This window comes from Oryctolagus cuniculus, chromosome 20 (genome assembly GCF_964237555.1).
Source record: "Oryctolagus cuniculus chromosome 20, mOryCun1.1, whole genome shotgun sequence".
Taxonomy (NCBI): domain Eukaryota; kingdom Metazoa; phylum Chordata; class Mammalia; order Lagomorpha; family Leporidae; genus Oryctolagus; species Oryctolagus cuniculus.
In genome coordinates this window covers 22,215,116-22,499,445 of record NC_091451.1, presented here as the reverse complement: position 1 = coordinate 22,499,445, position 284,330 = coordinate 22,215,116, and the positions used below count along the sequence as shown (strand labels likewise).

Below are 284,330 nucleotides of genomic sequence, written 5' to 3'. Positions count from 1 at the left end.
TACTTTTAAATCATTATATCCCCATGAGGGTACTCCAGAAAATTCATAGGAAAATAGAATTAAAATATAAGTTTATTGGGCCAATGTTGTGGTACAACAGGTTAAGCAGCCGCCTGTGGCCCTGACAACCCATGTGAGCACCGGTTTGAGTCCCAGTTGCTCCACTTCTGATCCAGCTCCCTGCTAATGTGCCTGGGAAAGCAGCAGAAGACGGCCCAAGTGGTTGTACCCCTGCCAGCAATGTGGGAGACCCGGATGGCATTCCAGATGGGTCTGTTGTGGTCATTTGTGGAATGAACCAGCAGATGGAAGATCTATCTCTCCCTGTAACATTGCCTTTCAAATCAATAGATAAATCTTTTTAAAAATTATTTATTTATTTATTTGAAAGGTAGAGTTACAGAGAGGCAGAGGCAGAGAGAGAGAGGTCTTCTATCTACTGGTCTGTGGGGAGCAACCGAGAGTAGACTAAATGACTGGAACTGCTAGGACTAATTCTGTGCATCTGATCTCCCATCATATGGTGCTGAGAGAGAGTAAACAACTTCTGCACAGCTGCCTCACCAATTCGACCAATAAGCTGCAGGAGCTGATCCTGCTCCTGATTGGAGGAGAGCAGCATGCTCAGCGCGTGGGGAGAGAACACCAGCAGAGCACGGATTGGTGGAAGAGGACTATAAAGGAGGAGAGAGACAACATGCACCAGGAACATCTGAGGAACATCTGAGCAACCCCTGAGAGAGCTGGCCGGCGGTGTGCTGCTCCTCCGCAGAAGCGGGGAAAGCGGCGGGGGTGCCGCCCCTCCGCGGAGGCGGAGGGTGGGGGTGGCAGCAAAGCCGGGACGGCGCCATTCCTTCGCGAGTTGGGGAGCGACACTGGTCCACTCCCCAGATGGCCACAGTGGCTGAAGCCAGGAGCTAAGAGCTTCTTCTAAGTCACTCATGCAGGTGCAGAGGCCTAACACTTGGGCCATCTTCTACTGCTTTCCCAGGCCAGAGCAGAGAGCTGGATCAGAAGTGGAGCAGGCCGGCGCCGCGGCTCACTAGGCTAATCCTCCGCCTTGCGGCGCCAGCACACCGGGTTCTAGTCCCGGTTGGGGCACCGGATTCTGTCCCGGTTGCCCCTCTTCCAGGCCAGCTCTCTGCTGTGGCCAGGGAGTGCAGTGGAGGATGGCCCAGGTGCTTGGGCCCTGCACCCCATGGGAGACCAGGAAAAGCACCTGGCTCCTGGCTCCTGCCATCGGATCAGCGCGGTGCGCCGGCTGCAGCGCGCTGGCCGCGGCAGCCATTGGAGGGTGAACCAACGGCAAAAGGAAGACCTTTCTCTCTGTCTCTCTCTCTCACTGTCCACTCTGCCTGTCAAAAAAAAAAAAAAAAAAAAAAAAGAAGTGGAGCAGCCGGGACTAGAACCAGCGCCCATATGGGATGTCAGCACTGTAGGCAGCGGCTTTACCCGCTACACCATGGTGCTGGCCCCATAAATTTTTTTAAGAGAGGTATTTATTTTGATACAAAACATTTTTTTTAAGCAGAGTGGACGGTGAGAGAGAGAGAGGAGAGAGAAAGGTCTTCCTTTTGCCATTGGTTCACCCTCCAATGGCTGCCGCGGCCGGTGCACTGCAGCTGGTGCACCGCGCCCATCTGAAGGCAGGAGCCAGGAGCCAGGTGCTTCTCCTGGTCTCCCATGGGGTGCAGGGCCCAAGCACTTGGGCCATCCTCCACTGCACTCCCGGGCCACAGCAGAGATCTGGCCTGGAAGAGGGGCTCCCAGGACAGAATCCAGTGCCCCGACCGGGACTAGAACCCGGTGTGCCAGTGCCGCAAGGCGGAGGATTAGCCTATTGAGCCACAGTGCCGGCTGATACAAAACATTTTTTGAATTCCTGCATGGTTTTCTTCATACTGGGCATTCCCCATGAACGTTTTGAAGGCTATCCTCAGCTTTCAGGAAAATCTGCCACAAAAGAATCAGCTACCCAATAGGCTAATCCTCCATCTGCCGTGCCGGCACACCAGGTTCTAATCCCGGTCAGGGCACTGGATTCTGTCCCGGGAACGCCTCTTCCAGGCCAGCTCTCTGCTGTGGCCAGGGAGTGCAGTGGAGGATGGCCCAAGTGCTTGGGCCCTGCACCCCATGGGAGACCAGGAGAAGCACCTGGCTCCTGCCTTCGGATCAGCGCGGTGTGCCGGCTGTGGCGGCCATTGGAGGGTGAACCAACAGCAAAGGAAGACCTTTCTCTCTGTCTCTCTCTCTCTCACTGTCCACTCTGCCTGTCAAAAAAAAGAAAGAAAGAAAGAAAGAAAGAAAGAAAGAAAGAAAGAAAGAAAGAAAAGGAAGAAAAGAAAAATGAATCAGCTACCAAGGGCAGAAGGTGCCGGGAGACCCAAGGCAGAGGCGGGCACCTCCAGGACTGCACAGTGTAATTGATGAGGGTCTTCCTACAGAAGCGCAGTCTCGGGTCACTGCGAGACTGATGGATCCCCGTGCCACAGGCAGGAGGAAAGGGTGGCCCGCGCCTGGCCGGAAGGCACCTGGATTTCTCTGGAAATATTAATATGCCAAGTGTCGGGTAAGAGACATTCCAGGCATCACATAAGAGCACAGCTTCTCTTAGTGACTTTGTCTGTTCCACAGGGCTTGCAATTGCTGGCAGGTCCCCTAAACAGTAAGGTGGAGGCTGTGACCAAGATGGCTGCCTTCATGGCAAACTAGGCTCCTACACTCTGTGTAACGGGTTAAATTCTGTTTCCTAAAAAGATAGATTTTAATCCTAACCTCTGGTCCCCACAAATGAGACTTTGTTTGCAAATAGAGAGGTGGCCATGGGGCACCGTGATCAAGATGCTGGTATCCCATGTTGGAGGACCTGGGATCAAGTCCTGGCCCCGCTCCCAATTCCAGCTTCCTGCTAATGTGCACCATGGGAGGCAGCAGGTGATGGCTCAAGTGCCTGGGTCACTGCCCCTCACATGGGAGTGCAGGAATGAGTTCCAGGCTCCTTGGCTTGAGCCCAGCCCAACTTTGGTTGTTGTGGGCATTTGGGCAGTGAACCAGTAGACGGGAGTTTTCTGTCTCTCAGCCTTCCAAATAATAATAAAAAAAATTTTAAAGAAAGTATGATCCTCGCAGATGTAACCCAGCTGTAGTTGTAACGAGGTCATTTGGGTCATCCCTAAATGCAACGCATCCTTATGAGAAGAGGGAAATACGGGCAGAGATGCAGAGAGATGACCTTGTGAAGAGGGAGGTGGAAACGGATTGACGCTGCTAAGAGCCAAGGGTGCCAGAGAACTGGAGGCTGAGGGAGGAAGGGCCCTCCCCCAGGGCCGCTGGAGGGGGCGTGGCGCTGCCGACTGGCCTCTGACGTGCTACGTGTGGCCTCCAGACCCTGCCAAGAGCACAGCTTCCCGCCGTGTGGCTTTGTCCCCGCAGCCCTGGGAATGATCGCAAGGGGTCTTCCAAAAGCTCATGAAAGTGCACTCCGCATGGATTTCACTGATTTTTGTGCACCAAGGTAACCTTATCCTTTAATTCTATTTCCCACCAACTTTTAAAGTGCCCTTGGATACTCTACCACGCTGTACTTCCAGAAAGAAGGGGAAGTGACAAGCGTATTTTGAGAATACATGTGTGATTTCTTAAAAAAAAAAAAATTTATTTATTTGAGAGTCAGAGAGAGAGAGTTTACCTCCACTGGTTCACTCCCCAAATGGCCGCAACAACCAGGGCTGGGCCAGGCTGAAGCCAGGAGCCAGGAGCTTCTTCCGGGTCTCCCACGTGGGTGCAGGGGCCCAAGGACTTGATCCATCTTCTGCTGCTCTCCCAGGCGCATTGGCAGGAGCTGGATTGCAAGTGGAGCAGGTGGGACTTGAACCGGTGCCTATATGGGATGCTGGTATGGCAGACGCAGCTTAACCCGCTAAGCCACAGCACCAGCCCTAATACGTGTGTTTTAAAATGCTCCGCTAGTGACTGAGGCCAGGAGGTACAGCCTGTGAAAGAAAGAGGCTGGGAAGTGTTAACACCAATCACATCTTATTATGAAATAATAGCTCTGTTACTGCGCAAGCAGAACCAGTTCCTGACCACCCAGCCTGCCCTCCTCCCTGCACGCACTTGCGAAGTGCTTAACCCCTTACAGCCCTCATGTTGTCAGTTCCCTTCCCTTCCCCTGGAAGGAAGAAGCCATCCCGACAGCCCAGAAAGGGACAAGGCGCGGTGAAGCCAGCTCGCAGCCAGCTGCCCATGGCTCCCTCTGCCCACAGGGGGCCCGGGGACCGCGGCTCCCTCTGGGGTGCGCGTGTGCACCCGCCTGTGTCCTGGCGCGCAGGGAGAGCATCCCGTGATATTTCACACAAATGAGAAATGTTATTCTGCAGATTAAAGGCTCGCCCAGCCTGGTTTTGTCTTTATTTATGCGTTTCCATTTCCCCCTGCACTGTAATTGGCGTAGTGAAGGATGGCTGGGTGGCCCGGACGCCGCCGTGCAGGGTCCCCTCCCTTCTCTCCCCCATCTGTCACCATCTAATGTGACAAAGTTTTTATCGGGCACTGAGGCACAGGAGATTAAAAGTAAATACTGCAATCAGGAGGCAGCTGGGGAGAACATGGGACACATTTCACAGTAAGCTGCACAGCTCATCAGGGCTCCGTGGGGCGAGGGCGGCGGGGCCGGGCCAGGGTGGGGTGGGGTCCAGGAGACACAGCCCTAAGCAGAGAGGCTTCCTCCAGAAGCGACGGGGAGGGAGGCAGCTGCCAGAGGGCAAAGGCCTGCTGTGTGCCAGGCGTTTGAATGTTTCCTAACGTAATCCTCGCCATGATAACACAGAGTTGAAACAGGTCCCTCCTTAACAGTTGAAGAACTGGCCGCCCTGAGCATCAAAGGACCCGCCCGAGGTCACGCTGCGGTGAGCCGTCCAGGGTGGCCAAGGTCACGCTGCGGTGGGCCGTCCAGGGCGGCCCTCTCCGTGCAGTCCCCCATCCTCCTCAGCGGACTGACAGCGGGGTCTGGGTTTGGGAGATCGATTTGGCTGCTAGAAGGTTTGTTCACCACTGGTCTTTTTTTTTTTTTTTTAAGATTTTTATTTTTTAGAGAGGCAGAGCTAGAGAGAGAGGGAGAGAGAGAGGGAGAGGGAGAGGGAGAGGGAGAGGGAGAGGGAGAGGGAGAGGGAGAGGGAGAGGGAGAGGGAGAGGGAGAGACAGAGTCTTCCATCCACTGGTTCACTCCCCAGCTGGCCGCAATGGCTGGAACTGCACAAATCTGAAGCCAGGAACCAGGAGCTTCTTCTGGTCTCCCACGCGGGTGTAGGGGCCCAAGGATTTGGGCCATCTTCTACTGCTTTCCCAGGCCATAGCAGAGAGCTGGACAGGAAGTGGAGCAGCCGGGACTCGAACCGGTGCCCATATGGGATGCTGGCATAGCAGGCAGAGGCTTAGCCCACTGCTCCACAACGCCAGCCCCCACCACTGGTCTTGATGGCTAAGCATCTTCAGCATTGCAGAAGACACAGAGCCCCGTGAGCTTCCTGGCCCTCAACTTGTGTGCTAGCCAGGGAATTCCTTTTCTCCTTTGCCAGTTTCACTTAGATCGCAGCCTTTTGGTGATTGTGGACTTAATGGGCTCTCTGTTCCCACTGTCCACTTCCCCTGGGCCCCAAGGCTTATTTCTGGAAGGCACTAGAAGAGGGAGCCCACCAAGAGCTCTTACATTCCATGGTTTTTGGTTTTCTCCTTTAACCTCTGCATTTGGGGCTCCCGAGTGTTTCTCTTACTTTCCTCTGAGTGCGTCTATCCACTCACTGCCAGGCCATGTTTAGCGTCTCTAGATGTTTATAACAAGAGGGTACTTCATGTTTCCAAGTTCACAGTGCCGCCAGAATTGTGCTCCTCAGGAGATGTCGCTGTCTCCGCATAGACGAGACAGCAGTGAGACCAGAGAGGTCATGTGATCCGGCCAAGGCCACACAGCCCGAGGCGGCAAAGCGGAACTTCAAGCCCAGGTCTACCTGCTTCAGTTCTTGAGAGTGGCGTGGGGCCCGGTGGTCTGGAAGCTGGAGGGCGCATCAGCTCCTGGGGCTGCTGTAACAAATGACCACTCATGTAGCGGCTCAAAACAACTCAAGCGCTACAGATCTGGAGCCGGAGTATGAAATGGGCCAGGAGCAGAGCACTCCTTCTGGAAGCTCTAAGGGAGAATCTGTGTGCGGTCTCTGTCCCTTCCCTGCTTCACGCCAGCCCTTGCTTCCGCTGTCCCACCTCCTCCAGATCTGAACGTTTCGCCTTCCTCTTATAAAGGCCCTTGGGGCTACCCTGAGCACCCTCAGATGATAGACAACAGTCTCCCCAGCTCGGCAGCCCTAATTTAATCTCTGCAGGAAGACACACTCACAGACACCAGGGACTGGATAGGCGCATCTTTGGGCGAGGCTGGCCTTATTCGTCCTAACACGGAAGGATCTTACTAGTAATCGTTTCAGCCCAGGATTCCAGAAGCAGCAGCAGAGGTCCCCTGCATGTAGCCTCCTGCTTCTCCCCTTCCCGCACTGGCTTGGGTGCTCACGCTGCGCTCAGCTGAGTCTCTAGAAGGCACCTGGGGCCCTGGCCTGCGAGGGGTGGTGGGTGCGAGCGGAGCCTGAGGGCTGGAAGGAGAGAGGATTCTGTGCAGGTGTGCAGGCATTTCCTGAGTACCTGCGGTGCACCAGGAGCTGTGCTGAGCTCAGCCACGAGAGGAAGATCTACTGCCCAGCTAGGGAAGAGGCTCAGGGAGGGACGAGCTAAATGATGGAAAAGAGGCACAAGCCTGGGAATAGGGCGGGCCTGAGTTCAAATCCAGCGTTGCTTCCTGAAGGGGCCCAGGGAAAATCCATCTCCCTGGTAATGGCATCATGCATACAGCAGTCATTAATTCTCCACCTCACTCAGTGAGCACCTCAGGGACAGGCATTTGGCCTGGTTGTTAAACCGCTAGTTAGGAGACTCGCATCCCACATCGGAGTGCTGGGTTCAAGTCCTGCCTCCAGCTTCACACTGATGCAGACGGCTCATGTAGTTGAGTCGCTGCCACCCTTGTGGGAGACCTGGACTGAGCTCCCAGCTCCTGGCTTCAGCATTGCAGGCCTCTGTAGAATGAACCAGCAGAACTGGCGAGCTCTCTTCTATATGTCTTGTTCTCTGTCTTGCAAATAAATGATAAAATAAGCATTCTTTAATTTTTAATTTTAATTTTTTCTAGCCCTGAATCCAGTACCTAATTGTGTGACTGAAACTGAGCCTCAGCTTACTTGTCTTTTTTTTTTTTAAGATTTATTTATTTATTTGAAAGTCAGATTACACAGAGGAGAGAGAGAGAGAGAGAGAGAGAGAGAGAGGTCTTCCATCCAATGGTTCACTTCCCTATTGGCCGCAACTGCCAGAGCCACACTGATCCGAAGCCAGGAGCCACGAGCTTCCTCCAGGTCTCCCAAGCGGGAGCAGGGGCCCAAGGACGTGGGCCGTCTTCTACTGCTTTCCCAGGCCATAGCAGAGAGCTGGATCGGAAGTGGAGCAGCTGGGATTCGAACTGGCGCCCATATGGGATGCTGGCACGGCATTAACCCGCTGTGCCACAGCACCAGGCCCAGATTACTTGCCTGTTAAACAGAGCTAATATTGCCCATTTTGGAGACATCAAAAGAATGCTTGGAGGGTGGGTGTTGTGGTGCGGAAGGTAAGATGCTCTTAGGGCGCCCACATTCCATATTGCAGTGCCTCACTTCCGCTGCTTTTCTTTTTTTTTTTTTTATCTGACAGGCAGAGTTAGACAGTGAGAGAGAGAGAGAGAGACAGACAGAGAGAAACGTCTTCCTTCCATTGGTCCACCCCCAAAATGGCCGCCACGGCCGGAGCTAAGCCGATCCGAAGCCAGGAGCCAGGAGCTTCCTGTAGGAAGGGCCCAAGCACTCGGGCCATCCTCCACTGCCTTCCCAGGCCACAGCAGAGAGCTGGACTGGAAGAGGGGCAGCTGGGACTAGAACCAGCGCCCACATGGAATGCCGGGGCTGCAGGGAAGGATTAGCCAAGTGAGCCACGGCACCAGCCCCTCACTTCTGCTTCTAACCCAGCTCCCTGCTAATGCACCTGGGAGGCAGAAGGTGGTGGCTCAAGTACCTGGGTCCCCGACACCCACACAGGAGACCTGGGTGCAGTTCCTGGCTCCTGCCTTTGGTCTGGCGCAGCTCCAGCTGTTGTGGGCATTTGGGGAATGAACAGCACATGGAAGATATCCCCCCCCCACCTCTCTCTCTGTGTGTCACTCGGCCTTTCAATTAAATAACCCCCCCCCCTTTTTTTTTTTGACAGGCAGAGTGGACAGTGAGAGAGAGAGAGACAGAGAGAAAGGTCTCCCTTTGCCGTTGGTTCACCCTCCAATGGCCGCTGCAGCTGGCGCGCTGCGGCCGGCGCACTGCGCTGATCTGATGGCAGGAGCCAGGAGCCAGGTGCTTTTCCTGGTCTCCCATGGGGTGCAGGGCCCAAACACCTGGGCCATCCTCCACTGCACTCCCTGGCCACAGCAGAGGGCTGGCCTGGAAGAGGGGCAACCGGGACAGAATCTGGCGCCCCGACCGGGACTAGAACCCGGTGTGCCGGCGCCGCTAGGCGGAGGATTAGCCTAGTGAGCCGCGGCCCCGGCCCTAAATAACCCTTTTTGTTTTGTAAAGAATGCTTGCTAAGCCCTTTTATGCTCTGTTTTCTGGCTACTTTTACAGAAGCCCAGTAAGAGGCAACTGGGCCCAGGGCTTCCCCAGCCCCGACCTGGCTGCCTCCCAGGGAGGAGGAGGATCTACCATGTGCACCCCATTTGTGCCCCTGGCCCCTGAACTGGGAGGTTCTGCTTCTAAGGAGGGTTGGAGGATTAAATGAAATGATCCATGGCTATGTTTCTCAACGGAGACACTAATGACACTTTAGGCTAGATCGGTCTCTGCTCTGAATGGTGCCTGCACTTGGTAGCACGTTTGGCAGCCTCCGTGGCTTCTACCCACTAGATGCCAGTAGCAACTCCCCGATCTGACAACCAAAAACTATTTCCAGATGATGCCAATATCCCCTGGAGAACGAGAGCTCCCCTAGTGGAGATCTATGGGAATGCACTCTGAACCTACTACAATGACATTGCCTGTGTAATCTATTAGTAATGGGTTCCCTTTGAAGCAATGTGCTATGTGGTTTTACCTTCCTGTTTTCTAAGGACGAGGGAAGAGTCCTTGCCTCCTTCCTCCTTGCCTCTCTTGCCTCCTTCCTCTCGCTAAGGCTCAGGGGAGACCAGGAGGGAAAGACCCAGGTTGCACATCTGCTGCAACTTCTGTGCATGTGGGGAGCAACTCGGACTAGACTAAGTTACTGGAATTAAGACTTATTCTATGCATCTGCTCCCCCACAATATGGCGCTGGGAGAGGAGGAAACAGCTTCCACGCAGCTGCCTCTTGCCAACTTGAGTGATGACCTGCAGGAGCTGATCCTGCTCCTGATTGGAGGAGAGCAGCGTACTTGGCGTGTGGGTAGCAGAGTTGGGATTGGTGGAAGAGGACTATAAAGGAGGAGAGAGACAACATGCACCAGGAACATCTATCTGAAGGAACACCTGTGCAGCCCCCGAGAGAGCTGGCCGGCGGTGTGCCGCTCCCCCGCGGAAGTGGGGAAAGTGGCAGGGGGAACCGCCCTTCCACGGAGGTGGAAGGGTGGGTAGTCAACCCGGGAAGAACCAGCAGCAAACCCGGGGAGGGCCGAGCAGACAAAAGAACAGCGCAGGGTTTAGTGTCGTTCCTCCACGAAGAAGGGGAGCGACACGTGCAGAAAGACAAGTCCCACGACCAGCGCGGACTTCAGCCAGGCCGCGTGAGCCCGGGGTGCAGGATCCCACACGGGGCCCGGAGTTTTCTTCATGCCGAAGGGAAGAAATTGAGTTCCTGGGAGACTGTGGTGGAAAGACAGGTTGGAAATAAGAAGGCGCCCCGGCGTCTGAGGGCTGTGGCTTGCCGATGCAACCAAATGAAACTCCTCCAAACTTTGGATAACGTTTGCCCCTCGCGCAAAGAAATGCCTTGTGTCTGTCATGGTTTTGTTGAACCAAGGTCAACCGGGATGTGACCGATTCCTGGGGCTGCTGCAGCACCGTGGCATATACGGGGGGTCAGGAGGGGGAGTGTAGATCAACAGAAATTGATTCTTTTCACAGTTCTGTAGGCCAGAACCCCAAAGCCAAGGTGCTGGCGGGCCCACGCTCTCACTCACAGCTCTGGGGACCAATCTGTCCTTGACCTTCCCAGGGTCTGCCAGGACCCTTGACGAGAGGAGGCCGGTAGATGGGCGACTCTGTTGTCACATGCAGAGTCTTTCCCCTGTCTGTGTCCCTGACACCCACTTTCCTCTAGTTGGAGCTCGCCCCATAGGACCTCATCGTAAATAATTCCATCAGGAAAAGACCCTGTTTCCAAATAAGGTCACACTCTGAGGCACCAGATGGGCAAGTATTTGGGGGAGGTCTTGGGAGCCGTAATCAGACCCTGGGGGCGTGGGAGGACCCAGGCTCCCCCACCCCGCCCCTGCCTGCATCATGCGGCCTTGCACTTGTGCCGCCCTGCCCCGCCCCCACCTCATCACACAGCCTCGTGCCTGTGCTGTGGGCTCTAGAATATGTGTGGGTGCAGCTCCAGAGCTCTGTCCAGGTGGCTAATGCAGCCCTTAGTGACCGTGGTGACTGACTTCCAGCCAGGGGTCCTGCAGGCCCGGGCCAAGCTTCCTCCTGTCTCAGGTAGGTGTTTAATGGTGGGGATTTGCTCTCTGTCACCCCTGCCTTTCACCTCCATTCCCCCTTCTGTAGGTAACCCTCAGGTGGTCTAAGTCCCCATCCAAGACTCTAGGACTTGGCCAACCAGCTCATTCCATCCCTCTGGTTCACGAGGGGCAAGAATTCCAAATAATATGATCAGACCAATTCTGAAATTTGTACAGAGAGAGAGAATTCTCCCGTCCCCTCTACTAGCTTCGAACCCGCACGCCTAAGCTGGATTTCTGGCAGCAATTTTGTCATTGTGAGGTCAGAACTTCTCTAGGAGGAGCTAATATGGAGAAGAGTGGAATTAAAAGTCAAACAGACAAAAGAGGAAATCCAAACAGCCAACAGACACATGAAAAAATGCTCAGGGTCACTAGCCATCAGGGAAATGCAAATCAAAACCACATGAGGTTTCATCTCACCCCAGTTAGAATGGCTCTCATGCAGAAATCAACTAATGCTGGCCAGGATGTGGGGAAAGAGGTACCCTAATCCACTGTTGGTGGGAATGTAAATGGTAAAACCACTATGGAAATCAGTTTGGAGATAACTCAGAAATCTGAATATAGACCTACCATATGACCCAGCCGTCCACTCCTGGGAATTTACCCCAGAGAAATGAAATCAGCAAATAAAGGAGTTATCTGCACCCCCATGTTTATTGCTGCTCAATTTACAATAGCTAACACATGGAGTCAACCTAGATGCCCATCAACTGAAGACTGGATAAAGAAATTATGGGATATGTATGCCACGGAATACTACACAGCAGTAAAAATAAAAAATGAAATCTGGTCATTTGCAACAAAGTGGTGAATCTGGAAAACATCATACTTAGTGAAATAAACCAGTCCCAAATGGACAAATACCACATGTTCTCCCTGATCTGTGATAACGAACAGAGCACCTAAAAGGAAATCTGTAGAAGTGAAACTGACACTTTGAGAAGCAATGACTTGAATAGCCCTTGTCTTGACTGTCAAGGAACAGGGTTTTTTTTGTTGTTTGTTTTGTTTTTCTCTCTTTCTTAATGGGGAACAGGACCGGGAATAGGAGAGGGAGGAGGAGGTGGAGTGGAGAGTGTGGGTGGGAAGGTGGGTATTATGGGAAAAATCACTATATTCCTAAAGTTGTATTTATGAAATTTGTACTCATTTAAATAAACAGTTTCGGGGGGGGGGGGGAGTTGAACAGAATGAAGTGGGATCTTGTGGTATCAGTAGCCCCTGGATCAAGCCGTTCTTGAATCTCTACCCCTGGCCTTTCCAGCTTCCTAAGCCATGAAATCCACCACCATCCCTCCTTCCTACTTTGCTTGGGCCAATCAGAGTTACATTTTCTATCACTGGTAACAAAGGAGTGAATGAACTGCAATTCACTTAGATGCATTGTCTGGGTCTGATCATTTATCCAGTTGGAGTTTGCTTACTTCTGAAACAATGCGGATTAAGAAGTGGGTGCTGTGGCCCGGGGGCGTCAGGGCCACACCCCAGTGGGACTGATGGTCTCAGGAGCCTCCCTGGAAGGGCAGGCTCACCAGCAGGTGTTTTCTGAGTGCCCACGTGTGCTCACCCGGGACCGGCTGAGCTGGAGGGTTGGCAGTGGAGTTGGGACGAAGGCTCGGGGAGGTAAAATCCCCAGACCCTGAGGCTGCCTGGCCATCGGCGAGTGGAAAAGAGGCGGCCGGGCTGACTCCCGGCTTGAGAAAGGGAGTAGCAGCCACACCCTGCGAAGGGGAACAGTGAAGAGGACCAGGATTGTGGGGTGGAAGGAAGATGGCGACTTCGATCTGTTAGCGTCATGTGCGCCTCTGTGACATCCGGGGCGTCCATCTTCTGCCAGGAGATCCTGACCTAGGGTTGGTGGATGCTTTGCCGATGGAAGTGGACAAATCATCTTGAATGTGTGTGTGTGCGTGTGTGTGTGTGCACACCTCATGTCTGCGTGCGTGTGCTTTTGTGCTTCCTTGTGTATTTGTGCGTGCACAATGCCTGCCTGTCATTATGCCTCTAATGGAAATACTGCCACGGATCGCAACTCTCAATTAGCTCCCGGGGCGATGGCTGTGACAGCCAGTTACCGAGCAGCAAGGCCTAAAGGAACGAATTAATTTGTAGTACACGGCAGTTAGAGGAACGGCGGCCGCAACAGGGACTCGACAGCCAGAGACCCTGATTAGAGGGGCTCGGGCCCGCTTGGCACCAGCAGGTAGCTGGGAGGCCTCTCCCCATGGCCCTGACCGAGCAGGGGGATCCAAGGAGCAACAGGGACTTGGCTGGGTTCGGGACGGCGCAGCCCATCAGCCAGCCTTGGTGGCCATGGTGGGCGGGGGCTGGCAGCATGGAGAGGGTGCTGGGGCCTTACCCTTCTGCTCTCTGCCCCTGGATCTGTGCCACGAGGACCTTCCGATGGCTCATTTTGGCTGGGTCTCTCAAGGACGGGTCAGCGAGGGGGAGCCCTAGGGACAGAGAAGGGTGGATGTCCCCAGCTCCCTCGCTTTGCTCATTAGGGTTCTTTCTTGCTCTTTCCATTTTTAACTGTGCTGAAGTTCACATAACGCACGTCAGCACGTACAGTTCAGTGGCATTTGGTGCATTCCCAGGGTTGTACAGCCGCCCTCAGCCTCTGGTTCAGAGCTTTCTGATAATCCTAGGACACACTGTCCCCAGCAAGCGACTGTTCACTGTCTCCCGTCCCCTGCCCCACTTGCTGTTTCCAGGGATGTGCCAGTTTGGGACATTTCCCATAAAAGCGGTTGGACCACAAGATGATCGTCTGTGGCCAGCTTCTCACACTTGCCTTGGGTTTTCCAAGTTCTCCCAAATCATCGCAGGTCATCTTGGTTCCTTTGTGTGCCTGAAAGATTCTTTTTGGTGTGTTTTTAAATTTTATTTATTTATTTGAGAGGCAGGGTTATAGACAGAGAGGGAAAGACACAGAGAGATGGCTTCCATCTGCTGGTTCACTTCCCAAATGGCTGCAATGGCTGGAGCTGAGCTGATCCGAAGCCAGGAGCCAGGAGCCAGGAGCCAGGAGCTTCTTCTGGGTCTCCCACATGGGTGCAGGGGCCCAAGGACTTGGGCCAAATCCCACTACTTTCCCAGGCCATAGCAGAGAGCTGAATCAAAGTGGAGCTGCCGGGACTAGACTTGGCACCCATATGGGGTCTTGCCACCACAGACAGAGGCCCCTGATTAGAGGGGCTCGGGACCATTTAGCACCAGCAGGTACCTGGGAGGCCTCTCCCTGTGGCCTCAACGCCACAACGTCGGGCCAGAAGGATCCTTTCTTCACAGTAAAGCGGGTGATCATTGAAACAAACAAAAGGTTAAGTTGTCATCATCGTGAGCTCCAACAGAGCTCTTAAACTGACTCCTCCCGGAAGCACTGTGTCCATGGACCAACCCCCCCCCCAACACACCTGCCCGCCCCACAGCCCCTGGAGACCACTATTTCGCCTTCTGCTTCTGTGAGTTCTATTTTTGAGATTGCACGTATACATCGGTTCTCGTGGTCTTTGTCTTTTTCCACTTGACAGGTGTCTGCCAGGTTGCAGGACTTCCTTCTCTTTTAAAGCTGAATACTACACTGCTGTGTACAGACTCTACATCTCCTTTATCCATTCACCATGGCCACAATCATTAAAATATTGTGCACCTGAAAATTGCCAAGAGAACAGATTTTAAATATTCCTATCACCAAAAAAAAAAAAAGATAGGTGAGGTATTGCATATGTTAAATAGATTGATCTTGCCACCCCACAATGTCATAGCACATTGTGCCTCATCAGTTGCTATGATGTGGGTATGGTGTGAGTCTCCCAAGGGTTTGTGTGTTGAAAGTTACTCCCCAGTGTGAGATGTGAAGAGGGAGGATCTTGATCTGACGGTGGGGTTTAGAGGCAGGGGCTTGGAGGTGATCAGGATTAGATGAGGTCATCAGAGTGCAGCCATTGTAACTGAAGACTGACAGCTTCCTAAGACGAGAGAGAAGCGCCAGTGCTGTGGTGTAGTGGGCATAATGGCCAAGTGCTCGGGCCCCTGCACCCGCGTGGGAGACCAGGAAGAGGCACCTGACTCCTGGCTTTGGATCAGCCCAGCTCTGGCCATTGTGCGCATTTGGAGAGTGACCCAGCGGACGGAAGACTTTCTCTCTCTCTCTCTCTCTCCTTCTGCCTCTTTCTCTTTTTTGATAAAGATATCGGCACCTCCAGAGCTGAAGGAGCTCTGTGGAAGCTCACGGAAGCGCCACAGCACGCACAGACTTGCACACCTGGAACCCCGGTCTTTACTGTATACGCCATGTACATTGCCATTCTCGGTGCTACTCCATTTCATCTTCTAAAAGGTGCAGTCACCACCCCCAGAATCGATTTCATGGTCTGGTAATGGGTTGTGACCCACTGTTTGGAAAACAGTGGTCAAATCCAAAGCAGAGCCAGATTCTGGGGGCTGGCCTTGGCCGGCATGGCCCGTGCCCTCCTCCAGGTCTGATCACCTCTGGCTGCCCCTGATGTCCTCTCACTGCGGGCTTATCTGTAGGTGCCTGTGTGTGTCCTGTCCATCTGAGCAGCAGGTGCCAAGCTTGGGAGGCTCAGCCCCGCTGCATGCACAGGTGCCCACTGCCAGGTGTTCTCCGGCAGATGGCTGCCGGCTCCATGGGAAACCCTGGGGCTTGGTACTTGTGGATTTTTTTTAAAAAGAAGTTTTACCAGTTTTCACTTTATTTGAAAGGTAAAGGGACAGTGAGTGGGGAGGGGTGGGGGGGAGAGAAACAGAGACAGAGAGAGATCTTCCATCTGCTGGCTCATCCCCAAAGGCCCATAATAGCCAGGGCTGGGCCAGGCCGGAGCCAGAAGCCCAGAACTCCATCTGGGCCTCCCATGTGGGTGACAGCGGCCTGGGCACTTGAGCCATCAACCTGCAGCTTCCCAGAGTGTGCATTAGCAGGAAGCTGGGGCAGAAGCCGAGGATCCAAGACTTGAACCGAGCGCTCGGATATAAGATGCGGTGTCCCAGGCAGCGATGTTAGCACTATGCCAAGCGTGATGGTCTTTCTGATGTGTGGCTGTGGCTGTGGCTGGGCTGCAGTCCCGTCATTCCACCACACACTGATCTAGCTGTTGCGGTGAAGGTACTTTGTAGACGTCATGGCCGTCCACCATCAGTCGACCCTGAGGGGGACTGCACTTGAGGATCGTGGTGGGCCTGATTCAACCTGCTGAACGGTCGTAAGAGCAGAGCTGAGTTTGCCTGAAGAAGAAGGCCTTCTGCCTGTGGATCGCAGCTTCCGTGCCTGGAGTTTCAGGTTCCCCTTCCCCATGCCTGGCCTTTGGATCTGGACCTGCCTGTCCGGTCCCACAGCCACACAAGTCAAGTCCTTGAAGTAGCCTCCCCTTCTCTCCCTCACTCTCCACCCCTCTTCCCTCTGCCTCTGTACCTCTAGACGGGCTCTGCATCTGTGGTCAACGGGTCCAGTGTCACAGGTGGCAGCTAGGGTCGGTCAAGGAGAATTCTCCATGCTTCAGCAGCTGTGCAAGAAAGAGACCTGCAGGAAAGGTGGTCAAAGGCACTTAGAAGTGTTGCACTGGGGTGGGGGCTCTCATTTCTGGGGACCACACACCAGGGAGAGCTGGAAGAGGGGTTGTGATGGAATCTGGTCCTAGAACCTAGTTCTGCACCCTGGAGACCCAACACAGCCACCTTCGCAGGGGAGACTTCCGTGGGAGGGCGGTGGGCCCAGGCTGGCCAGAGGAAGGAGAGGGTGCTGGTTTCCACGTCCTCCTCGCAGTTCTGGGTCTGAAAGGGAAGAAAGAATCCGGTGCCTTCATCCTCCTTGTCTCCTTTGGTCCGGGGCAGCGCTCGGCCTTTCCTTACATTTCTCCAACTTCACACTGTGTTTTATGAGAACAGACCAGGTATTTTGTAGATGCCCCCTCCTTTGGACTGCTCTGATGTTTCCTCGTGGTTGGATTCATGTGTGCGTTTGGACAGGAGTTTCACAGAAGGAATCCCGTGTTCTCAGGAGGCCCCTGAGGGTTGGTTTGACCCAGTATTGGTGATATTAACTCTAACATTGGGCGGAATGGTGTCTACCAGTTTTCTCCATTGGAAAATCACCACACTTCTTTCTGTAATGAATAAGCAGTTTGTGGCAGGTGCCCTGGGACTGGGCAAATGTCCTGCTCCTCATCAAATTTTTGCCTACTCATTTCAGCACCTATGAATGAGTTTTTAAAAAGATAGATTTATTTATTTATCTGGAATGCAGCATGACAGAGAGAGAGAGAGAGGGAGGAACAGAAAGAGAAAGAGAGAGATCTTCCACCCACTGGTTTACTCCCCAAATGCCTGCAACAGTTGAGGTTCATCCAGGCCAAAGCCAGGATCCAAGAGTCCTGTCTGGGTCTCCAACTTGAGGGGCAGGGGCCCAAGGACTTGGGCCATCATCTGCTGCCTTCCCAGGTGCATTAGCGGGAAGGTGGATTGGAAGCAGAGTAGCTGGAACTCGAATTGGCACTCTGATATGGGCTGCGGGCATACCAAGTGGCCTTACCCACGGCACCACAATGCCCACCCCAGGCGGTTTTTTTTTTTTTTTTTGACTCTGTCATTCCTTCTCCATTTATGACTGAGCACTCTACTGTGAGAGCTGTCCCTTTCCCTCCTTCATGCATTTGTCTACTTAGATCAGTTTGGATGGGGATTCTTGTCTTATTCAGTGAGTTACGATTCATTACTCTTTTTGATTATTTGATGCTCAGGTTGCCCCAGATTTGGCCAGAGGGATTCTGCAGAACTGAATCCTGTGTCCCTACCACTTTTCGAGTATATTTTTCTGTCTGGCACCACCAGATATTTTGACTTCCTCTTGTAATCTCCTGATCCCAGACCTGGACTAAGCTTTTCCTCCAAGGAGTCTTCCAGGGCCAAGTTAACTTTGCCAGGGCACGGTGGAAGGCCTCCAAGGGACAGCTGCCACTCTTCTCATCACGGAAGTGGATATGCGATTTATTAAGTTCTCCTCTCTGACTATTTCTGACTTTATAGTTGACAGTAATGGCCTTATTTATTACCCATATTGTTTTCATTTGCACCTTGTAGTTACTTTTTTTTGTTAAGGATCCAATGATAGACACACATATACACACACATTCACAAAAATGCATTATTACCTGGGATGAGAGCTATGGACCACTGTTGTGGAAGAACAGACCCTGAGGGAGAGAAGACAGAGGAAGACAGCACATCTAGACGGGCACTGGCAAGCTACAGGCCTCTTCTGTCTTGGCCAATGACGTTTTATTGAACACAGCCACACTCGGTGGCCTGCCTGTTCTTGATGGCTGCTTCAGCCCTAAAGTAGCAGAGTTGAGTAGTTCTACAAAGAGCCCACAGTTCATAAAGTTGAAAATATATACTATCTTGATTTCATAGAAATTGCCGATGTCTGGTCTGGAGGAACAGATCAGACCTAAAAGGAAAGCAAAACATGACTTAAAAAAAATCAAAAAAAAGAGAGAAGTCCACTGACTATTAATTCAGGCTTCCATATGCAACTACCTATAGTGGCTTTGCTCATTACATGGGGGTTAGCTGATGAAATGGACATGAAAACAAAAATCACACACACGCACACGCATGTTTATCCTGGCAAGTCTTTCAAAAGCTGCTGTGTTGGAGGCTGACACACCATTTCTCACGGAGTCCAACACAGCCAGTCTTTGCTGCACCTACAAATTCCAGCTCAGCATTTGCAGACGAGGTGCAGATGCAAGGTGCATGGAGCCGCCGTCGGCAGCATCACCAACTCTGGGGCCAGCGGCCACCAGCTGCAATTCTGAAGTCAGATCACGTGGGCTAGCGGTGTTTACAGGGAATAAATGATTAAACACCCTAGAATAGCATTTCCCAGAAACTCTCTCATTTGGAAAATTACAGAAGAAAATTGAAGTGGAAAATGTTTTGCCAACACAAAAACCATAGGGGATTAAAAAGTCCTAACTCTTAAACATATGTTGAAAGAGATCTTATACTTTGTATCTATATCCTTGTAAATGACCTCAGTTTTTTAAGCTTCTTTTTTTTTAAGATTTATTTTTTATTTGAAAGATAAAGTTACACAGACAGGAGGGGAGAGAGAGAGAGAGAGAGAAAGAGAGAGAGAGAGAAACTTCCATCTGCTGGTTCACTCCCCAAATGGCCAATGGCCAGAGCTGGGCTGATGTGAGGCCAGGAGCCAGGAGCTTCATATGGGTCTCCCATGTGGGTGCAGGGGCCCAGGCACTTGGGCCATCTTCTGCTGCTTTCCCAGGCGCATTAGCAGGGAGACGGATCGGAAGTTGAGCGTCCGGGACTTGAACTGGCGTCCATATGAGATGCCAGCATTGCAGGCAGAAGCTTTACCAGCTGCACCACAACACAGGCTCCAAATGACCTCAATTTTAGTGAATGAAGCAAACACCACTCAGCTAAGAATGATTTAAAAACTGATTTGAAAGACCCTTGCAAACCTGTCTGAAATTCTCTGGTGTGATTAGCACAGCCGCAGGACGCCATCCACATTGGTAAAAGGTGACTTGGATTGAAGGAAGTGATGGCCAGGATATGCCTGACACAGGGCTGAAGGGAGTGAAGCTGATAAAACCACTCTGAAGAGTGACTTGGGGGGGGGGGGACTAATAAACAGAAGAGGCGCACACCCACCTACCCAGTTAACTGGCTTCTGCTTAGCTGCCCCAGAACAGCAGTTCTCACGGTGTGGTCCCCAACCTTTGGGGGTCCCCAAAGTCTTGACTCCAGAGTACCTATCTTTTTCATATTCCATGTGACAAGATGGGACGTGTATACAAAGCCTCCCTCTTGAATACCCAAGAGGAAAGGCACATACGTGGCTGTCTAAGTTGAAAGATGAACTGACCACTTTTTTCCTGAAATGCTATGTTTACTGGAAAGAATAACTGGCAAACTATGGTTAGTCAGATTTGAGTATTTGGCAAATATTTTCTTGAAGAAGAAATGAGTCACTGCAAGGAAACCAGCTGATAATATGCATATTGGTTAGTTGTCACTGATAAAAATTTCAATTTTCAAATTTTGGTAAACTTGTATTGTCCACCATGAGCCAGACTTCTGATGAGGTCAAAGGTGACATCAACGGAGCAACCTCAATGTGTATTGAGGTGTGCCAACACCCGGAGGAAGCACAGGACGAGGGGAGCCAGTATCTGCCAAATGACCCATGTACAATATCGCAAAAATCACAAGTAAAAGATCTCTTCAAAGTACAAGACAGACCAATGCCCTTTGATGCAACAGAATTCCAAAATTTTACTGAAATAGTTCATAGGTTTCATATTGCGCACTTTTTTTTTTTGTTAGAGATTTATTTGTTTATTCAAAAGGCAGAGTTACAGAGAGAGAAGGAAAGGCAGAGGGAGAGAGATCTTCCATCCACTGGTTTACTCCTCAAATGGCCACAATGGCCAAGACTGGGTCAGGCTGAAGGCAGGAGCCAGGAGCTTCATCCGGGCGTCCCACGTGGGTTCAGGGGCCCAAGCACTTGGACCATCTTCTGCTGCTTGCTCAGGCCATAGCAGAGAGCTGGATGGAAAGTGGAGCAACAGGAACTCAAACAGGTGCCCACATGGGATGCTGGCATTGCAGGAGGCAGCTTAACCTGCTGCACCACGTCGTCAGCCCCTGCAGCCTATCTTTAAGAAACTACCGGTTACTAAGCTTTGGTATATTATCAAAGAGTATCTGCAATGATCTGCAAAGGCTATTAAGTTACTCCTGCCTTCCCCCATGTACATTGGTCTGGCTGAATTTGTATCATAGACTTCAACCAAAGCAATATATAGCACAGTAGGCATTAAAGAGATTTGTCAAAAATTTTTAAAAAATGCTACAAACATTACTAAGTATTTTTATCTTGAAAAAGTTATTTTTCATAAGGATATGTTATTGGTATGGACATGTAATGAATTTATGATTATTTCACATCACTAAATGTTTTACATTCTTTTTCTATTGTATATTGTCAATTTACAGCTGTCCGTATCTATGGGACACAAAATAATTTTTGAATACAATGCAAAATGTGTTAGTAAAATGGCACAGTCTTATCTATGGTGCGATCTACACCCTGACACCCTCCTAGGCTCTAGCCCCTGCCACCATGGCTGGAAGCCAGGTAGCCACATGGCCCAACCACCGGTATCAGCTCCACTCCCATCCTAATAGGATTCCCTGCTCCTACTTTCCTTCTCGCCCCCTGGCTAAGTTTTTTTTTTTTTTAACTTTTATTTAATGAATATAGATTTCCAAAGTACAGCTTATGGACTACATTGGCTCCCCCCCCCCATGACTTCCCTCCCACCCGCAACCCTCCCCTTTCCCGCTCTCTCTCCCCTTCCATTCATATCAAGATTCATTTTCAATTTTCTATATATCCAGAAGATCAGTTTAGTATACATTAAGTAAAGATTTCAACAGTTTGCACCCACATAGAAACACAAAGTGAAAAATACTGTTTGAGTACTCGTTATAGCATTAAATCTCAATGTACAGCACATTAAGGACAGAGATCCTACATGAGGAGTAAGTGCACAGTGACTCCTGTTGTTGACTTTACAAATTGACACTCCTGTTTATGACATCAGTAATCCCCCTATGCTCCAGTCATGAGTTTCCAAGGCTATGGAAGCCTTTTGAGTTCTCCGACTCTTATCTTATTTAGACAAGGTCATAGTCAAAGTGGAAGTTCTCTCCTCCCTTCAGAGAAAGGTACCTCCTTCTTTGAAGACCTGTTCTTTCCACTGGGATCTCACTCACAGAGATCTTTCATTTAGGTTTTTTTTTTTTTTTTTTTTTTTTTTGCCAGAGTGTCTTGGCTTTCCATGCCTGAAATACTCTCATGGGCTTTTCAGCCGGATCTGAATGCCTTTAGGGCTGATTCTGAGGCCAGAGTGCTGTTTAGGACATCTGCCCTGGCTAAGTTTTAAGAGGACCTGTTCCTGAACACGTGGCTCTCTCTCCGTCTCCTGATCTCTCTCCCTCTCTCTTGCTCTCTCTCTCTCTATGTGTCTCTTTTCTCTCCATCTCTCTGTCTCTGTCTCTCTCTCTCTCTTGATCTCTTTCTTACACTCTCCTTCTTCCTCTTTTTCCTTAAGGCTTCGCCCCTTCCCTCTGGTCTGTCGGGTTTCCCCCAACAAACCCTTTCCCTTACTCAGGTGTTTGGTGTGTTTTGTGGCGGCCTTACAAAATGACCAATCAAAACAGCCAACCTGCACGTCACTCAAACACTTCAGATCTTGAGTTGAGAACATCCGCCCTCCCAGAGACACGGAAATGTACAGAGCTCAGCTATGAGGCGTATGTACCACGTTGCAGACAGACAACATGAATCAGACTCATTCACCGAAGACTTTTAACCCTGTGATTGCTTTTTAAAGATTTATTTATTTATTTGAAATGGAGAGAGAGAGAGAGAGAGAGAGAGATTAACCTTCCGTCTGCTGGCCTATCCTCAAATGCCTGCAACAGTCAGGAATAGGCCACAAGGAAGCCAGAAGCCAGTAGCTCTACCAGGTCTCCCACATGAGTGGCAGGAACCCAAGTCCTTGGGCCGCCATCCACTGCCTCCCAGGCCCATTAGCAGGAAGCTGGCTCCAAAGCACAGGGCAGCTGCATCTGGGAGCCCAGCCAGGCGGTCAGATTTGGGACGTGGGCACCCCAAGCAGTGGCCTCACCCACAGTGCCAGCCCCGGTCCCTGAACCCTTAGATTACTTTCATCCCATCCCATTCCCGTTACTCCCCACCCGCTCACGCATGCGTGGATGTCTCTTCCTGTGATGTAAGTCCTGTTCTACTTGGGCACCTGGAAATGCCTCTTAGAATTCTTAACTCTGGGCCGGCACGGCGGCTCACTGGGCTAATCCTCCGCCTGCGGCGCCGGCACCCTAGGTTCTAGTCCCGGTCGGGGTGCCGGTTCTGTCCCAGTTGCCCCTTTTCCAGTCCAGCTCTCTGCTGTGGCCAGGGAGTGCAGTGGAGGATGTCCCAAGTGCTTGGGCCCTGCACCCGCATGGGAGACCAGGAGGAAGCGCCTGGCTCCTGGCTTCGGATCAGCGCAGTACCAGCTGTGGCGGCCATTTGAGGGTGAACCAACGGAAGGAAGACCTTTTTCTCTGTCTCTCTCTCTCATTGTCTAACTCTGCCTGTCAAAAAAAAAAAAAAAAATCTCTGTGCAAGGCAAGAGATGTCCTGATTGTAGCTGTAGATCTACCAGGGGAGCGGCCTGTAACTGAGCCATGAGCAAGAGTCTTTGAGAGGTGGGAGGGGGCTCGCTGCAGCGGAGGGCTTCCTAGAGGAGGCTGCTTTTGGAGTGGGTCTATAGGAAAAGAAGCCCCTTGGCGGCAGGAACAATGCAAGGAGGTCTCTTGGCCAAGGAATGAGGCAGCAGGACCAAAAAGAGAAGGAACTGCCTATTCACCGTTCAACGCAGCCACCCTCGTGGCTGACATCTTAAAAAGGATTTAAAAGTGGACAACACAAACAGCACACATGAAGTCTCACTTTGGCGAAGTTTGGACTTACAGAGGTCCTGCCTTCTATAGATTCCTATGAGGAAATCAGTCTTGAATTCTTTGAGTGTGAAATTAGGAGAGGCCTTAAAAATAAAATGTACTTTTATTTTGAAGGGCAGAGAGAGAGAGAGACAGGGATCTTCCATCTGCTGGTTTACTTCCCAAATGCCCACAACAGCTGGGACTGGGCCAGGCCAAAGCCTGGAGCCAGGAACTCCATCCAGGTCTCCCATGTGAGTGGCAGGAACCAAAGTACCTGCTCCCTCCCAGGAAGCTGGAGTAAGATGCAGAGCTGGGTTTTGAATCCAGGCACTCTGATACGGGATGCAGATGTCCCAAGCAGCATCTTAACTACTGTGCCAAATGCCCATCCCAGGACAGATGTTTAGGGAAGCATTTCTTGTATAAAAACCAGGGGTCAGCGCTGTGGTGTAGCAGGTAAAGTTGTCGCTTGCAGTGCCGGCATCCCATATGGGCGCCAGTTAGAGTCCCAGCTGCTCCACTTCTGATCCAGCTCTCTGCTATGGCCTGGGAAAGCAGCAGAAGATGGCCCAAGTCCTTGGGCCCCTGCACCCATGTGGGACGCCCAGATGAAGCTCCTGGCTCCTGGCTTGAGATCGGCACAGCTCGGCCGTTGGGGCCAATTGGGGAGTGAACCAGCGGATGGAAGGCCTCTCTCTCTCTTTCTGCCTCTCCTTCTCTTTCTCTGTGTAACTCTGATTTTCAAATAAATAAATAAATCTCTAAAAAAAAAATCCAGCCTGCCAGGAGCAGAGCACCTGCTGCATGGCCAAGACCTGTGCTTGGGCTTCTGGAGCGCCATGAGGCCCTACCTCCTGGAGGGGCTCACCCCCTCCCTGTCCGTAGCAACCTCTCTGAGCCAGGCTGGTGGAGGGACAGAGGAAGTGGCTGGGGCCAGGTGTCCCAAGAGGGTGAGGCTCCCCAGGGCAGGGACCAGGACAATGGGTATGATAAGGGAAAAATTCTGAGATATCCTAAATTGAATTACAGGGTCAGAGGATGGGGAGGGGGGGAGATAAGGGAAGTTAATAAATTAACAGCCTCAGGCCAAAACCAACAAAAGGCAGTTTCACATTCCTGATTCTACTTGGGTTGAAAGGTGGACTTAAATCCCATCCCAGAAAGTGCCTCCAGTGCACTCTCACTTATAAACTTCCCCGGCCATTAACCCCAACCAATCCAACGGCAACAGTAGCCTCTATCCCTGGACTGCCCTCCCAGGCCCAAGCTTTGGGAAACTGTTATCCTGCCCCTCCTGTCTGTAATCATTGCAAGGTCAACATAAGAACTTGCGCTTCCCTTCCTCGAAACTCTTAGCTCTAGGTCTAGCAAACATTGTTTCCAGCTCTTCTCTGGCCTTGTAGAATCTTCTTCCAGGGCCTGCTCCTTTTTCTGACAATTTATATACTTTTAAATTATTTATTTATTTCAAAGGCAGAGTGACACAGAGAAGCAGCGGGAGGAGATGTTTCATCCATCGGTTCACTCCCTGGATTGAACCAGGCTGAAGCCAGAAACTGCCTGGATCTCCCAGGTATCCTGATCTTCATCGGCTGCCTCCCAGGCACCTCTGCAGGAAGCTGGATAGGAAGTGGAGCAGCCGGAACTGCAGCTTGGTTGCCAGCATTATAAGTGGCAGCTTAACCAGGCCACAACACCTGGCCCTAAATTTATTTTTATAACAGAGGCAAATTATACAATGTAGTGGAAAGTGGTTAAGTTTGCTGGAGAAAAACAAGGCATAGAAGGGAACAGTGAATGTTGGATCAGGGCGTGTGTGTGTGTGTGAATCTGCACGCCTGGGCACACGCATCAGGTAAGGCCTGAGATTTGGGGGTTTCTTTGACATCTCGTGCAACTCTCTCAAATCTCATAGACATTGCCCCCTTTTACCAGGTTTCCTCTCGACACTCCGAAACTCAGCAGCCCCTCGTTCTGTTTCCTGAAATCCCCCCACCTTATGCTTTGACCATAGGCCTGGGTTGTATTTTCAGTTTTTGTTTTCTTGGGAGAGCTGTTTAAGAGTCAACCACAGTAGCAGATGGTCCACAGCCCAAAACCCAGGCAGGCAACCTGGGCATGCACAGAAGAAAGACAGCCAACCATGCTGAACCTGAGAGACAGTGGCTCAACCGGAACTCGAGCGTCAGAGCCCTTTCAGAAGCGAGAGGTCCCTTGACCGGGGAGCCTGGCTGTGGCGCCCCTCTTACCAGCCCTAGCTTTTGGCAGTTTGCTTCGGAGCCCCTCCAGTCAGAACTGGCCTCAGCCGAACTTACGCACTAGCTTTTTTTCCCCCTTAACCTGGAAAACTTTCGCCAGACCCCGACCAGGGAAACAGGTTGGAGGTGGGTCAGCTATGCCCACAAAGCCTTACTCTTCTCGAAAGATCCGTGTGATGGGTGGGTGTTGCTGCAGGCCGGGCAGTGGCATCGTGTGCCCGAGTGTTCATATACGTGAGTACCTCACCAGTATCCTCTGAGGGCCCTGCCATCGTCCTTGGGGCCCCAAGGAGAATCCAAAAAAGATGTTGGGTGAAGGAATGGGAGAAGAAATGAACGAATGAATGAAAGTGGAATGAATGAAGGCAATGCCACCTGCTGTCTTGGGGCTGGGTGTCTTGTCCACAAGTTTGCCCTGGGGGCCTGGCCAGTGGCCAGTGGGAGACCCTCCCTCTCTCGGTGGGGGGGTGGTGCAGGGGTAGAAAGTGGAGGGGGCAGTCAGCGAGGCAGGAGTGGAGAGAAGACCCAGAAGAACCAGGAGGAGAGAAAACAAAAGATCAATAAGAGCAGTCGGGAGGTGACAGCAGCCAGCCAGGGAGCCCTCCTCCCTTGATTAGAATTCATGAACTCCCCTCTTACATTAAGTCTTTATATGACACCTGGCCTTTAATGCAAAGCTGGCTGCGAACATTAAAAATGAAAAGCCGAAGGTAGGCTGCATCCATCTCTGATGGTGCGGCTCCCCTCCTATCTGAGGCCTGCACAAAGCTATTACACATTGATAAATTATTTTGGGTAATAGCCGAGATATTACATTGTTTCTGAGTGAAGGTAAAATCTCTCCCTGACACGGGCATTCATCAGGAGTGCCTTTCATCCTACTTATTATGGCCAGATGAGCATGGGGCTTCGGGCTGGGGTGCAGGGCTGGCCCCCCCATTCCCTCCTTCTCCCTCTGTCACTCCCTTGATGGGGTATTGATGGGGCTTATGACAAGTTAATTATTAGCTAAAGACAATGCAATTCACCTTAAAAGGGGCGGAGGCTCCTGGGGAAGAGGGAAATTTGGTTATTGAATAATCAGATCCATTAAGGGCCTGTTGTAGAACAGCCTGGGTCCCTGACCCCATCCTGGTCCCACCTGGGAAAGTGGAACCCAACAGGGCCCATCCCCATCTTGTTCACCTGTAAGGAAATCCGCACTGCCCCGCCCACCCCGCGTGGCCTCCCCACCCATGGCAAGCTGGCAACCAATCAGAATCCCTGAATGTTTGTTCTGCATAGGGGTGGACACTCGGAGGGCTTTCCCACGCAGCCCCTCCCAGCACCGCACACTGAAGGTCCATCCAGTTCTTGGTTAGGCACTGTGGTCTCCTGCAGAGTTCCCAGGTGGCCGCCTGGGCTCCTCCGGCCCTCTCCTTTCCCACCAGCCACACCTCAACCATGCTGCTCAGTGGTGTCCCGGGTGCTAACAGTGCAGGGAGAGTCACTCTCAGGAACCTGGTTGTGCTCACAGACAAACCATTGAAACCTCTTAAGTCAGGGCCAGCCTTGTGGCGCAGCTGGTTAAGCTGTCGCTTGGGAAGCCAGCATCCCACATGAGTCCCCGTTCAAGTCCTCCGGTTATGCGCCTGGGAGAGCAGCAGCAGGTTTCCCAGTACTTGGGCCCCTGCCACCCACATGGGTGACTCCAGATGGATTCCAGACTCCTGGCTGCAGCCTGGCCCAGCCCCTGCCATTTGGGGAGTGAACCAGAGCATGGAAGACACCTCTCTCTCCCTCTCTCCCTCTTACTCCATGACTCTGCTTTTTGAGAGAAAGAAAGAAGAAAAAAGAGAGAAAGGAAGGAAGGAAGGAAGATGGAGAAACTTCCTAAGTCTCCATTTCTCCTGTGTGGCTGGAGTGTATTCATGACTCCCTCAGGTCACCTTGGCAGGGCTGGGCATCCGTATAGAACCTCCTGGGTGTAGATTGGTGTGTGTGCGTGCATGGAGACAATGGCACGGAGTCAGAATAGCTGCCAGTGTTGGCTCTTTGGTCCTGGGAGCTTGCTGGGGGGGGTCACCACCCACATCTTTATTGGAAGCAGCATTCCTTCCAGAATTGTTTACCCAGGGCCCCGTCTTTCAGGTGTGGCGCTAAGTGCTTCGGAAGACAATAATGGACATTTCAGACCCTGCTCCTGCTCCCCAGCTGTTCACAGCCTGACAGCCTGGGTCTACTGGCCCCAGAGGAGAGAAGCAAGGGCTCTGGACTGTTTTTGTCCCCACAGGTGAGTTCCAGCGCTGGAGCTGAGTCAACTCACTCCTGCCACATGGCTGGCGCATAGCAGATGCTCACTTAACGTTGTTGCGGTAGATGAACGGTGGTTGTAGTGGGGTAATGCTGTGTTCCCAGTGGACAGGTGGAAGCTTGCTGAGTGTTACTGAGGCCGGTGACTGGTGCCTGTATTCTAGGAAACAGAGGCTGCCAACTAGCTCAGCTCGGGGAAGCTGTCTATGTCCAAACCCCAGCCAGGCTGGGTGTCAACCCAGCCAAAAGGAAACTTGTGTCCATTGTCCCTGGGCGGGCTGAGCCATGGTGTGCTCACAGCTGAGGCAGAAGCAGGGTGACTGTCCTCTTTCTGGATTTCTACCTAGTGACCAGGCTTTGCAGAACCCGCCACCAGCAGGAAGGGAGACAAGGTTGCTCTAGGGCACACACTTCCTCTTTCCTGGTTCTGCTCAAGATGGGAGATGGCCCAGAGCGCAGAGCAGGTGGGCTGCAGGTGCCTCTGCCCCGGCATGGCTGCAGTCATGTTACCCAACCCTGGTGGCCGTCTCTCCCCAGCCTCCTCCTCTCCAGCCTGTCCCCTTGCACTTAGGTGGGAGTGATCAGCACCTCCCACTTCTGGCTTCAGTCCTGGCTGCTGTCTTTCCTGTCACCTAATTCCTTTCTCTGCCAACCGTCCCAGCCCCAGTCCACTCTGCACCAAGCCATGCTTCCCGAAGCCCAGCGAGGACATCTGGACCTGGGGCAGGAGAAACTTGGCCGCTGTCTGGCTCTGCCGCAGAGGCGGCTGTGGGCTGACTCAGCTCCTTCCGGGTGGGGTGTTGGTGTCCTAGAGGGGGCTCAAGTCTAAAGTGATGCTCCTTCCCCTGAAGATCCTGATGGACCTGATGGACCCGGTGCGGGAGCCGTCACTGTTGACAGCCAAACCCGGCTCTACGAGGTTGTGTAAGTCAAACTGAAAGGCCAACCAGGAAAAGCCTTCTAGCATTAGCTCGATGACAGAGTGATAGATAGAGGAACGCCAGCAGCCAACATGTACCGAGCATTCTCTGGGAGCCAGGCGCTCTGCTGAGCTCTCTGTATGCAGCCTCGCTTTGATTCCTCCCCAAACCCCAGGCCGTGGGGGTGGCGGAAGCTCTGCAGGACCAGCGGTGAGGGGCGGAGAAGGGATCTGACCCTGCCTCTGGCTCCAGACCACATGCTCTTGACCGCCCACTTGACAGGACCTTAACCATGAGTCCCTGGTCTCAATTCTGTCCTCCAGGAAACTGAGGCGCAGAGGGAAACTCTGTTTCTAGGATCAGCAGCAGAGCTGGGACTGGATTCTGAGTGTCCCAATTCCAAAGCCAGAGCTTTTCTCTGCTGTGTCACCCTGCTGCCCAGGAACACAGCTCCCTGGCTTCTCCTGGCCAGCTCTTGCTCTCAAAGATATAAATAAAAGTTCAAAAAATGAAAGAGATAGCAGCAGGCATCAGAAGCTAACAGAGCAGCTGGAGGTAGGAAGTTTGCAGAGGCGCCTGCAAGACCCCCTCCCCACCCAGGAAACTGGGGAAGATGGTGGCCAGGGGGTCTCAGTGCTAGGAGACTGTGAAACAGGAGCTGGCTAAGGCAGGACACGTCCCACCAGGCCCAAGATAGAACCACAGAGAGAGACCCATGAGGGGGCCAGCAGCAAATGAAGACATAGAGCTGGGGGGGACCTGGGGGTGCCTGGCGAGGCCGGGCAGTGAGAAGGCGATGAGCGTCCTTGGTACCCACGGGAGGCGAGGCCAGGGGCAGCCTGCATGGCACCACCTGCGCGGGCTGCTGTAGCAACCTGACCACGTCCAAGGGCTCCTCAGTTTGGAGGTGATTATTGGGGAGGGGGAAGATGCCAAAAGTATCTTAGTTTTTTCTGAGCATTAAGTAAATTCAGGAGGGGGCTGCAAAAAGTTTGTGGAAAACGGCTACTATGAAACATCTGTGCATGAGTTTCAAAAATTTTTTGCACAAAATAAATGTATATTTTAATCTCATTTTCTACAAACTTTTTGATTTCATTATTATTTATTATTTTTTTCAAAATTTCTTTTATGTGTTTGAAAGGCAGAGAGAGGGAGAAACAGAGAGAGAGAAAGAGAATCTTCCATCCATTGGTTTGTTAGGGTCTAAAAAAAAGCCCACTGCCCGAGGAACGACTCCAAGAGACTTTTTCTCTCATGCAACCAGCAAAGGGTTAAATTTATTGATCCAACATGTTGGGGCCCTCTGACAAGGACAGAGGAGCAGTGAGGAACTACAGCATAGGGTTTATAAAGGCAAAAACCGCAAAATCGGGAGGGGGGAGAGAATACACGGTTGCTAAGTGGTTGCTAAAATCTTACAATCAGCAATTATGATTTTAAGACATAGACAAATCACATCTTCATTATTAGCCCAGGTAACCCAGGTGCAACCTTTCTACTTTTAAGCTTGAGCAATCATGCTAGGGGGTTTTTGTGCATTGCCAAGGGTGGTGTAGTGCACTGCTATTGTCCGACTATTTGAGATCATAGTTTCAGACCAGAGTCTCACGGTGGGGGAGTTGCTTTCCCAGAATGTAGTCTCAAGTGCTCCAAAATGGAGTCCCTACTGTCAAGGTGCTACTTTACTCTGTCTTATTTTCACAGCTGCACCAGGAAGATTTAAACCTGTAAGCTTAAGCTTAACTTTTGACACCCGTATATATACAATTTTAACTCTTCAGGTTCACTCACCAAATGGCTGTAAATGCCAGGGCTGGATCAGGCCAAAGCCAGGAGCCTGGAACTCCATCTAGGTCTCCCACATGGGTGGCAGGGGTCCAAGGACTTGGGCCACCCTCCACTGCTTCCCCAGAAACATTAGCAGAGAGCTGGATCGGAAACAGAACAGCCAGGACTCGAACTGGTGCTCCAACATGGGCTGCCAGCATCGCAGGCAGCGGGCCAACATGCTGCGCCACAGCACTGCCCATCCCCTTACAATCACTTTTTTGTCTTGTTTTAAATGGAAATTTGTGTTAAAATTGGACCACATGGGAGCTTGGATTTCTGCGAGTTGCATTTGTAAGCCAAATCAAATAAAAAGTATTAAAAGATCACAATAGTGGTGTACCTGTGCCTGCTCCTGGCGTCGCTCCCTTTCTCCATGTCAGAAATTGAGGGCAGATGCACGTGAGCATTGGCCAGAAGGGGCGCCCAGTGTCCAGCGCTGCTTGCCCTGACCTGCCCTGTCACCGGGGCTGCCGACTCCAGCAGGGATAATGCCACCTCCAGGAGAGAGAGGTTTCTGGGTTCCCAGTGTTTTCCCCGCTATGTCTTAGTGGTGGACAGGCCTGGAGAGAGACCTTGCACATCAGGTCAGCAAAGGCACCGCAGCCATTCAGGATGCAGAAGTCGGCGGCCCGGATGCTAACGTCTTCCCCGCTTATTCTGCATCGGCCTCATCACGGCAGGCTTTCAGTGGCTGGGTTTGCACTTGGCCATTTAGAGTTAATGTAGCTGTGGGGGTAGGAGTGGGGAGGGGGGACACCCAGGGGAAGGGGCCAGTCTCTACAAACCCAGTGTCTCTGCACCCAGACCCTGGCAAGGGGCAGTGGTCAGAGGGAAACAGAGGGAGAGAAAGATATCAAGTGTAGTAATCAGAATGAAAAATGGAGCTGCGGTTACTTTAAACAAGAGCTAATTCATCACAAGAGCGAGTGGATAAGTAGCTGAGTTTCAGGCGTTCAGTAAGTTCCCCGTTCTGCTCCAAAAATTATTCCACCCCTGTCTGCATGCTCCCATAAATCATCCCTTCTTCACATCAGCTCCGATTACCAATTACTCCTGCCTGTAACACGCTTTCCCTGCCCGGCGCCATCTGATGGGGCCTTGCCTTTTAATTTTGCACATGCTGTTTCTCCTCCACTTCTCTTCCGTCTTTCTCCTCCAGTCTCTCCCTTCCCCCAGCCCTCCATTCCCCCACTCCTTCTCCCTTTCTCTGGTCCCGTCATCTCTTGCCTGCACCTTCGTGTCAGTCCATTGCTTGACTGTAACGAAATGCCGGAGGCTGGGTAACTTTATAAGAAAAGAGGCTTGTTTTGGCTCCTGGTTCTGAGAGCTCAAGGTTGCGGGGCGGCATCTGGTGATGGCTGTGGGCTGGCAGAGTCCTCAGGCGGTGCAGGGCGTGGACAGGGAGTGCATGATGGACGGGAGTACATGTGTGGACAGGGAGTGCATGCGTGACGGGAGTGCATGATGGACGGGAGTGCATGGGTGGCAGGGAGTGCATGTGTGAACAGGGAGTGCATGCGTAGACAGGGAATGCATGCGTGGACGGGAGTGCAGGGCGTGGACAGGGAGTGCATGCGTGGACGGGAGTGCAGGGCATGGACAGGGAGTGCATGTGTGGACAGGGAGTGCATGATGGACGGGAGTGCATGGGTGGACAGAGGGTGCATGCATGGACAGGGAGTACCTGGGTGGACAGAGGGTGCATGCATGAGCCTCCTTCTTCTTAGGAAGCTGGAAGTCTTCAATCCTGGGAGGTCCATGCCAATGCCCTCCAAAAACCCCTGCCTGTAAACACCCTAAGAGAGGGGGTTACGTTTCCACCTCCTACTGCCTCACCGTGGGGTTTAGATTCCAGCACACGAGCCCTTGTGGGGTTGCTCAATCCACACCCAAACCACAGGGGCCGTGCTTCCTGCAGCCCAGCCTGGGGCCAACCTGGCAGCGGGAAGGGAAGTGAGGAGCCATCTTGGGCAGTAGTGGCACCAGGAACATCTCCATCCCTCTTGAACTCGCTCTGGCCAGTTTGAGTGTGAGGTTCCTGGAACCTTCTGGAATGGGCAACCCCTTCTGTCTGCCATGACTCCCGGCATGACAACGGCGACCACCAGTCTTCATCACGCCATGCGGTGGCTGCTGCCAGCATTGGAGAAGCAAGAGAGTGAACCCCTGCAAGGCTCTGAAACCCCTTTGATTGCAAGAAGCCCTGGCTTCACCCAGCTTCTGCCCCAGACATGGAGCCCCCATCTTACCTCACTCACGCAGTCATTCACACATTCCGGGACATGCACACTGCGTTTTCTTAAAGTCAGCTTTACGTTGGTTCACCTTGCACCATCTTAGCTTAGTCCTCGGCCAAAATTCATGAACTCAGTGTGTGAGGTGCTAAGTCTACTTTTCCCCGTACCTAGGAAAATGCATACTTAGCTGCTGGACCAATGGAAGGATCCTGACAGCAGCTGCAGTCATCCTGATCGGTGAGCGTCACACACATGCCCTGTCGTGGCGCCCCGCCTCCTGCACACAGAGGTGCGGTGTGATGGCTGAGGTGCAGAGCAGCTTGGACCTCAGCTGCCCTCTCTGTGCCCTGAGAGCCCGGGGCGGGGCAGCAGGCACATTCCAGCCCCACCTCCCAGACTCGGATGCAGGACGAGCACCCTGGGGTCTCTCTGACCATACCTGGAGAACCCACGGATCTAGCCTGTGCTTTCATTTACCTGGTGGCCTTTAGGAAAATCACTTCTTTCTCCGTTTCCTAGCTGCTTGAATTGGGAGAACCCTATGCGTTCTTCCCACCTCGTGGAGATCATGGAAAGTTAGAACTCACAAGCTAAGGAAGGGATGGATTTTGAAAGGTGCGGGGCTCTGTCCAGGTCGGGGGTGGGGAGTATGGTTTGCTTCCTGTGGCATCTGCACAGGGATGGGACCCAACCCCACGGCAGGCGTTTGCATGCTGGTCTAACGTCAGCCCAGCTTATTGTTCTGATGATGTGCTATTATAGATTCATATGGGTTTGAGAGCCTCTAAAGCAGAATCTAAGCCAGTGTCCCACTGGCCCTGGGATGGTCACTGGACTGCGACGGGGAGCCCTTCCACCTCCCGTCATGCGAGGACAATGTATTCCTCCCCTCCGGAGGGCTCTGCGTTCAGACACCACCTCAGGTGCAGAGTGGACCCACAGCAGGACCATAAGCTTGCCGATGCCTTCACTGGAGATGTCCCAACCTCCAGACAGCGAGACAGTGACTCCCGTTCTTTGTAAATGACCCAGTCTCGGGGTTTTTTGTGATAGCAACACAAACTAAGACACCATTTAAGCAAAATTGCATGTGGGGAGAGGGTATGGATGTACAAAAAGTCACGCCGAAACCCAGCGTGGGGACGAGGGTACTGCAAGCAAAGTGTCGAGGGTGCAAAATCTGAGGCGGCTTAGGCTCAGGGGCTGACCCTGCCCTTCGTGAGTACCTCGCTAAACGTGGCCCCCTGGGTGTCTGGTCCTGGCTCTGCAGAAGCCGTAGAGTTTCGGTTAAGTCTTTGTAAGGCAGGGGGAAGGCAAGAGAGAGAACCAACAGTGAGCTGCACATCCAGACGGGCCCTGTGCCAGGAGCATCCACACGTGTCATGTCCTCCGGCCTCACAGGCAGCCCCGTGACGTATTATTAATGTCGCTTTATGCCTGAGGACAAGGCTTAGACGGGTTAAGGGACCTGCCCAATACAATGAAAGAAAGGCAGGAAGGAGGTTCTTTCCTGGCTCACCGAGTGCTAGTTAAACTGGAATTGACTGCACTCCACCGATGAGCTCAGTGGCACCCGGAGTCCTCATATGTTTTCCGTGTACTTAATAATTTATCATTTTTAAATCACTCATTGCCAAAAAGGATTTTAGATCACTCGTATTCATTTTGATCTCTACATCCATCCATCAAACATGACTGAGTAGGTACCCAGTCAGGCAGGGCAAAGAATCGCAGTTTCTTTCTGGAACCTTAGAAGCCAGTGGGGGAGACAGAATTCGTGGGTGGTCTGAAGGAGCTGGAGTAAGTGAACAAAGGAGCATTTCCCGGACAACCGAGAGGAGCCGGACTCCTGGGTAAAACTTGGGCTGAACGTGATCGTCAGAGCCTCAGAGAATTTAGCAGGGATACAGCAGCTGGGCTCCCCCATACAAAGCAGCCTCGTAGCCGGGCAACGAGCCCGGAGCCCGGTGTACCACCACGAAGCAAGGGGCACCGACAGCAGCGGAGGCCAGGACAATGACGTGGGGATAATAGCGGCTGCCACTGACTAGGTGCACACTTGCAGATGCTAACCTGGTTCCCACACTCTCCCCTAAACAGAGTCTTGTTACACCTCTCACTTTTTAAGAGGAGGAAACAAACTCAGAGATGTCCAGCGACTTGGCCATGAACCCCTGATCCATTAGATGGCCGAGGGATGGAGAGGGGTTTCTCCAAGGTGGCCCCCATCCCTCCGCTGCTCCACTAATGGGAGCGAAGCGGCTGGGCCAGGGTAAAAATCGCCTCCTACTACTGACAGGACGCACTGAACAACGGACGCCGCCCTTCCTGCGGAGTGACGGTTTTGCTCCCTGCCCAGCGTTTCACAATCAACCCACTTATCCAGGGCCAAACCTCCTGTGTCTCCTATTTCATCAAGGCCATCTCTTCCAGAAGGAGACTACTTCAGAAGTTGGTTGAAAAATGGAATTTAAAGATACGTTTATTTTTCTGCAAGAAATTTTCTAAAATCTATGTTAGTTTTTTCACGAACTTTTTGAAGACTCCTCTACACATGGATTTCAATTTTTGGCATTCTAATTACTTTAACTTTTAGTTACATTCTCCATGAACATTTTAAAGCATGCTCTGGGGGCCTGTGATTACAGAGGGGCAGGACAGTAGCGAGAGACACATCACATCTGGTGCAAGGGGCATCTTCATGGGTTAGTGAGACTTGGGGGAAATTAGTCCTCAAAAGTGTGGTCCAGGGGCCAGTGTTGTGGTACAGCAAATTAAGCCGCCACTTACAACACTTGCTTCCCATATCGGAAGGCAAGTTCAAGTCCTAGCTGCTCTGCTTCCAATCCAGCTTCCTGCTAATGTGCCTGGGAATGCAGTGGAGGATGGTTCTAGTACTTGGATTCCTGCCACCCAGGTGGGAGACCCAGATGGAGTTCCTTTCTCCTGTCTTTGGCCAGCCCAGCTCTGTAGCCATTTGGGGAGTGAACCAGGCAATGGAAGATCTCTCTCTCTCTCTCTCTCTCTCTCTCTCTCTCTCTCTCTTTGTGTCACTCTGCCTTTCATATAAATAAATAAATACATCTTTTCTTTCCTTTTTTATTTTTTAATAGAGTCCCAGCTCTAGGGGATTGCTCTGGCCTTAATCAGCAAGCCTGAACCTTGAGTCTTTTTTTTAAGGATTTATTTGTTTACTTGAAAGTCAGAGTTACACAGAGAGAGGAGAGGCAGAGAGAGAGAGAGAAAGAGAGAGAGGTCCTCCATCTGCTGGTTCACTCTCCAATTGGCTGAAACAGCCAGAGCTGGGCTGATCTGAAGCCAGGAGCCAGAAGCTTCTTCCTGGTCTCCCAAGTGGCTGCAGGGGCCCAAGGATGTGAGCTATCTTCTACTGCTTTCCCAGGCCATAGCAGAGAGCTGGATCGGAAGTAGAGCAGCTGGGACTCGAACCGGCGCCCATATGGGATGCCGGCACTGCAGGCAGCGGCCTTACCTGCTACGCCACAGTGCCAGCCCCAGGGACTCCTTTTTGACCCGGGTCAGGGAAATGGGCAACACTATGCAAGTGGGATGCTGACGTGTGAGTAGGAGAGCGGGGAATGAAGAGGGAGCCAGGAAGGCGGGGAGACTTCAGGTGGGAAGGGGTCCCTTGGAGACACGACTCACTCACTGGCACGGTCAGGGTCTGGGACAAGACCAGGAAAGACGCAGAGAAGAGAGCGTGCAACGTGGCAGGGAGAGGAGGACCCAGCAGAGGGGCTGTGGAGGTCCTCCCTGGGGATGGTTATCCTGGGAAGGCAGCCAGGGTCCCCCTGCGCCCTGAGCTGCAGCACGAGGAGGACATGCTCATGACAGGGTCAGGACCCGCAACCGCCAAACCAGGATTCCTCACCACCTCCAGCCCGGCAGGAAGAAAGGACGCAGCACTGTCCAGTGGACTTGGGGCCCAGGCCAACGGCTCCTGCCCTTGTTGGCCTTCACGGAGCCGGTGCGCCGCTGTCTGCTTGTTCAGTTGGCTGTAGGGTGAGGTGTACCCTGGGCCTGGCTCACCACTTCTCTCCCCAGCCTTCTTTCTCCTCTCCCCGGGAGCCCAGGGTTTGGTTTCCAAACCAACATAAAGCCTTTTCCTCTCTGTGGCGCGACTGCTGCCTGTGTGAGGGAATCCACCCTTCCATGCCAACAGTGCTGCACATCCAGTCACACCCCTGACGGACCCCGCCGGGGCTGGAGCCACCTAACTGTGCCGTGGGGTTGTGAGTGAGACCGCCCTTGGGCAGAGCCAGTGTCAGGAGTTCCGAGGGTCTTGCCCTACCTGGTGCTCTAGTTCTTGGTGTTCTTGACCGAGGCTCCCAGACCACTCAGTGCCTCCTCCATGCCGTGTGACAAGCCTGGCTGACCATCTGAAATGTTAGCGATGGTGTGACCCCAGACCTGTCGCACGGCTCACAAGGCCTGCCCCTCCTGCCCGTCTCCCCGCGTCAGCAACAGTGGACACACTTCAGCCTGCAGCTCCTTGGGGCTCTCAGCCCAGCCCTCTGTCCTTGCTTCAGGTCTCTTCCGCCCGAGACCCCTTTCCTCTCCAGCTACCACTTCCTTCCATTTCTTTCCCTCCATTCGTGCACATGTACAGATCCTGCTCAAACTTCACCCACACCAGGAAGTTTCTCTGCCTTTTCTGTGTCGGGCTGGGACCTGGTGGTTTCCCCAACATCCTGGCATAACTGGGTCATAGCAAGTGGATGCAGATTGCCCGCTGAGTCATTAGAATGTATGGGAGTTGGTGTGAATCATCTTGAAAGTGGCAGGTGTAAATACGGCCGGGCACGGGTGCAGGCTGCAGGTCCCAGGGGACTCTGGGGACTCGTTCCTCCCAGGAGATGGGAAGTCAGGTTAAAACGAGCAGGAAGGCCTCAGAGGACCTGCAGTTCCAGGAGCACCCAGAAGTGGGGCGTCCAGGAGGCTGAGCCCTGAGGGGCCGCTTGGGCTCAGAGCCGTGTCCCTGGGAAGAGCTGGAATGAAGACTCGGAGGTGGGGGGACACTGGGCGCCCCTCGCTTCTAAAAGCCGTCGCCCCCTGTTTTCCGTACACATAGCTGATGTCCAGATTCATGCCCGCAGCGACTCTTGGCTGCTGGGTTTGGTAGCCTCCAGTAGGATCGTGCTGGTATCATGGAAAATGCGTGTTCTGAGAAAACCTGTGTGTGGAGTTCCAGGACATTTTTGCAGCAGTGTAAGCTGAATTCCCTACTTCCGTGGGCTTCGGAGGTGTCTGTCTGCAGAAGTGTTACGTGTTCTCCGCCAGCCTGGCTCTGCGGTGGGCTTCGTATGTGCGCACCCACTGGCTATGGGGTAGTCCTCGTGGCTGTTTACATTTTGTAGATGTGGAGACTGAGGTTTCAAGAAGTAATTCATTTGCTCAGGATTTCATAGCTGAGTAGGGCCGAGATTCAAATTCAGGCCGTCTGCCTTTAGAGCTTAATTGTTTAATTTGTGTTTATCTGTCTATCTGAGAGGAAGAGCCAAAGCAAGTGCAAGCGAGCATTCTTACCTTCTAGTCCATCCCCCAGATGCCCTCCAGGGCTGAGTCAGGCCAAAGCCAGGAGCCGGGAACTCAGCCCAAGTCTCCCGCACGGTGGCAGGAACCCGACTGCTTGCCCTGTCACCTCCTGCCTCACAGGATCCACGTCCCCAGGCAGCTGCGCGTCAGGCCCTGGACCCAGGCACTTGGATAAGGGAAGCGAGGCGTCTGAGCGAGGGGCAGAAGTGCGCGGCCGCGGGCCTGCCCTGGAGCTTCATTTGCAGCACCCGACCAAGCCTCCTCCCTCCAGCTTCCTGTCCCCCAGAGGTAGCTTCCTGCAGCACCCTTGGAATGGGGAGGGACAGACACTGCTGTCCCCCCTAGTACCAATTCTCCATTGCTTCCCAACTAACTGAGCCCTGATTCTATTTTGGATGGCACCGTGTTCCCTGGAAAACACCTGCCTTCCAAAGCTCCTATCCAGCTACCGGGACCACGTGACCCACTTCCAAGTAACGAGAGATCAGCAGAGGATGGGGCTGCCGGGGAGACTTCTGCTGTCCAGGCAGACTTTCAGCACCAGGCAATGGGAAGTCAACTGGCACAAGCTTTTCTCTCTTGACTCCCTCATTCTTCCTGGAACATGGCTGAGAAACCTGGAGATGCAGCAGCCACCTTACAACCATGAGGATGACAGATGCTAAGGGAGGGATTCCCTTGGGGAGTTGCACCAGTCCCACAGTACTTCCCTGGACTCTTCTTACAAGAGGAAAACAAGCCCGTAATTTGTTCAGCAACTGCATTTGAGTTCCTATTACGTGCAGAGAAACGTCACAGCTAACACGGACGGGGATGGTGCATTCTCAGTGGTTTGTGTGAATTGCCAGCCCTAACAGCTCAGCCTCAGCCACAACTGCGTGCAGCAGAATTCCCCAGAGAGCCCCTCAAAGCACAGCTACGGGACCCCAGGTTAGGAGGAGGGGGGTGGGGCCTGGGGGTTTGCATTTGAATTCAAACAAGCTCCTCCCGGAGCTGCTGCTGCTGCTGCTGGTGTAGGGGTCACACTGAGGACCGCTGCCCTCCAGAGTGAGGCTCAAACTACAACGTGACGCTCCTCAACAGTCCAAGCCCAGTTGTTCTCCCAGCCCTGTCCCTGGCTCTGCCAAGCGCTCTGCTCCAGCCACACCAGGCTGCCGGGGCCCCTGAATGCCCCACCTCGCACCTCCACACCTTTGCTCAGGCCGGTCCCCAACCCTGCAGTGCCCTTTCTTCCCATTGGTCCTGTGCCTTAACGCCCAGCCGCGGCTCTCTCCAGCGCCTCCCAAGAATCAGTCATCCTTTCCACCAAGTCCCTGTCCTTCGCCTGGACCCGGCCTCGTGCTGCTTTCTCCTCGTCAGGAACGACAGGCAGCTGTGCGCCTCGATGAGCGAGCGAGCCGAGTGGCAGGGCCAGAAAACAGTAGGCAGCTCTGTGAACATCCTCCCTTCCACCTGGCTGATGCCATCGACAGTAAAGTCGCTCGGAAATCAGTGAACTGGGTTCACTTGATCTCAGCCAAAAGGCTGCGAAGTGATGTGGGCTGGCTGAATCCGTGGGCTAAGCCGCTGCTTGCGATGCCGGATCCCCTATCAGAGCACAGGTTCAAGTCCCAGCTGCTCCACTTCCTATCCAGCTCCCTGTTAATGCACCTGGGAAAGCAGCGAAGGATGGTCCAAGTGCTTGGGCCCCTGCCACTCACATAAGACTCAGTTGGAGTTCCAGGCTCCTGACTTCCGCATGGTCCAGCTCTAGCCATTGTGGCCATTTGGGGAGTGAACCAGCAGATGGAAGATCTGTCTCTCCCTCTCGTTCTGCAACTTTGCCTTTCAAATAAATAAAATAAATCTTTTTTTAGAAAAAGAAATTAGGGCCAGCGCTGTGGCGCAGCAGGTTAACACCCTGGCCTGAAGTGCCAGCATCCCATATGGGCGCCAGTTCGAGTCCCAGCTGCTCCACTTCCCATCCAGCTCTCTGCTGTGGTCTGGGACAGCAATAGAAGATGGCCCAAGTCCTTGGGCCCCTGCATCCATGTGGGAGACCCGGAAGAAGCTCCTGGCTCCTGGCTTCGGATCAGCACAGCTCTGGGCATTGCAATCAACTGGGGAGTGAACCAATAGATGGAAGGCCTCTCTCTCTCTCTCTCTCTCTGCCTCTCTGCCTCTCTCCTCTCTGTGTAACTCTATCTTTCAAACAAGTATTTTTTAAAAATTAAAAAAAAAAAAAACGAATTAATGAATGACATGAGACCAGTTGGGTGGGCAAAGAGGCTGTCCCCACGGGAAGCACAGGCCACGCGTCCTGGGCCCTGGCGCTGTGCCAGGGCCGCCTCTGGAGAGCACAGTCGCGGCGCGTGCGCACCGCGAGGTCTCAGGTCAGTCCTGTTACCCTCCCTCTGTCAGCGAGGAAGCGAAGGCAGGGGCGGTTTAAAGTGACGTCACACAACAGGAAGAGGTGGCAGCAGGGTTTTGCACGGGAGCCCAGGCCTTTAACCAGGCGCGGGCCCCGCCTCCCAGGACAGAATCCAGGCCCCTCGGGTCAGGGACGAAGACATATTAGCCAGAAAGGCGATTCATTGCTGCACGACTAGGAGCCTGGTGGAATTAATCAGGGCCTTTAAGTGGCTGAGAAATGAACTACCTATTAAAACCTGTCTTTAATAAGAAAAATAAAGTTCGGAAATGGGTGCAATTAGTAAGTCATAATAAAAAACAGGTAAAGGGTCACTTAGAAAAATTAAATGCCGGGGAGATGCATAAATCAAGCGGTCCCGGGACTGCAAACAGAAAGGTCTGGGCAGAATTAGCTAATGAACTTGAGGAACTCCTGACACCCGCTCTCAAACCCCCAGGGTGAACGGCCGGAGGGAAAACAGGGAGACAGCCGATTCCAGCCACCCCCGCGCCGTCCCCCGCCCCGCAAAGCCGTAAGTAGGCAAAGCCATGGAGCACGTTTTATGATGAAAAATTTACGATAAATGTTATGAGTAGAAAATCCAGTAAGCAGCTGGAGGGCGACGGAGAACGGAGCCATAAACTGCGCTGGCAGGTTTACGCACAAGTCATGCCGGGAAACCAGAGAGCCTGCCGATCCTAACTCACCGCGAGGCCATGCGAAGACGCTCCACTGAAGATTTAGTGCTTTTTGATCTTAAAAAAAGCCTTGGCTTCCGTGTCCCGTGAGATCGGTCGGGCGAAGTGAGTTTGACTGGGCGTGGACAGGGGTTGTCCCGGGAGGGGTGGGGGTGGGGCTGCGACGCAGGTGTGATGATTGACAGCCCAGTGAAGGGGCAGGAGGCCGGCAGGCGGGAGGTCAGCCCGTGAAGGCGAGGGTCCAGGCTGCCCGCTAAGCCCAGGTGTGTTACTTAGCCAGGGAGGCGGGGGAACGCAGACATGCAAAGGACAGAATTACCACCAGAAATTGGCGTGTGCCACACCTGAGGGTGCCCGAACCTGAACATTCAAGATTGACCTGGCAGGAGAAATCTGAGTCCAGGTAAGCGCCCAGAGAGCTCCCCAGGAGCTGCTCAGGGAGGCAGAGCTGGAGGGGAGTGCAAAGGAAACCTGCTCAGCAACCAATTCCCACCTAGGAATTAGACAGGAAGGGTTAGCTTCAGGTACCGAGTGATCAAGGGCTCCGGCTGCATTTCTTTGCCAATTTTGTGCTTTGCCCTCTCCCACTTGGTTAGTGTTGTCCTCGGGCTGACCTTCCTCAAAACTGCAAAACGCTTGTAGTGAGGAGGCCGGCGTTGTGGCATAGCAGGTAAAGCTACCACCTGCAATGCCAGGGTCTCCCATGGGCAGCGGTTCGAGTCCTGGCTGCTCCACTTTCAATCAAGCTCCCTGCTAATGGCCTGGGAAAAGCAGCAGAAGATGGCCCAAGTACTTGGACCCCTCCCATACAAGTAGGGGACCTGGATGAAGCTCCTGGCTCCTGGCTTCAATCTAGCCCAGCCCTGGCCATTGTGGCCATCTGGAGAGTGAGCCATGGATGGAACATTCTCTCTCTCTCTCTCTCTCTCTCTTTGACTTTCAAATAAATCTTGTTTAAAAATTGCAGAATGAAGGGCTGGCACTGTGGCATAGTGGGCTAAGTCTCCACCTGCAGTGCTGGCATCCTATATGGGCGCCAGTTCTAGGACCGGCTGCTCCTCTTCCAGTCCAGCTCTCTGCTATAGCCTGGGAACACAGTAAAAGTTGGCCCAAGTCCTTGGGCCCCTGCACCTGCATGGGAGACCCCAAAGAAGCTCCTGGCTCCTGGCTCCTGGCTCCTGGCTCCTGGCTCCTGGCTTCTGGCTCCTGGTTCCTGGCTCCTGGCTTTGGATTGGCTCAGCTCCAGCCATTGCAGCCATTTGGAGAATGAACCAGTGGATAGAAGACCTCTCTGTGTGTCACTCCCTCTCTGTAACTGCTTCTCAAATAAATAAATAAATAAATAAATAAATAAATAAATATTTTGGACAAATTGCAGAATGCCTGTAGTGAGCTGGATGGTGACCCCAAGAAAGAGACCCCCATACCTTGGAATCTGTGACGTGGTCTCATTGAGAAGAGAGTCTTGGCAATGCTGTTAAGGTAAGGATGAGGTCATCCTGGCTTGGCTGGGTGAGTCCTGAAGCTGACACCGAGGAGAAGGCCTCGTGGAGACAGGGGCGGAGCTCAGAGCAGAGCAGCCACAGAGGTTGCCTGGGGCCTCCCAAGGCCCTGCTGACCCCAGGGGTCAGACATCTGGTCCCCAGGTGCACTTGTGTGTGTATTTATGTTATTTGAAAGAGAGAGAGATGAATCTTCCATCTGCTGGTTCACTCCCTAGATGTCCACAACAACCAGGGCTGGGCCAGGTTGCAGCCAGGAGCCAGGAGCTCCATCCAGGTGCCCACGTGAGTACAGGGGCCCAAGGACTCGAGCCATCACTGCTGCTTCCCAGAGCGCACACTAGCTGGAGACTGGAGGAGGCTGGACTGAAAGGGAGCCGGGACACAAACTCGGGGACTCAGATATGGGATGTGAGTGTCCAAGAGACCATTTTTTTTTTCTTTTTAAAAGATTTATTCCATTTATTTGAAAGGAGGAGCTACAGAGAGAGAGCTCTCCATCTGCTGGTTCACTCCCCCAGGTGGCTGCAACAGCCAGGGCTGGGCCAGGCCAAAGCCAGGAGCTTCTTCCAGATCTCCCATGTAGGTGCAGGGGCCCAGGGACTTGGGCCATCTTCTGCTGCTTTCCCAGACACAATAGCAGGGAGCTGGATCTGAGTGGAGCAGCTGGTCCTAGAACTGGTGCCCTTATGGGATGCCAGCTTTGCAGGCCGTGGCTTTACCTGCTACATCACAACGCAGCCCTCTGCTTCCCCAAATGACCTTTTAACTGCCGTGCCAAATGCCAGCCTCTTGGCCAAGACTCTTAACCTCTCTTGTGCCTTTGATTCTCCATCTGGGAAAAGTAGCTAATAATAGTACCTACTTTGTGGATTGCTTTCACTATGAAGTAAATGAACACATGCGTTGCTTAACACAGGGCCCGGCACAGCGAGTCTTCTGTCGTTCTTAGCCACTGCACAGTCAAGGAGTGAGTGGGTGAGGGGGGTGTGAAGGGTGCCAGGCCCCCTAAGAAAGCTGCTGTTTGCACAGGAGACGTCTGTCATGTGAGGGCTCCTGAGGATTTCTCCATGGCTTTTATTCCATGCCACGCACATTTGAGGAACTGTGACCGCGAATGTTACGACTGCTTCCCTGCCTGGCCGTGGCCAAGAGATGCCAGGCTGTGGCATACCGTCATGTGGAGAGACTGGGGGCTGGCATTGTGGTGCCCGGATTACACCACAGCTCGCAATGCCACTGGCATCCCAGGTCGGAGCACCAATTTGAGTCCCGGCCGCTCGGCTTCATGGCCAGCTCCCTGTTATTGTGCTGGGAAGACAGCAGAGGACGACCGAGGTCTTGGGCCCCTCCCTGCCACCCATGAGGGAGACTCAGGTGAGTTCCCGCCCCCTGGCTTCAGCCTGGCCTAGCCCTCTCCGATGTGACCATTTGGGGAGTGGAGCAGTGGGTAGAATATCTCTCTCTCTCTCTCTCTCTCTCTCTCTGCAACTCTGCCTTTCAAATAAATAAATAAGGCTGGTGCCGTGGCTCAATAGGCTAATCCTCCGCCTTGCGGTGCCAGCACACCGGGTTCTAGTCCCGGTCGGGGCGCCAGATTCTGTCCCGGTTGCCCCTCTTCCAGGCCAGCTCTCTGCTGTGGCCCGGGAGTGCAGTGGAGGATGGCCCAAGTGCTTGGGCCCCTGCACCCGCATGGGAGACCAGGAAGAAGCACCTGGCTCCTGGCTTTGGATTGGCGCAGCACGTGGCCATGGAGGCCATTTGGGGAGTGAACCAACAGAAGATAGACCTTTCTCTCTGTCTCTCTCACTGTCTATAACTCTACCTGTCAAAAAAAATTTTTTTAAATGGAATTAAAAGATAAAGTTTAGGGGCTGGCACCTGTGGCGTAGCGGGTAAAATCATATGGGTGCTGGTTCAAAGCCCAGCTGCTCCACTTCTGATCCAGCTCTCTGCTATGGCCTGAGAAAGCAGTGGAAGATGGCCCAGGTCCTTTGGCCCCTGCACCCATGTGGGAGACCCGGAAGAAGCTCCTGGCTCCTGGCTTCAGATTGGAGCATCTCCAGCCATTGCAGGCATTTTGGGAGTTAACCAGCAGATGGAAGACCTCTCTCTCTCTGCCTCTCAAATAAAGAAATAAATCTTAAAAAAAAAAAAAAAGATAAAGTTTATTTTGGTGCAAAAAATTTTGAAATCCATGCACTCAAAAAGTTCATAAAAATGTATATATTTGTGGCTGGCGCTGTGGCTCAATAGGCTAATCCTCCGCCTGTGGTGCTGACACACCAGGTTCTAGTCCCGGTTGGGGCACCGGATTCTGTCCCGGTTGCCCCTCTTCCAGGCCAGCTCTCTGCTGTGGCCAGGGAGTGCAGTGGAGGATGGCCCAGGTGCTTGGGCCCTGCACCCCATGGGAGACCAGGATAAGTACCTGCCTCCTGGCTTCGGATCAGCGTGATGCGCCGGCCGCAGCGCGCCGGCTGCGGCGGCCATTGGAGGGTGAACCAACGGCAAAGGAAGACCTTTCTCTCTGTCTCTCTCTCTCTCACTGTCCACTCTGCCTGTCAAATATAAAAATAAATAAATAAATAAATAAATAAATGTATATATTTGAGAAAACTCTATGTGGATTTCAGTTTGGGGGCACTAAAATCAACGTATCTTTTCGTTTCACTTTTCTATGAATTTTTTGAAGTACCCTCGAATTAAGTAGAAAGTCAGGTGTGAAGCCCTGTTCTGTGCATCTAGTTCCAAAACACCTGCTCTGACTGCTGCTTAGAAGTAGCCACAGAGAAAAGTGCACAGCTGGAACCCCCGAGCCAGCCGCCAGCCGCTCCTTAGCGATTTGTTCATGGGCCGTCAGGAAATGAGCTGCCTGGCTGAGAACCCCGACTCCGGCTGCTCGGGTTCTGGCCTCACAAGGTTTGCGAGGGCGTCCAGCATCCCCAGGAAGGAGGAAGTCCGGTATTCCCGAGGGCTTCGTCTGAAATGGGGGGAGAGAGCCCAGAGTTTCTGCAGGAAAGTTCCCAGGGGCAGGCATGAGCCGGAGGGGTTAGGATGCCAGATAGAATCCTGTATCCCACATGGAGTGCCTGGGGTCTACACCTGCTGCCGGCTCCTGACTCCAGCTTCCTGCTGGTGCCTGTGGATGATCCAGGGATGCTATGGGGGTGGGGAGAAGTTCTCATCACTTCTCGGTTGGCCAAGGACTAGCTCTGCCTGGCACCTTCCCTCAGCCGCCACGCCCCAGCCTTGCCAGGTTTCAGGGAGGACACTGCCTTGGGCGCCAGGCTGGTCTCCCCTGAGGCTGGCTCCTGCCTCCCTGTCCCAACTCCACGGCCACCCCGCCCCCAGCCCCTGATCGGGATGCAGCATCACAATGGGCTGTTTTTAATCCCTGCTAGATCTCTTTGATTTTTTTCCCTTTGCTGGGCTTCCTGGGCTGTAATTTTTCCCCCGTGTCATCCATCACAGACACAACGTCGCTTGTGCAAATTAAAATGCACCTCAGAATAATAAAAAAGGGGCTTTCTCCCACCCCTCCCTTGCCTTCCCAGCAGCGACTCCTCAACACAAAACATTTGTCTCTGGGCCAGAACAGGAGCATTAACCCCGTGTGCACCATGGCCAGGCCCGTGCTGCCCCTGCAGCCGTGTGCAGCCAGTGATCGGGGGCTCAGGACCACAGAGCGGCCTGAGACCAGCAGAGAAGTGCGCCTGATGCCCCCGACCCTCCCGTGTGTGTCTGGTGTGCCCGGCACTGCTCCTGTTTCGCCATGGCAGCCCTGTGAGGCAGGAACCCTGCTGTCTCCATTGACTAAAAGCAGAAACTGTGGGTAGTTACGTGACTTCCCAGGGAGTTCCCTGACCCCAACTCCCATACTCTAGTGCTGCTACTCAGTGCAGTCCATGACCCAGTAGCGCTGTCGGCATCACCGGAGAGCTTGCGGAAATGCAGTCTCGCGCCCTCATCCAGACCTGCTGAATCTTGACAAAGCACCCAGGCGATCCAGGGGCACCTGGGAGTGGAAGGAGCGTTGCTCATACCTGCTTCTGCCACTGTGGTTGGTGTCTCTTTCTTGACCTGCAAGAAGGGGCCTCCCTGGGGACGGATCAGGAGCTCCCATGGACTCACCTCCAGCATGCCCTCCTCCAGGAAGCCAGCCCGAGGCCCCTGAGCAGGCCATGTCACCTGGGTCTGTCTCCACCACAGCCCGTGGAACCAGTATCCCCCTGATTTCCCTATGCTCCCCGTGTACTCTCCATGGTGAGCTCCTGGAGGCTGGAGGGGAGCCTTGGTCTGTGCCGGCTTTGCAGCATCAGTACACGTGATGCCTGGCACCTAACCCAAGGGCTGGCAGTGAGCCTGTGTGTGATCCTACACACACACACACACACACACAACTACAACCACACACAGTCCTACGCTTTTCTAATTATAAAAGCTGTGTCAAGGGACTTCACTTTGGGGACATTGGAGTAGACATATTTTTCTCGACGTCTTCCTTTAAGTATAATGAGAAAGGAGGCCCTAAGAGAACACAATCATAAAAAGACTTTGGAAGGAGGAGAGGGGAGGGCGCACCAGCTAGGAGTGTCAGGACCCGAGGGAGGCCTTGGTGGAGAGTTCTCGGGGTTTTCCTTTTGCTAAACAGTCCCCGAACTGGAGATGGAAGAAGCTGGCCACCTGGAAGTACCCAGGGGTGCAGGTGTTGAAAACTCCAAACAGAAACCTGCTCCCGCTAGCCAAAGACTCAGCGGAGCGTGAACCTGTAAGAAAGGAAACCCCTAGATTAAGACTGCTCTACTGGGCCGGCGCCGCGGCTCACTAGGCCCTGCACCCCGGGTTCTAGTCCCGGTCGGGCGCCGGATTCTGTCCCGGTTGCCCCTCTTCCAGGCCAGCTCTCTGCTATGGCCCGGGAGTGCAGTGGAGGATGGCCCCAGTGCTTGGGCCCTGCACCCCATGGGAGACCAGGATAAGTACCTGGCTCCTGCCATCGGATCAGCACGGTGTGCCGGCCGCAGCTGCAGCGGCCATTGGAGGGTGAACCAATGGCAAAAAGGAAGACCTTTCTCTCTGTCTTTCTCTCTCACTGTCCACTCTGCCTGTCAAAAAAAAAAAAAAAAAAAAAAAAAGACTACTCTACTTCAGCCAAACCCTACCGACGAAAACTGAGCCCACACCCCTACCACCAGCTGCCACGGGCCAGCAGGAGTCTGGACCTCCACCCTTGCCCAGGTGTAACCAGGCACCAGCGTCTCCCTGCCAGGGTGGTGCCAGAGGAAGGCACCAAGGCACCTGCGCTTTTGTCCACACCAGCTCAGGGTGAGTGGAGGCCACAAGGGGGCAGTAAGGGGGGGCCCACTTCCCCTCTGCCCAGGCAGGTATCCGTGGACTCCTGCTGGGAGCCAGAGGCCACGCCCCTGCCGGAAGTCAGCGGATGTATTGTCTTTACCAGCACCCCAGCTGTCAGAAACTAGGAGAGAAGACTTAAATAAGATCTAGAATATCCTAATGTCCAGGTTTCACTAAAAAGTCATTATACCAAGATACAGAAAGATCTCAAACTGGACAGAAAGGAAAATCAATAGGTGCCAACACCACGATGACAGAGGCATTAGAATCAGCTGACAAAGATGTTTAAAAAGCTTCATAAAAATGCTGCAACAGCAAGAGACACTCTTGAAACCAGTGAATAAAAATGGAAAGTATCAGGGGCAGCTGTTGTGGTGCAGCGGGCTAAGCCGCTGCGTGGGGTGCCCACGTGCCAAGTCAGAGTGCTTGGTTCAAGTCCCAGCCACTCCACTTCCAATCCTGCTTCCTGCTCATGCACACCCTGGGAGGCAGCAGGCGATGGCACAAGCACTTGAGTTCCTGCCAGCCACGTGGGAGACCTGGATGGGGTTCCAGCCTCCAGGCCTAGCCTTGGCTGCTGTGGACATTCACCAAGTGAACCATCCAGGAAGTGGAACCTCTCTTTCTCCCTCTCTCTCCATTCCCCCTCTCTCCCTCTCCTCTCTCTATCACTCTGTCTTTCAAATAAACAAAAATTTTTAAAACTAAAGCGTCAGCTAAGAAAGAGAAAGACTTGGGACTGGTGTTGCAGTGTAGCTGGTGTTGTAGGACTTGGGTCCCTCCACCCATGTGGCTTCCGGCTTCTGCAGCCATCTGGGGAGTAAACAGCAGATAGAAGGTCTCTCTTTCTCTCTGTCTCTCCCTCTCTCTCTCCAATTCTGCCTGTCAAATAAATAAATAAATGTTTAAAAAAAAAACTGCATGCAATTGGCAGAAGGAAAACACATAGATCAATGCAACAGAATAGAGAACCCAGTAACAGACTTCTATCATGCCCAGTTGATTTTTTTTTACAAAGATGCAAAACAAGTCAGGATTTAAAATGGCATTTTCAACAAATACAGCCGAAGCAATTGGACTTCTACAGATGAAAAAGCAAAGAAGGAAGGAAAGAGAGGGGGAGGGAGAGTCTGAGGGAGGGAGTGGGAAGGGGGGAGGGAAAGAGGGAGGGGGGAGGGGAGAAGGAAGGGAGTGGGAGAGGGAGGGAGGAAGAGTGGGAAGGAAGGAAGGAAAGGGAAGGAGGAAGGGAGGGAGGAAGGGAGGGAGGGAGGGAAGGAGGGAGGGAGGGAGGAAAATTAGTTCAACTTAAGTCTCAGCTCAAGTCTCACAGCTTAAACAACAACAAACTCAAAGTGGCCCGAGGACTTGCGTGTCAACTGTAAAACTATGAATCTGTTCAGGAGAAGTCCAGGGTCCAGGGCTGGGGGAAGGATTCTTAGTCTTGACAACAGAGGAAAGTAATCAACTTTGACAAAATCAAAACTTCGCTCTGTAAAGACTCATTTAAGAGCATGCAGAGACAGGCACAGACCGTGAGACAATATTCCCGAAGCACACGCTTGACCAAGGGCCACCGTCTGCAATAGAGAAAGACCACTTGCAACTCAACTCAGTCTGCAAATGGGCAAAAGACATGAGGACATTTTCACCAGTGAAGAAATAGGAATAGCAAAGGAGCTCAAGCAAAGACATTCGAAACCATTAATATCAGAGAAATGCAAATTAGAACCTCAATGAGATGTCCTTATACACCTGTCAGAAATGCTAAACTAAAAGTTGGTGGCAAACCCAAATGCTGGTGAGGACAAACTCAGCATCCCCTTAAAACTATATTGGCTTATTCCCAAGGGCAGCACCCCCAGTGGTCTAAGCACCTCCCACTCGGTCCTGTCTCTTGCAGGTCCCACCCACCTCTCAGCATCACCACAGAGGCCACCACGCTGCCAATGCACGGACCTTGGAGGAGCAAGCCACGTCCAGACCATAGCACCGTCCTCCCCATCCCCTGAATGGATCGAGGATGCGATGTGCAGCTCAATCCTTTGCCTGAGCCACTGGATTAAAAATTGGTGGCCAAGCCTGGGAAGAAGACAGCAGATTCCTCTTTGGGAATTTTGGGGCAGGGGCCAGTGAAGCCTTGAACCTGAGCTTATTGGTGGTAGGTGCTGGAACTGAGAAGTTCAAGTTGGGGCTGGTACCATGTTGGTCATGTGCAAACCAAGGAGGCAGGAAAGGAAGAGAAGCGGAGGAGGGGAGGAGCACCCTCACCATGCACACAGCTCTCAGAGGGCGGAATCAGTCAGGTCCTTGGAGGCTGCCGGTGTCTCCTTGGGCGTCACTGAGCCTCCCCAGTGCTGTCTCTCACATAAATCACCCTTAGCTGTATGGCATGCTTTCCAGTGAAAGTTTTTTCTCGTTACCTCAAGCAACAAGGATCAACAGAACCTTCATTTCCTGGTCTGTGCAATGGAGATGATGGTTCTAGTATCATTTGCCCTGCAGACCTGCCATGAACACTCACTGAGCAAACGAGCAGGAGAGCGCCCGCCACACGTGCACCACATAAAGGCCACTCCGCTTCTGTCCGCCCTGTCCCCAGGCCCCCTGGGCAACACCTGGGCCAGTGTTCTGTGACTGGCACTGGGAATCCAGTGACAAAAGGGACACAGTGGTTCAACCACAAGGGGCATTACTCAACACGGGTCTTCCCCGTGCCCAGCAGAGAGGCAGATGGAGCAAGACACAGCTCAAAGGAGCAAACACGTCGCTTTTCAGTGGGAGGGGAAACACGGAGGAAGAGGGAGAGAAGTCACCATTCTTCTTCTTCTTCTTCTTCTTTTTTTTTTTTTTTTGACAGGCAGAGTGGACAGTGAGAGAGAGAGACAGAGAGAAAGGTCTTCCTTTTCCATTGGTTCACCTCCCCCCCCCCCCCCAGTGGCTGCCGTGGCCAGTGCATCGCGCTGATCCGAAGCCAGGAGCCAGGTGCTTCTCCTGGTCTCCCATGGGGTGCAGGGCCCAAGCACTTGGGCCATCCTCCACTGCACTGCCTGGCCACAGCAGAGAGCTGGCCTGGAAGAGGGGCAACTGGGACAGAATCCAGGGCCCGGACCGGGACTAGAACCTGGGGTGCTAGTGCCACAGGCAGAGGATTAGCCTATTGAGCTGCGGCGCCAACCATTCTTCTTAATCATTACATGGTGCATTAGAATAATATGAGCATTCAGTGGTATTCTAATTAGGCTTAATGAAGAGTAATGGTGAGAGGAAAACCCGGTGTGTATCGTCGTACGTGGTGGATATACCCCCTAAAGGGGAAGCATGGGCACCCCACATCAGGAACCCAGGACCCAGAGGCAGGCTGGGCCAGCTGGTGTCCAAGCAAACCTCCTCATCTGTGTGTTTCGTCAGATCAGCATCTGGGAGCCCTGCAGATGCCCCTCGGCAGCTGAGGGTGGGGACTAGCGAGGGGTGGGCTGTGTGAACTGTGAACCAGTGGAGGGACCCTTGCCGAGCTGGCAGGTGGCACAGGTGTGACACTGTGTGAGGTGTAACCACTCCCCACGTGTGGAGTGGTGCCCACCTGTGCAGGGCATCTCAGCACACAGAGGAGTCAGAATGGGGAAAGGGGCAAGGTACAAAGGAGAGGGCAGGTATAGGCAGGAGGGCCCTGTGGGCTTCAGGGCCCTAGACGGGCAGCTGTGAGGGGGCCTGTAGGAAAACCACCTTCCTGCTGTGAGCTTCCCGGGACTTCTCCGTTCTTGAGGTCAAGTCCACCTGGTGGCTACTGAGCTGGACTCTGGGTTACTGCTGTGATGGTCCTCCTGGCGCCTCCCTCCCTTTCTCCGGGTGAGAGGGGGCTTCAACTTGGGGTCACCATGAGTGGTGGAAGGACCAGAGGAAGCGAGAATGTAGCTGAGATTAGGTTCTTGGAGCCCTGGGGCTAGATGGCTGTATCAACTAGGACAACCTGCGCTGTGTTGTATTTGCCTGTTTTTATGAATATAAACAGAACAGAGTTCTATATTTCATAGGTGTAATTCTAAGAAGATGACCGTACTTCCCTCCCTCCCTCCCTCCCTCCAGCTCCCTCCTCCTTCCCTTTCTTCCTTTTGTGTGCCCTTCACGCTGTTCGTTTTCTAAGGTTTGCTCTAAAGAAGGCGCATCGCTCATGTAGCCTACGTGCAACCCACAGGTGAGCTGGGGGCTCTGCTCGGTGTTGTAGCCACCCCAGGACCTCAGTGAGTGGGCAGCTGCTGACCGGACCAATGCAGGCTGTCAAGGCCGAGGCAAAGGGAGCTCAGGTGATGAAATGGCCCTTTGTCCATCCACTCATCACCAGCCAGAGATAGCATGGCCCCTAAGCCCGCAAGGGAGCCAGGGACGCAGCCCTGCTACGGGCCCAGCAGGCGGAACAGTAGGACCCTTTAGTAAGCAACACTGATGATGCTAAGAGGACTGTAGTCTCAAGTCCTAGACTGTTCCCAGCCAGTGGCCATCAGTTACTCAGTTATCAAACATTTCTCAATCCGTCACTCAGATTGGTTCTGGGTGTACAAAGATGAATAAGCCATGGTCCTTGCCCCCAAAGACCTTAAGGATTTGTGTGGAAGAGCAAAAAAAAAAGTACACAAAACAAGACCCAGACTAAAAAAATCTGGGTTGGCTTCTTGAAGGAGGTGATGCTTGATTGGGTCCTGAGGGCGCAGAAAAAAGGGCATTCCAAGCACAGGGAACAGCATGTGCAAAGGCCCAGAGGCAAGATGCTTTCTGGGAAGAAGAAAACATGGCCAGCACGTAGGGTATAGAATGACATTGGTAACAGGTACTGAAGAGGTAGGCAGAGACCAGGTGGGCCTCATCCTGTGAGCAGCAAGAAACCATCAGGAGTCGGGGGTGCATCTTGGAGGCTACTTATTGGCCATTGTATGAAAAAAAATTGCTGAGACGGGGCAAGACTGGAGAGCGGGAGAGCAGTCAGGGACTGGCAGCGCAGTGCAGGTGAAGGCAGCAGACAGCAAAGGGTGGTACCAAGCTACTTACCGAGTGCGTGAGACTGGTTGACCAGTTGACAGGATGCCACATCGCACGTCTCATTTCTGTGTAAGCCTGTCTGTGTTAGCTGCTTTCATAGGGGACACAGCTATCATTCAGACTGTCAGTACTTCCCATTGGCTGGCTCTGCAGTCAACGGAAGTCCAGCCCACAGCTGAGGAGCCCACAGTGTCGAGGTCAGCTCCTCGCCCAGCCAGGCTGAGCAGGGACAATGGCTGGGGCCAGGCCAGGCTCAAGGCTTCTCTTACACAGCCCAGCCACTGCCAGCTGCATTCACTCAGCCCACGGCCACAGAGTTCCCCAGACCCCAGGCCCTAACTCTCCCGTCCTTGACTTAATATCTTTATTTAAACCAACTCACCTTTTAGCCTTATTTCTACTCCTACTGTAGCCTTTTCCTAAGTAACACAGCTGTGGAAACATATATTTGAATACGTTAGTGGTTTTTTTTATTTTCCCAAACACACATTAAAAGAAAATAAAGCAGAACAAAGTCTAATCATGTTCAAGGGCCACCAAAAAAAAAAAAAAAAAAACAAAAAAACAAAAAAAAAAACAACAACAAAAAAAACTTACACTCTTAAAAACTTAGCATTTATTTGTGTGGAAGGCAAAGTGACAGGGAGAGAGAAAGAGAGACAGAGAGATCCAGAGCTCTCCTGCCCACTGGTTCACTCCCCCAAAGGCCTGCATTGGCTGGGGCTGGGCCAGGCCAAAGCCAGGAGCCAAGAACTCAATCCTGACCTTGCACGCAGCTGGCAGGGGCCCAGCGACTTGACCTATCCCCCACCACCTCCCAGGGTGCGCATTGGCAGGAAGCCGGGTTTGAGAACGGAGCCTGGACTTGGACCCAGCCCCCACCATAAGGAGTCGGCATCCCACGTGGCATCCTAGCTGCCCTGCCTAGTGCCCACCCTGCAACCATGTTTCAAGAAACGCTGTCCCCACAGAGAAAGGTCTAGATGAGTCCAAAATTGTGTTCCTCTCAGACTCGTGCCTAGGAGGCCAGGAGACCTTCCGTCACCATTTTTATCCCCAAATCCTTTTTGCAGTGGTGGGGCCCTGACCTCCCCTCCTGCTCAGGTTCTTTTATCTCTAGCCCCCCAGAGCTTCAGACATTCAGCACACGCTCGTCCAGGGCAAGGTCATTCTCAGCCCATAGAGGGCGCCTAACTGCCACTTCCTCACTGACCTGTGAATGCCGTGGGACCGTGCTGGGTCAAGGGCAGTCTCATAAGCTACGTGAACCCCTGACTCACTGGCCCCACCTGCTGGGACAAGGAACCACACTCAGACCACAGGTGCCACACATGTCTGGGCGTGGGCACCGAGGAATTCACTCAGTGTGAAATGTTCTCAGGGGACCTCCGAGGTCTCAGAATTCTCCAAGGGACCCCCAGTTGTTGTGCGTGTGCCTTTGTCTCCCGGGAAGCAGACAGCAAGACCGCTCCCTGCTTTCCAATTAAAAACCTCTCCTACCAGGGAGTAGCTTGCTTGACGAGCCAGCCATGGCTGTGTGCGGGATTCAGAATTGTAACAGGGTGTGAATATATAAGGTCGCTGCGGGCAAGCACCAGGTGTTGATGTTGGAGAAAGGGGCGTTGCAGTAGAGTGACACTGGACACGTCACAGAACCGAAGAGGAGACAGACACGTTGACCTCAGGAGGGGCTGGAACCCGTGCAGCTGGGCGACTGGAACCACAGCAGAGCCCGATTGGCTGAGCTGAAGTCCAGGCCCCACCCCTCGTGTGAGTGACAGCCTCGCTGGCACGGAGTGGAAAGGAAACAGAGAAGTGGGGCGCTGTTATTGCAAACAGAGACAAGGGATGCTTAGCTGAAGAAAACCACGGAAATCCACCACCACGTGCACGAGCACTAAGGGAATGGAAATGTTAGCAATCAGAACGTGAGGGCCCAAAGAGGGGAGTGACTTACGCAGCCCAAAGCTGAGCCCCCAAGGCAGGCAGGCCCCTGACCCAGAGCAGGGCTGCGTCCACCTCATACTCTGCCTTCAAGTCAGCAGCGGAGTTTCTGGAACCTTCTCTCACCCCCACCAGGGGTGTTTCACTTGCTTATTCTGAGAGCATCTCCTGCTTTGACAGTTCAGCGCCCCACGAAAGAGGGTGAGACAAACCCTGGCCAACACAAGTGGAAGCCAAAGCCAAGCGGCTGAGCCCGGCCTTGGAAGGGAGCAGTGGCCTCAGGACACGACTCTTGCCCCAGGCAGGGGACTGTGAGGGGAGCAGCTGGCCCAGGTGACCTTGCTGCCTCTCACCGGCCCCGGGGTACCCAGCTGGCTGGGGTGTTTCGGAAGGCGCCCCCCCGGGAAGATGAATGGTGCTGGGGACGGCGCTCCTGTGCCTCTGCCCAGAGCGAGGCGCTGCCTGGTGCCCGCGCCTGGCGAGGCGCAGGTCCCGCTGCTCTGACAGCATGAAGGATGCTTGGTTTTGTTCCCAGCGCTGTTATCATTCATCATGCTCTTGTGGGAGCTGGCACCTCCACCTGCCCCTTCCTCCTCGCTCTCACCCACCCCCACCTGCCATCCGAACTCCCTCTCCTGCCTGGTCCCCTGGCCACTGAGGGGAGCCCTCTCCTGCTGGCCCGAGAGGAAACTCCCCCACCAGTGCCCAGAGGCCCAGGCCAACCCAGACGTCCACCCAGGAATGTTTGCTGAGCGCTGGTTCAGGGCAGGGCTCTGTGCTGGAGGCTGGGGCTGGTAACCCGTCACAGACAAGACCCTGCCTTCAAGGGACCTGCATCCCGGCAAGAAAATAACCATGGAGAGCCAGGCGGGGGCCACAGAAGCCGCAGGCTTATCCGGGGAGTCAGAGAGGAGCACCCCATGTTTGGAAATGCAACGGCTTTTGGAAGGCAGGCGGAGTTGTGTGGGGCACGGAGGAGGGCAGAGGGCTTGGACACAGCCAGTGGGCAGGGGCGCAGTGGCTGAGACAGAAAGGGAGAGATGTGGTCAGAGCTGGAGAAGGAGCTGTTGGGTCTGAGTTGGTTTGAGGATAAAAGAGGAGCCAGTGTGATGCACAAGATAGAAGTCGAGGGGAGGAGGGGGAGGGGAGGGAGAGGGACAGGGAGAGGGAGGGAGAAGGAGAGGGAGGAGGAGGGGGGGGAGAGAGAGAGAGAGAACCACCGTGGGGGCGGAGCTCCGGAACAGGCTGGTGCAGCAGGGGTAGGGCGGGAAGTGGACCAGCAGTTGAGGGAATCAACACACAGCTAATTTCAAGAACTGGAAAGACAAAACTTGGTGTGTGACCATGGAGGCAAAATTGCGTGATAAAAGGGGCCGAAGTTGCCTTCCTCTTTTGTGACTGGGCAGGGGGCGAGGGAGTTGGGATGGGTTTGGGACTTTATTCCACCTTCCAGGAACTACCTTTTCAAGAACTACTGAGAAGTCAAAGAGCTGTTTAATAGCGAGGTCCCCGCCACGCTTCCTCTTACCCCAGGGCCATTGTACGTGCTGCCAGCCGCTGCGCCTAAGAGTCACCACGGGATACAGGTCAAGGCCACAGCCTTCTTGGGCAGCTCCAGGCAGGGGCAGAGCTGAGGCCGGATCATTTTTCCAGAGCTCCCCACGGGGTGGCCCAGACGTTGTCAGGGGAGGCAGTCCCACAGGCGGAGGCTGAGCTGGAGTTGGTTGGCAGAGGGGCAGCAGTAAGCCTGCGGCAGAAAAAGGCAAGCGCACAGAACTGGGCAGGGAAGGACCGGGCCGCATTCTGTGGCTCAGCTGACCCGCTCTGTGTTCTCCTCTGTATGGTTCCCAGGAGCTGCCCTCTGGGTCTGCTTCCCACGGCTGCCCTAACAAAGCCACGCAGACAACGGAGCAGTGGCTGCAACTGAGAACACAGCTCGGCTCTGCCAGCGCCCAGGAGGCCGGCAGTCGGCAGCCCTGGTACTGACGGGGTTGGGCGCTGCAGGTTCCGGGCAGAAGCATTCCACACCTCTCTCCTAGCTCTTGGGGGCAACTGGCGAGCCTTGCTGGATCACTTGCTAATTGCCCTAAACGGCTAGAGCTGCACCAATCTGAAGCCAGGAGCCAGGAGCTTCTTCCAGGTCTCCCACACGAGTGCAGGGGCCCAAGCACTTGGGCCATCTTCTACTGCTTTCCCAGGCCATAGCAGAGAGCTGGATCGGAAGTGGAGCAGCTGGGACTCAAACCGATGCCCGTATGGGATGCCGGCCCTGCAGGCATATCATCAGCCCTTCCTTCTCTTCTTATAAGGCAGCAGTCAGTGGACTTAGGGACGTCCCAGATCCAGGATGAGTTCCTCCTGAGAGCCTCAACTCCTTATCTTTGCAAAGGCCCTATGAGGTCAAGACTGGACGTTCTGATTGAACATGAACTTGGGAGGACTCTCTTCAGCGCACTCTACTGCTCCCAACCCCCTTCTCCTGTTAACCTCATGCTTCCTTTTGTTGTTGTTGCTGTTGTTTTTAAAGAGGTATTTATCTATTTGAAAGGCAGAGTCGCAGACACGGGGAGAGACAGAGAGAGTTGATGAGACACGTGCACAGGAATGGTGTCCGTTATCCGAGGTGAAGCATCATCAGATTTAGCAAAGCACATGGGTGAAACTGGAGTTGCAGAACACAGCACAGAATTCCATACGGTGTTAGGACATGCGATCCGAGCTCACTGGTCACGGCTCATCCGACATTCAACTTCAGCCAGTGTCCTACACATTCCCCCAGGCCACAGGGTGTGCACTGACCGGGCTGGCCCAGGGCATGCGTGGGTGTTAGCAGCCTGCCACCTGCCCCCCGCCCCCCAGCCTCGAGGTTCACCATTTCCCAGGCAGAGCCATCCCATTGCCACGCAGGACCCATCCTCTCTGCTACCTTGAGCCCAGCCGTGACTGGTTCCGAGCCCACCCTTCAGTCCCCACAGCTGGCATCCTGCCTCTGAGAGCAGCCAGCCCCTGGGGGCAGGGGGCCCAGGTCTCTCCTCTGCTGGGCCTGGAGGAAGATCTCCCACCTGGCCCCGGCTGCCTCCCCCACAGCCCTTTATCAAGCGGGTAGGGAGCTGGCACCTGCCCTGTGCGGTTCCGCTGGCTGTCGTCACCCAAGCACACCCGATCAGGGGGCTGAGTGACTTACAGGGGCCCCTCTTCCCCAGGGTCTGCATTTGCATAGGGTGATGGATGCAGAGATGTCATCTAAACACATCCGCACTTTGCATTTTAAACAAAGCAATTTCCCTAGGCAGTGGAGGGAGCTTTGTCTCTCTCCAGGAACATTTTCTTGGAGTCAGACTGCCTTTCCTTGTGCGTAAGCGTTCCAGGGCCCTCTCCTCTGCTGGCCTCCTGCCCGCACCCCTGTAGTGACCTCCGTGTGGACCAGGTCCCTGGCCAGGGCCAGGCGAGGACCACCCAGATCCCCTTCTGTCCCCAACTCTGTACTCCCTCCCCATGCCTTGCCCTGGAGGAGGCAGTGACCTTCACTGGGACCAGTCACTCAGGAGACCTGGGCTGAGAGAGCCGCAAGATGTCGGTTCCACGCTTCCCTGCCCATCTCCACTTCCTTGGGCGTTGACCCCTAAGAGCCGCCTGTGGTTTGTCTGGGCACCTCCGATTTCTGGTAGCGTACAGTCAAGATTGTTTCTCTTTATGAGTCTGAATCTCCCCAGGGACCTCAGGAAGTCACAATACTAGGAATTGTCGGAAAGTTCAGGAATGGACAGGCAGTGCTGGCATCGGGTATCAGAGCACTGGTTCCAGGCCCAGTGTCTGCTCCAGCTCCTTGCTAATGCCCCTAGGAAAGCAGCAGAAGATGGCCCAAGAGCTTGGGCCCCTGTCACCCATATGGGAGACCTGGATGGAATTCCTGGCTCCTGGGTTTGGCCTGGCCCAGCCCTGGCAGTTGTGGGCATTTGGGGAGTGAACCAGGGGATGGGAAAGTTCTCTCTCTCCCACTCTCTCTCTCTCTCTCTTTCTCTGTAACTCTGCCTTTCAAATAAGTAAAAAAAATTCATGGAAAATGCATCTTTGAAAAAAAAAGTATGCCTGGATTCCAAACATTTTGGTAATAAAATAAACTTATCTTTTAAAAAAGATTTATTTTATTTATTTGAAGAGCAGAATTACAGAGAGAGGAAGAGACAGAGAGAGAGATCTTCCATCCACTGTCCACCCTATATTTTTGCAACAACTGGGGCTGGGCCAGGCTGAAACCAGGAGCCTGGAGCTCCATCTGGGTCTCCCATGTAGGTGGCAGGAGTCCAAGGGCTTGGGCCATCTTCCTCTGTTTTCCCAGGCACAACAGCTGGGGGCTGGATCAGAAGTGGAGCCGCCAGGATGTGAACTGGTGCCCATATTGGATGTTGGCGTTGCAGGGGGTGGCTTAACTTGCTGTACCACAGTGCTGGTTCTTAAACTTATCTTTGAAAAAATTATTTATTTATATGATGCAGAGAAACAGAGAGAGAGAGAGACAGAGAGACAGACAGAGAGAGAGTACTTCCATCCACCAGTTTACTCCCCAAATACCCACAGTGGCTGGAAATCCAATCCAGGCCTCCCAAGCAGGTGTCAGGACCCAGATGGTGGGCCAAACACCTGCTCTAAGCTTAGCTTTTAACTCCATTTTTTTTTTTTTTCGTGAAGTTAGGCTGAATTTTCTTTTTCTCCAAAGATACACAGAAAGGAAAAGAAGTCCCTGGGTTTCTGTCCCCAGTGCTGTGACCTGCAGGCCAGCAGCAGGGCGGGCATTTGGTGCAGGGGCCCTGGGTGCCCCTTGGGGGTGCCTGCAGCCCCTAGCAGAGTGCCTGGTTTGAGTCCTGGCTCCACTTCCAATTCCAGCTTCCTGCGAATGGGAGGCAACAGATGCCAGCTCAAGCACTTGGGTCCATGCCACCATGTGGGAGACCCGTATGGAGTTCCAGGCTTCTGGCTTCAGCTTGGCCCAGTGCCAGTCCCAGCTGCTGCAGGCAACTGGGGAAGGAACCAATGGTTAGAAGATCTCTGTGTCTCTGTCTCTGTTTCTCTCTTTCTCCCCTCTCTCTGCCTTTGAAATTAAAAAAAGAAAGAAAAGATAAACATAAAAATGTTAAGGCCTGCAGCATTGTTTCAGCTGTCACTTGAACAGGGCATGGCTTTGGGTGAAGTCACTGACACCAACCGGTACAACCTCGGCCAGTGGAAGCTGCCCGCACTTGCTACCTCCAAGTGCGCACCCCTGGTCCCTCGCTCCTTCCTGCCCTGATGGAAACACGTGTGAGCTGGCCTTGGGAGGAGGGAGCAGACACGTGGCTGGGGCTGGCTCCTGTGATGCCAACGTGGGTCCTGGCTGCCTCGCACTTGACCCCTTAGACGCGGTTAGGAAGCGACTTTCACGGCGCTCGTACGGATCCAGACTCCAGCCTGGCCTCAGTAACCTTGAACGCACTGATGAGCCTGTCTCCGCTTTCATCTCCCACAAGACGAAGGCAGTGGCAGTTACACGGGACACTCCTTGTGAGGCGTGGCTGGGATGACACCTGTGTGACATGGCTGAGGGGGAGCAGAGCTGTCCCTCATGTCACTCCTCAGCACCCTCACGGGGTGTGGTCAGCTCCACTATGCATGGGGCGGGGCTGGGCCAGGAGGACCCGAGGCTCATGCTCCACTCCAGTGGCTGGTCCAGGCGCGACAGAGAGCTGGACCTGCTGTCTCCAGGAAGACAGCCCCAGCACTTCCGCTTAACTCCCTGCAGGCTTCCGGAATCCTCAGCAAGGCAGACAAAGGCTGGCCTCTCCTGTCTCTAACCTTCCCTGCACTTCCTCCCTTTCTACCCACTCGATGATCTTCTTCTAGGTTCCTGAGCAAGCCTGGAGCCCACCCGTCACCACCTTCCCCTCCCTCGCTCCTCCCGATTCCTTTCTCTTCCCCAGCCTCCCCTGGCTATCTCACCTGGCTGCAGGTGGGCGCCCCAGGGGCACAGCAAGACCTCAGGACAGGCTGGGGGCAGCTCTACTGGATTCTGGGTGTTTTCTGCACTCTGGGGAGCTGAGGAAAATTTGCAGCTGAGACAAAATAAAATGCAAGGTGGGGCGGGGCGGTGCAGGGCAGTCAGGCTTCCTATTCTGCCCACCCCTGCTCAGCAGGAGTCCTGGGAGTGGCTTCTGGCTAGGGAGTCGGGCCAGGGCGGGAGGGATGGGGGCGGAGAGGAAGGGTGGGGGAGGCTAGCGATCCACCAGAGGAGTTTTCGGGAACAGATACTGTGTGGGTGGGAGAGATGATGGAGACACACTGATAACTGGGCATTGATCACTGACCATCCCTTGGGCGGGGCTGGCAATGCTAGGGGCAGGACTTGGGGCTCTCTCGGCCGGCCGTTTTATGGTTTGCTGGGTGCTGCCATCTGGGCCGTGCATGTGGCGTCCAGGCTGTCTCTGCGGCGTGCGTTCTGTGAGGGTCTCGTTGAGGAAGTCACTCCTCAGCACCTGGGGTCAGGCTCATGTCCCGGAGCCTGGCTGCCCACCCCCCCAAGCTGGGCTCCGTCTTACTCTTGCTCCAAGTTTAGACATCTGAGGACCCATGTGGGGACCCCGGTGCTTCTTGGCCTGGCTTTGGCTTGTGAGGGCTTGGCCCTGGGGCGTGGGGAGGGTGGAGGGTGGGCACTGGGACCCAGGTGGGAGAAGCCTCTGCAGCTGTGAGTTCCTGGAACAGGAAGTAGGGAAAGAGGTCTCCTCACCCTGCATCCCACAGAGATGCGGGGTTTGTTTCTGGCTTTACAGTGTTATTTATTTGAAAGGGAGAGAGAGAGAGATGGAGACCTATTGTCTGAGCACTGGCTCCCCAGATTAAAGCCAGCAGCCAGGAGCTCACTCCAGGTCTCCCACGTGAGTGAAAGGAACACAACTACTAGAGCTCCCACCTCCCTCCTCCCAGGGTGCGCTCTAACAGGAAGCTGGAATTGGAGCGGAGCCAGGACTCGAACCCAGGCCCTCGGCTATGGGATGCGGAAGTCCCAAGTGGCATCTGAACCGCGGCGCCAAACTCCCAGCCCAGCCAGCCACTGGACTTGAGCAGCCAAGCCGCTGTTCTGAAAGCAGACCAGGGACAGGCCACCAGGGGCTAAGGGTCCCTGGGGGAGGGGAGAGGAGGCCGTGAGTCGCCCGCGTCCTTAGCGCCCGTTCTCGGGAGCTCCTCGGTCTGCCAGGAGGGTCACACGTCTTTTAGGCCTGGAGCCACAGATGCCGCCTCTTTCCCCAAACCAAAATGCACGTGGATGAGGAGTCAGGTTGTGACCGGACGCCCCGAGGCTGGAGCCCCAAGCACCAAGCAGTCTCGTCTTGGACCTCCAGGCAGAAACTGAACTGGGGGGAGGGTGGCGCGTGCATGCAGAGAACGAGTCGGGAAGTCTGCTTGACATGGAGGTGTCAGGGTCAGGGGTCAGCCAGGGGAGGGGCCTCAGGGGCAGGAGGAGCTCCGTCGTGGGAGCCAACACCCCCAGATTCTGTCCTCTTGTACCCCGTGATCATATCCAGAGTCCGTCTAAACCAGGGCTATGGACATGTGGGGGTGGGCAACCCTGTAGCAGGGGCTGTCCTGAGCACGGCCTCTCCCCCTCCACGCCAGAAAGCCCCCTCAATGTCCCCTGGGGGGCAGGTCACCCCATTTGTAAACTCCTGGCCTAAATCTAATGAAGCAACTGTTTCTCTCTCTCTCTCTCTCTCTCTCTCTCTCTCACACACACACACACACGCACGCACGCTGTGGCTTTGTGGCTCCCCGCACTGTTCTGGAGAGTCAAGGGCAATGCGAGGGTTCTGATTGCTCCAGCAAAGCTCTTCCCCCAGCTGAGCCCCTGCAGCGTGTTTCTCTTGGGATGAACTTGATTTGACTGCAGAGACGACGGCTGGTGAGAGGTGGTCACACTGGGGAGAGTCTGTCACTGGGGGCACTGCATTCAACTCCTGTCCCCCATCAAGCCCGCCCTGCCACCTCTGCTTCCTGGCATCTCCCCTACACTGTCAGCAACACCCCAAACTCCACTTGGCTGAGTCGCCTCCCCCTGGCCCCAGACTTGCTGTCCCTCCCTCTGTCCCATCTCAGTGGGTGGCAACTCCATGCTTCCAGCTGCTGAGACCAAGAGCCTGGGACGCCCTCCTGGTGCTTTTCTCTCTCTTACGTCTCACATCCAACCAATCAGCAAATCCTGGTGGCTTCACGACAGATCCCAGGTAGGACAATGCCTGCTGGGCCGCACTCCTGGCCTAAGCCACAGGGCCCTGGCCAGGGACTTGTTGTCCTGCTGCCACCCTTGTCCTTCCTGCAGGCTGTCATCACACAGCCACCAGAGGCCCCAGTGAGACATGTGACCAGGTCACCCTCCCATCCTGGGCCCTTGTCTAATCTCCTGGAGGGAAAGGCTAGTTCCCCTTGCCTAACCCTCCCACTGCAGCCACACCTCCAGGCATACACCTGCCTCAGGGCCTTTGCACTGTCAGCACTGCTTGGGGAGTGTTGGTCCAGACACTCCCCCTTCCCCTCCCCCCCCAACTTTCTTAAACTGAGTACGCTATGACAGGCGTCATTCTCATTGAGGCTGACATCCCCACTCTACACCCACCCCCGTGTCTGATCCTCCCAGCTAACAAGCTGGGCCGTGGGCTTACTTGTGCTGGCTTACTTCCTCCCGATGGACTGTGTGCCCCGTGAGGACGGAGTCAGAGTCCCTGTGCCTGGAACAGGGCCTGGGATGGCACAGCCCCTCGGTAAATGTTTGCTGAATGAACGAATGGTCATTGAGTTTCCCCTCGTTTTGAATCTTCGCTTCTTTTGCTAACACAAAGGGGAGACTATTTGGAGAATGAATGGCGAAGGAGGTGTGGATGAGGGCTAAGTCTTTGAAAAGTCTTCACTATTCTGATCACAATTGTAAGAACACACGGAAGAGTAGCACAGAAAACCCTAAAATACAACCCAATAATTAGTCGATGTTGACTGAATTATCTGATGTTATGACTGAGCCTGTTTCCTAATTATTTTTTTCCTAAGGCAGTAGCATGAATACCAGCTAGAGGTGTGCACAGGGACGCGTGTGCACACATCGGCTTTCACGCATGCGACAAGGGGAATTGAGAAATGACTTAAACGTAATTCACAAGCTGGGAACTTCCACTGCCACGATGACTTCAAAGTTTCCTGCAGGAAATACGCGAGGTGTCGAGGACAGAGCGCCACGTGGGTCCAATCCTCTGAGAGCCACAGAAAACATACAAACAGCTCACTGAAGCTGGCCGGTCCTGAGCCATCCATCTGCGTGGGTCCTGAGCACTCGTCTCTTTGACTGCCAGCCCACCCCTTTCCTGTTGTGTGGCAGGTGGGCTACTGAGTGGGACTGGGCCCTCCCAACCTACCCACTGAGGGACAGGCACAGAAACACACTGGGCTTTGGAGCAAAGCTCAGACGTTTCCCGTGGTCGCGGGAGATTTCCTATCTCCTCCAGGCTGTGACGTTGACTTACTTGGTAGCCTTCTTGCTACCAAGAAAGAGGCCAGCTTGAGGATGAAGCCAACAGACAGAAGAGTGGAGAGCTGGGAGGATCAGACAAGCTGAGCCATGACCCTGTTGACTTGTGAGCCTCTGGATCAAACCCTGCCTGATGCCTGCCCCACTTCTGAGCTCCACGTGTCTCCAAGGCAGTAACTCCCATAAACAGGGATAAGCTGAGAGGTGTCTTTTTCTTGCAACAAAAGGCACCCCCCCCCCGCCAGGGCCGGCGCTGTGGCACAGCAGGTTAACACCCTGGCATGAAGTGCCAGCATCCCATATGGGCGCCGATTCAAGTCCCGGCTGCTCCACTTCCCATCCAGCTCTCTGCTGTGGCTTGGGAAAGCAGTAGAAGATGGCCCAAGTGCTTGGGCCCCTGCACCCATGTGGGAGACCTGGAAGAAGCTCCTGGCTCCTTGTCACTCCCCCTCTTCGTGGAGGAGCGACACTGAACCCTGCCTAGGCTTCATATCCGAGTCACGGCACCATTATGTCGCTCCCCCTCTTTGTGGAGGAACGACACAGGACCCTGCGCTGTTCTTTTGTCTGCTCGGCCCTCCCCGGGTTTGCTGCTGGTTCTTCCTGGGTTGGCTACCGACCCTTCCACCTCCGTGGAAGGGCGGTTCCCCCTGCCACTTTTCCCACTTCCGCGGGGGAGCGGCACACCGCCGGCCGGCTCTCTCGGGGGCTGCACAGGTGTTCCTTCAGATAGATGTTCCTGGTGCATGTTGTCTCTCTCCTCCTTTATAGTCCTCTTCCACCAATCCCAACTCTGCTACCCACACGCCGAGTACGCTGCTCTCCTCCAATCAGGAGCAGGATCAGCTCCTGCAGGTCATCACTCAAGTTGGCGAGAGGCAGCTGCATAGAACTTGTTACTCCCTTCTCAGCGCCATATTGTGGGAGAGCAGATGCATAGAATAAGTTTTAATTCCAGTAACAGTCTAGTCCGAGTTGCTCCCCACAGCTCCTGGCTCCGGATCGGCGCAGCTCTGGCTGTTGAGGCCGTCTGGGAAGTGAACCAGTGGATGGAAGATCTCTCTCCCTCTCTCTGCCTCTCCTCTCTCTGTGTAACTCTGACTTTCAAATAAATAAATAAATCTTTAAAAAAAAAAAAAAAGGCATTGCCGTACAGTCGCTATGATCTCTTCTAGGCCCTCCCCTCTGCTTCCCACTGGCCTGAACAGTCAGTATTCTGAGCATGCGTACATGGATAATTTAAACATGAATTGTTCTTGGTTTGCACATATCTGCTGTCCCATTTCTCCAGCATTAATGAAAATCAATGACTCTTAAGAAGCAGCGGAGGGGCTCCTCACACCTGCACCAAGCTTCCTGCATTGCATTTCTGAGTCTGCCTGCTGAGCCTGCTTTTTTAAACTTTAACTTTGTTTCTACTTAATCACTCCCCAAGTGTCAGCAACAGCTGGGGCTGGGCCAGGCTGAAGCCAGGAGCCAGGAACTCCATCTGGGTCTCTCTCATGGGTGCGGGAGACTACAGTGCTTGAACCCTCGCCTGCTGCCTCCCAGAGTGCGCATCAGCAAGAAGCTGGCTGGGAAGTGGAGGAGCTGGGACTTGAACCAGGCACTCTGATAGGAGATTCAGGTGTCCCAAGCCGAGCATACTTACAAAATTCCCACATGTGGGGCCGGTGTCGTGGCGTAGAAAGTAAAAGCTGCTGCCTGCGACACCAGCATCCCATGAGGGCGCTCGTCCTTGTCCCGGCTGCTCCACTTCCAGTCTGGTTCCTTGCTAATACGCCCGGGGGAAGCAGCAGAAGATGGCTCAAGTGCTTGGGCCCCTGCTGCTCATAAGATCAAGTTCCTGGCTCCTGGCTTTGGCCTGACCCAGCCCTGGCCATTGCAGCCATCTGGGGAGTGAACCAGAATATGAAAGACCTCTCTCTCCCTCCCTCCCTCTCTCAAATAAATAAATCGATAATTCTTTAAGAACAAATAAATAAAATGCCCACGTGACTCTCCCGAGAAGCCCAAAGCCACAGTAGCTCCGCGGGGCCCTCTCTCAGGTCAGCTGAGACCAGGGGTGGAGCTGTCTGGGGGACAGCGAGCCGGGCCCGATGATGCGTGAAGAGACGCTCCAAGAGGCCTTTCCTTATTTATTAGATTTCAGATACAAGGGACCAGGGTGTAAGCCTCCTAGGGCGTGGGATTTACACGGGGTCATTGGGAGAACCCATACAGAGGCAGAAATCCATACATGGGCGGTGCTGCAAGGAGGGACTGCTACTTTAAAAAATATATACATCTGAAGACGCCATTCCAGCCATATTATCATTATTAGAAAATAAAACAATCTTTCCACATAGTGCTTTTCTTTGGTGCTGTTCCGTGGGCGTGGGCTCGTCGTGCTCCTTGTCACCCTCCCCTGCCGCATCTCCTGTCTGCACACAGGGAGGGGACCTGAGGCAGGGGGGAGGGACCCCACACAGGGTGGGTGCAGGCTGTGCTCTTGGGAGCCCCTCACTTGGTTCTTAGATCGCAGCCTGGGAAGTCGTGGGAGACACTAGCAAGTTCACACGTGACAGCGCCAGGCTGCAACCTTTGGAGAGGATGGGGCAAGGGGAGCAAACAAAACCCAGCCAGGACCACCTGCGTCATGGTTGGATTTCATGTTTTATTTCTCGGCTCAATTCAAAAGACCTGTAGCATGAGTACAACGGAGAAGGGCTGTTTCTTTACAGACTTTAGGACGTGAACTTGGGTTCCAGTGTTTGGGGGAGGAGCCAGGGCCTCTTAACTTCTCCTCACTTCGCTATCTCCCACGGAATGTCCCCTCCACTCCCCAGGGAGGCCCCACATCTGACCTAGCCTCCAAAGAAGCTGGACACTGAACCTCTCTCCTGAATGCCCACTAGCCCAGCAGGCGCATGCCAGGGGCGTTCCCACCGGACAGCATTCCCTGTGTTCCTGACACACTTCCAGCTGCAATTCCCAGTGTACAGGCCCGCTGCCCCTTCTGTAACCTCCGTGCACTTGCAGCACTGGAACCAGTGAGCACGGCTCTCTCCACGTGCCCAACATCCACCCACGCCAAACACAGTGCCAGCAATGTAAGGATGAGCCGCAGATACCAGCAGCACACAAGCCCCTGATGGCACTGTGGACGGTCTGGACACCTCATTTGACCAGAGTGACAGTGCAGAGAACAGGGGGCGCCCCTCTCTGACAGCTCCCCCCAGCACACAACACACCCCCCCCCCCCCCGTTCTATCCCCCAGGGAGTCAGACTCCTAAAGGTTATGCCTCAAGGTCTAACCACCAAGTTAGACCTGGTGTTTAGCCCAGGTTCCTTGGTACCCAGCAGGCACCTCTGCCCTAGATGTGTGCAGCTGCCCGGATGAGAATGGCAATGTTCCCTCATCAAGCGACTTAGACCGGGGATTCCCCGCAGGGCAAAGGCCGGCAGGGCGCACGTGGCACTGCCCTGTGAGAGCTGGCAGAGTCCTTGATGCTCTCCAAGCAGGGACCACATCAGAGAACGGCTCTGCAGAACCCGGGCTGCCGGTCTGCCAGGACCTCCGCAGGGCCCAGCCCGGCAGCTCAGCCGCAGGCTCCCGGGAGCGGAGGTGGGACCAGCAGGAGCTGCCTCTAGGGCAGCGCTGAGCCACGCCCTGGAGGTCTGGAGGTCTGGCCCTCAGCACTGAGGGCAAGGGGCGTTTCTCCTTCATAGCTCAAGCCCCTCATCCCCGGAGACCCCGCCCACAGAGCTTGGCCGTCCAGGAACACAGCCGAGTGTGCGGGGTTGACTTCCACAGCGGCACGGGAGCTTCCTGTGTTGAAAAGTGGGGATGTCTTATGCACACCAGGAGGGCAGGTGACCTCTGCAGCAGCCGGGGGGGGGGGGGGGGGGCAAGCTCTAGGTGGCACAGGTGCCCCCGGCCTTGGGGAGGCAGGGAAGGGTGTCTGGTGCTGTCGCCCCGGAGCCAGGCAGGATGAGATGCTGGCGACCCCGTGGAGCCCCTTCTCCGCAGGGCTCCCTGCCCGTGTATCCGCAGCTGGGCTTTCTTCTCGTGCTTGTCCTGGCCTTGACCCTAGCAGGGCTGCCAACCTCGAGTCAGAGCCCCCAGGTGCCCCCACGATGGCAGCAGGCTCTGGAACTTCCCACAGACCCCCTGGCCTGGACCTGCTTTGATGGGGAGTGGGGGAGGGGAGGCAGAGAAAGGCTCTGGGGGTTGGGTGGGGACCCTGCTCCTCTCTGCACCGGCATGGCCCTGTCTGTGGGCCCAAAGCTGACTGAGCCCAGACGTCAGATAGGGAAGAAGCTGGGAGTCCTGGCGGAGGCGGGAGAGGGCAGGCAGGCGCTGGGGCAGAGGTGACAGGTGGGGGTGCCTGAGGGGCAAGTGCCTGGGAAACGAGGGAGTTCCAGCCGTTGCTCTCCCACGGGTGCACCCAGATGGAGGGCTGTGTGTGTGCCGGGCTGAGCGGGAGGATGGATGGAGGGCCCTCTGCACCATAGCAGGCGTGGGCTTCGGAGCAGGCAGGGCATGTGGGAGATGTTGCTGGGATGTCTCCTGGGAACCTACCCTGTGCCTCCAGGTGGCCCAGTAGGCGCTGAGCCCCGCCCACAGGTGGGGGGAGTGAGGAAAGGCACATGCTGCCTCTCGGTGGTTGGTGGGAGAGATGGGCGCTGTCCCCGCTGATCCCCGGGAGTCTGCCAAGGGGAGGTGGCCCTTGCCCAGGCCACAGCACCATCCATGGAGAAGGAAAAACATACCCAAGAACAAGCCGGTGACAGATGAGCCCCACGCCCCTGCCCTCCCATCCCGGTCCCCCCACCTCACTGCACCCCAGAGTCTGCGCACACGGCCGGGACGCAGGAGACCCCTTCCTTGGGACAGCTCAGAGTGGCGACACGGGGCTGACGGTGGAGGCTGGTGGCCGTGGAGGTCTCCGCGCTGGTCCGTCCGTGGGGCTGGCGGTGGGCGGGCATCGGTCCGTGTGCCGGGCCCTCAGACCTTGGCCTCCAGCATCTCCAGGAAGAGTTTGTGCATGGGCACCTTGCCCTGCACTTTCACGCTGTAGAAGTGCTGCACGGCCTTGGCGGCCGTCTGCCGCAGCAGGGGCAGCGTCAGCAGCAGCTTGCCGGTCCTCCGCGGCTCCTCGTGGCGCTGGCTCAGCTCGTAGTCCTGCAGCGCCTCGTGCAGCAGGTCCTGCAGCTTCTGCACGGCCTCCAGGTCCTCGATGTACATGGAGTCTGCAGACACAAGGGTGAGCATCAGCAGCCTGGCTGAGGGGATGGGGGGTGTCCTGGGGGCAGGGGCCGTCCTGGGATCCAGGAGGCTCAGAGAGGTTAAACCACTGGTCTGAAGTCACAGACGTGATGGCGGAACCAGGAAGCGACCCTCTCATTTCATGAGCACCAAGGTGACAGTGGAGACCCTAGCGGGCTCAAGCCTGGGCAGCCCTGCTGTGCGCTCCGGAGGTGCTGGGCGGACCCTGGAGCTGGACTGGCATCCCGCCGTCACCATCCCATGACTGCACTTCTGCCGCGGCTACCAGGCACCAACTCCTACCATCAGCAGTAACCACCAGCCCCCCAAAAGTCTGGCTGCAGAACACAGACAGAGGCACAGATAAAGGGGCTGAGCTGGTGGGGCACACAGGGCGTGGGGAAGGAGGCAGCAGCTGGGAGTTTGTTAAAGCCTTGGGGAGGGCTTTGACCTGAAGCCATGAGTTGGAGGCTCAAAGGAAATTCATGCAAGTCCCAGCAGGGCGGGAGGCACCTAGTGAGGGCTGGGGTACATCGGGGCTGAGCTGCAACGCAGGGAATCTCCTGGAACCCGTTCTCTGGGGAAATCCCCGGACTCTGACCTTCCCTCCTGACCCTGGAAGTGGAGCACCCAACGCTTGCCAAGGGAGAGGGGAGGGGGAGAGGCGTGCACGTGAATGGAGGGGGCTGCGAGCTCTGGGCAGGTTGACCAGGAAGTCCGGCAGAGCGCCTGAATTCCTCGGGAGAGCCAGGCCGCCCCTTTGCACGCTGGGCTGACCTAGAAACCATGATGCCAAGGGCAGCTGCACCAACTGGCTGAACCCAGGGCTGCCCTGACCCTCTGGGTCCACACAGCCTGTGCCTTCCAGGTCTTGTCTCTCTGTCTCTCTGCCTCTGTGTGTGTGTGTGTGTGTGTGTCTTTTGGGTGGGGAGCAGTAGAATGAGGTAGAGAAGATTTTCGACTATCAGATGCTGTGTGACTTTGATCAAGTTCTTGGCCTCTCTGAGATCATTTCCTCACCTGTAAAATGGAGCACAGTGTTCCCGTACTCCTCAGGTGGCGGTGAGCGTTCAGTGAGAGTGCACATCCCCCGGCCCTTGGTAAGCCCCTAATAAGCGTTAGCTCTCATTTTCATGGGCTGCAGGCACTACGGAGAAAAACCCAAATACCCTCCAGTTCTCTCTCCCTGGGACCAGGATGGTGGTGGTGGGGACTCCTACTCTGCCAGTGGGGGGAAGACGGGCTCCATCCTACACACTCAGCCACTGACAGGGCAGGCTCCCCAGATGCGGCTGCTCCCTGGGCCCCCAGACTCACGACTCCCACCTGCTCCCTCTTCTCCTGCCCTCCCCCCCAGGAGGCCCAAATTGGCAGCTGCCTTCGACCAAAAATGAAATAAAATAACATTGCAAGATTAATTTCTTTGCAATCCATCAGCAAGTCTGTATCGATGGCATTGATAAACTGTTAATTACAAAATCAATGGCTATGAATTTGTTGTGCTGTCAAGGAGCCTTGGAGAGGGCTGGATGTGGGGTGACCGCCGGCCAGCAGGCGCCCAGGAGCTGGTGGTCTGGGACCAGTGCTCCTCGGACATGTCTCCCTCTCCTGCCTGCCGCTGGCGCCCTCAGCCGTTAGACCCACAGCCGCGTTGCCCCACCCACAGCTGCAGCTGTGGCCCTCACCGTGGCCCAGGACACTGCCACCAGGCCCATCTCAATGGTGTCCTGGCCCTGGCTCTGTCTCTCCCACAGCCCAGTGGTTCTCCTACCCTGAGGCTGGGGACAGGTCACTCTCCCACGATCTTTCCTGGTCTCCTAAACTGACCCCATTACCACTGAATTCTTTTACAGCCCCAGAGCTGCTGTTTGCTGACCCCAAACAGGCCTTACTCTCCCCCTCTCATTCCACTGAGCCCTCCCTGGCATTAAGATCCAGCGCTGAGTCTGTCTCCCAGCTGGATACAATTCATTTCCTGAGGCCGGCATGGCGGCACACAAGCACGAGCGCCGGTTCCAGTCCCAGCTGCTCCACCTCTGATCTAGGTCCCTGCTGATGCGCCTGAGAAAGCAGCAGAAGATGGCCAAGTCCTTGGGGCCCTGCACCCACGTGGGAGACTCAGATGGAATTCCAGGCTCCTGGTTTCAGCCTGGCCCAGCCCTGGCTGTTGTGGTCATTTGGAGTGAACCAGCAGATGGAAGACCTCTCTCTCTGTCTTCCCCATTCTTTGTTGCTCTGCCTTTCAAATAAATAAATGTTTTTTAAATATTGGCTCTTCTTCCTGGAGCCCTTTGCGAGGGGTTTCTTTGTGTGTGATCACACACAGAACTGTCTCCCGTTCTGTCCGTGTTCTGGTCACATTCAGCGTATTAACTCCCCTGGGGGGCAGTTCTCCAATGAGCTCCTCTTCCACAGGCTGTCCAGCACTGGGCCTGGCAGAGCTGAGTCAAAACACACCAGTGAGGATGACTCTGGGCGGGCCCCGTGCCCGGTGCTGGGGCATTGCTGCACCTTGCCCTGAACAATGAGCCATCACTCTCCCTATTTGGCAACGAGGAAACTGAGGTTTAGAAAGTTTTGGGGGGCTGGTGCTGTGGCGTAGCAGGTAAAGCCTCTGCCTGCGGTGCTGGCATCCCTTATGGTCACTGGTTCTAGTCCCGGCTGCTCCTCTTCCAATCCAGCTCTCTGCTATGGCCTGGGAAAGCAGTAGAAGACGGCTCAAGTGTTTAGGTCCCTGCACCCACGTGGGAGACCCGGATGGAGCTGTGGTTTGCACATCTGGGTTTTTATTACATTTTTCTAACACTTCACGTTTGCCATATTTTACAAGATAATCAGTCCACAAGGCTGGAACACTGTTTAAAAACTGGAGCTACACCCCGGGTCCTTTGAAAAAATAGTGCTTTAAACCATTACTTTAACAGTTAAAAAGGGGGCTGGCCACTTAGCAGGTGCAGACCCTGCCCCCAAACCTTCAGTGCCAGGAAGGGAGCACCCCCCAGGGGCCCACCAAGAGCCCTGAGCAATGTGTGGCCTCCCTGGGGTGGGGGGCGGGGAGCAGCCAGGGCCTTGAGCCTCACACACACCCCCTTCACCTAAGCTTCCCGCACCTGTGCCGCGGCTGCAGGCCAGCCTCTATTTAATACATACTTATTTATTTGAGAGGCAGAGAGACACAAAGAGATGGACAGACAGGAAGTTCTCCCACCCATGGGTTTATTCAACAGCCAAGGCTGAGCCAGATCAAAGTCAGAGCCAGGAACTCAATCCGGGTCTCTCATGTGGGTGGCAGAGACACAGGACTTGGGTTATCATGCGCTGCCTCCCAGGATGCGCATTAGCAGGAAACGGGAATCAGCAGCAGAGCTGGGACGTGAAGTCAGGCACCCTGATACAGGATGGATATGGGATGGATATGGGATGTTTCAACCGCTCTCCAAACACCTGCCTCCGCACGGCCCTCCCCAGATGCCCCTAGGGAAGAAGTCCGGGTTCCTAGAACCTCATCTGGGTGGCAAAGCGTGTCCTTGGGCAAAGCTTGATGCTACCAGCAGCCCTGACGGGTTCGTGTCACCTGACATTGCGGGTCTTCAGGCCGAGCAGGAGTGAGGACACTCGTGGAAAAGTGGAATTAAACGGTCAATTAATTTAAGCAAAAAAGCTTCAAAATCCATGCATAAAAGGTGTTCTAAAAGTTCATAGAAAACATGTACTTTGGAAGAATTGTGCATTGATCTTAATTTTGTTTGTCTGTGGGGAGCAACTGGGAGCAACTCGGACTAGACTGTTACTGGAATTAAGACTTATTCTATGCATCTGCTCTCCCACAATATGGCGCTGGGAGAGGAGGAAACAGCTTCTACACAGCTGCCTCCAGTTCAACCAATAAACAGCAGGACCTGCTCCTGATTGGAGGAGAGCAGCGTACTCGGCGTGTGGGCAGCCGAGTTGGGATTGGTGGAAGAGGACTATAAAGGAGGAGAGAGACAACATGCACCAGGAACATCTATCTGAAGGAACACCTGTGCAGCCCCCGAGAGAGCCGGCCTGCGGTGTGCCGCTCCCCTGCGGAAGTGGGGAAAGTGGCAGGGGGAACTGCCCTTCCACGGAGGTGGAAGGGACGGTAGCCAACCCGGGAAGAACCAGCAGCAAACCCGAGGAGGGCCGAGCAGACAAAAGAACAGCGCAGGGTCCTGTGTCGTTCCTCCACGAAGACGGGGAGCGACATAATGGTGCCGTGACTCGGATAGGAAACCTAGGCAGGGTTTAGTGTTGTTCCTCCACGAAGAGGGGGAGCGACATTTGTCCACTAAAATAAGTTGTCTTTGAACTCCATTTTCCCATGAACATTTTGAGGTCCCACGTATGTGTGCATGCACGCACACGCATGTGTGCACACGACTATGTGCTTCTGTGTGTGTGTGTGTAAGGTGTGAGACAGCAAGGAAAGAACGGCCGAGAGCTGCTACAGTTTGGTGTTGGAGGCTGAGGGTGGAGCAGACAGGTGGGCAGCCTCCTACCCCTCACCTGCTTCTCCCAACACGGGCAAGCGTGAGCTCCACAGGAGTCCAAAGCCGACGCCTGGCCCTCCGAGGCCTGGGCACATCGCCCACTCGCCCACTCTGCTTTCTCCTTTGCGGCCTTCCACTGACTCTTTAAGACCAGATCTTCCGTAACAAAAACCTTCCAGCACTCTCACGTCATCCCTACTCACTGCAACGGGCCCCGCCCGCAGGCCCACGGACCTGCCCCAGCCCTCCCCCCGCCAGCTGCACCCCTGCACCTGACCTACCTGAGTTGGCGAGGGCCAGGGCCTTGAGTGTCACGAACTCCTCCTTCTCCACCTTGAGTTTCTTGTACCTGCGCACCAGCTGCAGGATGGCCCGGTAGAGCTCCAGCAGCCCGGCCAGGCGGGAGTGCTCCTCGTCCATGATGTAGTCCTCGGCGTACACCAACTTGTCGTCGTAGGGCAGCGAGCGGTACACGATGCCCAGGATGAGGATCTCCATCCACGCACTCTGCAGCAGGCTCATCTGGTCCCCCAGTGAGAGGTTCGAGAAACCTGCCGGACGAGGGCGCAAGGCGGGCAGCGCCTGGTCAGGAGGGTGGACCTGGTGCTCCCTGGAGGGGACAGCCCGGACGGGGCTGACTCCGCCCCCTGGGGCACCTCTGGATCTTTCCCCCGGGTGGGGTGGGCCTGTCGCCCTGTGTGGCTCCCCTTGGCACGTGAGTCAGACTTGGAATTCGTGGAAAAGACTTAGCTCAGTCAATGCACTGTTATCCTACCTCCTAGGGTATTTTCCAGAAGTCTGGGGAAGCTTCCTGATGAAGGGGATGCACTTGGGATCCAAGGAGTTACTGGGTTCCTAGCAGGGTCAGGAGTGGCAGGAAGGGGGCTCTCCCACTCTGGGGAGTTTCTGGGTCCCTCTCTCTGGGAGAGAGACCCAGGGGAGCTTTTCAAAATGACACCTGAGCCCCAGGCGGAGTCTCAGCTGAGACCAGGAAGCTCCACAAGGAACCAGGGCGGAAGTTGCCAATGGCCGTGGCCTGGGGCTGTGAGTGGCCACTGTCCAGGGTCAGGGGGTTAACTTTCTCACAGGGCAGTGGTCAGAGCCCCTCTGCCCAGGCCACCACTCTGCAGCAACACTGACCCAGCAGTCCTGAGGACAGGAGCTTGGGATCACAGAGCTTCCCTCCCTGCTGGTCCCCTGGACCAGCATGCTCTAGAGGGTGCCTGGGCTTGACCACATGAAAGCCACGCCCTATCTCCAGACCTCCGCTTCCTCGGCTATGAAATGGGCGTAACAGCAGTGCCTCCTCAGGACCAAATGTTTACTGAGCTGTTCTCCCTGAGGAGAGGAAAGCCCTCCCTGGAAATGAGGGTACTAAACTGGAATCGCACTACATCTGCACTTCGAGGGGCCAGGCCAATTAACATCTTGATTTACGAGAGGTGGGAGGGGAGAGAGAGAACAAATAAGGGCACTGATTTTCACACCTTAGCCACTACGCACAAGGCAGTAACTTCCCTGGGGCCAGCACAGCACCTTAGTGATGTGATCCCACCCTGACCACGGAAGCTGAGAACAGTAGCCACGAAGCCACGGGGTGGCATGGCGCTCCACAGGCAGCTGGAAGGGAGGGGGCTCACAGGGGCCGTCCTGCCTGCCAAGGGCATTTTACTTCCTTTGCTGACTTAGCACGGCCTGCCTGGGCTGGGCTTTCTGATGTGGGGGTGCAATGAGGACGAAAGGAGCAGAGGCAGGGAGGCCAGGGCCCACTCCCAGCACACAGTGCTCACTGGCGGCTGCTCCCTTTGTTGCTGTCGCTGTTGGCATGCAGTGGGCACTGCCCCTTCTCTGTGGTCTTCCCGGGGCCTGGGGTGGTCTCGGGTGGTCTCCTTACTCTCATCTGCTGCCCTCTGTCCCTCCCTCTGCCCCCATTCCCGGGACTGACAGCCCTGCCTAACATGAGGCAGGCTGCCCTTTGCCCCAGGAGTTTTCTCTGAGTCCAACCGTCAGGATGCCAGGGCCTGACCTCCCTGGCTGCTGGAATCCATGGGTGATCAGCAAGAGAGCAGGGACAATTACCCTGCCCTGCCCCGGGGTGAGCTGTGATGGATGCGCCTTCGCAGGGGAGAGGCTGGGACACAGAGGGGTCAGCTGGGTGTGCACTGTTGTCCAGACGCGCGGCCTGGGAGAGGGTGTGTGGCTGCCTGTGGGGGCCGGGGAAGCTGGCGGTAATAAAAGACAGATAGAAATGGACATCCAATTTCCCTTATCAGGTCTCTGAGTGGGAGAGAGGCCCTGGGCGACGTTAATTAACAGATACCATCAGCAGCACAGGAGGGGGTGTGTGCCTGTGCGTGTCTGTGTGTGTGTAAGGAAGTGTGGGGCTGCACGGGGAGCCGAAGGCAGACAGACTGGGAGGGCAGACGGAGGAGGAGGGCAGGGGCGAAATTAATAGACCACTGGATTGGCAGGCAGCAGAGAGGGAGGGTACGGCGAGCGCTAGGCTTCTGGGAACGCAGGAGGAAGGGCCCCGTGAGGCTAATTGCACAGGTGGGAGCCTTCTAAGAATGCTACCAGCATGCGTCTCCCTCCTGGTCATTCAGCAGACACTCACGTGTTTACTCATTTTATTTGAGAGGTATAGAGACAGACAGATGTGCACACACATACACACACACACAGGAATCTTCCCTCCATTGGTTCACTCCCCAGTGAACCAATGTAATTGTAATGGCCAGGGCTGGGTCAGGCTGAATCCAGGAGCTGCGAACTCCACCCAGGTCTCCATGTGGGTGGCAGGGGCTGTAGTGCTTGAGCCATGACCTGCTGCCTCCCAGGATGCTCGTTAGTAGGAAACCAGAATCAGAAGCGGAGCTGGGACTTGAACTAGGCACTCTGATATGCACATGGGTGTCCCAAGCAGTGCCTTAACTGCTGTGCCAAGTGCCTACCCCTCAGCAAATGTTTAATGAGCATCTACGAAGTGCCAGGCACGTGCTGGGCACTGGGGCAGAATGGTGCGCTCAAAGCAGACCAGTTCCCTGCCTTCGAGAGCTTGCGGTGAGGAGGCACAGACACACACCGCGTGTCACGGTCAGCACCAGGTTACGACCGTAGCAGGGAAATGAACGCGACGCAGATGGAAGTCGGGGGAGGCTTTGCACGGGGGAGAGCTGGGGACTGAACTCCACAGGGGGCGGCGAAGGTGCACCTGATGAACAGCTGCCAGGCCCTGCTCTGAGCCTCCAGGGAGCCCAGCCACGAGGCTCTGAGCACAAGAGTCAAGCAAAGAAGGGCCCACGCACAGCTGGAGCACGGAGGAGAGAAGGGACAAAGGCCATGGGCCTGGCCTCCCAGCTGACACAAACGTGTGCCCAACACACTTGGCTAGAGACGCTCAGCTCTTTGGACTGCGGTGTACATCTGGCTGCCATCGCCTGCGGCGTGAGAGTCAGGGACAGGCCTGCCCTAGGGTGGTGGCGGGTGACTTGGAAGTTGTGTGTTATCATCAGAGGCTGACCCTGGGGGACCTCCGACCAGGCTGGCTGAGTGTGCCTCAGCCCCTGATTTCTTTCTTCCTCCTTGACACCTTCAAAAGGTCCTACAAACACATGGCCTGCAAAATCCGAACAGAGGGCCAGTGTCGTGCCACAGCAGGATAAGCCACAGCCTGTGGTGCCAGCAGCCTGTATTGGTCACTGCTTTGAGTCCTGGCTGCTCACTCCCCCTCCAGCTCCCTGCTAATGCACCTGGGAAAGAAGCAGAGGATGGCCCGAGTGCTCAGGCCCCTGCACCCATGAGGGAGACCAGGCTGGAGCTGCAGGATCCCGGCTTCGACCTGGCGCAGTCCCAGCCGTTGCAGGCATTTGGGGAGTGAACCAGCACATGGAGGATCTCTCTCTGTCGCTCTACCTTTAAAATGAAATAAAATAGCTTAAAAAATTCAAATGAACTCTCCAAAGTACTGAACCATGTATATAGGAAGGTTCTTTCAAAAGTTTGTGGGAACAACCATGCATGAATTTCAAGTTATTTTACACCAAAATAAACAGATCGCTTCATTCCCTTTTCCCTGCAAAGTTTTTGACATGCCTTTATGGCGGCTGCTTCATTTTGATTAAGGAAGGGGAGCAGATGTGTTTGCCTCTAATATTTAAAATAGTCAAATTGCTACGATTTGACAAAAGACACACTGGAAGGGACAATGAGAGACAAAAATGGTAGGAGGTGGGAAGACTTCTGTGATTGTATTTTTGTCCAGTTCCCACAACGAAATAAACTTTTAAATTTATTTTTCCACCAACTTTGTGAAGTACGCTTGTGTTATACTAGGTACATTTAGGTCGTTTGTGCTTTGTATCATTTCAAATAGTGATCTACCAAACACCCATTCACATCTTGTGTATTTGTGCACATCTTTCTAAAGGCAGATTCCTAGCTAGCAAAAGAATCACTGGTTCACTCTCCAAATGGCCACAGTGGCTGGGACTGGCCCGGGCTGAAGTCAGAAGTCTGAAACTCCATCTGGGTCTTCCATGTGGGTAGCAGGGGCCCAAGCACTTGGACCATCATCTACTGCTTTCCCAGGCTCATTAGCAGGGAGCCGGATCAGAAGCAGGGCACCAGCACTCAAATGTGTGCTCCAGTGTGGGATGCCTGCATCACCAGTGACGGCGTAACCCACTGCACCACGGTGCAGCCCCTAACTCCCCTTTTCATTCCACTTCCCACAAACTTTTGGAAGCAGCTCCCGTACATGCAATTGTTATATAAATGCATTTTTTAGTTAAACGAATGGCATATTAGAGGCAACTGCTCGTGTGGCTGTGGAAGGGCAGAGAGCGTGTGTGGAGCACATGGTCAGAACCCTCTGCTCCTCGCCAGCAGTCACCCTGGGCAAGTCCACTTCTCTGTGCCTCATCTGTAAAATGCACAATATGAGCACCTATCTCGTGGGATGTTTGGACTAAATGAACTACTACGTGGAACACCTAGAACACGGCCTAGCATGCGGTGGGTGCCACATTTTACAGAATTAAATGAAAGGGACCGGTGCTGTGGTGTAGCGGGTAAAGCCGCCACCTGCGGTGCCGGCATCCCATATGGGCACTGGTTCCAGTCCCGGCTGCTCCGCTTCCGATCCAGCTCTCCGCTGTGGTTTGGGAAAACAGTAGAAGATGGCCCAGGTGCTTGGGCCCCTGCACCTGCGTGGGAGACCCGGAGGAAGCTCCTGGCTTCAGATGGGCACAGCTCCAGCTGTTGCGGCCATCTGGGGAGTGAACCATCGGATGGAAGACCCCCCCCGCCCCCCGCGCCTCTCCTTCTCTCTCTGTGTAACTCTGACTTTCAAGTAACTAAATAAATCTTTAAAAAAAAAAAGAATTAAGTGAAAAAGGCAGATGTGAGAGGGGAACCCACAGTTGCGGTGAGGGGGGCGAGAACAGCCCCACCCTCCCCGTATGCCCACCCACTGGGACCCCACATGCACAGGACATTTCCAGAAGGAAGCTGGCACGGAGGCGTTGGAACTCATCATGTCCACCTGTCTGTCACAGCTGACATCTTTACCAAAAACACACCTTCTTTTATCAAAAACTCCAGGGCGCAGGCCCCTGGAGGAAGGCTGCGGCTGGGAGAGGCTGGGTGTAACCTCCCGGGAGGGCAGGGCTGTCCCCCTAACTGGCTGGCCGCAGGCTGCCCACCCTGCACTCTGCTGCCCCAGGCAAATGGCTTTATCTGCACCAGCTGATCTAATCACACTGCGCTCTTCCCATCCCCCAGTGGTCTGGCACCACAAGCTCCTGGAATTTCAAAAAGAGAGAGAGAGCACGTAATTTGTGGCAAGTGGAGTCCATAATCTGTTAATTTATGATCGTTTCTGTCGCCCTCCGGGCCATTAGCAGAGGTAATAAAGGGAGATGCAATTATAGGATCTGGGGCCGCTTCAGACGCAGCTGCTGTCACTCGGCAGCTCATATTTCATCAAGCCAGCCGGTGGCTACCTGGGAATAGGGCCACCAGGGGACCCTGCACATCAGCCTGGGTGGGGCAGGGGCGGCGGTGATGCCCCACGAAGGCTGTCCTGGCCAGGGCGGACTCCAGGCCACCAGAGAAGAGCAGCTAAGGACTGGCGGAAGCTGCAGTCCATCGAGTGCCACCCGCGGCCACACAAGGCTGCCGGCCCCACGCTCATCTCTTGCTGGTGGGGAGTGAGAAGTAGACTTGCTAAAGTTGCCCTGTGGCCAGCCCTGTGCCTGGGAGATTCAACTCAAAGTAAAAACCCCACTGCCAGGAACACCCACTGCTACTCTGGGGGAGTCACCACCGGCCCTGGGTTTTCCCTATGGAGCTCATCCCTTTGTATCCAAATGGGGTCCCGGGGACAGAAATATACCTGGGTCAGCCTCTCTGTACCTGTGGTTTTGCTTTCTCTGCTTTCAGTTGCCTACAATCAATCAAAAGCCAAAAATACTAAATGGAAAATTCCAGAAATAAACAATTCATCCATTTTCAGTTTCTCACCATTCTGAGTCTTGTGATGAAATTCGCCCCATCACTCTCCAGCCCACCCTTGCTGCGAAGTAGCTCTTGGTCCAGTGTACCCAGGCTGTCTGTGCTGCCTTCCCATTACTGATCTGTGCCGGTCTCCACTCTCAGCTCCTGGTGTCACAGGGCTTGTGTTCAAGCAGCCTTTCCTGTGTTTTATAATGAGTCCACGTGCAACAGGAGTGATGCCAAGGTGACACAAGGACACAACACGTGGAAGGACAGAGGGATTCTCCTGCCACATGGTGGCACCACAGGGCACGGGGGGGAAACTCATAGCTATGGGGTTGGGTGCTACCTAGGGGTTCAGCCAACCACTGGGGGCCTTGGACAAGGGGCAGGGGAATGGGTAACTATAATTCCTTCTCTCAACCACATCTCCTAGTGAGAGATCGTACATGCAGTAAATGCTCACTGCATGCTTGCAAAGGCACGAAAGACGAGCCCTTGGTGCGCCAGGCTGCAGGACACCGACACCGGAGCCGTGGTCCCCTGTGTGTGAGGACAGCAGCCCGGGCCCCTCTGCACTGCACTGCTCCTGGGTCATCTGAAGCAGCCAGCCCTCCTTTCTGTCTGAGAACTGGATCGGACGAGGCTGACACAGGTCCTGGGGTGGCTCCAGTTTGCTTTCTCCCTGCTCAACCTGTTCACACTCTCTCTCTCTCTCTCTCTCTCTCTCTCAGAGCTGGTGAGCAGGCCTACAGATGACTCTCCCATCTGACTTGAGATGGGATTAGGCTGATTAACTTAGAAACATAAGGTACTTGATGTGTCACTGCCCTTAAGATAAGGTTTGGGGGCAGGTGTTTGGCCTAGTGGCTATGATGCTGGTGAAGACAGCCACACCCCCTATCAGAGCCCCTGGGTTCAACTCCTGCTCTGCCTGGGAGGTATGGTGAAGACTCAAGTAATTGGGTCCCTGCCACCTACATGCGAGACCTGGAGTGAGGTCCCAGTTCCTGCCTTCAGCATGGCTCAGCCCTAGCCATTGCAGGCATTTGGGGAATAAACCAACAGATGAGCATGCTGTTTCTCAAATGGACGGGGTCTCCAGTTTCTACTCCCTTGGAGGTGTCTCGAGGTGGGGCTGTGGAGGAAGCAGTGACCCAGGGAACCGCCAGGTGCCTCTCCTGAGCCATCACTAGGCCGCAGTAGCTGTTCAACCTGGGACAGGAGCGTAGGGCGGGGCAGAGGCGGCACAGGGGCAGCTGTACCCAATTTGGCCCTGGGTTAGTGGAGCAATCCAGGCTGAGGTGTCTTAAGCAGGGCCCTGACCCCACAGGTGTGCTGAGCCAGCGCTGGGCAGATTCAAAAACTACTGAGTGTATAATCCCCGCGGGGCTGAGCTCCTTAGTGAGGGTGCACCAGCCCACCCTGAGTCAGAGCACCCAGGGGCCACCAGGGAGTCCCCTGTGCTTCCTGCCAGTGAGGTGACAGCCAGCAGCACCTCTGTAGGCTGTTCACATAACAGCTCACACAGGGGACTTTCGGATTCATTTCGATCGCAGGTGGGCCTCGGCGTCTGCAGTCCAGGGCACCTCTGCTGTGTCGTCAGGTGCCCTGCGCTCAGCTCTCAGGGCTGGGTCAAACAAGAGCAGGATGTACAGACAGGAAGATAAACTGTCCCACGTCACAGGGCTCGAATTAGAGCGCACGGAAAGGCAGTCGCAGGTTCACAGGGCACAGATGAAAGTGGAAAGGGAAAAGGAGGCCAGCCCTTGGCCCCCGCCAGCACAAGAACAGCCACAAAGGGAGAGCGGCTCATTTCCCCACCTTTTACTTTTATTTGTGACACCATGCAGTAATGCTGTTTCTATTAATTACAGCACTGTATCTGTTCTGTGTCTCCATTAACTGAAGCACTATATCTACTAATTGTAATGCCACATCTATTTGTATCTATTCATTGTAGTGCTGTGTCTATTAATTAGCACTGTATCTGTTATGCATCTATTAATTGTAACAGTATTAACTGGAAAGCAGATCTACATCTATTAATTGTAACACTGTGTCTATTGGTTGTAATGCTGTATCTATTAATTATGGTGCTGGTATCTGTTATGTCTCCATTAACTGTAACACTGCATCTATTAATTATAATGCTATATCTATTTGTACCTATTAAATCTAATATGGTGGGGCTGATGCTGTGGCACAGTGGGTTAACGCCCTGGCCTGAAGCACCGGCATCCCATATGGACGCCGGTTCAAGACTCAGCTGCTCCAGCTCTCAGCTATGGCCTGGGAAAGCAGTGGAAGATGGTTCAAGTTCTTGGGCCCCTGCACCCGCGTGGGAGACCTGGAAGAAGCTCCTGGCTTCAGATTGAAGCAGCTCCAACCGTTGCAACCAATTGGGGAGTGAACCAGCAGATGGAAGACCTCTCTCTCTGTCTCTCCTCTCTCTGTGTAACTCTGACTTTCAAATAAATAAATAAATCTTTAAAAAAAATGTAATATGGTAACTATTGGTTGTAACGTATCTAGTAATTATAATGCTGTATCTATTATGTATCAATTGTAACACTGTATCTATTCTTATTAGGTATACTCTAATTTGTTTTCCAATTGACCTCAGTTTTTTTTTTTTTTTTTTTTTGACAGGCAGAGTGGACAGTGAGAGAGAGAGACAGAGAGAAAGGTCTTCCTTTGCCGTTGGTTCACCCTCCAATGGCCGCCGCGGCCGGCGCGCTGTGGCCGGCGCACCGCGCTGATCCGATGGCAGGAGCCAGGAGCCAGGTACTTCTCCTGGTCTCCCATGGGGTGCAGGGCCCAAGCACCTGGGCCATCCTCCACTGCACTCCCTGGCCACAGCAGAGGGCTGGCCTGGAAGAGGGGCAACCGGGACAGAATCCGGCGCCCCGACCAGGACTAGAACCCGGTGTGCCGGCGCCGCTAGGCGGAGGATTAGCCTATTGAGCCGCGGCGCCGGCTGACCTCAGTTTTAATATTTGTATTATCTCTAAATTATTAGTAGAAAAAAAAGATGAGGAAGGAGACAGGAAGTTTCTCTCCCATAGTAGGAGCTACATTGTGGGCGCATTAACAGAGCCTGGGAAGTTGCACAGAGAGTGGCCTCCACCACACATGTGATGGAGAAGAGACGGGCAGCAGGAGCTACAAACTTAAACTGTCAGAATCAGCTCTCACCACTCCTCACCATTGCTCACCATCAGCCCAAGAGAGAAGCTGAAAATGGAGTTGGGGTCTGCAATGCAGCGAAGAAAGGCCCACATGGCCCAGCAGGTGGTGCCTACTTCCAGCCCCAAAGTGCCCGTAACAAATCAAGGATCCAACGAAGCAGACAGGCCTCCCTCAGAGATCAAGCAGGAGGCCCCATGCTCGATGCTTGTCACGTGGGGTCTATTTTGTCCTCACATCACCCTGAAGGAGCTCTGTTCTGGGTCAGCGGACCCAGACTTTGAATCTGATTCCCAAGGTCACGCTCCTCACTCCGCCCTCCTCAGTGTTTCCTGGCAGAATTCCAGTAAAGTCCACAAGCGAGCCCCATCACTCTTTGAATATGACCAATTGTAGTCCAGGCACAGCCTCTTCCAGAATAAGGGTTCTGAAGTTCATCAACACTACTGGACTCTCTCAAGAGCTGCTCCCCTCCAATCCCTCAAGAAGAGAGAGGGAGGCCAAAGGGAAACAAGCCTGCCAAGGTTTGCCAGCCCCTGAGGGCCAGACTCCAAGTATCGGAACCCCAGCCCCCGGAGCAGGTATGGGGAGCCCGGCTGCAAGCCGCTGGCCTCCCCGCCCCTGATCCCACAGGACTCACCTGGGATGTGCTTGGCCCAGCCAATGATGACCACGAGCTCTCGGTCTGCCAGGTCACAGAGAGTGGTCAGGGCCTTGATGTCCCCCTCGGGCATGCCAGGAGGAGGCATGGCGTACAGCTTGTCTGGCTCGGCCACCAAGAGGTATGAGACGATCTTGGTCACTGTAAGGACCAAAGAGGGAAAGCTAAATGCCTGGGAAGAGAGGACCAGCACCAGGGAGGGGCCTAGGCTGGGGCAGGTCAATGTGGCTGCCACCCCCCTCCCGTTCTGACTCCACCAAGTGCTGGCAGCCATGACTGGGCCTACGGAGAAACCCCCTCCAACACCCCCCACCCCGGAAGTTGTCTGATGAATTCTGCCGAGAGGAACCTGGCTGTGTGCAGGGGGCGTTGCTGGATGCTGGGGCCCATGGCTTCTGGGACTTTGGAAATGAAGGCTGTGACACCAGCGCCACCCAGACGATCCCTCCCCAAGTCGTGGCATGTCCTCAATAGACGCCAGATGTTCCACTGGTGCCGGAGAGAGGCGCAGGCACTGCCTGGGACTCACATGGCTTTTTAGCAGGTGGGGAAATCTGTAAGCTCAGGTATGGGCTGCTCTCAGAGTCCAGCCGCCGCTTGTACTTCTGGCGGCCTCCACGCACCCGGTCGAGGCGCACACCTGTTGGGGAGCAACAGGAGAAGGTCTCAGGAGTTGTGTAACATCACCAGGGGGGTAGCCCCACCTTGGAGGCATCTCAGCTCCTGCTAAGTCCTTCAAGGTCATGACCACGTAGCTGCACAATTATCCTAAAAGACTGGTCCGTCAGTCCTGGCCCATCCCGCCTGCCCCAGGGCTGCCGCTGCCACTCTGGATTTAGCATCCCCCTGAGATCCATCCTCAGCCATCGTCAGCCCTCGGAAGGAAAACACACAATCCCTGTACCTCTCTCTCTCTCTCTCTCTCTCTCTGTGTCTTTTAAATACATAAAATAAATACTTTTTAAAGACCAACAGAGAGCTCCTGTCCACTGACTAGTCCACTCTCCAGATGCCTGCGAGGACCAGGATTGGGCCAAGGCCCAAATTGGGAGCTGGGAACTCCAGCCTGGAACCCAGCCACCGATGCCATCCCTGCTCCCTCCCAGGTAGCACTGGCAGGAACCTGGAGTCAGGAGCCGGAGCTGGGACTCGAACCCAGGTGCCGTTCACGGCAGCAGTAAATATGCGGGAGTGGGGTAGAGGTCTCCTCCACGTCCTACCCCGCCTCCTACTGAAAGGCAATGTGCCCAGTGCGGTCATTTTGCTGGAGGCCCCGCCCGCACTGGAGACCTGCAGGGTGCAGGTTCTCCTTCTCCTTGACCTCTGCAGGTCAGAGAACGGCCCCTGGTCAGGCGGCAAGTCGCCTGCAGGACTGTCCTGGCTGCTGCATTGCCTACTCCCGGCTCTCCTCGTTCCTACCTGGTTTCTATGTGGGGTCCTTGAGCCCCCAGATGGGCCTCCAGTAGACTTCCCAGGTGCCCAGAGGGCAGCACTGGTGGTAACGACGGTGGCTGTGGCTGGCTGCCGCAGGAGCAGAATCTCCAGCAGGCAGGTTCGGAGGAAGGAGGGAGCCCAGTGACAGGTATGCTCCTGAGTGGGTCCCACTGTGGGCAGCGTTGGCAGCCGGGGCTCAGCTCACCGGTGGCCCTGGGGACAGTGCAGATCACGTCTCGGTGACCCACCCGTCACCAGCTAACGGCTGCTTTGCTCCTTCCTGCCTGCCTGTGGGCTCCAGCCCTGTGGCAGAGGTGTGGTCACAAGGCTCAGATGCACACGCATGGGGCAGAGAGCACTGAGCAGATGTGGCAGGGCCAGTCCGAGCCTCCTTTCTTCCCAAAGTGCAGGCCACAGGCCAGCAGGGATCCCAAGGAGAGCGAAGATCCCAGGCCTGGCCCCAGAGAGGCCAGAACCAGCATCCTTTTGTTTTTTCCTTTCTGAGCATATCTAAGCATATAGAGTTATTTGAGAGAGACTGCTCCCACCCAGTGGCTCACTACTCAGAGGTACACAACAGCCGGGGCTATGCCAGCTTAAGCTGGGAGCCAGGAATTCAACCTGGGTCTCCCACCTGCATGCCAGGACCCAGTTGCTTGAGCCATCATCACTGCTGGCTCCCAGGCACATCAGCAGGAAGCTGGGGTCAGGAGCAAGAGGCGGAGATCACTCCCGGACACTCTCACACGGGACGCAGGCATCTTAACCACAGGCTGTCCATCCAGGAAGCAGCATCTGAACAAGGTCATTGGCATGCACAGAGCTCGCGGACCACGGCACTGCGGCATCCTGGTAAAGGCAGCAGCGTGTGAGCGCCTGCCAGGACCTTGCACCCTAAAGGGCAGCCGACCCCACGGAGCAGGGACCCAAGCCATGTGCTGGGAGGACGGCAGTGCACATCTGCCCCTCAGCCCTCCAAGCCCCTTGGGTGAGGGCGGGAGGAGCAGGGCGGGGGAGGATGTCCCCCCCCAGAGGTGTCTGGAAGATGCTTCCTGGTGACGAGGCATTGGACCCCAGCCAGTACCACACTTCCAAAGAGGCCGCTGCCTGCCACACCCTCCGCCAGGCCCCGCTTCACCACAGAGCACTGACAAACCTGAGACTTCATCTGCAGGAGGCAGCGAGGGCCCCACCCACTGAGTGCCTGCCGAGTGCCAGGGTCTTCCGGGGACAGTGGGTGTTTCCTACCTGTGGGGTCTGCATCCACACAGCTGACCACTTGTGGATGCAAAATATCCCCCAACATGTGTCGGGGACTGGACACCTACACTCTTCTTTTTAAAGAACGATCCATTCATTTATGCATTGATTTGAAAGGCAGAGTCACACACACACACACACACACACACACACACACAGATTTTCCATCTGCTGGTTCACTTTCCAAATGGCTGCAACAGCCAGAGCTGGATCCGACTAAAGCGAGGAGCTTGGAACTCCATCCAGGTCTCCCACATGGGTGGCAGGGACCCAGGTGCCGAAGCCATCCCCTGCTGCCTCCCAGGTCCATTAGTGGGAAGCTGGATCAGAAGAAGAGTAGCTGGCACTGCAATCCAGCATGCACGCGTCCCAGGTGGTGGCTTAACCTGCTGCACCCCAACGCCCGCCTCCAGGCGTTTTTCTTGTCATTATTTCTTAAACACTGGTGACTTTGTGTCGAGCATTACGAGTGATGTAGAGCTGACTACACATGTGCGAGAAGATGTGGGGGGGGGGTGTCTGTGCCTGCACTGAGCAGATTTACACAGGTACTTGAGCATCTGTGGATTTCGGTATCTGTGGGAGGTTCCAGAAGCAAGCTGCCACGACACCAAAACACACGGTATCCTGGTGCTTGACTCAGGGGTGAGCCTGTTCCCCACCTGATGCACCTGCTCCCTAGACGCTGGTCCAGTGAGTCTCCTCTCCCACCCAGGTGCCACACACAGGCAGCTGTCGCCCAGAGCAAGAAATGTAAAAGTAAAAGCGTGAGCCAGCATCGTGCTCTAACCGTTAAGCTCCCACCTGCCACACCAGCATCCCACATCAGAGCACAGGTTCAAGTTCCGGCTGCTCTGCTTCCCGTCCAGCAGATGTTGGCCCAAGCACTTGGGCCCCTGCCACCCACATGGGAGACCTGGATGGGGTTCTTGGCTCCTGGCTTTGGCCTGGCCCAGCCTTGGCCATTGCAGCCATCTGGGGAGTGAACCAGTGGATGAAAAATTTCTTTCTCTCTCCCTCTCTATAACTCTGCCTTTCAAATAAGTAAATCTTTTTAAAAATTGAAAATTAAAAAAAAGTATAAAGCAGCATCTATCTTTCAGCATGGCAGGGAAGTTGGCAGTTGTTGTCTTTGGCAATGTGTGGATCTGGAATGTTCTCTGGCTGATACAGGCCTGACCCTTCGTGGGGGGTCAGGAGAGACTTGAATACAGGAGCAGATGTGCTTCATCCCTCCCCACCCTTTGCCACGCTGGGTGCTCCTTCCTGGGCTTCAAGACCACACTGGAGGGCCGGTGCTGTGGCATAGTGGGCTAAACCTCCATCTGCAGGGCTGGCAACCACATGGGCGCTGGTTCGAGTCCCAGCCGCTCCTCTTCTGATCCAGCTCTCTGCTATGGCCTGGGAAAGCAGTAGAAGATGGGCCAAGTCCTTGGGTCCCTGCACCCACATGGGAGACCTGGAGGAGGCTCCTGGCTCCTGGCTTTGGATAGGCTCAGCTCTGGCAGGTGCAGCCATTTGGGGAGTGAACCAGTGGATGGAAGATTTTCTCTCTCTCTCTCTCTCTCTCTCTCTGTAACTCTGCTCTCAAATAAATAAATAAAGTCTTTCAGAAAAAAAAAAAAAAAAGACCACACTGGACTTCCTCCCATAGACGGTGCATCCCTTAGAGCTGGGGGCTGCTCAATCCTACGCCAGGGCCTGGCACAGTGCTGAGGCACCTGTTACTATTGCTGCTATCAACCTTGTTATGACTCTTCCCCAGCATGGTGCACAACTGTGCAAAATAACATGAGTAATAACATAATATAAGGAAGACTTCCTGGGGCCCGCGTTGTGGTGCAGTGGGTTATGACGCTGCTTACAACACCAGCATCCTGTATGAACACTGGTTTGCATCCCAGTTGCTCCCTTCTGTCTCATTCAGCTCCCTGCTGATGTGCCTGGGAAAGTGCAGAAGATGGCCCAAGTGCATGGGCTCCTGCCACCCATGAGGGAGACCAGGAAGAAGCTCATTACCCAGTCCAGGCCGTTGCAGCCATTTGGGAGTGAACTAAGGACGGAAGCACGCACTCTCTCTCTTTGCTTTTGGAAAATAAATAAATTAATTTTAAAAAATCCTTTAAAAAGGAGGACTTTCTGTCTGCATTACCTTCTCTAATCCTCGAAATATAATGCGGGTGCTAATATTCCCATTGTACAAATAAGAAAAACTGACACCCGGGGAGATTCAGTGACACCCGGGGAGATTCAGTAATTTGTCCCCTAGAATAGCCAGGATCCAAGCAAACTCTGCTATTCCAAGGTATGAGCTCCCAGGGCACAGCAAGTACAAGCTGTCCTCTAAATTGTCTCCTCCAGATCTTACTGCCTAGCGGTCAATGGCACCAATCAATAAGTGTATCAATTATCAGGTTATTCTGTTAAAAAAAAAAAAAAAGTGGCCTGTTGGGTTTAATTGTGCACAAACAGGTCCCTGGTGGGAAACACGGTTGCTCTGCTTGCCTCCTGAGTGCTTTTCCAAGTCCTACCCTAGGCCAAGCTGGTGGATTCCAAGGATCAAGGCCCAGACCAGTCCGGAATCCTCACAGCTTGTGTGGCCTGCGGCAGGTGGCTCTCCCAGCCTCTCCTGCGCCACCAGTTACAGGGAAGAGGCAATCGTGACACCCACTCTGCCCACCACATACGGCTTTAGTGACACTGGAATGACTCAGAGGTGGGGAGAGCTTGGTAAGTCGGAGAGGGGTTCCGCAGGCCAGGTGAGACCCTCCCCCCACTTCTTCTGCCACCTCCTGTGTGTTTCCCTTTATAGCATCAGCTTTTCAATTCAGTGGGCTCTCAGAGGCTGACGCCCAGGCCTGTCCTCCTCGCTCCCCACTGTCCGCAGTCAGGATTTGTGGATGATCACTTAGTGGGGGGACCCCGTGGCTCAGATCTGTGGGCCCCAAGTCTAGGGTAGGGGGAGGTGGCCCCCACCTGACTGCCCGCGCCACTCCCAGACATGGCTCCTATGCTAGCATCACTCTAGGAGGTCTAGTCCAAGAATTCTCTCTCCTGAGGGTCGCCCTGGCAGAACCGGCCCTCCGTGGGGTCCCCCTCGCTCCATGTCTATTTGCAGTAGCGCCAATAAAAGACCAACACCCCCACATATGCCTGCAGGCACCTCCTGGGGAGGCACTTTGTGTATTCTCAGTCTGGAGCCCAGCACCCAGCCTGTGGCAGGCAACCTAGTGACTGCGTGTGACGTGTGAGCGACAACGGAGTCCCTCGGACTTGGCATAGGAGCGCAGGGCCTGCTCCTTGCCACCACTTCCCTGGGTCCTGCCAGCACCACCCAGAAATTCACTCTCTCGAGGCAGTCCTTCGCCCTTGGATTCTATCTCCTGGTCACTCCCCCCTCCATCCCACAGCAGGACAACTCTCCTCCCCCAAGGCAAGTCCTTTAGGGATTTGAGCGTTTGCAGGCACCCTCCTTCCACAGTGTTCTCTATAAACTGTGCAGTGTTGTCAGGCCACCCACCTCCCTGCCTCCTACCCATGTGTCCTTATTGGTCTCCATGGAGAGCTGTCACAGACATCGAGGGCCTATGCTTTGTCTAGGCAGACACGGGTCAACCACGCCTACGCTTGGTTACCCACCAGCGTGTCTCTGTTCATTCTTCTGCAAGCTGCCACACGGGGACTATTCATCATCTAATGAATCCTCTAGAAATGCACTGACAAAATTTTTGTTTGTTTGTTTTGTTTTTTTGAAAGGCAGAGTTACAGAGAGAGAAGGAGAGAGAGACAGAAAGAGAGATCTTCCATCTGCTGGTTCACAACCCAGATGGCTGTGACGGCCAAGGCTGGGCCAGGCTGAGGCCAGGAGCCAGGAACTCCATCCTGGTCTCCCATGGAGGTGGCAGGGCCCAAACACTTGAGCCATTACCTGCTGTTTTTTCCAGGCCATTAGCACAGAGCTGGATTGGAAGTGGAGAAGTCGGGACATGAACTGGTGCCCATATGGGGTGCCAGCCACACAGGTGGTGGCTTTACTCACTACGCCACAACACCAGCCCCTGGATCAGCAAACACTGGGCCCAACAGACATTACTAGCTGTCTACCAATTTCCATTGCACTCCCTCTTCCACGCCAACAGAACCGTCTCCAGCCCCTAGTCTGTACCAACAATCCTGTTCCCCCTCCCTCAGCTTCCCTAAGCGTTAAACCTGCTTCTGGCCAGTGAGGCTTCTGGGAATGCTTTTGCTTTTCTGATAAAGAGAACAGATACGTTGAGGCGGCACTTTCTGCCTTTCTCCTGCCCTAACCTGGAAGGTGAAGTTTGGAGTGTGGCAACCTCTTTGCAACCACGAGGCGGTCATATGAGGCCACCGAAGAACATCCGAGCAGAAAGAGTCGGAGCCCTTGACACTGTGGCTGAGAAGCCTGCAGAGTGTCAAGTGCACTGTCTCTGGATTCTCATTGGGCAGAGAAATGAACATCATTTGTTGATGCTTAAGGCACTAGCCATAGAGTTTTCTGTAGCTTGCAGCAGAGAGCAAGCCCCACTGACATACAGTGGGCAATTACTTTTTCAAACATCAACTGGGAAAAAAAAAAAAAAAAGGAGGGATGGGGACTTGAACTTGAGATGAGAATTACCTTGTGCCCTTATATTAGCAAAATACCTAAAAAGCAGAGTGCTGGAAGCACATTAAAAATACTAATCACCTCGCAATTACTCTCTGGGATTATGAGCTTTTATTATCCCATTGATACTTTCTGAATGTAAAGAGGCTTTAATAATGCTTATATGTGAAGCACTGCAAACCTCCAAGCACCGGAGTATGTACGAATCCTTTGTTTTACCACCGTGGTAAATGCAGTTTAATCCCTCAACAGGTGCAGGTCAAAACTGTACTATTTCCAAGTGTTCCATTAATGCCAAGGAGATGGCTAATCATTGGAATACACGACCCTGCGTAGATGCAGTCCCTGAGTTGGGCTCGGGACCAGATAAGGTGAGTCCCCCTCCCCGACCCACGTAACTTCCCCAACTCTGACAGACGCTAAGTGTGTGCAGCAGGAAGAAGCAGCAGCCTCAGGCAGGACCAGGTCCAGACAGACTCCCTGCCCCTACCCCTTGCCACCTGAATGGTCCTGAGAAAGTTCCCCCTCACGTCTCTGTAACTCAGTGAGTTAACACACGCAAGCATTTCAAATACTGTAGATGCCACACAGCAAGTGCTCGGTGCTAACTGACATGGCGACAGGTAGAGTACCCCTTATCTGAAATACTTGAGACCAGACATGTTCTGTATCCCATATTTTTCCCAATTTTGGAGTATTTGCACATACATAACGAGATATTTGGCATAGGACCCAAAGCTACGCACAAAATTCATTTGTTTTCTGCACACCTTACACACATAGCCTGAAGTTCCTTGTACACAGTACTTCAGTGTGTCTGTGTCTGCAGTACAAACTGTCACCAGGGGTCAGGCGTTGAAGTCTCCACCTGCAGCATCCTATCTGCACTCAGACAGTTTCAGATGTTGGAGGATTTGGGGTTTCACATCTTCCGATTCGGGATGCAAACCTGTCTGTTAGCAACAACACCAGCTGACCGCAACAAGGGTGCCTGCTGGCAGTGACACTGGCGTCTGGCAGAAGTGACCCTGGGGACACCGGGAGAGGGCACTGGGATCTCTCTGAGCTATTTTTGCAATTGCCTGTGACTACAATGACTTCCAAATAAAGTTTATTTTAACACTCTTTTATTTTAAACATTTTTAAAATGCTGGTGAGAAAGTAAAATGTCATTAGTGGGAAATCCAGATGGAGTTCCAGGCCCCTGAGTTCAGCCTGGCCCAGCCCTGGCTGTTGTGGACATTTGGAGAGTGAACCAGCAAATGGAAGATCTACCTGTCTTTCTGTCTCTCCCTCTCTCTTTGCCTTTTAAATCAAATGAAAATAAGTAAATAAAAAATTTTAGGGGCCAGCGCTGTGTCATAGTGGGCTAAGCCTCTGCCCATACGGGCTCCAGTTTGTATCCCGGCTGCTCCTCTTCCGATCCAGCTCTCTGCTATGGCCCAGGAAAGCAGTAGAAGATGGCCCAAGTCCTTGCACCCATGTGGCCATTTGGGGAGTGAACCAGTGGATGAAAGACCTTTCTGTCTCTCCCTCTCTCTGTCTGTAACTTTATTTCTCAAATAAATAAATAAATCTTTAAAAAATTTTAAAATTGTTTTTAATTTTAAGAATGCTAAACAGAATGACCATCTTACCCAGCAGCCCCACTGCCGCATACAGACCTGAGAGGCTGAGAGCACGTTGAACAGAGCTGCATGCCAGCATCCACAGTGGCGTTCTTTGCAGTCGTCAAAACACAGAAACACTCAAGTGTCCATGCACAGAGGGATGGACACACATAGGTGGCCTACACACCCAGTGGGATGTTAGTCATTCACAAGAAACAGAGTTCTGATGTGTGCTGTAATACGGACGAACCTTACAAACACCGTGCTGGGTGAAGTCAGCCAGACAGAGAGCAACAGGCATGGCACGACTTCCCTTACATGACACACGTTCAAGTTCACAGAGACAGAAACAGCTCGGAGACTGCCAGGGCGCTGAGGGGAGGAGAGCAAGTGATCAAGGGGTAGAGAGTTTCCATTTCAGATAAGGGAATGGCTCTGGAAGTAGATAGTGATGATGGTTACGTCACAATGCGAATGTAATTAATGTCACTGACTTGTACACTTGAAATGATGTTGGTTTTTTTTTTTTAAACTTATTTATTTGAAAGGCAGAGCAATAGAGAGGAGGAGAGACTGAAAGAGAGAGAGAGAGAGAGAGAGAATATCTTCCATCCACTGGTTCACTCCCCAAATGGCCGCGATAGCCAAGGCTGGGCCAGGCCATAGCCAGAAGCTAGGAACTCCAGTTGGGTTTCCCACATGGGTGGTAGGGGCCCAAGTACTTGGGCCATCATCTACTGCCTTCCCATGGGCATTAGCAGGGAGCTGGATCAGAAGCAGAGCAGCCGGGTCTCAAACAGGTGCTCCAGCAAGGGGTGTTGGGGTCTCAGGCAGCAACTTAAACCACTGTACCACAATGCCAGCCCCTGAGATGGGTTTTAAGATAGCAATTTTATGTGATATATACTTTGCCACAATTAAATAATGTAATATACTAAAAACCATCAAAGGGTACACTTTTAATGTATGGATTGTATCTCAATAAACTATCAGAAAATCTGAAAACACTTCACCTTTCTTAGCTTAGTGGAATTAAACAAGATAACACAATGTGACACATACAGAAGAGTGCTTGGTATACAGCAGGCACTCAGTAATAACTGCTTGCCTTTCACCTGCCTGCCAGCGGTGGCTCGAACGGCTTTCCTGACGGCAAGAGACCCAGTTCCCCACGGTGGTAGCTCCCGGGGCCGTGTGCCTTCCACAAAAGCCCTCCAGGAGCAAGTGTTCTGGTTAAGTGGTGTGCCAGGTGCTCACAGCCCCAACAGAGGTGCTCTCGAGTCAACCAACAGGGCCGAGTGCCCACCCCTGCGCAGCCCGAGGACCCAGGCTCCACTCCTGCCAGCCCCATCGCTAGGCTGGTGCCCCAGGTGCCCACCGGGTCAAACCTTACTTCTCAACTCCAAAAATAGCAAAGAAGCCCCCTATGGGGCAAGACCTCCTCGGGAGGACAGGAGCAGGGCTCCCTAGGCCCCTTAGGCCACGCCCCACCTGCGGGGCCTCTCCCATCCTCTGCAGCCTCCCCAGAGCCCAGAGCACACGGCCACTTGCTGACTTGAGATCAGGCTTCTGACTTTCTTAATGGAAGTAAAGTAACTCCTGCTCCCCCTCCTCCCTCCCTTCTTCTTCTCCCTCCCTCCCCTGGATGGGATCCCAGTCTCTCAGAGGTAAAAATAGCACAGCCTGCTGGGGGGGTGGTGGCAGTGGGGGGCAGTTTAAGTTTCTTTTATAATTCAAGTACTAAAAATAACCTCTGAGGCCCTGCAGCACATGGCCCTACACCTGGCCCTGAGCCTGCCCCGGGCTACACCTGTCACATTTCTCTCCCCCCAGGGAATGAGGGCGAAAGGTCTCTGAGCCAGCAGGCTACTGTCCAGGTCCAAGGGCAGGATCCCTGCTGATATTGCCAGGTTCCACAGTCAAGACCCTGCTTTTCCCCTTATCTGGAACCCCACTACCACCAAAGTCAGCACCGTTAATGACATGAGCAGGTTCCTGTTTGCACATGGCTTCCCGGCTCGGAGAGCTTTCCCACCCGGCTCTCACTGGATCTGACTGTGTCAAGGAGGGAGAAGATGTGACGATTAACGTCCCAGGTGAAGACTGAGGCTCAGAAAGGTGGAATGGCATGGCCAGGAAATGTCCGAAGGCAGGTCTGGGGCCAGCGTTGCGGCACAGGTTAAGCCGCCTGCAGTGCTGGCATCCCGTATAAGCAGATGTCAGTTCCGGCTGCTCTGCTTCTGATCCAGCTCCTGCCAACGCACCTGGGACATCAATGGAAGATGGTTCAAGTGCTTGGGCCCCTGCATCCACGTGGGAGACTGGATGGAGTTCCAGGCTCCTAGGTACTGGCTGGCCCAGCCCTAGCCATTGCAGCTACCTGGGGTGTGAACCAGTAGATGGAAGATCTCTCTCTCTCTCTCTTTCTCTCTCTCTCTCTGTAACTCTTTCAAAAACCTGAAAAAATCTTTAAAAAAAGAAGGCAGATCTGAGTGCTGATCTCTAAGTCCCATCTCCTTGGCCCTGCTTGGACCTCTCCGTCCTGTCTGCCATTTGAATGCCATGGGAAGCCTTCATGTTGAGGGCCAGCCCCTGGAGGTGCTGAGCGAGTCAGCCTTGGGGAGATGTCTGGGAACAGTCTTCAAAGCTCCTCTGGTGACTCAGATGCTGTGCCAGGTTTGGGGAGCTCAGCCCTTAGCTGCCTTTGCCACCCAGTTCTTTTACCTGTCTGGGTTCTTCCCAGGAGATGTGAGGATTGACTCTTTCTAGTAAGTTCTAGCACACTGTAGCCGACTCATCTCCAGTGTGGGTACCTGGAGCGCCCAGAGTGAGTGTGCTGATGGGCTCACCCGCCCCGTCTGATGCCTCTCAGCTACACAGAACGGGCTTCCTCCAGTCCACCTGTTCTGGGTGACAGGTGAGCTTACCTTGCAGCCTCACACAACAGCAAACTGGGGTGACGCACCTCATATCTGAACCCCCAAAAGCCAAGAGAAAAGAGAGTCTCCTGGGTACACACACGCACACATTCCCGAATATTCTGGGACCTTCCCAGCTGTTCTGGAGGTCCTGAGCCCCCAACATTCGCGCTGCTGTCCCCTCAGAACCTTCACACCCAAGGCATCATGCTCCCGAGGACATTTCCACAAGGCTGTGCCACCCTGTGTCCCCAGCTGCCAAGAAAAGGCTGGAACCGTGCCATGAGGAAAAGGCCGTTCAGCCCAGCTGCCTCTTGGCACGGGCTTTGCTGTTGGGCAAAGTATCCACACTGGGGCTGCAATGGGTTTCTTAGAAGGAATTCCTGCATTGCCAAGATTAGATCCCACCCAGCTCTGTCATTTACTAGCTGTCTGGGCCCAGGCAAGTCCCTTAAGCTCCGTTGGAGCAGATCAGATACGGCAAATATGTGACGCCTGTGCCCGACTTCCATTTCCAAGTCTGTGGCAGACATTACTAATCAATCACGGCACTCCTGCCTGCTGATTCCAGGCACTGCTTCCAAAACCTTTTCTGTCATGCACTCTAGGCCATCGCCACCTGCCCTAGAACTGCCAGTTCCTACCAAAGGCAACTTGCCAGGCTGCAGCCTAGATTCACAACCAAGTTGGAAGCTGTCAGAGGACACAAATATGCAAACAAACAACTAAGTGAGATGGTTTCAGACTGGGAGTCATCCGATACAGAAGCAAACCAGGAACCTGAAAGCAAGGCATGGGTGGGAGAGGAGGCCCTGCAGGGAGGGTGGCATTTAAGCCCCGGCTGGCCGCAGGATGAGAAGGAGCCGGGCTTTGGGAGATGCAGGGGAAATGGCCTGGACGCCCTAGGTAGGAAAGTGTTTGTCACACTTGAGTCCAAAGCAAGGGGAGTGCAGCACAGGAGAGCAAGGGTCTCAGAGACCATGGAGGAGGCAGGGAAGGGGGAGACCACGAAGGGTCTCGAGGACCCAAGTGTTGGGGTTTTATTCCAAGCACAATGACAGAAGGAATGCCCAACCAGCGAATCTCATTAGGGCGGTGAAAGACACTCTGGCTGCCCTGAGGACCAAACATGGCACCCAAAATCCCGGCAGGAAATTGTTGCAATGGTCCAGGAGAAAGGTGGAGCTTTCCTGGACCATGGTCGTGACCGTGGAGCCGAAGGGAAGTAGGAGAATCGCAGTACATTATGGACACTGACCCAGGAGGGGACAGGTGATCTGTAGGCTTTGCTTGAGCACTGGGAGTATGGGGGTGCCATTCCTGTAAAGGGAAGACCGGGGGTGGGGGGAGGTGGGGTGGTCCCAACCTGGAGCTCCTCTCCAGGGAGGTTCACTCTGTGATGCCTCTGAGGGCCCCCGTGGCGGTGCCAGCAGGACGGTCACACACTGATGTCTGCAGTGGCCACCCAAGGGTGGAGGCTGCAGGTGTAAGAGGGGGAGTCAGCCACTCTGGCCTTTGATCCAGAAGAGGTCTCCTGCAGGGTGCGTGCGGGTGGAGAAGACAGCCTGAACCAGCCCAAAGTGCAAAGGCCAGGAAGAGGCTGACTTTGCAAAGAAGACAAACAGGACAGAGAGAGAAAGGAGAAATCCAGGCCGGCGGGGCGCCAGAGGAGCCCAGAGCCAAGGGGCTCGGGGACGCTGCTGAGAGGAAGCAGGAACTGGAAGGCAGGGAGGCCCTGGGCTTGCAGGGGGCAGAGTTTCGGGGCTGTGACCAGCAGCGACGCCTGGCTGGAGCAGACCCAGAGGGGAGTGGTGAGCTCGCTCAAGGTCAACTGCAGGAGTAGCAGAGACCTAAGTGCACAGGGCAGATTAGAAAACCTCCTCACAACAGCAGGTTAGGAAGAGAGAATGACGCAAAAGCGCAAACCAGCAAGCAGAAGGTCGATGAGTTCAACTTATTAGAGTGCCTAACCTCTGCCGGAACCAAAGGATTCCATAAAGAAACAGAAACCACAAAGGGGGAAATTTCTCAAACACCAACAACTGGGAAATGGCTAAAATATCACATTATAACATACTCAATATAAAAAATACGTATATATTTTATAACACACACTATATACGCATATATGTCAGGATATATAAGAATTTCTATGACTACTCAAAAAAAAACAAAGCAAAAAATAGGGAAGGGCTCAGACAAGCACCTCATCGCAGAGCAGGAACCCCAGGTTGCTAACAAACTCATGAAAATGCTCTGTCACAGTCAGGAAGGTACACAGAGAAGCGACCGCACTTTATGTCCCCCCAGCAAAAAGTAGAAAGTATTAGAGTATGGAGCAACTAGAGTACCCGAATACAGATGGGAAAAGCGAAATCAGTGCAACCGAATCCAGACCAGCAGAACAGCAGCACAGCCGAAGGTGCCTAACCCCAGTCCTCCTGCTCCCGCGCACTGGGACGTGAGAAATGGGAGAGAACCCTCCAGCCTCCCCAAGCTTCCCTGGTGTTCTGTTCCGCTTGCTTGTTATGTTGAGAAGCGGGAAGGGAGTCTCTGCAATCTAAGCCTAGCCTTACCCTAACATTACATACTACAGATGTTTTTCTGGACGTACTCAGTATTTCCTTCTTCAAGGAGATCTTCAGCAAAGTGGGGGGGGGGGTAGGAAAGGGAACTTGGCGGGCGGGGCTGGCTCTCGACAGCAGGGGTGCTGAGACGGGGAGCAGCATGGGCTTGGGGAGCCGGGGTGCAAAGGCAGCTGGAGGCTTGTTAATTTAATTTTGTTTTCATGCCAGAAGCAGAGAAGATGAGCAATTTCAAAGAGGACAGCGATTCCGAGCACAGGACGGGCGAGGCGTTGGCCAGGAGCAGACCTGTCTCCAGCAGGCGGGAGCGCTGGCGACACAGGCCCACCCGCTGGGCAGACGGTCTGTGGATTCCACAGCAGGAAGCAAGGCATCCCCCACCTGTTTCTGTTTTCTTGAGAAAATGCGAAGCCAGATCCTCAGCCAGAGAGTGGGGAAAGAGGCCGCGGGAGAATCAAAACTGCCTCTTGGATGGCAGAAGCAAATCCAGTCTAGGAGGGATGGACAAAGGGAAGGGGTGGGTCCAACGGGACAGAGTTTCAGTTGAATGCAGGAATAAGTTTTGGGGCCTTCCGGCCCTGCGTGGAGATGCACCGTGTAGCTCAAGATTGCTGAAATAGATTTTTAATTTTCTCGCCACCAAAACATGATATGTTCATGAAGTGATGGATATGTTAATTAGCTTGATTGAATTTTTCTAGAACAGATGCATAGATCAAAACGTCGCTTCCTACCCCGCAAATATACACAATTATTATTATTTAAAAGGCAGACTCATTTTGTAACACGATGAAAGATGTCTATCGTGCATCAACACTTAACATCGGGCTGCAGGCGCAGCGCTCAGGGCTGACCCTGGGAACTGGGGGCGAGATGAAAATGGCCACTGTTCTTCCCACTCCCGAGGCAGAAAGGAGGAGCTACAGTGCCACCAACTCTACACGGGCATTGAGTGTGTCACCCACTCAGCAGTCACCAGGGCTCAGAGTGGACACCAGCATCTCCTACGTCCTCATCCGATCAACACCGAACAGTGGTCCTGGAGCCCGAGGAGTCTGCAAGGCATGGGCAATGCTGCGAGCTGTCAGAGGAGGGTGTGGGTGCGCCCAAGCATGTGTGAGAGGCAGAGGGCATGGGTGCACCCATGGGTGTGTGGTCACAGAGAAGGGCATGGGTGCACACATGTGTGTGTGGTCACAGAGAAGGGCATGGGTGCACCCAAGGATGTGTGGGCGGCAGAGGGCATGGGTGCGCCCATGCATGTGTGGTCACAGAGAAGGGCATGGGTGCACCCAAGGGTGTGTGGGCGGCAGAGGGCATGGGTGCACACATGTGTGTGTGGTCACAGAGAAGAGCGTGGGTGCGCCCATGTATGTGTGGTCAGAGGAGGGAGTGGGTGCATGCATGCGTGTGTGGCTGATGGAGGGCGTGGGTACATACATGTGAGTGAAGGCACGTGGTGTGAGGGCGGGGCAGGAAGTGCATGTGGGGGATGCCAACACCCATCAGCCTTCTGGGCTATCGTTCAGTACTCCCTGCGGTGCTGGAGAGTTGGTTTGATTTGAAACGTTAATGTATTTTGGAAGAGAAAAAGAATTTTTAAAAGCGAGTCATCTCTCATTCTCTTTCTTCATCACAGGGCCAGCAGAGTGGGCTTTCTGGCGTGGTCTGGAGGCAGAACGCTCTATAAATACCAAGCCATTAAATCCCATGCAGTGGGAACCTGATCGGGGCCTCCTTTTAATTTCCTGACATGAGCTGGCCACTAACCCAATTACCCAGAATCCCCGGAGGAGCCCCTGGCCTCGCCAACAAGCACAAAGAGACAGTGGAGCTGCTCGGCCGGCGGCCCGCGTTCGCTGAAATCAAATCTCTTTTAGAAAACACTTAGGGAAAGGCAGGCGGGGCTGAGTGTGGAGGGCAGGAAATGCAGCGGGCCAGGGAGGCTGGGGCGGCGAGGGAGGTGACGTGAAGTCTGCAGGGACAAGCTGCGGAAGGCAGCGGCCGGACCCCCGGAAGGCAGCGGGGAGCCCCGGAAGGCAGCGGCTGGTTCCGCAGGGTTCCTCTGGATCAGAGGCTCAGTCCGTCCCACTCTATCTGCCACAGGAACCCCTGGTCTGGGCTCCAGAACCCAGAGAAAGGACTGGCCTGAGACAGTGCCACCCCCTGAGATCCCCACCATGAAACCCAGCAAGGAAACCCAGGGCTGCTGGGCCCTGGACGCGGCAGGCAGACTGCTGGAAAGTCAGGTGGAACCAAGCCTACCTCTGAATCCAACCCTGACATCACCAAGAGGTGCCACAGTGGCACTGTCCCGGGGGATCGCCACCTTGACCTGCTGCGGGAGACCAGGTGCCGACATCCCTGTTCTGCAGCTGAGCAAACAGAGGCACACGGGTGTGAGTGCACGCAGGCTGCGCAAGCGGTAGAACGCAGGCCACCAACTCCTGACCCATCCCAGGCTTTGTGCAGAAAGAGGGTAATTCCTTCTTCCGGCTTCCCCACCTCCAGTTCTTTTTATTTTTATTTATTTATTTTTGACAGGCACAGTGGACAGTGACAGAGAGAGAGAGAGAGAGAAAGGTCTTCCTTTGCCGTTGGTTCATCCTCCAATGGCTGCCGCGGCCAGCGTACCACGCTGATCCGATGGCAGGAGCCAGGTACCTATCCTGGTCTCCCATGGGGTGCAGGGCCCAAGCACTTGGGCCATCCTCCACTGCACTCCCTGGCCACAGCAGAGAGCTGGCCTGGAAGAGGGGCAACCGGGACAGAATCCGGTGCCCCGACCGGGACTAGAACCCGGTGTGCCCGCGCCGCAAGGCGGAGGATTAGCCTAGTGAGCCGCAGCGCCGGCCCCCACCTCCAGTTTTTGACCCAGCTTCCTGCCAGTGCAGACCTAGTGGTGACGGCTCAAGTATGTGGGTCTCTGCTGCCCACGTGAGACACTCAGATGACGTTCCTGGCTCCTAGCTTTGGCCTCAGCCTCAGCCCAGCCCTGGCCATTGTGGGCATGTGGGGACGGAACCAGCAGATCAGGGATCCGTTGCCTTCTCTCTGTCTCCCCCTCCTTCTCTCCACCCCACCCTCCTCACTCCCCCACCTTCCTGATTAATTATTTTTAAAAGGTGAGCTAGGGCTTCCTACAGCACCTGCATTCCACAGCCCAGCTCTGGATGCGTCGGGGCTATGCAGGGGAAGACACAGGAATGTAGCACAGGACTGGTCCCCAACCAGCTGAGGACCCAGGAGCTTAGAGCCCTGATGACGGCAGCCACTGGGGACATCAAGCCAGAGAAAGCCACACATCTGACTTTTGCCACGACACTTGCTGGTTCCGCCAAATCAGGAAGTAGCCGTTGACTTTGCGACTTCGGACAGGAGAACTTAGAAAAGCTCTATTCCGGCTGAGAGAGGGAGAAGGAAGAGGGTGTCCAACATCCTCTCTCCTTCCTGTAAGACTCTGGCCCCCAGCCCCTGGCCCCCAATGCCCAGGGCCCACGGGAGGAGCTTCAGGCAGGGGAGCAGCCTGGGGAGATGGTGACATCAGCCTTTCAGAGTCACGCTGGAGTCGGCTGGTCCCGCAGGCAGAGCCAGGAGCCGCCACGGCTGCCAAGAACGCCCCCGCTAGCAGGCACCCAGGCTCCTGGATGAGGTTGGCTCCTCCTCTCTGGGGGGCCAGTCCCCAAGGGGCTTCAGATCCCAGGATCTGGAGGAGGGGCTGCTGGGGACAAACACTCAGGGAGGCACTCGGCCTCCTGTGGTCTTTCCCCTCTTGGGTTTAGAAGATGCCAGCAAGGGGGGTGGCGGGTGGATTCTGGTGCCTGCAGGCTCCTCCTCCCTCAGACAGGGCTCAGCAGGCCTCCCCGGGCACTGAGACAGGGGTGGGAGGGAGGCCTGGACTCCTGAGGGCGGTGCCCACTCCCCAGTCCCTCCCTCTGTCAGGCAGGGGCTGTATTCTATGCCTGCCCCCCCCCCATTAAATATTTATTTATTTACTTGACAGACAGAGTTACAGAGTGAGAGAGAGAGAGAGACAGAGAGATAGATCTTCCACCCAGAACTCCATCCAGGTCTCCCACGTGGGTGCAGGGGCCCAAGCACTTAGGCCATCTTCCCCTGCTTTCCCAGGCACATTAGCAGGGAGCTGGATACAAACCAGTGCCCATAAGGGACGCCAGAGCTGCAGGTGGTGGCTTTACCTGCTGTGCCCACCTTTCTCCTCTGCCACTCTCCTGATCTCCCCTACATGCACTTTCTCTGCTTCCTCCCACTCTGGGAGGCTCCTTGAGCCCAGAAGCATAAAATTCTTGTTCTGTAAAAATCTCCCCTGGCTCCCTTTGTAATTTGGAGAAGGGGCTAAACACACACACACACACATTCATACACACACACAGGTACAGACACACTGACACTCATACGCATACACATATGTACATAAACACACATATACAAAGACACACACATGCACCTACACACGCTTGCACATACATACACATTTGCACACACACACCACTTCCCCAAATGGCACTGAATGAAATTCACCAAACCGAGCAGATCCACAGGGAAAGTAGGGGGAGGGATCCCTAGTGCAGTCAGCGCCCTTTCTTTGGATCTGGGAGGGAGAGGCGGGGCCTGGGGCACCAGGGTCACAGTGGGCTGTCTTCAACCCAGGACGCCCAGAGTGTCACCATTTCTGGGTGCAACCATTTTTAAGAGTTGTCACTGGCACATTTTGCACGGCTTCTCATCCCCGAGAGCTGGGGTCTCTGTTACAGCTGGAGCGCGCCCCAGTTCAGTGCTCCAGCCCTGTGTGCTGCTGTAGAGGAGCAGGAGGTGCCACAGGGAGAGGCAGGGCAGGGCAGGGAGAGGCAGGGGTGGGGGAGGGAGAGCCCATGTACCTGCTGGGAAGCAGAGGCTGGGCTCGGCTGTGAAGGGGACATTATCTACCCACAGGAGTCTTCACGTGTCTGCCTCTTTCACCCCCAAACCTCAGCGATTAAGGGGAGAGTAAAACAACCTCTCAAACCTGCCCCGTCCTGTGTAGAAGAGGCTGGCCCCAAAAGGGGGCCTTCAACAGAGCACCAAGCCAAGAGTCTAGGGCCCAGGGGACTGAGGGCCCCCCCGCAAGGATCCTTAGTGGAGAACTCATAAACTCTCACCTGTTCTCCCATCTCCCCTGGTGGAGGGGAGCGGTGCACACCCTGGAGTGGGTCTTAACCCCAATGCAGGGTGGACTTGCGGGTAGCAGGTGCAGGTGCGCCGGCCTGAGAGAAGGCTCCGGCTTGTGGGCGTCTCACAGGCACCCGAGACTCCCCATCCCTCCACCCCCAGCACAGCGGTGTCCGGGACCCCGCCCTTGGCGCCGTGGGCCTCTCACCTTCCTTCAGCATTCCCACTTTGAGGCATTTCATGAAGCGGCAGGCCTGGCAGGACTTGCGCCTCCGTTTCGTGATCTCGCACTCGTTAGTGGCTGGGCAGCTGTACTCGATGTTTCCTGCAAGCAGACACAGAGACGGTGGTCAGGGGCCTGCCGCCCAGGGCCCTGAGCCGGGTGTGGGTCAACGGGCTGGGCCTGAAACCGCCTCCTGCCCCTGAGGGTCCCATCGGGCCGTGTCCCCCAGAGCAGGTACTCTGAGAACATTGCAGGCTCTTCTGTGCAGGGATTCCCGTTCACAGGTCTGGGGGGGGTGGGGGTGGGGGGCAGGCAGCCCCCGGAGAAACACTCTCCAGACAAGGGCGCCCACGGTGTGGGCCGGGCCATCCACTCACGGAGTTGGCATCTGAGCCCTGGCATCCCCTGTGCTAACCAGAACATCCATGGGGACCACTGCCACCCAGCCTCCAGCCCGGGGACCCACCCCCCAAGGCATGGGGGAGAGCCTCAGGGGAACTCCAAGACCACAGGTGCCCAGGCCTGGATTCTGCTACGCACAGGGGACAGACACAGGCCGCCGAGCTGGATTTGCCGACCTGGAGGAAATCACTTTGCTTTTCACTGAGTCACAAATCCTCACCGGCCAGGCAGTGAGGGGTCTGCCCAGCCAAGGTTAATCAGCAAGACCTGGCATGGAAAGTTAGGTTCACACTGTAAAGCCCTCGGACGGAGGATGGCCCAGCCGTGCAGCTGCTGCTGGGGGCGCCCGCATTCCACATCCAAGGCTCCCTCACTTCCAAGCCAGGGCCCTGCCAGTGCGCACCCTGGGGAGACAGCGTCGTGGCTCAAGTACTCGGTCCCCTGCACCCATGCAGGAGACCCAGACTGAGTTCCTGGGTCCCGGCTTCAGCCTGGCTCAGCCCAGCTGTTACAGCCACTTGGGAGTGAACCAATGGATAGAAGATTTCTCTCTCTCTCTCTGTTTCTCCCTCTGTCTGTAACTCTGCCTCTCAAATAAATATATATATATATATATATTGGACAGGCAGAGTGGACAGTGAGAGAGAGAGACAGAGAGAAAGGTCTTCTTTTGCCGTTGGTTCACCCTCCAGTGGCCGCCGCGGCCGGCGCGCTGTGGCAGGGCACCAAGCTGACCCAATGGCAGGAGCCAGGTGCTTCTCTCCTGGTCTCCCATGGGGTGCAGGGCCCAAGGACCCGGGCCATCCTCCACTGCACTCCCTGGCCACAGCAGAGAGCTGGCCTGGAAGAGGGGCAACCGGGACAGAATCCAACTCCCTGACCGGGACTAGAACCCGGTGTGCCGGCGCTGCAAGGCGGAGGATTAGCCTAGTGAGCCGCGGCGCCGGCCAATAAATATTTTCAAAAACTGTTTTTACGGTACAAAGAAAAGACAGTGTCCCACCGTGCTGCTTTCTTGTTATTTGTCCTCCAGCTCCTGTGCCAAGGGCAGCGAGGTCTGCCGGAGCCGGGCTCATTAGAGACTGGAGTCTGAACTCCAGCAGCTCTCTTGTCCCAGCCCCACCGAGACCCCCACCTGCTGAGGAAGCAGGGAGAGGGAGGCCTCCTGTCCCCTGGATCCTCCACACACACCTCCTCTTCATAGTAACCCCGCTCAGGTGTACCATGCTCCTACTATGCGCATAACCTGCATCGGCTCCCTTGATCCTCATAGCAACCCTCGAAGTTAGACACATCAGCACCCAGTTCACAGACTGACAAACTGAGACTTGCGGGGACAGAAGGGAATTCTCCAAGGACACCCCTATATCTCACAAGGTGCTTGGGGAACCCGGAAGTGTTGCCCCCAAAAAACAGGTCCCCAGTGCCGACTGAGAAGCTGGGGTGGTCTGGTGGTGAGTAAGGGAAGAAGGGTGGCTGGCCCTGATGTTCCGTGTGCAGCAGCCTCCCCACCAGAGACAGAAACCACTCAGCCCTGGGTTTTCTAGACCAGGTATGGCCTGCGTCCCACCACTGACGAAGGACTTAGAGGAGGCAAACAGCTGGACCCTTACAGCAGGTCTGATCGTACCGAGGACCCAGCTCAGCTCGGATGGCCAGTGTCCTTCTCCCCTTCCCTTTCTTTGACTCATTGGAGAAACAGACGGATCTCCCATCTGTGGGTTCACTCCCCAGCTGCCTGCAGCAGTCCGGTCCGGGCCTGGCTGAAGCCAGGAGTCAGGAATTCAATCTGGGGCTCCCGCGTGGGTGCAGGAGCCTAAGCACCTGGGTCACCATCTGCTGCCCCCCAGGCGCATTAGCAGGGAGCTGGGTTGGAAGCAGAGGAGCCGGGACTCAAACCCCGAAACTCAGATACGGGATCAGCGCATCCCAAGCAGAGATGACTGAACCACTTCGCCAAACGCCCACCACTCTACCCCACTGCCCCTGGTGAGGACACTGACTTCCCCGGAGCACGCTGGAGCTGCAGCTGAGAGGGTCTCTGCCCCGGCCCCCATCTCTGTCTGTCTGTCTGTCTCTCTCTCTCTCAGGTCTGTGGGCACCACCTTCTGTCCTGTCCCATGTCCTGTAGGCAGAGGGCTGGGGGGTGAGAAGTGAAGGGAGGAGAGGGCAGGAAGACTCTGTGTACCCTTCTCCCTCCTTTCGCTGGTTATTTTATTGTTCTTTTTTAAAAAAAGATTTATTTGGGGCCCGCACCGCGTAGGGGGAGAAAGCCTCCACTTGTGATGCCAGCTGGTTCCTGTCCTGGCTGCTCCACTTCTGGTCCAGCTCCCTGCTATGGCCTGGGAAAGCAGTAGAAGATGGCCCAACTCCTTGGGCCCCTGCACCCACATGGGAGGCCTGGAAGAAGCTCCTGGCGCCTGGCTTCAGGTCAGCCCAGCCCTGGCCATTGCAGCCATTTGGGGAGTGAACCAGCAGATAGAAGACCTCTCCCCTTGCCCCCATCACTCTGCCTTTCAAAAATAAATATATAGATAAAATAAAACGATTTATTTATTTGAAAGGCAGAGTGACAGAGAGGAAACACACACACACACACACACACACACACACACACAATCTTCACTTGGGCCATCTTCCGCCTCTTCCCCAGGTGCATCAGCAGGGAGCTGGATGGGAAGTGGAGCAGCCGGGCCTGGAGCCAGATGCCGGTATCACAAGCGGCAGCGCAGCCCACTGCACCACAATGCTGACCCCTCCCTGTTTTCTAACCCCAGTGATTTCTTAGAGCGCTCCGGCTTGTGTGGTTTCTTGGGGAATGATTCCAATGACTCACACAAGCAAGCTTAAATTTAAAAGAGAGACAGACAGGAGGCTGCTATGCCAAAAGCAATGGCAGCCATGTCCTTCTCCTGGTCTGGAGGGGGCTGTAGAATGTGGCCCCCAAGCCGGCCCCCTCTCTCCAGCCCTCTCCGGTCCCCCAGCCATCTGCGGAAGTGTCAGTCCTGTAACCCAGGGACCTGCCGGCTCCCAGGCATTTGCCACGTGACTGAAAACAAACCCACAGTCCCCTCCTGCACCGGCTTGCCTGGCCGGCCCCGCCTCTCCGACAGCCACCACCGGTACTGTAACCGTCTCTCTCTTCCACCCAGATGGGCTCCTCTCCGGATTGCAAGTGCCCGGCACACAGTAGGTGCCTGGAAGCCTGCACAAGGGCAGCTACAGTTCTGCTTTATGCAACTGAGTCTCTAGTTTTCTCAGGAACCCGTCTCACACAGGAGAAAGGTCAGCAGTGCCCAGGCTGAGGGAGAGGCAGGGACTGGAACCCAGGCGGCCACACAGGGTGGCTCGGGGCAGGGAGCTCACAGGGGCGGTACCCAGGCTGCCTGGGGGATGCTGCAGCACACTGCCAATCTTCCCCGAACCGGCTCCCATTCCCTCGGGGAGCAGGAAGCACAGGTGGCTGCTCAGAACGGGGGGTCAAGGGTGCAGGTGGACCTGGCATTAGTGCCCTTCCAGGACAAGAGTGCTAACAGCAAGTTGTGAGCAACGCTCTTGACCCTTTGAGGACAGGTGCGTGTGTGTGCGTGCGTGTGCGTGTGTGTGTATGAGCGAATTCTTATGTTATTTATTTATTTTTGTTCCTTTCAATTTGCTTTATGGCTCCAGCGGCTGACTGCCAGCAAAGCCAGGCTGGCGGCCCTGCCTTGTAATTTCTATAAGTGCCTCCCTGATAAAGTGATGAGATGAATTCCTGTGGTCTCTGGGGGAGTGCAGGAGGGCTCGGGAGCAGGGCGGGGACCTGGTGCAGGCACACATGCACGCGCACCCATCCCCCAGCAGCGGGGTGGAACAGTTTTGAGACTGGGCTTTAAGAGGACAAGGGCACAGCCAGTGGCTAGCACAAATCCAGGGTTCTATCGCAGGACTGAGTCCAGTGTAGACACGTACAGACTCCACTTCAGGCAAGTCACCTGGCCTCTCTGTGCCTCAGCATCCTCGTCTGTAAAATGGGCACAGTGTCTATTCATCTGAATGGATTCAGTGACAGGAAGTGAGGGTGGGCACTTGGCACAGAAGTTAAGATTCCACCTGGGACACCTGCACCCCACATTGGAGGGCCTGGGGTTCAAGTCCCAGCTCTGGTTCTGATCCCAGTTTCCTGTTAATGCACATCGTGGGAGGCAGCAGGTGCTGGCTCGAGTCCCTGGGCCCCTGTCATTCACATGGGAGACTCAGATGAAGTTCTAGGCTCCTGGCTTCAGTGTGGCACAGCCCTGGCTGTGGCAGGCACTTGGGGAGTGAAGCAGCAGAGGGAGGACCTCGGACTGTATGTCTCTCTCTCGGCCTTTCAAATAAATAAAATAGGTTTGTGGTTTTTTTTTTTTTTTTTTTTTTTGACAGGCAGAGTGGACAGTGAGAGAGAGAGAGAGAGAAAGGTCTTCCTTTTGCCGTTGGTTCACCCTCCAATGGCCGCCACGGCCGGCGCATCGCACTGATCCGAAGGCAGGAGCCAGGTCCTTCTCCTGGTCTCCCATGGGGTGCAGGGCCCAAGCACCTGGGCCATCCTCCACTGCACTCCCTGGCCACAGCAGAGAGCTGGCCTGGAAGAGGGGCAACTGGGACAGAATCCGGCGCCCCGACCGGGACTAGAACCCGGTGTGCTGGCGCTGCAGGTGGAGGATTAGCCTAGTGAGCCGCGGCGCCGGCTAAAATAGGCTTCTTAAAAAAAAAAAAAAAAAAAAAAAAAAAAAAAAAAAAAAAAAAAAAAAAAAAAAAAAGATGCATGGATCTACTTGTCCTTTCAATCAGACAAAGGAACAGAGTAGCAGGAGCAGGCTGGGTGAGGACGGTTCTGTGTGAGGAGGCGTGGGGGACCCTCCGAGTGGACCATCCGCAGGTGGATGGCTACAAGGGCGTGCGTAGAGAGACACACATACATGTACATATGTGAATGTGTATGTATATATGTGCATATAAAAGGTCTTAGGGAAGAACTTGCTTCAGCAAGCAGCCAAGGCTGCTGTGTTCATTTCCACACACAGGTGGATCTGCCAGGGCGGACGCGGCTGGAGGACTCGGATAAGGCTCTCCCGGGTGTCCCGAGCCCAGCCACCCTTCCTGCCCCTGACGAACTTGAGGTTCTGCCTCCCATAGCCAGACCCAGGGCTGACGCAGCCTGTGTCCTGGGAGAGAGGCAGCCTCCCCCACAGCCCTCCGTGTGGCCCCCCAAGGCTGAGGTGCATCCTCAGCCCCAGCTCGCTCTGACCCTGCCCTGTCCTGAGAAAAGGAAGCCCCGGGGCGGGGCGCCCCCATCAGCCGTCTGTGACCAGCTACAGTGGAGCGGGCAGCCCTGCCCCCACCAAGCTGAGTCGCACGCGACGCCGCAGTCCTAAGCGGCTGCTGTAGAAGGGCTAGGCTGGCTGGCACTGGGCTCCGCTGCCCGAGGACAGACACTGTCCCCGTCACACTCCCTCCCTCTCTCCTCCTCACCCCCCTCGATGATCTCATTCCTGCCCCTGGCTCCCACTCTCACGCACTTGGCAAGGACCCACAGCAAGATCTGTGGCCTGTGCCTCACGCCCTTGCAGCCACCCACCTGCGGGTGGTCCACGTGGAGAGCCCCCAAGGCGTCCTCAGACGGAACCCACCCTCACACAGCCTGCCCCTCCCACCCTGCTGCTTGTCCCGCAGGAGGGGTGAGTGGCCAGAAACAGACGTGGCCTCCGGATTCTTCCTGCTCTGGAAGACCTCATCCCGTGTCCTTCATCCCACCTCCTGGCTAGCCCCTCGTCCCGCCCCAGCTGCCCCATCGTCCCGTGCCACCCCTGTCCCCATTCCCCTCTCTGGCCCACCCTCCGCACTGCCCTGGAAGGATGCCAAGTAGCTTTCCGGGCAAAATCCCTGTCTGGGCCTCTGACTCATCACACACACTGAGCACGCGTGTCTGCACGCACACTGAGCACACACGTCTGCACGCCTCCCCAAAAGCCAGCTAAAGGGCACTGTGGGAGTGAGACTGCTCTCAGAAGAGTGGGGGGAGCAGAAATGCAAGGAGTCAGAGACAGGGCTCTGGACAAGAAGGAAGCATCTGTGTTGCAGATACCCAGGAGCCTCAGGCCCCAGGCTTGAGATACCGCAGAGGAGGGATGAAGTCAGGGTGGGCCAGACGTGTGTGTGGAAGGAGCACTCATGGCCCAGACCCCCAGGGTCAGGCTGCGCAGCCGCCAAGAAGCCCTCCACGCCCTGCACTGACCCTGCTGCATATGAGCGAGTAGCATTCCTGACTCCAGGACCCCACCTCAACTAAGCACAGAAGGGAAGCTGGGGCCAGAACAGGGTGAACAGATATTGCGCATGGAGCCGGGAGACCTCGCAGCCCCTCTTGGAGCCCAGCAACCAGGTGCACTCCCTTACAGCCCGACACTGGGGACCTGCAGGGTTCTCCTCCTGGGGGGGGGGGGGGGGCTACAGCATAGAGAAAAGGGAAGAGAGCCAACGGGCAGCCTCCCCACCTGTCTGAGCTCCTGCCCATCTCTCTCCTCTCTTTCTCACATACACAGACACACACACACACACATGACACACACACCTTCCAAACAGCTTAACAGCTTTTCATGTCTGTTTGCAGGGAAGCCCACCTTATTAATGCATTTCTGGAAAGACTAACCAAAACAAATAGGAGGGAAATCGTTCAAGGACAGAAACCAGGACAAAGCCAAAAGCAGAAGCAAGCCTCAAAAGCAATAACCTCACACTGACGCCGCGGCTCACTAGGCTAATCCTCCACCTAGCGGCGCCGGCACACCGGGTTCTAGTCCTGGTCGGGGCGCCGGATTCTGTCCCGGTTGCCCCTCTTCCAGGCCAGCTCTCTGCTATGGCCAGGGAGTGCAGTGGAGGATGGCCCAGGTGCTTGGGCCCTGCACCCACATGGGAGACCAGGAGAAGCACCTGGCTCCTGGCTTCGGATCAGTGTGGTGCGCCGGCCACAGCGCGCCAGCTGCAGCAGGGTGAACCAAGGGCAAAAGGAAGACCTTTCTCTCTGTCTCTCTCTCTCACTGTCCACTCTGCCTGTAAAAAAAAAAAAAAAAAAAAAAAAAAAAAAAAAAAAAAACAACCTCACACTGTCGAACTGGGGAGGAAGTAGACCATATTCACAAATTCACAAAACAAGAATAGCTTGTCACAAAACAGAGCTTGTACGGGGCAGGTGTGTGTCTCCACTAGGGACTCTGATACCCCATATTGGGGTGGGTGGCTCCCGTCCCAGCCACTCAGCTTCTGATCCAGCCTCCTGCGAATGCACACCCTGGGAGGCAGCAGGTGGTGGCTCAAGTACTTGGGTTCCTGCCACCCACGTGGGAGACTCAGATTACACTGTGGGCTCCTGGCTTCCGCCTGGCTCACCCTCAGCTGTTGCAGGCATTTGGTGAGTGATGGGGGGGGGGGGTCTCTCTGTCTGTCTTTCTGTCTCTGTACTCCTCTCTTTCAAATAAAATGGAAGTACATAAATTTAAAATTTTTAAAAATTAAAATGGAGCTCATGGAAATTAGAAATATGAAAGCCACCAACATTCGAAAGAAGAGTTAAGGTGCTACTCTAGGATAAAACAAAAATCAGAGATGAGGGCTGGAGTCGGGGCATGGCAGGTCAACCTGCTGCTTGTGACACCAGCATCCCCTATTGGTGTGCTGGTTCGAGTCCCGGCTGATCCACTTTCAACCCAGCTCCCTGCTAATGTACCTGGGAAGGCAGCGGAAGATGGCCACAGTACTGTCACCCATGTGAGAGACCCAGATGGAGTCCCCGGCTCCTGGCTTCAGCCTGGCCCAGCCCTGCCTGTTGTGGCCAACTGGAGAGTGAACCAATGGATCTCTCTCTCTCTCTGTCTGCCTTTCAAATAAATAAATAAATATATTTTTTTAAAACCTCAAAGGGTAGAAAAACATTAAAAATCAGAGGACTGGTCCTTGAAGTCCAGTATCCAGCCCTGAGTGGTTGTCTGTAAGAGAAAGCTATGGAGAAGTGCGAGCTAACGTGAGTTATCACAAGGAAAGAGAAGGAGGGAAGGGGGGTGGGCAGCCAGAGAAGGGGTGGAAATGTCTCCGGCCGGAAGGATCTGGGTTGCCCCACCCTGAGACCTGCAGAGAGCCTGGAAGAATTAGTGAAAAAAAGATCTGGGTAAAAGTAGGCAGGGAATGGGAGTGCTAGGGATGAGGAAGGGAAGAAGGAAGATAGGATTTGTGGCTGTGGCTAAGAAAGGGCAGCACCAGGAATCCTGTGCCAAGGAGCTGTTCTCGCTCTTGACTGTGACAGCGGCCACAATCCTACACAGTGAAAAACTGCACACACACACACGCATACACACAAATGCATGCACACACACACGAGTGCATGTACACACACATACACACAAATGCATGTACACATACTCACACACATACAAGAGTGCATGCACACATACAAGAGTGCATGCACACACACACAAGTGCATGTACACACACTCACACATACACATGAGTGCATGCACACACACACGAGTGTGTACACACACATACACACAAATGCATGTACACATACACACATACAAGAGTGCATGCACACACACGAGTGCATGCACACACACACGAGTGCATGTACACACACTCACACATACACATGAGTGCATGCACACACACACGAGTGCATGCACACACACTCACATACACAGGAGTGCATGCACAGCGCACACACACACATGCACACGCCTGCAGCTCCTTTGTCTAGTTAGCACAGATCACCTGGATTCACTTATTAATCTTGGTTGTTATCTGTTGGGTTCACTGTAGTTTCCCTTGCACCTAGCACAGTGTCCAGAGGAGAAGGAGGCCTTCGTGAGCAGCCACCAGGACCTCAATGGCAAAAAGCAGCCAAGGTTCCAACGCCTGGTGGCGGCTGATTTTCAGGAATTCTGTGTCCACCCACGAGACGAGCCCACTGCCACGGCTGGAGGGCGGGTATAGACTTTGCCACACAGCAGCCCCCAATGATTTGACCTCTCCTGCCCCCTTCCAGCAGGCCCATGGGCGTGCGCTCTCCACAAACAGGAGGGCAGATCCAGAAGAGAGGGACTCCGGCCCGGGAGAGAAGCCAAGGGCACGCCAAGAAGGAATTGACAACAAGTGAACAGATTGAACAAAAGCTATGATGTCACCACACTGGGACAACAGGAAGGCGGGAAGTGTGTGTGTGTGTGTGTGTGTGTGTGTGTGTTGGGATGCACTGTGTAATGGGGTTAACTCTCATGTTCCATAACAGGAAATCATGTCAAAATTGCTAGGTTGGTAAACAGTGCTATAAAGCCATGATATTAGTAGCTAAGAAGACAAATCCTAGGAGAAAGATTTCCTTAAATGGTGAACTATCTCCTGACCTGGGTTGGTGGGGGGAGAGGGGAAGGTCAGGGACTATTATCTTCCACTATAAAATTTCCATTTCTATTACGCTCTATAAACTATGGGCACACATTATTTTGAGAAGAGTTAAGAATTCAAGTACAAATTTAAGAACTCTCCAAATATTCTCCCACCGGGCTGGGGAATGATGGCTATACCCGGAGGCCAGGCCCACCTCTTACCCCCAACTTAGGCTCCAGGAAACCTAAACTATCCCTAAGCTGTGCGTGGATCTCCAGGGGGCCCCAGGCCCTCTCACCCTCCCTCCACCTGAGTCCCTCCCCCAACCCCCCACCCCTGACCCCGCCAATTCATGCTGGACATCCTTGGAGCATCCACCCTCACGAGGCCTTCTGGGCCCCAGCTAGGCCCCCGCGTGCCTTCCCCACACTTGGCAACCAGCTTAGGGGTTCCTAATCAGGATTATTTGTATTGCTCTCCCTTCCCAACTGTGTGCTTACCGCGGACAGAGATTATCACAGCTTTCATCCGTACATCTCAAGTACAATGCCCCGCACCTGACTAATGCCTGTTGAGTGGATGATGAACGCAAATGAAGTGAAAGCAAGGTCCCACCCAGAGAATTCTGGCTACAGTGACCTCCCAGTGCCAAATGCCGTAGTCTCCTCCCAGTCCCTGTCCTCCCTCCATCACCAGTCATTGGAGTTCATCCCCCCTCTCTCCGCAGTGTCTCTGGCCACGACCAGACGATCTCTGGGACCCCTGCAACAGTAAGCCAGCCGCACCACTATTTTAGGCACCACCCAGAAAGACAGGAAAAAAGAATCTGTCAATGAAACTGACTGTGCTTCTTTGCTAACATTTCCATTTTATTGTTACCAAAACAGCTCTCTCGGCTTTAGCTACACGTTTAGTCACGTAGCATCCTTATGCATACATGAAAGAAGAGACGTACGAGAACGAAATTGGTTGAGATATTGCTCAAACGTCCCAGTGACAGCCTGACCCCTCCGGTCATTTTTGATTCAAGTCACCATTTTCACGTTTGTCCACGAAAGGGAGCTGACCGCACTGTTTCTCAGACGTGCATCCACAGTTGTCTCAGATTTCAGCCTGCAGGCCACTGGCCCCTCTTCTGCAAGCTTCGCTGTGCAGGTGAGGGCGGTGACAACCACAGCACAGCCATGACCTGGCTGACCGCAACTGAGACTTCCGGGGCGGCGGGGGGGGGGGGGGGGGGCAGGCGGGGAGAGGTGCCTCATAGAACAGGTAGAGCCAGGTCCTTCTTCCCAAGCTCCTTCTCCTCCCCCATCCCTCTCCACTCTCAGCTGGGTTCAGCATCAGCCCAAGGGCTGGGCGTATAGGCTCAGAGCATGGAGCTCTGCCCTCCAGACACACAGATTCCAGAGGTCTAGTCCAAAATTTGCACTTCTAACGAGCTCTCATTAAGACCTCTGCTGCTGGCCTGGAGGCCACACTTTGAAAAGCACAGCCCTGGAGGCTTCCTTAGACCCCAACCCCACTCGAATTCCTCTCCTGGGCCCTAAGCTGCTATTTCCAGTTCTCCGAGTCTCAAAGTCCAGAACTCTCTCTCTCCTCCCCTGCCAACACATTCCTCCTAATAAGTTAGGTACTTTCCCCCTAATGGCCTTGCAGCTTAAATCAGAAACCTTAGGCCTTCGACCCTCTTTCTCCACAATCATCAGGAGTCCAGTTCTGAACACTTACCACCACTGTCCAGCCTGGATGCACCTAATCAGGCCACTAACTTGATCTCTTAAAGGGGTGTTAAGCCCACCTCCTAACTGGTCTCCCAACCCCCACCCCCCCTGCTTCCAGCCATCCTTGTTTCTATCACTGCCCAGAATTTTCCTGCTCGCTGGAGATCTGATTAATTCCCTGCTGGAAAACCTTCACTGGCTTCCAGCTGCCAGGCAGAAGGAGTCAAATAATCACTGCTCTCTCTGTGGCTATCGCATGTCAGGCACAAAGCTACACACACATGGCATGCATGTCCACTCAAGTTTTGCACAAACACTCAAGAGGTACGAACTACTTATCAGCCTCATTGTACTGATAAGTCACAGCGAGGACACAGCTTCAAAGCTGTGACGCTGGGAGCTGGGATGGTCAGCAGTGCTCCCCTGGACTCCGTGTGTGCCCTGAGCTGCGGACTCTCCACGTTCCCACTTGCACGCGGTTGCGGCTCCAAAACGAGGAGCTGTGATTAGCTCTTCCTGCAGTTCCCCCGATGCCCTGCAGAGAGCTAACCCTTTGCAGGGTTTAATTGACTCTTTCTGTAGCAGGTGATAGAAACTGAGGCTGGAGGACCCAGGTCCTTGCCCAAGGTCGGCCAGCTGGCCAGAGTCACTGAGCTGGGACCAGCCCCTGGCTCGCAACTCCCACCTACTCTGGGGCCTTTGTCTCCACACCACTGTCTTTTGTCCCCTGGGATCCCCCAGCCAGTCCCATTCTCCAGGACAAAAGGCCTGGAGGAGGTCCAAGGCGGAGTGACCCATCAATCTTGCCCTCCTGGGGGAGTTTCCTTCCAAGCCTGCATCTCAGGCGAGCAAATGGAACACCATGCCAGACATCTCTCTCGCTCTCGCTCTCTCTCTCTCTCCCCCTGCTTGTCTTAAGTCACAAAACCAGAGGATGCTCCAAAGGTCTCCCGGTGACTTGGAAAGTTAACCATGTGCCCTAGCACTGAGAGAAGGGTGCAGACTGGCTCTACACACGGGCCCTCATGCCCCCGTAGCCTGTGTCATTCAAAGCCCCTTGCACTCATCGTGGCCCCAGACCTTGTCCCCGCCTCTCCGGCACCTTCTCCTTCCACTTCACCTTCGCTCACTCATGCTGGCCCCCCCAGCCTTCCTTCTGGTCCTGAAACACACATCTGATGGGGAGGCACAGGTCCCAGGAATTCTTCTGTGGTTTCAACTTCCCTGGAAAGCCCCCTTGTCACGTGACCTTCCCTAGTCCTCTGTTGCAATTAGAGGACTAATCACCCCCTCTCTAGTCTCATCCATGCCTTCTCCTTCCTGGCACCCATTTCAGTCCCTCCCCAGGCTTCCTTATGGATAGTGTTTATTGCATGTTTTCTCCCCCAAATGCAAGCCCACTGGGGTAGGGGCCAAGGTTCTACCAGCTCCCAGCACCGTGGCTGCCACTCAATACTCATCGAAACAAAGTGCAAGTGTAAGGCGGGATTCCCCCACACCCAGCGCTGTCCTCCAGAAAACAGGAAGTTGCTTGACACTTGAGCCTTTATAACATCTCACATCAAAGGTGCGGTTGGCCCATTACTCCAAGTTGAACCATAAACTAACAATTGAGAAGACACTTGGCCCTAAAAAGACCTCTATCAATGCCAGTCACCCACATGAATCAATAATGAAGGGAGTTTAAAAAAACTTAACATAAATTTGGTTATTCCTGAAAACTTGACCTTATAATTACAGATATCAAGTGTCAAAAGCAGTATAGTACCTGACCTGTAGAAATCACAGTTAAAAACCACAAATACGACAGAACTGTCTGAACACCTAGTAGCTCACTTACAGCTTAGAAATACTTGAGGGGCAGCAGCACACGCACACTCACAAGATCTCAAGAAATCAAGATGGAAGATGGGATGCTCAGGGACACTGTGCTCATGGACCCCAAACGGGAAATGGCTCCAGAGACACTTCTATCAAACCATGCCAGCACGGTGGCACCGCGGGCGTAGTGCCCCTGCCATGCCAACACCCCACGTCAGAGCCTTCACGTCCAGGCTGCTCTGCCTCCAATCCAGCTCTCTGCTGTGGCCTGGGACAGCAATAGAAGATGGCCCAAGTCCTTGGGCCCCTGCACCCATGTGGGAGATCCGGAAGGAGCTCCTGGCTTTGGATCGGCACAGCTCTGGCCGTTACGGCCATCTGGGGAGTGAACCAGCGGATGGAAGACCTCTCTCTCTCTCTCTACGTAACTCTATCTTTCAAATAAATAAAATAAATCTTAAAAAAAAAAAAAAAAAAGAGCTTGCCAGAGAGTGAGTGGGTTTTGAGTCCCTGGAGTTCGCCTTGGCAGCGCCAGACACAAGGATTTTGCAGGCCTCTTGCAGCCCTGGTGCGGGACAGACTGGGGTAACTGGGAGTCAGAGCAGTCAGGCTGGCCCACCGCAGGCAAAGGAGGGGCCTGAGGAGCTGGGGAGCCCAGGGGCACCCTGGGGCGCGTTCTGGAGCTTCCATGCTATGCACCACACTGGTAAGTAGGCGGGTGGGTGATCAGAGATCTCCCTGCAGAGCTGTGGAGAGGGAGGGGAACGAGAAGGGTGTGCTTGGGGTGGGGTAAGGGCCCTTGCAGTTGAACACAAGGGGGGGACGCTTGATGGGAGACACGGCCCCTTCTGGGCACACGTGGAAACACTCAGTAGGTGTTTGGGAACCCACAGCTCAGGGAAGAGGCTGAGGGTAAGAGCTCCGGAGCTGGGGTCCATTCTGATTTCAAAGGTAAATGAAGCCAGGGGCCTGATAAGGAAGACCCCAGGCCCAGAAGGTGGAGCAGAACTTCTGGGAGGCGGAAGGTGGAGGCAGGCTGAGGGATGGTTTTAAGATGGGAGCTACTAAAGGTATTTAAATGCTGATGAAGGCAGGAAGGAGACCGGAGAAAGTGAGTAGAGGAAGACAATGGAGTGGAGATAATGGGTAGGAGGGTCTCTGGGAAGGGAGGAGCCAGGATTCCCCTGGAGAGAAGTGCTGAGCCTGGGGTAGGCCACATCTCTTCTAGCAGCTTCCAAAAGGACTGTGGAGCCCACGCACAACAGAAATGGCAGATAGAGCCGAGGGGCTAGGCTTGGGGCAACACGCAGGAGCAGTCCCCTCCAAGGGCTTCTAGTTGCTCAGTGAAACAGGACGCAGGGTCATTGCTGAGAGTGACACAGGGTGACAAGGGCCAGGGCTGGAGGTCCAGCTGTGGAAAGGACCCCGGTCTGCTCCCCAGAGGCCACCTCCGCAGTCAGTCACTCATAACAAAGACTCTCATTCCCGCGGGTCAGAGCCACAGCCCAGACCTGGCGCTCAGCCCTCCCAGCAGCTGGGCTCTGCCGGCCGCAGAAGGGGTAGACTCCCACTGCCCCAGTTCAGGAGCCTGATGGGTGACCCCAGGGCTGCCTGCACAGAACAGCGGCTCAAAGGCAAGGAGAAGTGGCTCTGTCTCCTAACCACCAAGCTCATGTGTCCCTGAAGACGGACAGAGGAAACAGAACATAATCAGACAGACGTAGACTGTTTCACAGTAACAGACTGTCCTCAGCTACCCTGCTTCCCCAGGCTGGCTGGCTGCCTTTGCCAGGTCTCCTTGTCCGCCTCCAGGCTTGGCCAATCCTCACTAACAGGCATGTGGTTTTCTTTAGATAGACCAGTAAACTCAATCACACGGACACGCGCGCGCGCGCACACACACACACACTGTCTCTCCTTTGCCTGGAGCCAAGCGTTCCTTCAGGAAGGTGCCTTTGTCTATCTCTGAGCTCATCTATTCCCAGGTGAGTTTCACTGCAGCCCAGACAACAAGCTCCCTTTGGAGGCAGAAACTTGGGATGGGCACTTAGCATGCAGGTGGGGCTGATGGTAGCCCGGCAGCTGCTTCCGCCTTCCTCAATGCTGCCCTGCGGATAAATGCACTTTTTTTTGGGGGGGGGGGGGGTTGCAAAGACCCAGATAGTAGATGCTTCAGGCATTGCAGTCCAAGTCTTTGTTGCAAGGACTTGGACTTCATTTGTCAAGTCAGCCACAGACAATATGCAAATAAACAGGCATGGCTGTGTTCCACCCCACAGGTGCCGGCTGCAGCCCTCCAGGTTTGGTTCCTCCCTTTTCCCTCCCCGGCCCACCAACCACCCTGCACTAGTACCTACCACAGCCAGACACAAAATAAGTGCTCCATAAATATTGCAGCGGACTCTCTGGCTGAGGGCTTTTCCAAGTCCTCTGTCCTACAACATTGCCCCCCGCATTGGTAGAACCACTTCATGGAACAGACTGAAGGGATGGGGATGGCTCCTTCCATGAGCAAAGCCCTCTGTTCAAGTTCCTGGGCTATTACATGCAGCCTGAATGCTCTCCCAGTTTGAGGAGGTGCTTGGGAGACCACGCCATAGCCTGCAGCCTCGTTTCCAGGCCCTTGGGGACAGAAGCCATGTCCCCTTCCCTCCTGTGGCCTCTCTGCACTTTCCCCAAAGCAGCTGTGCAATAAACGCTCAGTTCTTAGCTCGTGCCTGTGGCTGTCCAATGATAGGTAGTTGTTTCCTCCTTATACTTGTCCCATTTTTCCAAAATTTCTGCAATTAACGTAAAACCTTCGTTGATAAAACAACCAGAACAACCCATCAATCCCTGTTTCGGATTTGAAGCTCTTTTCGGGTTGGAAGCATGAAACTCAGCTGTGGACAGGGTAAGAAGAGGCCGGGGCAGTTCAGTGCTGACGGCACAGATGCTGCTGTTTGTCTTTTGACTTCTGCGAAGAGATCAATATCCTATTCGTGGTAGCAAATAATTAAGGCCATTTACCGCGAGCTGAGAAGGCTCTCGGGCACCCGGAGACCGAAGGGGTCTCTGAGACCACACGCACCAGCCCAGACCATGGGACCCGGGACTCTCCTGCTCACTTAAGAACAACACGGGGACAAGGGAACGTGGCTGCTCCTAAAAGCAATGCTTGATCTCAAAGAGCCAAAAACCACGGCACGCTCACCACGACCGTGGCCCAGTTTGGAAAAAAGAGTGCTGCTGTTGGAGAGACAGGAGTCGGCTTAAACATGCAATATTCGTGAAACATCCACGGATTTGTGTGAAAACCATCGGAATGAGGTCCCCAGACCTGGTGGAGGCAGAAGACAGGATCCCCCTGCATTTCAGAGAGATGCGGGGCCTTGTCTCAGACACTGGCAAAAAGTGCGATGCGTGATGCAGCCGCGGTCCTGCCCCGCAGGCTAGCGCAGTGCCTGATGAGGAGTTTGAGAAACATCTGCTGGACAAAGACGGTAATGGGGTGACTGGGGTCTGGGGTTTTAGGATTACTCTTGCACTGTTTCAATTTCCACCATTTTTTTTAAAAGAAAGCAGTCACTTAAAATATTCTTTATAACTAAACCAACAATGTAAATTTTGCTAAATCGAAACAATAATTCAGTGATTCAAATACAGGTTGACTACAGAAGCTTGTTCTTTTAAGATAACTTATATGCCTGTGCTTTTAGTAATAATGTCTTAAGGGATAACGATAGAGCAAAAATAATAAGGGCAAGCATTCAGTTAGCACTTACTGGGTGCCAAGCAATATTCTATTTGCTTTGTGTTAACTCCTATCTTCCTAACAGCTCTATGGGGGGCAGGAATGATAGCTCACTTCATAAGCAACCGAGGCCCAGAGAGACGCCGGGGCAGCAAGGCCCAGGTTCAGCCGGGAGGCAACGCACCTCATCAGCAAATCCGCAACTAGCCAAGTCCAATCCGCAGGCAATAAGCAGATCGTCATCTGAGGCTGCTTAAATAAATATCTCCTGAATTAATATACAGAATCATGCCTGGGAAGCTCAGCCTGGGGGGAGGGGGGCACCTCTGGACACCCAGGCAGGGCCCTGGATGAGGGATCTGACGTGGGGCACGGCAGGTGTCCCTGGGGGACGGTGTCTGCTCACCTCAGTAACCTGCAAGAGCAGCGAGTCCTGTCCATCCCTCCCTGGGGTCTAGAACAATGCCTGGTGCTTACAAGTCTCAACGGACACTTGACCGACTGCACGAAAAGTAAACACCCTGCCCGTGGCCCATGGCAGCCAGAGTCAAGGCTGCCGCGGGTGGAGCAGCCTGTATGGGCCGTGAACTTGGTAACAGCCTTGGGAGGGGCTGATCCACCAGGGCCCCCAATATTCCTAAAGGTGACTTCACAGAGGGACCCACCAGCCCCCCCACCACCCAGAGCTCTTGCACACATTCGCAGTCCCCGAGGGGAGAGGCGGCCCCTCACTCCACAGCCAAACACAACTCAGCTGGTAACACACAAAGACCTGCAAGAGAGGCCCACGGAGGATCCAGGCAGGGGACTCCCTGCGGGGAAGCCGACGGGCCTTGGTATTTTGCAAGGAGACAACATCCACATCTTACTGGTGCAATTGAAAAAAGATAAAAACAAAGTCCGGAATCACAGGGCAAACAATGCTACTGGTGCTTCCCACCCCCCTTCAAAAACGTAAAGCGTTTGAGGGGCACACATGCGTCTGTGTGGCTTGGCTTGGGGCCGCTCCAACCAGCCCTGCAGCTGGAGGGGGTCTCAGCGTGAGAGACCAGGAGCCTCACAGGAGGGGGCACTGTGAATCCCTGCTCCAAGGGCCCCCGGACCTGGCCGCTCGCTTCCGGGGACCCCTGCACCCTGCACCCCGCACCCGGGCCCCACACTGCCCACCACGCACCTTGGATGGTCCTCTTGAAGAAGGCCTTGCAGGCCTCGCAGGAGGCCACGCCGTAGTGGTAGCCGGAGGCAATGTCCCCGCACACGAGGCACAGGCGCTTGGGGATGGCATTGAGCATGTACTCACACTTGATGGCCGAGTCCTCCATGAGACCGGGAGCACAGTCCTCGTAGCCCTTGCGGCACGGGGTGCCTCCCAGCCCTGCGCCTGTGAACATGGGCGGTGAGTCCAGACCGTTGGCGTGCGTGCCCAGGGCCAGGCCGAAGCTGCCGCTGGCGTCGGAGGAGCCGCTGGGGCTGTGGTGGCTGAGGGCGTCAACGCCTGAGGACGGACTAGAGGGCTCGGTCTTGATGAAGGAGCCGCAGCTGGAGCCCAGGTGCCGGTCCTCTGCGGACATTCTGTTCAGTAGCCTGCGGACACAGAGCGTGGGAAGTCAGCCTGGGCGGGCTGGGGGCGTGGCTCTGGCCCCAGAGGTAGGGCGGCTGGGAGGGGCCCAAGGAGATAACGCTGGCCTGGGCCTGGGCCCAGGGTTTCTGGCATTACCTCCAGAACCTTCTGGGTCCTCCAAGAACTGGATCAGTAAGCTTCAGATGAAGGATGCTTTGCCAATTGCTGATTCGAGGGTGACACAGGGGCCTACAGTAGAGCAGTGCCACGCCCCGGGCACTTGGCACAGTGTCTGATAACCCACTCCCAGGCACCCTTTGCCCAGGATGGTGGCCCTGCCGGGGTACGAGGCAAGCACACCTGTGGAACTCTCCTCGCCACCCTGCCATCGCCCAGAGGTGCCATTGCATCTGGCCAGGGCTGGCCATCAGCTGGAGGCCAAGGCCAAAGCCAAGGCATCTGGATTTTGCCCACAGTGCATGCTTGGTACAGGAGGACACACCTGCAAGGCGTCCCCCTCTCTCATCTTCTTCCTAGCCCCTGAGCGGCCAGCTGCACCCAGCCCTCTGGCCCCGAGAAGATGTGCCCCCCTCAGAAAGCACGGGGGTCACCCCTCCCACTCCGTCCTCGCCTCTGTGCTTCCTGGTCTCACCAGGAAAGTCAGGGAGCATTGGGAACAGCCACTTTCCCGGAATTAAAAGCCCCTCCTCCCAGACCAGGCTGGGTGGGGAAGGAGGCCAGCTAGGGTGTGATTCTCCTGCATCCCGGCTCCCAGGGTAAAGGCAGGAGACCTGCCCCTCTCCCAGCAGCAACGGGGAAAGCAGCTGAGCTCCCAGCAGGCGGGTTGAGGTGTGTGCGAGGGAAACCCAGCCGACCCCCCAGCCAAAGTGGGGATCTGAGGCAGGAGGCCTGGGCTGGGCTCTGTCTGCCCCAGTCCTGGCCACGTGGCCTTCACTGTCTGGGGCCACAGAGAGGAGGCTGATGCCCATGCCGGGGGTGGGGGTAGGGGCAGGTAGAAGGAAAGCAGGAAGGATCTTGGAGAAGAGCAGCCTTGTTAACTGGAAAATGCCTCGCGGGCTGGAGGGAGGGCATTAAGAGCATTGCCGCTGGGGACGGCCCCGCCCCTCTTTTCTGAGCAGCTCTTGCAAGAAAGGACTGGGGAAGGGGCTGCCTTATGGCACCCACAAAGCCCACCCCACGTCAGAATCCTTGGCCACACACCAATGGTGGGCGAGGGGGTTCCACTGTCCCTGGTCCCACTAACAACCATGCTTCCGAAGGGGCTGTCCCATCCATTCCCACTTGACCGTGTTTTAGGGCTCCTGCACTTAGCAAGTTTACAAACTCCTGGAAGGAGTGCATAGAGACAGAGGCTCCTGGTCTCTTCTGCTGCAAACACTAAGTTCCCAAGGCCTCCGAGCCACTCTCTGTGCAGCCCCGAGTCCTCCTCACATCGGCAGCAGCTGAGGGTCTCCTCCGGGCAGTGCATCTCTGACCAGTGCCTGTCATCTCCCCTGGGCACTGCCACCCAGCTCCCCTCCAACCACCAGTGGTGTGTCCCCAGGAAATGCCCTCAGCCTCACCGGATGTCATCCAGGAGAGAATGGGATGAACAGGCACAGGTGCACATGGGGGTTCCTCCCCTGAGAGACTCCTCCGGAACGCACAGAGGAGAGCTGGGCACCTGCGGGCGGAGTTTTAAGCCCCTGCTACTCTCCTGATGGTTGCGTTAAGCTCTGCTCTTCTCAGAAACATCCCAGGCCCAATGTGAAAAACCCTGCTGGGTGAGACGGCTCCCAGGTCCCTGGCCCTCTGTTCCCAGCCTTCCCCAGGCCCTGTGAAGCTGCAGAGATGTCAGGAGATACATTTGACATAAACAATCATTAGAGCAACCACTATTTAGTGAGCACCTGTTACATGCCACCTGCTACAGATCTGTCTGTGGCGGTACAAGAAGCATTTGCCTGGAGGGCAGCAGGTGGACCATCCCACCCCAGCCACTCCTGGGTGAAGGGAGGCCACAGCTTGCCCAGTTGACTTCCCCCAGCCCCACGGCTCAGTCATGGGAGACCCAGAAGAGCCCACGGTGATGTCCCCAAGCCTTGCTTCCCCCTCCTGACCCACTCCTTCTTGATTCAGAAGGACACAAAACATGCAATGAGGATGGAACCCCCACCTCCAAGCCCTGGCTCTATACCTGGGGGCCGCGAAGGAAACGCACTTGATCCTGACCTAGGTCAGGAAGCTGGCTACTAACAGAGGGCCTGAGTCCCAGCACAGGGGGATGCTGATGTCATTCCTCCCGCTTCCTCATTTCTGTGGCCATGACTGCGACCTCCCCAGAGTGCCTTTTCCAGGGGCAGTCAACACACGCATTTGGGGCACCTAGTGCAAGCCAAGTGCTGGCCACATGACAAAAATGTGGCAGGCACAGCCAGGACCTCAAGAAGTTCACGCTGTTTTGCAGAAATGACAGACGAAACATGGGGCTGTGTGGACGGCATGCTGACAGGGCCACCCCTGCTGCGTCCTTTGTCTCACTTCATCCATCCATCCATCCAACCATTCCTTCACTCGTCTTTGTAGATGGCAGTGCAGACCCCGTGAGGCCACAGCTTCCTTCTGCCTGCTGCTTTCCCTCTCGGGAGCCACATGGTTGCCTCTCTGTCCCGGGGCTGGCCTGCCGGGGGTCTCCTTTTGTACCACCTTATTTTGTCCCCACGGCCTATATGCTGGACAGTGTTAGCCCCAAATTGCAGAAGAGAGAGCCTGGAGCTGAGAGATAGCAAAGGTAGGGTACCAATGTTCTGCCTGCACGTTCAAGTTCCCTGCTCCCCGACACCGTCGGGCAGAGACCTTGTCCTGACAACCCCCCGGAAAAAGCAGACAAAATCTGCCTGCTGCTAAGAGCTCCCAAGCCATCTTCACGGCCATTTCTTGACCCATGATGTATTAGTGCAGAGGGAGGGGGCTCAGGGCGCTTCTGGGCCACCTGATCCAGGCACGGGGAAGAAAGTTCCCCTGGGAAGCCTGCCCGTGCCCTCCACCTTCCTTTGCCCTGTAGGAAATCACTCACACATCCATTCACAGCAAAATGTGAAGAGGGAGAAGGAGGGCCAAGAGGAGGACCTGGAGTTGTGATGAGCGAGCCAGCCGGCGGGCAGCAGGATCGCTGCGGCCACAGTCACGTGAAACAAGGGGGCAGGTGCCCACCACATTTAGTGCTTAGGAGGTGGCTGGGGGCCTTCACCAGGGCAGGGTGCTGGCACGGTGGGGACGGAAAGCACCACAATACAGTGAGCTGGCTGTGAAGGGTGGGGGAAGGGTGCGGTGCAGGTGCGTCCTGCACTTGGAGGTTGTGGGTGTGGAGCAGGAATGTCTTTGTTGCTGCTGTCAGAGTCCTCGGCTCCTTTGAGGAGGAAAGCGGGTGCTGCAGGTTTAAGGAATGTAAGGTATTTCAGGATTCCCGTGTCCATACCTGCCACCTGGGGCTCCTGGTCCCACCTACTGACCCCGTATCATCGCCAATCACTCCCCCCTTTCTCTCCACCGAGAAGATAATGAATTGCAGGCTGAGCATCCCTTATCTGAGTTCTTGGGACCAGAAGTGTTTGGGGTTTCTTTGGATTTTTGGAATATTTGCATTTACATAATGAGAGATCTGGAGGCTGGGACCCAGATCCAAACATAAAATTCATTTGTTCTGGACACACCTTGCACACATAGCCTGAAGGTTGTTTTATTCTCTTACTTTACTGGGGGGATGAGGTTAATACTTTATTCACTTCAAAACCTTTATCAGGGGCACAGCTCAGTTCTGGGGAAGGGGTGGCCTTGGCCTCCAGCCTGGGGAGAGAGTATCTCAGTGTTCACTCTTAAGGGAAAGATTTGGGCCACTCTGAAGGCAATTTTACACCGTATTTTTAAAAATAATTTTGTGCGTGAAACAAAGTTTCAAGGCGAAGAATTTTCCACTTGTGATGGCATAATTCTGGAGCATTTTGGACTTTGGATTTCTGGATTAGGGATGTTCAGGCTGTACAGCGTCCAGCACTCGTGGTGATAAGCAGACCTGAATGGAAGGGCTGGCGGCACGAAAGATCCACGGCCAGCGCTTCTCAGCTTCTCAGCCGGCAGTGCCGCCCTCCCGGCTGGCCTTGGGTGGAGGGGCCTGGGGATCTGGTGGATTCCTGGGCCTGAGCCCCTCCCATTCTGCAGGTGGGGCCCAGCCACGGCAGGAGCCTCAGGTTAGGGTACCACTGGGCTGGTGGGAATCTGAAAGGCACCTGTCCTGCCGGTGGAGAAGTTAGCTCTGGTGTAGGCAGGCAGGAGGGAAGTCTGTAGTCCACACAGGCTCTCCGGACTTCAGAAGCAGAAGTGTGTGTGTGTGTGTGTGTGTGTTGGGGGGGGGGGGGTGCCAGAAGCAAAGGGGAAGGCCAGGGGGCAGGGGGACAAGGGACGTTTGTCATGGCAGATGTGGGAGGAGAGCGGAGCAGGAATCGGGGCACAGGGGTAGTCCACTCTGCAGGGCCAGCAGAGCCCGGGGAGCCTCTGGGGGCTGCCCTGTGATTGTCGGGTGTTCGCTACCCGACAGATGTTGCTACCCCCCAGATGTTGCCGAATGTCCCCCCGAGGCCTCCGCTGCCCCAGTTGAGGACCACTGGCTTGGATGTGTGTATGGCGGGGGGAGAGGGGGTGGACAAGAAGCCCGGGAGCTGAGGGTTGGACACAGGAACTCAGGGAGAACAGGGTGCAAATAGAAAGGGGGCGTTGGGGGATGATGGGGGCGAGGACAGAATTTCCGGAGGGGTCAGTGGGAGGGAAGAGCCAGAGCAGCAAGGATGGGAGGGGGTTTCAGTCCACGGGGTGGGTGGCTGAGATGGTGTCCAGGGAGCGCGTGGCCTCGGGGTGGGGGTGGGGGTGGGGGTGGGTGGGCTGCCAGCTGTGCTCCCAGGAGGATGGCGTCAGGGCGAGGCTATCGTCCGCGGCTGGCTGGGCCCCAGTTCCCCAGTGGATCGATGACTATTGACACTGTAGGGGGTGGACGGAAGAGTGAGAGGAGCCCCCGGAGGCAGCCTTTTCCCTGTGACTGGCCTCAATTCCACCGCTCTCCGCTCACACATGGCCTCCCTCTTGCCCTGCCCAGTCCCAGCCCCGGCCTTGCCAGTGTGTGAGGTGGGGCCCTGGGCTCCCCAGCCACCTGGGAGGCTGTCGTTGCCCCGGTTGGACAGAGAAATGGGCTGAAGGTTCTCCTAACACGGTCACCAGTGGAATCTCGAATGTTCTGAACGAAACCCTGCAGTGGTGAATTATTTCACCCCGAACTGCTAGGGGAAGAGAATGTCAAAGGAATGGGCCAAAGCTAATCAGGGATTCTGTTCCACCAGAATCTCAGGACCTGTGGCCCTCTGGGGGGTCTGCTGGTGACCAGGAAGCAGCAGAGAACCTTCTGGAAGGACAGATGAGTGAACTGGGCTGACTGCATTCCTGGCTGGGGTAGCATGAACCCACCAAGCTCGAGAATCTGGTTCATGCAGGACTGTTCCAGAGCCTTCTCTAGCCTCCTGGTGGACCATACTCTGAGACGGGGGGTGGGGTGGGGGACCAGGGGCAGGATCACTTACAGGTTAGCCGCATGTGCCAGCATCGTCTCTGCCGGTTTCGCCACATATTGCTGTTGACTCTGAGTAACCAGGTCACCTGTCCACTCTACAGGAGGGAAACGGCTTCCGAGCACCTTGGACTCTTCATGCACATGTCAGCAATGCACTTGCTGACCAGCGGCCGCCAGAGCTGGTACCGAAGCAGACCCCGAGGTGCTGACCAGCGGCCGCCAGAGCTGGTCCCGAAGCAGACCCCGAGGTGCTGACCAGCGGCCGCCAGAGCTGGTACCGAAGCAGACCCCGAGGCTCTCCGGCAAGGCCTTATTTGTTAGCATCAGCCCCTCAGGCACCTGGAAGTTAGGCAGCTAAACCGCCTTTCAAAATCGTGTTAAAGGGGCTTGCACGGTGGTGCAGGGACATAAGTGGCCTTCAACACTGGCACTCGCATTCCCTATCAGAAAGCCAATCTGAGTCCCGGCTGCTCCGCTTCCCATCCAGCTCCCTGCTAACGCACCCGGGAGAGCAGCAGCAGACGGCCCAAGTGCCTGGGCCCCTGCACCCACGAGGGAGACCAGGATGGAGTCCCTGGCTCCTGGCTTTAGTCTGGCCCAGTCTTGGCTGTTGCAGGCATCTGGGAAGTGAACCAGGGAGGGAAATGGAAGATCTCTCTCCCTGTCACTTTGCCTTTCAACAAATATGATTTTTTTTAAATAGTAGTAAAGAATGCAGAATGCCTTTAATATGGTGCTAGGACGTGGGGGAGGGGCATGTTGTGGCCAGATCTGAATTACTGTTGAGGTCCCGCTTTCCTGTTGGGCAGGGATTCACAAGGACTCAGGGAGGAGCAGCCCCAGGATGAGCCAGGTGATAAACCAGGGCTTAGGATGAATCCGGCGCTGTGCGCTGAGGTCCACTCATTGTATACATTTATACATTGGTTTTCTTACAACCCAGGTAGTTCATGAATTCAAATCTAACTCCCAGTGGTCTGAATTGCCTACATGTTCTTAAACATTTATTTATTTTATTAATTTGAAAGGGAGAGGTAGAGATAAAGAGAGAGGGAGAAGGAGAGAGACAGAGAGAGAGAGGCCCCCATCTGCAGGTTCAACTGCCAAATGCCTACAACACCAGAAGCCAGGAACTCAGTCTGGGTCTCCCTCCTGGAAGGCAGGGCCCCAGCCACTTGAATCATCACCTGCTGCTTCCCAGGGTGCACATTAGCAGGAGGCTGGAATCAGGACTGGCACCAAGGCATCGGGACACGGGATGCTGGGCCAGACACCTGCCATGGCTGTTTCAGTAGATCACATTTGATCATCCCTGTGTGATTCTAATCTTGCACGTGCCTATCTCTCAACAGCAGAATAGCATATTTCTGGACAGACACACTCCAGCCTGCTGGACTCGCTGAATCACAAGTTCTCAGAGACCCCGCCGCCTACCCTGCCTTCAGACGAGGGAACCGAAGCCATGAGAAGGCAGTGACTTAGTCTAAGTACTAACTGGAGAGCCAGACTGGCTGGGGAGGAAGATCTGGGGGCAGCTGTTCAGGGGCAGAGACTCGGTGGGTTGGGGGCCCTCCCAGGAGCCCCGCTGATGTGCAAAGCAGTGCACCTGCCACCTCCACAGCCACGATGCTGCTCCCGCACCTGTCTGTGCCATGGTTTCATTGTATCTGACCCCCTTGGAAATACTTTTCTGATACTCCCTTTCTCTTTCTCCCCTTGGGGGCCAGCCCTCCGGGACCCGGGGCTGCGAAATGACCCAACAGCACAGTGGCTTCAGTGAGGATTCCCGCCTCCCTCCGCACGCGCTGGAGCTCAGGCGAGAATCTGTAATTAAACATCTTGTCGCTGGGAAGATTACTCAAAATCAGGCTGATCCCAGACAACTGATGGAAATCTCGTTCCACACAAATTACGGCATGGGAAATAATGATGGGTAATTAGCGCCTTTCATTCAGGGCCTTTTATCCATGATTTTCCAGGCTGCATCCATCACAGTGAGTAGAGAGGCTGTGTCACAGCAGGAGAGGCGACTGCACGCAAGGTGGCTGCCCCGGGGACAGCCCGGAGGTCCCAGAGCAGTGGCAGAGGCCAACGCTCCAGGCCACAGTGGATGGACGCTGCTGGCTCTTCAAAACATCAGCCCTCAGGGCCAGCGCTGTGGTGCAGTGGGTAAAGCCGCCTTGCAGTGCCAGCATCCCATATGGGTGCTGGTTTGAGTCCCTGCTGCTCCACTTCCGATCCAGCTCTCTGCTATGGCCTGAGAGGTGATGGAGGATGGCCCACGTGGCTCTTACTTTAGCTACTGGGCCAGCTCAGGGCTCTGACCACAAGTGGGTCTGTTTAGGGGAAGCATCAAATATTCAGAATGTGCCCCCGGATGATTCTCTGTGTCCTTGCTTTCAGTGGCTACTGGAGATCTGACACCTGGTCGTCCATCTGCCTTCTTCCTGTATGAGGCCGTGAGGTGGTATAAACCCCTACCTGCTGCCACTAGACAGACTCAGCAGTTCCCAGCCAGCACTGACAAGACACTGGAGGCGCTGCGCTGTAGGGCATAGGGGCTGGAGCTATGCTGCCTGGGGTCCAATCCGCCCGTTCTCCCCTTACGAACTGGGTTATTTCAGCTGCAAGTACCTGAGTATCCTCATGTACAAAAAGAGGGAAGAGCTGTAGTGCTCGTCTCACAGGATGGCCTTGGGAATGAGTGAATTAATACAGCAAAGGGCCCACAACACTGCCTGGCATACAGGAAGCGCTCAGTAATTGCTCAAAGTTGTTTCTCGCATCTGATTTGCTAATGAAGAGTCGGCTTCCATTTATGGTCTCTAAAAGGATCAATCTGACAACAAGCAAGACCGTCTTACTTCCCCTTTCCTCCCACCATCCACTCCTCCATGCACCTCTCCATCCATCCTCTTAACCACGCACTTGCAAGCCTGTTATGTCCATTGAGAAAGTCCCCTTTCAGGCAAAGGGGCCTCCTCCTTCCTCAGGCAACTTTCTAGAACTGACTGCCCAGCATTCTGACTGCTCTCCAACCCCAATACACTCCCTTCTCCCCTCTCTCTGGCTCTCTGCCCCCAGCACCATGTCTACACACACACACATAAGTGTGCGCACATGCACACATACACACGTATGCACACAGAGCTCCCACGAGAATTGCCACTTTCTTGCACACGTCCACCTCCCTGGCCCATCTGATTGAGCTGGAGGTGGGCACTGGGCCCACGCAAGGCCAAGGAGTCTCTCCCGTGAGCAGTGTGGCGCTCAGGGCTGCCTCTCCAGGGACAGAAGCAGCAAGATGGAGAGCTTGCGGGCCGAGCCAGGTGACGCTTCCCACCAGTGTGCACTGAGAGAGACGAAGATCGAAGCCGGCAGCAGAGAAGGCAGGGTCGGAGGCAGCGACCCAGGAGCCCCCGTCGCGGCGGGCACTCCCTCCACGCCCTGCGGCAGCTCCTCTCGCAGGAGTGAGTGTGGCCTGATGCTCTGACGCTGTAGCTCACACAAAGGAGCTTCTGACCACCAAAGGAACGATTCACACAACCTCTCACTCACTCACCTGTTCTCTGAATATCTACTGTCTGCTGGACACTCTCCCAGCCCTGGCTGTGTCGGGGTCACTAAAATGCACTATGTTGTCACATTCTACCATCTGTGGCAATGAGTGCATGTAAATCCGAGAATAGCAGTGTGTCTTACAATAGATGATGTGAAACATTCTATGAGACTTGGTAAGTAAGCGTAGCTGAGATTGCTATGACTCCACCAAAAGCCATTTGGCTTTCTTGCCTGAAAGACTACATTTCCCAGTCACCTTTGCAATTGGCTGTGGTCATGTGACTGGGTCTTGGCCAATGGAATATGGACAGAGGGATATAAGCCACTCCCCTATTTGGCCCATTTTAAAAAAAAAAAAAACTCCAACAGTACTCCCATAGGCAACTGTTGTCAGCTTTGGTGTTGTGGCGTAGCAGGCTAAGCCACTGCCTGTGATGTCGGCATCCCCTACGAGCACCAGTTCAAGTCCCAGCTGCAACACTTCCTCCCACTAAAGCGCCTAGGACAGCAGCGGAAGATGGCCCAAGTGCTTGGGTCTCTGCTGCCCACGTGGGAGACTCAGATGGAGTTCGGCCCTGCCTTTGGCCTGGCCCAGCCCCAGATGTTGCAGCCAAATATTTGGAGAGGGAACCAGCGGGTAGAAGATACCTCTCTCTCTCTCTCTCTCTCTCTCTCTGTCACTCAGCCCTTCAAATACATAAAGTACATCTTTTATTATTTTTTAAAGGTCTTTGAGAAGAGCCTCCAGGTACACTTCACACGATGGCAGTCCCCAGGAGCCGCAGAACAGGTGTCACCCCGGCCACACAGAGGACAGCCCTCAGGACGGCTGGAGGCAGCGTCCTGCTCCCCGGGGGCCCTGTCCCCGCCAGGTCCGCGTCCTCTGGGCCTGTGAGAATCAGCTGTCTTCTCTCTGCTCCCTTTACCAGGAGCCTTCTGAGCAGGGCGGCCTGGAGCTGTCATCACAGACGCTGTGCTCCCGCTGATGCAGCCCCGCGCGGAGCCAGCACTAAGGGCTCGGGTCACCTTGCTGCCTCCCCTCCGGCCCTCTGTGGCCACACCTTTGAGTCCCCCTGTGTGCACTCTCACTGGGCCTCGCTGCCACCTCCCCGTGTGTATCCTTGTGACGGCCCAACTCCGCCATCCAGCCCCTGGCCATGTGGCTCTTCCTGTGTGGCGTGTGTGCCGCAGGCATGACACAGGGCACTTGGGACTCCCAGCATCCCCCTCTCCTCCCGACTCCAAGGTCCAGCTTTGTGTTCACCGGCAGCCTGGGCAGACAGCAGAGAGCCGGCTTAACTCTGCTAGGCGGGTGGGGAGCTCACTGCTGTTCTGACCCAGGCAATGGGGACGTGGTGCCCACACGCAGAGCGCCCACTCTCGGCAAACTCCAAGCACAGCCTGCTGGAGCCAGGCGTGGGCCTGCCTGCGTGGGGTCACTGATTCCTTGCGACAGCTCCTTGAGTTGGTATTACCATTTTCCCCAGTTTCCAAATGGGAAAACTAAGGCCCAGAGGGGTGGAATATCTTCACAGGGGTTACACAGCCATGAAGTACTGCAGTCACAGCACTGCTCTGGCCCGCGCGGCCCCTGGCACTCTGGGTGAAGCAGGAGAGTCGCCCACTCTGTTTTCAAAATTTAATTGATTAATCAGCAAGGCAGAGAGGTATAGACACACACACACACGTATATACACACACACACACGTATATACCCACATCTTCCTTTTGCTCCCCAATTTGGGGTTCACTCTCCCAGTGCCTGCAACATCCAGGAGCCAAGAACTCCCCCTGGGTTTCCCACATGGTGCCCAAGTACAGCAGCCATCACCGGCTGCTTCCCAGGGTGGGCGTCGGCAGGCAGCTGGGTGGGACACGCACCCAGGTCTGCAACACGGCATGCAGGTCTCCCAGGTGAAGCCTTCATCTCTTGCCAGGTTCTGAGCACACGACCTTGTCCCATCTCAGGGTCCTTGCTCCGTACACGGGAGGGCGGGGCTTTGCCTATGCTCTTTCCAGCTCTACTGGCAGGCGCACAGTAGGTGCTCAGTAAACTGGCAGGCATACAGTAGGTGCTCAATAAACCTGTGTTGCATAAACAATGAATGAGGTCTGAGGGTTGGGTGGGACATGAGGGCCCCTCGTCATCTGAAACCAGTGTCGCACAGTCCCCAAGCCCAGCCTCCCTCAGGATGTGCCGGTCCCAGGACGCAGTCACAGGACAGGACCAGGGGCCGGGAAAAGGAGCCAGCCAGCTCCTGAGGGGCAGAACCCCTGGAGACCCAAGGGTTAGTGGTCCCTGTGAAAGAACCTCAGATCCACCTGGCGATCAATTCCGACAGAATCCCGATAATGCTGGCTTAAAGACTTTAGAAGGATGTATGGATTTTTCGTACTTTTTGTAAAAGCACTCAGAATCACTGAAGAGGGTCGACAAGCAACTCAGGCTACAGCCTCAGGGACACTCAAAAAGTTCATGGAAAACGAATGTAAAAGGTAAGTTTATTTTGGCATCAAAATGTTGAAATCCACGCATACAGATGGTCTTGGAAAAGTTCATGGAAGCTGTGTACTCCAAAAAAATTGTGCACGGATTTCAAATTCTTTTGCATAGGGCTCCTGCCCAGATTGCCAGGTTTGGGTTCTGGCTTTGCCAGGTGCTGGCCGTGCAGCCAGGGCTCACCCTCTCTGCCCTGGCTTTCCTCGGGGGGGAGGGCAGCCTGGTGGGCAGGGTCCGTGACCCACTTTGGAGTCCCTGCTTCTTTCTGCTGACTCCAGCTGCGGTCCCTGTCACCCTCGTGGGAGACCTGGATTGAGTTGCCAGCTCCCAGCTTCACCCCCAGCTGTTGTAGGCATTTGGGAAGTGAACCAGCAGCTGGGAGCGCTCGCTCTCTTTCTCTCTCTCTCTTTTTCTCTCCCTCCATTTCTTAAATAAATTCATGAAAGACACCTGCCCCACGGGTTTTTCTCTGAGGACTACATGACGTAATATGGCAGTGCCTGCACACGGGAAGTGGTCCATGAACGTGGGCCCCTTTGATCTCCCAGCTGGCTTGGGTGTACGTCCTGATGGCCACAGTGCAGGCAATCCCTGACCATTAGAACCTCAGTGGTCTCTTCTGACAACTGGGCACAAGGAGGAAATGGGGAACGTGGCGTGTGTGCCTACACTCTGGAAAGAGGAAGCAGAACAGGGGTCACCCTTGTTGCTGAGCCCTCTTCTAACCATATTGGGGGAGAGGCCGGAGTCCCCAGGGGGCATTCTGCCTATTGATCGGATAAATAAACAGCCTGCTGGCTCCATCAGAACGTTATGTTACATTTCATTTGTGGCTCACTAACGCAGCCTTCATCCCCTGAGACGATGCTGGTGCTGGGACCAGCCCTGCCCTGGCTGGAGAGCTGGAGGCCAGCCCCGCCTGCACCAAGCAGGATTCTGGTTCTTGCTCCTCCGGGGAAGTAAGGGCTTGGTGGGGGAAGACAGCAGCTGCAGGGGCTGGGGTTGGGGGGAGTAGGAGGGGAGAGTACCTGGGGGGGACGGTGTGGAGGGAAGAGTCGGGGGGGGGGGCAGCCTTCCTGACTGCGTCCTGCCTGCCGCTGCCTGCAGGTGTGCCCCTTAGGACTGAGGGCCAGGCCCAGGGCCTGTGCAGCTTTGCTGAGCGGCCGGGGCTGCCGGGGACTGCACCCCAGTTGCTGCACCCACGAAGCGGATCTGAGAACACCTGCCCCCCACCCCCAGCCGCGGGGATGTGTTGCATGGGGCTCCATAAGGACGCCAGAGAAGGTGCAGCAGTCTTCCCCAGTTAATCCTCACTCAGCGGGGAGGGACGCAGGCAGCCGGGTTTGTGGGCTGGAGGCAGAGCCAGGATTGGAACACAGCCCCCCCCCCCCCCACACACACACCCCAACCCGACCCGACCGGGGTCCTGAGTGCTCTGACTCGCCATTCACAGCTTCTCCACATCGCGATGCCAAGTGAAAGCAGAAAGGCGAAGACCACCCACGGCAAGCAGGAAACCCGAGCACACTCCACATAGAACCCCAGGAAAGCCCGAGAAACGGTCACCAACCAGAGCAGCCCAAAGAGACAGCCAAATGCCGCTGGGACCCTGGGTCGGATTCTGGAGGAGAAAACAGACGGCAGCAGGAAACCCATCAAAATCCAGCGAGCTGTGACCAGTTTCTGGATTGTGTGACGGTGCAGGGAGTGAGCAGAGGGAAAACTGGATGAGGGAGTTATGGGAACTCTGCACTCTCTGCGCTATCTTCCATAAAGCAAAAACTATTGCAATGAAAAGGTTTTTTAAAAATATTTATTTTTATTTATTTGAAAGGCAGAGTTACAGAGAAAGGGAGAGACAAAGAGTGAGATCTTCCATCCACTGGTTCACTCCCCAAATGGCTGCCATGTCGCAACGCCAGCCACGTAAAATAAAAGGTGTTTTTAAAAGTGGAAAGGCACAGTGGTAAAGACTGTGCCTGGGACCCCCATATCATATGCCATGGTTGAGTGCCTGGGATCAAGTCCCGGCTCTGCTTCCAATTCCAGCTTCCTGCTGGTGCACACCCTGGGAGGCAGCAGGTGATGGCTCAAATAGTCTGGCCCCTGAACCCACGTGGGAGACCCCGTTGGGAGTTACAGGCTCCTGGCTTTGGCCTGGCCCAGTCCTGGCCATTGCAGGCATTTTGGGGAGTGAACCAGTGGATGGGACATCTCTCTCTCTCTCTCTCTCTCTCTCTCTGATACACTCTACCTTTCAAGTAAATAAATCTTTTAAGAAAACGATTTGCTGAAATGAGCACTTTAAAAAACGGGAAAAGATGTACAAGGCCCACCCAACTCCGCTCCTGACGGGCAGGCCAGGGGCTCGTGTGGCCATGTGTGCCCTGGCCGGGGAGGCATCTGCCTGCAGCTTGGGCCTCAGCTACGCCTCCCTCTGCCCTCGTCTGCTCCACAGTGCCTCCTACCCTGGCCGGAAGTCACAGCACAGCCCTGCTGATCTAGAGCTGGCCAGAGGGTCAGACGTGGAACCTCACTCCAGACCCGGTGGACCAGAAGCAGAAAGTCACGCGTCTGAACTGTGCCCTGCAGTGTATGTGCACAAACTTCAAACACATGTGTGTGCACACTCAGGCACTGCTGGAAAGAACCTCAGCATGTTGGTAATAACGCCTTGGCCACGGGGTTGAACTACAGTGTTGACGAAACAGTGAGAGTCACAGACAATGAGAACAAATTTCCAACCTCACTTCTACCCTCTCCTGCTGTTCCAGCCACACTGGCCCCCTGGCTCTTCCCCACGCAGGCCGAGGGCATTACTGCCTCAGGGCCTTTGTACCAGCTGTCCCTCAGCCTGGAATATCCAGATACCCACAGGACTCACGCCCCCACTTCCGCCGGCTCTCTGCTCCCCCTGAGACGCTGACCGCTCTTTCTACGTCACAGACTCTACCTGGTTACCTGCTTTACCTTCTTCATAACCATTGCTCACCTGCGAATTATCTGCCCGCCCAGAGCAAGCACCACGGAGGCGGGGCCTACGACTCACTGTTCTGTCATTGCCAAGACACAGAGGAACTCCACAAAGGCAGGAATCAGTGAATGAAACAGGGAGGGGGGAGTGCTTTAAGAGGAATACAGACAAAGTTCCCTCTCATGATACAACGATGGAATGTCAATGAGGATGCACAGAAGATAATGTGCCAAAATGGAAACAGAGCAACAGTCAGAGGAAATGAGCTGATTTTTTTTAACCTTTCTCAAATTGCCCAGAGTGTAAGATGTGTCAAGCTGTGGAAAGAGGACAAGCTTTGGCAGCAGTCTGACAACAGACTTCTGTTCAAAATCTATGTCTCGGGGCCAGCATAGTGGCATAGCAGGTTCATCCTCCACCTGAGACACCAGCTTCTCATATGGGCACTGGTTCGTGTCCCGGCTGCTCCACTTCCTTTTTTTTTTTTTTTTTTTTGACAGGCAGAGTGGACAGTGAGAGAGAGAGACAGAGAGAAAGGTCTTCCTTTGCCATTGGTTCACCCTCCAGTGGCTGTCGCGACACCGCGCTGATCCGATGGCACACCGGGCTGATCCAATGGCAGGAGCCAGGTGCTTATCCTGGTCTCCCATGGGGTGCAGGGCCCAAGCACCTGGGCCATCCTCCACTGCACTCCCTGGCCACAGCAGAGAGTTGGCCTGGAAGAGGGGCAACCGGGACAGAATCCGGCGCCCTGACCGGGTCTAGAACCTGGTGTGCCGGCGCTGCTAGGTGGAGGATTAGCCTGTTGAGCCACGGCGCCGGCCTGCTCCACTTCCTATCCAGCTCCCTAGGAGCTAGCCTGGGAAAGCAGTGGAAGATGGCCCAAGTGTTTGGGCCCCTGCCACCCACGTGGGAGACCCAGATGAACTCCTGGCTCCTAGCTTTGGCCTGGCCCAGAACTGGCCATTGTGGCCGGGGAGTGAACCAATGGATGGAGGATCTCTCTCTCTCTCTCTCTCTCTTTCTGTAACCCTGACTTTTTTTTTTTTTTGACAGGCAGAGTTAGTGAGAGAGACAGAGAGAAAGGTCTTCCTTCCGTTGGTTCACCCCCAAATGGCTGCTACGGCCAGTGCACTGCGCTGATCTGAAGCCAGGAGCCAGGTGCTTCTCCTGGTCTCCCATGCGGGTGCAGGACCCAAGCACTTGGGCCATCCTCCACTGCCTTCCCGGGCCACAGCAGAGAGCTGGCCTGGAAGAGGGGCAACCGGGACAGAATCCGGCGCCCCGACCGGGACTAGAACCCAGGGTGCCAGCACTGCAGGCGGAGAATTAGCCTAGTGAGCCGTGGCGCCGGCCAACCCTGACTTTCAAACAAATAAATGTTTAAAAACAATCTATCTCCTCCACTGGCTGGCTATGTGACTCGGCGAGACGCTCAGCCTCTCTCGACTTCAGCTGCTCCAGATATGAACTTGATAGCACATCGCTTTACTCAGAGGGTTGCCACGAATGACAGGCACATGTTAGTGGCCTCATGTCCCCTCTCCCACAGTGGTCTGTTCAGGCCTTGGGGCTTATAGGGGTTTTCCAGGCTGCACTCAACTGTCTCTCTACGCCTTTTCAGAATTAGGGGCTCCCCTCTGAAACTCTGAGTTGAAAAATACACACACACACAGGTTACACATGCTAGAGTTTGTGAGCGGCCCACTGCCTCCACTGGCTCCTAGAAGCGGGGGTCTTGCCTGGTGCGCATCTGGGTCCCCGAGTGGCTGGGATGTTGAGCGCATGACTGAGTCGCACACTGTGGCGGGGACACTTAGCACTCCCAGAGAATCTAGGGCAGAGGGCAGAGGTTCATTTTTCCAGACGAAGGTCTGGGTAGGCCCGGCGCTGGATCAGGTCACCAGTGCAGCCAAGCCCAGGCGCCTGGCTCCCAGCCCACCAAGCCACCGCACTGCAGTCTGCAGCCTGGGCCCCGGACAGCGCTGAGCCCCGGGGCCTGTGTGGCCGGAGGTCCAGGCTGGGAGAGGAGAGGGTTACAGGGCAGCTGCTTCCAATCAGTGACCGTGCTGATCGATCCACTCAATTAAATCTCGAATGCTTCCAAGCAGGAATACACAAAACAGCAGCAGAAGGTAATGACTAGTCATCAAGGGAAATTGGATTATTTCTCTGCTGACGGGGAGGGCTGGGTGGGGAAGTGAGAAAGTTCACTGCAGCACGAGAGGGTCCACGAACTCGGCGACCGGGACGGCCGGGGGCTTGGGGGAGGGACCACAGGTGCAGAGTGGAGCCCCAGTGTCACCAGCATCAACGGCCACGGCTCTCCGTGTTAATACGCTTTGACTGGCCCATAACCCCAAGAGGTCAGAGAGAGTCCACTTGACAGATGGGGAGACTCAGGGGCCTGGTTACTTGGGGTACAGGCAAGACTGACTCAGATCAAGGGGTCTGACGTGCGGTTTTGCTCTCCAGGGCCCGGGGTCTGCTTCCTGGGGAGGCAGGGGATCGGTGCCTGGGGACAGAACACGTTAACCTCATATAAAATGTAGTTACTGCTCGTTTATCCATGTAATCTCATTTGCTGAGTCAAACCCAGCAAGAATTGTGCCCCTAAGCTCAGCAGCTCATGGAAGAGACAAACAAGGGACCTATGGTAATAAGGTCATTAGACACTAAAGTGTCAGAAATGCCAGGACAGAGTCTCATGCGGCCACATTCCCGGGCCCTGGGGCACAGAGCAGGGGCCGTCCAACCTCTTTAGGTGAGAGGGGTCAGGGAAGGCTTCCTGGAGGAGGCGTCTGGGCATGGTGTTGGGCAGGCCAAGGGGACGGAGTGGGGATGGAGTTCGAGGCAACAGGACCAGCATGAGCAAACCACAGAGGTAGGAGAGAGCAGCAGGCATCCAGGGAGCCTGAGGGTGCTGGGGAGCCTGAGACAGAGGTGTGCGGCAGCCAGCAGGGCCGGGAAGGCGGCAGGTGGAGGCCTGGCAGGGCCCGGCAAGGGGTCTGCATGCTGGAAGTTGTGAGGTGCACACCGCCGCGGAGCAGGTGCAGGGGTGCCCCGCCTGACACCACCAGCTTCCAGCTGCACCCAGCCCCCGCCAGCTGCCTGTGTGGCTGCTGCTTGCTTTGCTCAACAAGGAAACTGAAGCGGAAAAGAAGTGAACAGGCTACCCCAGAACCCGGCCTGCTGCCTCGCACCTTGCTTCCCTCCCATGCACTCTCTCTGCAATATACATGCATGAGCAAAGCTGGCTATTTAAAGGACCCTGCCCGCTAATCCTTCCGTAAACGGAAAATCTTTAAGCAAAGCTAATAATCACCCCCATAATCCAGCTGCTATGTAATTCCGGATTTTACAGTACAGCATGGAGGCTGTGGGATTCTGGTTTCTACAGAGGCTCCTTTGCGGGGAGTGGGGGGGCTTTTCAGGCGGCACAATGGTGGGGAGTTGCCGGGGGCAGCTGCGTACACTGCGGTAGGAGCAGGAGGCACTGGGAGAAGGGGGATGCAGGTGCCCAGGCCAGCAGCCCTGCCAAGGAGCCAGAGCCACGAGGCTTCCAGTGGGAAAGATGGGGGGAGGGATGCATGCGGGATACCTGGTGGCCAGAACAGGTAGGTGGAAAAACAAGGGGCTCATCGGCGCCGCGGCTCACTAGGCTAATCCTCCGCCTTGCAGCGCGGGCACACCGGGTTCTAGTCCCGGTTGGGGCGCCGGATTCTGTCCCAGTTGCCCCTCTTCCAGGCCAGCTCTCTGCTGTGGCCAGGGAGTGCAGCGGAGGATGGCCCAAGTGCTTGGGTCCTGCACCCCATGGGAGACCAGGAGAAGCACCTGGCTCCTGGCTTCGGATCAGCGCGGTGCACCGGCCGCGGCGGCCATTGGAGGGTGAACCAACGGCAAAGGAAGACCTTTCTCTCTGTCTCTCTCTCACACTGTCCACTCTGCCTGTCAAAAATAAATAAACAAACAAACAAACAAGGGGCTCAGCCCTTGTGGCCCCCACAAGACTAAAACCACATCAGCCAGGTTGTTCCTTGGACTGCAAATATCAAGGAGAAGAAAGAGAGGCAACTCCACTCCTTCGCGTGCAAACCAGAGGGATGGAGACCTTGAAGCCGGTTCCCTTGTTCCCCCATCCAACCCCCACTCCCAACCCCTGCAAAGCCTGGGGCTGCCTTGATCCCAGGTTCACAGTCAGCCCCTGATTCATCGCGGTGCCCCCAGCACACATCAGAGTGCCAAGTGAACAGCAGGTGCTCAATAAATGTGCTAAGTGGGAATTAAAATTGGCCATGCAGGTGGCGCAGCAGTTAAGACACAGTTTGGGATGCTGCCTCCCCTACTGGCCAGCCTGGGTTTGCGTCTCAGCTCCATTTCCCCTCCTAGCTTCTTGCTAATGTGCGCCCTAGGAGGCAGCGGATAATGGCCCCAGTTCTTAGGCCCCTGACACCCACATGGGAGACCTGGACGGAGTTCCTGGTTCCTCCCTTCAGCTCCAGCCATTAAGCATTTGGGGACGATCATTCTCTCTGTCTCTCTGACTTTCAAATAAGCAAATAATTTGTAAAACTGGTTCACTTTACAGAAATTAGATTCAGAGCAGGGATAAAGGCTTGGAGTTGGCGAAGGGAGGGGTGGGGAAATGGGAAATCATTTGTATCGAGCGGCTCTGTATGCCCAGTGACACTAATTCTGTGTAAAACAACATTGTTTTATTACATAAACTGGTTCTGCTTTAGAAGTCATTAGGTATTTAACAATAGCATAACAATACAAGAACAGGACTATTTTCTCTCTCCAGGCTACTTGCCCAGTGGATGAGAGGCAGATAAAGGTTCGTTGGAAAGTGAATAATGGGGGCTAGGGCTGTGGTGCAGTGGGTAAAGCCACCACCTGCAGTGCCAGCATCCCATATGGGCTGCTATACTTCTGATCCTGGTCTCCCTTGGGAGAGCAGTGGACGATGGCCCAAGTCCTTGGGCCCCTGCACCCACGTGGGAGACCCGCAAAAAACTGGCTCCTGGCTTCAGATCAGCCCAGCTCCAGCTGTTGTGAATATTTGATGAGTGAACCAGAGGATGGAAATCTCTCTCTCTCTCTCTCTGCCTCTGCCTCTCTGTAACTCTGCCTTTCAAATAAATAAATACATCCTTAAAAAAAAAAAAGGCAAATGATGGCTAACAGTGACAGAGAGAGCTCTCTAGGGCTGGGTGTCAATCATACCCTTTGGCGCTCCCAAGTTGGAACTCAAACCTGCAGTGAAGCTGCCCCCCCCACCTGGCCCCCTGCTGCCTGCCACACACACCTGCCTCAGCAGGGAGGTGGGCAGAAGTCACGAGAAAGCAGGCAAGGACTCAGCTCACTTCAGCGTCACTCTGGCAAAGGGGTGGGCAACGGAAGGAGGCCAGGACATGTGTAGGCTGCTTGGCTGTGACTGGACAAAGCAGTAGGCGGTGGATGGGTCCAGGCAAGAGTTGGAGAAGTGAGAAGCCAAGCCTTGCCATGTAGCCTGGGCAGCACGATTCTGTAGCAGGACTCCAGGGGTTGCTTACTTATTTATTTTGAAAGGCACAGAGACAGAGAGATCTCCCACCTGCTGGTTCACTTCCCTAAATGTCCACAAAAGCCAGGGCTGGGCCAGGTCCAACCTCGGAGCCAGGAGCTCCATCTGAGTTTCCCACGTGGGTGGCACAGACCTACCACTGGAGCCGGCACCTGCTGCCCTCCAGGCTGCAGCTTAGCCAGAAGCTGGAAGGGGAAGCAGAGCTGGGACTCCAACCCAGACCCTCCAACACGGGATGCAGATATTCCAAGCGGTCTCTTCACTTAGGCACCAGATACCCCCAACTCCCACCAGACCCCAGGCCACAAAGCCAGACCACCCCCAACCTGGATCCCGGCCCCAACACCAAGTGACTCAACCAACCCGAGCCTCCAGGTGTCCATCTGTAACATGGGGATGCCCCCCTGCTCCCCTCCCCAAGCTTCCCCTGCAGGTGTTCTGGAAGGATTAAGCTGTGCAGGGACACACGTAGGGGGACAATGAGCCACAGCCAGCTTGGGAAGAGCCATTACCTCTGGGGGCACTGGCGGGGGAGAGTGAATCAAGAAACAGCTATCACCTGCACGCTCGGAGTTTGACTTTTTAAAACTGTTACCCACAGGAGCATAGTACTCTCATAAAGACTGAAGAATTCGGCCGGCACTGTGGCTTAGTGGGCTAGGCCTCCGCTTGCTGTGCCGCCATCCCATATGGGAGCTGGTTCAAGTCTCAGCTGCTCCTCTTCTGATCCAGCTCCCTGCTAATGGCCTGGGAAAGCAGCGGAGGATGGCTCAAGTGCTTGGGCCCTGCACTCGTGTGGGAGACCTGCAAGAAGCTCCTGGCTTTGGATTGGCACATCGGCCATTTGGGGAGTGAACCACTCTCTCTCTGCCTTTCCCATTCTGTAACTCTGCTTTTCAAATAAACAAGTAAAACCTTTTTAAAAACAAAGACTGGGGGATGGTGCTGTGGCGTAGCGGGTAAAGCTGCCACCTGCAGTGCTGGCATCCCATATGAGTGCCAGTTCAAGTCCCAGCTGCTCCACTTCTGATCCAGCTCTCTGCTAATGGCCTGGGAAAGCAATGGAAGATGGCCCAAGTCCTTGGGCCCCTGCACCTGAGTGGGAGACCTGGAGGGAGCTCCTGACTCCTGGCTTTGACTTGGCCCAGCTCTGGTGTTGTGGCCATCTGGGGAGTGAACCAGTAGATGGAAGATCTCTATCTCTCTCTTTGCCTCTGCCTCTCTGTAACTCTGCCTTTCAAATAAATAAATATATCTTAAAAAAAAAAAAGACTGAAGAATGAAAACAATCGTACAAACCAGGGCTCAATAAATGGCAGGAGGACTTGGAGGGGGGCTCCATCCGTTTCCCTGGGGGGGATGCCCTTCCTTCTTCAGCTCCTCAGCCTTCCCCCTCCCCTGGACTCCCTCCTCCATAGGAGCCCTTCAGCTAGTTTGGCTAATGTATTCGCAAACCAAATTAGGGGGGCCCTGGCTGCCAGAGAGGCCCCCACCCAGCTGCTGGAGGCAGGGAATTAGACACCATCTCCGGCTCAAATCCGATTAGGCGCCCGCGCCCGGCCCGCATGCTCAAGCCCGCTCGAATCAATTTCACAAAGGGCCCTCCGTAGATCCACACTAATGGTATTGAGCCGGCATCTTTAAACTGAGGAGCCTGCGGAGATAAGACGCACAGGGAGCAGGACGGAGGAAGCCTGTCGCCAGGGCGTCCTTCCCCTCCGACAGGGACACCGATGTCAACTTCCCTCCCTCCCTTCAGGCTCAACCCCCACCCCAACTCCCACCCAGGAAGCTTCGTTGTCACGGAACCGCTCCCCGAGGAGGCCCAATAGACCTTCCAGTAACTGGGGTGCCCTGGACTTGCCGCCCAGGTTTCCCAGGTGCATTCCTGCTTAGTCCCTCCAAGAAACCTGCAGGGGGTCCCCATTTTACAGGCGGAAAAGTCAAGGTTCAGCTTGGTCAGGTGCCAAGGTGTGAGTGGGTTGACATCTGCCCCTGCCATCACTACGTGCGTGGCCTTGGGCCTCCACTGAACCTTGTGTAAAATGGACTCACTCAAAGGAGGCAAGGATGATGCTACACAAAGCCTTACCGGAGCTAAGCACCCAACAGAAGTTAGCCCTCAATTCTCTGCAATGCCCACGTAGTTAACAACAGGTACACCTCTTAGCTGCAATGCCTCTGCTCTTAAATTTCCTGGGAGTTTCTCTCTCTCTCTCTCTCTCTCTCTCTCTCTCTCTCTCTCTCATAAGCTCCTCCAGCACCTTGTTCATTCAGGGGTCTACTGAGGTCCTACTGTGTGCCAGTTCCGTGCATCTGGGACGCACTCTGCTCCATATACCAGTTAAAGTCCTTGGAGCCAGGGACTGTCTTTTTGACCTTTGTGTCTGTATAGAACTTGATTCATACATTCTGGGAGAACAGACAAAAGGATGAATCACTGAGTGGGCCAGATGGCCATCGGTGACTGCAAACTGGCTGTGTGCATCTGGGCGGCGGTTGGGGGGTGGGGGGCAGCAGTAAGGCCTCCGTGCTGCCTGAGACCCTGTCCTTGCAGGCTGGCCAGGGCATGTGGGACCCCCGGCCTCTGACTGGGCGAGGGCTGGACTGCCAGGACCCTGCAGTCCGGCCTCAACAGTTGCTCAGCCACTGGCTGGACCAGAAGCATCCAGAGGACCCCTGCACAAGCCAGTTAGGGCGAGGGGGGCTGTCTGCGAAGCGAGCAAGCCGGCTGGGGCCTCCGTCTGTGCGGGGCTCACTGGTGTCTGCAGCTCAGCCTCCAGGGCCAGCACCTCTGTGCCTCTTTCCTCTGTTCCGGAGGGACCCCGGCCCACTCCTGCAAGGCGGCCCAGCCTCCCGCTGTGTTCCATGTGGGGACTGAGCACACGGCCCTGCTGGCCCTGCAGGATCCTGCTCTGTTGCTGAAAAAGTCCCATCGCTCAGTGACGTCACAGGTGTCTGAAGAAAGGGGAACACCAGAACGGCAGGGCCGAGGGGTCCCAGACCAGAGTCCAGGCGCAGGGCACTCGGCCAGGTGGCTCTGCTCCTCGCAGGCTCGGGCGCTCCCGCAGGGAAGGGGCAACGCCAGCTCTGGCGCTGTGGCCCCAGGGTCACATGGATTCCAGGTGAACACAGCCCCGGGCTCTGCCGGTGTGTGCTGGTTCCCCTGTGGTCTGGGGCCCAGGGGCATCAGAGCCACCGAATGGGTTTATTCAATTCACATCCCTGGAATTGGAATCTCCGGGTGGTGAGGCTTCAACGCATCCTCTTCCTCACGGAAGTGCGGGAACCCCTGTTCTGTGAGCCCCTTGGAAACCCTTGGCCAACAGCCGCGTGTTCTGACTCCCGGGGCCGCTGGTCCCCTCCTCCATCATTTGAAGAGTGCACCTGACTCTCCCAAGAGCCACGGAGGCAGGCATTCATTGGCTCATGCACTGAGCCAAGCACTATTTCTTGAGGAGCTATGGAGTGCTAGGCACAGTGGTGCTGATGTCCTGGAGGCAGACCATATGCAAGTCACCCAACCCATAAATAACAGAACCACGCCCGCCCCGGGAGAGGGGGGGAGCTTGTGGGTATCTGGAGAGTTGGGGAGGCAACAGGAGATTCAAAAACCCTTTTATAGTGGACTCGAACTAGGGATGCAGGGATGGCTCAACAAACACGAGTCAGCAGCCCTAACACATCGTGGCAACAGAACGAGCCGGGAACTCAGATGGTGGTCTCTGTGGACGGGGACAAAGCTTTTCATAGCACGTCCATTTGTGATTAAAACCCTAAACAAATTAGGTGTGGAAGGATCATACTTCACCACAGTAAAGGCTGTGGGTGACACGTCCACATTGCACTGAACCGGGGACAAGCTGAACACACTTCCTCCAAGATCACAAACCCACGCTCACCTCTCTCAGGCGGTGTAGCGCCGGAAGTCCCAGGCAGTGAGCCAGGCAAGAGACAAAAGAAACCGCACACAAATAGGAGAGGAGGAAGGCCAGCTCTCCCCATTTGCAGCAGATAGGATTCTTGCCGTAGGCCAGCAGCATTGCCAATGGATTCAGTGAGCTTGCAGAATACAGAACCAGCATGCACATTAAACAAAGTCAACATCATAGCACACTCCAGAACCAGCCCTGGCTCCAGCCGCAGCCCCTCCCGTCACACCAGGCATCCCCTCAGAGACCCTGGAGCTCCTGAGTTTCCTCCACCGCCCCCTTCCCTCCTTGCCTACCCTGTAATTCCCGGGGAAGGAGACGCTCACTTGGTCCCTCAGCTGCACAGCACAGAACCCCTGCCCTGGGAGTTTTTTCAAAGACCCTCACTTGCTTCAAATATGCAAAAAAAGAAAAATTAATTCTCAAATATGAATAGAAAAAATAAAAAAATCTTAATGCTTAATTAAATGTCCACAACCTGATTTCTACTTCATTAATAGTATTTTGTAAACATTTTTATTAGACCTGGAAATAATTTGTAGGTTATTATTTTCTTAGTGAAAATTCTTGAGTTGGCTTGAAGGTTTTTCCAAGGAATCATAGTCTAGTTTAAAGTCAATAGATGATTTGTATCCAAATAATTTGATTTTTTCTGACAAATTTCCACAGTAAAATTATACTCCTGAGATATTTAATATATATGAAGATACTTCAAAAAGTATAGATTTTCAAACTGAAATTAAAATTTCAGTTTGTTGCTATGTGAAATATTTCCATATAGGTGCATAGTTTTTCAAAATATGCATTGTTCATGAAGGATTTTATAAGAATTTTTAAAAATCCTCATTTATTTAAAAGGCAGAGAATAGAAGAAGAGAGAAAAATGAAACTGACAAAGACCTTCCATCCAAATGCCCACAACAGCCAGGGTTGAGCTAAGACAATGCCGGGAGCCTGGAACTCAGTCTGGGTCTCCCAGGAGGGTGCAGGGACCCAGGCCCTTGAGCCATCACTGCTGCCTCCGACAGGAAGCTGGACTCGGGCGGAGCTGGCCCTTGAGCCCGGACACTCCAGTAAGGCACAAACATCCTCCTAATCACTGGCCCACGTGCTCAGCCCTCCACGAATGTTTTGAAGACCTGGAGTGTATATGATTATCGAATTTGGGCACCACAATAAACTTATCTTTAGTTCTATTTTCCATGAGTTTTTGAAGCACCCTCATCTCTCGTGATCAGGGTTTGTGAGGGCCTGAGAGTGGCTGTGGCTATGAGCTTGCACGGCCAGGGGCAAGGTGGTGAAAGAGGCCCAGAACCCAGGGCCCCAGGAGCTGCAGACAGGAGGAGGGCCCGGCCCACCCAGGGGTGGTCTTCCTGTAAAGACGGGCAGTCATTCAGTCCCACTCCCCTGCCCTTCCAAAGAGGAGCAGGGCCAGCCCCAACGAGGCTCCCACCCCCATCCATTACAGGGAAGACCCCCTCCAAACCCCCACCCCCCTAGCTGCCCCTCCAGGCAGGTGGCAGCACAGGGTGGAATGAGAAGGTTCCCAAAGGAAATTCAGAGTGGAGGTCACTGCCAAGGTCCCCAGGTGTCCATAGTGACATGGAGTTGCCAAGGGAAGGCAAATCCTAAGAATGGCTTAATGGCCCGGCTGCCACAGGCCATTTGCAGATCCGGGATGGATCTGTGAGCTGCCATCCACTGACGGTTCCTCCTCAGGCTCACCAAAAACACTGCCAGGAATACGTATTCCACCTGTCCAGGGAGGACCCCCAGACTACTTCACAAGGAAGCCTACAAGCAAATACCTCCATTAGTCATCTGTCCACCCCTAGGCCCTCTTCAATTCTGGGAACTCCCTCCCTCCTTCCCGCTGCCAAAGAGTTTCTGAGTCTCAGCTCCAAGCTGCCTTCCATGTGACCACACACAGGGCGGGGGACCCAGTACACAGGTGTTGCTTTAAAAACCACGCTACGGATGGGGCAGGTGCTTGGCCAAGCAGTTCAGATGCCACTTGGGATACTCACATCCAGTATCAGAGAGCCTGGGATCAAATTCCTGGTTCCACTTCCGATTCCGACTTCCTGCCAGTGTGCACCCAGGAGACAGCTGCTGCTGCTTCCTTAAGTATTGAGCTTCAGGCTCCTGGCTTCAGTCTGCCTTAGTGCTGGCTCTTGTGGGCAAGTGGGGAGTGAACCAGTAGATGGAAAATGCCTGTCTCTCTGCCTTTTGTCTTTTAAAAGAGATTTTAAAAAAAATTTATTTGCAAGGCAGAATGACTGAAAGAGAGACTTAGACATAGATAGAGACAGAGATCTTTCATCTACCAGTTCATTCTCCCGGTGACTGAAAAAACAAGGGCTGGACCAGACCAAAGCCAGGAGCCAGGAATTCCATGTGGGTCTCCCGCAAGGTCTTGGGAGACCTTGGCACTTGGCACTTGGGCCATCTTCTGCTGCCTTCCCAGGCACGTTAGCAGGGAGCTGGATCAGAAGTACAACATCTGGGACTCGAACCAGCGCTCTGAGATGGGATGCAGCTTGGCCTGTTGCACCACAATGCTGGCTTCTCCCTGCCTTTCAGTGAATTTTAAAATTTTTAAGAAGAGAGAGACTATCTGCAAAACGGGGCTGGAGCTGCTTCCAGAGTAGCTCCTAACCCCTGCATGGCAGGTGGGGGCGGCGGGGCGGTCCTGAGGGAGCAGGGAGGCAGAGGGGAGAGGTGCAGGAGGCTGAGAAGGTACATGCAGCCTCCCAGGGCCTCAGGCGGAGGGGTGCAGCCCACCTGAAGGTGTGAATCCCAGGGCACTTCCTGAAAGGTCGCAGCAGCCTGTGCGCGCGTTCATTCACTCACCACATCGGAGAACCCAGCGCTCTAGGCTCTGTTCTGCCAGAAGACTCACAATGACGAAATGTGACGTAAGCGTGACTGAACATGAAGCCAACAGTTTAAAAGTTCTATTGACCCAGGGATGGATTCACATGTGGTGTGTCTGGACACACACGGATGCACAGACACTCAGCTCACGGGCCCTCCGCGGCAGGTGCCAGGTCCCCGGGGAGCGCTGGCTGCTGAGGGCAGACACAGCTCCTTTGCAGAATGCCCCATGAGAAACAGGAGGCGGACACCTGTTCCCCGTAGCGGACAGGCAGAGAGCACTGCCAGACCTGCCCAAGTCACATCCCTGACTGGCCCGGGAGGTGCTGCTCCCAGTTAGAGGCCCTCGCTGGCTCTTACCAATCCACCTGTCAGGTGCTCCCAGAGATGAGCTCCGAGGGCTCCAGCAAACGCAGGCTGAGCAGGCTCTGTCTGACTGTGGCCAGGCCGACAAAGGCTCAGCATATACTGAGCCAATGTCCTCTGCTTTCCTTCCAAATGCGACCACACTTCACCCATGCAGAGCCCCTCCTCCCATTCCCTGGGGTCTTGAATTGTCCCTTCTGCCATGGCGAGGCCTCCTTCAGTTCAGGGCTTCCAGATGTACTGCTCTATTTTGAAGCCCTGCTTCCTTTGCAGATAAAGGTTCCCTAGAGTGCGGGGAGGGGGGGGGGAGGCAGGGGCACAAGAGGTTCAGGGCTTTGTTCTGGAGTCAGGCAGGCCTGGGTTCAAATCCTCACTTCCCACCTGCTAGGACGTCACACCAACTCTGTCTACTGCTTTGTCTGTAAAATGAAATACTAGCTCCTAACGCAAAGGGCAGGTGAGAAGGTGAAATTGTGCACACAGAACACTAAACACAGAGGTCAGCATTGTGGCACAGCAGATTAAGCTGCTACCTACGACTCCGGCATCCCACACAGGAGCCACTTTATGTCTCGGCTGCTCCGCTTCCCATCCAGTTCCCTGCTAATGCACCTGGAAAACAACAGGTGCTAGCCCAAGTGCTCGGGCCCCTGCAGCCCCATGGGAGAGCCAGATGGAGTTCCTGGCTCCTGGCTTCAGCCTGGCCCAGCCCTGACTGTTGTGGCCATTTGGGGAGTGAAATCAGTGGATGGAAGATCTCAATCTCTCTCTCTCTCTCTCTCTCTCTCTCTCTCTCTGGCTCTTCCTCTTCCTGTAACTCTGCCTCTCAACACTGAACCCAGTACTGAGTAAGCATCTGATAGGCGCAGTTGAAGAAGAACTCCGGGGCATTCTCTCTGGAGTCCTTTCACCCTGGGTTGCACTCTGAGCAGCACACTGCACGGAAGCTTCGACATCCACAGTTGCCCCAAACATGGACAGAGGCCACCTTCTGGCAGCCGGCACAGCAGAGCAGAAAGCAGGGAGGGGAGAGGCCCAGGGAGCTAAAGTCAAGGATTTGCAGGGGTGGAGCTTACGGCAGAGGAAGTCCTGGGGACCAGTGAGGTTCCACCAATGTGATCCCCCCAGGGCAGCATTTCCCAGCACCCAGTACCCCCGGCATTTCCACAGGTATCAGGTCCCTGCACTGAGCTCCCTGCCCCCTTAAAAAGGTCCCATGGTCACATAAATAAGGGAAAGCCTTGGTGCAGAAGTCAGACAGGTTTCTCACTGCAGGACTTCTCAGTGCCTTTTTACATGGACATGGCCTGGGAAGGCCCAAGACAGGGCTGTGCTGCACAGAGCCTGCTGCACCCATCCAGCGGCTCTCGTGGATCTGGGCCATGGACACATCAGAGTGGATGGCGCTCCCCAGTGTGAGCGGGTCTCGTCCCCACTGCACAAGACCCTTCCAAAAGGAAAAGCCTTCCTCAAGAGAGACTCCTCCCTGCCCAAAACCCTTCGGGCAGAGACGTCAGCTTCTCCTGTCTCTGGACTCAAATCGCCCAGCTCCCAAGCTGCCCCCCGTACAACCATCCTTTCCTAAATGCAAAACTACTTATACGCTGTAATGGAGAGCGACCAAAACCTCTGAATAAGAACGGTCCTCAGGTGAGACGCATTCCCCAGGAAGGTTCCCGGGCCCGTCCAACCCGCCGCAGGCTGCAGCCCGGCATGGAGGCCCCTTCCCCCTGCTCCGGCTTGCTCGCCAAACCTTGTTCTGGGTTTTCCAATTTCTTATTCAAAACTTCTAGAATCTCTACCTTTGCCTGAACAGGGTCTCTAGAACTTCTCCCAGTAGGCAAATGCTAGGGGGCAGCAGTGTAAGGAAAGGGGGAGGAGGAGCCCCACCCCCACCCCCAGGCTGACCCTCCAGAGCAGCTGATGGGCCAGGAGCAGGAGGGGCCACTGAGTACCCTTCTTGCTTCTGCCCCCAGCCAGACTCTCGCAAGCTCTGGCTCAGTGGGCCCTCCCAGCCAAAGCAGGGTGGGTTCGGCTGGGGAATTTGCAGGTTTTGCTGGAAAGATGACAAAGTCACAGGCGTCTTGCTGGGCCATTCCTTATTCTGCAAGGAGCAGGACTGAGCCTGACCCGCAGCTGTCGCAATTGCCCAGGTTCCCCTGGGTCCCTCCATGGGCTCCCACCGAGTGTGCTGCACGATGCCGGGACAGATGGCCAGGAGCAGCGGGCTGTGACTGTGGAGCCAGGAGACCAGTTGTGACCGGTGCTGTCCCCTCCCACGTGGTCACCTTGGGCCGTCTTCCCAGGCCCCAGGGATGCTGTTTTTGGAGCTTCTCGTGGGATCTGCCTTCAGAGCCCCAGGAGCTAAGAAAGAGTCACACCCTCCCTTTCTTTGTGATTCTAGACCGCTCTGCTCAGCTCTGTCACCCAGTGAGTTCCCTGCACTTGCTTCGCAATGACCTTGGCTGCCTCGGAAATTAGACGCACGCCCAAAGGAAGAGGCTTCGCCACCAGTGAGCACTTTCGAAACAGTGGACAGAGTGCTCCTACCTGTCTCTGCTGGGCCAGGCCAAAGCCTGGAACTCCACCCGGGGCTCCTAGGTGGGTGGCAGGGACCCGCGTGCCCGAGACTCCACCTGCAGCCTCCCAGCGCGTGCATTAACTGGAAGCTGGAATCAGGAGCGGAGCTGGGGCTTGAAGCCTCTGGTACTCTGATGTCTGATGCTGGTGTCTCAACGCTGAGCCAAGCACCCAGCCCGAGGTGAGTCCATTTCTAAGCACCAAGCATCCATGTTCATCAAAGACCCTCTCTTAATTCCCAGCGTGTTTTATCCAAATGTTTCTATTTGGGAGCCACTCTAAAGCCAGCCTTCTTTATTTAAAATACAGAGCTGGGATGAAAGCCGAGATTCCTAGGGCCAACAGGGCACCTGGCACTCTGCTATTGGCTGTGGGAAGCAAGTGTCAGGGTGCAGGCTGGCTGGCCCCGGGGGTGTGGCCTGCAAGGGGGGAGTGCAGTGAACAGTGCCTAGGTCCCTCCCAGGGCATCCACGGGCCCCACAGGCAGCCTCTGCAGGTGCCTTTCTCACTTTGACCTTGAAGGAGAAGGCCCTGCCAAAAGAATAGCAATGAGAAATGCCACCAGACGCAGCCCTCTTTGATGCGTCCCGACCTGGGGAATCGGTGGCAGAAAATGCACAGAAAAGCCAGATGGTGTTTTCCAGGGTCATGGTCCACCATGGTGAGAAGCCTAGGGCCCCTTTCATGTCCTCTCCCACGTCAGTCCGTGCCAGGGCTGCCGATGTAGGAGAACAAGAGGCCGCGGAGACACAAGATTAATGGCTTCCCAGGCAGGTGCACCACCGCCCACTCTCGGCCCGTCACCATCCTCCAGCGGCTCCCTGGGCCTGGCTCTGTGAGGCGTGAAGTATAGGAAGAAGGCATTGGAGAAGCCGACCCTTGCCAGCTAGGTAGCACCCGGCAGGCACCGCGAGAGCCCTGCCTTGCAGCATAGCCCCGGGCCGGCTCTCACTGCCACAAGCAGAGGCACCGGCTGGGTAAGAACAGGGAGGTGGAGGGCCGGACCTCGTTTCTGGACAATATCTGTCCCGAGCACTGGCTTCCAAGTTTGTCTAAAGATTCCTGAGATGTTGGTGGTTTTCTAAGGAGGGTTTATGAGTTCACTGCTTGTGTGCATAGCCTGGCCGCCTTACCATATAAATTAAATTGTTTTCAGTGGGGCTGGCGCTGTGGTGGGTAAAGCCACTGCATGCGACGCTGACATCCCATTAGGGCACCAGTTCATGTCATACCAGCTTCACCTCCCATCCAGCTTCCTGCTAATGGCCTGGAAAAGCAGCGGAGGATGGCCCAAGTCCCTGGGCACCTGCCACCCATGTGGGAGACCTGGAAGAAGCTCCTGGCTCCTGGTTCCAGCCTGGCTCAGCCCTGGCCATTGCAGCCAGTTGAGGAGGGAACCAGCAGATGGAAGATCTCTCTCTGCCTCTCCCTCTCTCTCTGTAACTCTGCATTTCAAATACATAAATACATGTTTTTTAAAGCCCACTTGCATTCTAGTATGTGTACTCACATATAGTCAGAAAGAAAAAGTGGAAAGCCACAATCTCCCTCACCCCCACACCAAGATCCTTAAGCCCAGTCCCCGCAGGTAACTCAAACGGCGGTTTTTGGTGTTTCCTTCCAGAAGTTTCCAGTGCCAGGCAATGAAGCTGCAACTATAAGTGGGATTGTACTACGCATCCTGTTTAGTCACCTGATTGCCAATTTATACCCAGCGCTGTGCTTTCTGTGCCCGCACAAGGGCCTCCGAGGGTCTCTCTCACACCAAAACGTTCCCCGTGGCCCTATGTCCTCCCTCATCTTGCTACCTCTTGGTCTTGGTGAGTTGGAAAAACTCAAGATAAACTCACAGCTCAGGAACACTTGAAAAGGGACATACATTTTCCTCTCTTATTGGACACCCCGCAGCCCCGTAAGGGAAGGAAGTCCACTCCCATTTTGCAGGTGAAGCCAACGTGGAACGAGCAGTCAGGTGAGTGGCCCAAGGCTGTGCTGCTGCTGGCCCAAGGTCACGGTGCCAGCTGAAGTCTCGCCTGTCTGATGTCAAAGGGCCCACCCTCTCCACCACACCCCGCAGGGGCTGCCCATTCCTGGATCTGAGTTGGCACAGCCTCCTTCCTCCACGGGGCCCTTCTACAGCCTCCTGGCCCAGCCAGCACCGTTTGCATGCGCGGTAGTATTGCCAGAGCCTAGCCTGACCTCAGACCAGGGACAGCCAGCTGGGTCCCGCCCCTGCACTCGGGCTGAAGGAGCCGGATGTTGCCAGGAAGCACCCAGAGGCTTGGCAGCCAGCGATGCATCCCTGGTTCTGTGCCAGCCGCAGGGCGAGGCACCAGGGAGGCCAGGGGAGGCAGACAGAGCATGTAGCCTCGATGCCCACACTCAAACCTCCTGGTCATCTCACATGCATCTGGAGGGCACTGATGTCCCCGACTGACAGTTCCTTATTAGGTACGCACCCAGGTCACTGCGAGAGAGGATTGTGAGGCCCGGGCCTGCCTGGGGAACAGGTGCAAAGGAGCTGGGGAGGAGGTGGCCTTGCCCAGAAACACGAGTGCATCTTTGCTCCTGCTGGCTTCCACCTAATACAAGTCTTTGCCATCTTTTCATCCTAAAGCAGAGCTGTTTGTGCCAGTCTGTCCTGCCCTCCTCGAACCTTCTGCCTGGCTCCCACATCTCCTTGCCTCGCATGGCCTGGGGTGGCCAGGATATGAGACACTGGCACGGTGTGTCCGTGTTCTGTACCTCCCAGCCCCAAGACTCGTCACTGCAAGGTCAGCGGGGCCCTTCCGGAAGCTGGGGACTGTCACTTCTATACAGGAAGGTGGGGAACGCAAGGCACAGCACTGGGGAGGGGCCAGAGACTGGGGCCTGGGCTGAGAACTGTAGCTGTGGTCCTCACCGGCTCAGGGCCTCCGTTTGCCTGTCTGTAAAATGGAGCCAATGAGCTCTTCTCAGACTCCCTGCAGCCCCCACATTCTGCCTTCTCCTTCTGGGAAGCAGGAAGTGCACACGCTGGCCATGCGGGGGCGCTCCTCATGCTGTCTCGTCGCTGTGTGAACGTTGCATAGGGTACACAGCACAAACCAAGATGGCTATGGTGCTGCCGGGCGGTACAATCTTGGGGATCACTGCTGTATACACAGTCCCTCTGCATCACTACGTGGCACATGCCTGTATTCCAGAAAACGCCTCTGTGGCCAAAAACGTGCAGCTTTTCAGATTGATACATTTCACAGAGCCCTCCCCCATCGCCACCTGTCACTCATCAGCACGCAAAGTACCCAGCACAGAATAAAGACCCAGGTGGTTCGGGGCATGGAGGGGCGTCTTGTGCTCAAGGCTGATGGCCAGGACCACATACAGGGGCGCCCCTGGAGCCACACTGGGGCACCTCCCTGGGCGATGGCAACCTGGTTATTGAGGGGTGTCTGTCCCCAGCAGGGTCACCCAGGTTCCCAGCTATCTTCCATGTCAGTCCCCACCGGGTCTCATCAACGGCTGCCCTGATGGGCAGGCACGGAGCCTGGTGAGTTCAGGTTCACAGGAAGACAAACCACAAATGCAAACCCAGGCCTTAGCAGACAGCGCTGATGGCACCGCACAGAAAGCAGCCCCATGCGCCGACAGAGGCCCTCCAAGGCCTGAGTGCAGACCTCCACCCCCGTTTGGGGTGGCTGACCCACTGAACAGGAGAGGGAGCATGCGCTCCTCCTCCTCTCCCTTCTTGGCACCGGGAGGCGATTCTCTGCACAGCACGATGGCACCAACATGGGCGCTTCTGGGGACACTGGTCTGAGCCCTGCACAGCTCTCCCGGGATGAGGGCACGATGGGGGTGTGATGGCAGCCTTTGCAGTCACAGGCCGTTCTCAGGGGCTGTGCACCCACTTCCTGAGTCCAGAGTGGGCCGAGGGGTGCAGCTGGAGACCACCCCGATGTGCTGGGGAGATGTCAGGGACGTTGGCCTGGAAACTCAGGGACTGTGCAGAAACTGGTGGGTTTCCCCAGCCCGCAGGGTTCTAAGCCATCTCAGGCACACCGGTGTGGATTTGCGTCCTGGGCCGGCATATGACTCCCTTGTGTCACTCCGCACCCGACGCTGTGCAGTGGGCGGGGCTCCCTCCTCCGGCGTCACGGCCGAGATGGAAGAAACCCACACACCGCAGCTGCCCTCTCCTGGCGCCCCTCGGGCTGCCACGCTCCAGCTCGCCCCAAATCCAACTGTAGAAGGCCCCGGGAGCCCAGGTGCCACGTGCCACCCTCCCCAAGATGCGCTCCGCCTGCCGGGGCTGTCGGCTCACCGACACCACACTCACACGCCAGCCGGCACCGGGAGTCAGAACCAGGGACCCTGCCCAGCTCTTCTCCACGAGCCCCTGACACCTGCAGCAGCAGGGGCAGGGCTCGGATGCCCTCCCGGCTCCATGCCTGCTGAGAGCTGTGCGACCCACGTGGGACGGCAGCCACAGGGTTGGTGCCCTGCAGAAAGAACCACAGTTAAGGGATTTGCTCCCAGCAATTGAGTTGGAACCCGGGGTTCCTCAGTCCCCTCCAGGCCTTCGACCCCTCTTCCGTATTATGTATGCCTTGCTGTGCATTAGAAAAACTAGGTTCAGCCCTCCTGGACCCCTCCTTCCACCAGGCACTCTTGGGCAGTGGACAACCTGCACAACTGTGCAAGCGGCCCACCAGCAGTCCAGCCCCAACTACAATGTCCGCCAAAGCGTATCCTCCACACTTACTGAGGGCTCCTCCAGCACCCACCGTGCAGTGCAGAAGCACAGGGGAGGCAGTCCCAGGTGGGCCTTGAGGGCGTGTAGAGGGACACGTTCCATGGCGTGCTGGGAAGAACTGAATCCCCAAGGTTCCTCCACCTTGTCAGGGGCATTTGTGGAGAGAGCAGGTGTTCCGAGATCAACAACAGACCCAGGCCGTGAGATGCACGCCCGGGGCCGATGTGGCCGCCGCCAGGTGTCTGTGGGCTCGTGGTTCCTCTGCCACTGGAAGGGGCCTGCCCCTGGGCAGGGCTGGCTGTGCCAGAGTCACTGAGTTCTGCAGCTCTGAGCCTGGAGCAGTTTCTAGGTGGTTTCAGGTGCAAATCCGCCCTCCAGGGGCCAGGGCCGGCTGGGAGCACCGGGGCATTTGGGGATGTCCAGAAGAGCCTGCAGCCCCTCTGGCCCCCTCCAGGGCTTCTGCCGTCCTGGCAGCTGCAAACCAGGCCCTCTCAACTAGCCCAGAGACTCCTGTACTGCACAGCCAAGGGGAACCGCGGCTCACGCTGCTCCTGGCATGCACTCCTACGATGCAGCAATGGGCGGGGTCGCACCCTCAACTCCCAAGGCCACGGAGCCCTGGCTTCTGTGGGCCACGCCACTCAGCATTTCCACGGAGGACAGCTGCCTCCTTGTGGGGCCTGGGGGCCCCTGCTGCGGCACATGGCAGCCCGGCTGCTCTTGGCATCAGCCCTGACTGCACCTGTGCCTGCCTTCCCTGCTCTGTCGTGTGGGTGCGCTGTGACCTCATCCTCACAGTGCCTGGGGACACAGCACTCCTGCGCACCAGGAGAACTCATGTTTTCTGCTTCCTGTCCTCGCTGCTCAAGTTCACCCCGTGGGCAGGACCCAGCAGGGAAAAGAATTTCTCCTTATACCCTAGACAGAAAACCTTCCCTCCCCTATCCCGGAAGTCACCTGTTTCAGTAGAATTTGAAGGACTGCCCAGAGCAGGTGAGAAGAAATGCTGAAAGGAGCCACTGTTTATTGAACACTTACTGTGTGCCAGCCTCGGCCCTGAGTACTTCCTGCTGATCAAGCTCTGACCTGTGCCACCGAGGATGAGTGCAGATGAGGACCAAGTCACGTATCCAGGGACCCAGAGCTGGGATGTGACTGCACCGGGCACAGAGGCGATGGCTGGGGTAAATGTTTAATAACTGCCTGGGGGGAGGGAGACTGGAGGGTGGCATGTGCTCCCGCCCACGGTGTACACACCTGCCTGGCACAGCCGGTTTCTAAAGACCCACGTGATGTCACTGACGGCAGAGCCGGGAAGAGGGACGGGAGCCAGTGCTGTGCGTTTCCAGCCCAGACGCACAAGGCGCAAGCGCACCGTGAGAGCACCAAGCAAAGGACCAGGGAGTGATGGGTTTCCAGTGTTCATGGCCTTTGTTTTTAACATAGGTACTTAATTATAGGTTTATATATTTTATTGTATTATTTATTTAGAAGGTGCAGGGTGGGGTTGAGAGAGAGAGAGCAAGGGAGGGCGCTCCCACCTACTGATTTACTTCTCAATGTCTGCCATCGGGGGAAAGAGCCAGGCCCAGTCGGGAACCAGGAGCTTCCGCCTGGGCTCCCGCGTGAGCGGCGCAGGCTCCAGCACCTGGGCCATCCCTGCTGCCTCCCAGGAAGCACGTCAGTGGGAAGCCGGGGTCGGGAGCCCGGCCAGGGCACAGCCCAAGCCACGTGTTAGTTGCTGTGCCCAACGCCCACCCCAGGATTTACTTTTCAATGAGGGTTGTGTTCATCAGATCCCAAAGCAACCGAGCACGAGCGGTCTCCCCGAGCTGGCTCCTGGCTGAGCTGGCTGCAGCGCCCCACTGGGGCGTGGGTTCAGCCTCCGTCCAGTCTGAGGCCCGAGATTTCCCTCTTCACCATGGCCCCACACTGCTTCCTGGAAGGCGCGGATGCCCCCCTGGCCAGCCAGCTCCAGCCCCACGTCTCACCAAGGGCGACAGATGCTGGAGAGCTGGTGCTTTCCCAACGGCTTCTTCCTCCCCCTCTTGCCTCTTGGGGTTCCTCTTTCCCCACTTCCAAGCTCCCTCCATGAGATCAACCAGCACGCATTAAGCACCACTCTGTGCCCTTCTAGGTCCTGGGGACAGAGATGGCGCTTGGGCCCTGGGGGTTCAGGATCTCGAGGGAAGAGAGAAGCATAAACTCAACCCCAACAGACAGCAGCTGCGTCAGGGGCACCGGCCAGGGGGCAGCTGCAAGGTGAGAGATTCAGTGCCCCTGGGAGAGGCCGGGGATGGCTTCACACAGACGGGCTACCTGAGCAGGCTTTCGGGGGGCGGGGGGGTGCAAGAAGTTCACCAGGCAGAGCAGCGTGGGGAGACGCGGTAGAGAAAGGAATGGATTTGAGGTGTGTATTTAGGTAAATGTTTTCCAGGTGGAGAAGAGGACTGGACAAAAAAGAGAGAACGGAAAATGGACGTCCCATCTCAGCTGGGGTCTCTGCATTAGGGCTGAGAGAGTCGAGGAAGATAGAGGAGAACCAGGTTTGGAGCACGAGGCTGCACTTGGCTTTGCTCCTGCAGGAATCCAAGTTGGACTCCAGAGAGGGTGCAGCCTTGGCGGTGGTCAAAGAATGGGTGATGGGAGAATGACAGAAAGCCAGAGGGCACGAAATGGGAGAAAATGAAGGATCAGCTTCAAAACACAGAGTCGGGCACGGAGGGGGCCAAGCCATCAGGGGCTTTCTGGAGGTTGGCTGTGAGCCCTTGGAAGACGATGCCAGGGAGAGCGAAAGCCCCTTGCGACAGCCTTCCCCTGTGTCCGTGACCAGGATGGGCTGTGGGGAGGGGCCCGACTTGTGGCTGCAATTCCCCCACCTTGTCCTCTAGGACCACGGCATGGAGCGCAGTGCTCTGCTTCCGCCTCCACCTCTAACTTTACGCATGGAGGGCAGCAGGAAGGGGGCTCTGAAGGCTGTGGTGAGAAAGCTGGAGTGTCGGTGCACAGCCACGCTGCCCCTGTGCAAACGCTAGCTTTGTCAGCCATGTGACCTTGGGCAAATGACTTAACACACGGTGCCTTAGTTCCGTCATCTGCGGAATGGGGTGGTAATGGTGCTACTTCTGAGGGTTGTTGTGAGGGACCGAGGGGTTAATACATAGAATATTCTGGGGACACAAGTCTGGCACATAGTATGTGCTCAGTAAACAGTAGTTGCTGCAACTGTTACTACTGCAGTCATCCTCCTCTGGCCTGACAGCTCTGCCCCCTGCCAAGACTTTCCCTCCATCAAGTCCTTCAATGATCTCCAAAGAATTAGGTGGCTTTGAACCTCAGGACCAGGCTCTGAACATGACACAAGTTGTGTTGCTGCCCCACACTCAGCAGCTGCAGGCTCTCCTTCAAGGAAATGAGGCCTGAGCTGTCTCCAGCCTGTGTGGAGATCAGGCGAGCCACAGGGGCGGCGAGTGTGAGGTGTGCACAGGGTGCACACACGTGTGTTGGAGGGGGAGGCACAGCACACTAGGAGGCAGCTGCAGGGGATAAGAGCAAGGAGCATGGCGCAGAGAGGTGCTGGCTGAAGTCAGAGCTGCTCTCTTTTGCAGCCAGAGTCCTGAGCTCCATCTCCCAAAGGTTCACCCCCTGGGATCCTCCCACCGTGGGCAGGCTCTTCAGCAGGACTGTCACCTAGGGGTGCAGTGCCAGTGAGGGCCTGTAGGGGGCTCTAGAGCTCTTCCATTCCCCATACCCTGGGCTGTGAGGGTAACACACTTGAAACAGTGGTGCTTTCGCCAGGGCTGTGTGACTACACAGCTCCAGCAGGTGAGGGGTGGGGGGAAGCAGGGGTTCCCTCGTACCCTGTTGGCGAGACCCAGTTCACCCGCACCTCCGATTGTTTCAGGCATGGGTCCCTGGTCTTGTCTGCTCCACCGCACAATGCTGGTTTGGGCGGTTCTCCCCACAGCCTCCAAAGGTCGGCCTCCTGACCTCGCACGAGGAGGTGGACAGCTGCCAACTGCCCAAGGCTCAGGCTCTCGCCGTCCAGCCCTCCTAGCTGTGCAGCCCTCCTAGCTGCTCGTGGGGGAAATTCTGCTTAGAGACAGGTGTGCGAAGCCAGGATCTTCCCTAAGGAGAATCCAGTAGCCCTGGTGCTGCCTTAAGAGACCTCATTCACACGTCAAGCGCGACTTTGTCAGTTATGTGGTGGAGGGAAGTCACCTGAACCCGCCGACTTCCCAGGACGGGGCCGGCTAACAAGCTACAACGGGCAAAAAGTTAAAAGGTGCGCTCTTAAAACCCAGTTTGGAAAAACTAAACACAGGTCTCCTGGTTTTGTCAAAAGCAGCAAAGAATTTGTGAAATGTGTTTCTTCACCAGACCAAGTTAAGAAAAACAGCCCTGGGTAGAATTGCCAGATGTAGCCAATATGGTGTGGAGTTTATCTACTCACATCCCAGGGAAACCATTCCTCATGTGTGTAAAGTGAGCAGCTAACCGGTACCTCGTATTTTATCAGCCAGCTCGACCCGCAAGTCCGAGACTACAAGGATTCAGCGAAGCATGCTTCAACGGAGCAGCCCCACCCAAAAGGGTACCGCCTTCTCTAATCTCCTCGTGCCACACATGGAAACCCAGGCCCCACTCATGCATTAAAATGAAGCAAATGCTTCAAGACCCCAGTCTCAGGGAGGCCTTCCGTGGTGAGGTTATGTCCAAGGAGTCCAAAAGCAAACTTGCGAACGTGAACACTAAACATTACACTTGATCTTAGTCAAAAGGCCGAGAAGCGATGTGAACACTAAGCATTAGATGCACACCTACTAAGTGTCTGGCACTTCACCCACTAAGCGCCTGGCACATCACCTACTATGTGCCTGGCACGTCTTCCCCATGACTCTGTTGAGTCTTTGTGACAATCCTGGTAGGAGTGACGACTGAAAACAGCTATCTTCTGGGAAAAAAAAAACTTACATTGCAAAGGTTTGTCCATTTCAGGTCCCAGAAAGGAAGGAGGTGGGAAACTGAGGCAGCCGCCATCCTCTGGCAAACAGCTTTGCTTACCGTGCAGTGCCAGCTCTGTCACTGCCGGACCGTATGCCGCCGGCACAGGACAGGCAAGTATATGGCATGGTGGGGGAGAGGCAGGGGCAGCCGGAACGGCCGTGGGCACGGTGGGCTCAGAACCGAGGCGGACGCGTCACACCTCCGCATAACAAACCACTCATCTGCCAGGGATAATGCCCGAGCCATCCCGGACACCGGTAACAATGACACGCAGATTCCAAATGTTCTCTGTAAGGGAGGAAAAAAAAAAAAAAAAAAGACCCACTCTTCTTCCTAATCCTTCTTAAACTCCACAAGACTGATTGGTTTTTATTATTCATGAATTAATTTTTTACTCAGCGTCCCACAAGGGAATTGAAGCTATAAAATTTCTCACCGATTTGCAAGAAAAAGCGGATCTCCACCTCCGCAGCCCAGCCAAACTCTTGCTGGCGTTCCTCGGCCGTGAAATGCTTTGTTTGTTAAATCAGTTAATAATCAATTAATAATCCAAAGCTTTGGGGTTTGTTTTTGTATTTTTTTTTTCTTTTCTCTTTTTGGAAAACAAAATTGAAGAAGAGCATGAGTAAAAATATTTAGGTGGGAAGCAAATACAGCCAGCCAGGAGGACCCCGGGATATTCGGAGAATTGGAGCTGCCTCCTATTTCTAAGCTAGACAGGGAAAAAAGAAAGAACAAAATAAAGGCATCGGCGGCTTTAAAAGTAGTGCGGGGACGGCGAGCGCCGGCTGCAGATGACAGGGGTCGAGTGCGGGCATCGGCGCGAGGAGTCGCAGGTGCGGTCGCGGGACACGGCCAGGGGCAGCCCCCTGGCGGCCTCTCTCTGATCGCTGCCTCCCGGGCGCCCGCCGAGGTCCCCAGGAACAGGGCCGCGCGCGCGGCGCGGGGTGGAGAGGTGACTTTGCTCGGCGCTTCGCGCGGCCCTTTCCCCATTCGCTGCGCCAAGTCGCAACCCTCGTCCTCTGCGCGCCTTTGCGGGCGGTGGGGAGGGGACCGAGAGGCGGGAGCCGGCGGGAGCGTTCCGGGGGCGGGGGTGGGGCGACCCTCTACTCTTGTTGAGGGACCGCGCGGCCTTCGCTGTTGGGGAGCCCAGACCTGAAGCCTGTTCGCGTGGGCGTCAGCACGAGGATGCTTATGTCTGGGGGCGAGACCCGGCCCGCGTGCCCCGGGTACCCGGCGCGCGGTGGCCCTGAGAAGGGCCGTGCGCTTCGCGGGAAGGGACGGGGGCCAGCCGCGCCCGCAGCCCTGCTACTGTCGCCTTAGAACCGCCACTGCGCCGCGGCCGCTTCTGCAAATGCAAGGGTCCTTCCGCTCCCGCTGTTAGCGCCACTGTTCAGGTAGACACGGTCCCCACGCCCAGGACACAAATGACGAGGCGCCGGGCTGAGGGGAAGAGGGACAGCGCAGTGCTGGCTGGACCGACCCAGAAGGACGGCACTAACAAAAACTTCCCCAGGCTCCCAGCCCAGGCAGCCAGGTGAAGGCGAGAGGCAGACTGGGGGCTGAGTTCGTCCTGATGCTGTCAGCCCACACCTCCAGCCTCCTCACCTGGCGCTCAGCTAGCAGACGGCCAGCCTGGACCTGCCAGTGGTGGCGGGAGCAGCGGTCATCCTCTGAGAGCAGGCCAGCTATGCTGGGTGCAGGACTGATGGCAGGTTGGGGGTAGGGTGCCCAGTGACAGGCATTTAGCTTTGGGACTTGACCCAGCTAACTGTGCCCAGCGCCTTGAGAGGGCAGAAATACCCACCCACGCATGCACATCGGGACACATGCTCAGACCCCCACTACACAGACACACACGCAGACACTGCTGCACACACGCACATGGACATAGACTGAGACAGACCACCACACGCACACACAGACTGCCCACCACACAGGTGCACACTCAGACCCCTATAGCACACACACGCATGGACACACAGGCATACCCCCACTACACCCACAGAGCCCCCCACCCTGCACACACTCACACACACAAATGCACAGACATCCACCACACACAAACACTTGCATGCACCCTGAGAACCCTGCCTCACATACGGACACACACTCTGGGTCGAGTCCCCACTGCACACACACACACACAGATGCACACTGAGACCCCACTCCACCCTCCTGCCTCAGAAACATGAAATCAAGGAGAAAAAACAGGACAAGGACAAGCAATGGCGAGTTGGAAAGAAAACAGAGAGGAAAAACCAGCAAAGACAAAGGAAAGGCTAAGCGGCCTCGAGGGCCCCCCCCCCCCCCGCCCCATGCAAGCCCCCGTCCTGTCGGCCTCCCAGGCCCACAGCATCGCGAGTGACCATGTTTCCTGTTCTCTGCCCTTCTGAATCCCGACACGCAGGAAGCGCCAGGAACGCTCAAAGACCCCTTTCCGGCTGCCTTGTGCAAAGCACACACCAGGTGAAAATACCGCGCACCACAAAGCTAAGCAAATACAATAAAAAATTTAAAATGAATTAATAAAAAGAATCAAACAACAGAAACTAACTTATGAAGTCAAGCAATGAAAAATAGAAGAGCTGAGTGGGAATAACCTTGAGCGGCTGGGGTTCTGAAACCCGTGGCTTCCTGCATGGGAAAAGGCTCCACCGCACTTGGGCACGTCATCCGGGGCCTGTGTTCAACGCAGCTCTAGTAAACACCCGTGGTCAGCCCGGGGGGGACCCTGATACAGTTTTAAATGAAAATTGATCACGTTTGAAGCCAGAAGATAAGGACGAAACCTCGTCAGAGTTGTTTAACTGCCTTTTGACCTCTGAATGAAATGACATTGAGAAATAAAATAACATTTTCCAGAAAATCATTCCCAGCCAAGGTCCCATCCTGGGGACACTGATGGCGATACCGAATAGAAGATTTTAAAGTCCTAAGGAACAAAGGAGAGCAATCAGAAAGAGAGAAGAGAAGGAATGGTGGCGGGGAGGAGGGACTTCTTTAAGACCAAAATACACATAGGTTAAAAAGCACAGAAAAATGAAAAAAAAAAAGTGCACCTTTAACTTCCAGGAAAACTTCTGTGTTAGGTTAAATTTGAACTCCAGTTGAGACAATGCTGAATTGAAGGCATTCAGCTGAAAATGTAGTCCCCACCCTGTCCAATTCCAGAGGGAAAGTCCCATGGGCAGGTGCACCAGCATGATTTCCCTTGATTTAAGAAAAACTGCAGCCTGTCGTGGCTATTTCCAGGGAAAGAAGGGTGAGTCGGGAACCTGGAGCCAACAAGGCCCAAACGTCCCTTCCAGCGCGGCCACCTGCCGCCCCAGAGAATGACGGGACGCAGTCTGCCCAGGCCCAGCCAGGCCATAACGCTGCAGAGCAACTGAGACCCCGTGAGCTGCGGGGACACCCCCTTCACACCACAGACAGAGGACCCTCAGGATGCTGCACCCCTTCTAGAATGTTCTACAGCCTGACCTCAGCCCAGGCCAGGGGTGTAGAAAGCAGCAGGGCCTGTGTTTAAATAGCAGAGCCCCTGGCCCATTGCCACCCCAGAACACACTGACTCCGGGACACACACAGCCTCCATGGTGAAAGCCCCTGAGGAATGGACACTCGCTTAGCTGTTTCCAGTTCAGAAATGGCTTTTACAGCACTGTGTAAGGGCTGGGTGCTCCCTTAAGCTACTACTTATAGATGAAGGTCCCATGAAGCTCCGCTCTGATTGTAGTCCTGGTCAGTACAGAGAGGCACCCTGGACAGGCAGGTGCAAGTTCACGCTCGGGGCAATGGGAAGCCCACACAACTCCTGCCCCCCCACCATCTCTGAAGAGGACCACCCACAGCTGCCCAGCTCTGCAGAACGCCCACTCTGAGCCCAGGAGCCAGAGACGAGCGGCCCATTGAGACGAGCCCTAGGAGCACTCCGAGGAAGTCCCAGTGAGTCACCTTTGGAGCCCTGCTTTCTCCCGCTCAACCCAGCATGCTTCTGGGTAGCTGGGGAAGATGCCCCATGCAGCCTGCCACCCAGGGTCACCAGCCTAGTGCCCTGAAGAAGGAACCCCCGTTACCAACCTCTCTCCATCACGGCCCGTCAATGACCTCCAAGGAAGGAGTCGGGTCTCAGCACAGGGCTGCCACAATCAGTGGCCGCCCCAGCAGCAGGAGCAGGCTGGGCCTGTGAGGGTTAAACTGTTGGGCCAGTATCATAGGGGTCACCGTGATGTGCAGAGAAGTTGAGCATCCCAGTCCCCCATGGCTGGTCTGCTAATTACATTTGCAATTATAAACGCCACAACCTCCCTGCACGGGGACGAGGCCACACCAGTGGATGGGCCACCAGGGTGTAATCCCACCCCAGGCTACCCAGGGCCACACCAGGGCCGGCCAAAGCCCCTGAGCGGCCACCCTCCGGGGAACGGCCACATCTAAGTCCACTCCCCAGAGGTGTAGGCTGCTGGGACGGAGCTGTGGGAGAGTCGCTGGAGACCGTCTCCATCAAGGGCCACCAGCACATACTTGCTCTAAAGCTGGTGGATTCAGCCACAGAAGCCAGCAAAAGGCCTCAAGGGTAAACAGGCAAGATCTTGGGGAAGCTGCGGGTTTACTCTCAACCCAGGCCCTTCAGGGCTTCACCCAGCACTCTGCAGACCCTGCACATGCACCTGACCATGGAGGACACGGACACGGGAGGGTGGGCGCTCCAGCTGAGCTGGGGGCCTCCGCGGTAGCACTTGGCCAGGAGCCTAGACAGGAGCATGGGGGTGCCGGCTAAGCCTGGGCAGAGCTCCCCGCCGGTCAGGAGCAGCGTTCCAGGGTCTTTCTGGGGAGAGGGTGGATAGACACCGCCCATGGCCGTGACCGTGGGAGGACGCTGGAACAGGGGTGCTCAGGGCATGGCTCTGCTTCGCAGCCTGGACGGCAGGTGCTCCAAAGGCAACTTTTTGGAACTCCATGGAAAATGGAGCTTAAAAATAATTTTAGTACAAAAAGTCTTCAACTCCTTTCACCCTCTTTTCATCATTTGCATTTTCCGCGACCCCTGGGGACTCCTTTCCTGTGCTCTCTTCCTTTTGCATTTGGAAGCACGAAGACGTTACATTTTGAAGAAATCACTTCAAGAACCTGGGCAGACCCGTTCCAGAGAGGGGTGCAGCGGCATCGGGTCAGAAGCCCCCACTGCTATCTTGCTTGGTTTTTCTGTCTTCCAAATCCTCTTCTCCTGTTGCCTGCCCCCGGCACACGCCGTCACGGTGTCTCTCTCTGTCCCTTTGCCTGCTGGAGTCACACAGATCTTTGCTTAAAAGAAACAAGGCACCTTGCAGTGAGCCAGGGGAGCTGCCAAACCTCCCCAGGGGGTTTTGGTAATCCCAAAAGACCATAGGGCAACACGACGAGTGGCCAGGAGGGTGAATCAGCTGCACAACCCGTTATAAAGGCCCACAGGGCTAGCCTTGGGGACCCTCGGGGAAGGCAGCATGTGACAGGAAGCCATCACTGCCACCTCCCTCCCAGTGCTTCCCCCCAAAGTCCCCTCTGTCCCTCCTCGCTTGGGCTAAATGGAATATTTATTGATTACTCCAAATCAATAGAATGAAAAGGTTCCTGTTTAGTGGGCCAGGTTGCTTCTTTGTTGGTGGTGGGTTTTTTTTTTTTTTTTTTTTTAAGGAAAAAGATCTTTTTTCCCCATATTTCCTAATTATTGGTGAACAAGAAGATTGGTTCTGACACGGAAGGAGTTGGGGGAAGAATAAGTACCAAGAGGAAATTTCCAGTGATGTCAGGATCTCACTGGGCTGGAAAAGGGCTTCGCAGGTTGGGCCCCTCCAACCTGACCTGAGGTTTCCTCCCAGCTCAGAATGCACCCCTCCCTCCCCACGGCCCCCTGCCATGCCCCGTCCTCTTCCCAGGCAGCCCTGGCCTCCACAAGGGTGGTAGACACATCAAGGCTTCTGTACTGGAGCCCCCTCCCTCGGAAATCCAAGACTAATGTCCTTACTCTGATTTATTTTTAAATGTACCATTAAAAATTAATTTCCCCCTTTGTTTTTCTCCGGGTCACTGATTCTGAATTGCCATGTGGCATTTTTCCTACGTGTGAACCCACATATTTTACCTCTAGGACAGTTTGTTCTTTGTTTCTTTAACAACAGCAAAGTGGTCATCAGACGGTGCTAAGACAGCCCCCCTACACCCACACACCCACGCACACATACCTCTCCACTCCAACCGTGCTCTCCGGGTGTTGTGTGCCCGTCTCCAGCTGATCCTGTCACACACACGTTTGTACACAGGCACACACAGGCGAGCACCCTCACTCCCACTCCGGCTGATTATATATGTACATAAAATATTGATTGCAAGGGTAATAGAGTCACCTACAGGATTGGCCACAGGAACAAAATGAAGGAGAAAGGTAGCAAGGTACGGATGCACGTGTGCGTGTGTTCGTATCTCACCTGGGAAAGTGAGAACGACACCAAAGCGTTAAAAAGGGTTCTCTGTGTGTTAGCAGGTGCAGCAGGGGATGGCAGGAGCGGGGGTTGGGGGATGGAGGATTCTTTCTCTCTGAACTCTGGTCCCTGTGCCCTTGGGCTTTCTCTAGTCCAGGAATGTCAACTAATCCACACAGGTAAAAACTGCGTAGAGAGCACAGAAACCCATCCCCACGTACGTCCCCCAAGGAACATCAGCACCACCATCAGTGGAGTCGTCTTGTTGTCCTTCCAACAAATCAAAGAATGTGGCCCTCTGTTCTGTTACTTTGCTACCGGTGGCTCTAAACGACCTGCCGTGGAGCCCTGGGGCAGAAGTCAGAATGCTGCCTCCCCCAGACACCAGCCTCTGACCTCCCAAGCAGGGCTGCGTGTCTGAGCCATCACACACACACACCCTGGCTGAAGGGCACTCATCTGTATAGGGGGCCAGCTCCCAGTCTGGAGCAGTGAGCAGTGGCATCTCCCGGGGACGCTGGGTTCTTCAATGGAGACAGCAGGTGCATTTTTTTGGCTTTTCCTGTGCCCCATGGGGGGTGGGAAGCTAATTCTTTGCAAAGAAACTAGGCAGGTTGGGAAACTCAAAACCTCTCTCAAGCTTCATTTATGATTCACACTCCGAACCTACCCCAGACACCTGGGACTCCAGTCCCCTTTTGCCACCTCCCTAATTTTCCCTCTGCCTATTTCTCTCCTTAAACTTAAGACAGGGTTACTGCCAACTCCAGAAATTGCCTGGCTGCCAACCCCCTCCCTCCCTGCTCCCATTCCTGCTCAACGTCATCAAGACCGCACTTCCCCCACACGAATTTTCAAATTTATCAACTATGACTTGAGCCCGGGATGGACACATAATAGATATTTCAAGCTCAACTAAAGAAGTCGCCTCTGCAGAAAGGGAGCCTAAATAATTTAAATATCCAATATTTGCAAACCTGGGTAATTTCACGGGAAGAAATGCCCCCACGTGCAGCCACCACATCCACAATCTCAGCCTCCCTCCCGTAAGGTGTCTGCGGGGTCTCCCACTCCCTCCAGGAAGGACCAGAGGGAGGCACGACCCCCGCTCAGCCCCCGGTTCCCCCAGCCCCTAGACAGGGACCCGTGTCACCCGCCGGGAGCTTGAGGAGCCCCCTTGCGAGCTGAGGGAAAGCGAAATGCGTTCTAAGTCAGGAGGACCCTCTTCTACCAGCACATAGTCTTCTCCAGGACGCTCGGTCTAAATTCTGGCGGCAACTAAAGGACTCTCTGAAACCAGACCCTAAAGGTCAACGTGAGGCCGGGACAGCAGGAGGGTCGCCGCTGTCCACCGCGAGATGCCCCGGGGGTGGGCTGTGGGCGCCCGGGACTGCGCAGGTCTCAGAAGCCCACCTCACCCGGGATCACCGCTTTTGGAAACGTAATCGCGGTTCTTGGGGTACAAAAAAAAAGACAGGGTAGCGGAGCTAGCGAAATGCTGACTTCGATAGTTTAGTTTGCATCGGAAAAAGAAAAAGAAAAGACAGCAAAGTTACGCAGGAGAGCTGCCCGCGAGAACCAGAGTTTCCGTTTTATGAATGTGATTTTTTTTTTTTTTTCTGAAGCCTTCCAAGGGACCAGTCGGCGCGCGCACGCGCTCAGACGCCAGGACCCTCGCCCAGGAGGGTGGAACGCGCAGAGCTTTCGGGAAGACCCAGGCAGGTGGCGGGGCAGGAGGGGCTGTGGCCGCGCTGGCCCTAGGAGCGAAACCGCGGGAGCCGAGGCAGGGCGCGTGGGGCCGAGCTCCGCTTCGCCCTTCTGTGCGCAGCCCCGGGGCTGGGGAGCCGCGGTCCCCGGGAGTCGCGTCCGCCCGCGTCCACGCCGCTCTCACACCCACGGCTTCTGGCGCAACCGCAGCAAAGCCCCAGGGTGCCCGGCGGTGTCAGCCCGTGCAGCTCCCTCCAAATCCCGAACTAACTTTGCCTCCGACGCAGCGCCCAGCCGGGCGCTCTCATCCCTGGCAGGCTGCGGGGCTCCCGGCGCAGAGCGTGCGCAACCCAGCGCGCCCAGGGCCCGGCCGCCCGCACCCCGGGGCCCTTGGCGCTGCTCAGGTACCCTCGGGGTGCCTCCCCCGGGACCGCCGAGTGAGCGCCGGCCGCCGGCAGGTTCCGAGCCACCGAGCGCGTTCAAGGTCTCGTCGGTCGCCGGGGTGCTTCTTGCACCCCGAGATGGAGAAGACAAACCCGCAGCGCCCGCGAAGAGGCTTTCTTGGACCGGACGGGGCATCCTTGCGGCCACATGCCTGTACCTGTACCCGCTTCCACCTCTCCCGCTCCTTTCCCCGGACACTCAAATATTTTCTCACTGATCCCAGAGTGCAGAGGGAGGAAGAACGCGCTACTCTAGCCTTCCAGTGAGGGTTGGGCGAGGCGGGGTCCTGGGAAAGTTGGCGTCGGGTTTAAGCCAGAGAAGGAAACTGAGGAAGTGTGCGGCTCTCCCCTCCGCTACGACCCGCAAGTGTCCCCCGAGGTTCCTGGCACTTCAGGAACGTGTGGGAGAGGAACTGCGACACCCGGGACAGGGACGGACGGACCGACAGCCCGAGGAGCGGGGCACCTACTGGTTGTGGTAGCCGAGGGGGTCCGGGATGCAGAGCTCCGACACGTCCATCAGTCCCGTTCTAGCATTCCCAGTCGGTGGAGAAAGGCGGCGGGGAAATCACGCGGAAGAGCGAGTGAAGGGCACCGGCGAGGTGCGAGTCCAGGCAGGGGCCCGGGGAGCCGGAGCCGGCGGCCGCGCGGAGGAGAGGCGGGCGGAGAGCAGTGCGCGCACGGCCCCGCGCTCCCACCATCCGCGCGCGCCGAGCCAGCGGGCAGAGGGGATGAGAAGCCGGGGACGAGACCGGGGCGCCCGGGACTTGGAGCCCACGAACCCTACTGTAGCTTTAAGGCTGGGAGACTGATGTATGGTTTGGCTCCTATTGGCTATCTCTCAGGGGCTGGACTTAAAGTGACAGAATCGAGCTGGGGTGGGGGGAGGGGGGCGAGCCCGAGCGACTTCAATGGAATACAAGTCTCCAGCGTGCGAGGAGTAGGCACCGGGCTTTAGAGTCACAAGGCCTGCTCTGTCCTCCTGCTCTCAGAGAGAGAGAGAGAGAGAGAGAGATGTCCAAGGTGGCACTGGGGGCCAGGGGAGATCTGCTGCTCCCAGACCACCCCCCACCCCACCCCATCTCCTGCCCTCCAACAAAGTGCTTCTTTACAAAAGCAGATCTGGCAAATTCACCTCTCATCCAACCTTTGGAATGGGTTTGTTTTCCAAATTAAAAATGAGCTGCACTTCTCCACCCTGGCGCCAAGGAGAGGAGACCCTGGCCTCAGATAGTCACGGCTGCAAGCCCTGTGGTGAGTGCAAACAAGCCAGGCCTGCAGGAGAGGCCCAGGGAGACAGCAGCAAGGACAGAGCTCCCCTTCCCAGCTCCTGACACCTGGGCCAGTCCCTTCTGCACCGTTAGATGCTCGCTGGGCCTTTGCCACGTGCTCTCCGGGTGTATCCTCATGTTCGCAGGCCCGCCTCGTGGATGCACCCAGGTCACAGACACAAGCTAATAAATCCTCAACTGCTTAGGAGAATGCAACTGTGGCTAAAACACCCAGCTTCCCTGCCACATCCACTCTCTGACACACACCTGAGCCCCCCTGTGCTGCTCCCTCCACGACCTGGACCGTGATGAGCTGATGAGCAGCAGCAAAGCCACAAGTTGTAAGTCAAGCCTCAGCCTCCGTCTGGGGCTTTTCATCTTTTGAAATGCGCCAGCCACGGGGATAATAATCAATTTGGCGATTCAAATGAGTGTATGTTGGGGAGGTAGGTTTAGAATTATTTAAAAGGAGAGAAGACAACCCCTGAGGAACGAAAGACCACCGTCTTGTTCTGCAGAAGACAATGACAGTAGGGGGAAGCCACGATTTATCAGCAAAATAACGTGTAAGTGGAGTGTAACCTGCAGGCAATGCTCACGCACTTCGGGGATAAAAGCAGGGAAGGTTGCACACGGCCCCAAGAGGGGCCCACCGTGCCAGGAGGGGCTGGGCACTGGGCAGCCGATCGTGGATGCTGTTTGGCTTGGATAGATGTATGCTTGTGCAGGCTGGGGAGCAGAGAGGCTGAGCTTTCTCACCTGCGCTGGAGTGGGGGGACGTGTGGGATTCTCCCCGCAGAGGCCCTGAGAGGGATGAAGACGGGGGCTGTCTGTCAGCATACCCCCACCCCACCATGTCCCCGGATGTTTGAGTTTGGTTGCATGTTTCTAACTACATAGGTACTGGGTTCCACCAGACACAGCAAGAGGAACACAGAGACGCCTTCCCGAGCCTGAGCCTGGCTTTTACATGAGCCCTACCTTTTGCCAAGACTTCTGCTTTCTGCTCTCCTGAGAACTGGGCTACAAGCACACAGCAGCCGGCGGGCGCTTTATAAAACGCACAGCCAACGTCTCCCACGCTGTGATGAGGAATGAGATCCCGTCCTTCCCGCCAGGCAGGGCTCCCGTGACAGGGTTCCCTGGGTCCCTCTGCATCTCACGCCACACTCCCTTCAGGCCCCAGTCTTTGCACCTCTCACCTAGAAGGTCCACCATCCAGACTGCACCAGAACTTTCTAGTATTCACTTTGCTACCCCGGTTGGCAATGATAGGTGCGTGGGTGTGAGTGGTGCTTCCTCTTACCCTGACCCCCTGCACTGTAAGCTCCATAGAGGCAGGGCCATAATGCTTCGTCTGAGAATGCCAGCACCTGCCAGTGCATGGTACAAGACAGCCGCTTGATAAGATTTGCTGAATGAGTTGTTGAAGTGTAGTAGTTCTTCTTGTTGGGGGAGAGGGAGGATGTCACAGCCTGCAGAGGCGCAGGCAGCTGTCTGGGAAGGGAGTGTGGCCCTGACAGGTCATGAAGAGTCAGGTAGCTCCTTGTTTTGTGCAAGTGCATCATTTTAAACACATGGTAGATATAAAAGCCCCTCCATAGCAGAAACCAAAAGACAAGTTCGCGGCCAGAGCAGTGGATTCAGAGCCCCTGGGACCAAATGAGAGCTTGCATTGGTGAAAGAGCTGGGTCAATGCTTGCATGCAATTATTCTCCACCTCCAAGGGCAGGGGTGAGGGGACTCAGGACTTCCCCCAGGCAGCGGTGGTCCTCCAGGGCAGCGAAGTCTGAGGCCCAGACCACAGCCTGTGCCGGTCCAGCCTCCTCACACTCAGCTGGCTGGTGGCCAGCTTCTTTCTCATCTTCCTCTCTGGGAAGTGTCAGCCTCACATCTGCCACAGGAGAGGTAGAGGCCAGGTGGTGGGGACACCCTGGTGACATGATCCAGCGTGGCAGGCGCGGGCTTCTCCCGTGACTCTCCAGGCAAACCTGGCCAGGGCCCACTCCTTGCATGGGACCAGCCTTTCTCCTGTGCTGTCCTTGGCCAGCTCACAGAGGCAAAGCTTCCTTCTCACAGCCAGGGTCGGGGTCCCTGCCTCGGGCATAAAGGGGTGGCACTGTGGGATGGTGCAGAGGACCCAGGTCTCTGGTCCCAACTCCTCTGTGTGACCTTGCCAAAGCCATCGCTTCTCTAGAAAACACAGGCAGAGTGGGGTGTGCAGAGCTCTTGGGTTTCTCCAGGCTTGGAATGCATTCAGCCCATCACGAGTGCACAGTTTCCACTCACCGGGAGCAGGTGTTATCTGTACACCGTCTCTAGCAAAGGCTCAAAGTCACCTCCTCACTGCTTTCTGCTCCATCACTGGCACCCCAGTCAAGTCAGCCCAAGGGGAGTGGGACAGGGTATTAGACATGGCAGTTGTGGAAGCTGTAGGGTGACGGCAGCTCAATTTGTTTTTGTGGCAAATTCACTTAAATAGATATTTACACCTTCTCAGAACCTTACAGCTAAGAGGGACTCAAGGAATTACAGGTGGTCTCTGACTTAACAATGGTTTGACTTAAGATTTGGGGGCTTTACAGTGGCAAAAGAACGAGGTGCACTCAGGAAAAAACAAGGTCTGGATCTTTTCCCAGCCAGCCACGTGCAGCATGGTAGTCCCTTTTGCTGCTGGCAGCACCCACAGCACCCAACTGGTCACATGATCACAAGGGGAAACCAGCGACACTCTGTGTCATGTTGTTAAGCCAGGGTGTTCAGCAGGGATGGCAAATGAAGTGCGTTTTCAGCTTGCACCATTTTCAACCTACGATGGGGTGATCCGGCTGCAACCCCATCGTAAGTCCAGGAGCACCTTGACTCAGAGCTGTCATCGGAGTTGACAAACGAGAAAAGCTGGAAATTTCCCTAAGAGGGAAGTGACCTACGCAAGGTCACGCAGTGAAGAACTGGCCAGGCGCACCGTCTGTGGCCTCTAGATCTCTACTTATTCCAGCCCTCAATCTGAAGCAGGCCAGTCTCTTCAATGCCCCCCACCCTCCTTCCCCAAGGTCAAGCTCTTTCCTAAGGAAGAGGGAGCCAAACAAGCAAGTGCTGGGGCAGCTCCCTCTACACACCTGCACCCAGTGATACACACAGCGTCTCCTGGGTGGAAGGAAGGAAGCTCTGGTGAGTGGGCACCAATCGCACGGCCTGCTGTCCTGCCAGGAGCAGTGTTCCAGGTGGCAGAACATTCACACACCCAAACCACTCTGTTGCCCGAGTCGCTGTTTCCCTAGGCACCGAAAGCACTGGAATGTGCCGATGCGGCAGCACGCACAGGTCTACACGGAGCACCTGCTATTTCTTACTGCCTGCACAGGGAGCTCCCTGGGGGCCTGCACCTGGGTCTCTATTGCTGTCCCCAGGATGTGCACAGCCGATCCCAGCGGGGCTCCCTGTGCCGGAGGTCTGGTGAGAAGCTCTGCCTTCACGGAGCGCGGTCTTAGTTGTACCCTCCCTCCCTGGTGGCCATCCCCCTGGACAGCAGTCATCTTTGATTAATAAGTAAAGCAGCAGTGAGCAACGTTTCTCAGACTCTGAAGTTCCCTCCTGTCCAAGTGCTGCCCTGGGACCAACCATGAAAAGAGGTGTTTGTCATCTTTCAAATGGGGCGACTTTGCGGGAACTGGTGGGCCCAGCTGGGCCCTCAGAGAACAGAGGACTCGATGGCTTTCTCACCAAAAGGGAAGACCCAACAGGCATTTTTGGAGGCTCCCTGGCTCCAGTGGATGGGGTCATTACGGTTGCATCACCCTGTGGCTCACCTGTACCCACATCCTCTGAAGCTGTTTCCAGGTGAGGCTGTTGCCTTGGGGACCCCCACCATGTACCCCCTTCTTACCACCAGCCCCGGGAGGAGAGGTTGCAGCAGTGTGATTGTCTGAGTCGCAAGCCCAGCTCCTTTCTGTTCCACCCCAGGCTGAGGGCCACGGTAGGCGCATCCAGGAAGTGCATCCATTGACAGTCCACGAAGACTACGGTGGGCCCGGCCCCGACAGGGAGCCTAAACTGCACATCCCAGGGCCACTGCTCCCTGGGCGCCAGGCTACACACCGCTGCCGACCCACTGTCTTTTGCCGTGCTTGGATCTGGGGTGTGGAGTTATATCCCTGAGTGGTGGTCAGCAGCCAGCCAGCCCATTGGCTGGCACCTGTCCCATGGACCATAATTAGCTGATAACGCTAATACAATGTGAGTTTGTGCTCCCATAATAGTCTCCTGCTGACAGATAAATGCTGCGGAAATATGATGGCTTTTCCCGAAGCTGTAATGGGCCATTACCGTGGCAGGAAGGCTCACGTCCTGTGACACAGCCGCCATGACACCAAGGACGTCTTGAGCAGATAAACGCTTGGGTTCCCTCACACCAGCGCCACTGTCCCTTTCCTGATCCGAGGTCCCTACCAGGAGTCTCGGAATAACTTCCAGATATTTCAAAGCTCCATTAACTTTTTTTTTCTGAGCCTCAAGATCCCACCATCATACAGTGCAACTGTTCATTGAAGCTCTCAGTTTACCACAAGAGACAGCAACCACAATGAGCAGGTGGGCTGGAGGACCAGCAAGTAGAGGTTTGTCGTTCCAAACAAAGCAAAGTGTTTTTTTGTGTTTTTTTTTTTTTTTTTTTTTTTTTTTTTTTTTTTTTTTTTTTTTTTTTTTACCTCCTAAGCACCAAGAGAATGGGAGGATGTCATGACTGTGATGGCTTTGTCCCCTACCAAATTTCTGTTGGGGTGGGGAGAAAAGAGGAGTGAGAGGAGAACAAAGAGAAAAGGAAGAGGAGGAGGAGGAGGGAGAGGCCCGCGAGAAGACTGCACCTTCATCGTGCCTGGTGACTAAGAGGCATTGAACAGCCAGCTATTGACTGAATGAATGATCTGTCTAATTAAATATTTTCCATTACAGTCACTGGTGGTTTTTTTTTTTCTTACAACAAAGAAACTTGACCTTACTTTTGTCTGTGTCACATATACATTTATCATTAATATTCTATGACTTTGACATCAGTTTAAGCATAAAATGTAGTTGGTTTCAAATGATAGTAGAAGCAATTGGCTCTGAGGGTCTCATTGTTGGTTGATAACATCGTTTCCTATGTAAGTCTGAGAGCTTTAAATTTTACAGGACAAAGTAAAAACCCAGTGGCCACTGGCAGTGCCACACTTCTGAGGATAAGGGGCCGAGAACACAGGATTCCGGAGGGTCTTGGTGATAGTCAGGTGATAACCTTTTCTTTTGATGATTTATTTTATTTATTTGAAAGGCAGAATGACAGAGAAAGAGAGGGACACACACACACACACAGGTTTTCTGTCTGCTGGTTCACTCCCCAGATGTTCACAATGACCAGGGCTGGGCCAGTGGACAGGGAAATCTGAAGCTCCACCCAGGTCTCCCACATGGGTGGCAGGGGCCTAAGTACCTGGGCCATCTTCTGCTGCCTCCCAGGCACATCAGCAGGAAGCTGGATTGGAACTGGAGCAGCCAGGACTCAAACCGGCACTCCAGTAAGGGATGCTGGTGATGTAGCCAGCAGCGATTTAACCTGCTGTGCCACAACGCAAGCCCCCGATGATACTTTCAACTGCAACAAATGCCGGCATCAAGAATGGCCCCAGAAAGGAGGATTTTGTGACAAATTGACAGATGATGCCTGTATCTGCGTTTCTATCCCCAAAGATAAGTCTTAGAGAAACCGTAACAGGTAGAACTAAGAAAACTGATTCTAACACACCATGCACAGGTGGAGAGTGTTATTAATGTGGAAACAAAGAATCGGGTTAGCTGAGCCAGGCTCCCCAGACATAAAATTAAAAACTGGGGACATTCAGGCATGTTTTTATTTCCTAAGGGTTCAAATAAGATAGATCGTCTTAATTATTTTTCAGAATGAAAAGCATTTGATTTTTGCTCGAATAAAATGTTTTATGGAGATGAAGAACACATCAAGTGTTTCCGAGTTTCAGCAGAAATCAAAGGAAGGTGTTTGATAGAGGGCAAAGTGCTGTGTTTCTCTCAGGGGGTAGGGGATGTTTTCTGTGCCAAGGGCCATTCGGATATGCACAACATCATTCACAGGCCATGCAAAACTATCGACTTAAAAATCAGCCTGCGATCTATAGATGGATGGAACTTCAAGTTCTGCCTGTGCTTGCCTTGGCGGGGTCAGACCACATGATCTCACAGCCCTTAGACGACCCATGGGCTGGAGGTTCCCCATCCTTGAGTCCTAATACAGAGCGTTCGAACTGTGTTCCTGAAGGAGAACAGGGGTCAGCCACCCCCTCACAGATGCGGGCCGTAATGAGAGCACTCCCCCGGCGCACTGCCCAGCTGAGTCACACGTGGGCCAGTACTGATTTGGAGGAAGCTTCCAGCGCCACAGCAGGGCCACCGCTGGCAGCTTTCTTCTTCATAAGCTGCCGCAGAATTCCTGCTTTCCAAGCCCTCTGCCCTTCCGAGGGCAAGGCAGGAAGGGAAGCTGTAGAAGAACCAACCAACGAGAGTTTTGAAAGATGGGCAAGAGGCAGTGATCAGTGCCAGGTGTAATATGGAGGAAAAACAGTCACAGCGGCCAGCAGTGACCGTCGGCAGAGACGCAGACTGGAGGAGCCTGGGTGGAGAGCAGTGACCAGAGACACCTGGGGTCAGAGCAGGACGCACGTCACGTCACACCTGCGCATCGCGCTCAGCGGCAGCATACACACTGCTCCGGGGTCACTCCAGCAGCCCGAGCAGAGCAGGGAGCAGCAGTCATTCCGCAGGCAGGCACGGATGGAGTTTTACACTCAGCACTAGGGGACGCGCTTTGAAAGCAAACGGCACAGGTGTTGTAGAAAGGACTAGAAGAGAGGACTAGGTGTCCAAGGCCTCTGCAGGGGGTCCAAATCACACGAGAAGAGTGACAAGCACGGGACAGGTGGGACGAGTGGTCCCACGGAAGGGTAGATATTTGAGTCCAGAAACAGCGCCACACACAAACACCAGGCCTTGACCACCTTCTCCGAACGCCTCCATTTTTCTCTCTCTTGGTCAGCGGCCCCAGCAGGCTGAGTCTCTCCCGTACTGGTAGTGCAGGAGACCTGGCTACCAGGGGCCAGGTGCGATCAACCTGGGAGCTCAGACAGGTGCTCACCTCCCTTGTATTCTCTGCGTGCTGCTCTACGGTGTGATTTCATCTTAGATGTTTTTATTTCTTTATTTTTCATCTACTTGAAAGGCAAAGAGGGAGAGAGAGAGACCTGCCATCTGCTGGTTTACTCCCTAAATGCCTGCAACAGCCAGGACTGGGCCAGGTCAGAGCCAGGAGCCTGGAACTCCAACCTGGTCTCCCACATGAGCTGCAGGGGCCCAAGCTGTCCCCCAGGGTGCGCCTTAGCAGGGAGCTGGATCGGCAGCAGTGCTGGCACTCAAACCCAGTCACTCTCATACGGGGTGCAGGTGCCCAAGTGGCAGCTTAGCCCACTGTGCCATGTGCCTGCCCCTGTCATTTCTTTCTTTAAAACCTCCCAGAAAAGACAGGCATGACAAGTAGGCATCCCTGAGGTTGAGTATAAAGTGGGGACCAGCACAGTGGCCCCCACATCACACAGCCAACATCTCTTCCTGTCTCACTTCTGCTTCCTTCTCACCCTTAGCTCCCAGGCTTGTAGCTGCCAAAGCAGTGTTGGTGCTTTGATGATGCCCCAGTTGCTTTGTCACTAGAGGACCAGGGTGGAGACAAAGACTGAATCAGGGACCCAGCCCTGCACCAGCCACCCAGCCGCCCACCCGCTCAGACACTCTGGGTCTGGTCCAGGCAAGATGTTCAGGTCCTTCAAAGCCAACCAATGGTGGCCTGGCCCAGTAGTCCTTCCCTACCTTGTGCTTTGTCTCTTTTCCTCCAAACCTAGGAGGCTAAGCACCTATTGTCCTCTTCCTTCGCCTGGGTTTTCTCTGCACTGAGCTAAGATACCTCCATGGGTGACCATCCTCTGCTCACATATGCATCCGCCCAGCAACAGCTCCAGGTTACGACTTTGAGCAACAAGAGCGCCAAGGGACAGTGGTTTCAAGACTAGGAGCCCGTTGTCTCTCGCAGGACATTTTCCAGGCCAGGTAATTTCACCTTTGTGCTCTGCCGCCCTTAACACGTTTGTTTGAACCTTCAGCCTGCTCCGCCTTGGTTGAGGGGGGGTTCCTAGGTTGTCACCCAGCCGTGCCCAAACTCAGAGAGGGAATGAATGCAAATGTGTCGATGTGTTGAGTGCAACGTCCCTCGTTAGTTCTCTAGTCTGGTTTTTGTTGGTTGTCTGTGTGTTTCGACTTACATGTATTCCAGAGAAAATCTTTCCCAGGAGCTACAGTCCTACCTACAACCCAGCAGACTTGTCTTCACTTCTTACTGGCCAGAATGCAGCCACGTGCTCACCCAGACCAATCAGTCACTGTCAAAGGAGCAATGGCCCTCCAAGCCAGGCTTAAGATACGTTTAGTGCCTGAAGGTAGAGAAGAGGCTCAGTTTTCCTGAACACCATGATGCTTAAGAATTGGGGCCGGTGTGTGACACGGCCGCTGAGTCGCTGCTTGGATTCCCTTATGGGTATACATGGCTGGAGTCCCGGCTACTCCACTTCCAACCCAGCTTCCTGCTGATGCACATCCTGGGAGACAGAGGTGACGGCTTCAGTACTTGGATCTCTGCACCCACATGGGAGACCCAGATGGAGCTCCTGGCTCCAGGCCTCAGCCCGACTCAGCCCTGGCTATTGCAGGCACTGGGGGAGTGAACCAGTGGCTGGAAGAGCTCTCTCTGTCTCCTTGTCTCTATCTCTGTCTCTCTCTCTATAGAGATGGTAGCAGATGGTATCTCTACTTTTCAAATAAAATGAAAATAAATAATTTTTTTAAAAAAAAGAACAAACAAATCCACTTCTATTGGAAGAGGAAGCAGGAGCGGCGCTTGGGTTGACCACCAGCAAAGTCTGGTGCTGTGCAAGGTGAGGCAGTGGGCGCAGACAAGCGATGAGAGGGGCCTCATTTGTGCAGAGCAGCGGTAACCTGATGTGCAGCCTCACCTTGCTCCAGCAGGTCAAAGCTGCGATCGTAGAATACCCCTGCTGGTCTACATCCTAAACGTCACATTCGCATGTTTTTATTTACCAGTTCCTGAACACAAAGTGGATGCCACATGGAAGCTCTGATGTCCACACACACACACACATGTGCACGTGCAAACTCTGTAGGTGTTTCAGGACTAAATTCACCGCAGCTCCAACTTCTTTCAGCTCCCTGAAAGCACAGCTTGTGTCTCAGCCCCACGTGCTACACATCCCTGAGTCGGAACAGTAGATTCGAAGCAAACGCTGACAGCACAGGGATTCTAAAGACACATGCGACCAGGTTACTTCAATCTTGTCATTCCACGGAATCACTTGCGATTTGCATTTGCATTTAAACCAGAAAACAATGAAACAGCAGGAGCTCTGAGCTGCCATATTTGCTAGGTTCAAATATCAGTTCACACATGTCCAATGCAATGCATTTGAGGGCTCTTAAAGTAGAAATGTAGGGGCCGGGGCTGTGGTGTAGTGGGTAAAGCCTCCACCTGCAGTGCTGGCATCCTATATGGGCGCTGGTTCGAGTCCCAGCTGCTCCACTTCCTATCCAGCTTTCTGCTATGGCCTGGGATAGCAGTAGAAGATGGCCCAAGTCCTTAAGCCCCTGCACCCACGTGGGAGACCTGGAAGAAGCTCCTGGCTCCTGGCTTAGAATTGGTGCAGCTCTGGCTGTTGCAGCCATTTGGGGAGTGAACCAGCAATGGAAGACCTCCCTCATGCTCTCTCTCTCTCACTCTCTGCCTCTCCATCTCTGTAACTCTGCCTTCCCAGCAAATAAATAAATCATTAAAAAAATAGAAATGTAGTCTTTGTTTTGAATTGTTTGTGGGTTGCTTTAAAATTCATCAATGAATTAAAAACAATATTTATTATTAACCATTAGGCAATTTGTACTTTTTTTGACAGATAGAGTTAGACAGTGAGAGAGAGAGACAGAAAGAAAGGTCTTCCTTCCATTGGTTCACCTCTCAGATGGCTGCTACGGCCAGAGCTACGCCGATCCGAAGCCAGGAGCCAGGTGCCAGGTGCCTCCTCCTGGTCTCCCATGCGGGTACAGGGGCCCAAGACTTGGGCCATCCTCCACTGCCCTCCCAGGCCACAGCAGAGAGCTGGACTGGAAGAGGAGCAACCGGGACTAGAACCCAGTGCTCATATGGGATGTTGACGCCACAGGAGGAGGATTAACCAAGTGAGCTACGGCGCCGGCCCCAAGCAATTTGTATTTTTTAAGATGTTTATTTTGAAAGTCAGAATTACAGAGAGAGAGAGAGACAGAAAGAGAGAGAGAGAGAGATCTTCCATCCACCAAAGCCAGGATTAGGAGTTTTCATCAGGATCTCCCATGTGGGTAGCAGGGGCCCAAACACTTGGGCCATCTCTTACTGCTTTCCCCAGGCATTAGCAGGGAGCCGGATCAGAAGTGGAGCTGCTGGGACATGAACTGGTGCCACATGGGATGCCGAGGTCACAGCAGTGGCGTTACCCATTCCGCCACTATGCCAGCCCCGGTGTGGTCACTATTAAGAATGATTTGGTTGAGTAGAGGAGGACGGTTGTTAAAAACAGTCCAGCCCAGGTGTCAGATACTCCAGGTCCACCACAGCCATGCCCACCTCCCTTCCTACCCCTTAGCTGGGTGAGTGGTCTTGAGAAACAGAAAAAGGCAACTCACCACACTTCCCGAGAACAATCTTAAAAGAACGCATCTCCAAACAGCAGTACAAACCATCCCTGAGACCTGGAAGTCCTCAGAAATCCACACACACCCCCATCACCATTTGCCTGTCAACGCCATCTTTCTTTAACTGCATGACTGCCTTCTATCAAACCCCAGCCCTGCGACAGAAACTCTGTTGCCATCCATGGCTGGCTTCTCGTTTTGGCCAATCACCAAAGCTGTAGCACATTCACTTCCTGCCCCTCGCTCGTTGGGTATGTAGAGTGTGCCAGCTGAAGCCCAAGTCTCCAGAGCAAGGCCCGAGAGGGGGCAGTGAGGGGATCAGCACGGCCAAGCACCCACTCCGTGCTGGGCACTTGGCACTGTCCCAGGCCTCACCCCACGTCAGGTGGGCACCTGCACTCTCATTTCATAGATCGAGGAGAAAACAGAAGCTCTGTGGGTGAATGGCTCAAGGCCAGAAGACAATCTGGGACGAGAACCCACGTCTGGTTCACCCCCAAAACTCTGCTCTCTATCCCTGGAATCACATCCGCTCAACAGAGCCCATGCCGGTGGAACATCCTGTCCCTGCGCCAGGTTTCTGTGGGCTAGCCTGGGAACCTGATCACGATGCTCACTGGGAGCCTGATCATGATGCTCACACGCCAAGTTACAACCAACCAATCTACAAGAGGGCTCACAGCTTTTTGGGAGGCCGGTGTGGGCCAGAGCTATCTATCTCTCCTGCTTGTGAACTTAGCAAGGTATGCTCATTCTTAACAGAAAAATTCTTTCACATCAGAACGAGAGCTGCTCTCAGCACTGAAGGGAGACCACGGGGGAAGGAATGCAGCGTTGGGGAGAAATCACTGGCTGTGTGGAATGACGCCAGAGGGCGAATTTTAACTCCCTCTGACTTGGAGACGGTGAAGGGCAGCCGGAAGGAGGAGGAGGGGGTGACGACAAGGAGGACTGCCCTCTGCCAAGCAGAATTTCCCCATTAGGGCCAATTTGCTTGGTTGGAGCTGGTTCAAATGGGAATTCTGCAGCCAGCTGGATGCCCTCGACGGGTTTCTGTAGACACACCCAAGAAATGAGGAGGTGCTTTCTGGAGGCAGAACACACTCCTGGATAAAGAGCGCTCCTTACTCCATACTCCCGCTTCCCTTCTGAAAGGCCACGCCGGGACCAAGTGCGCGGTTTCACTTTCCCGTTTCTTCCAACATCAACCTGCGCTCATTTCCTTGTAGTGCCCGGATCCTCGGCTAACCCAGCCATCCAGCCAAGGAGCTTCCCTCCTCACTCCGCTTGCAAAGGCTGGGCGGGAGGCTGGGTCTTTACAGAGACTTGGTTGGTGCCTCAACTCTTCCATGGCCACTTGGCTGGTCCACAGAGGAGACTCCAGCAGTACAAATGTTTTTGCTTCTGGGATCACAAAAGCATTACTTGAAAGCGATGGTTTTCCTACTTTTTAAAAAAGAGCCAAAAACAGGACTGGCGCCGCGGCTCACTAGGCTAATCCTCCACCTAGCGGCGCCAGCACACCGGGTTCTAGTCCCGGTCGAGGTGCTGGATTCTGTCCCGGTTGCCCCTCTTCCAGGCCAGCTCTCTGCTGTGGCCAGGGAGTGCAGTGGAGGATGGCCCAAGTGCTTGGGCCCTGCACCCCATGGGAGACCACAATAAGTACCTGGCTCCTGCCATTGGATCAGTGCGGTGCGCTGGCCGCAGCGCGCCGGCCGTGGCGGCCATTGGAGGGTGAACCAACGGCAAAGGGAGACCTTTCTCTCTGTCTCTCTTTCTCACTGTCCACTCTGCCTGTCAAAAAAAAAAAAAAAGCCAAAAACAGTCATCCTTTAGATGGCACTGTACATAGAAATATGACTTGGAAAGCAGAAAGATGTAGCTCTTCCAATTTAGGTCATTGCGAAGAAACGACCATGCTGATCCCACTCAGTCCTTCTGCCACCCCACAAAGTCCACAAACTACCCATCAGAGTCCCAGCTGCCCCACTTTGAATCCAGCTCCCTGCTAACATGCCTGGGGAAAGCAGTGGAAGACGGCTCAAGCGCTTAGACCCCTGCTACCCAGGTGGAGTTCCAGGCTTTGGCTTCAGCCTGCCCAGCCCTTGGAGAGTGAACCAGCAGATGGAAGTTACCCCTCTGTGTGTGTGTGTGTGTGTGTGTGCCTCCCTCTAACTCTGCTTTTCAAATGAATAAATAAGCCTTGATCAAAACTATGTCTCAGCAATCATTCGCTCAGTCATCAGTCAATCAAGCATCGCTACCACGAATCAGACGCGTGCCTAGAAGGACCTTCCTTCTGGAGGCGCCAGGGCTGAGTGAGACAAGACCGTGGTTAGAAGTCAGCAACTGCTCCCATACCCCTGCTCCCTGTGTGAGTATCTTCTTCCATCCAGGTTGTGGAGCTGGCTTTGCAGCGCACTTGTGAGCCAGGACCAAGCCCCCCATCATGGGTCGTGTGGCTTGGTTGTTCTCAACCAGCACTATGATGTATAGGTGGTTTCACACCAGGTTTGAAGCCGATACCAGGAATATTAATACTGATCCAGAAGAGCACTGGTTTTGGCACCTGGCAGACCTGAGTTCAAATCCTTGCCCTGTCTTCATTAGCAACAGGGCCCTGGGACAACACGCAAACTCTCTGCCTGTGTTTTTCCTCAAACTTCAAAATGGTTTGTTGTGTGCCTGGCATAGTGGGTAAAGCCTTCACCTGCGACATTAGCATCCCATATAGGCAACTGGTTCAAGTCCCAACTGCTCCACTTCAGATCCAGCTCCCCACTAATGTGCTTGGGAAAAGTAGCAGAAAATGGCGCAAGTGCTTGGGCCTCTGCCACCTGCCGCCCATGTGGGAGACCTGGATGGAGTTCCAGGCTCCTGGCTTCGGTCTGGCCCAGCTCCAGCTGTTGCAGTCATCTGGGGAGTGAATCAGCAGATGGAAGACCTCTGTTTGTCTGTCGGTCTCCCCACCACCACCACCAACATAACTCTGCCTTTCAAATAACTACAACGAAACTTAAAAAGATGGTTTGTTGCAGGGTAACATGTATAAAGCACTTTGCACTGAGTCTGTCTCACAGCAGGTGGTAAAAAGACACTGATCCAATTCCTTTCTTTCCTGAAGGGAGGTCCTGAGCTCAGCTCTGGGCCCAGGTGCCTGATTTTCACAGTGATCCTCTCCCCTACGACCTACCCAGTGTCTACATTGCACCATACCTTGGTGAGACCTAGCCTCACCACCCCCCACCCCCAGAGAGCGTCAGCTGAGGTGTTAGCCCCTGGTGGGCCACCCGAATCCCTCTCACAGGTTCCCCTCTCTGCCCCATCCCATGTCCAGACCCTAGAAGATGGAGCACATCTTTCCAGATGGGGCTGGAACACAGCTGTAGAAAGGCCAGCCACCTGCTACCCACCTTCCCGCGAGCTCCCTGACTACATAACCCAATACCCAGCCCCTCACGGTGAGCCACAGAGTCCTGTGCAAGGTCAGGGCTAAGGCCACATTGTCAGGACCAGCGTGAGGGAGGCCGTGGGTCTGTTTAGAGTCTACTTTGTGGTTCACATGTAAGTTCATGCCAATCTAACCCTCCACTGATATCTGAGTCTTTCCACTGGCATACAAAGAGCCGCCAATCCTGCAGCCTGAGACTCACTCCATCCTTGAAATCCTCCCATCTGCTGCCCAGACAACCCTCAGGAGGGTCCTTCAGAGACGGATTAAGTCCCATTTCCTAATCTTAGAGCAAGAGTCACCAACGCATAACAACTCAAACACTAGCTTGTCTGTTGCCAAGGACCTTGTGGAGGTAATGGAGAGACAGTGCTATTTCTTCTCCTGTAGCTGAGGCCAAGAGGACCTGACCGCCTTGAGGTCACCTGTCCCCCCCCCATCTCAAAGGACCTCTCAATGCACCCCCCTTGAGTGCCACCAGACAACAGCTCAGGCAGAGAAGCTCGTGAGCCAGCGTCCCCACCTGCCTGGCCACAGGGCAGCCACGTCATCAGGATATATTGGGCCCATCTTCGATGCATGATGGTCTCGATGAAATGGACCCAGTGACAACTTCCTAAGTGTGTTCCTTCATGATCGGGTCACCAGCAATGTGAGTGAGCCTGCTCCCCAGTGTCCACAGAAGGAGTCAGTGGGAGCACCTGCTGGCAGGGCGGGCGCACGTATAAGGTGCATGCAGACAGGGACCTTGCTGGCTCAAAGCAGCTCCTGGATCTTGCCAGCCCATGGTCAGAGGCGGAACAGTACCTTCCCTTTGTCTGAGAAGGGGGAGTGAATAAAGCCAAAGAAAGACCCCCCCCTCCAGGTGACACTCCCAGGTCCCTTCTTGGTAGGGGAGTGTACAGAATGAAAAGATATTGAAGATTAGCAGCATGTCCTTGGAGCTGAGGCTGGAGCAAGTCAGAAGATAAACAGGACTTACAGATCTGCGAGCACTTACGGGGCAGAGCAACAGGCATCCTTCTCATCTAAGTCTTGTGACGGTCAATGCTGGCTAACGCGACAGATAAAGGAGCCCTCGAGGTGGCAGCCCTGCGGAGGTGCCCCAACGGATCCAGCCACGTACACTCAAGAGGAGAGATGGGTGGACACACGGTCTGGTTGCTCAGAGCCCAGCAAGTCCTCAGGGCCACGTTCTGCCACCCACCGCTGCGTGCAACAGGTATGCGTTCCTGCCCAGTGCTCCGTCCTGCCCACTGGGTCTCCAGGGCTTCCAGCCACCTACACGCACAGTGGGCGTGTCCTGCTCTCCGTCTCCACTGTGGTTTCACAGTGCGGATCACAGGTCATGTGCTGGGAGCTGAATCCCCAATGCAACAGGTTGAGAGGTGGCGGCTGTCACAGGTGATGAGGCCACGAGAGCTCTGGCCTGGTGAAGGGGTTAACGCCACTCTCAGGAGTGGGCTCGTTATCGCCAGTGAGCGGCGCTGCCTTCCTCTCTCTCTCTTTGCTGTCTCCCTCTGTTCACGTGCACCTGCACACTCACCACTCACGTGCACTTTTGTCCTCCGGGATGATGTAGCACAAAGTCCCTTGCCAGAGGCAGGCGCTTCAACCATGAACTTTGCAGCCTCCAGCGCCGTGAGCAATCCATCTCCTCTCTTGTCCAGTGCCCCGACCCTGGTGCTCTGTTCACAGCAGCACATAGTGGCCTAAGACGTTCCCTTTTTCCAGTCCGCATGTCAAGCACACCAGGCTCTGCTCTGGAGTCCCAGGGATCTTGGCATCCACAGGCAGGGAGGGAGCAGAGGGCGATGGTAAAAAGCAAGTTCCCACAGGAGGAAGCCCAGTGGCTCCAACAGGACCCCAGGGAGAAACACGCCAGTGCCATGCAGGACAGGAGGGGCCACGCAGGACAGGAGGGGCCCTGCACACGGCAGGAGGGACCCGGAGCAGCAGCAGGGGCACCGGCCACCAGCAGGGGCTCTCCAACTGCCACGCACCTCCAGGGAAGGGAGGAAGAGAAGCCCCTGGCACGGGCATCCTTCCTCGCAGCCCACTTTAGGGATGGCGCCCAGTGCAGCCTTAGTTCTCACTTTCCCCTCTTCTTTTTCTATTATGTCCTCTTTAGAAGAGCCAGGAAATAGGGAGAGGGAAGAGTCCTGAGGGTTGGTTGCTGGGTCCCGCCAGACCTGAAGACCGATCTGTCCTTGGCAGAGCAGATATGCGAGCCACGTGTCCTGGCAAACACAGACCTTGCCGCCTTGCCTCTTGGAGCTCTTCCTGCTCGCTCCTTCCTCTGCCTCCTCTCTCCTGCCCTCCCTCCCCAAAGTCTGCCTCCTGTGCCAGCCTACAAGGGACCATGACGGCACTGACCCCAGAGGCTGGTTCTGAGGATGGAACGAGGCCGGGCGCATGAAGCCCTCTATATTGTGCCTGGCATGGGCCAACTGCTCAGTAGTGGCTGCTTGTTGGCTTTTACCCCTACAAAAGGCACTACAAACCAAATATTACCTGGGTCCCTTATGAGTGCCGGCTTGAGTTACAGCCGCTCTGCTTCCCATCCAGCTCTCCACTATAGCCTGGGAAAGGAGTGGAAGATGGTCCAAGTCCTTGGGCCCCTGCACCCATGTGGAGACCTGGACGAAGCTCCTGGCTCCTGGCTTCGAATCGACACAGTTCTGGCCATTGTGGCCATCTGGGGAGTGAACCAGCAAATGGAAGACCTCTCTCTCTCTCTCTCTCTCTCTCTCTCTCCCCCTATGCTTTCTCTGTGTAACTCTGACTCTCAAGTAAAGTAAATAAATCTTTGAAAGTCAGAGTTACACAGAGCGAGAAGGAGAGGCAGAGAGTGAGAGAGAGAGAGAGAGAGAGAGAGAGAGAGGAAGGTCTTCCATCCACTGGTTCACTCCCCAGTTGGCCACAACGGCCAGAGCTGTGCCGATCTGAAGCCAGGAGCCAGGTGCTTCTTCCAGGTCTCCCACACAGGTGCAGGGTCCCAAGGACTTGGGCCATCTTCCACTGCTTTCCCAGGCCATAGCAGAGAACTGGATGGGAAGTGGAGCAGCCAGGACTTGAATTGGTGCCCATATAGGATGCTGGCACTGCACGCAGTGGCTTTACCCGCTATGCCACAGCACCAGCCCCTTTTCAGCATTTTTACTGAAGTACAACACACAGAGAGAAATGCTCCCCTATCCTAAGTGTAGAGGTGGCTCAATTTTCACAAAATGAATGCATCCGGGGACCCAGCATCCAGTGCAACAAATCAACCATGGCCAGCGCTTCAGGTCCTTGTCATGTCCCCATCACTACCTCTGCCCTCTTTATTTCAGTTTTTAAAATGTTTTTAAAGATTTATTTTATTCATTTGAAAGGCAGAGTTAGAGAGAGAGAGAGAGAGAGAAAGGGAGAGACACAGAGAGGTCTTCCACCTGCTACTTCACTTCCCAAATAGCTGCAATTCCTGGGGCTAGGCCAGGACAAAAGCAGGAGCCAGGAACTCCATCCAGGTCCCCACGTGGGTGGCAGGAGCCAGAGCACTGGGGCAGCCTCTGCTGCTTCCCCAGGTGCATTAGCAGGGAGCTGGATGGGAAGCAGAGCAGCCGGGTCTCCAGCTGGTGCTCATGTGGGCGGCCAGCATCACAGGTGCAACTTAATCTTCCCATGCACCACACGGCTGGCCCCCATTTCATTGTTTTTCTCGTTGCAGGAATATCTCAAACCAGGAACATTCCTTTAAAGGAAAGCTACCATCCTAATCATCTCGCGTCAATCACCTCGGCTGTGCTCCGCCCCCTCGCGCATGGCTTTCGCGTGGTGTGCCCTTGACCTTGTTGTCATCCGCACGTCCCCTGAGGCTGCACGCTCCCGCACACCATGTGGAACAGGCCCACGGTCTGGCCGTTCCCCACATCGAAGTGGCTGCTGTTCTGCGACAAAGCTCCTGGGGTCTCACCCGTCCTTCCTTTTGGAATTGTGTTCCCTTAGAATCAAGTCAGAGGCCTGGAAGGTGTTCTTGGCCATGGGTTTTAGAAATGCAGATCCCACTTTGAATAAAACTCGTGTGTCTTTCTGGTCTCCCAGCATCTCAGAATTCTGGATCTAGACTCTTCTCTCCCACATCCCTGTGAACCCAGAAAAGCTGGTAGCACTGGGCAGGAGTGGTGGGCACTGGCAGAAGACCCTGACTCCCGAGTGGGATGGGCTGCAGCTTGGCAGGGACCCCAGGCAGGAGCCCCGACAACCCCCAGGGGGGTGCGCAGAGAGGGACGGGGTTCAGGGGACCCCCACAACTGCTCTGTGAGGCCATCTAAGGTCCAGCGAGGCCCTTTCTCGCCGCAGGAGCCATAAAGCTCAGCAGGTAGAGGCAGCATGAAGTCGGACAGGGAACAGGATGGAGCTCAGCCCTCAGCAGCCACGCCGCCCAGAGCCCACCCAGGACCACGCGGCGTGAGCATCCGTCCGTGTCCCAAGAGACTTTCCTGTTCCCCTCAAAAGGTGGGCGGTGCCCAGCAGGCAGGATAAGCCTGGAGGGAGAGCAGAGCTGGGGACCTAAGGACAGAGCGCAAACACGGGGCCATGTGAGACAGGCAGGCCACATGGCCGTGGGTCAGAAGGCAGGCGGGGACTAGGAGAAAGCAGGCTGCGGGCTGAGATGAAACGTTCACTTGGTCCTGATGGAGACAGTTGACAGCTGCAGCTTCAGAGTAACATACGGCGGTGTAATCTGAGCAAGCCCCTCGGCCTCTCTGTGCCCCCGCCTCCTGGTCTGTAAACTGGGGGCACAGAGTAGCTGCCCCCAGGGGCTACTGTGAGGATTAGTCAGTGGCTGTGAGAACACCCTTAGGCAGGCGCATTCCACAGCCGCTGGCACACACTGCAGAAGTGGGTGCTTTGCTGGAAGACATGGCCCAGCGGAGAGAGAGGGAAAACATTCTGCCGGTGCCCCCGGTGCTAGCCCGCATGCCCACAGCAAGTGCTCCAGGAGAAACCCTGCCGCTTCCCCAAGTCTTCAGCCACGCAATTGCCCACCCACTCCTGGGGAAACTAAGTCAGGGACAGCCACTGCTGCCACGTCCACCTCGGGCACCCGGGGCTCCAGCTGGGCACGCGAGCAAGCGGGACCCACCTTCTCTTTGCCGGAGCCCAGGAGCCCCCTGCCCTTCCCCTCTAGCCACCCCAGAGGTGTGGGGGAGGGGAGAGATGATGGAAGAGGAGCAGCTGATCCTTGGTCCCCGGGGCCTCTTCAGTGTGGGGCTCCCTCCAGGGGGAGCAGCAGTCCAGGGCTCCCGCCCACTGCACAGCCTCGCAAGGAACCCCATTTGCCCCCATTCTACAGAGGAGGAAACTGGGGCCTCCCCTGCACATCTGGCACTGCCCAGCCATGTGCTGACCACAAAGGGGACACAGACGGGACAGAAGACCCGCTCCTTCTCCCAAAGCTGCATCTACCATGGCAGGGACATTCCCGCAAATGAGCCACCTTGACCCAAGGTCGCCCACCCAGGACGCGGCTTGTGTGCAATGTGCTGGGGGCGGCCGTGAGCCCAATAGGGAGACAGGTGAGGCATGGGCCCGGCCTTGCATGTCGGAGACAGCACAGGCGGGCAGTGGTTCGGGGATAAGGGGAGTGGGATAGCAAGTGGGGTCCTTCACAGACAATTGTGTTCTGGGCTGTCAGTTGTCCCCGGAGGCAGCGTCTTTGACCCCTGCAGCCCCTACCCAGGTCTCCAGTGTCACTGGCTGCCTGGTGCCTGTTTACATTGCAAGGAAGATTGCCCAGGAAGACACCCGTCCAGGGAGGCAGGTGTATCCAATGGATGAGATCTTTCAAGGGGAGACCCCAGGGAGTAAAACAAATGCTGACTTTAATTTCTCTCCCCCTTGGCCCATGCAAGAGGGCCCAGGACGTCCCTGCATACGCGAGAAGTGCTCTCCCATCCCGGGCACCCTCAGGTTCCTGTGGCCCAGCCCCTCCCCTCATCCTGCTCTCTCACAAGTCTCTGGCCTGAGATGCTGCGCACTGTCTGGTTCCCTCTGCGGAGGTGGATGAGTCCCTCACCCTCTGTGCCCTCAGTGTTTCCACCTCTATAATGGGCCATTTCTCCCCATCCCTCCTGCCTGGGCAAGCCCTGTTCCCCAGGAAAGACTGCTATTCTCGGGATCTGCCTCCATCCCACGTGCCTGGTGCTCTGCTAGGCAGGGGCACAGCAAATCCAGACACGGAACAGCCTCAGCTCTCAGCATCAGACAACCCAGGGCCAGAGGCACACAAGCAAGCCAGGTGAGGGCACATGGAGAGATGGGGATGGAGGGGGGATCCTGTGGGAGAGCTCGCAGACAAGTGTGCCAAGGAGGGTGTTCAAAACAGAGAGGCTGGGGCCGGCGCTGTGGCACAGCAGGTTAAGCTGCTCCTGCGATGCTGCCATCCCATAGGGGTGCTGGTTCGAGTCCCAGCTACTCTACTTCCCATCCAGCTCCCTGCTACTGCACCTGGGAAGGCAGTGGAAGATGGCCCAAGTACTTAGATCCCTGTACCCACATGGGAGACCTGGATGGAGTTCCAGGCTCCTGGCTTTGGCCTGGCCCAGTCCCAGCCACCGCAGCCATTTGTAGCGTGAACCAGCAGATGGAAGATCCCTCTTCTCTCTGTCTCGCCCTCTCTCTCTGTAACTCTGCCTTTCAAATAAATACATAAATCAATCCTGAAATAAATTAAAAAAAAAAAAAACACAGAGAGAGGCCAGGGCACTGGAGCAGGACTAAGGATGTGGGATGCAGGGGGAGGCAGCAGGGCGTGGCGGGGCCAGTAGCTTAGAGCCACACTGTCAGGATCCCACCCCTGCCCTGTGTGATACTGGACAAATCAGGAAACTGTGCCTCAGTTTCCTCATAGGTGCCACCGTCCTCATACGTCCCACTGTCCCGAAAAACGAGTTATAGGAAGATACTCTGGAAGTTGGTGGAAAATGGAATTAAAAGACAAGTTTATTTGTGGTGCAACAGATTTAAAACTCCACACACAGGAAGGGGTTCGTGGAAAATGTGTTTTACGCTAACACTGTGCCACCTCAAAAATGCCTGCACCAGAATCGGTGTTAATCTTCACATTCCGTTTTCCACGCGCTCAACAGCAGCGCGGGCTTAGTGCTTCACAGACGAAGCACTTAGTGCGAGACGCTGAGGGTGGGTGAGCCAATGCCTGCGTGGGCCTGCAGCAGAGGCTCCAGGCTCCTGGCTCCTGGCACGCGGGGAGCCCGGACCCCGCGGCAGCCATGGCTGCACGACTTGCAGGCCTTCTAGCTCGGCGTCCTGGTCCCACGCCGCAGAGTGGGGAGCGGCGGCGTGGGGACTGACAAAGCCTCCCCTCAGCTATGCGCCCTCCTCCAAGGGCCAATGGGGAGCCTGCGCCCTGAGACCACCCGGGAAGAGGGGGCGTTGCCAGCTCTCCGTCTTCCCCTGGCTCTCCAGGGCCCGGGTCTCTCCTGGTCTCCCCAGCACAGTGGCCTGCGCACCTGCGAGGCCGCAGAGCCAGACAGCTTGTCCCAGGAACACCACGGAGAGAGGGCCGCCAAGGTCGAGGGCGCCTGAGCCGTGGGCCATGCGCACGGTGGGGGAAATCCTCGGCGCGGCCGCCTGCGGGCCGTGCGCCACCAGAGGGCGCGCGGGATCTCAGAGAGTGCGGAGCGCTGGGCCGCGAGCCCCGAGCGCGGGTAGGCGGGAGCGCGCGTGGGCCGGGATGGAGGACTCCGAGAAATGACGCGACACTGCACTACACTCCCTCTGGGCGCGGGGGCTGCCATGCGGTCCTCCCTGTGCCACTCTAAGACGATACTGTGTCCCCAGCTTGCAGCTGGAGACGCTGAGGCCCTACCTGCTGGATGTCCCACAGCTGGCCACGGCCACACCAGGGATTTGATCCGGCATGGCCTGGCCCCAGGGCCCGTGCTCTTCCCCAGCGCCCTGCACTGGCCCGTTCTCCCTCCCCTCGAGGGTCACTCGCGTTCCCTGCAGCAGCGCGCACGGGATAAGGCCAATCAGCCCTCCCCCGCAGAAGCAGCGCTGAGCAGCTGCAGTCTCACTGGGCAGGCTGGCCCCACCCCAGCTGCCCCCCAAAGCCGGCACCAGGACGGCCTCCCGCACATTCGGATCAACTCACGTCTAGCGCTCACTTCCTGCACGTGTTTCCCTGGGTTCTCACACAGTCCTCCCACCCTTCTTCCCATTTTACAGATGGAGAAACTAAGTCAAGGAGTTCAGTGATTTTCCTCTCTCGGCCTCACCATCACATACCCGTATTCATTCCCTCAACAACCAACTCCCAAGTGTCCTCTGTGCCGGGCCTCAGCGGGACAGATAGCAACCCTCGCTTTCCTGGAGACTGTGTGTTTGTCCCCTCTAGGAATCCCCATGACGTCAGCCCAGTCCCCTGTCTGGGGGTTTGTAGGAAGAGGCTGTGAGTGCTGAACAGAAAGAAAACCATTTTTGCACAAGGTGGCGTGCGCGGCGCGGTACTCCTGGCCTTCACCCAGAAGACGGCGGTTGATGGTTGTGGTGGCTTTCACTCAACTGGATGTGCCGAGGTCCTAACCGCCAGGACTTTGCATCATGGCAGATGTCACCAGTTAAGGTGCACTCCAAGTGGAGCGGCCTGGGGCCTAAGCCAACACGAGCAGTATCCTCATGGGAGAGAGGAGACAGAGACCCGGGCGACAAGGGAGGTGGAGCTGGACGTGATGTCCCTGCCAGCCCCGGAGCGCCAGAAGGGAGGGGCAGGTGAGGGAGGACCGTGGGGCCGCCAGCCCCTTGACCTTGCGCTGCCGGCATCTGGAACCGAGAGGCAGCACATCTGCGTCGTCTTCAGCCGCCCGGAGGATGGCTCCTGCTACAGCCGCCCTAGGACACAGCTTGAGCACCACGAACTTTTTTCCCATTCATGGGCACAGCCTTGCGTGGTCCTTTGCTCACTGCACTCCTCCCTGGGGTCAGGGCCAAGGGTGATACCAAGCACTCACAGGTCACGATGCATCAGTCCCCCAGTGGTCTCAGCTTCCCCGTCCTCTACCTGTCAGAACTGACCCCTGGTTCCCAGGCGGGATGCCAACGGTATATTCAGCTGGCAGAGGCTGGGCAGAGAGCAGGCAGGTGTGCCCAGGGCCCGGGCCCCTCCCCTGACTAGCCGTGACTCTGCCAGCCTCACTCAGCTCTGCCAAAGCCCCGTCACTGATATACTGCCTGTGGCTTCCTGCAGAGGGACAGGGCGCAGGGAGAGGCAGCAGCATGCTTGTCCCTCCAGCTGTGGCCAGGTGGCCTATGACAGAGGCAGGCAGAGGCCATCAGCCCCGTGAGGAGCCACACGTGGCCCAGTCTCTCTCACTCAACAGCCACCCCACGGAGTGATGTCATTGTACCTGCCTCGCCGGAGGGCTCCGGGTTCAGGGACACAGAACATTGCTGCACTTGGCTTAGGATAGCCTCGTTTGGAAATGAACAAAATGTGAACTCTGAACACTGAGGAGTGACCCAGTGCCTCCCAGTGAAGCTCCAGATGTCTGTGGACCTGGCGGCTTCTGCCATCCTGGGAGCTCAGGGCTCCTGCAACAGTCGCTTTGAGTCCCTTTGCATCACTTCAATGACCCCTGCAGCCCCCGGGGATTCTTCTGGGCATGCAGACTGCCACAGACAGCAACCTGCCAGGGCAGGGCTGCTCCGAGTCGCCCTGGGTCGAGCACAGCGTCTTCCCCGATCAGGGGGAGCCGGGCACCTGGCTGCCCCCTTCACAGTGCCCGCCGGCTCTGGGAAGGAGGAGAGGTCCCGGAGGGATCATCTGGCCTGGCCCACAGGGCCGGGGAAGGAACAGCCCCCAGGTGGGACAGCAGAGAGCTCGAAGCTGGGCCGTGCCCTGGGCTGGATGCTTACGAAGCAGGACGCAAGCAGAGAGACCTCCGACGTGGCTGCCAGGAGGCTGCTGGTCTTGCAACTGACTGCGCCCGGGAGACTTGGAGTGAGAAGCCGTGTAGAGCGGCTTGCTCTGGTCAAGGTCCCAGTTCATCAGACACACCTGGGTGGCCCGGGCCCTGCTCCCCAAGGTTAGCAGTAACACTTTCCTGGCCAGAAAGGCTGCTTGCTTTGCCTGAGTCCGTCTGTCCGTCCCCCCCCCCGCCATCTGTCCTTTCCTTCCTGCCTCCCTCTCCGTCCACACTTTTAATTCATACCTCCCTTGAGCCAAGTACTGTTCTGGGCACTAGAAACCCAGGAGTAAGGAAAAATGCCCTGCCCTCTGGAGTTTGCATTGGAATCGAATCGCTGCCTCTCTCTCCTTTCAACAACTCAGCTCTTTCCCCCTTCCCCTACCAGCCCTCCAGCAGTGGGGAGCTCAGATCAGCCACAGTGGGGAAGTGTAGATCTCACTCATTAATTCTGGAGCTGTCCATTAAGTGCCTACTGTGGAGGCCAGGCAGCGTAGTGGCCAGGTGGATTAAGCTGCCCCTTGTCACACCGGCGTCCCATATCAGAGCACCGGTTCAAGTCCTGGCTGCTCTGTTTCCCATCTAGCTCCTTGCTAATGCACCTGGGAAAGCAGCAAAAGATGGCCCAAGTGCTTGGGCCCCTGCCACCTTTGTGGGAGACTCAGATGGAGTTCTGTGCTCCTGGCTTTCTCTGGCTGCTGTCGCCATTTTGGAAGTGAACTAGCAGATGAAAGATCTCTCTCTCTCTCTCTCTCTCACTTTGCCTTTCCAATAAATAAATAATTTTTTTTTAAAAAGTGCCTACCGTGTGGCAGGTGCCATCCCAGCCTTCCTGGGTTGGTGGCCATGTAAGAGAACAGCCAAGATTAAGCCTGAGTTTTGAGTGACTTTGGACAGCCACTGAGCCTCAACCTCCCTCCTTGCTCCTCCCATGGACCCCGGCCACGCCTTTCATGACCCGAGGCCCCCTCTGCACCCTTGGGAGCCTGCACACGAGCCGGGCCCGGTTCCCGAGGGCGGTCTTCTCCCACCGTGGCAGCCCAGCCGCTCCGGACTCCAGCTACCCTCGCCAGCCCTCGCTGCTTTAATTAACTCTGCCCGGCTGCGCTGACTCACTCGTTGGCTGTGGCCCGCCTGGACGCAGAGGACACCTCCTCAGACACAATCACATTTGAGGATGAAGCACTTCCTCTGGGCGCGGAGCTCGCCCGTGCAAGCTTTGCTGGGTGGGGGGAGCGGGGAGGGGGCTGTCTGGGGCTGACTCACAGATCAGGCCTTGGGGTTCGTGCGGTCCCACAGGGCAGGTGTCTCGCACTTGACTGTATGCAGACCTTACTCCTCCACGCAAGCTTCCCTTCTGGGGAGGAGGAAGAAAACACGCCACCTTGCTAAGCAGAGAGGGGCTCGTGTGCAGCAGCACGGGTGTATCAGACCTTTCAAAAGTGAAGAGGCAATGCTCCAAGTCCCTACAGCCCCGGGGCACCCCAACCCCGCCAGCCAATCACCAGATTCCTCCAACACCGGCTACGTGCCTTCAACCACAGAAGTAAAACATGAGCCTTCATGCGAGATTGGGGAGGAGACCCAGAGACGCAACCTCGACTGTACCCCATTCTCAGTCCCATTTTATGGAGCAGGGAAATGAGGCTGAAAGAGATTAAGTAGCCTCTTTTTTTAGGTCACTTAGTCTTTCCATTGGCTTTTTTTTTTTTTTTAAGATTTATTTACTTATTTCAAAGGCGGAGTTACAAAGAGTCAGAGTCAGAAAGAGAGAGAGAGAGAGAGAGGTCTTCCATTAACTGGTTCACTCCCCAGTTGTGCCGATCTGAAGCCAGGAGCCAGGAGCTTCTTCCACATCTCCCACGTGGGTGCAGGGGCCCAAGCACTGGGGCTTTCCTCTGCTGCTTTCCCAGGCCATAGCAGGGAGCTGGATCAGAAGTGGAGCAGCCGGGACTTGAACTGGCACCCATATGGGATGCCAGCACTGCTTTACCTGCTATGCCACAGTGCAGGCCCCTCCATTAGCTTTACGAATAGAATTGGCCAAGGATGGTTCTGAGTCTTGCACAGGTGATGGGAGGAAGAACAGCCCAAAAAGGCTTCAAGTCACATCATTTTCCTGACTTTCTTTTTAATGACACAAGGAATAAATCAGCCTGTGGTGCTTGGATGGGGACAGCGTGCAAGCTGGAGAAAGCCCAGCTGTCCTCTAGGTGTAGCCACCTGTGAGCCTGTAGGGTCAAGCAGTGCTCAGCTCAGACGCCCACTATAGGCAAGGGACAGCAGTGTTTCCTGTGCCTTCAAATGGGAGCAGAGGAATTTTCATTGTAACAGAATTTCCCCAGGTCTTGGCTTGCTTGTTATTAAAGGATACAAAGCAAGAGAGATTCAACAGGAAATGTGGCAGGTATGCATTTTTAAAACACTCAGGGCCAGCGCAGCGGCTCAATAGGCTAATCCTCCACCTAGCAGCACACTGGGTTCTAGTCCCGGTCGGGGCGCCAGATTCTGTCCCGGTTGCCCCTCTTCCAGGCCAGCTCTCTGCTGTGGCCAGGGAATGCAGTGGAGGATGGCCCAAGTCCTTGGGTCCTGCACCCCATGGGAGACCAGGAGAAGCACCTGGCTCCTGCCTTCGGATCAGTGCAGCACACCGGCGGCCGCAGCGTGCCATCCGTGGCGGCCATTGGAGGGTGAACCAACGGCAAAAGGAAGACCTTTCTCTCTGTCTCTCTCTCTCACTATCCACTCTGCCTGTCCAAACACACACACACACACACACACACACACACTCAGATGCCTTTTTAATAATATCCACAGGGGCACACCCACCCATTCATTCATCCACCCACCCATCTTCTCAGCTATCCATCCACCCACCCACCAACCTATCTATCCATCTATCCATCCATCCATCCATCCATCCATCCAACCAACCTATCCATCTAACATCCATCCATCCATCCACCCACCAACCTATCCATCCAACATCCATGCATCCATCCATCCATCTGTCCATCCACCCATCTATCCATCCACTCATCTATTCATCTTCCCACCAACCTATGCATCCAGCATCCATCCATCCACCCACTGACCTATCCATCCATCCACCCATCCACCCATCCATCCATCCAAGTACTTCTTGACATCATAAGTAGGGAAACTGAGTTAGATGCACATGGTTCACACTTGCAGGCATCTCAGAGTCTAAGGAATACGTCATAAGTGAGAAAGATGCTCTGTCCAAAAAGGCAAAGATCTGGTAAGCCCCTCCCCGACTCTGAGCAATGAGATCAGATTTTAAGCTCCAAGAAGAGGATACAAATCCATCCCGGCAGCCCTGGCATGGGCATGAGAGAAGATGGAGGTGCTGCGGTTCCTTGGTGATGTCGCTGGCTGATAGGGGGACGAGGCTAGAAGCCTCAGCCTCCAAGTGACCTTAGTGGAGACACCTTGGACCTGAGGGCCAGGCAGAGCTGGGTTTGAATTCTGGCTCCATCATTTGTTGGTTGGGCAACTTTGGACAAATTACTTAACACCTCTGAGCCTTAGGTCCTTTAAATTCACAACGGCTTGATGACCGGCATCACAAAGGTTTGATGACTCTGGCAGAGTTACCGTCCAGACGGAACGAGCTAGCTCAGTGTCATGACGTGCCCTGTCCAGATGGTGACTGTAGCACCACCCTTCGTGGTAGCCCCATAGTACTGGGCCTCGCACACGTGCTGAGTGCTTTGCGTGCATTTGCAGTTAACTCTCTCTCCTCCCCCTTCTCTCTGTCTCACACACACATCCATGAACAAACACTGTTAGGACCCCATTTCACAGATGTAGACACCAAGACTGAGGGACCGACCAGGGCTGCATAGGCAACAAGAGGCCTCGCTGGGATTTAAACCACATCATCCTGCCTCCAGAGCCCCACACAGTGTCCATCTCGCCATCACCCACATGCATGGGCGTTGACTCCACGACAGATTGGCCTGGGCTCTGGACCCCTCCTTCAGCCTGCACAAAGCAACCTTTGGTTTGATGAGGAATGATGAAGTGTGCCTGGAGCCATCCCTTACCGGGTGAGGACACCGCCCAAGTAACCAGTCCCCTGGCTTGTCCAAGAGGCCACAGCAGGGGAAGGAGGTGCAGGGGTGGGAGGGGTCTCACTTCCCACCATAGCCCTGCAGTGGCATCTGGGACCCAGCCCAGACCTAACCCGTGGGCAGTGTTTACGCAAGCGTGTGCCTGCGAGCATGCGTGTTGGGGTCATGTTCTTCCCAGCCTCCAGCCATCAGTAAATAAGACAGTGGGCTTGATTCATGAGCCCTGACAGGAAATCTATAGCATGCGGTGTCTGCAATCCTCACACGGCGGTGCTGCACAATGAAAGAACAACGGTCCAATTACGGGATCCCCGTGATCCTGAGCAGCCGTCCCAGACCTCCCAGGGCCGTGGCCCAGCCACGTGGACAGCAGGCCCCAGGAGCAGAGGCTTGGTGGAGGTACCCAGGTGATCCAGGCCACCTGCTAAGTGGGAAGGAGGGCACAGTGGCTGGCATTCCCAGCTCTGCCAGGCCCGGGGTAGCTCACCCTGCACCAAGTGCACCGGATGTCTCGGGGCCCAGTCTCCTCTGCAGACAAAAGCAGCCTGTGGACCCCCTTTCCTCTCTGCCTCCCGCGTTAGAACCCAGGAAAGCAAATGTTGCCCTGGGTGAGCTGGGGAAAGGCACCCGAGTGTGTGTATGGGGGGTGGTATTTGGAGGAGGCTGAGTCCCAGCCAGGTAGGGGTGTCCAGGTCAGTGCCCACCCAGGTACTGCAGGCATGGGGGAGCCGGAGGGCAGGATCTGCAGCTCTACTGACCACCCATGGGGTTGGATGATAGATGACCCCTAGGTTGGTGTCCACCCTGCAAATGTGACTTCATGTAGAAATGGGATCTTAGGAGATGCAGTCAGGTTAAGATGAGGGCCTGGGGCTGGCGCCGTGGCTCACTTGGTTAATCCTCTGCCTGCAGTGCCGGCATCCCATATGGGCGCCAGGTTCTAGTCCCGGTTGCTCCTCTTTCAGTCCAGCTCTCTACTGTGGCCTGGGAAGGCAGTGAAGGATGGCCCAAGTGCTTGGGCCCTGCACCCGCATGGGAGATCAGGAGGAAGCACCTGGCTCCTGGCTTTGGATCAACACAGTGCCAGCCGTGGTGGCCATTTGGAGAGTGAACCAATGGAAGGAAGACCTTTCTCTCTGTCTCTTTCTCACTGTCTATAACTCTACCTGTCAAAAAAAAAAAAAAAAGAGTTATAACAACAACAACAACAAAATGAGGGTCTGTGGATTAGGGCAGGCCTGAGGTCCTTCCAAGAAGAGGAAAAGTTGTTTCCAGGGAGACACCAAGGGAGAAGCCATGTGAAGACGGAGCAGGGCTCGAAGCATCTACAGGGGTCTCTGGCCACCACCAGGAGCAACAGGAGAGGCAGGAACAGAACCTTCTCTGAGAGCCCTCCTTGCCTTTGGACTCGCAGCCTCCAGAACTGGGGGGACCCGTGCCTGCTCTTTGTGGCCACCCAGGTGTGGTGCTGTTAGGGCAGCCTCGGACGTGGACACAGGCAGTGCTTGGCACACAGGAAACTCCTGCAAACCAGATGTGAGCAGGGCCCCCAGGAGCTCGGAATTCAAGGCCAGGCTCTGTTCGCTGCATCTCCCTGATCCCATTCCAGACACTTTGCCGAGCCTTGTCTACCAGCAGCCAGAGCCAGGGTTGGAAAACACGATTCCGGTAACAACAGTACAGGGCTGGCACTGTGGTGCATCAGGTTAAGCTGCCCGGGATGCTGGCGTCCCACCTGAGCACCAGTTCAAGACCCGGCTGCTCCATTTCCCATCTAGCTCCCTGTTAATGCACCTGGGAAAGCAGAAGACAGCCCGAGACTCCGGTCCCTGTACCTACAGAGAGACTTGGATGGAGTTCCAGGCTCCTGGCTTAGGCCTGGCCCAGCCTCAGCCAGTGAGGCCATTTGGGGAGTGAACCAGCAGATGAAAGATCTGTATCTATATATCTCTCCCTCTTTCTCTGTCAATATGCTTTTCAAATAAACAAATAGATCCTTTAAAAAGAAAAAACAACAATAACAAACAGTGGCCATCCTGACACATAATATGTTCCAGGCACCGGGAAGTCCTTTCTAGGAATTAAGCAAATTTCATGCTCTCAACGGCTCAAGAGCAGTGCACACCCTGGACTGCTCAAATGCAGGCACTCTCGTTCCAAAATCCATGTGTCTCCACTGCCTTTGCCACCTCCCACAACTTCAAGTCACCCAAGGACTTCACATCGCACTCCAAGTACAGTGAAAACTCTTCATCACGACCTGCAAGGTTTTGCGTGCTCTGTCTCTGACCCAACTCCTTGGAGCCTATGGCTACACATTCTTCACTCTTCCCCTTATTAAGACAGAGTCTAATTCTGTCCTTTGCCACGGGGCTGGCGTTGGGCAGAAGCGAGGTTGCAGGATTCCGAAGGCCAAGCCCCCAGAACACTGCGACTTAGAACACTGGCTGGTGAAACCCGGCCACCATGCTGTGAGGAAGCCCAAGCAGCCCTGTGCAGAGGCCCACAGGGAGAGAAAGTGAGGTTCCCAGCCAACAGCCAATGCCACGCTACAGAGTGACCATGGACTTGGGCTCCAGCCGAGCCACCCCAGCTGAATACCACAAAGAACAGGGATAACGGGCGAGCCCTGGCCACACCTCAGGTGTGTGAGCAGACTAAATGATGGGTGCTGTTTGAAGACACCAAGTCTGGGGAGTTGGTTACAATGGCTGGATTCTAATCCAGACAGTCTGATTTCAGAGTCCCTGCTCTCACTGCAGTGCCACACCCGATTTCTCTACTTAAAGCTGTGACGTTACACCTTACTTAGAATAAACTACCAAGTCCTGCTCTGTAACCTCTGGGACCGTCTGCCTCTCACGAATGTTCCTCTAAGATTCCAGAGACCCCAGGGCCTTTGCACTTCCTGGCCTTCTCCCCAGGCTGCCCTCAGCATGACTGAGTCTTCCTCCCCTTCCAGGTTTGAGGTCAAAGGTGCTGGGACAGCTTCCCTGGGTACCCCATCCTGAAGATGGCTCTGTCTCCCTCCCCACTCTCTCCATCACCCTTCACCAAGGCCTCGTCCACTTTGTAAGGGTCTCATTCTTTTTTTTTTTTTTTTGACAGGCGGAGTGGACAGTGAGAGAAAGAGACAGAGAGAAAGGTCTTCCTTTGCCGTTGGTTCACCCTCCAATGGCCGCTGCGGCCAGCGCACTGCGGCCGGCGCACCGCACTGATCCGATGGCAGGAGCCAGGAGCCAGGTGCTTTTCCTGGTCTCCCATGGGGTGCAGGGCCCAAGCACCTGGGCCATCCTCCATTGCACTCCCTGGCCACAGCAGAGAGCTGGCCTGGAAGAGGGGCAACTGGGACAGAATCTCATTCTTGACTCCTTCGGGCACTGCCGCCAGCAGTATCCACTAGAAGTGCCATGTGAGCAGGAACGTGGCTCTCCAGTTCAGCACTGGGGTTCCAGGACTGGGCAGGTGCCTGGCATGGAGCAGGGGCCCCGCAAGTGTTTTCTCAGTGGGCAAATAATCAAGCTCCCGCTGGGAGTCACACCGGAAAGAGGCCCGAGTGACTGACACCTCACAGCCCTGCGGCACGAGCATCGCTGTCCCCACATCATACAGAGGAGGAGGTCACGCTCCGGGGACAGATCCGAGAGCCCGTGTGCTTCACCACGTGGCCTCCCCTGCGTATCTCCTCTTGTTGAAGCTTCCGTTTCCGTCCTCGGCTGGGTCAGCAGAGACGATCGCATCAGCCGCAGGCAGAGGCCTCTGTGCCGTGCTCGCGGGAGGAGGGGCACCCTTGCTGTCACCAGCAGCATCTCCCTGATCTTGGGGTCGGGGGCTCCTTGGGCTTTCCCTACAGGCTCGCTCTCAGCTGTGTTATTTCCTCCCCTTCATGAATTTATTCATTTATTTTTAAAAAAAATTTATGTATTTGAAAGGCAGAGCTACAGAGAGGTCAGAGCAGGGGGTCGGGGGCGGGGGAGGGAGATCTTCCATCCACTGGTTCACTCCCCAGATGGCCACAACAGCCGGAGCTGAGCTGATCCAAAGCCAGGAACTAGGAGCTTCTTCCAGGCCTCCCACATGGGTTCAGGGGCCTAAGCACTTGGGCCATCTTCCACTGCCTTCCCAGGCCATAGCAGAGAGCTGGATCAGAAGTGGAACAACTGGGACTTGAACTGGCGCCCACATGGGATGCTGGCACTGCAGGTGGTGGTTTACCCGGTGGTAAAGCCACAGCCACAGCACTGGCCCCTTCATGGATTCATTATACATCTTCCCAGGACCTTAAAAATTCCTTTATAGACCATCCATGGAGGTGGGCATTTGACTCAGCAGTTAGGATGCTGCTTAGGACGCCTGCATCCCGTATCTGAGTGCCTGGGTTCGAATCCTGGCTCTGCTATGAATTCCAGCTTCCTGCTAATGTGCGCCCTGGGAGCCAGCAGAGGACGGCCTAAGTACTTGGGCCCCTCCCACCAACCTGGGAGACCAAGACTGAGTTCTGGGATCCTGGCTTTGGCCTGGCCCCACCCTGGCTGTTGCAGGCATTTGGGGAGGGAACCAGTAAACAGAAGATGTCTATTTGTCTGTCCGTCTCACTTTCTCCCTCTTTCTGGATCTCTCTCTGTGAATCTCTGTTACTCTGTCTTTCAAATAATAAATAAATAAATACCATATGCATATCCCAAAATAGTACAGTCTTTTGGGTACAGTGTCACCTCCATTCTGGGGAGTCAGTGGTAGACCCTGCATGGCATCTCTGGTCCTCCACACTTACGGCTCTGTGCCCTCCCTTCCCCATGCCTCAGTTTCCCCAACCTTCACAGGAGGTTAGCACCCGCCTTACAGGACTTGCTGTGAGGGTGAATCGAGGTAACCAAAACCTTGGCCAAGAGCCTGGCGCGTGGCGATCACTCAGGTCCAGCAGCCATGGTCATCCCTCTGTCACTCTGTTTCTGCCTGCACCTCGTGGGGGACCCCTGTGGCTTCCCAGCTCCGCCTACACTGTGCTCACTCACCCCCACCTGCCTTTGGGCCATGTCACCATGGCTGCTGGTCCCAGGGTCCAGGAGGGCGGGGCCCGCTGTGTGCACAGCTGTGCTCACTGCAAGAAACCCTGGAGTCCTACAATGTGCTGCTCAGTAAAAGGAGGCTGGACACAGAACAGGCAGCTCCACACCTTGGCTGGGCCCGAATGGGCACACCCAGGCTGGAGCAGACGCCCCTGCCCCGCCCCCACCCCACCAGCTGCACAGCCGCCTCGGTGACCCCAGGAATGGTCCAAGGGCCTGGGCCGCGTGCCCTGTCACGTCGCATGGAAGGACGTATTGATTGGTTTGCAGAAGCCTTTCCTGGGGTCCTTTATATCTCACTCCCCGGTCAGCTGTAATGAAGAGACTGCGTGCACGGGGCGGGGAAGGGCTGGCCCGCGTCCATCGGCCGGGATTTCTTCATCTTATCAATCAGCACTTTAATTAGACACGTCCGAGGGGGCAGCCCCATCTCCCGGCGGGCGGCAATGTTTATCAAGCACGCCACATCTCTAATTACTGTGTCCTGACAGATAACAATTGGGGGGCAAGCGTGGGGAGCCCAGGAGGCAGGAAAGGGACAGCAGGGCCCAGCCGTGGCCACTTGCTGAAGAGGCTGTCCCTCGCCCAGCTGGGAGGCACAGGGCAGGGAGTGTGGCCTCAGAGAAGCGCTGGAGCCTCTGCGGGCTCCGACGGAGGCCAGCGGGGCGGCGTGCTCCCCGCACACACCTTGCATCTGAGCGTCCCTGTTGTCGCTCGGTGTCTCTAATGGCATCGCGGAAAGAGCCAGGAAAACCCCGACTTGAGAGCTGTGGCTTGGATGCTTAGTCCCTTGTCAGCCAGCTTACGTGGCCTTCAACAAGTAACTTAACCTCCCTGGTCCCTGCTGCCTTCACTGGCCAGCGGGGTGGTCCCACCCACCCGCGGGTAGCACTGCTGTGGCCTCGACTTACAAGCACGCATGCGCAAGGATCTCCCACTCAGCCCGTGGGGGGAGTGGCTTCGTCTAGAGCGCCGGGAGCGGTTGAGATGATCGAAGGCGGAGACCTGGCTCCTGGGGCGCCGGCATCCCAACTGGGCGCCAGTTGGAGTCCCGGCTGCTTCACTTCCAATCCAGCTCTTTGCTATGGCCTAGGAAAGCAGTAGAAGATGGCCCAAGTCCTTGGACCCCTGCACCCTCGTGGGAGACCCGGAAGAAGCTCCTGGCTCCAGCCATTGTGGCCATTTGGGGACTGAATCAGCGGACTCAAGACCTCTCTCTATTCTTCTCTGTAACTCTGCCTTTCAAATAAATAAATGAAATAAACACGACAAACTAATGTCACTTAAAAAAAAAAAACCACTATTCTCCAAAGAAAAACAAGATAAGATACACCTTCACTGTCTCCTTACAAATATGCTGCCTTTTGCTACCCAGCTCTGCTGCCAAGGCCGGGCCCGGGGCTGGGGTCTGGGACCCGCAGGTGCCTACACAGAGCCACCTCTGATAAGCAACACTGAACTACGGCTTGGGTCCCCCAGGAGCTCGTCCGGGCTCTCCTGGCAGCCAGCGCTGGCACAAAGGGGCCAGGCCAGGCGGTGGTGACCCCTGCAGCACTGCCCGCCCCCAGCAGCCGTGGTGCCAGGCTGCTGCATCTGTGCCCACCCAGGCTGGAGCCAGGAGCAGGGCTTGATGGAATGACACACTGCTGTAGTAGCTAATAAATAGGAGTAATTTGATTAGCTTTCTCTAACTGCTGATAAGATCCTGACAAACCGATTTTAATGCATTTCTGGAGCAAGATGAAATTGTTTCATTCGGAGAGGAGCCCCCCGGGAGTCGCCTTGAAGCTCCTCCAGTGAGAGGTAAAAATATGCCAATCATTAATGAGGGGAGAATTACGGAGACTTTAATGCAATCAGAAAGAGGAGCCCCGAGGCAGCTCGGGAATAAAACCTGCCCTTAAATCAGAGAGAGGCGGCTGCACGGAGCTCGGAGCAGACACCAGGAGCTTGCGCAGCTGTGGGCCCGCTGTGCCCAGCGGCCTGTGTGGTGGGGGTCCCCACACCACGCCAGGGACTCCCACCTCAGGCCACGGCAGGAGGGCAAGGGTGGGGTCCAACGAGGCCGTGTTCCTTGAGGATGTCTCCTGAGCACAGTCCCTCTCAGAACAATGACTGGACCACGGAAGTTTCTAGAAAAGTCAGTGATTGACGGATGCCACTGCCCTGGGATGACTGCATTCAAGCCTTTTGTTGGAGCTGAGAGACCGAGCACTGCCCTACGAAAGGCTCCCAGGCGACGATGCTTCAGCCACCTCCCCCACGCCCCTCCATTACCCATTCTCTAGAAGGTTCCATGGGTCCCGCCCCCAGCACTACAGCAGGTGGGAAGGTTCCATCTTGTTCTGGAACTCCCGGGTCAGAGCAGCAACAGCTGCCCCCATGAGCCCTCCTGCCTTCCACAGCCTCTCTCTCAGCCTGAGCCGCCCGGGGCAGCCTGGTTAGTGTCTTCTGCCTCCCCCTCTCACTGGGACCGGATGCCTCAGCGCCAGCAGGGGTGGGGCCACCGTGGGTGATTTCTTTGATCAGTGGCACCAGAGGACACCCCAGCTTCATTCATTCTCCCTGCATCCCTGTCTGCGCTCCTCCTTGCTCCCCCTGCACCAGCACCTGGCGTCCTTGTTATGCCCTGAACACATGGAGCCATTCCTACCTCAGGCCCTTTGCACCAGCTGTGTGTGCCCCGTGCTTGGAAAGTTCTTCTCTGGAATTCTGCAGGGTTCTCCCCTCCTTCGGGGTCATGGGGTGTCCCGAGGGTCTCCCCAGCTCCACCTTACTAGTTCCCTAGAGCATTATCTGTGTGATGCACTGTAGGGTCTGCCTCCCCCATCCTACACACGTTAGACACACAAAGGTGGGGACTTTGTCTCGTTCACTCGTACAGCCACAGAATGGCCAGCACATCTGGGGGTGCTGAGCGGCTGAGTGAGCAGAGCTGGGTGGCAGGTGTCTGTCACCAGTGCAGGGCAGCTTGGAAGAGGGTGGCAGGAAGGCAGAGGGCTCAGGGATAGGGTGGTGGAGCTTTGAGGGTCATGGAGAGCCAGGAGCAGGCTCCAGGTCACGGGCCCCTATGTCTCCTCCATCTGGGCCCAGCCACCTGCCCAGTGTCTACAAACCTCGCAAAAACAGTGCTCACAGAGCCAGCCGGGCTGTGGACATGCTGGGGACAGAGTCACTCAGCCAAGGCTTGGTCTCGAGCCCTTGGGGTGCTCCCTCCCATCCCTGGGCCTCAGTTCCCTCAGCTGAACCAGAAGAGGGGGCAGGAGAGGTCCTCTGAGGACACCAACCCCACGCTGTGGTTCCAGGGTCCCAGAGGGGCTTGGGGCCACAGCTCCCTGCCAACCGACAGGCACGGGGTTTCTGCAATTGGGAGGGGAAGGGCTATTTCTGATTTTCCTTCTGCAAGCTAAGAGGCAGCCACAGGATGCTGCCGTGGGTTTAGAGCACACCCTCTGTGGCCAGACTGCATCGTAGGCTGCCGTGCAACCTTGAACAAGTGACTTGACATCTCTGTGCCTCACTCTCCTCCTTGGCAAGATGGGTTGCTGCACAGTACCTATCCTGCAGAGTGAGTTTCAAGATCAGATAAGATTCGGGTAGCTTTGTTGGCCAGTGCTTAGCCCCTGACACAGAGTGAGCACTTGGTAAATAAATATAGGTTGCTGCTAATGGATGGCACCTGAACTCAGAGCTAGTATTCTCAGGACGGGGATCTTTCTGGCAGAGAGTGAGTGCAGAGTCCAAGCGAGGAAAGAGCCCCACAGACACAAGGCGAGGGGGCAGAGGGCGACACAGTCAGAGAATTAGCCGACGGAGAGCCCACCAGCCAGCAGGCACTCACTGAGCACCTGCTAGGCGCAAGGCCAAGGATGTGAAAAGACACACGGGGCCCCGCCAGTTCGCCCCATCTCCTCCGCCTCATTGGACGATCTGCAAAGCTGGAGACCATCTTCAACTCCTTTGCCACTGTGTCTGCAGCGTCCAGGCCCTGGCACACAGTGGGTCTTTCCAGAATCTCAGTTCAAGAGGGGAGGCGGGGTGGTGCAGAGGTTAAGTCACCCCCACCCCACACTGGAGAGCCTGGTTGGAGTCCCGGCTCCTCTACTTCCCATCCAGCTTCCTGCTGATGTGCACCCAAGTTGATGGCTCAAGTACTTGGGCCCCTGCCACCCACGTGGAGGACCCAGGCTGAGTTCCTGGCCCCTGGCTTCAACCTGACCCAGCCCTGGCTGTTTTGATGGAAGATCAGTCTCTCTCTGTGTCTGTCTTTCAAATAAAATGAACATGATAAATTTGTGTTAAATTGGTTCAGTACACAGCGTGTGCTGTACAGAGCCCTGGCCTGTGTGGGCTTCTCTTGCGCCCTGTAATCCAGCATTTTCTGAGAACTGAAATGATTTTTGGACATGCTCTTGGCCTTTCCCACCAAACTGAGCCAGCCAGGCACAACGCCGGGCACTCACCAGCTGCTCTGTGACTGTGGAAGGCCCGAGGGTGGCAGGAGTGCCCATGGAGCCTAACAGGCCATGGGTGACATTGGTGGGAAGCAGATGGAGGGACTGGCTAGTGCGCATTCAGGCTGGGCCCTCCAGGGTGTCAGGAGGAGGGAAGGAGAACATTCTAGATGGACCCAGTGCAAAGCTCGTTGCCCGAAAGGATGGGCCAGAACCCAGGGGGCAGGTGAGAGCATCAGAAATCGGCCAGCCGGGCACCGAGTACCGCCAGGGGACACCAGCCCAGAATTCAGCTTTAGGTGTGGGTCTAGGGCCTCATACGATGAAGAGTGAGGACAGGCCAAGGACTCGCCGCTAGACCCCGATGCTACCTCCAAGTCCATGGCCCCCACCTGCCCCTGCTAAGAACCCCAAGGTGTTTCTGGTTCCCGCAGGCCAGGAGAGTGACCCTCCCCACCCAGTGTGGCCAGGCCAGAGGCTCTGCCTGTGGCTGCACCTGCTCTGAGGTTGGGGCTAGGAGGATGGCGCCTGGCTTGTGCGCCACCCCTTCCCGAGGCAGACCCTTAGGGGGGGCCGGGCGGCAGGGGCTGTCTCACTGCTGGAACACTCCCTTTGTCATCCTGTTTTGTTATGATTAAAAATGCATGTCGCAGGCGGGGCCCTGGAGTGTAACCCAGCTGAAAATTGGATCATTAATATTCCCCTCCAGCTGGGGCCTCTGCCCCCGGGCGGCTGTGAGCGGCATGCACGCAACAGTTTGGGGGCCAGGGCAAGACGGGGAAGACCACTGGGCACACCAGGCACCCCTCCCCCTACCCAGGGCACGTGCCCCACCCCCAGAGATAGAAACAGGTGTCAGGCAGAGCTCCAGCTTCTAGAATGTTCTCTCTCGGCTCTCAGGCTGTGTCCAGGGAGCTGGAAAGGAAGTCAAGCTCTTCAAGGAGGGGCATGATCAGCCCATGGCCTCCCCTGCGCCCCCTGGTGGCCCCAGCCCCACCGGCCTTCTGCTCTGTCTGCTGCCTCCTGCCTTGATTTCTTCTCATCTCTCTAACTGCTCTTGTTAGCAGCTAGCATTTCCAGCGCCCCTTTCTGCCTGCCGAGCACTGTCACATCTATAATTCTCAAAACAGCTCCAAGGAGTGGCTTCTCTGCTTCATGTCTCAGATGGCGAAGCCGAGGCACAAAGACGTCCAGCAACCGAGCAAGCTCACTGGTGAGCAGGTGGCGCCGGTCTGTGCTCTTCAGCTCCAGACCCACAGCGTGGTCACGCTCAGTCTGAACTGGGGGCCCCCTAGGTATAAAATGCCGCGTTCCCAAGGCTTTAAGAAAAAGAACGTATGCTATCCTGGCAATAATTTTTTTATACTGATTAATGTTGACATGATAATCTGCTACATTAGATTAAATAAAATATATTTTAAAAATTAATGTTTCTTTTTTTCCTTATTTGAAAGGCAGAGTGAGAGAGACAGACAGACAGAAAGGCAGAGACATAAGGACAGATGGCCCCAACAAACAGCACTGGGCCAGGCTGAAGCCAGGAGCCAGGAGCCAGGAGTCTCATCTGTTGGCAGGAGCCAGCACACTGGTCACCCTCTGCTGCCTTCCCAGGTGCATTAGCAGGAAGCTGGACTGTAAGCAGGGCAGACGGGACTCGAACAAGGCACTCGGGTACGGGATGCGAGTGTCCCAAAGAGAGGCTTAATGTGCTGCACCACATGGACCCCTCATTTGTTTCTTCTGACTTTTAAAACAACACAGCTGGGCTCTTGGCTTCGGATTGGCGCAGCGCGCTGGCCATAGCAGCCATTTTGGGGGGTGAAGCAATGGAAGGATGACCTTTCTCTCTGTCTTTCTCTCTCACTGTCTAACTCAGCCTGCCCCCCCCCCCAAAAAAAAAAAACCACGCTGGGTCGGCATCATGGCACAATGGGTTAAGGCGCTGCCTGCTATGCCAATATCTCATATGGGCTCTAGTTCAAGTCCCAGCTGCTCTACTTCCAATCCAGATCCCTGCTAATGTGTCTGGGAAAGCAGCAGAAGCTGCCCAAGTGCTTAGGCCCCTGCCACCCAGAAGAAGCTCCTGGCTCCTGGCTTTGGCCTGGCCAAGCCCCGGCCATTGCAGCCATATGGAGAGTGAACCAGTGGATGGAAGGTCTCTTTCTCTCTGTCTCTCTTTCTTTGTAACTCTGCCTTTAAAAAGAAATAAAATAAATCTTTTAATAAAACCAATACGGCTACTGGAAAATTTGAAAATTTGCACATGGCTCCCACCCACAGCTTGTATGTTATTTTTCCTGGACAGCACTGCTGCAGCTGACAGGGGTCCCACCCTGGTTCTCTCCACCTCTCTCGAGGCAAAGCTTGGGGGCCACCTCCTCAGAGAACCTTGTCCACGCCCAGCAAGAGGCCAGGCCAGTCCCCTCTCATTCATCTGTGTAGCACTGGCTCCTCCCACCAGGCACCTGACAGATGCTTCCTATCTCCTGAAAGGCTATTGCAGAATGAGCTGTAAACGGGAGTGGGGGAGGGGGAGCTGGTTCTTTGGTTCTCCAGACTTTTAAGGCAGGATGAGAGCCAGATGTCAAAGCCACGATGTCCTGCCGAAATGACCACTGGGAGGGCTGGGCACTCGGCCTCCCAAACTCCATTCCAGGGGCCAAAGTCCAGGGCTGGGGACTTGCAGTCAGCAACGTCAGGGATGTGGCTCCCCACCCCCCACATGGCGCAGGGATCAAGAGGCAGCTGCAAGGCCTCCCTGCCCAACAGAAAGGGGCCCAGGCTGCGAGGGGACAGGGTCCAGCTTGGCCCCGAGGTTGCCGCTGCCAGCAGGAGTAGAATCCCCCAGGCGGCCCCGTGAATAGGAAGGCAGGCTGCTGCACAGCCCCCACTCCCACTAGGAACCCAAGTTAACTTCCTCCATTGCACTGCGCTGATGAGAGAAAAAGGAGCAGGGGCAGAGAAGCCAGCACCCCACCCCAGCTCGCCGCCACTCAGATTCTAAAGCACAGAGGGGCCCAGGGGGCCCACGGGAGCCTCCCAGGTGTTGACTCAGGCGGGGAAGGTGCCCTCACCTCCTGCCGTTCAGAGAGGACGGAGCCAGGACCTGAGGATGGCTCTTCCAGCCCCGTTGCTAGTGGCCCCCAGCAAGTACTGCATGGCTGGGCTTTGGGGCTGCAGCGGAGCCGGGTGAGGAAGAGCCCCAGGGTGGGGGGAGAGGGTCCCCTTTCCCTCCGGGGTCTGCCAGGCCCCTGTTCTGGTCTGGACTGCGTCCCTCCAGGTCCAGGGACAGTAAGGACTGGCTGCCACCTGACCCCCAGGGCTCCCTGACTCCTCTGTCCTTGGTCAGGGCAGGCCGTGGGCTCTCATGCAGGGGCTGTTGTTGTTCTGATGTGGGGGCCGGGCCCACCCTCCTTTCTCAAATGTCCCAGAGTCCTCAGCATGTCCCCTCCCACATCCCATGAGCCCTGGCTCCTATTGCCCCCATGCCAAGATTCACCCAGTGCCTGTGGACATACTGCCCTCCCCCCACCACCAGAGACACTTCCTTCCTTACTCCACACCGGGGGCTCAGTTGCAGCCCCAAACCTGCACAAAGCCACCAGCCTTCCCAACCCATGCGGTCCTCCCGCCTCAGACTCCCAAGACCCTGCTCACCATGGGGGAACCCGCTGCGGGCAGACACCAGAACAGAGCTAGCGGGTAACAGGGACCAGGACCAGCAGCCACTGCATCACAGTGACCTGGGTCGTCCCTGCTTTGAACCAGGGGGACTTTGGAGTCGCCATCCCTGCCACTCTGCCCACAGCAGTGCCAGGCAGCTCCTGGGCTTTCTGACTGCCCCCCCCACCCCGCCCCTGTGCCTGGGTAAGAGGATTGCCAAGGTCCCGGAGTGCCTGGGACCCGAGTCCTTGGGAAGACAGGGCCTGGCTTCAGGGACACCCCTCCCTCACCCTGCCACCAGCTCTAACCCTAAGCCACTTTCTGGGCCTGGCCCCTCTGGTCTGAGAAGGTGGTACTTCCCAGAGCTGGGTCTCCCTCCTCCAGACGCCAGGGCCTCCCTGCACCTGTGGGAAGTCTACACTTGTCACAGGTGGCGGCTGTGGCAGGGGGCTGCATGGGCCGTCTGTTCCCGCCTGCTGCGGGGAGTGGGTGCCGGGCGAGCAAGTGCCTTTTCCTCTCTGGTCTGGTGTCTCCCATCCCCGTGCCCCAGACCCTCACCCAGCCCACCCAGAGTCCCTTCCTCCTTTGCCTCCTCCCCTCCCCCGCCCCTCCCCAAGGACAAGCAAAGTTATTACAATAATGAATTAGCCAGCCCGCTCGCTGCCGCCAGTGGCGAAGACAATTATCCCCCACCCCGCACCTCCCTAGCCGCTGCTCGGCTCCCTCATAAAGACAGGCTTTTGGGGCCGCTTTGTGCTTTGATTGGAAATGAAGAGATTGCTAATTAGGGAACACCTGCTGGGACCCGGGCTGGCAGGAACAGTGGCAGGACGGACTGAGCCAAGCGGCCACTGGAGGCGGGGCTGGCATTGTGGCCCAGTCTGTGAGCCCACGGGAGGGGGAGGGAGGGAAGAGAGCCAGCACCATGCAGTCCCCTCCCCTCGGCGACTTAACCCAGCTCCCTGCCACCCCACCTGGAAGCCATAAACCAAACCCAGACGTTTTATGGAGCTCTTCACCTTTTAAAGGATGCTAATTTGTTTATGGGTGGCCGTAATTCTGCTTGTGTTTGCACAGGTCAGTGCTTGGCGTGTGGTAGGCCTGTGTTTGTGCTGTGCGCAGCTGTTTCCAGCTGGGATGCACACAGCCTCCCAGCAACCCCGCGGAGGGACGCACGGGGAAGGGGGACTGGCGCACAGAGGTGACCTGCAGGCACCTGACCGCCTGGTGGCAGCCACAGGGACGTGAGGTCAGAGAATTAAACCTGAGACGAGCTTGATTATTCTTGGATGGGAACCACCTGCCCTGGAAGACAAGTTCATGGGTGGCCTCTTGGCCGGGATGAAAATCCAATTAGACGCTGGAGTTACTGGGGCGTGGTGGCCACACAGGACCGATGGCTTCTACCTAAATGCCATAAAGTACCGGCCGATGAGCCCTTGTCTCATCTCATGTTCCCCAGCACCCACGCTGAGGGCTCAGCTCCCTCCCAGCCTGATTCTTAGTCCTTGTTCTCTCTCGGAACCGAGTCCAAAGATGTACCAATCAACTCCTTCATGCTGAGGACTAAACACACACACACACGCGTACATACATGCACACACTCACATGTGTGTGCACAACACACATATACATGTGCACATGAACACACACCATACATATGTGCACACACATGCAATCACCACATGCACACACACATGTACACATGCACATGCATGCACACACCACACGTATGCATATATATGTACGTGCACAATGCACCCACACACCACACACATGCACACACACACACAGCCATCTGGGCATTCTTTTGAATATTTGCCACACAGTGTCTGGCTCGAGCTCTCCATCTCAGGGGGCAGGCAGACATGGAAACATGTAACTGCGCCACAGGGGTGTCGTGGAGGGGCTGCAGAGGACACGCGTGGGCCTGAGCAGGGAGGTGACTTCTGCCTGAGGGGCTCTCAAGGCAGCCTGCTCTGGGAAGGGGAGCCCGGAGCACAGCTGCGGAGGAGTCGGTGTGAGTGGGGGCCCGGGGACGGGACCCAGCCGGGCCCTGCCTCAGGAAAGCAGGTGCCTCTGCTCAGCTGGGCACAGCCCTCCAGGGCGATGGAAGGGTGGGCGTGGAGCCAGGGGACACAGTGGCGTGCCACACTAGTGGACACACATGGGCACTTGGTGAGGCCCAGCAGGTGCTGTCCTGGACCCTGCCTCCAGGGGCTCAGGTGGCCTCCCACGCCCACACCTCACTCTGGGCGCATCCTGGCTGTTCCCGCTGTCTCCTCTGCCACCCTGCACTCGAGCTGCCTAAAATGCAGGAATGCACCACTCTCCCCACCCCCAGCATGGGGCATCGGCTCAAGTGCACACGGGGTGTCCTGGCCTCCCCACGGCTCGCCCAGGAGGCGAGAGCCCTCCCAGACATCTTGTGTTGGCGTCAACGCTGGGCTGAGGGTGCTCAGACCTCAGGCCTTGGTTTTTCGATCTCTACAATGGGGGACATCCTCCCCACTTGTCTCAGCTTCAGGGTTACACAGTTCCACCAAGAGTCACACACCACTGAGGTACAGTACAAGAAAGGGCTAAAACATAGGCGTTGGAGTAAGACCCAGTTGTGAGTCCAAGGCCACCAACTCAACAGCTATATTACCTTAGGCTCCTCTGCTGGCTCCTCTGGGCTTTGTCTTTCTCATCTGTAAAATGGGGGCCATTCTAGCTCCCACTTCGTTGGTTTGCTGAGAGAGCACGAGGACAAATGACAGCACCAAGCACAGGGCCTGGTTCATAGTATGTGCTCCAGACCCGGCTGCCTTCCTCCTTCCCTCCTCCTCCTCCCTCCTCCTCTTCCCCCTCCTCTTCTTCATCGTCATCTCACAAGCTTCTCCATGGAATCAGGCTAGAAGGCCCCCATCCTAGCTTGGCGTCACTACCCTTTCAGTACAATTTAGCAATTGCCTCTGCCTTCCAACACACCTGTTAGTTTGCTCACGTGACTCATGGGACAGAGCAACTTTGTGAAGTGTGTCTAACCTGTCAGAGAGCAGCAAAAAGGCTGGCAAAGCCGCAGGAGGGAGAGGCCAGCTGCCGGCCGCAGCCCTACTGGTGGGACATGGCGCAGTAACAGAGGCAGGAGGCACCCGGCCTCTTGGTTGAGAAGGTGAGCTGCTGGTGGGAAGAACAGAGGTCTGACAGCCAGGAGGGGCCCCTGAGAGAGATGGAAACAGCCCCAGGGAGCTGCAGGCACAGCTGCAAGGTCCCCGGACCCCAGCCTGGTCCCTCTCATCCCGGTCAGCGGCCAAAAGCAGGGGCTGGGGTCCTGCGGGCCTGGCACCTCCAGCAGATGGTGGCCTTTGCACCCCGGATGCACCCTCCTGATGCCCAGGGAGGAGACCACGCCAGGCACTGGAACAAGCAGCTGGCAGGAGGGTGCTTGCATCCCCACCACATGTGCAGCTGGGGTGCAGGTGTGGGGCCTAGTGGGGTTAAGACACCCATAGCATATAACAAAGAGCCTGGGCCCATTTCCTGGCCTTGGCTCCTGATGCCAGCTTCCTGCTAATGCAGACCCCAGGAGGTAGCAGGTGCCGATTCAAGTAACGGCTCCTGCTACCCATGTGCGGACCCAGATGGAGTTCCTGGCTCTTGACCTTGGCTCCAGCCATTCTGGGCATTTGGACAGTGAACCAATGGATGGGAGTACTTGCTCACTCTCTCTCCCTCTCAAATACATTTTTAAAAAATATTTTGGATAAAGGTGTGGTGGAGTCCTGAGGGTGGAGGAGGAGCGGGACTCACGTGCCACCATCTTCCAAAGCGAACCTCACCCCTGCGCTCTCTCCAGGTCTATGATCCACTTCCCACGCCAGACACATTTTAGATAGCACTGACGGTGACCGTCAGAACCGCCCCCACCCTGATGCTTCTGTGGCCACACAGACCATGTGGCATGCACTGTCTCAGCTTTGTTGAGTTGCATTGCAACAGGCAGGGCTGGACCAGGACAAAGAACTTCATCCAAGTCTTCCAGGTGGGTGGCAGGGGCCCAAGTACTGGGACCATCTTCTGCTACTTTCCCAGGCACATTAGCAGGGAGTTGGGTGGGAAGCAGAGTATGTGGGTCTCAGACCAGTGCTCTGATAGGGGAAGCTGGCGTAGCTTAACTTGTTATCCTACCACACCAGCCTCCGCACCAACATGCGCTTTCCTTTTGATCCCATGTTCCACGAACATTTTGGAGTCCCTCATACCTGTGAGTGCATTTTTAGTGGGGACACACGGAGATGTGGAGCAGGTATCACAGCCTGTGCCTAGTGCACATGTGTGTGTTCATGGGTACACATGTGAACAGTTGCATGCCCGTGCGGGGATCAAGGTTGGATCCTGGACATGCAGAGTAGGGGAGCTTTACTCTTGGGCTTCGCTGCACCACTAGGGAAGCTTCCAGGAGGAGGCGTCTTGAGATAAACACAGAGCAGGTGTGGTCTAGCAGGGGCGGCAGCCTGCAGCAATGGCACAGTGGATGTGTGTGACAGTGGTTGTGTGGGAGGAGGGCAGTGCGCAGGGCAGAGGAGCTCTCACGGGGTCCTTGGGGGCTGGGATGAGCTGCAGGGGCCAGCACCCCTGCAGAGCTCCCAGCACTAGGACTCCAAGCCCCCCCTGGTCTGTGATGAGATGCCGTGAGCTACAGAGGCACTGGAACTTGAATCTGAAACACATCTGTACCATTTCCTAGATCTGCAACCCACTTAGGGAGGTTGAGCTGGGAGCCCCAGCTGTGAAGGGAGGATCCCACTTACATGGAGGGTTTGCTATGGAAATGAGATGCAAAAATATGCAAAGAAGTTAGGCCAGTGCACTCAGTCCACAATACCACATTCCTCCCCAAACCGCCCCCGCCCACCACCCCTGCCCAGGCCGGCTGCACACTTGGCTCATATACACACCTCCCCTGTGCCTACCCTTGAGGCAGACAGACAGGTCACAGCCAAGTACAGCAAGCAGGCAGCCCTGCCCTTTCTCCAACTGATTCTGTATTTCAAAGTCCAAGAGGACAAGAACTGATCTTCCTGTATTTTTTTTTTTTCCTGTGCAGAGCCAGCCACAGCCATCTGTAATGGACGCTGCTTGGTCAACAGGCCATGCCTGCACACGCTGTCCTGGCCACTTACTAAAGACATGTCAAAGTGGAAAAGGTCCCCAGTGGGGGGCCGTCGTAGGGACCCCGGAATTGCATGGAAGGCAGCAGAGGGGGAGCCTGCCTCCTTGCAAGGAAGAGGCTGTTCTTCCTCCGAGTCCAGCTCCCCAGAGTGAAAGCAGCAGGTGGTGAGTGTCTCTCTCTTCTTCTGCCTTCACTGAGCCTAGACCAGAGAGGGTGGTGGAATCCGTTCTCAGGGAACTGGCTCTCTTCAGAATCCCTATTTGGGGGCCAGCAGGGTTAGGGCCCCCCTGGAGCACCAGCTCAAGTCGCAGCCGCTCCGCTCCTGACCCTGCTCCCCGCCAACGTGTCTGGGAAGGCCGTGGAGGACTTAGACCTCTGCCACCCATGTAAGAGGACCCAATGGAATTCCTGCCTGCTGGCTTCAGCCTGGCCCAGCCTCCACTGCCATGGCCATTTGGAGAGCAAACCAGTGGATGGAAGCGTGCTCTCTCTCTCTCTCTCTTTCCTCTCTCTCTTTCAAATAAAATAGATGTATTTTTTAAAAATCCCTTGGGGATGCGGCTGTGGCACAGTGGGTAAAGCCACCACCTGTGATGCCATATGGATACCAATACATGCCCTGACTGCTCCACTTCTGGTCCAGCTCCCTGCTCATGCACCTGGGAAAGCAGCGGAGGATAGCCCAAGTGTTTGGGCCCCTGCACCCATGTCAGAGAACCGGATGAAGCTCTTGGCTTCAGCCTGGCCCTGCCCTGCCATTGGGAGCATCTGCAGAGTGAACCAGTGAATGGAAGATCTCTCTCTCTCTCTCTCTCTCTCTCTCTCTCTCTCCTTCTCTCTCTGTAACTCCGACTTTGAAATAGATGAATAGGTATTTTTCTTAAAGAATCCCTGTCTGAGTATCCTGGAATCTTCAACATCCAGGGTCCTGGTGTCTTATGAAGGGCTCTAGCCTGGACTCAACCTGGACAGCGATGGAAGCTCACGGTCAAACTCCAGAGGCCTCCTGGAGATGGAGGGGAGGAGGCCACTCTAGGCGCCGTCTCTAGCTTCTCCTCTACCGGGCGCTGCTGGTGCTCTGCTCCCGTCCTCACCTGCCACAGCTGCAGCCTTCTCCTGACAGTTGCCCCCAGCCAGCAAGGGGAGCCCCCTTGGTCCAGAAGGGCCAGCGACTGATGGAGGTGGAGTGGAACTGGCCGATCTCCCTGGCTCCCGGCAGGGCAGCTCTGCCCTGTGGCTGGTGCTCCTGAGCTCCTGGGGGAAGCAGCTGGGGCTGGAATACAAGCCAACACTGCTCGGCTTCCTCCCCACGCTCGCTCTCTCCCTCTCTCTCTCTTTTAAAGATTTATTTTATTTATTTAAAAGACAGAGCTACAGAGAGAGAAAGTGGGGGGGGGGATCTTCCATCCTCTGGTTCACTCCCCAAACAGCTACAAAAGCCAGGCCTTGGCCCGACCGAAGCCAGGAGCCAGGAGCTTTTTCTGGGTCCCCCACGTGGGTGCAGGGGCCCAAGCACTTGAGCCATCTTCTGCTGCTTTCCCAGGCCGTTAGCAGGGAGCTGGATCGGAAGTGGAGCAGCCAGGACACGAACCAGTGCCTGGATGTCATTGTCACAGGTAGCAATTTACCAGCAAGCCACAATGCCAGTCCCATCCTGGCTTCTCTTTTTAAAAAATTTTTTTTTATTTGAAAAGGAGAAGGGTGGATAGGAGAGGTTGTGGGTGGGGAGAGAGATCGAGAGATCTTCTAACCAATGGATCACTCCCCAAATGCCTCCAACAGTCAGGACTGGGCCAGGCTGAAGGCAGGAGCTCAGAATTCCATCAGGGTCTCCCACGTGGAAGCAGGGGCCCAAGTACTGGAAACATCATCTGCTGCCTCCCAGGAATGTACACTGGCAGGAAGCCGGAACTGGGAGTGGAGCAGTCCCAGGCACTTCAATACGAGATGTGGGTTCCCACGCGGTGAGCTAACTTCCATTCCAAACGCCCACGCCAGCCCTCTGTTTCTTCTCTCACTCCCTCGCAGGTTCCTCCAGAAAACACTCTGCGACACAGAATTCTGGGGAACCTAAGACACTGCCATCCCCAACAGCCTGGCTGACTGTGGAACCCACCTGGCAGAGACAAGGGCAGGTCCCCACTGGGTGAAGAGGCAACCAGGAAGCAAGAGACTCACTCAGTCTGGGCGGCTCCCAGTCCCGGAACCTGCCACGGCCCAGGACCATAAGAACACACTCTTGGCCGCCTCTGTGTCACTCCAACCTGGAGAACCGAGCCTGGGTCAAGGCCACCGCTCAGGAAGTCAACAGATCCTGCAGCTCACCTTGAACTCCTGCCACCCTGCAGCCGGGGACCCGGGGCTCTCCCAAGAACCCACCGTCATGCCAAACATGCCTCCTCTGCAGGAGTTGTATTTGCCCATGAAAATGGACCAAGGATCAGGGCTGTAAGAGTCCCACACAAGACAGGAAAACCGGCCCTAGAGACAGGAAAGCTGTCTCTGGGTTCCCTAAACTGATCAAGGTCATCCAATGCGACACCCTGACTTGGGGTGGGATGGCGCCAAACCTTAGAAATCACATCCGTGACCATGACCATTAAACCCCATCAGCACCCACAGCCGTCCCCACCCACTCTGTCCAGGAGGGAGACTGAAGGCAGACAGGGCTCCGCGGGAAAATATGAGGCCACAGGAAACCTGGTGAGCCTGCGTCCTCAGAGGGCTGGGTAAGGGACAGAGGGAGGACAAACCCTCTTTCCCAAATGGTGAGCGCGTGTTGGACTCCATCCCAGGTGAGGGGGCCCTAGCTCTCTTGGGAGAGCTGATCAGCATCCTGAGAGCCAAGGTGGGCAGGCGGAGAGGAGAGAGCAAGGTCACGGGAGAGTGGGATGGAGAAAAAGGCTGCGGCACTGGCCCTAGCAAGAGACTGCTCCTCCCACACCTCGCTCCCTCGGTAAGAAAATCCGGCAGGGGGCTGAGGTGAAGGTGGAGGGGAGGACCCGTGCACGACCCCAGTGGTGGGAAAAGAGGTGGACCACCAGCTCTGAGTCTGCAGAAAGACGACACGTAGCACAGAGCATGGAACACGAGGTGGTAAAGACGTCCATGGCTGATGGAGGGAGCGTGCATGGTCAGAATTGAGAAGGGGCAGGAAGATGTGGCCATCACTGGGCAGAAGACAGGGCTGTGCTACCCAGCAGGCACCCCCGCCCATGGTGCTTCTGGAGTCTGGTCCCCGTCCTACCACCGAGCTCACCAGCTCCTCTGCAGAGGTCCTTGAAAACCGATTTGTAGAAAGGCAAGACGCTTAGCAGCTGCAAAAGGGAGCTAAGGGTGATTCACAGAGGGCAGACTTGGGATGAGGCTCTGTGCTGGGATACTGACAACGATGCAGGGGCTTGGGCATGAGAGCTAGAGTTTCTGGGCCTCTCTTAAAAAAAAAAAAGATTTATTTATTTGAAAGGCAGAGCTATAGAGAGCCAGAGGCATAGAGAGAGAAAGGTCTTTCATCAACTGGTTCACTCCCCAGATGGCCACAATGGAGCCATCCGAAGCCAAGAGCCAGGAGCTTCTTCTGGGTCTCCCATGTGGGCACAGGGGCCCAAGCACTTGGGCCATCTTCCACTGCTTTCCCAGGCCATAGCAGAGAGCTAGATCAGAAATGGAGCAGCCAGGACTTGAAATGGCACCCATACAGGATGCCAGCACTGCACACAGTGGCCACAGTGTGCATAGGATCTCTCTTTTACATGTGTCTGTCAAGGGGGACACTCAACTCTTTGCAAAGAAAACAAATAAAAAGACAAAAACTTTGACAAGTTCAAAGCATGTGTAACAGAGGGGCGGGTGTTGGCCATAGCTGTGAAGAGGCCACTCGGGACACCAGCGTCCCACGTCAGAGTGCCTGGGTTTGAGTTCCAGCTCCACTCCTGACTCCAGCTTCTTGCTAATGCAAACCCTGGGAAGCAAACGGTTGGGCCCCTGCCACCCACGTGGGAAACCCAGATTGAGTTCCTAGATCCTGGCTGGGGCCTGGCCGGATCTGGCTGTTTAAGGGCAACTGGAGAGTCAACCAACAGGTGGACAATCCTGCTATGACTCTGTCCTTCTCTCTCTCTCTCTCTGTCAATGCCTTTCAAAGAAAACCAAAATAAAGCATGTTTCAGTGATACAAAAGGGTATTCCTGTGGGTTTTAATGGTTGCCTGGTGCGCTCAACTTGATGGTGACACTGGGTGATACCACTTAGGGTTACCCAGTGATGTTAAGTGAGGTCCTTAACCTCAATGCCTCAGCTTTCTCTCCCAGAGTACAGGAAGCATCACACGGCTATATACTCGGATCATTACCAGGATAATCAGACAAAGCATGGGCTGCTTCCAGCACATAGCCGGCCTTCAAAAAGGCTTCTTCCCACCAGGTACACGCAGAAGAGGCATTGCAGAGGTGGGAGCCCACGTACAGACGAGGAAAGCCAGCAAGTAAACAGCGTGAGGAGGCAGTGCCTTGGGGAAGCGTCAGGATTCGCTGCCAGGAAACGGGGCGGTTAACGAGGGGAGGGACTGGGGAGGGGGGGCTCCTGCACGATATGGAGCCAGGGAAAGAGGCTGGAGAGTTTTGAAAGCTTTAAATTTGCAATATGGTTCATCCCCAAATGTGAAAAACTGCTGGTTAAAGAGCAGGTAAGGGTTTAGGGGCCTGAGAACAAAGCGAGTCCCCAGGCTCAGTATGGAAATGACAGAGCCCCAAGACCTTCTGCCTGTGAAAGTCCGATCCTAAGAAGGGTTCTTCTGGGAAATTTTGGAGGCGAACTAGGGAAAGCCGGAGATCAAGGGTCCAGCGGATAAAGGAATCACTTTGTAAGTTTTATGAAATGGCAAAGGCAGGAGTGAACGGGGGCACGTCGAGACCCGCGGAAGTGGAGTTGAGGACTTAGGGGAGACTATCTCAGAAATGAGTTAGACTCCAGGAGAAGAATTGTCACACAGAGATTAATGATAAAAATCAAGGCCATTTAGTAAAAATCAAGAAAACATCTTTATAAGAAAGCACATAGGGACCCAGAAAATGGAAAAGGGATACTTGGTGCTCTGAGGGCTCCTTATTTAGCAATTCTGCAAGTGTAATATTTTTCAATTAATAGAGTTGGATGGGGGCGGGGCAGACCCAGACAGGAGGACAGCCACCCAGAGGAGCAGGCGCGGCGGCTGGGAAGCCACGGCGGTTCTAGCTGTGTTCACAGGCGGCTTTCTTAGGCAGCGCCATTTACGTATCGTCAGCATTTTCCGTGAGCCTCTATCCCTAAGCAGTGAGGCAGGGTCTCGAGAAACCTAGACCGTGAGACACAATCAACAATGCCTGGCCCTTCTAGAAATGGCAGAAGTCCACGCTGGCTGGAGCAGGGAGAGGCTGCACCCACCTGCCATTTCTTTCTTTTTAAACATGTTTTATTTATTTATTTGAGACATACCCAGAGAGAGAGAGAGAGAGAGAGAGAGAGAGAGAGAGATCCCATTCACTGGTTCACCCCCTGAATCCACACCCTCGCAGCCAGGGCTGAGGCCAGGAGGCAAGAATTCTGTTCAGATCTCTCATGCGGGTGGCAGTAACCCAACCACTTGGACCATCACTGCCGCCTCCCAAAATGCAGGAAGCTGGAGCTGGGAGCCGAGAACTGAACCTAGATACTCTGATATGAGATGCAGGGATTTTAAGCGCTAGGTTACTTCTGTTCTAGCTTTAGTACATTCAAAGTATGCCGGGGGTCAGTGCTGTGGTGCAGCGGGTTAAAGCCCTGGCATGAAGCATCGGCATCCATATGGGTGCCGGTTCAAGACCCAGTTGCTCCTCTTCCCATCCAGCTCTCTGCTATGGCCTGGGAAAGCAGTGGAAGATGGCCCAAGTCCTTGGGCCCCTGCACCCATGTGGGAGACCCTGAGGAGGCTCCTGGCTCCTGGCTCCTGGCTTCGGATCGGCACAGCTCCAGCTGTTGCGGCCATCTGGGGAATGAACCAGCAGATGGAAGACCTCTCTTTCTCTCTCTCTCTCTCTCTGTAACTCTGTCTTTCAAATAAATAAAATAAATCTTTAAAAAAAAAAGTATGCTGGGTGCCTGTCGTGTCCAGGCACAGTGCTGGGGGATGGGACCACCAGTCCTTGTCCATTGAATGCTTAATTCTGCTGGGGAAATAAGACACATAAATAGCTGTGCCACAGGTGATCGATCACTGCTAAGTGGAGTGAGGGAGAAGTTCAAGGCTTGACCTAGAGAAGTCGTGGGAGATCATCTGGTCTACCCATTCTTCTCACAGGCAAAGGAACAGGGAGAGAGAGAGAGAGAGGAGACAAAGCGGCCTGTACAGAGAGATCTGGCAGTGGCTTCTGGAAGCCGATGGAAATGCTTGCTCACTGTGCTGACATGAAAATCAGTTTTCTTTCCGTCAACAGTTTGGTATCCTCCACAACAGTGTCCAATGACATCAGCAGCGTGTCATATTTCAAGGTAATATTTCTGATATTTTTAGCAAAGAGATTCCACAGGTTTAATTATAATGCATTCACTTTCCCTCTCTCTGGCCCCATCCACCACCTTATGTGATCAGGCAAATGTATCCCAAAAATAAATGTGGAGAGAAAGCGAGGGAGGAGCCTGGGGAAGCCAAAGCAAACCCGTGCACTTGGCAGAGGGGGAATGAGAGCGGTGCTGAGCCTGCCCCTGCGCTGGAGCAGGCGTTTCTCACTCCTCACCTGTCCTGAGACCGATCCCTCGGCCATGCGTGCCTTCTTACGTGTGTTAAAACCTGTACAAATGGCAGCCTCTGTCTCTAAAAATGTCCCTAAATGCCTTTCCCTTATGGATGCTGCCGACTGTCCAAGAAATCCACCAAGACTAGCCCTGGGATTGACAGCTGGCTTCGAAGCATCTACCACTAAGGATAGGGACTGGGTGAGACTCTGCCCAAGAAAAACCCCACTGCAGGTATCAGCTGCCCAAGAGGAAGGCTGACACGTGGGACGCTTACCCGCCACCGCCTGCTCTTTTTCCCCTGGGTCGAATGCGGGTCTCCATCCCTACTGGTTTCCAAAGCAGCGAAAGCAGATGGGCATCGAAGGCAGAATTAACTCGAGAGGCATTACATGCGGGGGTTCTCAATGGCATGCACCAGAGTAAACATTAATTACACGTTCCTTCTAGATGACTCGCAGCCCAAGACAGGCAAGGAGAGAGTCACGGATGGCTGCCCACAGTGCCCTGAACCTGCACACGTGCACACAAACCGCCCCCTCCCCCGGCCCATCACAGGTCCCCTGGGAGCATGTGTGTTCCACGCAGGTAGAAAGCAAGCAGTCCCCTCTGTTCTGCTGCTCGGGGAAGAGGGTGTTGGCGCCACTCACAAACCACACTGCAGTGACTCAGGGCGCATATGGACACACAAGACAGCCATGGCCACTGGTTCCTGCCCTCGCAGCTGGGCTTGGCACCCGGGGAGGAGGGCTCCTCGGAGAGTTCACAGAAGACGTGCATTACAGAAAAACGCTGCATAGATTTCCAAAGGTTTTGCACCAAAATAAATGGATCTTTTAATGTCATTTTCTAAGAACCTTAAATAATTATTTATTTGAGATGCAGAGAGAGTTGTGAGAGAGAGAGAGAGACCTCCCATCTGCAAGCTCTCTCCCCACACACCCACCGCAGCCCAGGATGGAGCCAGGAGCTTGACCCAGTCTCCCACGTGGGTGGCAGGGACCTATGACTGGAGCTGTCACTGTTGCCTCCCAGGGTCTGCATTGGCAGGAAGCTGGGGCCTGGAATTGAAGCCAGGGGCTCTGATATAGGGTGCAGGTGCCCCAGCTAGCACCTCCCTGCTGGGCCAAATGCCCGCTCCCGCATGGCGTTTCTGAGACACCCTCGTGTGCCAGGCTGTGGAGAGCAGGTGTCTGTGACAGGTGAGAGCTTGGCCCAACCACCCCCAACCCCAGACAGGTCATGGGGCTGTGGAAATGCAATGCCCCAAGCAGGGACCTGTGCAGGATGAGGGGACGTCTTTAGGTCACCTCTGGAGACGCACCTTTTGCTTCTTGTAAGCTATCCAGGGCGACTGCAAGTTTTCTCCCACTTTAGTCTTCTCGGCATGGAAAATGATTACAACAAATTGTCACCATCGTCACGACGGCTTTGAGGGTTTATCCAGCACGTGTGATCGGAGGTTGTAAGGGGGTTTTTCTCTAAGCCACACAACCAGGGAAACGCTCATCTCCCCATTTTACAGATAAGACTGAGTGTGAAGAGGAGAGGCTGGGACCTGCCCAAGGTTGCAGTTGGTACAAGCTGGGTAAGGACCCAGTGGCTCGGCTCTTAAAGCTGCTTCTCACCCACACCCCTCCCCAGAGGCCGCCATCTGGGGGAAAGATTTAGACTACAGCTGGTAAGTACTTGCCCTTTTTCAGGGATGTTTACCCTGTGAGTTTTATCTTAGCTTCTCGCCACCCTTGTGAGATGCTCCGAGCAGGTACCGGCCCCATCCAGCAGGCACAGAAATCAAGCCACAGGGAATGAAATTAAGGACCCAAAATCCCAGCTGTGTTCTCTCTGCCCAGGCTGCCAAAGGCCTCTTTGAAAGCACTTTTTAAAATATTTATTCACTTATTTTATTTAAAGGGTATAGTGATACACACACACACACACAGAGAGAGAGAGAGAGAGAGAGAGAGAGAATCTTTCATCCTCTGGTTCACTTCCCAAATGGACACAACAGACGACAGACAGGGCTGGGTCAGGCCAAAACCAGGAGCCGGGAACTCTGTCCAGTTCTCCCATGTGGGTGCAGGGGCCCAAGCGCCTGGGCCACTCTCCGCTGCTTTCCCGGGTGCAGCAGCAGGGAGCTGCATAGGAAGCAAAGCAGCCAGGACTCAAACCTGTGCTCCCACATGTAACCTGCTGCACCACAACACCAGCTCCAAGCCAAGACTCAGCAAACCTGAGGACCAGGTGCCCCCCATGGGTAGAGGCCCAGCTGCGACCCTGGGCCGGAACACTGGGGAGGGCGGAAGCCTCAGATCACAAGGGCACAAACCTAGGGTCTTGAGGAGCTGAGGTCAACAATTTCAAGTGCACGCTTGTTTCTGAACAAGCACGAGGGTGCTTCAAAAAGTTCGTGGAAAATGGACAGAAACTGGAATGAAAAAATGTTTATGTTGGTACAAAAAGTTCTGAAATCCATGCATAGCTTTTTCTTTTTTGAAATTTTTGTTTATTCATTTGATTTATCTGAGAGGCAGAAAGAGAGAGAGAGATCTTCCATTACCTGATTTGCTCCCCAAATGCCCACAACAGCCAGGGCTGGGCCACGTGGAAGCCAGGATCCAGGAACTCAATCCAGGTCTCCCACATGGGTGGCAGGGACCCAACTACTTGAGCTGCCTCCCGGGGTGTGCAGCAGCAGGAAGCTGGAAGCAGGGGTGGAGCCAAGACTCCCGCACAGACACTCCAATGTGAGAGGTTGGCATCACGAGGGGGGTCTTAACCTCTGGGACAAAGGCCCACCCACAGCTGCAGCTTTTTCAAAGCACACATTTCCATGAACTTTTTGGGGACTGTCCTGGTCGTCACTGATTTTCCAATAACTTTCTGGATGAGCTTGGCAAAAGGACGGTGAGGACAGAGAACCAACCAAGGAAGCTGTCGGTAGTCATGAAGCCGGAGCCGAGGTGCACCTGCGCCAGAGGCCTTGGAGGAACAGGCTGATGTGGGCCGACCTCACTCATTGGTTATGCTGGGCACACAGGGTCCTGGGTCCACCACCACCACCACCAGTCCTAAACGTGGGCACTTGGACAGCTAGCGAGTTCCTCCGCCTCTCACTTTATATTCCAGGGAACTCGGGGCCCAAGAGCGCGAGCACCTTCGTTGCCACTGATCCTGGGGTGAGGACTGGGCTGCAACACCTGGTACGTGTCTCCTTCCACAACCGCAGGCCGGCCCACGGACCACCAGAGCCCGCACACGAGCCCGGCCCTCGACATTGGGCCTCTCTCTGCGAGACTTGCTTTTTGAACTTTTCATTTGAAAATCACTACCCTTCATCAGGGAGTTGCACAAAGTCTGTGCAGGGCGGTCTCAGGCGCCCTTCCTCCTGGCCCCTCTCTCATCTGCCGTGGGCTGGCACAAAGCCCACCCCGCAACCTCAGATACGCAGACTGGGAGCGCCTCTCCTGAGACCAGGTTAGGAGCAAACAATCCATGGCATTTCTTTCTCCTGTCTTATCCTACCGCAAACCTTCGCGTGCGCACACACACACACACACACACACACATACACACACAGCCTAATCAGCAATAATTTCACTCCTGAATATTGCTAGAAAGATCACTAAGCCAAGCTAATCAATGGTCCCAGCCAGCCACTGGTCCCCAAGAGAGGCCCAGACTTTCCTCCGCCAGCATTTAACCCTCGGCAGTCTGAGTTCTTACGCCCCCGTCTTCCAGACGCGAGCAGGAAGGCTGCTCTGGGAAGCATCCGGTACCTGCAATGATGTTCATAACTTGACACCTTTCAAAAGCCTTGTCTGTGCTAATGGAAGCAGACATTGTGGAACACTTCAGAAGGAAGGGCTCCCTCTCATGTGCACCCCCCGGGACCCGAGTGGTTCACGCAGGAGGAGGAGCCGGGGGGCCGTTCCGAGTGCGAACAGGCAGAGGAGGCAGGTAGGGCTCGGCAAGGCGAGAGGGGAGAGAGCATGACAATGAGGAGAGAACCCACAGGAGAGACAGCAGTTTAGCAATTAAATCTGACATCGACTTAGACAAAGGCTCTTCACTGAGCAGAATAAAATTCCTGGCCAGGTTTGTGCACCTATGAATAAAAGCCACATGTCACTTGCTTTTTTTTTTTTTTTCTGGAAGCAGAAGGGGCAGGGAGGGGAGAGGGCTGGGGTCAGGAGCTGATGCGGTGGTTACAGCAGGTGGACCCGCACAGCTGCACATCACGGCGGGCACGCATGTACTGAACACATACTATGGTCAGGCCCTGGGCCAGGCAGGCACTGGGAACTCCAAAGGTGACTAGTATGGGAGTAACAAGGCAGGCAGCCAGGCTTTGAGCATTCAGGAGTTGGATCTGCCAACATGTAGGAGGGGGAGCAGGAGGGAGATCGGGGTGCATGGGAAGTTCAGGTAGCGCCATGATTTCCACTCTGGCTGCTCTGCCCCCACCAGGAAACAAATGGGTCCCCAGCGGGGAAGGAATGAGAAGAGGGCCAGTGACCTTGCATGAAGATGCACAGGGGCACGTGGACACCAGGACTGGGGTACCCTGCCAAAGGACACCTGGCAGGAACCCAGGGATGCCCACTCGGCTCCTGGCTCTACCTATCCAGGGGTCACACAATGAGCCAGGAGTCTACACTCGGCCCTGCTGGCTTCACAGAGGGACTGGCCTGGGCCACTCCATGGGGTGGACAGAGTACACGGACCCTGCCCACAGAGATTTCAGAGCCCTTGGTCACTTTCAGGTCACTGGGTTTTCCCCACACACCTTCACCTCTGGTTTCCTAAGCTGCAGGATGAAGTGGGGAGTCCTGCTGACATGGGGCACTGCCCAGCCAACAGTCAAAGAAAACAGCCCCCTTGCTGGGAGGCCTCGGGCTCTGGAGCCACAGGACTGCTCCACACCCAGCAAATAAAAGCAGCACCATTGTTGGGCCCAAGGCTAAGCCCGTCACATGCATTCCATCTTCCCAACACCCCTCCCAAGTGGGTCCTATTGTTACTCCCATTTAGCAGATGGGAAAAGTGAGGCCTTGTGGGGTTCAGCTGCTCAAGCTTCGTGGGTGCCAGGACCTAGACTCTGCTCTTAAGCACAGTCCTGTGCTGTCCACAGGAGGCCCACACGACAGCAAAAGGCTAGGAAGGACCAACAACAGGGGGCTGGACTGACACAGGGGACTGCGGCCGAGACCACTCCTGTGGTCTAAGGAGGGAGGTCGCAGAAAGACACCCCTCCCCCACCCCCAGGGCGATGATGCCAACAACAGAGGGGGCCCGGCTGGAGGCCAAGGAGAAGGACCTGCACCCAGGCACAGGGCAGCCACAAGCCCAGCACCCCCAGGAAGAATGTCAGCTGCCTGGGGCCTCCGCGGGCCTGTAAAAGCCCGTGTGAGAGAGGCCAAGGCTGCTGGCTGGGTGGGTGGGAGCCCCGAAGTCCAGCGTGTGAGGGATTCCTCTTTCCCCAGCTACACAGGGGGCCCTCACTCCAGGGAGCCAGGGCCTGATGTGGCCTTCATCTGGCTCCTGCTTTCCCCTTTCCTCTACCGGACCCCAGAAGGGGGGCAGACAGAGAGGCCAGAAAGCTTGCTGGGACTGAGTCGCCTGACCTCTGTGTGCCTTTGACATTGCCTGACCTTGGCCAAGTTGCTCCTCATGTGTGCTGGCTGGAGCTCAGGGAGCTCTCCACCTGCCTTCACCTGGGCTCTGCCAGCCAGATGGGCAGGTTCGGTGGTGCCCTTGGGAAGAGAGTCAGGCACGAGGACCCAGGGCCGGCCCCAGTCACAGATCAAAGCTGGAGGCAGAGCCCTCGGCACTGCATAGCCAGGACCAAAGCCGGGAGAATCTGTCCCCAGCAGCCGGGAAATTGAGCCATATTCTCATTCTCATGTGCTCACCTCCAGACTGGAGGAGGGGAATGGGTGTGGGGAGTTGAAGGCACCCAGCCCCTCCAGGCCTCCAGCAGGTGGCATCTGACGGGAGAGAACCTTTTTTCTGATCACATCGGCAGATTCCAGCCCCGGGTTCCATTTCTGATTCGTGACCCTATCCCCCACCCCCTCCCCAGCTCCGCCCTGCCTCGCACTCCACCAGTGCACAGAAGTTGTATAGCAGCCTGAAGATGCTGATGGCTTAACTGGTTTAATTTTTTTCCCAGCAGCCCTGAGGGGTTTTAACTCTTTCCTCCTGCAGAAACCAGAGCTTTTGGAGTTGAATGTTTAAACTCTCACTGGGAGACTCATAAATATTCGAAGTCACTCTCTCCCTCTCTGTTTGATTAGGAAATGAGCCTTTAACTCAATGTAATCCCCAAGCCATTAACAAAAAAGCCCTCAACAGCTCCACTATTAGAATTTCACTCTTAACCCACCGAGGATTGAATTAGATTAACATAACTACCCACAATCTGAGTTTATTTTCTGTGCCAGATAGAAATGTGTTTTCAGGAAAGGCGAGAAGGGGGAGGGAGTGGAGGAGGGCGAGAGAGAATGGGAGGATAATGAAATGTAAAAACAGAGATAAGAAGAAGATGGACAGATAGACTGCACAGTGAAGTGATGGCGAGAGAGAACGCTGCGTGTTCTCCAGCTTCAAACCCCTGCCAGCTGCCACTTGTTATTTATGGGGTAGAACTCGGCTATGTAAAATCATTTGAATTAGGGGAGCACTTTCTGGGCGTTTGCAGTTCCTTCTTCCCCGAGATGGGTGGGCTTGCACCTGAGCCCACTGTGTTCCAAAGCACCTGCTCGCTGGCCCCTCTGTCCCCAATTTGGGAGGAGGTCAGGACTGGATTCCTGTGTGCTGCAGAGAGGGGAGCCACATAAAACACCACACAGCAGCTGTTTGCCCATGTTCAGGGAAATAAACAACAACAAGGTTGGAACGGCTTAGGTTTTGCAGCCGCGAAGTCACAGACAGCCCCGTGACCAATTGCAGTTAAGAAATCAGTTTGGGGAAAAAAAAAATGAGTTTGATGGGAGCTCAGACCACACGAAATTAATCGTTACTGAAGCAGAAACTAAGCCATCAGAGTCTGCCTTATGCAAATGCACTGAAGATTCTGCCCCCCCCACCCCCACTGCACGTCTGTCCCTACGTCCAGAGGAAGGGGACAGCCACATGCTGAACGCCAGCATGAAAGCCAGGTGCTCCGTCACCCGGCACAGCTAAACAAGCCTCCACCCCACCTACAGCGTCTGCAGGTAGCCGAAGGAAGGGGCAGCTCCCAGCCGCCTGTCTCGACAGATACACTCCTCTCTGGATCGTGCACGCTTTGTGAACACAGGACCAGTTCAGGAATGCGGGGCTTTCTCCCTGTCCATTTAGCCATGCGTCTGGGCCAGGCAGGCTCTGGTACTCAAAGGTTAAAAAAAAGTCCCACTTTCCCTGAAAAGCCATTGCCACCTACAAGTCCATGGCAACAGCAGGCGGCTGCGATTCCCGAGCGCAACGTCTCAATCACTTGATTCACTTGCACTTTAAGTAACGATAACCCACCAAGCAAATCCCACTACAGCATTATTGAGAACCTTCAGCCGGATATGTTTATCAAGAGAGAGCCCTTGGTGTAGGAAAAATAACAATAATGTCACATGTAGAGCGCACTGAACTCCTGGGCTGCTTCTTTTCTTTCTGGATTTCTTAGGCTTGACTTCCCGTACTTGGGCTTAAGTAGTGACTGGTCCCCTCCTCCCCTTTATCCAAACTCCTTCCCGGTTTCTCTACTTGAATGTGTGGAGCTCACCTGCTAATCTCTTACTCCTGATTCCCTACTGCAAGATAATGAATGAGTGCATTAAACACATCAATGACCCTAAATAAGAGACAGGTAGAAAGGAAACAACCAAGAAAAGGAAAGTTAACGTTTCGAAAAAGTCAAAATAACAGTGAGGTTAGGTTGCTTCTACATCCACATTATTTCACTTCTCCCAAGCATTTGGCCAGTAGAACTCTTCTGTTTATAACCAGAAAAGTATCCAGACTTCTCTCCTTTGTTTAAGGCTTCTAGACGGTAGGAAAGATTGTTTCTCTGTCAGGATACTTTTTTCCACAAACAAATCCAGACGCAGTCCTCAGCCACAGAGCGATGGTAAACATCGTGTAAGTAAATAGAAACCCCCGCTAGAAAGAATGAGATGGGCTTAGGAAGCTGCGCACCAGACGCACTAAGCATCACCCCCCGGATTCTGTTTTCAGAACCCAGCATTGCCAGCCCTCTGTGAAGACTATGAAGGCATCTCCCCAGCTATGAAGTTTTCACGGGAGGCTCCCAGCAGGTGAGCCCCGTGGACCCCGTGGACCCTGGACAGTGGCTGGGGAGGGCCAGCTCCAGAGCCAGCCCACGTGCCCACAGAGCCTGCGCACTGCCGGGACTGTCCAGAACAAGCACGGCTTTCACAGAACCACGATATTAAGTTTCTTGCTTTGTGAAGGACGCAGAGAGATGCCCTCAACAGCCCTCCACACCTGGCGGAGAGTCCCCCACCCCCCACCCCCACCGGGACAGGAGTGAGCCAACCAAAGCCGGGAAGGCAGGACAGATCCTCCCACGGCCCCCCGGCTCCACGGCCAGGGGCAAAGCCCCTTTCCCTCACAAAGCCGCAGACCAGCCGGCCATCGGGGCTGCCGTGACCGTCCCTGGCTGAGGGGACGAGCCATTCATCATCACCTGTCCCGCATGAACCGGGTCTCCCGTCTCTGTCACCTTCTCCGGGCTCCCCGCACGCACACCAGAGCCAGCCGCCAGCAAATAAAAGTTTTCACACTGGGAGACAGAACGCCCCGCTGAGCTGCGGGTAAACTTTCCCTTGCCCTTTTGATTGACTTACTTTTTCTCGGCGAAAACAAACACAAATCAAAGGGAGCCTACTGGCCCCAGACGAGCTCTCGTCCCTGTCCCACCCAGCCACCCCGGGACCCTCTGACCTTCTGACAACCATCGGAGAAAGGCCACATTTTCCCCTCGGCCACACACAGATGCTTCCAGCAAGGAAAACCAGGATAAAAGAGCAGGCGTGGGGAGATATTTTTATCCATTGAGAGAGAGAGAGAGGGAGTGGAGAGAGAGAGAGAGAGTAGGAGAAAGAGCAAGAAGACACAAGGCAGGAGCTGGGGCAGGGGACAGGGAGAAGTTGGCCACTTACATGCTTGGCGGGCGCGGAGCACGGCCCGGGTGGCGTGGGCTGCCTCTCAGGTGTGTCCAGTTGCTGACGACTCGTGGCTCAGCTCCTCCGGCACCAGCTGACAGTCCCCTGTCTGTGTCTCTTTGTGGCTAAGGACACAGTACTCCCAACCTATAAATAGAGCCCCACTCCGTGATTGATATAACAGGCAGCTGACAAAAAAAAAAAAAAAAAACTCACAACCATAACCAGGTCTTAAACAAAACAGCCAGAGCTCCAGACTTCCAACACCACCGAGCCCAGGCGGACTCCACAGCCGCCGATGGGCACGGGAAGGGGGTGGGGGGATGTGCACTAAAGGGGAGGAGGAACTAGGGGAGGGCAAAGAAACCGGGGTGTGTGTGGGGAGACAATGAGGTCTCCAGTGGGCCAGCAGGCACTTGGGGTCATGGCAGAGCCGCTGAGTGATGGTCTTGGCGGCAGGGAGTGAGGGGAGGAGCCGGGGCCGGGGGTCCTGACCCGGGGAGGCACAGGGCCCCTGGATCCTGTGCCCAGGGCCCTGTGGGGCTGCAAAGTCCTGACTTGGGAGCCTTCGTCAGCTCAAGTGCTTTCCATGAAAGTTTCCATGGCCCCTGCCAAACCCAGAGGCAGGCAGGGAGCAGAGCTCTGCTGGCTCGGGGGGCAGGCAGGCTCCTGGGGGAAGGGCGCAAGGGTGAGGCGCCCAGGTGGAGGCCTCTGGGCCTCTGAAGAAGCCAGGAGCCGGCGCCGCGGCTCAATAGGCTAATCCTCCGCCTAGCGGCGCTGGAACACCGGGTTCTATTCCCGCTCGGGGCGCTGGATTCTGTCCCGGTTGCCCCTCTTCCAGGCCAGCTCTCTGCTGTGGCCCGGGAGTGCAGTGGAGGATGGCCCAAGTGCTTGGGCCCTGCACCCCATGGGAGACCAGGAGAAGCACCTGGCTCCTGCCTTTGGATCAACGTGGTGCGCTGGCTGCAGCGCGCCGGCCGCGGCGGCCATTGGAGGGTGAACCAACGGCAAAAGGAAGACCTTTCTCTCTGCCTCTCTCTCTCACTGTCCACTCTGCCTGTAAAAAAAAAAAAAAAAAAAAAAAAAAAAAGCCAGGAAATGGCCCTCCAAACCAAACACCTGCCACGTGCGGCAAGGCCTTGGAGGGGTTGGGGTGTTGGGCTCTCCTTTCGTTCCCCAGAAGGATTTCCTAGGAGAATGGGTGGTGGGAGCCCCAGCCTTTGGGGGTGGGTACCAGAGGGTCTCTAGAGAACACTGTTTGCCTCGCATCTGCAGAGTGGGGGCGGCTCCCCTGGAGCAATGACAAAGCTGAGCCACGGGGCAGACGCCAGAGAATGGGCGAGTTGTGGAGAACCGACACGGGGTGGGCTGCACTACCCTGGCCACCTCCGGCTCCCACCTGCCCACCGGAGACCACCTGCCTTGGTTTTTCTGGGTCATTTGCGCCTGCTGATGGCAGCAGCATTTGGAGTGAGTTTCCCCACAGGATCAGTCCCCTGCTGGTGTGGTAAGGGGCATGTACTTCCCAATCACCCATGGTTTAGGGAGTGATGGCAAACCTCTGAGTGTTAGATCGCTTCTTTCTCCCTCCAGGCCAACAGAAACCATGAGGAAGGCCTGGGGCCCACACTGTTGAAGTCAAAAACCCTGTTTAATAGGCACAGCCTCAAATAGCCTCCCTCCCCCGGGGCTGCCGTGGGAATACGGGCTCCGTGAGGATAGTGATGGCTTGTGTGCCAGGCTCACTGGTGCTGCCATGGTGCCCGAGACGTAACAGGACCCTTCAGAGTGTGCACTGATGGACTGACTGATGGAATGAGTGAGTGAATGAATGAGTGACGCCTACCGTTTGGGTCACTAAGCACCCCGCCCCGAAATGACTGTCTTCCAAGAGAAAGGTCACAAGTAGGGGTTCAGAAGACCCCCTAGGACTGGCTCACTCTTTGCCTGTGGTCCTGAGAGTCTCTGTGCTCCTGGGTACCAGGCCTGCATGGCCCATGACCCCCACCCAGGCCTGGACATGTCGGGGGCTCCCCAGGGGTTCAGTCGCTGAGCAGGTGGAACTCCCCTGGGCCAGGGCTCCCAGGTCCTTCCCTCTGGAGCGAGACTCCCTCCTGGGGCTTCCCCGTGGCACAGCCCCACTTCTGCGATGCGTGCTCAGTGCACAGACTGAACAAGGCCTCTTCCCCTGGAAGACGCGGCCCTGGGCAGCCCCTGGGGGAGCTGGGCTTTGGCTTTGCACCTCCAGGCTGGCCTCTGAGCCACTGCACAGACCCAGTCCTCACTCCTGCAGCTGAAGCCCACCTCAGCATCCACCCACCCCCACCCCGGCTAAGCTGCCCCAGGTGGAGCCGGGGGCAAGCAGCAGCCACCTCATCAGCTTTCATCACCTCTCCAGCTTTCAGGGCCAGTGGCCTGGGAGCAGACGGGCCTACCCACAGACACACACCCCTGGAGCTGTCTGATTCCAGACCCAGCCCTCCTGCCTTGGACGCTGCCTCTTCCACCTACTGTTGGGAAACACTGGTGCAACTCCTTTGACTTATCAGCCTGTTTCCTCGGGAGCAAGGCAGACACGCTAAGCCTCTGTCTCCTAGGACTGTCATGGGGACAGTCAACACAAGAGATGCTCAGAACAGCGCGTGGCAAATCCAGTGTCCTCCATAAACGCCCCAGGTGTCAGCGGCAGCCCCAGGCACTCTCTGCCTTCCAGGTGGGGCCCTGCAGGGCAGACTGCTGACAATGGGAAGACCTCAGGCCTGCAGAGGTCAAGGTCAGGGGAAGGCTGTGGGCGCCTGAGGACCCTGCAGTGCTCCCCTGACCCCCATGCCTGCCACCCAAGCAGCCAGGCCCATCACACCCTCACCTCTCCCTCTACTGCCCCTTCCCTGCCCCCTCTCCCCACACAAGATGCTCTGCCCACCTGGAGCACTCCCCCTGGAGCCCACCCTCCGCAGTTGGCCAGAGCATGGCTTTTCTTAAGAAGTTACCCAAACATCGCTGCAATCCCAGTTACCTAACCCTGAGTGCACCACGAGGCTCTGAGCCCCACTCTTCCTTTAGAGGTGCTTCCGGCTCCCCTGGGCTGAGTTGAGCTTTTCCTAAGTCCCAGTGTGTGTGTGTGTGTGTGTGTGTGTGCATGCACATGTGTGTGTGTGCATGCATGCAATATATATATATGTATATATATATATATACACTTTTTCTTAGTACTGTAAAATTCACATGACAAAATGCACCACTTTATTGTATGCAGCTGAGTGGTATTAAATACTTCCCAAAATTGCACAACCATCACCACCAGCTTGCTCCAGAACACCTTCCTCAGCCTCATGTCGCATCCCTTAAGCAGTGCTCTTCCATTCTCCTACAGATTGGTCCCCTAGAACCACGGTAACCAAGTACCCCAGCCTCGATGATGGCATCCAAAAGGGAAATTTCTCATCAACATATGGATGCTGGGGCCGCTGGCCTCGACAGACACGGATCTGCCTCCTGGATCCATGCTTGGCCTTTTCTGGACATTTCGCATAAGCAGAATCAGACGGTTTGTGGCCTCCTGCTAAAATCCGGTGTGTCCACTCTGTGTTCTGTAGCAACAAGGAGGCTGACCACGCGGCAGCACTCTGTGGGCTCCCTGGCCCGCTGCCTGCCTCCACCCTAGTTCGTGGCCCTGTATCTGGAGGTGAACCTCACGGCCTTTGGCTTCAGTGACTTGGCGAATGGGGCTGTGCACCTGCTGCCTCACACAGGTTGCCCCATTACCCCCTCACCACATACCTGCAGGAGGGACCATTGCTCCCCCGTGTTAGTTTGCTTGGTGCCACTGGTCTCCACTCGGCTTGCTCCAGCGTCATCAGTCCCAGCACATCAAGGTGACTTTACACTGTGTACAGGGGCCACAGCAGACAGCCGTGCCCCGCCCCCACCACCTTATCAATTCATTTACCTTTCAGAGTTCCCGAACACAGACTGGCAACCGGGAGGGGTGGGCAGGGACCCACAGCCCTGGAAGGGCCTGCATTCGCTTTATCTGGAAAGAAAAATCTATGTGCTTGGGGACAGGCCTAAACACAACGCAGCCTGCACGGCAGGCCATTAATCACTGCCCGCCGGGACGCGGGAGAGCAGGGCGCGGCCGATGTGGGCAGGCTGGCTTTGAACACAAGGGCAAGGTTGAGCTGGGGACAGTGCTGGGCTTCTCCCTTCCAGAAGGCATTCTTCAGGTACAGCAGGTGGGGGCAACACAGCTCAGTGCTGGCGACACCCGTGTGGAAGAAGGAGGCGGGAAGGGCCGTCCCATCCCCTCCATGGGACATCCCCGACAGGAGGGGCTCCCACTGCACTGGGTGCCCACTCCCAGGTGGACACAGAGGCCTCTGGAGTGGGAAGCCCATTTTCCAGGGAACCAACTCATCAGGCCCAGTGGTTCAGCACACCCCACCCATCCACCACCTGCCCCCTGGGGACCTGGCCACCGATCTCCTTCACCCATCGTCAACAACAGCACCACGTGCGCTGTCTCCCACATCTCATGTTGTCTTCAGTGTATGCTATCTGCCCGTGTGTACTTGTCTCGTGCTACAGAGAAGACGTACTAATGGAAATGACTGCTGTCCTTCACTGAGATCTACTGAGCACGAGGGGCTGCTCACATCAATAGTGCTTGATTTAACCCTTATGTATGCCCGGATGATGGGCGGGGATTACTTCCCCCGTGCCATCCTCTAGGAAGCTGGCAGTCAGGGCGGGGAAGTGACTTGCCCAAGGCTCCACAGTAGGATTTGAACCCTGTCTGCCTGACTTGGAAGATGTGCTCCGGGCCACTGTTTAACCATCTCTGCCATGGCCCCCACACACCTGGAGGACACCGAGTGACACTTCCTTCTGGTATGTTCCTGGACTAAAGCAACAGAGTTGTCACCAAGAACACAGCTGGAAGGGGCTGAGGGCCAAGGAGCAGGAGCCTAGCGCTGGCTGGGTGCCCGCCGGGTGCTGCTCCCAGGGCCCAGGGCGTCTCTGCCATGGATTTGTGTCCTTTCCTCTGGCTGAGTTAGAGCAGGGCCCAGTGGCTTTTGGGAGATTTCCCAGTCCTTGGATGGACTCCATAGGGAATGATGAGATCTCTTTGGTCTTCAAATGGGATTTAAAGTAGACAGAGAGGTGAGAGGCAGCAGAAGGAGCAGGATGAAGAGTTGGGGACAGAAACCTCAGAACTGGATGCGGCCATGGACTGCCGCATCTCTTCCAGGCCTTGTGTCTCGCTTTCTCGTACAGTGGGATGGAGATGCCGGATCCCAGCCCTGCTCCGTCCACTGCCGGAGTAGAGGAGACCTGTGCAATCCCAGCCAGCAGTGACGATGCCCTTACTCTACCAGCGTCCAGAGCTGTCATTCACATGTTTTGGTGAAAAGCAACAGAAACTGACTTTGGGCAGCCTCAGCAGGAATAGAATTTGTTACACTGGTGTCAGGTGCAATCACCAGGAGGAATGACCAACAAGCAACTGCCCAACTTTGCTTCATCCAGTGCCAGAGGCCCCCAGGAGCCCACGATGGGTGCAGCCTGGGTCATGTGACCACCTGGCTGTGAGGAGGTGGGAGGGATGACAGCCCCTGGAGACCGCACAACGCAAGCGCGGTCACTCCTCCAGGGGGAATCGGGGTGCTGCTTCCCTCGCAAGGAAATGGGTGCTGCTCAGCAACACTTAAAAGTAAAAAGCCTCCGAACACTTAGGGACATGGATTTGCCATTGAAAAAAAAAATTTAGTTGGGAGAGCGATGAGTGAGCATCCTCCACCTGGTTTCAGGTAAGTCCCTGCTCCTGCACACAGACACCCCGTCTTCCCAGCACCATGTGCTGCAGACTATCCACTCCCCAGTGTGTCTTCTTGATCCCTACCAAAGATCAGCTCACTGGAAATGTGTGGGCTTATTTCCGGGCTCTCTATGCTATCCCATTGGTCCCTTTTATGCCTGTACCATACTGCTTTAATTGTTAGAGTTTTGTAATGTATTTTGAAATCAGAAAGTATGATGTCTCCAGCTGTGTTGTTCTTGCTCAAGACTGTTTTGCCTACTCAGTCTTTCATGGTTTTGCATGAATTTTCCGAAAGTTTTTTTCTACTTTGATGAAAATGGAAGATTGCATTGACTCTACACATGGCTCTGCATGTGTGGCTATTTTGAAAATCTCATGTCTTCTAGTCCATGAACACAAGATGACTTGCAATTTATGTGATCTTCTCAAATTCCTTTCATCAGTGATTTGTAACTTTCAGTGTGCAAGTCTTTCGCCTCCTGGGTGAAGTGTTTTATTCCTGACTGTTCTGTTTCTCCTGTGGCCACTGTGAGTGGGACTGCTTTCTGCATTTCCTTCCAGATAGCTGGTGTTTGTACACAAGAACACAACTGGCTTTCCCATGGTGATTTTATGTCCTGGAACTTCGCTGCATTGTTAGTTCTACCAGATCTGGGAGCTTTCTAATTGCAAACGGGCAGAGATAACTTTACACCTCCCTTCCTGACACAGATGCCTCTTACTCTTTGCTGGACTGGTTGCTCCGACAAGGACTTCCAGGACACAGTGTGGACAGGGTGGGGTGAGTCGGGGGGTGTCTTTGCCTTGTTCTGGGTGATTCCAGGAAAGGTGTGCACCATTGACTATGATGGCTGCTGTGGACCAGGCACAGTCTGGAATCACAGGATACATTGGATTGTTGTTCCTGTTTTAAAATCTCCAATGGCTCTCCATTTTCCATAGGTTAAAACCCAAGTCCTGGAGCTGGTGCTGTGGCGTAGCAGGTAAAGCCACTGCCTGTGGTGCTGGCATCCCATAGGGGTGCCGGTTTAAGACTCAGTTTTTCCATTTCTGATCCAGCTTTTCCATTTCTGATCCAGCTCTCTGCTGTGGCCTGGGAAAGCAGTAGAGGATGGCCCAAGTCCTTGGGCCCCTGCACCTGCTTGGGGGACCCAGAAGAAGCTCCTGGCTTTGGTTCAGGCCAACTCGGCCACTGTGGCCATTTGGGAAGTGAACCAATGGATAGAAGACCTTTCTCTCTCTCTCTCTCTCTCTCTCTCTCTCTCTCTCTCTCTGCCTTTAAAATAAAATAAAATAAATCATTAAAAAAATGAAAACCCCAAATCCTTTCCTTGACTCTGTGTATGACAGTTCAGCCCTCACCCGCATTCCTGGCCACATCACTCGCCACGTCCTCCCACGTGGAACACTTTCCTTTACGACAAGGTGTTCTCCCTCACACCTCTGCCTGGAATACACCATCAGGTTTCAAAGCTCTGCTCCAATGTCACCTTCTCCCTCTGGAAGCCTCTCCCGTGTCAGCCACTCCTTCCTCTGTACCCCTGTGGGACTGTGTAGCATGCTCGACTACAGCGCTTATCACACAGTATTATAAATATTTGCTCAAGTCTTGTTCCCCATTCCTGGGATGTAGCACCTGGAAGATGGGGGCTTACTTTTTCTGCGTTTATATGAGTGGGATCTATCACCCCTCTACCAACCAGTGCGTCTCTCAGGTCCTGGACATTTACAGGGTGATTTAGAAATGTTTGCAGAATGAATTCATGAAAGCTAACAGATTAGGAAATTCAGAGTAGAAGAGTGAGGTTCAACATTGGATCAATACAGGATGAGCGTTACTGGTCCCTGGGGTTCAGCTGTGCACTACACAGCACCAGGAGGCACATCCATCCGCTGGTCCGCATCGAGTGAATTCACAGCCTGGGCAAGTGCATGGAAAGAACCAGCTTAGCAAGCTCTAGACCTTGTTCCAGGAAACAAAGAACCAGCCACCAGTCGCTGTTCGCGTTGGAAGAAACGTTTGGACAAGGGAGCATGGATGAGAATCATAGAAGACAAGCGTGGCCAAGGCTGCCAGTCATCCTCAGGCGCCTTCTCCAGAGTCTTCCGGGTTTTCTGGCTGTCCGGGCCCATCGCACACCGTAGAGGCTGCAGAGGCCAGTGTGTTCTCAAGCTCCCTGGCTAGAGCAGAGGTTTCCGTGTGTCCCGTCAGACAATGAGACTCGAGGAGGCTGCCGGGAAAGGGGGGAGGGTGCCGGAGCCGTATTCTCCTCCATGATAAACAGAGAGAGACATGGGGAAAAGAGCCACAGAGGTCATCTCGCAACTGTGAAGAAAGACTTGGAGAAGAAAAGCCAGGGTGCAGAATGGAGAACGCCTGGGTCCTTGATGTACTGCAGACGGCTGGGCCAGGAAAGCAACCCTGGAGCCACACCCCTCTTGTCGCGGGACACGACGCATGTGCGCTTCCCTTCCGGCACCATTAGGTCTCTTCCCGTTCTTTGCCTCCCAAAGCGCTCTAACTGGTACTATTGGAGGTGGTGCTAACTATGGCAATGCAAGCTGGAAGTCATATAATTAATATAAACCAGATGTAAATTAGCAGAAAATCCCCGGGAGCCCAAGGTTAAGAATCCCTAGAATATCAACAGTGGTCAAACTGCCCATAGTGGGAATTCCACTTCAGACTTGCAGTTGCTACATTTTTTTGAACTTAGTTATTGTAGGTGATTGGCACCATCATCCCTTAGCCTAAGCTCCACCTACCTCCAAAGAAATTGTTAGTCTCTGGGCCAGAAAAAGACCTGCCTGTTTTCACAGCGCTTTACAAAATGCCTTCCCATTCATTGAGTCACAGTGGCCTCCAGGGTCAGGAGACAGCCAAGGGGCAGTGGCAGCCACGGAGACCACATCCTGTGGCTGGCCGAGCTGGGCGGTGTTTCCTGGAGAGTGCCCTTAGCAGCTGAGCACTGGTTAGGCGCCAAAGCCCTTACGTGTGGTCACTCACCTGGGCCTTACGGCAGCCCTCTGAAGCGAAGACTCCATTACCACCCCCATTTGCAGATGGGGAAACTGAGGCATGGGGAGGTCTGTAGTGTTCCCACCTTGACCAAGGCAGAGCAGAGCTGGGACGTGAACTGAGTGAGGCCAGTGCCAGATCTACACCTTCCCCTAGAACCTGTCCAATGACTACGGCAAGTCCTTCCTGGAGAGAAAGCAAGGCAGGTTCACTTTTATGGATCCAAGTTCCTCCGGGAAGAACCCTAGGGCTTCGGAAGGGGCTCAACACCCTCTGTCTGGTTTGCTCTTGCCTACAGACTCTGCCATTCTTCCACCGGATGACCTGAAGATGCAAACCTTGCTCTTCTTTTCTCAGTTTTATTTATTTATAGTGGAGGCTGAGCGACGCAGAAAGAGAGAGAGAGAGAGAAAGCGCTCCCACCCACTAATTCACTCCCCAAATGCCCACAATGGCCAGGGCTGGGCGGAGGCCAAAACCAGGAGCTGGGAACTCAGTCCAAGTCTTTCAGGAACCCAACTGTTGAGCCATCACCCCCGCCTCCAGGGTTGTGCGTTAGCAGGAAGCTGGAGTCAGGAGCCAGAGCTGGGACTTGAACCCAGGCACTCGGATAGGGGACACAAGTGCCCCAGGTGCTGTCTTAACCCCAGGCCAAATACCTGTCCCAAATTCACAAAGCTTCCCTCCCAGCACTGACACCCGGGGGTGGGGTCATCACCACCACCATGAGCACACAGGGCTCACTTGTTAACAGCCTGGAACGGCGTCATCTTTCCCTGTAGATTCTTGGTGTTTGGCTTCGGTAGATTTGGCGGTGGTTAAGTGGCCATGCAACCAGCCAGCACATCTCCAAAAGGCCCGAACACAAGCAAGGCCTTGACTAACTCAGACCAACGGGGCGGGGGAGGGAAAAACCAGAAGGAGCTGCGGCTTTCCCTTTAAAAGGAACACATTTTTCACGTTTCTGGTACTTAGAGTAAATCACACTAAACATTAATAGCAGCCAAATGGAGTTCGTGCTGAGTTTGTGTGAATGAATAAATAAAACTAATTTTAATTAGCATATTCGTTGTGTACAAATATCGTCTATTAATAGCCTTTGCAAAGCCTGTTTGAAGGTTAAACATCCATCCAGGCATCCAACAGGCGCCATGGTGAATCACGAGAATGCGCTGTGTGCCACTGTGTGCCCCATGCTGGAATCCGAGGAGAAAGAGGTGAACGCGATGCAGACAAAGCTCTGGAAGAATCTAAACTAGAAGAGAAGACAGAAACCTATAACGGAGAAGTGATCTGCCAGGATTTATGGAAATATATAGACAGTATATTGGGCCATCACAATTATGGAACAAACTGGCTGGCTCTAAAAGGAGGTAAACGAAGATGCACTGGGAGGGGATCTTTGTCCTGGGTTTTGAAGGATGACTAAGAGTCTTCCAAGAAGAGAGAAAAAGAAACTTGAGGGCAGCTACGGGGTCACTCAGGGGCCCAGTGATGGTGGTGACTCATTGCCAGAGCTCACGTGTCACAGACCATGCCTCGTCGGGTTGAAGTTTTCGATTACATGACTTAATGCATAAAATATTTTAAATACAGAAACACTATTTTAAATTATTCATTTATATTTATTTGCAAGGCAGGAAGACAGAGAGAGAAACAGACAGACAAGCAGAGATCTCTCATCTCCTGGATCACTTTCCAAAGCTTACAACAGCCAGGGCTGGGCCGGCCTGACGCCAGCAGTCCTGAACTCGGGCCGCATCTCCCATGTGAGAGGCAGGGCTCCAAGGACTTGAGCCATCCCCCGCTGCCTCCCAGGGTCTGCATTAGCAGGAAGCCGCAGCTGGAAGGGGAGCCAGGACACAAAGCCAGGCCCTCTGAAATGTGGTGTAGGCATCCCAAGAGGATCCTTTAACCACTGTGTCAGCTGCCCACACCCAGAAATACTTCCAGTACAGAAAAGTGCTTACGTTAATGAACACCACGTGCTTGCCGCCAAAATGGACAAATGTTCAGCTTGTGTCATTAGCTACAGATTTTCCAAGAGGCAATACTTCACATCATTTAGACCTTGATACTGCCCCTCTGCCGACCCGGGCAGACCCACCTCCTTTTTCTCTGTGGGGGCCTCTGCTTATTCCCCATAGAGCGCCACCCACCGAGGGAGGCCACCTTGTTGATTTGTCATCCACTGCAAGGTTCTCTCCATAGAGAGTTTTCTGGAATGTCTTGGTCACCGCGGGCTCCTCCATGTCTGGTGTGTGTTCGGCACTCCCTGAGTATTTGTAGCTAGGAGGGAGCGCGGAAGGAAGGCTTACACGTTAGGGTGAACTTGGATCTTCAGAAGGAGGGGCAGCAACCCAGTTGAACTCCACACTTCTCCTTTTTGAGTAGCCCTAAGGCACAGATGACACCCACAGGGCGTGGCCAGCACCCCCGGGCGCTGGCCCTGGAATGGGGTGCTTTGGGAAGTGTCTGGGAGCCTCGAGAGGTCTAGGTCTGGCTCCTAGCGCCAGAGGCAAGGGTGCCAAAGCCTCTGCCGGCCAGTGAGGAGCAGAAGCGGCCAGGCTCGTGGCTGGTCTGGTGGGCCTGGAACTGCTCGTTGTAACCAAGGAGACTGAACAAGGTGAAAATGTTACAGGCAAATAAAAGAAATTGACATTCAGGAAAGGTGACGAGTTACACATTAAACCGTGGAATGGGAGAGGGCAGAACCTCCCCGACACCACACCTGAAACACCTGCCTCTGTGCTCAGCAGGGAGAAGGAATCTCCCGTCGCCACCCCCGCGCACTGCTAGGGGGACACTTTGGGGCGGGGATGTGATAACTCCGCGGAAAGTAACTCAAGAAGAGGAGCTAACCCTGGCCCCACCCTGACCACTGCCCTTCCCCACAAGCCCCTGAGACCATTCACTGAGCAATGTTCTCTGAGCACCTACTATGAGCCAGCACTGGGCTAAAGACCAGGAATACGGAGAAGGAAACCACCCTCCCTGATCTTAAGAAGGTAAAAGTCTACAAAGACAACACACAGCACCACACAACACACAGTGCCACACAACACACAGTGCCACACAACAATCACGCACACACAGGGAGGGGCAGGTGCCGTGGGGATCAGAGGACTCGAGAGAACCGGTAGGAAGGGTTTATAAGGAGGTGCAGTAGCTGATCTGGGATTTGAAAGCTGACAAGGAGCCTGCCAAGCAGAAAAGCCAAAGGCACAAAAGGCCCTGGGATGGCCAGGGAAGAAGGGGGCAGGAACAGGAAGCGGCTGGAGCTGGTCCCTGTGCCTGGACTTTGCCTCGTGGGCTCCCTCTTGCCATCCAGAGTTCAGCTTCATGGTCACCTCTACTGAGAGACCCTCCCCAACAACCCACCGTCAGCGCATCTGTGAGGGACCCTACAATCCCTCAGCATGTGAGTGTGATGGTTTGCGTGCGTTGCTTGGGGTGAGGTATGCCCGGGGGACTCCCAGTAGTTCACTCAAGAGTGCGCGGTGCAGGGGAGGGCTGATAATTAGTTGGAGGCCCACAGCAAGGGAGCCTCTTATGTGTGTCTTTATCAGTGACCACACTAGTTAAGCAGGACAGCAGGTGTCAGAAATAGATTTCTATGGGTAAACAAGTGGCCTGTGAGCCGTCCGTCTGATGCTAGAAAGTGAAATTGTGCAGATCTGTGTCAGAGAGTGCTGGGGATGCCACGCCCACAGCCCTCACCCACCTCGGAGTTCACCTGCCCCTGATGTGGTCAGTGTCTGGCAGCCTGAGCACACCCACCTCACCCACCCGTGTCTCCCCCTTTTCACCCTGTGTTCTCTGCCAGCACCGCAACTGGCTTCGCCCAAATGGGTACAACCGAGAGAATTAATGTCCCCAGGGCTGACCCTCAACCAACGGGGGTGAGTCACTGGATGAGCACCTGTCTCCCGGTGCAGCCTCTCATTTCAGCTCCTGTTGAAAGGTTTGTGCCTTTTTTTTCTTCTTCTGCAGTCTATTAATGTGGTGTATCACATTGATTGATTTGCGAATGTTGAACCATCCCTGCATACCAGGGATAAATCCCACTTGGTCTGGATGGATGATCTTTCTGATGTGAATGGAAGGGGGGAGGGAGAGGGAAAGGGGAGGGTTGCGAGTGGGAGGGAAGTTATGGGGGGGGAAGCCATTGTAATCCCTAAGCCGTACTTTGGAAATTTATATCCATTAAATAAAAGTTAAAAAAAAAAAAAAAGAAAGAAAGGTTTGTGCTGAGGCCATCCATGGTGGATCCCAGTATACCCCTTGGCCACCTAAGGTCATTGGTCCTATAATTCTCCTCTCTCCTGTATCACTGATTTTTGCCCTCCATGTACCACTACAACCATCACAGCTAACATGTAATTATATCTCCAATCTAAAAAGTTCCAACCTCAGGGGTGGCGCTGTGGCATAGCAGATAAAGCCATGGCCTGCAGTGTAGACATCCCATATGGGTGCTGGTTTGAGAACTAGCTGTTCCACTTCCGATCCAGCTCTCTGCTATGGCCTGGGAAGGCAGTGGAGAATAGTCCAAGTGCTTGGGCCCCTGTACTCTTGAAGGAGACCTGGAAGAAGCTCCAGGCTCCTGGCTTTGGACTGGCCCAGCTCCGGCCATTGCAGCCATCTGGAAAGTAAACCAGCAGATGAAAGACCTCTCTCTCTCTCTCTCTCTCTCTCTCTCTCTCTCTCTGTAACTCTGCCTTTCAAATAAATAAATAAATCTTCAAAAAAAAAAAAAAAAAGTTCCAACCTCTTCCCAATGCAGCTTCTGCCCTCCTGTTGGCCCACTGCCTTGCAAAGCTTCTTGGAAGCAGCACCTGTACTCGCTCTCTCCAGTTTCCCTCTGCCAATGCTTTTTGAGCCCACGCACAGCAGGCATTCCTTCCTACCATGACTCCAGTGGCTTCTGTCAGAGTCACCCACGGCCTCCTGATCACAAATCCAGCGGTCAGTTGCCCACCCTAATCTAACGGGGCCTCTCTCCAAAACACTTGCCTTAACTGATCACTCTCTCCTGGACTTCACACTCTTCTCATTTTCCTGCTACATCTTGGAATGCTCTGGGAGATCTCCTTGGGTGTCATACTTTAAATACTACCTGTACATGGGCAGCTCGTAAACTTATGTTTCCAATCCAGCTGTCTTCTGGAGTTGTATCTTTTTATATCCAATCATCCTATTCCACACGAATGTCTAATCAATATTTCTAATTATGTCCAAAGTTGACCTGCTATATCCCATTCCTCCCTTCCAAGGTTAGTAGATGTTTTTAACATCTTCCAATTGCTTGGGTCAAAACCCTTGGGGTATCTTTGGCTCCCTTTTTTCTTGCCTTACATCTGACCCTTTTGGTTCAGTCTTTTTTTTTTTTTTTAAAGATTTTTTATTTATTTATTTGACAGGTAGAGCTATGGACAGCGAGAGGGAGAGACAGAGAGAAAGGTCTTCCTTCCGTTGGTTCACCCCCCAAATGGCCGCTACGGCCAGAGCTATGCAGATCTGAAGCCAGGAGCCAGGTGCTTCTCCTGGTCTCCCATGCGGGTGCAGGGCCCAAGCACTTGGGCCATCCTCCACTGCCCTCCCGGGCCACAGCAGAGAGCTGGGCTGGAAGAGGAGCAACCGGGACTAGAACCCAGTGCCCATATGGGATGCTGGTGCCACAGGCGGAGGATTAACCAAGTGAGCCACGGCGCTGGCCCCTTTGGTTCAGTCTTAGCACTTTCTCTTCCACATCTTGGTCCAAGATCTTCCCTACCTAGGTAACTGTCTCCTGACAAGTCTGTGTGCGTCCGCCTTTCCCCCTCGTCACTCGATTCACCACCTGGTGCCCAGAGGGAACCTGCTGAGTCAGAAGTCAGCCTGTCACCACTGTGCTGGAAACCCTCCAGTGGCTTCCCATTCTTACTCAAAGCGAGGCTAGAGGACTGCAGTGACCCCAAGGTCCGCCACAAATGGGCACATTTCCTCTCTGCCTCTCTCCTGTCTCTAGCCACACCGGCCTCCTTGCTACTTTTTCAATATACTGGCCATTCCCTAGCACCATAACGTTCACATCTACTGTTCCATCCTCCAGTGGCTGAGTCACTCATCACCCGCTGACCTTTAAATACAGGTCACCCTCCAGCGAGACTTCACCTGGTCACCCCATGTGAAGTTGTAACTCACTTCCCCACACATTTCCTGTGCCTTTGTTTGAAGTTTATTTTCTCTAATCCCTTTCATTACTTAACGCACTGTATAATTTGCTTACCTATTTGCCGATTGTCTGTCTCTTCCACTAAAATATAAGTACCGCAGGGACAGCAATTTTTCTCTTTTTGTTTGTTGCTATATTGTCAGCCCCTGAAACAGTTAAAACTGAATAAAATTTGCTGAGCCCCCGTATAGATTCTTGTCCCAGGCCAGAGCTCACATGACAGTCATAGAGACCGGAAGCGAGCAGTCTGCTTCTCACCGTGGAGGAGCAGCTCGTACCAGGCCGATGTTCCCACCAGGGATGAAGAGAGGAGTGGGGCAAAATACAAAACTACTGAAGGGCTGTGGGCACCTTCCAGAGCAGCTGAGCATGGAGGAGGGAGCTCTGGAAACATCTCACGCAAGCCCCTGTCAGGATCGGCGGGCTACATGCTGAGAATAAAGAGCATCAGTGCTAGACCAAGCCTTAACAAGCCTAAGCCAATGTTGAGTTATCTTAGTCCTCGACTGCACTAAGGTGAGCCGTTTACGTGCCTTCCAGGGGAAAGATTAAACCCTTCGGGAGGGAGGTAACATGGTCCCAAGCATGTATGATTGCTCTAGTGCAAATCTGGTAGTCAATAAAACCTTTTGGCAAGACAAAGCCCATGGAAACAGAGCTACTGATCAAACAGATATTCACTTTATTACACATGGACCTTAAAACGAATGTGATGGGCCGGCGCCACGGCTCACTGGGCTAATCCTCCGCCTGCAGTGCCGGCACACCAGGTTCTAGTCCCGGTCGGGGTGCCGGATTCTGTCCCAGTTGCCCCTCTTCCAGGCCAGCTCTCTGCTGTGGCCAGGGAGTGCAGTGGAGGATGGCCCAAGTGCTTGGGCCCTGCACCCCATGGGAGACCAGGAGAAGCACCTGGCTCCTGCCATCGGATCAGCGCGGTGCGCCGGCCGTGGCGGCCATTGGAGGGTGAACCAACAGCAAAGGAAGACCTTTCTCTCTGTCTCTCTCTCTCACTGTCCACTCTGCCTGTCCAAAAAAAGAAAAAAAAAAGAAAAGAAAAAAGAAAAACTGGAAGGAATTATGACAAATGGAAAGAGAATATATGTGGATAAGTATAAAAAGGATTGGCTGGTGGCTGGTGCTGTGGTTCAGCAGGTTAAACTGCTGCCTGCAGCACCAGCATCCCATATGAGCACTGAGTTCAAGCCGCTCTACTCTCAATCTAGTTCCCCGCGAATGTGCCTGGGAAAGCAGTAGAAGACGACCCAAGTGCTTGGACCCCTGTGCTCGTGTGAGAGACCCAGATGAAGCTCCTGGCTCCTGGCTTCACCTGGCCCAGCCTCAGCCATTGTGGCCATTTGGAAAGTGAAACCAACAGATGGAAGATCTTTTTCTCTGTCTCTCTTTCTCTCTCTCTCTCTCTGTAACTCTGCCTTTCAAATAAATACATAAATATTTTGAAAAAAGAACTAGTTATAAAGAACAAAAGTAACTGAACAGAGAAAAAGTCCAATATGACTGTAGAAGCTTTGCCAATATGATTAACAAACTCAAACTAACTGACATATAAGGGACACTTGACCCAACTTCAGAAAACACATTTTTTTTTTTTATTTCACAGGTAGAGTTAGAGAGAGAGACAGACATAGAGAAAGGTCTTCCTTCCATTGGCTCACTCCCTAAATGGCCACTATGGCCAGGACTGCGCTGATCCAAAGCCAGGAGCCAGGTGCTTCCTCCTGGTCTCCCATGCAGGTGCAGGGCCCAAGCACCTGGGCCATCCTCCACTGCCCTCCCAGGCCACAGCAGAGAGCTGGACTGGAAGAGGGGCAACCAGGACTAGACCCGGTGCCCATATGGGATGCCGGCGCTGCAGGCAGAGGATTAGCCAAGTAAGCCAAGGCGCCAGCCCAGAAAACACATATTTTAAAAAGTATACACGAAATATCTACCAAAATTGACTATAAAAGAAACTCTCAACAAATCTTAAAAGATTAAAGTAGTTCAGAATGTTTCCTGATCATAGCTAGAAGTCAGTAACACATGGATAACAAGAGAATCCTCACATTTAGAAATTAAGTAAATACTAGCAACCAATAAGAAAGAGAGATTGCAATGAAATCCAGAAAACATCGCTAATTGAATAACAATAAAAACATCATATATCAAAAATAATTAGGTGAATTTAAAACTGTGTTTATAGGGAAATATGTGCCTGGCAGTATATATCATAAAATAAGAAAGGCTGACAGCAAATGACCTAAGGATGCATCTGGTGAATTTAAAAATCAACAGTGAATTCACTTCAAAGAAAGTGAAAGGAAGGAAGGAAATAATAGATGTTAGGGTAGAAATTACTTAAATAAAAAAGAAATGTATATAAGAGGAAAATAACAAAGGTAAAGATTGGTCCTTTAAAACACTTATAAAACTGATAAACTTGGAAGATTCATTTAAAAAAAAAAAAAACAATACCATGAATGAAGAAGAACACCTTTACATATCCTATACACTTAGAAATATGAGAGACTATTGTAATAACTTTGTGCTGGTGTGGCTGAACATGCAAATGAACTGGACAAATTTCCTTAAAAAATAAAATTGAGGGGCCGGCGCTGTGGCGTAGCAGGTAAAGCCGCTGCCTGCAGTGCCAGCATCCCATAAGGGCACCGGTTCGAGTACAGGCTGCTCTTCTTCCCATCCAGCTCTTTGCTATGGCCTGGGAGAGCAGTGGAGGGCGGCCCAGGTCCTTGAGCCTCTGCACCCACATGGGAGACACAGAGGATCCTGGCTTCGTATCGGCACAGAACAGCCGTTGAGGCCATCTGGGGAGCGAACTAGTAGATGGAAGACCTCTGTGTGTGTGTGTGTGTGTGTGTGTGTATAACTCTGAATTCCAAATAAATTAATAAATCTTGAAAAAAAAAAAAGGATGGGATCAGAACCTTAAAAAAATAAAATTGAAAACTGACCAAAGAAAAAGCCAGAGAACCTGAATCATTTTCTTTATGAATTTAAGGATTTGAATCTATAATTTGCAAGCCCAGGTGGCTTCATTAGTGAATGCTTCCAATCACTGAAAGAAAAAGTGATGCCAATCTCACCCAAACTTCCAGAGAATAGAAAAAGAAGGAACCCTTCCCAACTTGTTATTTGGAGCGGCATCATGTGTGCAGCCTAATCAGACAGGAAGCATAATACAGAGATCAACAGGACTGTGCCCCTCACAAATGCATTTGTAGGAAACCTTAAGTGAAATACTGACAGATCAGACTCAGGTACAGAACAGGAAGACCCATCACAGCTGCTGGAACCAAGGTTACTTTAACATCCAAAAATCAATGTGATTATCATATTTACATAATAAAAGAGACAAAACATAAGCTCATTTTAACAGAGAAAGCAATTTGATAAAACTCATGATTTTAAAAAGAGATCTCTTAGCAAACAAAAAGTGGGAGCCCTGAAGAAGCTCCTGGCTCCTGACTTTGGATCGGTTCAGATCTGGCCATTGCAGCCATTTGGGGAGTGAACCAATGGATAGAAGACTTACCTCTCTATCTCTCTGTCTCTATCTCTGTCTCTTTCTGTCTCTCTGTCTCTCTCTCTCTCTGTAACTCTGCCTCTCAAATAAGTTTTTTTAAAAAAAATACCATTTTTAACGTTTAAAAAATCACTTATCTAAAAAAAAAGATGTGTAAAAACCTTTACATAGAATATTACAAAAAGCTATTGAAAGAAAATGAAACTCAAGTAAATGGAGGATATACAATGTTCATGGATTGTAAGACTAACTATTACAAAGAGTCATTGTTTACAAATTTATCTGTATATTCAATGTAATCCTATTTGATTCCCAGCAGTTTTTAAAAGAAATTCACACGTTGACTCTAAAATTCATATGGAAATGCAAAAGCTTGGGAAATGCTCATCTTGAAGCAGAAAAACCAAACTGGAGGACTTAGAAGCAATTGTGAAGAATTTATAAAGTTCCACTAATTCAAACGGTATTGAACATTGTGTTGGAGAAAACATAGACAACCAGGCCAATGGAACAGGTGAGAGAAGAGACCCCACGTGGAAGGACGTGCTCACTGATTCGCAGCAGTGTTGTCCTAGTGGGCAGGTGGGAAACAGTCGCTTTTTAAATGCATGGGGCTTGGTCAGTTGTACATTCACTCACAGAAGTCATTTCCAGGCTTGGAAATGTTGAATGTAAAAGGCAAAGTCAGAGTTCTTTCAAGAAAATAAAAGGGAATATCCCAATAACTGGGAGGTAGCCAAGATGTCTTACATGGGTCCCAGAAAGCATTAGAATAAAGGAAAATATTGATAAATGGACATTAAAATTAGGAGTGTCTATTCCTCAAAAGACACCATGAAGAGAGTAGAAAGATAGACATATGTTGGAAGACTATATTTGCAATATTCCCATCTGACAAAGAGACTTATATCCAGAATACATAAAGAACTCACAAAATCTGTATTATAGTATATTGGTACATAAATATTTATAATAACTTTACTTGTAATAGCTAAAAATTGTAAAAAAACAAAAACAAAAACAATGTGCACCAACCAGTGAGTATAACAAAAGGGTGGAATACCACTCAAAGAGAAAAAGGACTGGACCATAGACATAGGTTCTTTTTTAAATTAATTTTTTTCTGATTTTTTGTTGTGAATAAACACTCTTTTTTTTTTTTTTTTTTTGACAGGTAGAATTACAGAGAGAGAGAGAGAGAGAGACAGAGAACAAGGTCTTCCTTCTTTTGGTTCACCCCGCAAATGGCCGCTATGGCTGGCGCTGCACCCGAAGCCAGGAGCCAGGTGCTTCCTCCTGGTCTCCCATGCAGGTGCAGGGACCCAAGCACTTGGGCCATCCTCCACTGCCTTCCCGGGGCACAGCAGAGAGCTGGCCTGGAAGAGGAGCAACTGGGACTAGAATCCGGTGCCCATATGGGATGCTGGCGCTGTAGGCAGAGGATTAGCCAAGTGAGCCACGGCGCTGGGCCCAGTGAATAAACACTCTAAAAGCTTACCCTCTTAACTCTTAAAGTATACACACTCCAGCAGTCTTGAATGCATTTATGAAAGCATATGCAACCATCACCAGCACCCACCTCCATACACTTCCTATCTTATGGAATGGAAACTGTATCCCCATTACAAAATAACTGCCCATCTCTTCTCCCCAAGTCCCTGGCAACCAAGCACTTTCTACTCTCTGTCTCTATGGTCGGGCGATTCCAAGTACCTCATGTAAGTGGAATTCGTCTGTTTGCGACATCTGTTTTACTTAGCATAATGTCCTTGAGATTCACCCATGTTGTAGCATGTGTCGGAATCTCCTTGCCTTTTTTTTTTTTTTTTGAAGTAGCTGAAATTTTGCCTTTACTGATCTCAACTGATGTATTTGGCTTAAAAAAATACACAACAAATAGTTCCAATTAAGTGTAGTTACACAAACTACGTTTTTCTTCTAGATTTCTAAATGTTCGTTCACGGAAAGCCAACTTCCACGTGCATGACACGCACACAGCCTTGAGAGTCGGTCCCACAGAAAACATTTATGTCAGCAAAGCAAGAAAGATGCTATTTGTTTTTCATTAAAGAGCATCACCTGAACTTAACTAATCAGTCTACTTATTTAAGACAATTTATCTGTGACCAAAAGCACTATCATTTGTGTTGGGTGCCAGTCTCAGTCTAATGGTATCCAAAAAGCTGCGAAATAACTCAAAACTAGAAAGTGGCCCAGGTGCGAAGGCAGCCTGTGGTTCTTGCTACACAATAGATGCCAGTCTGCCTTGCATACCTAAAAACAACAGGAATTAAAGGGTTCTGCTTGGCTTCAAGAGAACGTCCCAGAAGGAGGTGGAGGGCCAAGGAATCCACCTGCCTGCTTGGTGGCAGCTCGGAAGGGGCAAGGCCGAGAATCTTCTGGATCTTCCGTCGAACAGACACAGGACTCAGACTACAAGGGAAGATGAAGGGGCAGTCCGTAGTGTCATCCCCAGCAGTCCTTGCATGTAGGGAGTTTTGCTACAACTCCACCATCAAATATGGAGTTGAACATTCCCCTTAGGGCAGTAAGACAAAAGCCAATTGCAAACACGGATTTCACTGACCCACTGAGAGATCTCCGTTGCTATTCTTCAGTTCTCTTCCTGCCTCTCTATATCCTCCTTTTGCTGTTGGCCGGCTGACTCTGTTAGGATCTCCTTCTTCTTTCCGATGCTTCACTCTGCTTTTCCGCTTCTGCCTTCAGCCTCTTGTACTTGCCTGTCCTATAAACCAGGACCCAGGTTATGTCCCTGGCGAGAAGAGCCATGCACACGGAGACAAAAATGATGAGTAGCATCCGCGAACAGGGTGCTCACCTCGCAGGTCTGTCCCTGCACCCCTCCCACCAGGGGGTCTCCTTGCTCTTTAAGGCACAGTAATTCTCCACTGTATGTTTAGGCCACTTTGCTTAGCCATGTATCCATCGATGGATAAGTGAGCTGATTCCCTGTTTTCAGCTATTGCAAAGAATGCTGCTACGAACATGGTGTATAAATCTCTTGGAGAACCCATTGTCAGTTCTTTTGGGTGGGTACTCAGAAATGAAATTGCAGGGTCATATAGTAATTCTACTATTAATTTTTAAGGAGCTACCATACTGTTTTCCACAGCGGTTATATCATTTTATAGTCCCACACACAGTGCACAAGGGTTCAAATTCCTCCACATCCTCACCAACATTTATTTTCTTTCTTTCATTCCTTCCTTCTCCCTTCCTCTTTGTGATCATCCCCAACCTAATCCTGGTGATGTGTTATATCATGGTAGTTTCAGCTTCAATTCTCTAATGACTAGTGATGTTGAACATTTTTTTCCAAGTGTGTATTGGTCATTTGAATATTTTCTTAGAAGAAGTGTCTATTCAAGTCCTTTGCTTGTTTTTTTGTTGTTGAATTTTAGAAGTTCTTTATATTAATACCTCATTAGAGATGATTTGCAAATGCTTCCAATTTGTGTTATTTTATAAACTTAAGGATGTGTTAATAATCTGAGGGTCCTCACTGTCTAAGATACCAATAATAAATGATAAAAATAGCTATACTTGGGGCCGGCACTGTGGTGTAATGGGTAATAGCTGTTGCCTACAGTGCCAGCATCCCATATGGGCACCAGTTCAAGACCCAGCTGTTCCACTTAAGATCCAGCTCTCTGCTGTGGCATTGGAAAGCAGTAGAAGATGGCCCTAGTCCTTGGGCCCCTGCACCCACATTGAAGACCCAGAGGAAGCTCCTGGCTCCTGGCTTCAGATCAGCACAGCTCTGGCCATTGCAGCCAATTGGGGAATGAACCCCAATTAAGTGGATGGAAGACCTCTCTCTCTCTTTGCCTCTCCTCTCTCTGTGTAACTCTGACTTTCAAATAAATAAAATTAATCTTTAAAAAAATAGCTGTAACTTATTTAACCCGGGTTTGTGGGGCTCTGCATACATGAATTTACTTAGTACTCCCAGAAACCCTATGAGATAAGCACTATTATGCCCATTCTTAAACTCACGGGCAGGGCCTCAGTCTGAGAGAGGAGTAACTTGCCCACAGTTATGGCGTTAGCAAGTGGCCAAGCTGGGATTTGAACCAAGGCTTCCCGACTCCACAATCTAGCCTCCTCTTCAAAACCGCCCTGGCTCTCTGCCTTCTAATGCCCTGACCTCAACTTCCTCCTACCTGGTTCCTTAATGAACATCGGCTAAGCACCTGCTGTGTGCACCTGGGGCTGAGCAGGGTGATGTACACACAGTACCTCCTCTGTCCCCTCAGAGAGACAACACACACACACACACACACACACACCCTCCACGGAAGTCCCCGTGCTTGGGATCAGGTTCAGCTCTCCATCAACTTGGTCGTGATAGCAGGTGCAAGCTGATGGGCTCCTATGCAGTGCCCCTCCCCTATAGCCAGCCTGGACCTCTGAGGCCTTCAGGGCTTCTCACTCGGCTCCCCTGCCTGGTTACTGGTTACAGACGAGGGTGCAGATTGCCCTTGCTGGGTGAATGACTGGACCCTGTTCTCGAACTCTCCATAAGTAAGCCAACTCGCTCAGAGCGGCCGAGAAGCCGCGCAGAGGACCCGTCTCTAACTGTGGGAAAGCAGCTCTGCTATTTTTAGGTAACCCACTTGCTCTGCTACCTCACCCCTGTGCAGAGATTTCTCCTGCCCACACAGGACCTGCTCCAAGGAAGCAGCTTTTCCGGGACACTCTTTCACTCCCAGCCAGTCTGGTGGGTGTCCCCAGCCTGCCCCTTGGTACCCCCAGGCCCTGGATCTGGCTTTCAGAGGCCCGCGGTCAACAGCAGCAGTGCCTGAATTCTGATCTGAGTCTGCAGCAGGGACAACACCCTCTGTGGGACGTCTCGGCTCAGCCACTGCTCGAGGGTCCACTACACCTGGACCCACGCCGATGAGACAGCATCCTGGGGAACTGTCACCGTCCTTCCACACTTGGCATGGAGTCCTGACACCCCAGCCCTTTGAGGGGGGGCCTGGACTCAGCACTAAGAAGTAGGGAAACCTCTGGGGGCCGACGGCCTGAGAGCCCACGGGAGTCATTCGGGCGCCGGCCCCCTTGCTCAGCAGGCATTCCTGGGACCCTCCACTGGTACGCTGCGAGGGCAGGGGGCACAAAGGGGTGTCAGACACAGTCCTTGGCCTCAAGCAACTTTGCGCTGGTGCGCAAAACAAAAACACAAATGAACACTGCAAGAGAGAACTGGAAGGAAAGGAAAAGCAAACACCTTCAAAGAACTGGCCAGAGAACAAGGGGGCACCCTGGGCTCCAAGTCCACTTACAAAGCATGGGCAGAGGGCGGAGGGCAGAGGGCAGAGGGTGGAGGGCGGAGGGCAGAGGACAGAGGACAGGCTTCCCAGGAGAAGGGCTGGCTGAGGGCCACATCGTGTGGCCGTGGATTCACCCGCCTGGTCGCCACTGCAGACCACCCGAGGAAGCAGGCAAACACCGCCCAGGCTTGCGGGTTCTGCCAGTAGAATGGGTTGTATGGCTGTCCTGCGTGGGGTCTCTACAAACAAGACAGATGCCCACTCGCTTGACACGTTTTCAACTTCAGTTCTGGCTAAAGACAGGAAGTAGATGGAGCCCTCCCAGGGAAAAGGCTGGGAGCTCTTTTGAGATAGTTAAGGTTCTGGCCTGTGACCTGTCGAGGAACGTGCCTTGAGAATTTCAGGGCAGAATTAGGGAACCGAGGTGAAGGAACAGGAAAGCAGAGGGTGCGAGCTGTGCATTGTGGGTAAGGGCAGGCAGTGCTGGTGTCAGGAGGACCCTGGGTCCCTAACCCAGCTGAGTCTCTCCTTATCTGCTGTGTGATCATGGCAAGTTAGTAAACCTCTCTGAGCCCCACTTTCTTTTTCTATTGAAAAAGGAGGGGTGGGTGTTAAATTGCCTTCTCCATAGTTGTGAGAATAAAGGAGGCACATGTCTGGCCATCTCCTCACCTCCTGTCTCATACTTCTGAGTAAGTTAGTGAACAAAATGCCTAGAGAGAGAGAGTGGACGCCCAGGAAACACCCACCACCACTATGAGCCTCGTCGCCAGGCTGCACATGCATTCAGATCACATGTGGGAGACAACGAAACACAGCACGAACGCAGGCCGTGGGCACGGGCTGCCCGCTAACCAGCACACCACTGTTCTTCTCCCCTGGAACCCTCCCAGTGCCTGCCTGACCCCAGGCAACAGTGTTCCAAAGCGAGCCGAGAGCATCCCGGTATATTCCTGTGCCTCTGCCTCCGCTCTCCTCCCCTCCTCCCTCTTTTATTTGGGCCCAGGAACATGTCCCCAGCATGTCAACAGCAGTGGGAAGTAACCTAATTAGGAGTTATTTGATAGACTGCCCACCCTCGCGTCCCACTGGTAATCCAGCAGCCTTTGGCTGCAGACAGCAAAATATTTCCTTGCTAATTAATCTGAGCACAGGGATTTGAGTTTGGACCAACGCGGGGAAATCCATCTCCAGGAGCTCTGCTCAATTGCATCTGTTTCTCCCGCAATCACTTCCTTCCCTCAGACCCAGCCCTCTCCAACCTCATCTCCCACCTTTATTAAGTCTGGCTACCCTGATGACTTTGCGAATGCCCCCCACGCCCTCCCAGGGCTCCCCGCGGGTTCATTTTCCTCCTGCACCAGGCGGGGCCAGGGACAGGCGAGTTCACGCTCCCCAGCTTGTGACCGATGTGGCACCAAAGGCCTTGTCTGGGCTGCTCCCTGGCCCCGTCAGAACAGTACCCACCTCGCTGCGGTGCCCCCTGCCCCCACACCCGCACTCCCAAACAAATACAGACATCTCACTCTCGTCTTTAAATAAGGCTCAGCTTCCGTCCCTGGGCCCTGCCCTGGCCCTCTGAAGAATCACCGATTTGTATCCAAAGAGCTTCCTACGAACGGGGCAACTGTGCACATTATTTCACGTGACTTGCCTTCCTTGGAGCGTCTCCCCAGGTCCTGCCAGTGTCTGCGACACACACACCAGACACGGGCGATCGAACAGGAACTTGGTGGTCGACAGGAGCCCGCGAAGAGAAAGACAGGGCTATCCACAGTAAGATGGTGAGCTCATTCCTGTTAGAGGAACTTGGGATCTGTGGCAAGAAAGCTGCCTTTGCTAAATACTACCTTATTAGGTAACTGCAAATATTTCAGAGAGACAGTGATAGATAGATGATAGATAGATGATAGATAGATAGACAGATAGATGATAGACAGACAGATGATAGATAGATAGATAGATAGATAGATAATCAATTACAATGCAGCACTGTCTCCTCTTTCTGTTACCTTCTCCCCACTTTTGCCTTGAGGGGCTGTCCCACAGAAGCTTGGCCAATCACAAGCTCTCCTCTTGGGTAGTGGGTCTTGCACTGGGTGCCCCCAAAGCTGAACACCAATAATCACGCCCAGATCTTTAGCCGCCCTGGCTCCAGGTCCTTCTGAGACTCAGCCCTTACTGGGAGCTCCCTCGTCTTTCCAGTATGTTCCAGTTTGGCTTTTCTGTTTCACTTTCTGTTGCTTGCAACCTGACACCGTGGAGCTGCTGATGCAATGCCCTGGGAGACTAACTCTTCCCTTTGCTCCCCTGCTAACAGGTGTATGAGAATTTCCTTGATTCAAGAATTGGCCAGTCTTACAATAAAACTGGGCTCGATGAGGCTAAAGGGTAATATTGTCATGTTCCCGAGTCTCTCCCTTCTCAGAGACTTTCTCTGCCTCCTCTCTGAGCCGCTCTTCCTGCCCCATGCCATCTCCCAGTCTCAGCCAAGCACTCTGGAGTAGCGGTTAGTGATGCTCAAGTCTCCCCCGCCCCCCAGGTTTTAAAGGACAGCTGGGATGGAAAAGGGACACATGGTGGACACAGGTCTTTCTAGATAAAGCTGCTCTTCAGTAGCTAAAGCAACACAAGTGGGAGGGAAGCCAAGCTCTTGCCCTGCCTGCCCATTGAAGCAGACACACGGAGCTTCCTTCACTTGGCCGCATCTCTTGAGGACGCTATGAGGAATCACGCTCACCTGGCCAAGGTCCCCTGGTGCTGCCACATTTCTCACAACAGGTGGACTCTGCTCCCCTCCCAGTGACCTGAAGAAGAAAAAGCTCCTCCAGACTTGAAGAACACATACGCCTCCTCTTTCTCTTGGACAAGGCGAAGTTAATTCGAAGACAGAAGAGGCATTTTCTGGGTGGTATTTGTACATCGCCCTCCATCAAGACCTGACTTGAATCTCGGCTCAAACCTCCAAAGGGCAAGCCTCCCAAAGACCGCCCAGTTCCCTTCCCAGCTCAGCTCCAACTGAAGAACGTAAGTGGCTGCTGCCCAAGGGCTCCTCGTGTGCAGCGGCCAGGAGCACAGGTTTAGAGCCCACCTGCTCAGCCCGTGTCCTAGCTGGGCTAGTCCTTGGGGCACTGGCTACCTACTACTGCGTAACAAATGATCCCCAAAATCAGCAGCATTGAACAAGAAACACGTGTCACACAGCTTCTATGGGTCCAGGAATCTGGGGCGGGGCCTCTGGCATGTCACTCCAGCAGGGCAGCCATCATTGCAAACTTCCCAGCTCAACTCCCGCGGTTGTTGGCAGGATTCAGTCACATGCAAGGCTGTTGATTGGGGGCTGCCTTGGCCCCCTTGAACTTTTCCAGGGGACAACTCACAGTGTGGCAGCTTCTCCCCACAGGGCAAGCAGCCCAAGAAGACACACAGAAAGTGATCCAGAAACAAATGCCACAGTCTCTGTGACCTGATCTTTGAAGGGACTTTACCACTCCGGTTGTGTCCCATTCCTTAGCAGCAAGTCCCCAGGCCCAGGCCACGCCCAACAGGAGGGCATCTTAGAGCCCGCCCACCAGCTGGTCAGGTGACTTTGCACTCAGTGCCTCAGTTTCCCCACCTATAAAACAGGATGTTGGTAAATAACACAGGTAGCACCCAGCGATATTGTGTGGGCCACAGATAGGAATGCAGGAAATGAGTTTGGAACACAGCTGGGAAGAGTGTGGTTCAACCCATGCTGGCAGTCGGAGGAATCGGAGGACAGGAGAAGTACCAGGGGCTGGCCCTGGGATCCAGGCCGATCCCCCTGCTCTCCAAATGTCAAAGACATTCCCCACCTCTGAGGCAGAGGAGAGAGGTGGGGCAGGGACTGCGGATGGCCAGGTCATCAGGATGAGCTGCCAAGGGAGGGGAGAGGCGTCTGGCAGGGCAGGGCTGCCCGGGAGCCCAGGCCTCACTCCGCTCGGGAGCCTGAGGCTCGGGTTGACCTCATCTGCAGCGCCTGCATCCCCTAGGCCTTGCTGTGTACGAGGAGCTGTGCAAAGTGCCCGGTGCCCGTTCTCTCATGCAATCCACACCCCTCCTGTGACGTATGTGCTGTCAGCACCCCCAGTTTACACACTGTGCACACGCCAGCAAAGATGGCTGCACATGGGGGTTTGCAGGTAGAAAATGGCAGCTCAGAGAAGTCCAGAAACTTGCCTGTGGTCACACAGCTCCGAAGTCTAATGGAGGGTCTGTTGGATCAGAGGCCGTGCTGGGATCCACTGGGCTAACAGACAAGGGCTGGACTGAGAACAGAGAGTGCACTGTGAGACCTCCATCTGCTGGCACACTGACTCCTACTGTGTGGCCTCCCCCGGGGTGACAAGCAGGCTCCCTGGTCCCCTCCAGCTCTGCACCTGCTGCTCTCCAGCTTCCACTTCCCCACCCCCACTGTGGGCCTTGGTAGGGTCCAGGTTCTGAACCACCTGCCCCCCCAGCCCCCACCATCTCACATCCTGTCTGCTACAGGATGAATGTTAGTATCTCCCCAAAATTCATATGCTGAGAGCCCAATCCCTAATGTGCATTTGGAGCTGGTTTCTTTGGGAAGTAGTTAAGCCTGAGGGTGAGCCCTCGTGATGGGATTGGTGCCCTTAGAAGAAGAGACATACAGGGGACAGGCATCTGTCACAGCGATTAAGATGGCACTTGGGGGTGCTGGGGTTGTGGTGCAGCAGGTGAAGCTGCCGCCTGCAGCACTGGCGTCCCACGTGGGTGCTGGTTTGAGTCCTGGCTGCTCCACTTGCTATCCAGCTCCCTGCTGATGGGCCTGGGAAAGCTGTGAAGGGTGACCAAATCAATGGGTGCCTGCACCCACGTGGGAGATGCAGATGAAGCTGCTGTCTCCTGGCTTCAACCTGGCCCGATCCAGGATGTCGTGGCCATCTGGGGAGCGAACCAGTAGATGGAAGATCTTTCTCTGTCTCTGTCTCTCTCTCTCTCTGCCTTCCAAATAAGAAAATAAATTTTTGAAGCAAATAAGACACTACTTGGGATACCCACAGTGCAGGCTGGAGTGCCTGGGTTCAAGGGCTGGTCCAGTCTGCTTCTGATTCCTGCTTCTTGCTGACACACATCCAGGGAGACGGCAGATGACGACCCAAGTACTTAGATCTCTGCCACCACGCGGGAGACCTGGATTGAGATACGGGTTCCCGGCTTCTGCCTGGCCCATTCTCAGCTGCTGTGGGCATCTGGGGAGTGAACCACCAAATGGCAGATCGCTCTCTCTCTCTCTCTCTCTCTCTGATTCCCAAATAAAATGAAATTTAGAAACAAGAAGAATAGACACACAAGAGCATGCACTCCCTCTCTTTCCCTCCTACCTCTCACAGGAGCCGTCTGCAAACCACCAGGAGAACCCTCACTGGAAGCTGCCCGGGCTGGCACCAGGATCTCCCCCTTCAAGCCTGCAGAACTGTGACACACATGAACGAAATCATCTGTGCTTAAGGTCCCCCAATAGCAGGGCCAGCGGCCCCAGCCGACTGAGACGGCGTGCTAAGAGCACTGCCCCGGCACGCTTTCCCTCCTCTCTCCGCCCTCTGATTCCTTACAGTGGTGCAGTCTGAGTGCATCTCCCCCAGTCACCTCTCCTCTGCAGCTGCCGGTTAAACCGCTCCCTTCCGACAATGCGCACCTCCCTGGAGCTCACATGCTGGCCTCGCTGACCCCTAATTCTCCTACCACAATGAAGACCCTCCCTCCCACCAACCACTGCTCCTCAATCCCACCTGCCTCCCTCCCACCTGCCCCAAAGAGACGGACGCTGCCCTACCCAGCAGCGGTGCTCTGCGGGACAGGTTGTTTTCTCTGCCCCATCGCCAGGGAGGGAAGAAGGCCAAAGGCCCAGAGGAGGGAGAGGAGAATGATGGAGACCGAGGTGTAGATGCATGGGGAGAGCGCGTGCTCTGCGGGCTATAAATTCCCTTCTAATTCCAAATAATTCCGATTACACGGATGAGTAATTTTCAATCAGGAAGATAATCTCAGAGATGGATGGCAGGATAATTGTTCGTAGCGCCGACGTAAATATTGTGTCGTTTCTATTAATCTCTGCGAATCGGCTGTCAGAGGTGTCACTCATTCATCACAACAAATTAAAAATAAAATTTTAAGAGAGAAAGTCACGCCTGGGGGTGGGGCGGAAGAGGCCGCGGTGGCTTCGGGAGCCGTGAACGCGGGGAAGAGGTGTCGCCAGCAAGCTGTTGCCAGAAATAAATTTGGCTTACCGATTTCATCTATTTATTTATGAAAGCAAATGGAAACGAGGGCTGTAGATCTCTATTAACTGCCGCGGGACTTTGCGCACGTGCCAGCAGGTGCGGGAACAGGCGCCCGTGCGGAACGCGGGACTGAGCTGAGGGTGTGGGCCTCCACCACGCCGACATTGCTCTGGGCTGGAGCAGCTTCAGGCCCCCCTGAACAGGAGCCTGAGCGTCAAAGCAGGGCCCCTGGGTTCTGCACAGCCCAGGCTCTGCCAGCCGTGGAGAGCTGGGGGCGGGCACATCCTGGCACTGAGACCTCTCCCCTCGCCCCATCACCAACACCACCACTGTCACAAGGATCTGCATCGGGCGTTCCTGAAACTGGCTGCTGGCTTTTCCTCCAAGCTGTGGCCTTTTACAGTATTATTCAGGCACCAAGGGTCATAAATCCAGAGAAAACTCTTTAGAGAGACACCTGTGAGGGGAGAACAAGAGCTCACCCTTTGTCTCACTTATTTCAATTCCCCGAGGTATGACCTCACCCTACGAGAAGGCACACATTTCCCAGAATCCTCCCCTCCACATGCTGCCCCAGGGCCGACCTCCCACAGACACAGGTACAGCTGACGTCACTGGACTTGGGCCACTGTGTGGGCACTTGCTGCAGCACGATGGCACGGTGACCCGCTCCGACCCGAGTACACGGCAGCCCCCTCATCCTCAGGGCATCTGTCCCAAGGTCCCCAGTGGATCTCAGAACTGTGCATAGGACCGGACCCTGCGTAAATGTCGAGAACGTTCAGTACCCCATTTAAAGGAAGTATGTCACTGCTTCTCTCGGGTTTATCTGGATCACCACCATCACCAGACCTCTGTGTTGCGGCATCGTTAGGTACAGTAAGGGTTACTTAAACATACAGAGATCCTGCCACACTTAGTCTCGCAACCAAGATTGCTACAGAGGTGCCGGTGCTGTGGCACAGAGGGTTAAAGCACTGGCCTGTAGCACCGGCATCCCATATGGGCGCAGGTTCGAGTCCCGGCTGCTCCACTTCCAATTCAGCTCCCTATTGATGGCCTGGGAAAGCAGTGGAAGATGGCCCAAGTGCTTGGGCCCCTGCACCTGCATGGGAGCTCCTGGCTCCTGGCTTTGTATCAGCTCGGCTCCAGCCATTGCAGCCATTTGGGGAGTGAACAGTGGATGGAAGATCTTTCTCTCTGTTTCTCCCTCTCTCTCTTACTCTGCCTTTCAAATAAATAAAATAAATCTTTTTTTTTTTTTTAAAAAGATTGCTACAGAGTGACTAACAAGCAAGTAGCATATACACAGTGGACACACTGCATGGAGGCATGATTCATGAGAAGGTGGGAGATGTCATCACACTACTCAGTATGGTGCACAATGGGAAACATGGATTATTTATTTCTGGAATTTTCCATTTAATATTTCCAGACCATGGTTGACTGCCAGTAACTGAGACTGCAGAGAGCAAAATGGAGGAGAGGGGTGACTGTACGTATTTACTTATAACAATTGTGGGGCTGGTGCCACGGCTAACTTGGTTAATCCTCCGCCTGCAGCGCCAGCATCCCATATGGGCACCGGGTTCTAGTCCCAGTTGCTCCTCTTCCAGGCCAGCTCTCTGCTGTGGCCTGGGAGTGCAGTGGAGGATGGCCCAACTGCTTGGGCCCCTACACCCACATGGGAGACCAGGAGGAAGCACCTGGCTCCTGGCTTTGGATCGGCTTAGTGCGCCGGACGTAGCAGCCATTTGGGAGGTGAACCAATGGAAGGAAGACCTTTCTCTCTGTTTCTCTCTCACTGTCTATAACTCTACCTGTCAAAGAAAAAAAATTAAAAATTAAAAATTTAAAAAAAAAAACAATTATGCACCCATTTACATTTCCAAAATGTACTTGAGAATATGAAAATGAAAGAGAGGCTGGCGCTGTGGCGTAGGAGGTAAAGCCACTGCCTGCAGTGCCCGCATCCTATATGGGCAGCAGTTCTAGTTTCAGCGGCTCCACTTCCGATCCAGCTCTCTGCTGTGGCCTGGGAAGGCAACAGAAGACGGCCCAAGTCCTTGGGCCCCGCACCCACATGAGAGTCCTGCATCAGCTTTGGATCAGCTCAGCTCTGGCCGTCTTGTGGCCATTTCGGGAGTGAACCAGCGGAAGGAAGACCTTTTTCTCTCTCTGGCTGTACCGCTCTCTGTAACTCTTTCAAACAAATAAAAATAAATCTTAAAAAGAAAAAGAAAGAAAGAAAATGAAAGAATATCAGTGTGTAGGGTCTGGACAAGGTCCTGGGAATCCATGCAGAGCCCAGTGTCTGGCATACAAAGTACTCTCAATCCCCCCAGGTTTGTTGAGTGACTGCATGAGCGAATCACTGGCTGGAAGTCAGAGACTAACATGAAGGGGCACAGAACTGTCAGGAACAAATTTAGAGCCCGCACAGACACCCTAGAATGGCCACACAGCTGCTTGCGATGTGCCGAAAATGTGAAGCGCCCTAGAGACACAGCCAAGAAGGAAACCCCCCTCCTGATGAGCTGCCCACCATCCCTAAGACGTGTGCAGTAGCAGCACAGCCCAGGCGGGAGGGAAATTTCTCCATGGCCCCATCGGTGCATCCGCAGGGAGTTGGATTACAACAGGAGAATCTGCGATTTGAACCAGCGCTCTGATCTGGGATGCCGGCACCGCAGGAGATGGCCTAGGTTTCTGGATCCCAACAACCTTCTTATGACAAACGCGCTCACAGATGCTCCACACGTCAGAGGCAGTGCTGTGGGTCCACTACCCTGCTCTCTCTTCTTGAGCACCCGGGAGACTTCACTGCCCAGACCGGAGTGATCACATGGCTGAATTCCCGTGAATGTCAAGTGCATTTCGCTTACTTGCTCTCCAACCCTCTCTCGTCCTCCAGAATGGAAGGAAAAACATCTCAGAAGTTGTTGAGGCACAAGGTGGAATCAGCCTGGATGCTTGCGTCCCTCTTGGAGAAGAGCCACCTGCCCCAGCTCCGGCTGTGAGCCGAACACAGTCAACCTTCACCAGGTTAACCCCTGATGGCAAAGGTGTACTTGGGGCCCCACGGCTCACAACATGCTGACTACTGCAGCTGCCTTTTTGTTTTAAATATTTTTTTTTTTTTTTCAGAGAGGCAGAGGCAGAGAGACAAAGAGAGAGGAGGATCTTCCATCTGCTGGTTCACTCCCCAAATGGCCACAACAGCCGGAGTTGTGCTGATCTGAAGCCAGGAGCCTGGAGCTTCTTCAGGGTCTCCCACATGGGTGCAGGGGCCCAAGGACTTGGGCCATCTTCTACCGCTTTCCCAGGCCATAGCTGGGAGCGGGTTGGAAGTGGAGCAGCCGGGACTCGAACCAGCACCCATATGGGATGCCGGCACTGCAGGTGGTGGCTTTACCTGCTATGCTACATGGCTGACCCCTGTAACTGCCTTTCACAGAATATTTCAGTGAAAGCCAAGGGCCTATTCCCAGAAGACAGTCCACTAGTGGGGTCAAAACCGTAGGTCAAGGCTGCTGCTCTCGCCGGCTGCGGCTGGGCCACTGTGGGAGGCGAAGGAACCATCACACTCAGCGCTCCACACAGGCCTCCCTGGAACGACTCTGAAATCAGACTTGGCCGGCGGTGGCCAGCGAAACCTGGGTGACATTCCTTAGCAAGGATTTGTAACGCGGCTCCTGTGCTGTTTCCACCGAGGGCTGAAACAGGGGCTTTGAGCAGGAACCACATGAGACGTGGGCTTCACGCTCTTTCAGGGAACTGGTGCCAGCCAGTTCTTTGCTCAAATAGAAGACAGCTTTGGGATCTCCAGGAAACAGGCGGCTGAGGAAGCGGACCTCAAACAACAGTTCCAGAAGTCTCCAGGGCACACAGGAAGGTGGTGGCCCAGGACAGAGTCCCAGTGGGCATCGTGACTTACCAGTTATTCCCTGTTCCTCCAGTGTAGACTCCGGGTTTTCCTTGGAGTGACCTCTCCTCCTCCTCTGACATCAACGCCCTAAAGTGGCTTCAACTTCCTACCCCGACAGGACATGTGACCTCTGCCTGGCCAATCAGCACACAGGATTCTCCGGGCCGCAGTGATTGGGGGGAGGAGCATGAATGCTGTTTGTTTGTTTGTTTGTTTTTTGTTTTTGTTTTTAAGATATATTCATTTATTTAAAGGCAGAGACAGAGAGAGGGAGGTCTCCCATCTGCTGGTTCACTCCCCAAATGGCCGCAATGGCTGGAGCCAGGAGCCAGGAGCTTCTTCCGGGTCTCCCACAGGGTGCAGGGGGCCAAGCACTTGGGCAGCTTTACCCGTTAGGCCACAGCACCGGCCCCCCGTGAACTCTAAGTTTACCCAATAAGAATCATCTCTAGGGGCGTGGCTGAATCTCCTGTGAAAGATACGCGCTTCTCTCAGGGCTGCTAAAGCTGACCGAGCCTGATCCTGGGGCGGCCCAGCACCCCGGCATCACCACGAGGGCGCAGTGGCCAGGGAATGAAGCGAACGCCTGGGAGAGCAGAGCCAAGAGGTCAAGGGTCATTCAGCTCACTGTGGCTCATGGTAAATCCCACAGACACTTCTGGTCCACAAATAAAAACCAAGTGCTGGAATCAGAAGGAAGAAACTGGCAGCGCGAGATGCCGCTTGGACCCCAAAGCTCCCCTCCCTCAGCGCGATTCGGCTGCTCTTGGGTGAATCTCCAGAGGGAACGCACAGCTCCACGGGGCCTCTGGCCGGCATGAAGTGTAGCTGTTTTAACCAGACTCTGGCGCGCTCAGAGAGAACACTCAGGAATGCATTATCAAGGTAGGCCGCGAGGGGCCTGCACTGTGGCACCGTGGGTAACGCTGAAGCCTGCAGTGCCGGCATCCCCTATGGGCACTGGTTCAAGTCCCAGCTGCTCCACTTCCGATCCAGCTCTCTGCTGTGGCCTGGGAAGGCAGCAGAAGATGGCCCAAGTCTTTGGGCCCCTGTCCTGCATGGGAGACTGGGAGGAAGCTCCTGGTCCCTGGCTTCAGTTCGAATCAACTATGACTGTTGCAGCCATTTAGGGAGTGAACCAGCAGATGGAAGACCTCCTTCTCTCTGTGTGTAACTCTGACTTTCAAATAAATAAACAAATCCTTTAAGATTTATTTCCTTATTTGAAAGTTACAGGAAGGCAGAGAGAGAGAGAAAGAGAGAGAGAGATCCTCCATCTACTGATCCACTCCCCAAATCCCTGAACAGCTTGGAGTCAAGGCTGGGCCAGGTTGAAGCCAGGAGCCCGGAGCTCCATCCATGACCCCAAAGTCTTAACTCACTACTCTATGCCACTCCCTTCCTCATTTATTTTTTTTTTAAAGATTTATTTGTTTGTTTGAAGGCAGAGTTACGGAGTTGAAAAGGCACCCAATACCGAGGCTGGGACAGCCCCGACTTTCTGGTCGAAGGCATGGTTGTTTGGTTCATAACCATGTCCTCGGTTCAGTTTCCTGGAACTTGCCTCTGCTGAAACAATGCAAATAATCACTCATTCCTTTGGGCATTCGTTTGCCGCACGCATGTTTGCTAAGCACCTGCTATCCCGTGTGCCTGGCACCGTGCAGGGCCTGTGAGTGAGGTACAGTAGGCAGATACAGCACCTGCTCCTCAAGAAGTTTATAGTGCGCAGGGGAAGACGGGTGGTTCTCCTCCAGAGCTCTCCCCCTCTGCCCCAGCAAGCTCTGCTGTTGCCCCTTGGTGCTTACCCCTCCCCCACCCCGGGTCCTCTCTGCAGGCCAAACACAGCGAGGACAAGTGCCGCTGGGCTGCTCATCAAAGGCCCCATTGAGAGCTGGCCATGTGTGGAAAGCAGCGGCACTGGGCCCGAACCTGACCCTGGGAGGGAACCTGACCCCGGGAGGCGCAGCTGATGGGAGTGCTTTGACAGCAGGTGCCTGTCAGCTTCTGTTCTCCCCCCTCCCGCCTCCAGTGTTTTCTTTTTTTGTTGTTTTTTTTGTTTGTTTGTTTTTTTTTTTTTTTTTTTTTTTTTTTTTTGCCAGCCTCAAAGTGTCACTTCCATTTGGAAGCACGGAGGAGGCCAGGTGTTGAGAGGACCCAGTCACCGCTCTGCCTGTTGACCAGGGGTGGAAACACCCAGGAAGCGTGGAGCTGCCGAGGAAGCGAGCTGGGCCCCTCTTCTCTCTGCCTGGGCCATGGGGGAGGTGGCTCCCTCCCATGGCTCCGCCTCAGAGCCTCAGCGGGTGGAAACCATGTTCCCCCGGCCAGGGGTAGCGTGCGGGGTAGAAGGGTTTGAGCTGTTGGAGACCGATTGTAAGAGATGAGGAGGGGCCAGTGCTGTGGTGTAGTGGGTAAAGCTGCCGCCTGCAGTGCCGGCATCCCATATGGGCACCGGTTCTAGTCCCGGCTGCTCCACTTCTGATCCATCTCTCTGTTATGGCCTGGGAAAGCAGTAGAAAGCAGAAGGCCCCTGCACCCTTGTGGGAGACCTGGAAGAAGCTCCTGGCTCAGCTCCAGCTGTTGCGGCCAACTGGGGAGTGAACCAGCCGACGAAAGATCCCTCCCCCTCTCCCTCTCCCTCTCCTCCCCTTCCCTCTCCCTCTCTTCCTCCTCCCCCTTCCCTCTCCCTCTCTTCCTCCTCCCAATCCCCCTCCCCCTCTCCCTAACCTTCCCCCTCCCCCTTCCTAACCTTCCTCTTCCCCCTCCCCCTCTCCCTACTCTTCCTCCTCCCCCTCCCCCTCTCCCTACTCTTCCTCCTCCCCCTCCCCTCCCCCTCCCTGTAACTCTGCATTCAAACAAATAAATGGTAGGGTGGGGCACGGAGTGTCCTCCCCACGGTGATGGCTGCTCCTGCACAGACGGTCCAGCTGCTGCTGGCCAAGGAGAGGCAGAAGAGGGAGGCGAGGAAAGTGAGAGCAGACAGCTGCTGCGGGCACCAAGGCCCCCACGTCTAAGCCACCAGCAGCGGCAGGAGCAGCAGAGAGCCCTGGACTTCTGCAGTGCCCCCCCACTCCTATTTCCACTTTGGCTTCTGTGAGCGGAAGCAGCTGCTCCTACCCCCCCACCCCGTGTTTTGTGTGGTCTGTGAAGATCTGCCTTGAGAACCTGCTCGCTGAGGGACGCCAGGCTGAGCGAATGACCAGGGAGTCATCAAAGCACGGAGGGGTGAGGGCCTCTTATACCGAGGCTGCCACTGCTTTGTCCTTCCACAGAGGCCGGGTGTAAAGATGTGTGGCCGTGTGTAGCCATACACCCTCTGTGTGTACAAGACCGCAATGCAAGGAGCATGGCCTCATTGAGCCTCAGTTTCTCTATGTGTATAATGGGAACAATAACACTCACCACACACCCAGCTGCTGTAAAGGCGAGAGAAGTTGGCATAGGTGAAGCACAGGGCACGACGCCTGGTTATACAGCACCAGCCCCTTGCTGCCCCACAAACTGAGCAGAGCTCACTCGCCCTACACACCTCTCCCCGCCCCACACAGCCTCATCCCAGCAGAGAGCCTGCAACCTGCTCTCCTTGCAGCTGCGCCCTTCCACAAACTCGGTCATCTCGTGTCCTTGGCACAGTGGTCTCGCCGTCGCTCTGGAATCCCACTCCCTCCCCGTGGTGGGGTTTGCGATTCCTCCACCAAAGCTGGGAAGCCAATCACAGGAGCTCTGCCCAAGGGCCTCGTCCAGCCAGCCCGGGTCACCTGCAAGGTCACCACTGTTTCCCAGCTTCTCGAGTGCGTTTCCCTCTGCTGCACAGTCACTACTGTGAGCAATGAACTTTGACCTTGGCAGGGAGCTCTCCCAGAATGCAACTGGTGTCTCTTTGGGTGACTGCATTATTATTATTATTTTTTTTTTAATGAGAGTGGATGCATGTCTTCCCAAATACAGAGTGGCAAGGGCTGAGGCCTGGTGCCCTGCTCTGTCTGTGAGTCTTTGTCCCTCCATCACTTGAGAGCAGGCTTGGCTTGCGAATGCCGCGTTCCTGAGGCTTGGTTTACAGAGGGCTGAGCTCTCCTGGCAGGAACTAAGGGCATCTTCCGCTGCTTGGAACCGACCCGAGCAGCGGCCTCTCCACTGCAGTGACTCCCCAGCATGCAAGATGAGAACTCCCACTGGGGGCCTCCCTGGGGTAGGGAGCCTGCACACTCACTGGGGGTCCCCCATGGGTACCTCCCTGGGGTAGAGGACCTGCGCATCCTCTGGGGGTCCCCCATGGGTACCTCCCTGCGATAGAGGACCTGCACATCAACTAGGGGTCCCCCATGGGTACTTCCCTGGGGTAGGGAGCCTGTGCACACACTGGGGGTCCCCCATGGGTACCTCCCTGGGGTAGAGGGCCTGCGCACCCACTGGGGGTCCCCCATGGGTACCTCCCTGGGGTAGGGAGCCTGCGCACCCACTGGGGGTCCCCCATGGGTGCCTCCCTGGGGTAGGGAGCCTGCGCATCCACTAGGGGTCCCCCATGGGTACCTCCCTGCAATAGAGGACCTGCGCATCCACTGGGGGTCCCCCATAGGTACCTCCCTGGGGTAGAGGGCCTGAACATCCACTGGGGGTCCCCCACGGGTACCTCCCTGGGGTAGAGGACCTACGTATCCACTGGGGGTCCCCCATGGGTGCCTCCCTGGGGTAGAGGACCTGCACATCCACTGGGGGTCCCCCATGGGTGCCTCCCTGCGATAGAGGACCTGCGCATCCACTGGGGGCCAATTCACTGGGGGTCCCCCATGGGTGCTTCCCTGGGGTAGAGGGCCTGCACACCCACTGGGGGTCCCTCATGGGAGCCGTCTGGGGGAAGGGAGCAATTGTCTAAAGAGGTTTTGTTGTTGTTTTTTCACTTTTCTGGCCCATTGCTAACATTAGGCAAGAAGAGGACTGTGAATTGGCGGATCAGATGCTCCCTCCCTGGGACACGCAGGGCTGCAGATGGTCGGAGGCCCTTACTCACCTCAGGAGCCCCCCCGCCCCCAGGGCCCAGCCAGTTCCTCGTCAGGTGGCACTGGCTGAAGTTCCTGCTGCTCAGTCCCCAAAGCCCCCACCCTCCACCCTCCCTTGCTTCCTGGCTGCCCTGCCCATCGCTGCCCTTGCAATCCCTGCTCCCTTTTATCCATAAGACAGCTGAGCCAATTTCTGTTGCTTGCTACCAAGAATCCTGTGTGACACAGTCAGCATTGCAATGGCTCCCATTTATTGCGTGAGGTCTGATGGGAGCCATTGTAGCTCCGGTGGTACCCCCAGAGTTGTCTTTCTTTTTTTTTTTTTTTTTTTTTTTTGACAGGCAGAGTGGACAGTGAGAGAGAGAGAGAGAGACAGAAAGGTCTTCCTTTGCCATTGGTTCACCCTCCAATGGCCGGCGCGCTGTGGCCAGCACACACTGATCCGATGACAGGAGCCAGGTACTTATCCTGGTCTCCCATGGGGTGCAGGGCCCAAGCACTTGGGCCATCCTCCACTGCACTCCCGGGCCACAGCAGAGAGCTGGCCTGGAAGAGGAGCAACCGGGACAGAATCCAGTGCCCTGACCGGGACTAGAACCTGGTGTGCCGGCGCCGCAAGGCGGAGGATTAGCCTAGTGAGCTGCAGTGCCGGCAGCCAGAGCTGTCTTTGTAACAAAAAGACATCGCCCCTGGGTGGGAACAGTTCAAAGAGGTTCCCCCTCAGGCAGACCAGTAACCAAGGACGCTCCTTCCTGCCGGTGGACAGAGCCCCACGTGGAGACAGAGCTCGGCCCAGAGCTTGCCCTGCGCTGGGAACTTCTGCACGGCCCTACCTGGCGGCCCTCGTGTCCTTCCCGTGGCTACTCTCCAACACAATTGTTTTCAACCATTCACAGAAAACCAAGGCTCAACCTCGCGGATGGTTAAGGGGCAGAGCCGGAGGCAGACTAAATCCCGACTCCAGGGCTTGCCAACCGCACCCCTCCCTCCCCCGGGAGGAGGAGGTGGCACGCGGAGAGGGGCCCAACTGTTGGAGTTAGAGAGGACTAGGAAACAAAGCCAGGGAAAGAGGACTTCAGGGTGACAGCCAGTCCGTTCAGTCAACAGCACCCTGCTGGGCAGTGTTCGCCCGGGGCTGTTTGACCAGCACCAGGCACAAATGCCCAGCACTCCCTGAAGTGACCACGTGAGACTCTGTCTCTCTATGGCCTCTTCCTGCCCTAGAAGCTGGAGTAAAGGTGCATATAATACAACTTCCCCGCGACCTAGCCATTGCGCTCCGAGCTTCTCCCCGAGGGAAATGAAAATCATGTCTACAAGAAGACTCGGACATAAATGGTCCAAGCGGTCCCAGACCAGAAACCAGACACTACCCGAATGTCCGCCAACCAACACAAGCTAGAGATGGCAGGCCGAATCTGTGCAATGGAATCCTATTCAGCAGTGAAGATGAAGAAACGCTGATACACACGACAAATTGGGTGCATCTCCTCGACCTCAGGTGACTGACAGAAGCTGGACTCTGAGAACAAAGGCACTGATGTGAAATCCACAAGACAAAACCAACTTCTGGTTGTGGAAGCCAGGACATTGGTTGTCTTTGGGGGTGGGTGGGACTGAGTGAGGGGAAAAAAAGACCTTTCTAGAGCTATGGAAATGTTCTATATCTTGCTTGGGGTGGCAGCTTCATAGGTGCACACACTGTCATAATTCATGGAACTGAATGCAAGACCTGTGCAGTTTGCTATACAGGGTCTTCCCTGGATATGTTCCAAGAAACCTACTGCATACTTGAATCCATGGATAATACCAAATCCCACACCCCAAACCCTATCCGTTCTGTGGAGTCAGCCAATCTTGGATCAAAAATATGTATTTTTTTAGAATTGCATCTGTATTGAACATGTACAGACTTTTTCTATATCATTGTTCCCCATACAACAACTATTGACATGGCATTTGCATTGTATTAGGCATTATAAGTAACCTAGAGATGACTTAAAGTATAGGGGCACATCACTTCTCTGCCTTTTGGATAAGATCAAGTGTAAAGTGTAGGGGCACTTTGACGAAATACCGGAAGCAGGCTACTTATAAAGAAAAGAGGCCTAGTTAGCTCCCAGTTTTGGAGGCTGGAAGATTAAAGGCATAGTGCAGGCCCTCATGCAGGTGTACGGATGGTGGGAGCAGGAGAGAGTTTGGGGAACGGAGCCCATGGTGAGGGCAGGAAGGGCCAAGCTTGCTCACTTGAACACAACCCTCTGGAAAGAACAACCCAAGGTTCCCAGAGAGACAGGTGGGTTCCTTTCTGAGAGCAACTCCCCCTAAGACCTAAGAACCTCCCACAAGGCCCTACCTCCTGAAGGTTCCGTGACCTCCCAATGCCACCACCCTGGGGACCAGGCTCCCCACACGTGGATCTTGGAGAGCACACGGGAAAAGGGGTCTGCAGCTTATTCTCCCCGGATCCCAGGATCTGGAACGTGATGAGCCCTGGTAGGAAACTCTAACAGCTCAACATACGCAATGTTTCTGCACAAGACGACCATGAACAGGAAACCCACGGAGCCTCACGTCATGGGACCCAACACTAACCCAGCTCGTGACGGAAGCACCACCCTCCAGTCAGAGCGCCGGTGCCTGCAGGGGTTCCGTAGGAAGTTGGAAAGGCGCCTGTGCGCGTGAGGAGCCCAGGGGAAACAGAGCACCTGCGGACAGGGACACCACAGCCGCCTCAGCCTCAAGGGCTCGCCGCGGAAGCAGCCCAGGACTTTAGGCTACAAAGTCCTGCCCCGACCCCGACGACGTCACAGGTGGTCCCAGCCTTCCCCCCGAGGAAGGTACCTGATAACCCTGGATCATGAAACCGGCATTTTACCTATTTCACAGCCTGCAAACCGGCTGTCCAGAAGAGAAGGGAGAAACTAAGGGCAGAACTGGACCCCACGCCCTGATGAGCCCCCGTCTGCAGACAGATGGCGCTCTCAGTCTCTCCTGCCGGTCAGGTGTGTTCTCTCCATGAACCTTGTGACCTTCCTACCCCAGCCTGACGGCGGGGGCACTGCTCAGATTCTGTCTGGAGAGGTGCCCATCTGTCCTGATGGACGCCTTGCCCCATCCAACCTTGCTACCTGGCTTCCCGCTCAACAACCTCTATTCCACCCATCTCCGCTCACACGGGGAGCACACGCCCACAACACAGCACGTGCCTTCTTTCTTTTAGAAACTCAGGAAGTCATCCCTGATACCTTTAATGGAGATTAAATTAAATGAATGCCATCGGTGTGTATTTTATTATGCAGTTCGCATTTTCCACATTTATTTGAAAGTCGTTCAAGGCTTGGAAAATCCACTGCTTTGAAATGGTCTGGGTTTTCGGGGTTAATTTCCATATTAATTTAAGCTATAAACATGATTAGGGAGTAAATCTACTGCCAATATATATATATAAATGCATGCTGAAATCAAAGGTACATTTGGGATTATCAGTGGATATAGATTTCCATGCCAAAGGAGCCCTTAATTAATATGAGGGGATGTAAAATTACTCCATTTTTGCTAGCTACATTTTTATGGAGGTCAGCTTTTGAAGTTTCACGCCACCCTATTCATCAGCAACTTCCGTTTCTTAAAATCATCGCGGATGACTCACTTCTGCTGAGAAGGGAAAGCACACTCAGAGGTAAGCCCTGACCTGCCTGCTCTATGAGCTCAAAGCGGGAGGACCCTCTAAGCGGGAGTGGACCACCCGCGAACAAAGAGCGAGCTCACCTCTGCTCACAGGGAGCTTGGCTCGGGGCTGGCTATCCCCTGGTCAGCCAGACTTCTCAGCCTTCCTCAGTAATGCCTGACAGCTTGACTTCTGAGTGCGGACAGTACATAGGGCAGTACATTATTTCAACCCTGTGAGGTCAATCTCTTTTCATCCCCACCCTATCAAGAAATGGGAACTCAGAGAGGTTAAAGAACTCGCCCAAGGTCACACAGCAACAAATTGACTAAGCCAGGGAGACCCCCTCCAGGCAATGAGCTGAGCAATCTGAATTTAATGTTCTGGTGTTTGGAAGTCTGGAAAGTTGTCTGCAAAGAAGAGAAACCAAGAGAAGGATCTTTAGGAGCCAAGCAGACCTGCTCTCACTCATGCAGAAACTCAACTTGGAAGTGCAGACTGGAAAAGCAGCAAGAGAGTCCCCCAGGAGAGCCCAGGAGACGCCATGGGGAGTAGATGCACCTGCTCCAGCCACCGACCTGCTGTCTGCACGTCCTTCCCGGCTTCTTCCTCCCCACCCCCTCTGCTGACTCACCCCGGGATCCCTCTGTCCCTCTCCCTGACCCTTCCCTGCCCCCTACTCAGCATCGGACGCCCAGTGCACCTTGCAACATGTCCCACGTGCAGCCAACCGTCATCAGCCTCTTGCAGCTGTGCCAGGTGTTGAGGAAGCGAGAAGCTGAACCCTGGCCCTGAAGAAGCTGAGAGAGACAGCAGGGTAGGGGAAAGGCAGTGGGGTTTGGGGTCAGAGCGGGGTTTAAATCTGAATCTCAGTGTACCAGCTATTCAACTTGACTTACCTTCCCTGAGCCTCTGCTTCGTTATTGCAAAAATGAGAATAATAAAACCTGCCTCTCGGGGCTAAAGTGCAATCGACATGTGATGAACGGGAAAGCAGCTGGGATGGGTGCTCTCGGTCTCCTGGCTCTGCACCCTGTTCCCTGCCCACAACAATGCCTTGGCTTTCCCTTGGAGAACCACTTCCCCCACTCCTTGTCTACCTGGTTTGATTGGGCAGACTCTAGCTTTTGTCTGGAGTGGGAGGGTGCCTAAACCAAACCAGGCCAATCAGAGTCTCAGTGTTTGCTTCAGTGACTGAGTCTGGGCCAATGAGATTTTGCCCCAGGATTGGGGGAAAAAAAAATCTCTCTGTTGCCTGGAGTCGCCGAGTTGGCTGAATATAAGATGAGTGCTGTGGCTGCCATCTTGCCACAGTGGAAGGGGAGCTTGCTTGAGACTGATCTCCACACAGAAGAAAAAAGGGAAGGAGTAGGGGAGAGAGCAAGGTTCCAGACACCTTGGAACACCTGAACACAGCTGTGGCGATGAGATTGACCCCAACTTTTCAGATGCTGGAGGTGACCAATTCCCTTTGGCTTTATCTACCGTGAATTGGCTACTGTTGTGAGTAGAAAGATGCTCCCCCACTGTCCCCAACAACACACTCACACCATCCCTGTGTGAAGCCCTAATTCCGTCTGACTGGTGTCACTGTAAAAGAGGAAGCTGACGCACAGAGACAGCAGGGGGCCACGAAGACAGAGATCTCTTCAGGCCCCGGGGAGCAGGGCCAGTGTGCGAGCCCAGGAGGCCTCAGGAGAAACCAAACCTGCACCGTATTGGCCTCGGACTTACAGTCCCCAGACTCAAAGTAAGATGAACGCCTCCTGCCCAAGCACTCACCAGGCCCACCCCTGCTTAGCTCCCGAGATCGGACCAGATGGGGCATGCTCAAGGTGGTGTGGCAGGGACTCCTATATCAAATGGTCAGCAATGAGTATTCTGTCGTTTCCGGTCAGTCCCGAAACATGACTGCCATCATATCACGATGAACCCCTATTGCTTCAGCCACTCCATGGCGTTTGGCTGTGGCAGCCCTCACATGCTACCATGCTACCACGGAAGGATGACTAATGCAGTTCCCCTACTGCCACCAAGGAACGAGAGAACCATGACGGCAACTCTTTGACCCCAGGTAGGAAGTCACCAAGCGTTCCAGACGGGAGAGAATCGATGCCGGAGGAGGAGTCGGATAGGACTTGGCGGGGTCAGAAGTGGGGAGAGCAAAGAACCCTGGGTTGGGCTTTAAAGAGTCAACAGAGGGGCCCGTGCCATGGTGCACTAGATTAATCCTCCACCTGTGGCGCCAGCATCCCTTATGGGTGCTGGTTCTAGTCCCGGCTGCTCCTCTTCTGATCCAGCTCTCTGCTGTGGCCCAGGAGGGCAGTGGAAGATGGCCCAAGTCCTTGGGCCCCTGCACCCATGTGGGAGACCTGGAAGAAGCTCCTGGCTCCTGACTCGGGATCCATCCAGCTCTGGCTGTTGCGGCCATCTGGGGGCATGAAGCAGCGGGTAGAAGACCTCTCCCTCTGTCTCTCACTCTCTCTGTCTGTAACTACCTTGCAAGTAAATAAAATCTTTTAAAAATGTTTTTAATTATCAAGAACTTCAACCTGTTAAAAATAAATCCATCAAGAGAGTGAAAAGCAAGCAACAGAGAGGATTGTTTGCCCAACATGTAGCCAGCATGGGATTTGTATTCAGAATATGTAACTCTCAAAAATTGGTTTTAAAAAATACAAACACAAAAGAGAGAAATGGACAAGAGAGTCCAAAAAGAAGACTTCAAATAACCAATAGACACAGGAGAATGCTGACGTCACTACTGATCTGGTGGACTCAAACTAAGGTCCCAGTGAGCTACCTAGAATTCACCTTAAAAGCCCAACAATCCCCAGGCTTCTGTGAGGTGTGAAGCCACAGGGACTCTACTAGGCTGACAGCGGGAGGGTAAATTTGTAAAACTGAAGCTGAACAAAGAAATACACCTTGACCCGCGGGTCCACTCCGAGATCTACACTCACGAGAAATCCGTGTACAGGAACACCTCGAGACACGGACCACAGTGTTTGCACTCTGCATAATATCCCCAAAGCTGGAAGCTACCCAAATGTCCATCAATGATAGACAAGATAAATAAATTGTGGAATGTCCCAACAACGGAGGACTACACAGAAATGAAAATAAGTAAATTACAAGCTCTGCGGCACAATATGGCTCAGTCCCACAAAGTTGTGTGAAAGAGGCCAGATGCAAAAGAGAATCTATTATAATCTGAGTGGCTCCAGTTCAGAAAGTGACGAATGAGCCGCAGTGGTGGGGTTCCGAGGAGTTGCTGCTTGGGGCGGGGGTGGGGTGAGAGGTGGTGGGGGGAGAAGCAGAGTGAGGACGGCAGGGGAGTGGGGGGCGGTTTTCTGTGGTGCTGCCAATGTCTGTTGTATAATAATTCATTGTATTTATAGTTTACACCCTGTGCAGGTTTCTATATATGTGCTATACTTTAGCATGTATACTTCTTAAAAGATAAAAAAAAATTATGGTCCGTGCCACTCACAAGTTCACAGTCAGGTTGGGGAAACGGGCGGGCACGGATGGCCCAGTGACATCAGTGCTGTGATGAGTCAGGCTGCCCAGCTTCCTGTCCCAGCTCAGTCACCACCTCGTCACGTCGTGGCTGGCCTTCTTTTCTGTGAGGTGAGCGTGACAACCACGCCTGCCTCCTGGGATCTCTGTGAGAATTAGGTGAGCCATGAGTAGAGGTCGTTCACTAGTATATTCCTTGTAGAGTTCTTGGTATCCCGTGGCCTCCCAATAAACCCATCTTAAATTGAAAGCATCCTACGTAGAAAACGCATTTATTACACCTAACCTGCCAAGCATCCTATCTTAGCCTGGTCTGAAAGGCATGCAGAACACTCACATTCGTCTACAGATGGGCAGAATCATCCAGCACAAAGCTTATGTTATGGTAATAAAGTGTTGGATGTCTTCTGGAATTTATAGATGACTGTACTAAAAGTGAAAAACAGACCAGTTATATGATTATATTGTTGCACCAGCACAAAGTCAAAAACGATCTGAAGCTGACACCGTAAGCTGGGGGATGTCTGTAGTAACTGACTGCTGTCATCTTTACCACCACCACTGCGACCAGTGCCAGCTCTCCCGGAGTCACCTCCACGACAGCTACAAAGGAGCAGGACGAGGAGCGCAGAACCCATCCGGGTGATGGTGCGGCACCCTGTGCCTACTGGTCTACCCGGCACCCTCTGCAGCCAGCTGGTGTATCTGGAACGACGGAGGATGGAGGAGAGGTGCTGCTGCCCCCAGGGAATCAGCCACAGCAACCCATATCCTCAGGATCAGGCCAAGAAAATGCTGGAGCCACTACGCCCTCCAGGTATCACACCATGCTAGGGTCTTGTACACAGTAGGTGCCCAATACGTGCTTACTGACTGAATGTACAATAAGAGGAGGATAAGTGAGACAGTGAGTGGGCAAACGGAAAAGCAGGTCGGAGCCCCACGTGCTACCAGGAACTATAAATAGGAACAGAGGTCCCAGTTGTCCTTGAGCCTTTGCCTTTCTCTTTCCTGTGGCCAGATGTTGGTTCTCCCCGTTCCTCGTCCCGCTCGGCTCTGCCGCTGTCCCAGCCCACAGGCCATGTCGTGATCCGCCAAGCCATCTATTGCTCAGATGGCAACGTGAGGGAGTCGCTATTTATCTTTGTTACTGCCGCAAGTGTCCGAGAAAAAACAGCTTCGAAGATCACGTCTGTTGGGATAACCTATTGATTTGTGTCACGTTTCTCCCAATCCCCATTTTATTGTTGTTCAAGACGGGGTCAGGGTAGGTCAAAAATAACTCTTTCCAATGGAGGCCCCAGACTGGGGGATTCTAACAGGAATTCTAACGTCTCGCAAAGGCGTGGGCTGGAGAAGGAACAGAAGCCGAGTGTGTCCCAGCACCCAAATGGAGACTCTGCAGAGGGAGGGTCAGAGCAAGGCCTGTGGTTACCGCCAAGAGAGAAAAGAAGAAATTGGCTGGTAGAGTGGATGACAACTTAGCATCAACACCCAGTGAGAGCTTTTAGCAGATTTTCGAAAATTAGCTTTTCATACTGTCCTAACCCAATTTGCTGAACACAGTCTAAGAGTTAGCCAACTATTCTCTGAAAAACAAAAGGGTAAGCACTTCATATTTTAAATGCTAACTCAGTTGCTAGATTTTCATCTCTAGCAGGAGTTGGCAAACTGTGACCAAATCCAACCTCGGGCTGTTCTTGTAAATAAAGTTTTATTGGAACACTGTCTTGCCCATTCATTCATACAGTTGTCTAACTGTTTTGCTACAAAGCTAGAGTTACATAGGGTGATACAGACTGTGTGGCCTGCAAATCCTTAATTACGTATTATCTGGCCTGTTACAACCTATGATCTATAGAGTCTTACTTAATTTTCACATTTTTATTTTACATAAGGCTTTTTTTAACAAAGGATTTATTTGAAAGCCAGAGAGGCAGAGGCAGAGAGAGAGAGAGAGAGAGAGAGAGAAAGAGAGAGATTTTCCATCTGCTGGTTTACTCCACAAATGGCTGTAATGGCCAGAGTTGGGCTGATCTGAAGCCAGGAGCCAGGAGCTTCTTCTGGGTCCCCCAGGTGGGTACAGGCGCCCAAGGACGTGGGCCATCTTCCACTACTTTCCCAGGCCATACAGGGGAGCTGGCACAGAAGTGAAGCAGCCAGTTCTCGAACTGGCACCTATTTGGGATGCCAGCACTGCAGGTGGTGGCTTTACCCACTACGCCATGGCGCCAGCCCCTTTACATAAGGCTTAATTCATAAGGATTGATGACTTGCTCAGAATCAGACTCAAGGATGGTGCTGGGATTTGAATCCAGGATTGCTTAATGGAAAAAACATTTCTCTGAGATGT

At 54.6% G+C, this 284,330-nt stretch overlaps 1 protein-coding gene, 1 non-coding gene and 1 pseudogene across 3 annotated transcripts; all 3 read right to left on the bottom strand.

Moving 5' to 3' along the window:
• Positions 1–69,470: 69,470 nt before the first annotated feature.
• Positions 69,471–235,993, bottom strand: ESRRB (estrogen related receptor beta). Of its 2 annotated transcripts, none has more exons than XM_008272007.4 (7): positions 235,694–235,993; positions 123,121–123,530; positions 104,859–104,975; positions 85,574–85,684; positions 85,024–85,185; positions 74,981–75,250; positions 69,471–70,172 (listed from the first exon to the last, which is right to left on the bottom strand). In XM_008272007.4, coding segments are annotated over exons 1-7 (1,317 nt in total). In that variant the 5' UTR covers positions 235,696–235,993; the 3' UTR covers positions 69,471–69,927. The 2 variants fall into 2 exon arrangements, with proteins under 2 accessions (XP_008270229.1, XP_002719622.1); XM_002719576.5 differs by lacking the exon at positions 235,694–235,993 and adding an exon at positions 172,298–172,492.
• A 20,611-nt stretch (positions 235,994–256,604) lies between these two features.
• LOC100338937 (calcium load-activated calcium channel-like) lies at positions 256,605–258,497 on the bottom strand (annotated as a pseudogene).
• Positions 258,498–280,315: 21,818 nt separating this feature from the next.
• LOC127484692 (small nucleolar RNA SNORD2) lies at positions 280,316–280,383 on the bottom strand. The gene has a single exon (XR_007911856.1). It is a non-coding gene; the product is annotated as a small nucleolar RNA SNORD2 (small nucleolar RNA).
• Between the last annotated feature and the right edge of the window lie 3,947 nt (positions 280,384–284,330).

What these genes read in the sequence shown, in the direction of transcription:
- ESRRB (XM_002719576.5), bottom strand. Translation starts at nt 172,347, where the DNA reads ATGGACGTGTCGGAGCTCTGCATCCCGGACCCCCTCGGCTACCACAAC. An exon ending in AGTGGGAATGCTGAAGGAAG is followed by an intron (nt 85,685 to 104,858) that starts GTGAGAGGCCCA and finishes GCTCCCCAACAG; the next exon opens with GTGTGCGCCTCGACCGGGTG. An exon ending in CCTGGCCCTCGCCAACTCAG is followed by an intron (nt 70,173 to 74,980) that starts GTAGGTCAGGTG and finishes TTGTGTCTGCAG; the next exon opens with ACTCCATGTACATCGAGGAC.